The sequence below is a fragment of the Globicephala melas genome, chromosome 1 (genome assembly GCF_963455315.2).
Source record: "Globicephala melas chromosome 1, mGloMel1.2, whole genome shotgun sequence".
Lineage (NCBI taxonomy): Eukaryota > Metazoa > Chordata > Mammalia > Artiodactyla > Delphinidae > Globicephala > Globicephala melas.
The window spans coordinates 96,858,889-97,147,246 of record NC_083314.1 but is presented as its reverse complement, the minus strand read 5'-3'; the positions used below and the strand labels follow the sequence as shown (position 1 = coordinate 97,147,246).

Genomic DNA, 288,358 nt, shown 5'->3' with positions numbered 1-288,358 from the left:
ATTCTGTAATTCAAAGCATCAAAAAGATCCTAGATAGTATTTCCTAGCTCCCTAACTTTTTTCCCCTAAGTATTTTCTACCTTTGCCCTGCCTCACTTCACACCCAAAATGAAAATTAAAATGGTATCTATGTGTGTAGTGAAGAATTAACCTTACCCAAAGAGAGATCTAGCCTTTGCCCTCAGCTATTGGACAGGATCTCCGGGCTCCTGGAATATTCTGTTCTTTGTTTGCCTAGGATCTTTGGCCATAAGACAGTCTAACAGTGTGACTTTCAATGGGGACTTTGGAAGTTGAAGTTCTAGCCTCTGGAAGAATTGGAGACTAAAGATATTAGCCTGATCTCCAAGAGAGCTAGAAACTAAAGGTTAGTTATGCAGGCAGTATGTGATTGAACCCCAATAAAAACTCTGGATGTTAAAGGCTCAGGTGAGGTTCTCTGGTCAACATTACTCTGTGCGTATTTTCACACATTGTGGTCAGAAGGAGATATCATTCATAACTCCACATAGAGAGGAAAGCTCCATGTTTGGACCCATCCCAAACATGCATGCATGCATCACTTCCTTTGGCTGATTTTATTTACCCTTTCTCTGCTACAAATGGACACTTGAATAAAATAACTTTCAGTGAGTTCTGTGAGTCTTTCCAGCAAATTACCAAAACTGAGTGTGGTTCTGGAAAACTCCTGAACTTCTGCTGTCAGAAGTGAAGGTAGCCTTGTGTCCCTCAGACTCTGCAGGTTGGCTAACTCTGGATACTATGACAGTATATTGCTCTGTTCTGTATCTCTATCCTTGTTAACTTCATTTATTATTGAATAAAATCAAAATTAAAAATCAGGTATTTCTAAAGTATTGTGAGTTATCAAAAAATGTCCTTCCATATTATTTATTTCTATAAATCAAGATAAGACACTGTAGGAACTTCATGATTAACAGTCAATCAGGATTTTTTTTTCTTTTTGAAATTATTTATTGGTTTAAAAGTTGCTTTCAATATGATATAAGCAAATGTTTTGAAATACAAGTGAAAACAAATGTGGGAAATGAATACTATCACTCACCAACTTATGTATAATTGTGACTTTTTCAGAACATTGGCTTGCTTTTATATACAGAAGAATGAATAAAAACCATGAAAAAGACAGGCTCTAATGGATAAATCATAATGATTTTATACTTCTAATTAATGTAACAATAATACATTCTAATTTATGAATTCAAAAAAAATCTCAGTTACTCTACAGTGCTAAGTAAATAATCAGCGCCTCCATAAACACTGTGATAAACCTAACTGTTGACCTTTCCAGGTTGGAATTCTTAATAGGACATGGAATAATGTGTTTTTAGTCCAGACCAACAGGCTGCAGTAAAAGCTTTTATGAATAATAACGTTTGAAGTTCTTCTCACAGAATGGAAAGAAAAATATGAGTGTTGACTCTGGCAGCTAACAGCATATGCTTAACCACTGATCTTTCAGTGAAGAGATGGACAGAATCACAACTGAACATGCTGTATAATCAAAACCAACCCAATGTTCTTCATAGCTCTTTACATTTGGAACACTTCATCAAAAGGATCATTTGCACAAACTGAACAAAGTAATTGGTTTTGAGCTACATAACGGCTCTCTTCACAAATGGGACTTTACAGTACTTTAAATTAAGAAGCTGCAAGAACAACAGCAACATCACTATAAAAATAATGTCTTGCAAAAGATTAAATAAACAGGGCAATCCTTTAAATACTTATTGCAAAGCCAAAAGATACCTTTTACTCTACAAAATGGCTCAGGCAGATAAGAGCATATTGTGAGATCTCATCTTTGGGGAAATTGACATACGCCATAAGAACCAACACATCACAGAACCGTAGAAATCCTTAGAGTCATATATTGTCAAAGGCTAAGGTCCAACTAAAGACCAAGTTCATATTAAGTTTTCAACAAAATATATCCTGTGAAGATCTAATAAACAAACAAAAGATGTCCTCAAATGGCTCTGAATATTTAAAAAAAGGAAACGGTTGGAGACATTATCGTCAACGGGCTGAAGCAGGCGCCTGACTTACTCCAAGACTAGGTCAGATAAGGTGATGCTTCCTTTGAGGAGCAGTGTTACTGTGCACCCTACTGCTGTCATTTAAACAATCTTTAGTCAGTGACTTTCCCTGGAGGATGCAACTGAGGGTTCAAAAGGGGATGCAGGCTTCGTGTGGTCCCCTCCCACGGATTCAGTTGTTTGTGTAAAATAATTGCCTTGCCAAAGGCCTCCCTCCAAAAGATTCTGATCTCCATTTATAAACAGCCTATTCAATTTTTTTCAAGAATAAAATATTCATAATATCAGGAAAATATTTTTAATCAAAGCAGTATAGTCCAAGTAAAAATAAGAATTTAAAATTATACCTAGTATCATGTAATATAACCATTAATTAGTAATAATGTTATGTCATATCTCACTACCATAAAAATATTCTAAAAAATAGAATATTAAAGTGTTATTGGAAAGAAAATTATGGAGGCACAAAAATTTGAATGAAGCAATTCTCTCAAAAGTTAATCTCTACATGTGTAATTAATTCATAGTTACATCATAAATAGAAGTTGGGTGTCACCTGAATACTCATTTACTTGAGGTTAGATGAAAGTTAGAGGAAGTATGGAAAAAGGAGCACATGTCTTACAGACTACAGTTCACTCTCAAAGAACATAGATACTGATAAAAAGTTTGAACACTGTATTTTTAAATTACATGCTGTAATCATTTAAATAATTTAATTAAAAGTATCACCTATGAAACGGAAGTTTTAAGTGTTCTGTAATTTTGGCAATTTCATTTAAATTCACTATCATACCTCTAGATTTTACAGAAGAAATAACTTACAAGGTAAAATTAGCAAACATAATAAAGCAGCTAATTTAAAACTGAGTATATTAGATCCTACAAAAATATAGCTTTACCAGGACTAGAACTTATTCCACCAAATTTGCCCTTTATTTGATTAGTAAACTTTCATCTTCATCACCTTTATATTCAAACTTGATTCAACTAAACTAACATTTATTTGTCATATTGAGAACTCCAAAAGTCATCAGCTTTGTTCTCAAAAGAGATTCCAGTGCAGTTAGGAAAACCAAAGTATACTGGAGAACTATGGAGTAACTCAACTTACGTTAATTAGAATTATGCAAAACAGTCACAGTATTTAATAACACTTTAGCATATCACTGACCTCAAGATAAAGCAAATATTGTCTCCCTAGAAAATAAGAGTACCTCACAAGTGTAGTAAACTGTGTTAGGGAATATGTTGCCTATTCATTCATTCATTCAACAATATATTTATTGAGCATATATTTTGAGCCAGGTACTCTACCAAGAACTGAATATAAAACAGTAAATAAAAACAAAAATAAAGTTTTACCCTCATAGAAATTACATTCCAGGCTAGATAAGAGTTTTTACCTTTTTCTCATATTTAAGTCTTCAACTTCTCCCTCACCACTTCTTTTCCGAATTTGGCAAATAGCCCAGTAGGGACTCATAATAGCATCATATCCATTTGGCAACAATAGTTCATTCAGCATTAGACATATGACCCAAGTAAACATAATAAGAGTCCTTCTCTGGAAATGTTATTTCCACTTAATTTAGTTTAAGTTTCTGTCAAGTCGATTCAATCCTTACTTATACAATAAGTGTGAATAAGTTATCATTAAATAGATAAATTCATAGTGCTAATAAAATTTAAAGTAAAGATAAATCACTGTAGTTTATAGCTCAGAGAATCCTCAAGATAAGTAGGAAAAGAGGGACTTACTACAATTTTTCAAGAAACTGCAAGAAAGAGTAAATTGTGAAGAACTCTTGGTGAGCTTTCATAGTCAGTGCTGCTCCCTGTAACTCTGAGGCCAAGCTAAAAAGCACTGTGCTGTTTCATACACTGCTCCCCTTTTCCATTTGTAAATTAAGATCATTGGCTCCATATTGTCCATAAGGACATAAACATATCTTAGATAAACTGCTCAAAATAATTTTTTTCACAGCTGTCATTTAAGAAGTAAGTTACTACAAATAATAATATGTTCTTACAAACTATCAAACGATTTTTTAAAATATCAAATTTACCAAGAGTAGTAATTAAGATGTAAATGGTAGTCCTCAGTTAAAAATAGCTTAAATCTTTCACAATTGAGGAAAATGAAATTCATTTTAAGCTCTTTACATATATCATTTCACATAACTTTAAAATGTCATTATTTTTAATTCTGTAGGTGTAACTATCCCCAATAAAAATTATTACATAGCATGTATTTTGGGTCTCCATCAGGAGTCAAAGTGTCAAATGTTAAATGCAGATGCCAAAAATCTATTGTAATCAAAGACATGCGAAGTAAATTTAGCATCCACCTCAAACACCCTAAAAAATCACCAGGATTAATTAATAGATAATGTAAACTGGCTATATTCTTCTTTCCTCACCAACCCCTTTTTGCATATCTTAAAGCTACTCGAAGCCTCCTCCCAAAGATAACCATTTTTCCCCAAAGGCATACAAGTCAGCATGCTCCTTTGCTTGAACCATTATTTATAGAGATCTTTATTATCTCTTAATAACATTTAAAAATTAAGTTGAAATTTGTTAGTTATTAAAGACTCTGATAATTAACATATGGTTGTTGACGATTTTGTTTGTCGATACATGAAATAGTGTAAAATGTCTTAATCAAGATTATCAATAATAAACATTCCGAAATTCATCTATAGTAATGAGAATTCTTTAGGAAAGGTAATATGCAATTAATCAATAAGTAAACAAATAAATAAACAATAAATATTCCAAAAACTTTCTATTTAATGTTTTCCTAATATAAAGCCTCTTGATTTTTAATCCAAACTTCAGAGAATATGTTTATCTCTCAATAGAAAAACTTTGTTTGATGGCTATATGGAAAATATTTATATTTTAATCCCCAAAACTCTATAAAATACTTTTATGAAAATGATGTGCAGGAAAAGACCCAAGTTGCAATGCAAATACAATTGGTATACTGTCAGAATCATACGTAGATATGGGTGGTGCTGAGAGCAGCAAAACAGTGTCACACTCAGTGTTACCCTTTCTCTGTCATTGTGTCTTGTCTTCCATGATGCTTTAAACATGTACATGTTTTTGTCTAATGTTGTGTAATTAGTACACAGATTTTTGAGAAAACATTGAAGAAAATTTAGCAATTTAAGTGAGAAAAGTGATTAAAATGGAAGAAAATAGTTTTCTGCATAAAAAGCAACTAACTTTAACAACCATATAAATGCTTGTAGATCAGAAATCAGTGTTTTAGACATACTAAATCCCAACCAAATAGTTGGTTACTCTAATATGGGTTCATATTTTAGTTATATTTTGGGAAATTTGTTTTGAGTCTTAGGGTTTATATGTAATATAGAATAATATTTTCTTTCTAAAATAATGGAGGAAAAGCTCTTGCTACTATCTTCATGAAGTATATTTATTTAAACAAAGTTTTCTGCAATTAAGTTATTTCATAGCATAGAGAAAGAAAAATATTTCCAAATTATTTATTATTCAGCATAAAACTGTAGGCCATTCTTCCTTACTTTTAATGCAAATATCATAAATAAAGATTAAAAGAGCATTAAAAGGAAATATAGAAAAACTGCATCAATTATAATTCATGTAGTAAGAAGTCAGATAAATAAAGATCTTCTCCATATAATACAAAAAGTCATTTAAAAAATTATACATCTCTATATACTTTTTTTAAAAGCAGAAACATTATATGCTTAATGGTATAATATTACAAGCACTTATACTAAAGTCAAGAGTAAGGCAATCATCACCATTACTGTTTTAAATTATTTCAAAAGTTCAATCAGTGTTACGAGACAAGAAAATAAAGTGGGAGGCAAACTTTTTATTATTTGTAGTGGTAGTTTGTAAACTTAGAAACCAAAAACAACAGAAATTTAAATGAGAATTCTTTAATATGGAATAGTACAAAAATCAAAACCCTTCACTTAGACAAATAATAACCAGTTAAGAAGTATAACAAAAGAAAAGATTTTATGTATAACAGCAGAAAATAACATTAATATTTAATTATAAACTAATCTAGAAATAAATATAATTGCATGGAAGAAACATTAAAATTCACTTAAGTATTACAAATAAAAATCTGGATAAGTGAAAAGAAATACCTTTCTCTTGTATTGTCAAATTCAGTATTATAAAGATTCACTCTTTCAAAATTAACACATAAATTAATATCATCTCAATAAAAGACCAACATATATTTCACTGTTCTTGTTCCTTTTTTATGTTTTTTTTAACTTAAAATAAATCTAAATTCATTTGGAAAAATCAACATATAAAACATCCCCAAATAATTTAATTTTAATGTGTGATGGGGAAAACTCTTCCAGTAACATATTGAAATATACTATGAAACTACAGTAATGAAAACAATGTTGTTCAAGCACTGGTATGTATGGAAAAATCAATGAAGTAGAATATATTGGTAAAGAACAGGACTCTAGTGTATATGGGGATTTAGTATACGATGAAGTTGGCCCATATTAGTCAGAACATTTAGAGTTACAAGTGAAAGACACAACTCAAACTGGTTCAGGTAAAAGGGGGACTTTTTTGGCTAATAGAACCATACCATGAAAATGCAAGATTTGTAGCTGGGTCAATGGAAATCAGGGAGTCTTCTTTCTGTGAAGATCCCTAGTAATTGTCACAGAGCCTGGCACAGGGAAGACAGGTGATTACTTATCTGTTTACTGAGTGCATAACTTAAGCAGCCTGGATTCAGTGACAAGAATGGGGATGGGGTATGCAGTGGTAGGTAGGTATAAACTTGATTCTCAGTCTCAATCATGAGACAAGAAGTAAAGTTGTGTCCAAAAATGTCCATGCCTCAAAAGAAACACAAAACTGGTATCAGAAGAGGGAAAAATACTAGACATGCCCTTGGTCAGGTTTGGGACATAGAATTGGTGGTGGCGGGGTGGGGGGAGATGGGTGGAAGAAGCAAGGCTACAGATGCACAGATTGAAAATTAAATTTATTAAGTGGCAGGAGCAAAGTACAATTTGGAGAGAAAATCACATTTATAAAAGCAAATAAAAAACACTTATAAAAATAACTTGTAAAAAGTCAAATGCATGATATCAATCAAGAAAATAGCTCTAGTTTTAATAACCAGAAAATTTTTAAAGACCTACTATTTATTAAGTGAACTTGCTAAGAAATTTAGCAATCAACAACACTGTTGGATTGGTAATGTTATCATTCGCATTTTATGTGAGAAACTGAATCTCAGAAAGGTAAGCAAGTTGCCCAAGATCACATAGGTAATAAATGGTAAAGCTGTGACTGAAGCCCTAGCTCTCTGGCTCAAGAACTCACACACATAAACTTTACACTGAACCTAAGGTGTATGAACATACTTGAAGTGAGAACTAAATGAATTAAAAAAATTATTTTAAAATTATATGCTCCTTGCATATGTACTTGTGTCTGTGTGCGTGTGTGTGTGATCTCACACCACAGCACTAGGGCTTAGAAACTTTCATGTTCTATTATTGTTTAAAATCAAATCTAGGGCTTCCCTGGTGGCGCAGTGGTTGAGAGTCCGCCTGCCGATGCAGGGGACACGGGTTCGTGCCCCGGTCCGGGAAGATCCCACATGCCGTGGAGTGGCTGGGCCCGTGAGCCATGGCCGCTAAGCCTGCCTGTCCGGAGCCTGTGCTCCGCAACGGGAATGGCCACAACAGTGAGAGGCCCGCGTACTGCAAAAAAAAAAAAAAAAAATCTAATCTAATCTGCTTTGTGCTTCCACCCACCTAGGTGGCAAGAAATTCAATGTTGGTCATATTGTCCACTACAATAGCTCAGTAGAATCATACAAAACTTCCAGGCTTCTGTGGTGAAAGAAAACCAGGAAAAATGCCCAGTCCATACTCTATGATGGTTACCATCTTTACTATTGCTCTTTCAGCCACATTGATGCTAGTTTAGAATTCTAAAACTACCATCTATCTGGTATGCCCTGAGGCTTCATATTGACTTGGTAGTGGGTCTTAAATGCCTCTCCACTCACCTCAAGCTCAGTCCTAGAAGTTTTTCCTACTTCTGCCAAGGTTTTATATCCACAACTGCAAGAGCAGTCTGCATGAAATGTCCAACTTCCTTACCAGCAAAGCAAAAGCCTATTATGTTTCCTTGAAATCTTGGACCACTATCAGAAATGTTCCTTTTCTCTATAGTTGAGCAGTAGAGTCTTGACTCAGATTCATGCTACTCTTCAGTCTTCAATTTTGTGCTATAGCTCAGGCCACCCCAAAATGGTGGACAAAGGGATTGTCCAGATACCAAAGTATTGGGATATCAAGAGGCCTACAGAAGCACACCCACAGGTGGCTTAAAGGAAGACAAAGCATCAAGTCTTCAGTTGAGATATAAGTCCCTATCTGTCCTAGATGGTAGAGTACAAAGTTGGGTCACTAAAATCATCTCTCATGCATGATTCCCCTCTCTCCTGGAGTGGACCACCACTTCCCCCTCCTTCTCTTATTTAATTAGCTTTTTTTTTAAGATTTTTTTTATGTGGATGATTTTTAAAGTCTTTATTGAATTTGTTACAACATTGCTTCTGTTTTATGTTTTTTGGGCTTGGGGCCGCAAGGCATGTGGGATCTTAGCTCCCTGACAGGGATTGAACCTGCGCTCCGTGCATTGGAGGGTGAAGTTTTAACCATTGGATTGCCAGGGAAGTCCCTTTAATTAGCTTTTGACATTGAAAACGGTTGGAGGGAGGGGTTCAGTTCTACCAGGTGGAGCTCAGAGTGGAGAGTTTACTCAGAGCAGGTGCTCCCTGTGCCTTTTCATGCTGGGCCTGAGCCACATTCCCTGGGTCTATGTCTACTCTGACCAAGGCCAAGTCTCCAAACTGTCTAGCCTCAGAATCAACATGTAGAAATCTTTTAACCAGCCCTCTGGTTGGCATTTAAAAAGCTGAGCTGATCAGAAGCTTGTTCTAAACTAGTCACAGTCAGCCACAGCACTGAACACTTCTGAGAATCAAATAGCCTCAAACTCTGAGACACTCATCCCATTTCATCATTGTTAGTGTTCCATGACCTCAGATAATTTCCATTCCCCTAGCAGTGAATTCTTTCCAATGTCTTCTCAATCAACCCAGAAGTTTTATCTTCTTCAAAAATCCTTAGTTTGGGAGAGTTTATTATTTTCTTCATTGGAAAAGCAGTCTTCTCTACTTCTAGTCATAACATTTCAGCCTATGTGTAAATGATATTCAGGTTTGGAGAATATGGAAGTTTCCACAAAATACAACAGAGGGCTCCAACTCATTTGATCTGAACTTTAGTCAGAAATACAGCTTTCATTGTGATCCATTATACAAATTTATATGTATTTATAGGTGTATAAAATACATATAATAAAAATAAAGCAATAGACTCTTACTATATGTGATGTGATCAGATATTTCCATTTTATTCTATTGTACTTCATTTGATGTCTTAAACAATGATTGTTGTGATTCTCCAAATTGATTTCATAATTCACTAATGGGTCCCAAAAGGCAATTTGAAAAACACTTCTCTAGGACACCAAGGACATTGACTTGTGTGTGTTCCTCTCCCAGATGGAAATGGTTATTTCTGAAATTTAGAGTCTAAGATGGGGACCTAAATATCCACTTTTATGCCCCCCCCTACTTCTCTGTAGTCTCTTGGAAATCAAAGAGAAATTAATTCAAAAAGCCTAACTTATCTTCCCTTACCGACCATTCTGCCAATCTTTACATATCTATTCACAGTTCTTAAAATATTCTATAAACTCCCTTCATATTTAATCTCATCTCAAAATCCACAGGGCTTTATGAGAGTGCCCACTATCCATTAACTGTCCAGAATGGTAATATTTACTATCTCAAAATTAACTGTCCCCAATTCTAAGTATTATAATTAGTCTTCCTTATAAATACATGTCGCACAAAACTTTTTGAAAATCCTCAATTTGTCCCATAAACAATTGGTATTAATTTTACTCCATAATATTCAAGTCTAAGAAATTTCATGTTGATTCATCTTTCTAAATCAACTATCGTCCACAGCTCTACATAGCTTGCTGGAAAGTAAATTCAATTCAGTCAATAATGGAATTCTTCCCCATGAAATATTTTTTAAAAATCCTGACTTTATATGATGTCTGAAAAACAGTCCATCATTATTTCCACCTTATCATCACTCCTTTAGCTTCACATTGCTGTAATTGAGCAATAAGGTTGACTGCCCCTTAGGAACTGGTTCTCTCTGAGTTTAACCAAACTCAGAGATTCCTGTCACCCCAGTCCTCTCCACTGGCCCCTATGTGGCAGCACACAGCAATCTTCAATCCTATTCCCAACGTGAGGTAATATATGCCATCAGGACACAGGTTTCTATAGCAAGCAAAATGCCAAAGCCCCCTCTGCAAACTTCATATAACTTCATACCCTTGGACTAGCCACATGTTTCACTCCCACTGAAAACTCACTTTCATTGCCTCCTTCTCTGGGAAAATTCAGCCTAAAAACAGTATTGTTCATTCCCTCTTGAATGTGTTACTTGTGGAAGCTCAGACCTTTAAGAATATAATGAGGACTTCTGACTTTTGAGGAATGGGGTGAACATAGACAAAGAAGATGCTTTATATTTTCCTCCTAGGTTTCCACAACAGCAAGGAAACCTAGGATACCAGTTTTGTGTGTGTGTGTGTGTGTGAGAGAGAGAGAGAGAATATGACAGACAGTGCGGTGATAGAGAAAGAGAGGTAGAGAGAAAGAAAGAGGGATGGGGAGAAAGGAAGTTCTTGTTACAAATTCATTTTAAGTACTTAAGACTGCCATCTTTTGAATAGTAGGAGAAGTTTAATAAGGCAGCATAGAAAAAAGCTACAGAAACTTTTTACAAACATTTTACTTTCTCTTTGTTTCACTAGAATAAATATGAGATTAGAGATTAGATTTCTAATTAATTTCTAAAATTAATTTAATTTCTAAAATTGTATGCCCCATTGAATACATATGAGATTGAAAACAATGTATTAGAGTATATAAATTAATACCAAGAGAATTATAAAATTTTGCTTTATATTACTTCATAAAGAAAATGCTGTTTATATTTTCTGAATAAGCATAGCATTTGATATTTAATCGACTTTGCATTTGTGAGACTTCAAAAGTGGACCTAGTCTAGATTAAGATAACCACAACAGTAAATAGGATAGCAATCAGTCCTATGTTCTCAGCATGTCCATGAAATGCACACTCATCCTAAGCAATCAAAAGAATTGAGAGAGAAAGAGAGAGAGAATAAATAAAATTGAACACTTACAAAACTAAGGAAATTAAAACTATTCTTTTGCTTGCCATAGCCATTCCAATGATCTAATTGACTCCATCTATATTTTTTCAGTTGGTTTCTTTCATTTTTCAAGGTTAACTTTACAGTGGTGTTTTCCAAGTTTCTGTTTCAGCTTAAGAGTGTGCAGTGTTTTAAATGATCAGTTCTAAAATTATTAAAAACATATTTGCTTTTACTATGGATGACCAAATTTTTATGTGTGTGAGTGGCACAAACACACACACAGCATGAATATAGAAAGAATGAAAGTAAAGGAGAAAAGAAGAAAAGAAAAAGTTTATCTTAGAGTTTGAATGGGTGTGGAAAGGCCCAATTGTTCATATTAGTGCTTTAGTTCATTTTGAATTTATATTAATTTCACTAATAACTTTTGCAAAGTTATTATGCAGTTATAACACCCAAATATTAGTAGCCTACAACAATAAAGGTTGATTTCTTCCTCATGTTACTTGTCCTTCAGAGTTCATTTGTACTTTGCTTCATATTGTCTTCATTGCAGGGCCCAAGCTGAAAGAATAGTCCTATCTTGTCTTTATGACAGAGAAGGAAGAGCAATGTTGGAAGCACGCAATGCTGGGAGAAGAGATATACACCACTTTAGTCAGCTTTAGTCTTCTACATGGAGGAAGAGAAATATCCAACTCTAGCACCCTTTAGCCTTCTTGTCCCACCTAAAGGACTGAAAAGCATGTGCAAAAGTACAATCTAGAGGCACAGACTCACTAAACGAATAAGACTTAATCACAGGACTATAAAATACTTCCCTTTCCCCCACACCTTACCACCAAATTACTAAATGTCTATTTACGGCAGTTCCTTTTACCCAGTACATTGAGCACAGCTATCAAGAAAAAAATTACAAGACACATTCAAAGGCAAAAAACACAGCTGGAAGAAACAGACCATCAAAATCAGACTCAGATATGACAGCAATGTTGAGGTTACCAAACCAGGAATTTCAAACAACTATGATTAATATGCTAAGTACTCTAACAGATAAAGTATATAGCATGCAAGAACAGATGAGCAATATAAGTAGAGAAATTGAAATTCTAAGAAAAATACAAAAAGAAATGCTAAGGATGAAAAACACTGTAACAGAAATGAAGATTGCCTTTGAAGGTCATATTAGTAGACTGTACACAGCTGAGGAAAGAATTCCTAAACTTGAAGATATCTCAATAGATAGCTCCCAAACTGAAAAAGTAAAGAAAAAAATGACTAAAACAAACAAAAAACCAAAAAGCAAAAAAACAGAACAAAATATTGAAGAACTGTGATACACATTACAAAAAGCGTGACATATAGGTAATGGGAATACCAGAAGGAGAAGAGAAAAAGAACAGAATATTCGAAACAAAAATGATTGAGAATTTCCCCCAAATTAATGTCAGACACCAAACCACAGATCCAGGAAGCTTTGCTTTGCTTCCAGGAAGCTCAGAGCATATAAGCAGGATATATACCAAAGACAACCTACAGATATGCCTATATGATAGGCATATCATTTTCAACCTACAAAAAATCAAAAACAAAGAAAAAATCCTGAAAGAAGCCAGAGAGAAAAAATGCCTTAGCCATAGAAGAATAAAGATAAGAATTACATTCACCTTCACCTCAGAAACTATGTGCCACAGACTGAATGGTTGTGCCCTGGCCCCCCCACCACTCAAAAAACTTCATATGTTGAAATCCTAACCCCCCACTGTGATGGTATTTGGATGTGAGGCTTTGGAGTGATTAAGTCATGAGGATGGAGCCCTGATAAATGGGTTAGTGTCCTGATAAAAGTGATCCAAAAGAGTAGCACATAGCAAAAAGATGACTATCTGTGAACCAGGAGGCAGGTCCTCACCAGACACCTAATCTGCAGGTGCCTTGATATTGGACTTCCCAGCCTCCAGAACTGTGAGGAAAAAAATCCATGTTGTTTTTTAAACCACCAGCTTATGGCATTTTGTTACAGCAGTCTGAATGAACTAAAACACCAAGAAAGAAGAGTATGGAGCGAAATTTTTAGTGTTGAGAGAAAAAAAAAATCTTAGAATTCTGTATTCTGCAACATAAAGACGTTTTTTTTATCCTGAGAATAAAGACTTTCTCAGACAAACAAAACCTGAAGGAATTTGTTACCAGTAGGTCTGCCTTGAAAGAAATGTTGAGTTCTTTAGAGAGAAGGAAAATGGTACAGATAAGAAACGCATATCTATATAAAGAAAGGAAGAGCATCAATAAGTGAAGGAGAAAGACTGTATATTATTATAGTGTTAATCTGTATTCCTTTGAATACTATTAAAATAGTGTTATTTTTCCAAAGTAAAACAATGATAGTCACTTAGTAGCTTTTTTACTTTTTTGAATTTTATAAGTAAATAACATTCTTTTAATTAGTAAATAATTAATATTCCTACAGTGAAAATGTGTTTATTTCAACCAATTATGCTGCTGCAATTAGACATCATAGCCAAAATAAATAAACTTTGTATAAAACCTAACACCTTATATGGAAATTAACTCAAAATGATCACAGATTTAATTGAAAGATGTAAAATTATAAAATTGTTGGAAGAAGATGAAGAAAAAAAATCTTTGAGAGCTAAGGCTAGGCAAGGAATTCTTGGACATGACATCAAAAATACAATTCACTAAAAAAATGTAATCAATAAATTGGACTTCATTAAAATTAAAGATTTTTCTCTGCAAAAGACTCTGTCAATTGTATGACAGGCAAGTTAAAAACTGAAAGAAAATATTTGCAAACCATGTATCTAGAATATATAAAGTACTCTTTAGAAAAACAGTCAAAAAGATCCGAAGGATGCAATTAGAAAATGGGCAAAAGACATAAACAGACCTTTCATCAAAGAAAAAATATAGATGGCAGAAAGCACATAAAAAGATGTTCAAAGTCACTAGCCATTAGGGAGACAAAAACCACAATGGAATATCACTATAAACCTTCTAAAATGGTTACAATTTTAAAATAGTGATAAATATCAAATGCTGATAAGGATGCAAAGAAACTAGATTTGTAATACATTGCTGATGGGATGCAAAATGGTACAGCTACCCTGGAAACCTGTTTGGTATTTCTATAAAACTATGTAAACTCATCACATGACCCAGCAATTGTACTCCTGCACATTTATCCCAGGGAAATTAAAACTTATTTTTACATAAAGTCCTATATATAAATGCCCATCGCAGTTTTACTGAAAATAACCAAAAACTGGGGGAAAAACATCCTTCAATGGGTGAATGGGTAAACAAACTGTGGTGCATTCATACAATGGAATATTATTCAGAAATACAAAGAAACCTACTTACACATCCAACAACTTGAATGAATCTTAAGGGCACTAAATAAGAAGCCAATATCAAAAGATTATATACTATATTATCCCATTTACATAACATTCTGGAAATGGCAAAATGTAACGTCTTGAAAACGACAAACTTTTCAAGAAGAAAACAGATTAGCGTTTGCCAGAAGGTAGTGATGACATAATGGTCAGCACAAGGGAGTTCCTTTGTGGTAATGAAAAATTACTGTATTGTTGTAGTTACATGAAACTATACATAAATTAAAATTGTATAGGAATACATACACACATACATGAGTATATATAAAAACTGGTAAATCTGAATAAGTCCTGTAACATAGATAAATGTATTATACCAATTTCAATTTACTGGCTTTGAGATTATACTATAGTTAGGTGAAATATAAGCATTGCAGAAGCTGGGTAAAAGGTACACAGGGCTCTCTTTATTTTTTCAACTTCCTGTGAGTCTATAATTCTTTCCAATTGAAAGTTTAAAAATGTAAAATTTAACAAATTAAAATTTCTCAAACATTTAAACACTGATATAAATGAGTTTAATAAAATTCTCCTTCCATTTGTTAATTTCTCAAGTTTAATATACTGGGTAATTTAAATACTTTAAATGCTATAAGAATTGGAACTTGCAGTCTCTGCTTAGTATGTACTAAGTGGAAGAGTGTTGTACCAAACCTAACATCTAGATAAAGCCAGATGACCTATTAAATCGTAACTTTTCTTGAACTTATCAGAGAATTAAAGTTGCAGGGCAATCAAATAGCCTGAAACCTGAGAAAGACAAGTACTTCCAAAGAAAGACAGGATACAAGCATTGCTTACCCAGGGCAGAGCACAGGAAGGAGAAGGAGCTGGCATTCAAAAACGGATAAGAACAATTTAGCCAAATTCGTAACAAATTGCTTAAATCTGAGTGTAGGATAGTGTGAGAGAATAGAGGCTCTTAGAGTCGGAAGCACCTCATCATATGGGCAGGGCTGGAGTCCAGAGAAAGTCTAATTTGTGGTGAAGATCTGGGGGAGGCGAACAGTCTAGCTGCGGAACAATAGAAAGTCCCACCTGGATCCTTCTTCTCTACAGAATAAAAACTTAAGCCACTGTGAGAAGAGCAGCAAATTGCCTGTCCAAGTGACTAGATGAAGAACCGTTTTGGTTGTGGGGAGAGGGGAAGGAAACTGAACAAATTTCACTCTACTTCTTCAGATTTATATACAGACAGTCCCCAACTTCACAATGTTTCAACTTAAAATTTGGTTCCACTTAAGATTTTTAGACTTTACGGTGGTGTGAAAGTAATACACATTCAGTAGAAACCATACTTCAAATTTTGAATTTTGATCTTATCCTAGGCTAGCCATATGCAGTAGGAATGATACCCTCTGCAATGCTGCACAGAGTCAGTGAGCCTCACCTCCCAGTCAGCTGCAAGGTCAAGAGGGTAAACAACCAATACACTTATAACATTTCTGTACCCATATAACCATTCTGTTCCCATGCAACCATTCTGTATACTTTCAATACAACAGTCAATACAGTAAGTCCCCTACACATGAACCTTCAAGATGAAAACTTTCAAAGATACTAACGTGCATTCGCACGTCCAATCACGTAAGTTAGTTCACATGTCTGGAGTACATTGCCATGTGCGTGCATCCTCTACAAGTGGTTGTGCTTTACTATACAGTACTGTATAGAGTACAGTAGTAAAGTATCTTTATTTCAAGCCCAGGATGTCTGGAAGCAAACATAAGAGCAGTGGTGATGTAGCTGGTACTGCTAAGAAGTACCAGCTGTTGTACTGTACTGATAGGGACAGAGTAAAGGGACAAAGTAGGTAATTAAATAGTTAATCTCACTAGAGGATCATAAGTAAAGAAAGAAGTATGGGAGACCCCTGTAATTTAACAATCACTCAAGAAAGCACATTTGCTTAACCATAAAACCAAGCAGGCTTGCTTAGCAACAAAACCATGCAACAGAAGCACGAACCATGCCCCAAAACAATGAAACAATGGTGGCATGAGACCCACATCCTGCCCAGTGAGCTAATGACCCCAAGGACATGCTCCCTGCACACACAAAAAACAGCAATTTATGGAAAGGTGACATTTCAAAGTGAAAGACCCTCATTGTACTGAGACCTGAAATAATTTTTCCATAGTACCATGACAGTCCTGGCTTGACCATGTAGGGCCAAAAACCTCCCCCACCCAACCTGGAGGAGGAGCTGATGATGGAAGCATGATGTCTACTCAAGAATGAGGAAGAAGGTGGTCTTTTCCCCCTCTCCACTTTTCCTTTGACTGTAAAATTGTAACCCACTAAGTTCTCAGGGCATAGCACCCTCTCGCCCACCTACTTATAAGTCTCACAAGTGTCCTATTCTAATAAATCACTTCTTATCTATCACTTTGCCTCTCGCTGAATTGTTTCTGCGCTGGGACCTATCGGACTGAGTTCCTCAGAGCCCCCGAAACGCCACCTAGCGGTTTCGGCGCTACTGTACTTTTCAAGGTACTGTACTGTAAGATTAAAAATGTTTTCTTTATTTTTTGTGTTTTTTTTTTAATGTATTATTTGCGTGAAAAGTATTATAAACCTACCACAGTAGAGTACTATATAGCCGATTGTGTTAGTGAGGGACCTCGGCTAACTTTGTTGGACTTACAAACCAACTGGACTTAACGAACGTGCTCTCCAAACAGAACTCATTCGTATGTAGGGGACGTACTGTAAATTACATGGTATGTTCAACACTTTATTATAAAATAGCCTTTGTGTTGATGATTTTGTCTAGCTGTAGGCTAATGTAAGTGTTCTGAGCACATTCAAGGTAGGGTAGGCTAAGCTATGATGTTTGGTAGGTTAGCACTTTCCACTTAGGCAAATTTAGATGGGTTTATTGGGATGTCACCCCATCATAAGTCAAAGAAGATCTGTATATATAAAGCAAATTATTAATAGGGCAAACAAGTCAATTAGATGTAGGTATAATATGTGATGGACACCTCACAAAATAACATGTGCAAATTATTAATAAACATAAGAAAAGATCCTCAATGCATAATCAGAGAAATGCAAATTAAAATCACAAAAAGTACTACTACATATCAATCAAAAGGACTGAAATTAAATATACTGATATCATCAAGTATTGGGAAGTATGTGGAACAACTGGAACTCTCATACATCATTGGTTGGGAGTATAAAATGATAAAACAAATTTTGGAAAGCTGATAGAACAAATTTACAATTTGACCACCAATTCTACTCCCAAGTTATTTACTCAAGAGAAGTGAAACCATATATCCTACACAGATTGTTTTCATGACTATTCATTGCAGCTTCATTCATAATAGCCCAGCAATGGAATCAACCCAAATACCCATCAATTGGTGAATAACAAATTAATGTATATATCTACAATGGAATTACTATTCAGCAATAAAAAGGAAATTCTGATATATGCAACAACATAGATGAACATCTATCCTGTTAGAAAGTTTTCCTGAGAATCATCTGTACTCCCGTACTCTTTTTTTTCTTAACATATAAGGAAGGTAAGGATGCTGACAGATAAGCCATGGTATGAGAAAGCTTGTAATTGTCTGATACAGAAAAATTTCACCACGAGGGGAAGAATGCCCAGACCACAAAGCCAGGGGTAGAATAATGGAGGACCTGAGCAATTGGTGCCATTTAAATCTTTTAATTTTCACACACACACACACACACAAACACGCACCACAATAAATAAATGGGCCTAGTTCCCTTTTCTAGGTACCCAGGATAAAGCAAGTTTAGTGCAAGGGAAGTTTGCAAGTATATCATGGAACAAACTGTTTATGAAATACTAAATCTATCTCAGAAGTCATTCTGTAACAGGTAGGAGGAGACATACCAGTCAGAACATATATGAGTCATAGAAATGAAAATCATGAGATAATTAGACCCAATATTATAGAAGGCCTCATATACCAAATGGAAGAGTTTAAATTTGATGCAGTACTAGGGCTCCTCAAATTGTTCTGCCTAACTGTCCCTAATAGCAAAGAGGAACATAAATATTACTTAAAGCTACATGCCACTAGTTAAAATTACTTTGAAGTCTCATTTGTTATATTTAAAATTCAGGAGAAATTTGTATGTTAATAATCAATACAGGACATATTTATTACTTATCAAAGTATCAAACTTCTTCCCAAACATTCTTGTGATATTGACACTGCGTAAAGTATGCTGGGTTTATCCTGTGGCATTAAAGCATGTCACAATGTATCTCCTGAAGTACGCACACCATTGTTTCAAAAGGGTGGCATAGGCAATAGGTGGATTTTTTACATTCTTACACAGAGGTGAAAGTGCATGCTTAGAAAGTTTGCATGAAAAATAATGCCTCAGACTTTATTTTTGGCAAAGAACTTTCATATTTGGCCCTTACATTAACCTATGGCAGTATGGCAGAGAAAGTATATTCATGTCCATTTATAAATAGATTAGGAAATTGAGACATAGAGAATTGAAAGTGCACAGTTAATTAGCAGAAGAGCCAAGAAGAGAATGTGTTTTGTGACTCTGAATCCAATGCCAATTCTATTATCCCTAGTCACCCTAGAGCAAAATATACTATAAAACTAATTTATCTTGGATCACATTCAAGAGAATTTTGTTGTACCTATAGTAAAAAGATAGATTTACCCTTATAGGTCATCCTAACATATTCTCTGAGGTTTTCTAGTGTAGTAAGTTTTCGCATATCAAATTTGCTAGGTGATATCTGCTACAGAAACAGAGTGTTTTTCTTAATGCTGAAATGTTACTGATTATACTTAAAAGAATGAAACTGACCTGCCCAAATTCACTTGAGCAAAAAAAGAAAAAGAAAAAATGCCCCCCACCAAATCTCACTGAAACTAGTCAATATGTCAGAGACACATTTTTTCTAAATCATCTGAGAGTTCTCACTGCTATTTTCTTACTTTTTAGAACTTCAGTGGCCAAATACTCAAAGAACCCACCAGAAATGAGTAAGGACTCAATTGTATTCTTGCTCTAAGAATTACCTTGCTCTAAGAATTCTTGCTCTAAGATTACCCTCTGGTTGGTTGTTTGTAAGATACTAACTTGCTCTATTTGCACTCACAGAATTCTATCCTCCTTGCTACCAACTTCTGTCTCTCTCAGAGGGCCCACCTGTCCAGAACCACTAAGAAAGTTTTTTATTTTTATTATTGTTTTTTAAAAACACTTACTCCTTTGACTAGAGCCAGAAGCTTTGAAGTTTGTTGTTGATAACAAACCTGCACCTGATGGGCAACCTGGACATTTGACTGAATTTTCCACTTGGACTACCTCAAAAGCATTATCATACCAGTCTCTGGTTCCAATGAGGACAGACTTCCTGGAGTACTCTGAATTGGATTCTCTTGGCCTACTGGGCACAGAAAATCCTGCCAAATTAGGCTTGGATTCCTGGACTCCTGATTTACAAAAAGCACAGAGTAGCGTATTTGATATCCATGACCTTCTTTCATATCCACTGATAGCAAAAGTTGCTTGTTTTCCTCTGATCTTATTAGCAAAAATCCTTTGAAAAAAACAGGAAAGGAGTAGAGATGATAATAAGAGAATGAGATAAGTAGCTAACTTTGAAAGTAGTTCCCAAAAGAAATAAACAGGAATTTTGGCTTAGAAAGATAAAATTTTTTCAGGAATTGTATTTTTGTTTTCGTTTTTATTTTTCTTGATAACTAGGTTGACAAAATTAGGAAGCTAAGAATTTAATCAGTGTTCTCATAGGACTTATAAATGCCAATATATTTTTCACATATTTCTAGCATATGAGATTTCACTGATAAAAACCTACTAATTACATTTAATTTTATGTGTTTATGTTTAGGGATAATATTCACCATTTCTGTGAATAAAATTCATGGTAAGAAACCAGTGAGAATATGTGTTAATGATGCCTTAGAAACATATCCTGAAAAGGAATAAATAATTGTCAGGCAAAATAGTGATTTAAAAGACTAGTAGTTTCTAAACTTTGCTCAATATTGGAATCACCTGGGAATCCAGGTGACATTAGTACATTAAGAAGTTCTAATGTCTGGGGCTTCCCTGGTGGCGCAGTGGTTGAGAGTCCGCCTGCCAATGCAGGGGACACGGGTTCGTGCCCCCAGTCCGGGAAGATCCCACATGCCGCGGAGCAGCTGGGCCCGTGAGCCATGGCCACTGAGCCTGCGCTTCCGGAGCCTCTGCTCCACAACGGGAGAGGCCACAACAGTGAGAGGCCCCCGTACAGCAAAAAAAAAAAAAAAAAAAAAAGTACTAATGTCTGACTCACACCCTCACATTCTTAGTTAATTCATATGAAGTGCAACCTGAGCATCAGGGTTATTAACAGCTCTCTAACTAAATAGCTAGTCTAGTGGAATCAAAACTACACTGAAGTCCTGAGTTCAAATCCAGTCTTTTTTCCTATGGACTGTAGAGTTTTGAGCAACTCAGATGACCTCTCCAAGTCTTTCTTTCCTAACTGTAAATACAGGATATTGATAATATATTTTCTCTCTCTTTCATAGGGATTTCACGGAGATTAAATAAGATGCTATACAGGAAGTCACTTTAGAAACTATTGCCAAGTTAAATGTAAAGTGATACATAAACATGAGTTTTATATATATATTTATATATAGAAATTTATTATGTATAAAATATATTATATATAAGGAAATTTGTTTTATTATATATGATATATAAAGATATTTATTATAATGAATTGGCTTACAAGATTATGGAGGCTGGCAAATCTAACATCTGTAGTGTAGGCAGGCAGGTTAGAGACCAAGGAGAGCTGATGTTTTAATTCAAGTCCAAAGCCCATCTGCTATAGAATTCTTTCTTGCTCAGAAGCAAGAAAGAATTCTTATTTCATTCAGGCCTTCAACTGATTGGATGACACTCACTCACATTATGCAGGTCAATTGCCTTACTTAAAGTCCACCAATTTAAATGTTAATCTCATCTAATATAACCCTCACAGATATAACACCCTATATAATACCCAGAATAATGTTGACCCAATATCTGGGCATCCCATAGCCCAGCCAAGTTGACACACAAAATTAATCATCACGGTATTATTATTACCATTTTTAACAAGCTACCTAAAAAGTGGAAGTACTAGACCAATTAAATATGTAGGATTACAACTACCGAGTTGCATTCTTGGGCCTTATCTTCACCTCAGCTTTGCTCCAAGTATGTTGACATATATTGTGATTTGAAGGACAACAAACAGAGCCTCGCTCAAATCATCAGGGAAAAAAGTCAAGGCTTCAACTATAAGTGATTTTCCCCCCCTTAACTCCGTAGTTACACCTCAGAAAAAATATCTGTTAGATTCCAGTGGCACACAAGACTGGCCATATGAGTAGGTGGTATGATCTGAGAAATACCAAGAGACCCCACCTGCCAAATATATCTTCCCTTAGGGACATTCCTGGAATTCTTATGGTTAGAGACAAAACAGAAAGACCCTTTTAAAATGCACTGAAGTGTTAGCGTATCATGGATTGGATTAACAGGTTGACTAGAACATGAATAAAAATAGCTTTTCAAGGTGGAAAAAATGGTTACTCTCTCATCTTTGCTCTAACAAACATGTTTTTCTTTACCAGGCAAATTCAGTCTGGCTAAATTAGTCTACTTCTTTACCTGAAATCTGATAGATCTTATACTATTGGCTATTATGACTTTACTACCTGTTTCCTTACTACCTTCTTTATATATTTCTAAACGGCCACATTTGGTTTTCCACAATAGAACCAATAATAAGCTTTAGAGAGATTTCCTCATTTTCTTAGTAAACATTGGTGGAGTTTGGTGTATCCTAGTTTTTATCAGTTAGAAAAGCATAAAGTTCAGATTTTAATCTAAAAAAAGGATACAAATTGCAAAAGAGAGCTGCCAAATCAATTGGTATACAATAATATCTGCAATTAAAGCTCTAAAGTGAAAGAGAGATTTTTTGACAAATATTTCTATGATGTTATAGGAACATTTTATAAATTTATTTCTTTTTTAAAAAAATATTTCATGCAGCCCTGGAAATTAAGGACAAGGTTTCTATCCATCTTTAGCTCTTGAACCTCATCCTAAATATTAGTCTCTGAAACTCCCTGGAAAAAAATCACCTTCGTCCAATTTAAAAAATAAAGATATTTTCCCTCCACTGAAGACATATGTCTAATAGCCTCTTCCCAGGCACTGCTTCCTGCACTTTTTGACCTCATCAAAAGGTTCATTCTAACTTCACTGTGACCTTGGCTAATGCTGCTGAGCATTTATAACTTCCTTCCATAACTCAAAGCCTACCATCACTTCCAGAACTGACCCAGTAATCTAGTGCTCCTCTTTGAGTGATAGGTTCCTGCACCATGGACATCCTAACATTATTGAACAGGTGAAATACATGGTAGGTTATTTTTGGTTTTGTTTTTTGGGGAGGTATTATATACCAAATCAAACGTGCTCTCTCCAGCTGTTCAAGATGCAGAGAAAATTGCTGTACCACATGATCCTTATAGTAAGGCAGCTTAAGTGATATCAGAATGTCTCTGGCTGATTGGAGCCTTTGGTAATTCATATTAAGAAAATCATAGCTCAGTCTCACAGACTTTGAAGCAAACTGCTTCTTTAGTAAGTAACTATTCTCCCTTTAAGAAACAGTTCTTGGTTTAGTATTGAAACAGATTGACCATGGAACAAGTAACTATGTGATTTGAGCTGTTCATCAAAATTGGGTAACCTATTAGGCACCAAAACATAAAGTTCAGCATGTATAAATGCCCTTATTCATTAAGTAGAAGTCAAGTATATATAGATCAGGCTAATAAAGCATCAGATGTTCTCACAGCACAGGGAAACTTTGCCATTTTTCCCACTGCTGCCATATTAAGAGGTAGAAGTCCTGATGGTTGAAAAACTCTATAAATATACTAAAAACCATTGACTTATACACATAAATTGGGTGAATGCAGCAAAAAGAATAAATCTTAATGTATGCAAATTTAAAAAAATGGTTTAGAGGATCTGAGAATCTCAGTATGGAAAACAGAATGTTATAAAAGAATCTAATGTATTATGAACCAACATGCACACATACTAACCAGATGTATGAACCAACCTCACTGAAGGGGGTGAAAGAAAGAAGTATTGACTTAAGACTTTAGAAAGAGTGGAGACTTGGTCTTAAAGGCAAAATGAACTGTACCTAGGCACTGTATTCTACTTGATGAAGTTGTTCCTGATAAGGGTACAAGTTAATAATTCTGAAATCACAACTGAACAATTAAGTAAGTACATGGCAGATTATGGAAGCCAAGTTTCTCACTGTTGAAGAGGGAGATTATAGATAGGCAAGGAGAGGAGACTATAGTGATCCATGTGATAATGGATTAGAGTTGAAGACAGTATAAACTCAAGTTTTGCTTAATATAGATACATATGGATACATATATATACACATACACACACACAGACATATATATTGTATACAAACATATCTCAGTCTGTCAGCTGAGAGGGTCTAGACAACTCAATAGCAATGAGCACCCTTAATGCCAGGATATTGGGTTCTAACACTATTTTCCAATAAAAGGAACCTGGGATCCTCGGAGAAATGGCTGATTCTAGGACTGGGACAGGAAATATATAAGATAAGCCTGTAGTATCTTGTAGTGTACATCATCTTTGTAGTGTAGAAAGTATTTAAAAAACAAAACCTCACAATGTGGTTGGCATGCTAAAAAGAATACAGGAGGGGCTTCCCTGGTGGCGCAGTGGTTGGGAGTCTGCCTGCCGATGCAGGGGACATGGGTTCGTGCCCCAGTCCGGGAGGGTCCCACATGCCGTGGAGCGACTGGGCCCGTGAGCCATGGCCGCTGAGCCTGCGCGTCCGGAGCCTGTGCTCCGCAACGGGAGAGGCCACAACAGTGAGAGAGGCCCGCGTACCGCAAAAAAAAAAAAAAAAAAAGAAAAAAAAAAGAATACAGGAGCCACATGAAGAGGTCCCAATGGCCAAATGCTAGAACAATTTGAACAATAAAATTAAACAGTATTGGATTATAATCCAAAGTAAAAATAGAATCCATAAGTCCATGCTGATATAAACAAATGATTAAAAAATAAATAAATGGAGAAGAAACAAATCTGCCATACAAAATAATTACTATATATTTCAATATATGCTATATTAACATGCATAGTAATTTATATAAATACATAGAAATATAAAAATGTTGACTAACATATTTATATATATTTATAAAATATAAACTAACATATTTATATTTTTCATTACTAAAATGAAAAATTGTTTTTAGATACGCTACCCTCAAGGAGCAGGCATATATAACTCCTCACTCCTTAAGTATGGGCTGTGCATAGTGACTACTTCCAAAGTGTCTAGCATGGAAAAAGAGGGGGGAAAAAAAAGAATAACTTTACAGTGGAGAAACCTGAAAAACATTAGCTCAAGCCAGGTGATCAAGGTTAACATCAACAGTGATAAATCATGTTGATAGTATGTAGCCCTAATATGATGTAATGAGAATGACCCTTTACCTCTGTGGATTTCTCCAAAAAACATTATCCCAGTGTAAACATGAGAAAAACATCAGAACAATTCCAACTGAGGGACATTCTACAAAATACCAATATTCCTCAAACTGTCAAAGCCACCAAAAATAAAATCTGAGAAACTGTCACAGCCAAGAGGAGACTAAGGAGACATGACAATTAAATGTAATGTGATATCCTAGATAGGATCTTGGATCAGAAAAAGAACATTAGGGGAAAACTGAGGAATCTGAATGAAGTATAGTTAATAAAAATGTATCAATATTGATTAATTATGATAAATGTTCAATACTAATATAAGATGTTAATGATAGGGGAAACAGTGTAGAGTATGCCAGAATACTGTACTATCTTTGCAATAATTTTGTAAATCTAAATTTTTTCTAAAATTTAAAAAGTTATTAAATATTTATTTATATTATTACATTTTAAAATAATATTTTAAGATGGTTAGCTTATATGTGTAAGCATGTTGTGGTTGACATTTATTATCACTATAGCCTATCTATCATCATTGTTCCCTAGAATGGATTAGATAAAGGGATCTTTACAATATTTTGAATTAAAATAAACTATCCACAATAGCACTATGAAAAAGTAGCATTATTATCCCCCTTTTACTGTTAGCCACACAATTGGTAAGTAGTGTATGTGAGACTCAAATCCAGGTACCTCTAACTCCATACGGTGTGGTTTAAAGTATTCTGTCAGACCTCTTCCCCAAACCATACACATGTGGTAAAAATAAATAAATAATTTTAAAAAAGAAAAAGAAAAAAAACTATCAAAGATATGTACTCAGAGACAGTAATTTTTCTTTGATGAGTAAATGCACAATATTTTACATGTCAAATATTGTTAGTATCTATTATGCTAATTGTACCACATTCGGGCATAATTTTTATGAAGTCCAATAGACTTCACTTACTCTTTTTAAGATTAAGAAATAAAGTATGCTGTTCTCTTTTTTCCAAGAAATAATTAATATTTATTATATTTGAATGGCTTTAATAATTTTATGAAACTATTCACTTTTTTAATATATTTATAGTGAATGGATTACTAGAGATTAAACTAGCAAAGTATTTCTCTAAAATCTTGTAATTTTTATTTTTTTTCACTTAAAAAAACAGGTATTATATAAAAGCTCAAGAGTGTAATTTGTCAGTATTATTTTACTTACTTGACTATATAAAGAGCTATTTAGCTTTCAGCTAATATTTGGAATAGATATGGCTAGATATTTAAGTTCTTTTTTTCTTGAATTGTACAGGATAGAGTGAACATTGGATCTTATGTTTCTTAAACTTCTGCATTTATGTAAATAAAAATGATACCAAGCCAAGTAAAATTCCAGTTTGGTGAAGCTGAATTCCAACAGAAGAACAAGAACCCTTTCCACATGTACAGATGAAAGAAGTCTGGTAGATTCTAAGTCTTATTTTTTTCTTTTTATAACTACTAATTAGGAACAGTGGCTATAAAACAAAACCTAAATCTATGCAATGGAGAAACCTAATTAAGACTTCAGCTCTATTCTTCTAGGAATATATATGCTAGAAATACCTTATTTGGTTCTTAACTAGCATGAAAAATCTGATCTCCAAACCAACCCACTTCATAAATATAGTTGTAAATATCAAATTCCCCCAGCTCACTTTATGGTATCATGTTAAAATACTAGTAGGATCTAACCTCTCTTCTTAGATTATAACTCACTTGAAGGCAAAGACCTCAAACTTGCTGGGACTCACAATCAGCGTTTATGTAATAACCAGAAACTACAGTGAAAAATCCCTTCCTGAACTTCTGTGGTCATTCTCTAAAAGGCCCCAGTGGTACTCAAGATAACCTAATCAAATGACTAGGGACCAACTACTGCCTACTTCCTTCCAAAACATAATTTGACCAAGGCTACTCAATAATGGGATGGGAAAAGTCACAATATCAAGACTATTCTGTCACCCACAAAGAGATGTTGAAGTCATTTCTCTTCCAGTTATCAATAGTACTAATCTCTATCTCTCTAGAGTCATTGCTGTATCCAAAAAGGACAAGATAATAATTTATAAGTGCACCAAAATTTCAAAAGTGTTTTACAGATATTATCAGGTCTAACAAGACAGTAGGAGGAGCCAGTACAAATAACCAGCAGGAATGGTCCACACGGTGTGGGCCGGCGGGGTGGGGGGATTGTTCAGTGCCCTTCTAAGGCACATATAAGTACAAATACTACGTGAATATTTTTACCTGGGCTGTTCCCTCCAAACATTTTTAACAGGGCACAAACCCATTTTAGAACACCTGTACCTTGTTTGTATAACACTAAAAGATGTATTTATTGTCACTTATTTGATGAAGGCATTGAAACAATGTAAATCCAATTTTGTGTTTAATGTTACATAGATCTACAACAGTCCTTCTTCCCAAAGAAATGAGTCTGTCATATTTGCAAAGAAGCAACGTGATATTGCATAGTACATGAAATGACAATGGTCTCAATAGTGGGAGATTTTTACTCCAGCCATGACTTTTTTACTGGCATTTGCAAATCACTAAATCTCTGATTTCCTCAACTTACCTATATTTAAAATAAAAGAGAAAAATCAATAAACAGAAAAAATAAAACAGCATTTTTTCATAATAAGATAAATATTGAAAAACTAGAATTTACTGAATTAAAGTGAAGATTTGCAATTATTTTTCTCCTATGTGAAATTTTTATTATTAAAGCATTGTGTCCTATATTTAGTTAAAAAAAATTCTTGTCTCTTTAGTCTAAACCGTAAGTTCCTAGAGGCTAGATACACTTTCTCTTCTCTTTCATCATCCAAGTCAACTTCATGAAATAAGGCCATTGTCAGTCTGTTTCTCTCCATCTACTCTGAAATATTGGCACAAGCAAGAAGCCACCATGTGATTCTCCCCTAAAATCCAGATTGGTGTGACAAACTCCTCGCTTGACATCTATTGAATGTCTAGTTTTAAATCTAATATGCCCAATTGCAACCCTTGCTTGACAACTTCATTACTTTTCTAGTGCTGTGTAACAAATCACAACAAACGGAGTAGCTTAAAACAATACCCATTTATTAACTCACAGTTTCTATAGGTCAGAAACCTAAGCATGGAGTAGCTGAGTTCTCTGCTCAGGATCACATAAGGCCAAGATCAAGGTGCTGGCTGGGGTTATGGTCTCATCTGGAGGTTGGTGTACTCATCCAAACTCATTCAGATTGTTGACAGAATTCAGTTTATTGTGGATGTATTACTGAGGCCCCCATTTTCTTGGTGACTATCATCCAGGGACAACTATCAGCTCCTAGAGGTTGCCCTCAGGTCTTTGCTTTGTGACCCCCTTCCTCTTTCAGCATCTCAGTTTGCTCCTTGTTTGAGGCCAGCAGGAGAGTAACACTTCACCTGGTTAGATTAGGCCCATACAAGTTAATCTCCCTTTTTATTAATGCAAAGTAAACTGATTTGTAACCTGATCATGGGAGTGATATCTCATCCTACTTATGGTTCCTGTTCACACTCAAGGAGAAGAGTTTATACAAGGCATGCACACGATGGGGCAGGAATCTTGGTGGTCATCTTAGTCTTCTACTCACCACCCCAACTTACCCCCAAACTTCTTTTCTGTGAGTCTTCACATCACTAAATTGTTCAAGCTGAAAACCTCTTTTTCTCACAACCTATAATCAAGCAACCATGAAATTCTGTGAGCTCTACCTCCAAAACATAACCTGAATCTGTTGTCTCTTTCTCTCCATTAATTCTCTCTACAGTGCTTTCTTCATGCAAAGCAGAATGACTTTAAAAATAAAGTCACTCATCCCTTACTTATTTTTATTTATGACTCCTATGCAATCCTCATCCCCTAACCAGTGAAGCCTTCAGTCTCTACCAGAGACACTTGCAAACACCCCCTCATCCCCTCACAAACACTGACCTGTGAGGCCCCACTCTGGTGCCCCAGCTTCTGGCCACCTTCCCGTAGTCACTCCCCATGCCCCTCCCCTCTCAGTGCTAAGAGTGCCTTCATGCCCTCTCCCAGTCCTGCTCCTGCCCTCTGCTTCCCCAGAGGGGTAGATATTAATATTAACCTTCCTCCAGCACTCTCCCTCCCCTCCACCTCCCTGTAATGGGAGACTAAACTGCCTACATTTTGTAAATAAAAAAAAATATTCCCCTACTTTCATAGGCGAATGCAGAGGCCCTGGCTGGGTCCTTGTCTCTGTGTATAAATTGTACACACAGTGAAGAAAAATAATTTTTTTTAATAAAATCATTTTACCCTCTTTTGGCTTCATTCTCCACTTTGATTAAAAGTCAGACTCCTAAACAGGACCCACAAGGCCCTATGTGAAGGCCTCTCTGAAGGGATACAATTTAATATTTAAAAGACTGACTAGAGAGAGAAAGCTTTGTGACCATCACAGGAAAGAATATGCCAGGCAAAGATGGCTAATGCACAAATCCTGAGGCAGAGATAAACCTGGTATGTTTGAGAAACTGAAAGAAAATAGTATGACTGAGACCATTTGTAGTGGGGAAGGGATGTGCTAATCATAGTTTCTGATTCCTCCAGGAAAAATGTCAGGAAAGTTATTACATGACTGGTACCAATGTAATTCAGCAATGGTTTTCTCTGTCTATGTTTAAGTTGTTAGTTGTATGGGGGTGCTATGTTTAAGCTGTTAGTTGTATGGGGGTGCTTTGTGGATTCTTTGGAAATCTCTGAACTCTGAGGTTGTTTTTACCCTTTTTATTTTTTTTTTTTTGCCTCACTGTGGCTTGTGGGATCTTAGTTCCCCCGACCAGGGGTTGAACCCGTGCCCCCTGCAGTGGAAGTGTGGAATTTTAACCACTGGATGGCCAGGGCCAGGTATGTCCCTGAACTCTAGGTCTTATACCAACAGTTTCCTTGATAAGGGCAAATACATCTCCACTCGGTGGTTAATCGTGATACCTCTCCTTATAATTTATCTCTTTCTCTTGCAGTCACTACCATTTAGATAGGACTCTTGGAGTGGGTCTAAGGCAGCTCCAACAGGCTCTTTATTACATGGGCCACATCTGAAGCGGAGGAAACATGCAACTTTAATTTACTCTTGGTAGGAATGGAGTTAATTCCTACCTGCATCCTCTAATATACTGCCATAAGCAGCTTCAGCCAGACTTTGTTGTTTAGATTTCTTAGATGTGAATTAGACACTTGTGAATGTCTCTATTCCAAGCTGCAAAGGACGCTTATTGAGTTCTATTTGTATTCTTCTTGATGTTCCTCTCACCTGACATGAGGTAAGTGGGAAGCCATCTATTCCCATTTATGGGGGACTAATAGAACCCGGACAATTCTTTTCAATTTCCTACTTTCTGGCTGAATTATTAATTTCACTTACATAAACACTGACCTTTCAAAAGCTGATTTTTAATCACTTGCCTTGTAATTCCTACATGAGTTGTATTGTACCTCTCTTTACATGGTGGGAATAGAATGCATACTTAAGAGAACAAATTCTGGTGCTATTTTGCTGGGGTTTAACTCCTGGCTTTTTCATTCACTGTAAGTATGACCTTGGTCAAGTTATTTAAACTTTCTGTGTGTCGGTTCCTTGATCTGTAAAATACAGATAATAACGGCAAAAATTTCATAGGGTTATTATGAGAATTAAATTAACTATATACACATGCTTATACACAGTTCTACATATATAGCCAGCTGCATATACATACAAACACAAATACACACACAGCTAAATATATATATGCTGTATATTATATATATTATATATCAGTATATGATATATATCAGTATACACTTCTATATATATTTATATACATATATATACCAGTGTTTGTATGTTTACATATGTGTTCATATTCACTAATAAATACTATATGTACTTGTAACCTACTATTTTGTTCTCATTGTACAAACTCGAGACAAAAATCTCATTTTAAGATGCCATCAAAAAGCATGAATAAATAAAATATGACAAATCATAACTAAAGTATGTATGTGCTGTGTGTTTCAAAAAATGTCTGAAATGCATATGAACACAAACTTTCAAACTCAAAAAAACCCTAAAAAGGCTAAAGCCTTTTCTTTAACAAAGTAGTTTGAATTCATAATTTTCCCTAATAGAGTGATCATTATTATTTTTAACTGTACAGTACTACATATGTATTGCACTTAACAAATGTATTCATTATGTTATCACATTGATCTAAATTGTCTCATTTGAGGAAAAAAGAAAAGGTATTTCACATGGCATTATTACACTTTTACTCATTCTTACATGGGAAGAAGTTGAAATTAAGAAACATTGTGAAACTTACATAAGGTGATCCAGAAAAAAGGAGATATAGCTAAGAATAAAACAATGCTTCAGCAAGTCCTTATCCAGTGATCTTTATACTATAGGACATTGCTCCCTAACCCAGATATAGAAATAGTCTATCCACTATATGTGACTACACAGAATTTTGTGCATATTTTATAAGATATACAGTTAGTATATCGAATACAAGACTTGTAGGATAAGTTAAAAATCACAATTCTGTTTTATCTTCAATGCCCTTTTAAGATTTATTCAATATGGGTAACCTTTCCTGCCCTTGGATAGGAAATTGGCTGGGTCCCATTACTTTCCAGCTTACTCTTAGGTAATAAGCAGTTCTATAACCCCTTAAGTCCCAAAGCATGGTGTCAGTTCAATAATTATAATATATAGATTCCAGGTTATTGATTAATGTTTCAATAGGCATTCAAATTAAGACTTCTATTCTTCCCAAAGCCTATGAGAACAATTGGTTGGCCCTTGCTCTTTTTCCTCACATGTCTCCCTCCTCACTAACTGGTTAGCAGCTTTCTCATATTCCTCCAGGGTCAAAGTAAGCAGGAAAAGTAAGAGAATAAAATTATTTTTCCTTGACTGATTGTGCCATATTCTCTGTGCCTGATATATGGCCAAAGCTTACTCTTTTACGGGATGATTTTGTGGATTTTGGAGGTTTTCATAGCTGTGGTGTTTCATTTTCCTAGCTGACCCATTCAGCCTCTAACGTCCCTGGAGGTTTCCCTCACATAATCTCAAACTACTGAAGTACCTTCCACAATTCCCATTAATCCTCTTGGGCAGTCTTTAAATGGCTTCCACAAAGCTTTGTTGCCCGCCATGGCCCATATCTGGTGTACTCACACATCCTTTGTCCCAAGTTCGAGGAGAACAGGCTAGTCTCAAGGCAACAGCAATACTCTCCTGGCTCTACACCAAGCACCTCATCAGTCTTTTTGTCATCCTCTAGATAGACTAGGTAATCATCTGTCTCCAGGTTGCAAGGCCCCCTATCGTCAGGAAACACATATAAAGCTCTCTGAATGGTCTTGTTGAAGCCTACTCTTTCCAACGTGAAGAGCCACATTATACTTCTGAAAAGAGTAGGTGAGGTTTACTGCATCATTTTCTTCAAAGAAATCCACTTCAAAGCATTGACACTTCTCTATACTCTGATAGGTTTTTATGTCCTTGAACTACCTGAAGGTTTCAGAAATCAGAAAACTGAGTTTCTGGATTTTCTTTTTTATGTTCAGCAAATGGGCAAAGTGTAAGGTCTCTATTCATTTCATAGCTCTTGTATTATTACTTCAATCAAAATTAGGTAAAAATATTCTCATTTCAACAATCTGTTCTGCATGTATTACATTCTGCTTTGTATTATACATATTTGTATAAATATTATAGTCTTATGTCCCCTACTAAATGTAAGTTGTATTCTTCTTAAAAGCAGATACTGTGATTTACTTATCTACATAATATTCATGACATATAGATCTGTCCAGTAATTAACTGTTGAGTTGAATCTTCACACAGATCAACAGGGAAAGCTGGCCAAGGGCTAATGCTTGGGGTCTGATGAAATATGCAGAGTGTAAGAGTTAAGCAATTAAGAATCAGATATCATTTTATATAGCCTAAAAATATATAATTTTTATTTGTCAATCACACCTAAGTTAAGCTGAAAGAAATAAAAATAATAAAAACATGAAAAAAGAATCAGACATGGAATTAAATTCACACTCTACCATTTACCAGCTAGTTGTATAACCTTGGACCTGTGGATTATATTTTCTAAGTGTTGGATTCTTTATGTGCAAAGTGTAGATAATAAAGCTTCCCTCACAAGGTTTCAGTGAGAAATAAGTGAAAAACTACATAAAAATCTTAGAAATTTTGGTTATTAATATTAAATTCATTATTACCCATATTTCTAGAAACATAATGAATCTGACCCAAAACAGAAATAGGCTAATATTTGTTTCATAAATAGGTTCATGATTAAATAAAACAAATACCTCAGCAACTACCTGGGCAACTTAGTTATTAAAAAACAATTTTACTTTCATTATCTGAATTATGAGGCTAGTTACTTTATAGCCATTCTTTATATATTAGTGATAAGGAAGGAAAGAAAGAAGGAAAGATGGAAGGAAGGAAGAGAGGGAGGGAGGGGGCGTAAGGGAGGGAGGAAGGAAGGAAGGAAGAAAGTAAGGGGAAAAGGAAAGAAATGAAAGAGAAAGAAAGAAAAGAAGGAATTACATGAAGAATACTAAGGAGCAATATATTTTTAAATGATTTCATTATATTCCTTCAGGTTGAAAATAATAGTAAACTACCTGTATGAAGGAAAAAGCTATGTGGCTTATACTTTCTTTTAACATTATTAATCATGGAAAATGTGATAACATGTGTGTTGCTTTAAATATGGTATACTTCAGGACAGTTAGTTGGCTTATGTCCTCCAGGGTGGTTTCTGATCACTTAATTCAAAAGCCACTCTCTAGACAGGATTCATCTATATTTACTTCTAATCAACATCAGGTACTTGTTAATGAGTTTAATTTAAATTGAATTTCCACTGATGACATTAGATAAGTGGATTAACTAAAATATGTAGACATTCCCTTCCCACCATTGTATGACCCAGTTATAACAATCCGCAAATCTTGCACCATTTAGCCCTTATAAATGATGTTCTAGGCTTTGTTCTTAAATGCACCTGTATTTAGCCAGTGATTCTGGAAGATTGTGGATCATCTGACTGACTAAAGAGTTAAAAATACTGCTCATTTGCTTCCAGTAAACCTTTATGCTCTTGCATAAAGGCACATGGGACAGAGTTGGGACTTCATGACCCATAGAACGGGATTGGGATTGTTTTGTGTCTGTTTGTGCATAGACATCTATATAGGGCAGAATATGTATTTTTTTGGTGACCTGGTAGCAAGATTGTAGATGGACTATATCCCTTCCCTGCCTCTAACAATTGGTAGGCATATATATTCACCACAAATAACCTAATATTTGCATATAAACAGATTGGGTTAAGTCAGTTTGCATCAGAAAATTGCATATAAATATGTAGTAGAAGTTGCAAAAGATAATAATAATAAAGCTAGAGATTCCCTCTTCTTGAAAGGGAATACTCTTTGAGAAATAGCCTTGAAACTGATATTTGAAGTTAGTAGAGCTCATTAAATTATAGATGGCTTACTGATCAGAAGAGAAAGTTAAGGATCAAAATTAATTATATTCATAGCAATGGAGGGATAAGAAGTACAAAAGGGATGAGTAGAAGTATAATGGGCTTATTCTAAGATATGGTTTTACTGATAAGAAGTACCTGCAAAGTACTTAGAATATCTGTTTCTTTTTCTTTTTCTTTTTTTCTACTGATTCATGCTGGGTCAGAACTGAATGATATATACCCTAACAACACCACTGCTAAGAATACCTGGGATTCAAGTATGGATAGATAAGACTCTAATTATAGAAGACAACTCAAAGACAAGTGTCTTAAGTGGCTAAATTCACAACAAACTCTGATATGTGCTGTTTTAAGCAACTAAAGCAAGTAGAATCAAGTTAGCAGCTTGCAGCAAACCAAAAAACTGCTAAGGCTTGGGCACCACTAGATGACTGGACGTTTCAGTGTGAGTTCAAATGAGGTTGTAGGACAGCAGGGATAAATGACGCAATAAAACTAGCTTAGGTAAACTGGTAGGGAACTTAGATCTTTTCCTTTGAATCCTGTTCTTTATAATAGGTGTAAAGGGTCTGACGTCTAGTCCCCAAAATTCAAGTGTGCAAAATTACTAACTTTATTTTTCTGTAAATAAACAATTTCTATTCTGTGCTCTCCCCACGTCCATTTTGCTAGGCAGTAAAAATAATCTTGGTCAATTTAGAGTAATCTTGATCATTGCAGTTACTCACCCTTCTCCCTACAAACCCTTCACTGAAGTTGTTTCTAAGCTCTAAGGAACTTAGAGAGTATCACCCAATTAATAATTATATGGTTCTTAACGGTCACTTCACACTAACTTCCATTGTGATGTACGTATTTTCTCCTGGTCTCCATCATTGGCTTATGCACATGTCAGTTGTAGCCTCCTCCTCCTCAACATAGCCCCTCCTCCAGTCTGTAGGTTTTCTGCACCATATCTGTGCTCATTGGAAAAACATTCTGCTGCTCTCTAGGCTACTATATTAATGGAGCAAGAGATTCTATGAGGCTACCTTAGTGCTATATCTTGAACACCTTATCCATCTCTACTCTTTTGTTTCTCTAAAACCCTCAGTTTATCTCATTCAGTTATTGAAAGATCCGCTCAAATAAGAATTTTCATAAAATCTATGAATGGACCTGACATTAACTGTACATGTAAGTATGATGATCAACATGCTTAAATTCTTTTAAATTGGGTACAGTCTATACTTTCATAAATGACTTATCTGAACATTTTTGAATTTTTAAATTATTGAATTATAATATAACTATATCCAATTTAAAATCATTTTGGAAATAATGCAAGGTAAAATTATTACATATATATGCATGTGTATATATGTAATATACATATATATGTAATTATATATGTGTATGTTTATATACCTGTGGAATATTTTTACTTTGTATCTATTCCAAAATCACGCACGCACACATACACACACACATCAGCAACTGAATCCTTTATTTTATAGTTCTAATGTCAATTTCTAATTAAAGAAAAGCTTGAATACTGCCCTTCCATAACACAAGACACAAAATAAAACCCTGTTTTGGTGGTTCTGTAGTGTGCTCTTAAGAAAATCTAGAAAAAGAGTTGTAATTGGAGACAAAGACAGAAAGTTGAAATTGATTCATATTTCACAGAGATCTGCAGCACCGTGGGTCTAGATTGCAGCTCTTAGCCACTAGCCAGCTTTGCCTGCATTTCCATGATAGGCTCTGTCTTCACTTTTTAAAATACTAACAGGCTTCTTGTGGGTGGGATCAGATGACTGCCCCTCTCCCTTCACCTGTGAAATTTCAGAGCCTATTTGAAAAGGGCCATTGTTTCCCAGGAATGCCAGGCCTAGTCCAGGAAAGAAAGTCTTCATTTCAACAGGAATTTGGAGCCTGCCTGAGAAGGCCAGCCAGTTACTTGGTGAAAACTGGCAATTCATTCAAGTTCTGAACGGTTACTATCCCAGCCTTACTCTCTTACTTTCAACTCCTGCGCTTTATGACTAATGTGTTTTTTTCCTTAAATCATAGGGACACGTGTGTGTGTGTGAGTCACAGCAGAAAGAAGTATGTACATAGTGCAGCATGTACACCGTCAGTGAGCTGATGAAGGAAACCCCTTGCTTCAGTGAGCTGCAGCCATGAGTATGAGACATAGGTTCCTCTGTTTCAACTTCTGCACCTACATTTACAGCACTTGAGTGCATTCATGTGAATAAGCTCATATGTTTAACAAGCATTTTGAAATAGGTTCCCAATAAAATATATTTGTACAAGAATACAAAACAAAGATACAGTACTTGCATTCAAGACCTAGACAGAAGGCCCCTGTCTGAAGCACATTAAAAATAATTTCTGAAGTAAAATTAGGACTAGAAGCCAAAAGAGTACATTTAAAAATAAAAAAAAAAATAGTTGATACAAAGGTACAGAGTCAAATCTTTCTTGTTAGAGTCTACAGGGACTAACTATATGAGCTTTACTATCTAATGTTCCTACTGTTTAGAGCTCTTTGATATTTCCTACAAAATGACCTGGAAATTTTCTAAGATTTGTTTATTCTACAAATAAGATATTTAAGTTCACAGAATCTTTATTAAGAAAATCTACCTTTGCTTCTCAAAAAATTTCAAAAGATCCCCCAAGCATTCAAATTGACTAAAAAGTAAAAAATAAATAAATAATAATAATGTCAATGAACTTGAAAGCAAAGCATTCATCTTTGTGTGATTATTAGCAGAGAAGGAAATAGTGATGCCAATACAGATTCAGGATAGGATTTTGGAAATATGTTTTCAAGGCAAGTACAAGCAGTTTTGAATATGAACTGACACTGACATCAATTGCTTTACTCAACATCTAAAAACTTTGGAAACGTTTATGATTTTTGATACATCACAGATTTAATCTTTCATCTAACAATAAAGTACCATTAATTTGTGGTGAATAACCACATAATAATTTCCCAAAGAGCTAGTTCTAAAATTAGAAAACAGTGAAACAGAGGCTAATCAAGTCAAAAGATGACATTTTTTTCTTTGCTTCTCCTTCATCAGATGTTTCCTGTGATCTTGTGAAAAACCTGATGTTGTAACATTATTAGTCGTTGGACTTTAGGAAAGATGGTGCACAAAAGGAAGCTTGTCCTTTTGAGATCTGGTTTTGAATCAGTTACAGACGACAGAAAAATACTCTTTTGTGGCTGCTAAAGTTCAGGAATGAATTCTGGCAGTCTTGCCCAATTCCCTAAAGTAGAGTCCACATTACCAACGTCTAATTTGCAGGCTTCACTTGTAACTCCCACTAGGGCCATCCATGGTAATGAATGGATTTAGTGATGGTGTCCTGAGTCATCTGCAGAGTGGCTGGTCTGGACACTGAGGCTCTTCCTTATAACCTCCCCAGATATATCACTCAAGGAAAAGAGAGAGGCTATGTGCTTGCATAACAGTGACAGACTTGGTAGTTTTACTAAATTGTAGTCCCAAGGAAAGTTGTTCCCTCTATCTGATCTAGAAAAGCAAAGGGGTCTTAGGAAAGGAAACATATTCTTGTTAGATCTCTCCACTCCTTAATATCCATTCCAAAATCTTTTACATTTGGCTTAAATATCCAGCTAACTGGCGTCGAACGTGGCTTTCTCTAGACCTATGCCAGAGTATTCTTTAGGCAGTCAGATAAGAAATTTGGCCCATTTCTGCCCAGAAAGCAAAGAATCAAAGGTGACCCAGAGGTTAGATTCCTACTCTGACAAGGTGAGGTCCTGATACTAACTTTATGACATTTTTTCTTAGCCCCTAGGCTTGCTGTATGAGGATTTACTTTCATGTACTAAGTAACTTGTACTCCTAAATCTGAGAAGGATAATTTGTTCACTCCCTTCAGTTTAGTACATATCAATAGCATGAAATAATTAATATTGAGTCATTTTTTATCTTCTTAATTCTTTAAATCATTTATGCCAAATTCTCTCTGAAATATTTTTACATCTGCCTCTTTAGTGAAGTTCCACCAGTCTCCTAAATCCAGCAACCAAAATTGGATATTGATTTAGTGTCAATAATACTATCTAGCTTAAACTAAAAGTGTAAGTAAGAGAGAAGTCGAGAACAAAAATAAAATGCTGACCATGACAAAAATTAATGAATGATTTATTAGTGTTGGAGAGAGCACTCTTACTTTCTACTAAAAGACTTATGAGAAAGTAATATTATTTATCTTAGCAAACATTTTCAACACTGATTCCTCTTGAACTAATCTATGAGGCATTGTAATCTGAAAGTCATACGGAATTGTGTCATTAGATCATTTTCATTCTATGGTACATTCTTAAGCCCCCTCCCTTTCCTAGAATCAACAATCAACACATATTACACTCCAATGTTTAAAATGAATAAAAAAGATACAATAACAAAATCCACATTGAAAAGTTAGGTACTTTGAACTTTCTCATCACCTTACCAGTGTTTCCGCATGGACAGTCTAAAAGACAACTCAGCAATGTCTGAATGGAACTGCAAACAATGGCTCCTTCACAAGTGGGTCTTTAATTGATTACGGCTGTGTTTATGGAAGCAGAAGAGAATTTACACAAAATGACAGATTCCCTTCATTTTAAGGGGGTTTTACTGGCATTCACATGGTAAGGGTGGTTTCTCTATTGACTAGTCCTGCTATCTTTCCTTATATATATCCACTTGATTACCATCCAACTAAATAAACATTAAAAATGGTTACTTTATATAACTTTTTATTAGAATTATCTCCTCAGATCTTTTTTTTTTAATGGGGTAAAATTTACACTTTCTAAGATACGGCTCATGTTTAGTGAATCCAAACAAAATCCAGTTTTCATCTGTCTCTTTGCCACATATTCTTATATTAAATATTATAGAAAATAATTAAATAATAGGAAATCATTAGGACTCAGTTTAGTGGTGTCCCTTTTTGTTTTCAATTTGTGTAAGTAATTGCAGGGATGGGAAGTTTTAAATCATGAGATTTGGCTAACCCATCCAAGTAGTAGTATCTACTTTTACTATATAATTATGTAAAAATATTCTGATTTTAAAGTTGTGTTGTATTTATATAATGTCTTAATATGAGGTAGTACCATGGTCTTTCTAGTGATTGGGACAAACAGATTTTAAGTTTTAACTATATTAACCTGTAATTCTAAAAGGCTTTTCATTTGTCTGTTAATAGTGACCTCTACAGGTCAACCATAGCAACAACATAACATCCCAAGGTAGCTGCTCTGGAGTCCAAGGTTTATTCAATGAAGAACAGTGGTATAATTGCAATAATAAATTTAATATATCTTAGACCCTCAATGCCAATTTATATTTTAAATCTTTAAATCCCACAAAAATCAACTGGTCTCATAAATATCTGTGGACTCTAATTAAAAACAAAGTAACACTGACAAAGTCTTAGCTGATTATTCAAAGAAAAATAAACTTTGCTTAGAAGCAGAAAAACTTAAAATGTATGTTAATGTAAATCTTCTTGTTATGAAAAATTAAGAAGAAAGCATTACATTATGGCTCTTTTCTCTAAAAGTGTGTGAACATGAAAGGTGTTATAAAAGAATAAATCCATCTTACCTCAGAACGTTGACATTATGTTTTTCCTCATTCACCATGGAATTTTTTTTAAACCAATAGTGCAAATGAGCACTTTTGAAACTTTCTTATTTTCAGAAATAGATTGTATATTTTTATTTTATTAACATGTTATTAATTTATTGGTTTTTACATGACACTATACTCTAAGTCCATAAAACAGAGAATATCCCTGTTTGCAGTTTCAAATTTGGGAATTCTATACAAATAAACAGGGAAATATTTTAATATTGCTTAATTTACATTTACCATTTTGAACTTTCAAGGAAAAACTCTCTCTGACTCAAGTCAGCCAAAACTGTAATCAATCCAAACTTCTTAGTTTTAGTTATTTTTCTCTAGTTAAACTAGTTGTTCTAAGGAATTCCCTGGCAGTCCAGTGGTTAGGACTCTGTGCTTCCACTGTACGGGGCAAAGGTTTGATCCCTGGTCAGGGAACTAAAATCCCACAAGCCACGCTGCATAGCCAATAAATAAATAAAAGAATTAGATGTTCTAGTGAACACCTGAAAACTATAAATTAATATATTGCAACTTTCTGACTCCAACCTCTTACCTTCCATCTACTTCTACTATCCCACTATCTCTTACTTCGCTGGGCCCTCAACTTTAAAGACATCTGTTTATTTTCCCTACCTACATCCCAACACTTCAAACACTCTCTTACCAACATCCTACACTCATTGCTCTATGCCATTTCAAGGCTAACATACACTAACCCTGTGTATGAATGACACCTACCTGTCTGCCTTCTGTAGGCCTTCTCTCAAGCAACTTCACAATTTAAGAATATGTTTATGATCTATAAATAGTCCCCAATAAAACTAGGCAGAATCTCTTGAAAATAATAAGATACGGTTTGTTGACAAAGAACTATTCCTTTGAAAAATAAGCTTCTGAAATCTAGGATAAAAAAGAATTATAAAAAAGTAGACTTTTTGTCCTAGCTGGAGATATCAGGCAATAAAATAAAGGCAAGGTTTCCAAATTGGAAAGGAAGAAGTAAAACTGTCACTATTTGCAGATGACATGATATCATATGCAGAAAACCCTAAAGACTCCACCCAAAAAAACCTATTAGAACTAATAAACAAGTTCAGTAAAGCTGCAGAATACAAAATCAATATACAAAAATCAGCTGCATTTATATACCCTAATAATGTACTATCAGAAAGAGAAATTAAGAACACAATTCCAGGTACAATGTCATCAAAAAGAATAAATGCCTAGGAATGAATTTAACCAAGGATATGAAAAACATATACACTGAAAACTATAAGACATTGATGAAAGAAATTGAAGAAGATACAAATAAATGAAAAGACATTCCATGTCTCATGGATTAGAAGAATTAATAGTGTTAAAATGCCCATAGTACCCAAAGCAATCCACAGATTCAGTGCAATCCCTATCAAAATTCCAGTGGTATTATTCACAGAAATAGAACAAAAAAAAAAACCCCTAAAATTTGTATGAAACTAAAACAGACCCCAAAGAGCCAAAGCAATATGGAGAAAGAAGAACATAGCTGGAGGTATCACAGGTCCTGATTACAAACTGTATTACAAAGCTATAGTAATCAAAACAGTATGGTATTGGCAAAAAATCAGACACATAGCTCAATGGAACCAAATAGAAAGCCCAGAAATAAACCTATGCATATATGCTCAATTAATTTATGACAAAGGAGCCAAGAATATACAGTGGAAAAGGACAGTCTCTTCAATAAATTGTGTTGAGAAAACTGGATGGTCACATGAAAAAAATAATGAAACTACACTACTGTCTACACCATGCACAAAAATTAACTCAAAATGGATTAAAGACTTAAATGCAAGACCTGAAACCATAAAACTACCAGAATAAAACATAAGAGATAAGTTCCTTGACATGGGTCTTGGCAATGATTTTTTTGGATCTGACCCCCCACCCCCACAAAAAAAAATGCAACAAAAGCAAAAATAAATAGGACATTCAAAAAGGTTTAACACCTATCCCTCTCAAACTATCCCAAAAAATTGAAGAAGATGAAATACTCCCAAATACATCCTGTGAGACCACCATTACCCTGATACTAAAAACAGATAAAGACACAACACAAAAAGAAAATTACAGGCCAATGTTTCTATGAATATTAGCAAGCCAAATCCAACAATATATAAAAAGGATCATACACCATCATCAATTTGGATTTATTCCAGGGATGCAAGGATGGCTCAATATTTGCAAATCAATGTGTTACACCACATTAACAAAGGAAAGGATAATAGCTCATGCAACTCTATATCAAAAAAAAACAACCCAATCAAAAAATGGGCAGAAGACCTAAATAGACATTTCTCTAAAGAAGACATACAGATGGCCAAAAGCACATGAAAAGATGCTCAACATCACTAATTATTAGAGAAATGCAAATCAAAACCATAATGAGGCATCACCTCACACTGGTCAGAATGGCCATCATCAAAAAGTCTACAAACAATAAATACTGGAGAGGGGGTGGAGAAAAGAGAACCCTCCTACACTACTAGTGGGAATGTAAATTGGTAAAACCACTATGGAGAAAAGTATGGAGGTTCCTTAAAAAACTAAAAATGGAACTACCATATGAGCCAGAAATCCACTCCTGGGCATATATCTGGAGAAAACCATAATTTGAAAAGATACATGCACCCCCAATGTTCATTTCATTTACAATAACCACGACATGGAAGCAACCTAAATGTCCATCAACAGAGGAATGGATAAAAAAGATGTAGTACATATATACAATGGAATATTACTTAGCCTTAAAAAATAATGAAATAATGCCATTTGCAACAACATGGATGGACTTAGAGTTTATCATATGAAGTGAAGTAAGTCAGACAGAGAAAGACAAATATCATATGATAACACTTATATGTGGAATCTAAAAAAAAATGATACAAATGAACTTATTTACAAAACAGAAAGAGATTCATAGACCTTGAAAACAAACTTATGGTTACCAAAGGGGAAACCTGTGGGGGAGATGGAGGGATAAATTAGAAGATTGGGATTAACATTTACATACTACTATATATAAAATAGATGATCAGCAAGGACCTACTATATAGCACAGGGAACTCAATATTCTGTAATAACCTATATGGGAAAAGAATCTGAAAAATAATGGATATATGTATATGTTTGCTGTACACCTAAAACTAACATAACATTGTACATCAACTATACTGCAATATAAAATAAAAGTTAAATTTAAAAGGGAAGAATACAAATCACATGATCATCTCAATTGACACTGAAAAAACATTTGACAAAATTCAACACCCATTCATGATAAAAACTCTCATGAAAGTGGGTACAGAGGGAGCATATCTCCACATAATAAAGGTCATGTATGACAAACCCACAGCTAACATACCCACTGGTGAAAAGTTGTAAGCCTTTCCTCTAACTTCAGGAACAAGACAAGAATGCCCACTCTTCCCACTTCTATTTAACATAGTATTGGAAGTCCTAGCTACAGCAATCCTACAAGAAAAAGAAATAAAAGGTATTCAAATTGGAAGTGAAGAAGTAAAACTGTCACTATTGGCAGATGATATCATACTTTATATAGAAAACCCTAAGGTCTCCACCCAAAAACTTTTAGAACCAGTAAATGAATTCAGCAAAGTTGCAGGATACAAGATTAATATACAGAAATCTGTTGCTTTTCTACACACTAATAATGAACTATCACAAACAGAAAGTAAAAAAAAAAAAAACCTTTTTAAAATTGCATTAAAAATAATAAAACACCTAGGAATAAACTTAACCAAGGAGGTAAAAAACCTATACTCTGAAAACTATAAAACACTGATGAAGGAAACTGAAGATGACACAAAGAAGTGGAAAGATATCCCATGTTCTTGGACTGGAAGAATTAATATTGTTAAAATGGCCATACTACCCAAAGAAATATACATATTCAGTTTAATCCTTATCAAAATGCCCATGACATTTTTCACAGAACTAGAACAAATAATCCTGAAATTCATATGGAACCACAAAAGACACCAACTGGCCAAAGCAATCTTGAGAAAAAAAGAACAAAGCTGGAGGTATGTCAGACTATACTACAAAACCACAGTAGTCAAAACAGCATGATGCACAAAAACAGACACATAGATCAATGGAACAGAATAGAGAGCCCAGAAACAAACCACACACCTATGGTCAATTAATCTATGACAAAGGAGGCAAGAATATACAGTGGAGAAAAGACAGTCTCTTCAATATGTGGTGCTAACATTTTGTTGAGAATTTTTGCATCTATATTCATCAACTCTCCACAACCAAATATCCAAATTCATCACTAACAGTTCTACTTTCCCTTCAACAGCAGAACACAATTTAGCCAAGTTTTCTGCCACTTTATAACAAAGATTTCCTTTCCTCTAATGTTCAATAACATGTTCATTATTTCTCTCTGAGTCCTCACCAAAATGGCCTTTAATGTCCATATTTCTACCAACACTCTCTTCAAGACAATCTAGATTTTTTTGATCATGCATTTCAAAACTCTTCCAGCTTCTACCCATTATCCAATTCCAAAACCACCCACAAATTTTTAGATATTTGTTAAAATAGCACCCTACTCTCAGTACCAAAATCTGCATTAGTCCCCTAGGGTTGTCATAACCAAGTGTTATAAATAATTCCAGACATGATTTGGGGGTGTGTGTGGGGGTAACTATTCAACCAGGACAGTAAGTATTAAATTGCTAAGGCATTTCAGGTCTCTTTTATAGACGCAAAAATGTGATCTAACTTTTTTTAAATGAAATGTTTATAATACAACAACAATTATATTATTTGCAATCCACTAAGCTTTAAGCTTATAAAATATATAGAAGTCATCTTAAAAATATATACGATTAAATATAATTTTTCAAAATTATTTGGGAGTAGTAGCCCTTGGGGTAAACACATTTAGTTTTTTATAGTGATAGAAGTTTCCAAAAACAAAAGGTATTATTGAGCATTGGGTGATTTGACAATATTGAGATTTTTCTGTCTTCTATACAATTCAACACATATGAGTGGAATGGAACGGGGATAGAAAGAGTCTAAAATAGACTTTGTTCACAATGTAATGAAACACAACCTACCTTCCCTAACCAGTATTTTATTCTCAATCCATAGCACTACAGGGGACATTTGTTTATTTTAGCCATGGGGGCTTTCAGGGCTTATCATAAAGTTTGGTTTAACCTAACTGTCCTATAAGGACACCTGGTATACCAGAAGATAGTTTTACTGCTGCTGGAGGAGCCATTTATGGAACACAAGGACGCATATCTGAGTCAGGTCTTAAAGGATGACTGAGTTTTTATGAAACAGTGGAAGTGGAGAAGGGTGTTGGAGGTATAGGAATGGAATAAGCAAAGGCATGGAGCCATGAGAAAGCAGAGTTTGTTGGAGAAAGATCAAATGGTATAGTATAGCTGAAATTTGGGATATTGTGGGAGAATATAGGGCCCAGATTGTAAAGATGAATTAGGGAGATGGCACAAGGGAGAGGGCAAAAGCAGACTGGGAGATCATTAGGAGGAGGTCTGAAAATGGAAAATAGCTATTTAGAAAGATTTATTTTGAGTTATTAGGGAAGGATTTTGTGATGTGGAAATTAAATGAAAAAAGAGGTTCTAAAATGAACTCAAAGTGTATGTCTTGAGAAACCATTTGCCCCAATAACGATGAGGAAGGAAAAATTATCTTTAATATTTTCAGGTGATATGCTTGTGTGTGGGTGTGTGCATTTATGTTTATGTATATGAGGGAGACAGAAATGAGGTTGACCCATGTTTTGTATTATGAGCCAACAGGAATGTAGACATTCAGGGGAAAAGGTGGTTTGTAAGTGTCCCGATTTTTGACATTTATTATTAGAAATAAAAATCATCAAAACCCTTTTTATTGATAATCTTCAGAATAACAATAAAGTCATTAAGTAGGGTAAACATTTTAAAATGTGATACAAAGACACTGAAGCTTATTCATCTTCCTCCTTCCATACTTTGGTATTGAACAAAGAACACTGGGCTTAAAGTTATAAAATTTGAGTTTCAATCAATAAATGACAGTTGTTAGTTTTACAACCCTAAGTCCAAGACTCAGTTTTCATATGTATACTCTGAAGAATAGTCTCATCAATCTCTCTAAAAACTATATGATTTTAAGTTCTTTCCTTGTCTGTTTCCTGAACTAGAAAGTTTTGTCCACCCACATTTTTGTAATCTTACCCCATATTTTCCTGGATGAATTGGAACTAGCCATCCTTGACTATAATCCCTCACTTTACTCTTTCATTTTTCAACAGCTCAATAACTAGTAAAAAATAATGCATTATAATTTATTTTTGTACAATAATGTTCATAAAATCTTTTAAAGTTTTGTCATCTATAAACTGTATTTGAATAGGTATATAAATTATATATACTTGGATTTTGCAATGCTGATAAAATTATAAATAAGTTAAATAATGCACATTTTTAACAAAATACAAAATTCTATAAAATATATTCATTATGCTCTAGCAGTAAACACATTTTTCTGAAGGTTGTCATTCTTTAGAACTTCATTTTTTTAAGCCTCTAATGTAGTGCTTGTGCTAGGTTAAGGATTATAAATAGAGGATGACGAAGCTAGGGCTGTGAAAAACCTTTAATTACCTGAATTAAGTTTGCAGTTTTGCCAAAAAACCCTGAAGGATTAATTCACGTTTAGTTCATCAGGATTTCCATTTATTTCTTGGTTTATGTAAAATTCTACTGAGGTTACATACTCAGGAGTTTCCGTAAAAATCTTCATTTTTAATAAAACATTTCTTAAATCAAGTTGTCAAATGTTCTTATCAATTCCAATAGAGAACGTAAATTTTTACAATAATAAAGGTAGAGACAAATGGAAAATAGAATCCATAAATAATTCAAAACCTTGTTTCAGCCAATTCTGAAACAAAAGTTCTATTCTCCATCACACTACTTATGAGTACTAATAAGGAATATTAAAATTTCCTATATTAATAACTTTTTAAAGTTTTATGTCCTCTAACAAAGACTGGAAGAATTATAATGTCCAACATTCAGGAAAATTTATTTAAGGTGGTATAATTTATTTCCAGCTATTATCAAAATTTGTGAACAAAATATTTAAATGTTGAGTGAATTTTTCAATTTTTGTTCACAATGTTTGGACATCAGAGATAGAGAGCTGATTTAAATTCTTTGGACACTTTACTTGGTGTAGTAGATTTAAAAGATGGACAGTTCTTAAATCCTTTCCATCAAAAATTGGAGTGTACTTTTCCACCTCTTGAATCTGGGCATGTCTTATGACTTACTTTGACTAAAAGAACATGCCAGAAGTGCTGTTGAGCTGTTGAGTTCTAAGCATTGGCCTCAAGAAGCTTCGTAACTCCTTCTCTTGCTCTTGAAATTCTGACACCAACATGTGATAAGCCTGACCTAGGTTGGTAAAGGATTGAGAGACTATATCAAAGGGACTCCAGTTATCCCAGTTTTCCTAGTCAATACCATTATAAACAAACCAGCCCCAGCCAACCCACCAACTGATCATAGGCACATGAATGAATCTTGCCAAGATTAGTCAAGCCTGGTCCAGAACAGAACTGCCCAGTTGAGGCCAGCCCAGATTCATAAGCAAATAAATAGTTGTTGTCTTAAGCTGCTAACTTTAGGGTAGTTTACCAAGAAGTAAAAGCTAACTGATAAAGTTCAAAAAGCTTTCCTATATCCTAGAGATTTCACATAAACAAAATATCACTTAAAGGACTCTTTAAGTGATAAATAGCACTTAAAGGACTCTTACCTAATTGCATAAAGAGGTGACTTTGGACATGATTTTTTAAATATATAGCTTTCATCCAATAACACTTATCTTCCTTTCTACCTTAAAAGACTCTATTGTCATTTGATCTTCAGGGATTTCCTAGACAGATTTTAGAATGCAGAACAATGCTACTTAATACTGTTAAATAATATTTTAAAAAAAACATGATTCACTAGCCTTATCTTCACCTTCTGTCAACAAAGGCAAATAAAAAAAACAGTAAAGACTTGAAGATAGTACTTCAAAAGCAAATAGGTATAGAGAACACATGTATGTATTATTAGCCACATTATGTGGGAAGGAGAAATGACGTTCATCAACTTTAAGTAATGTATTCAAGGTTACCAGGGTATTGAAATCAAAGGTTAAACTCCAGCACCTGATTTATAAAATAAATGTTTTTCCCATTAAAAAAATAATAATACTATTCAAAACTAAGGGTCAGGAAAATTAGTCTTAAAATCACGTTTGTAAAGGGTCCCCCTCATTTTAAGGGGCCTTCTAAAATTCTCAGGATATTTATTTACTTATTTATTTAATATTTCTCTATTTTATTTATTTTTTGGCTGCATTGGGTCTTAGTTGAGGCATGCGGGATCTTCATTGAGGCATGCAGGATCTTCATTGAGGCCTGCAGGATCTTCATTGAGGCATGCGGGATCTTTCATTGCAGCACAGTTCTTTGTTGTGGCCCACTGGCTTCTCTCTAGTTGTGGCACGCAGGTTCCAGAGCACGTGGGCTCTGTAGTTTGCAGCACGCGGGCTCTCTTGTTGAGGCACGCGAGCTCAGTAGTTGTGGCATGCAGGCTTAGTTGCCCCGCAGCATGTGGGATCTCAGTTCCCCGACTAGGGATCGAACCTGCATCCCCTGCATTGGAATGCGGATTCTTTACCACTGGACCACCGGGGAAGTCCCAGGATACTTATTTAAATACGCTATTTTATAATATTAACAACCATACAATCTGCTTAGGAATATTGCAGGATCAAACTATCAATTGAACAATACAATTTCAAAAAAGGCTAGAAGAATGCCATCATAAAAAAAAAAATCTGTAAATCTTTATCCATCCCCTACTCGTAGATATTGGCTGAATTCAGTGTCAGTTATTGTGCTCCTGGAAATACAACATTTCCTTCTTGTATCCATATGTACACTTCCAGATATTGGGGGAAGATGTATAATGATAACCTTTAAAATATCCCAGAGTTGACACTGGTTTTCTTTCTCTGTAGAACGAAGTTAAGGACATAGATGTGTGGCGTGGAGGTCAGGAATGAATGTGGGAAAGCAGTTATATGGACTATAGACAAATTAAGCATATCTTTCCTAACACTGTGATAATGGTCTCAAACCTCAGTTTTTCTTCTATTTCATGTGATGTGGATTATGAATCACAGGACGGAAATTCTCAAACTCTTTATCCAGGGCCAGAAAAAAAATTGCATATGCTGTGTGTAGTGTTTTTATAAGTCATTTCTAAGATGGTAGATTACTAAAAATCTTACAACATCTAGTGTAGTTAAAATTTTTTGATATTGAATTGTTCTCACAAACTGTTATGTGTTTAATACTACAGAAATTCCTTCAATAATTTCATCGGATAGTCTTTGGTGGGATAGGTACAACAGGGCCTTCAATGAGCATAACCTTTTATTTTTTATCTAAGTTAAATTTGCATACTTTGAATTATGAATGACTAATAATATATCTTCACATATATCTATTTCATATATCTTCACATACATTCTTCATATATATCTATTATATAATAGTTTTGAAAATACTAAAATTAAATAAAATACTAAAAATTAAACAAAATAAAATTAATTTTTAAATACTAAAATTAAAATACATTTAATTATCACAGAAATTCTGTTTTTCCCTTTAGAGATACCTTTCATTTTCTTTTGCCCATTAAAGGAAAAATGGTAAAGCACAGAGTCAAAATATTTAGTTTGTTAATTATACTAAATATGATGAAAATCAGCAGGAGATGCTGAAAGGTTGAAAACCAATTTGGAAAAAAATCAGGCAAATGCTAAACAAAGTAATGCTCACATAACTATAATAATTATAAACTAAAAATTGCATTTAAGAATATAGATACAGATATAGATATCTCCCTAGAGCTAAAGAAGGTCCATAAACGATGTTTTAATTTATCAAGATTACACAACACTTCTAAACTTTTATAGGTCCAAATATATATAAAAGTACTTTTAATAGAACTACATAAAATATCAAATTTATCATCATAGTGACAAATTTTATCACACATTGATGAAATACAACCATATACTGAGCCTTAAAGCTAGTCTTAAAAGTTCTGAAATATTAATAACATACATACCACACTACCTGATCACAGGGAAATTAAGCTGAATAAATAACTAACCCACAAATAACTAAAAAATCATTATACGTTTGCAAATCAAGAAAAACTTCACATTGCTTCATGGGCCAAGGTAGAAATACTAATTATAATCAGAAAATATTTTTGAACTGATTAAAATTACTATATTAAAACTTGGATGCTATAGTCAAAGTCATATATAGAAGAATAGTTACAGCCTTAAATGCATATAGTAAAAATGAGAAATCAATAATCATAATAATTTAGAAAAATAAAACAGCAAATTAGATACAAAAGTAGAAGGAAAGAAGTAATAAAGATAAAAAAAAAACTATGGAACAACAAAATAGAGAACAAATACAGAAAAAATCATTTTTCAAAAATATTAATAGTCAATAAAATATATAAAATTGATCAGGTGAAAAGAGGGAAGGCCCAAATAAAAAGGATTAGAAATGAAATGGGGACCTAACTGCACATACTGCTGGTGACCTTGCCTGAAACAATCCACTCCTTGCTAGAGCTTCCTTTTCCCACCCCTTATGCCTATAAAGATTTTCATTTTGTACAGCTCTTCAGAGGTCCTCTCTATTTTCTAGATGGGATGCTGCCTGATACTTGAATTGTTGAATAAAGCCAATTAGATCTTTACTCAGTTGAATTTTGGAGGTTTTTTTGTTTGTTTGTTTTTTAACACCAGCATTAAATAAATATTGGAAATGCAGAGGCAAAAAGACCAGTATTGTTCCAACAAAAATATGTTTTAAAGAGCCATGGCCTTGTGAAAAATAAGTATTGATATCTTATTCTTGTGGTGGGAGCTATGACGTTAGACAGGAATCACACCTTTGACAATAAAGAACGAAAAGAAATGGTTCCTAAACTTAAACAGGAGGGGATAGTGTCTGAATACTATGAAGAATCTTTATTTGCACTGATTGGCAATAAATAAATATGTATGTGCCTCTTCTCTAGCCGCTATTCTAAATCTTCATTAATATATCACTATGCGTCCTAAGGGCCCATGAATTTTGTAGTTTTTAAAGTCAATTTACTTATTTCTACAGTGAGACACATCAGAAGTATTTTCTTGGTGTCCCATACATCCTAGCAGTGGCCCTACTTTTTGAAAAAGCCTGGGGCAGAGGATGGGTGTAAGGAAACAGGAGAACAGTAAACAATTGTTTTCGAGTCTCTGTATTAGATATTTTATATTAATTTACTTTTTTAATCCTCACAACTGGCCTATAAAATAGATATTTATTCAATGCTTACTAAGAAACAGAAACTCATAAAAGTTAAACAATTTCCTCAAAGTCATACAACTAGTAATTAACAGAACAAGGATTAAAATCCAGATCTGTGTCACTGTGTAATCTACCCTCTATGTTATAATATGATCCCCTAAAGCATGGGTAACTTTCAGGGCCATAACAAATACTTGGTTCTATCAAGAAGGATTTATGACAACACAATTCTTGGAAAAAGAATACAACATTAAGTACATTTCAATAATAATCTCTATACCTATATGACCTGTTATTGTGATTTTTCAGGTGTCCTTTTAAACTTTCTTAGCATTCTCACATTGGGGGAAAAAAAAGCATTTAACAACATGAAGCAAACTTTAGAGTACTCATATCTAGTTCCGAAAGAGGGGAATATAACAATGACTTTAAATTTGTATTTGCTAACATCAATGAGAAAATACAAAGATCCACTGAGCACCAATTTAAAGAGTAGGGTTAATGTGGCTATAGGAAAACTCATTAAAAAAAATGCTGACCTTTAATCCTAATTTTTCAATTAAATAGAACAACTGGAAAAGAGCCATCTCGCTTGGTATTCTGCTGACAATGAGTGTGTACAGATAGATTTTTCTGAGATCATCAGGTTGTTTCTTTCAGGGCAGATAATCCCCCTTCCGGCCAATCATAATATAAAGGAGATTGTATAATATTAGTTAACATTTAGATAATGCAAGTCATATACCAGACATTGTTCTAAATGCTTTACATATATTAACTTATTTATCCTTAAAACATCCTAATGAGGAAGATACTATTATTACTATTTTCATAACCATTTTGCAGAAGAGAAAATTGAGACAGAGCGGTCAAGTCATTTTTCTAAAGTCACACAACTGGTTAGTGACAGAGTGGAATTTTAACCCAACCAATCAGTCTTCTGTGTCTATGCTTTAATCACTATGCAATATAACCTCCCTGCATAGAACAGAGGGGAAGAGCACAGACTCTGGAGCCAGATTGCCTGAATTTAAATACAGACTCCACTGCGTACTAAGTATGTGACGTTGAGCGTAATTTCTCTCAGCTTCAGTTTCCTCATTTGCATACTGGAATGGTGTATAGAATTATGTCGTGTTCAGATGTTTGTCAGGATTATATGAGGTAGCCCACAAAGAACACTCAGCTCAATAACTGGAGGTATTCAATCACTGTAAGCCATGATTATGATAATGTAGTCACTCTTCCTTTTCCTCTGTTATTAGACAAACAGGTGAGGAAGATTCAACAAGGGATAGCCTAATACTTCTGTAATACCAGATGGGCAAAAGGGATCAACCAATACATGGGCATTTTAATATTTAAATATTACATATCCTTAAATTTGGGCTTAAGACATTTTTAAAAAGTGCTTTAAAATACTATACTATTAGATCATGGAAGTTATAATAAATTATTGTATTAGAAGATGTCCCACTATCTTTTATGATACAGTATTAGCAAATGCTTCTAATGTAACCAAGCAGGACCCTATGAGGCCTTCCCCCATATCCTTTGCTTTAGCTCCTCTCTGAAGTATCTAGATAACAGTATTGGATGCACATTTCCTGAATTGTTTTACAGATGTGAAAACCCCTGACCGAATGGAAGATGTTAACTACTTGATGACCATGAGCCTCCTGGAGCCTAAGGACTGATAATGTTAACCTTGTGACACCACCCTGTTCCCTCAACATCAGCCAGACAGAACATGCATGAGCAGATCACGTACCCTGTGACACACCCACACCCACCCCAGGCCCGCAACCTGGCTTTTAAAATGCTTTGCCAAAACCCTTTGGGGAGCTCAGGGCTTTTTAGGATATGAGCCACCCATCTCCTTGCATGGCCCTGCAATAAACCTTTCTCTACTCCAAACTCCTGACGTTCCAATTTGTTTGGCCTCACTGTGCTTCGGGCACATGAACTTGCACTAACACTAGTTATAAATGCTCTTTCACTTCTAATTTTTATTGAAAACATATCTATTTAGGTATAGATATTTAACATATATCATGTGAGGAAAATGTTAGTTAAGGAAATTGGCTTGTTTATTCCTAAAAACTTCTTCATAAAATCTAACTCTACTATATTTTGTTTTTAATTTGTAGTCATTGTTTTCCATGACTTTCAACACAATATTATTCTCTGTTTCATCAAATTTTGTTGGTGATGCAGCATTTCTTAAAAGACTCCTGTTTTGTTGTCTCCAAGATTTGTCTTTCAAGTTTCTGATATTCATTCTGAAAGTTGTGATGCTGATGCTTTTCTATTTGAAAGCTCATAGTTTTATTTTTTTCTCAGTTGAATTACATTTTGCTGGAAATCAAACAGTTTCTGTTAAAAAACAACAGGGCGTTTTTAAACAAATTGATGTTTCAATACTTTATACTTGTGTCATGCATGAATTTGGTCATTCTAGCCTGTCTTTACAATTTGTTTTATCTATTTCAACAGACTTGGTAATCTCTCCTGCTTCGGTTGCATAGTTTAAAGTGTAGTAACAATAGATATATTTCCAAAAACACACATAACTCAGTTAGGTGAATAAAATATAAATAGCTATGCCTAGTTTGCACATGTGCAGGCATTAACTAGTATACCACAACTGACACTTAGTTGACAGCCATTGTAAGATGCGTTCTAATTTTAGACATGCTAGTATTTGAAAAAAAAATGCATCTTCAGTTGGATGAAATGTGATAACTTAATTTGCTACATTGCTCATCTGATCACATAAACATCTATCACACTCTCACTGTCACTAACTTCACTATCCATAGCTTTCTCATCCTTCCTTTCTTTGCTTACCCAACAGGAACATTTTTAACTTCCCCTAAACTTCATAGTTTAGAATAGAGATAGCAATCCTCCAGGCACAGGCTTACCAACAGAAAGAGTCTAATAACTAGTCTGCAAAAACCAACCTACATCCCGCACCAAAGTTAATTATCCTACATTTTGAAGAACTATAATGTACTACAAGAATGCCCCCAGTTCTGTCCAGATCTGTATGGCAAGTTAGACTCAAAGCAGAGGTTCAGGAATATTTTACAAATTTCAAAAGCTGTGATCATTTCATCATCAACCCTTTGCTCTTTTCTGTAAAAGCTGCTGAAAAGACTTGGGCAAAGTTTAGAATTATATCTTAACTGGACCCTTGTATCTCCAGTGTAAAAGTAATTAACTATACTTTTGGGGGGAGAGACCATTAAGATCTTGACATTTATCCTTTTAAAATCTGTACTTTAATTTTTTTGCTCCGATTTTTAAAGTTCTACTTTAATACTATTTATTCTCTGAATAAACCACAGAGAAAGAACCAAAAGTCAATACAATTTTTTAAAGTAGCTAAACAACTTACAGATAATAGAGGCTAGAGATTAAAGAACAAAAAGAACATTCTGATTACTACTTGAATCTCAAATTGAAATCTTTAACAATCTTCCTTAACAAACTAAGTCATCTCTGTTCTTAATAAACTAAAGGGGAAAAATATTCTACAGGAATATGGTCTCTAATTACATTTTTAAGTACAATTTTTTTTAGTGATTTTGTCTCTGGAATAATACTCTTCTGAGTATTTTACATATCAGAGATTCATGGTAAGTCCTCAATAAATGTCTATTATTATTATTTTCAATTCTTTTCCCACATACAAATTCTTGTCCTTTAACTCAGAATAACTAAGTCATACTAAAAGACTCTTAAAGAAAACAGTATTTATCCTATTTGCTTATGCCTCCCCTGAATAGGGTCTAGTACTGCTGATCTATAGTGGTTAATTTAAAAGATCTAGTTGACCTAAATACAAATTTAGCTTTGTTTGAAATTTCTGCAATTCCATTGAACATATTATTGTCCATCTAGATGGTTAATTACTATAAATATAAAAAAAGATTATCTCATATTGCTATAACATACACATTTTATGACAAAGTAGGAGTTAAACATAATCTTTGATAGATAAAACATTGCATTTGTAAGGAGTACAAATAGAAATATTATTTCATTTTCCACTCCCTGACATTTTGTAAGAATTAGGGGGAAAAAATGCCCAAACTAGCTTAAGTGGGTTAGATGAGATAGTGAAAAAAGAATTCATGAGAAAGTTTCCCCTATTAAATTGAATTTGCAATTGATAGCAGAGTATTAAAAATCTCCATTTACTTAAATGTTTATCCTGTTAAATATTATTGTCCTTGGAACTAGTGATTAAACAATTCTTCTAGGCAGTAGTTCAATATAAAAATTAGTGTAACTATATCTTATTTTATTCTACTAAAAATACAGCATTATAAAGTTTTCACATTGTACTCTGCAGTCACAACCATTGTCTCAGCATGCTACTAAATAGTGTATTCTAATTCAGAATGTGGCCTAATTAGCTCTTAAATGAACTTACTTTAAAGAAATTGAATGCTATCCAAGAGTATTTGTTTGGTAAGCACAGCATTTGAGGGATATCATTAAATATAAGAGAACATGCAATGGCAATCACTAAATGAAGAAACAGAATGGAATTTTTTTAAAAAAATTGTATTTAGACGTGATATATAACATTTTCAGGTGTACAAGATAATAATGCAATATATGTATATGTTGCAAAATGGTCACCACGATAAGACTAATTTAACATCTATCACCTTACAAAGTTTTTTTGTGTGTGTGTGATGAGAACTTTAAAGATCTACTCTCTTAGCAACTTTCAAATATACAACATAGTATTTTTATCTATAGTGACCACGCTCTACATTATATCCCCAAGACTTACGTTTTATAGCTGGAAGTTTGTACCTTTTGACCACCTTCACCCATTTCTCCCACCCTCACCCCTTGCCTCTGGCAACCACCAATTGGCAGAACTGAATTTTTTGAAGCTATAAAAACTGTACAAAATTTTCAAACTTTAATGTTAAAGAACCAACTATGACACTTTAAAAGTGGCCTTACTATTCAACAAAATGGATAACAATTAATGTTGGGTAAAAGTAAAGAAAATCTGGGTATGTTGTCAACTTTTATGTTCTGTCATACCCTCTAGAAAAAGACCACAAGGAACATACCTATAGTTGAACAAGTTAGGTTTTACTGCTTGGTGCTATGAGAGAGAATGTATACTATGGAGAACTGTGGAAGTTTTCAGTAAGGGGATGTTAGAAATCACTTATAAGAGCTGGGCTATAGTTGGATGAGTTGGGGGAGGGTACAAGGGGTGAGGCCCTGAATTTGGTTCTGTCAGAAAATGGGACAATTTTACAATTGGGTATCTCAATAAATGTTATTTATAAGAAAGGTGCACTAGAGTGAGGCTAAAGCTATAATTGGTAAAGAAGAAACAGTCACTCATATTAGCTAGGAGAGGGAAGTGTTTGCTATCTGTGGCTTCCACAATTATTGATATTTTGTTTGTATTCAGACATGATCATTAAGTGGGCTTGTTTTTGTCTTGCTCTATCATGGTCACAGAGTGGCCCTCTCTGATGTTGGCATTCTATGAAATTATTCTATGTGCAAAAAGAGAACACCATCATTTAGCTAGGAATGTCAGGGCAGTTAATAGGAACACTAAAGCCTGGTTGATAGTATCAGGCCAACTCCCAAATGTCAGGGGAGGCTTTTCTCTTTGTCATCATTCATTCATAAAGACAATTAGCTGATTTTTTTCTCTTCTTCGACAATTAGTTGATTTTAAGTAAAAATGTACGTGGTGGCTTTGTTTTTACTCAATTCTGTACTATACCATCATGTGTATTTTTTAAAATGATTTTCTTCCAGTTTTACTGAGATATAATTGACATTCAGCACTGTGTAAGTTTAAGGTGTACAGCATGATGATTTGACTTCCATACATCATGAAATGATTCCCATGATGTTTAATGAATATCCATCATCTCATATAGATATAAAATAAAAGAAAAAAAATTTTCCTTGTGATAAGAACTCAGGATTTACTCTCTTAACAAGTTTTATATGTAATATACAGCTGTGTTAATTATACTAATCATGTATATTGTACATTACATCCCTAGTACTTATTTATCTTATAACTAGAAGATTGCAACTTTTGGCCACTTGTCATCATGTGTGGACACAAATGTGCTGCTTAATAAGCAATATGGGTGGAGTGACTCAATATTAATTTTACTAAGTTTAAGTTTTTATTATAACTAATGATGTGATCTTTTAAAAAATCCATTTTAATAATATTGGATGGACTTCCAATTTACATTATGGATTTACGTAGGGGAAATTTTATCATTAAAACTAATAATCCAAAAAGATTTGAAAGTGAATATGGAGAAAATAAAGCTGAAGTAGGAAATGGATTGTTTTTGTTTACTTCAGAGAATAAAGGTTTACATAAAGTAAAAATAATAAAGAGCAAATAGGATAGAAATAGTTAATGGCTAACATTTATTAGCTTATTAAATTGATAATATTAACTAACATTCTGAGTGCTTACTATGGGCCAAGTAACAGACATGCATTAATTCATTTACTCCTTGCAACAACGACATGAGATGAGTTCTAGCATTATTCCTATTTTACAGATGAGGAAAAAGAATTAGACAAGTTGCATAATTTACCTTAGGTCATCCAGGCTAATATGTAACAGAAACAGATATGTGGTATGAAACCATGTCTGTGTGACTTCAGAGCCAGCCCTCAATCTTTATGCTGTCACTTTATTTTCTGAGGAGTTTCCTCTAGAAAGATCATCAGTCATAGGGTTTAAGATTATGAGACATCAGAGTGGCCATCCAGTGTGAGGACACAGAGAATATGATGCCAATCACTGATGAGGTCATTATTTTAGGCTAGATAATACAATTTAATACTAGTATAAAGATTGAGAAAGGTCATAAATAGTTTTCTGCTATAAAAAGCACAAGAACATTATCTATAGAGTGACCAACCTGAAACAATTCATCACATTATGCTCAGGCTATGTTGAGGCAATGATGTGAAGATAACTGATGCAAACAAATGTAATTATAACAGATATTTCACACAAAAAAAGATGGCTAGTACTTTTCATGACTCTGCCACTATTTCATAGAACATATGTTTTTTAGTTGGATAAAGTACAAAACTAGATCTCTCTCCTTGCAGTTGGAATTAAGTTTTAACAAGACTCATATTCTCAGGACTATTATATTTCTTTAGTGCATCACTAGATCATGAGTACAAAGGATTAATAGAAGCAGTGTTGTAAAATGATAAAATCCTTTCAGAAACTTGACAATAACTTGGCAAAATTCAAAAGCATTAAAAGTTTTCATACCCAGCTTCCTTACTACATACCAAAAATTTACCAAAAAAAAAGGAAAAGAAAAAAAAAGATTAAAATCTAAAATGCAGAAAAAAAATTGTGAACAAAGAATTTCATCAAAATATTTATAATGTTGGAAACATACTACATTTGCAATATCAGAGGAATATAGCTAAGTGAATCACATACCCAAATAATTTAATAAAATGCAGCCATTTATAATTTATCTTTTAATGTTTTTAATGATGTAAGGAAATCTTTATGCTATATCCAGAATAACAAAACAAAAAAACAAAAAAGTCTACACACATACATAAGATCACAACTATATACATGCATATACAGAGACTGGAGAGAAATATAGTATAATCTTCTTCATGAATATTTAAGAATAGTAATGATATATTATTTAAATATTCCTTAAAACTCTTCTTAACTTTCCAAATTTTTGACAAGTATAGTAGACATGTCTGTCACTTACTTTCCTAGACACTCATTTTCTAGAATCTACTGTAACCATAGACCCTTGAAAGGCAGAACTTACAACCTTTTCACTCACCTCCTCATGTCCAACCATGGATAATCATCTATCCCAAAGCCAGTCAAGGCACACTGGCAGCCCAACGCTAAATATTTCATGAAATGAACTGAGACAGAGAGATCAAAATCAATTACTAATAAGAATAGATGCTGAGCAGTCATAATTTAGAGTTGTCGCTGGTGGTTCTAATGGGCACTGAACAATAAGAGTAAGAAGGTGGTAAGAGATAAAGAGAAACCGAGTAGCACAACAGCAGATAGAAAGGTAGAAAGCAGATTTTAGAGTTCATAGGGCTTCTGAAAATAACAGAGTGGTCTCAGTTCCCGACATCCCAAATCCAAATTCCATGAAGCCCAACATTAATTATTTTCATTCTTTGGAATCCTGAGACATCTGTGGATTTATAATAAACAACTTTTTACTTGACCTAGTTTAAGTTGGTTTCTGTACCTTGAAACCAAAAGAATTTGACAGAATAAATGAAAGAAAATGTAGCAGAACATCTTAATATACTTCCCTTCTTATGAAAAAATGGAATGGGAGTATCAACTGGAAAACTACAAGTTTCAATTGTGTCCCTGTGAATATAAAATTCAATTGTATTTTGCGTTGCAGAGTTAACATGTTTCCTTTTATATGACTAGTTGAAGTTTCATTTAAAAGCAGAAAAATGAGTCAGAGAGACTGACAGAAGGGGAAGTCCAAGAGATTCCAAGCATGAGAAGTATTCAAAACACTGATGCTGGTTCTGATATGTAGAAGAAAAAATTCCTCTACCTAATAGCTAATGTCAACCCCCAGCTGACAGGAAATGAGGACCTCTGGCCTGCAACCATAAGGAATTAGACTCTGCCAACAGCCTGAATGAGCTTGGAAGTGGATTCTCCCTAGAGCCTTCTCATAAGAACTCAGCTACCCAGCACATTGATTTTGTTCCTTATGAAATCCAGAGCAGAGAAACGAGCTGACTAAATTTAGACTTCTGACCTATGGAATTGTGCGATAATAAATTTGTGTATTTTAAGCCTCTAAGTCTGTAGTAATTTATTATGGTAGCAATAGAAAACTAATATACTATCTTAGATCATCTGTACCCAGTTGAGCATTCAGATGACTACAGACACATAAGAATCACAGCTGAGCCTAGCTCAATTGCTGATCCACACAAGTGTTTGATGTTTTAACCCACCAAATTTTCGGATGATTTGTTAGGTAGTAAATGATTGATATAGAAATAAGTACTGCTGTATTAAAAGTCAAAGCAAATGGCATTGACTTGGAGACTGGGTGAAGGGTGGAGCCTTGAAAAGTAGAGAGTAAATTGTTAGTAAAGGCTGAATATATGGTGATGAAACTGCAACAGGAAGCTAGAAGTAGAAATCAGGTGCCTGATAATATATTACAGTAAGAGTATGGATAGTGAGAAGAGCATAGTTAGATCCCTGGGAAACAGAAACACTTAAGGGATTCGGAGAAAAAGAGGGTATCAGTAAAGGAGATTGACAAGTAGTGTTTGAGGAAATAGGCAGAGAACCAGAAAAGAGTGATTCAAGCAAACTGATAATGATGGAGGGGCCAGAAAATTGTTTGTGTATATTAATGTGTGTGTGTGTATCAGAAAAAAAATCTATAAGTATATACAGTGAAATGGTAATGGTAATCATCTTTGAATAATAGAATTACTATTGATTTTTTTCTCCTTTTTATTAACATTTTCTAATTTTCCTATTAAAAATATGTGTAAGCCAAGGGTTTTCTTTTTTTTCACTTTAACATTAATGAAGGTATCTTCCTCTACAAAGAATGCTCAGAAATACTAAAATTCCACAGAGAAATAAATAAAAAGGAAAAAGAAGTGTTCACTTGATCTGGCTATTAATAGATTTTTCACAATTTAAAAACCATTTCATTTATCAACAGAGGAATGGATAAAGAAGATGTGGTACATATATACAACGGAACATTAGCCATAAATAAAATGAAATAATGCCATTTGCAGCAACATGGATGGACCTAGAGATTGTCACACTGAGTTAAGTCAGAACGATAAATATCATATGATATTGCTTATATGTGGAATCTAAAAAACGGGTACAAATGAACTTATCTACAAAAGAGAAATAGAGCTACAGATGTAGAAAACAATCTTATGGCTACCAGGCAGTATGGGAGAGGAAGGACAAATTGCAAGATTGGGATTGACATATACACACGACTATATATAAAATAGATAACTAATAAGGACATCCTGTATAGCACAGGGAACTCTACTCAATACTTTGTAATGGCCTATATGGGAAAAAAATCTAAAAAAGATTGGTTGTATACATATATGTATAACTGATTCACTTTGCTGAATCACCTGAAACTAATACAATATTGTAAATCAACTATACTTCAATAAAAATTAAAAATAAAAAAAGGAAGAAAAAAAAATTTTTTTAAGTAAAAAAAACATTTCATTTGAATTTGGAAGATGAATGGAGGTTGAGGAATAAATGGGAGCATCCACTTCCCAGAGATGTCATAAGCAATAAACAAGAAAAAGTAGGTAAAGAGCTTGACCAGTGCCTTAAACATATTAACAGAGTAAGCACTCCATTAGTGAACACCAGTTAACAATTTTAGGGAAGGATGACAATACCTATATCATGGTGGACATATTTTGGATATAGGTTACCTTCAGTAAATCCTTTGGCCTCTTTTAATCTCAGTTTCCTCATCTATAAATTGAAAATAGGATATCTACATATATTTCCTCAGACAGTTAAGAATTTGATAACATGTGCAAAGTTCAAGCTCTAAGCTTTGGCTTAGAAATATTTCTGAATTACTGAATAAAGAGGTGGAGAGAGCAAGCCTGTAACAACCCTTGCAGGAAGTCTGGCTATGAAATAAAGGAGTGATTGTGATCAAGGTACACAGAGCTAAGGGAGAGTGTTTCAAGATAGGAGAAATTAAGTATATATATTTATTTTCAGAAGAGAAGGAAATAGTGAAGAGTGGTAAGATGAAGCTATGAAAAAAGAAATGATGATTAATTTGTAAAACAATATTTTTGAAGAAATGGGACTGGATGGGCTCTAAAGCATGGGAAAGGCATTTATCTCAGTGATCTTTCCTGTGACACAAAATGTAAGGATAGGTATCAATATGGAGAACCAAATCTAGGAAAATATTTTTTTGGTGTGTCCCAGCATGAGTGGGCTTCCACCTGAAGCTTGGAGAATATTCATTTTTGACCCTACAAGTTTGAAAACAATAACAAAAATAATAATTTCCTTGTTTTCCTTGGTGTATTATAAAAGCATCCCTTCCCCCACAAAAAAAGGGAAATTTAGAAAGGTATTTTATTGAATAAAAAAATTGAGAGAAATATATTGACTTACTTGAGTAGTGCCTTATATAAACACCTTACCCAAAAATTATTGCTAGGTCCCAGATATCTTTATACAATTAAGCCTCAGTAATTTGAATTCCCACTTCATATACACACTGGTTAACACAAGGTACGTGCTTGTTCCCTTAGTACGCTGAATTAACATTTTGAACACTTAATTTTGGGGGTTCTGTAAAAGGAATGTTTTTAAGGTATTTTTGGCAGGTGCTTTGGCTAGCTTCACTGAATCTATTCATTAGTACAAGGGAGCATTTTCCACTAGTTACAGACCAAACCTAAGGTAAAGCTTTACTGGGTAAACATTCCTGTTTACTTGTCATGGTAAATTATTTGATTTATGGTTGAACTAGTTTGCTATACACAATAGTTTTGTTTGATAAATTAATAAATAAAATATAGGGGCCAAGACAGATGGCTGGTAATATGTTAAGGACAATATAACACTGTGACGTTTTAAATAAAGTGAATGATAATATAATTTGTATAGCTATATTGCAATTATCATCACCATCATCTTACTTTCATGTGGAGCTGAAGTTTCTCCTAGACAATGAATATGAACATAATTCATATTTAGTAACTATTTTGGTTATGCCTTTGTATTGGCCAGGGTTTTCCCTGAATATATGAAGAGATTTGTTTTAAGAAATCGGCTTACCTAATTATGGAGGTTAACAAGTCCAAAATATGCAGGGTGGGCTAGGAGGCTGGAGACTCAGGGAAGAGTCAATGCTGCAGTTCAAGTCGAAGGCAGAATTCCCTCTTACTTGGGGGAGGTCTGTCTTTTGTTCTATTCAAGCCTTCAGCTGACTGGATGAGACCCATCCACATTATGAAGGGTAATCTGTTTTACTCAAAGTTCACCAATTTAAATATTAATCTCATCTAAAAACACCCTCACAGAAACATCTAAAATAATATTTGACCACATATTTAGGCACCATAGCCCAGCCAAACTGACACATAAAATTAGTCACTTTGCCCATTCTTAATTGTAGTCAAGTTTAATGCAACTTTTAAAATTGAGCTAGAAGGATACATACCTGTCAGAAATAGAGTTGAGTGTAATAAATCACTACCAGGGAGAAAGCTGTCAGATGCCCATACTCACCTCAATCACTTCTGCTATTCCAGATAAATAAATTGTCCACAATAAATTGACTGTCTCTGATCTCCACCCCTGCTTCCCAACCCCTACACCTACTGGAAGAGCCACCAATGTTAGTCTTACATCAGGCTTATTCAAAATGCAAGGAGGCAGTAAGTAGCCTGTTCTGTTTCTCCCCTCCTCTCACTCCCCGTCTCCTTTCCTCTGCTTCCCTCCTCTCCCCTCTTCTCTTTGGCAGCCTCTAAGCCCAGAGACTTGGGATCACTGGCTCTGGAGAGATGTGTTTGACATCTAATACCTTACACAGAAAGGAATGCAGACATGACAACTGGCCCAGTCAGGCAAGGGCAATAATAGCACCAAACTCTTAAGATGGTCATTCCTAGACAGGAGAGTGCAGAGGGTAAAATTTCTGATTTCTTACTCAATGCACAAGTGCATTAACATACATATATTTTGTAATTTTTAAAAATATGTAAAAATGTAGGCCATCTAATTGCAATAACTCAGATGAACAGGATATGCATATTTATGATACACATGTCAAATACACTATTACCAATGGCACAAACAAGACAGAAATTTATTCTCACACAAGTTAAAGGCCCATGCTGGTATGGCAGTTGTACTATACAAATTAATCACAGGGTCAGCTTCCTTCTATCTTGTGGTTTGCCCACATATAGGTTCCTAGATGACTCACTACCACCTATACAAGAGTAAAGAGGAAAGAGGGAAGGAAAGATATTTCCCTTTTCTTTAAGGGTATTACTTACAGGAGGCAGAGATTATGTCTGTTTACATGCCATTGCCTAGTACACAAACATACCTTGCTTGAAGGGAGACTGGGAATCTTTAGTCTAGATGACCTTATCGGTACTATAAGAAGAAGGAAAATGGATAATAGGACGTAAATAACCAGCAGTGTTGACCACATATCTAAACATTAGCTTAATTATATACATGTGTATATATATATATAATTATATATATGTTATTTATATTATTTATATATAATTATATTATTTATATAATATATATATAATTATATATTTTATATTATATATAAATATATGTAAACTATATATAAATATATAATATAAATTTTTATATATATATATATATAATTAGGAGCTTTGCTTTAGCCTAATTATCCTTTTCACAGTGGTCAAAAGATACAAGTAAAAAATATATATATATATATGCATGTGTGTATTTGTACATGTATACATATATACATATCTAGAGGAAAAAATAGTATGATTCATAGCTTGAAATTAATTAAAATTATAAATACTCATCTGCTATTATGGTGATATAACATAACTCTGTCAATAAGAATTTGCTTTATGTCATGAGGCATACTAGATTCATTTTGATTGATTTTGAAAATTTATAAGCACTAGAAAATTTCTCTGTGGGTATAAAATAAACTGTGAGGTTTATTCATTAACTATTCACATGAAAAAATCTCTTCATAAATAAGTACCAACCATTGCCACAATTGGGCTGTAACAAACCATCCCACAACCCTGATCTACAAAATAACAATCATTTATTCTTGCTCTCACACATCTGTGTGCTGGCTGGAAGTTGGCTGACTTAAACTGAACTTGGCTCCAAGCTATAAGTTAGGTCCAAGTCTGCTCCATATGTCTTTCTTGGATCAGTGGGACTAGTGGGCTACCTGGGACATGTTCTTCATGTGACAATAAAAGAAGCACAAGAGGGCAAACTCAACTGCTGCATTATTTTTTTAGGCCTCACTGTGTCATGTGTGCTTAACAGTTCATTGGCATTGCTAGTCAAATGGTCATGACCAAAATTAAGGGCTGATGAAATACATTCTGCCCACCTTGAGACATGGCAAGGGTGTGGATATATATTACTATTAATAGGAGGCAAAAATTGGGACCACTCAATCAATCTACCATAAGATGTTATTTTGTACCATTCCAAAGTGGATGTAATTTCACTTTGTGTATTAGACTTATTTCTATAAACTAATTCGTTTATTAAATCCTTACTTGACTGCTATTATATATGAGGCACAGACTTTTTTCAAAAACAATTGAAGATACATCTCGTGCTTTATAGAAAATCAGTCTGGTGAAATATTATAACAAAATCAACAGAATTATAGCATAATGTGGTAAGTTCAGTGATAAAGATATGGAGAAGATAATACACAAACATGAGGAGAGGCATCTCTTTCAGCCTAGAGAAAAGGGAAGAGTATTGAGAAGATTTCCCGGAAGAGATGTTTTAAAAAGCCCTGTGGAAAACAAGGGAATTAAATTCTATCAGTTATCTTTTGATGTATTAAAACTTCCCAGAAAACTCTCAGAGGAATTTTACTCACGTCTTTGGGTTTGCTGGGGTGGTTCTACTTACGTATTCTCCATTCTCCGTTTGGAGCCAGTAGCTAGCCAGGGTATATTCTTCTCATGGTGATGGCAAAGAGCTAGAGAGACAGCATAAACACATGGTGTTCCACCTTCTAAAATTCCATTGTCGAAAACAAGTCACATGAGTGAGCTCAACATCGAGGGGTAGGGAAGGAAGTGTACTCCTTTTTTGTGTGTGCTGGTAGAAATTGAGAGGTTGCAGGGCAAATGATTACAGGGAGGGGGGAAAGAATTGAAGCAAATAATTCAACCTACCAGACAAGTAAAAAACTCACCCCAAACCCAATTTCCTATAAATACTGACCTAGCTAGCTAGCTATCTTACAATAAATAAAAAAATAAATATATAAAAGACATAAATACATAAAAATAGGTATTTAGTCCATATCATGTGATTTAGTCCATATCATGTGATAGGCACTATATGTTTGGACATTAACAAATATTTATTATTAATATGCACCACACTAATTCCTACAGCATTGGGAATTCTCATTGATTCCATGGTCCATAATGACAACATTGATTTAATATTTAGTTATAATTTTTATATCATTTTTCTATATTTTCACAGAATTAATTTGTAAGATAAATATATAGATACATCAATTAAAACTTTTATTAGGGCTTCCCAGGTGGCGCAGTTGTTGAGAGTCTGCCTGCCGATGCAGAGGACACGGGTTCGTGCCCCGGTCCGGGAAGATCCCATCATGCCGCGGAGCAGCTGGGCTCGTGAGCCATGGCCGCTGGGCCTGTGCGTCCGGAGCCTGTGCGGGAGAGGCCACAATGGAGAGAGGCCCGCATACCGCGAAAAAAAAAAATTTATTAAATTCTCAGGACAAATTTTCATAGTGTTTTTTTTTTTTAATTTTGTTAAACATAGTAACCTAGGACTCAATTTTGTAAATTGTCTTTATTAAAGTGAAGTACAGTGACCATTAACAGCTAGCATGCATTGAGCTCTTACAGGCACTTTATATACATTAATTCATTAAATGCTCACAGAAATTCTTGAGCTTGATATTACAATTATTTTACAGATGAGGTTCAGAGAAGTGAAGTTCCTCATGATCACAAAACTAATAATAAAAGTTTTTCCTTACCCATTTATGCCTATCTGTAGTTTAATATCTTAAACATAAATCTGCTTTTCTTTAATTATCAAATATTTCTGGCAACAATAATCCAGATTTTTTTCCTACTAAATTATAATGCCCTTAATTATTTTATTCATTTATTCATTAGATGTTAATTGAACAGTTACAATGTGCAAGAAATTACCGTAGGAATTGGGGACAAAGACATTAAAAGGATGATATAGTCCATTACCCTCATGAATCTTTTAGTCTAAAAGGTTTAACAAACATGCACTGACTGAATGGCTGACTAATGACAGTGGGCCTGCCCATCTTTCCCCTTCAAATTTTGTTTTCTCCACTATTTGCCTGAAAACCACAAAATGGAGATTTTTCAAATTGTTCATAAACTAAAGATATGTATCTGAAATAAGAACTAAATAAATCACCTATAAATAAACTAAATCAATCAGTTAGAATTCTTTTGATTGTGACAGGAAATGCAATAAAGTTGGAAGCCGCAAAAAAGGAGGGGATACTGGCTAACATACAGAAAAAACATACAGTGTTAGATCTATCTTCAGGTCAGAAACAAAACTGCACCAAGATCAATTCTCAGGCTTTACTCCCTTTGGAGGCCCTGATCTTATGCCATGCTCCTCCAATTAACAAAAATGCTTCGCTATTTCCAAGCCACTCATAATCATAACTAGTGTTGAAGAGAGGATCTGCTCTGGCATTCACAGCAAAAGTCTTGAAGTATACTTTAATTGGACCAGTACTTCTGCTCACCCCTGAAATTAGCTCAGTGACTAGATCAGGATTGCTTCAAGCCAATGAGTTTAGCCCTGAAACAGAGAGGGGTAACTCAACTGAAACCTCATGGCTGAGAAATGCAAGTTCCCCATATGAGTGTTAAGAGACTTTTGCAAATATTTTTGGAGGGGTGGCTAAGCTTTATTTTACATAGAATAGGTTGCCAATTTGCTTCAGTTGAGGTATTATTGAATAATTCTACTGACCACAATCATTCATTTAGCAAATGTTGACTAAATGCCAGACTTCTATTAGTTAGGTATACCATAAAATTACCCAGAAGAGAATAAGATATTGGTTTTGATCTTAAAAAATATATATTTTCTCTGACTTAATAAACTGTAATAAACAATCTAGATAAAACTATCTAAAAGTATCTACTGATAAAAATAAATAAATCTTTTTAAAACTTGATAGGATAGAAGCAGAAGAAATCTTTGTTAGCCTTTCCTTTTTTCTATAAGTGGAGAAAAATTACCTGGACTTTTGATTATAAAAATGTAAAGCAAAGGTTTTATTCTGGAATGAAAAGTTTAAAAAGAGGTGCTGTATTAATGTTTATTGTTTCCTTCATGAAAATGGATCTTTGGTAAACTTGGATTAAGACAATGTTTCTCTGAAAACTATTTGGGGAAGATGTGATATCCATGTGTCTGCCTATCCTTATTCAAACAGTTACTCATAAGGGATAGATAAAACCAAGACACTAGATAAAGGCAAGAAGGAAAAAATTGACCTCAAGCACATGGGGCAGGACCAAGAGTTCTGCAGTCCAACCTGGATAGTTCACCTGTAACTTCCTCACATGTTATTATTCCACACTGGGAAACTTAACAATGTAGAATGATCATTGTCAGACAATGTTTTAGTTTGGGAGTGAGGCGTTAGGTTCATGGGTGTTCATTTTATTATTATTAGGCTGTAAAACATTTATGTCACATATATTCTTTCATAACCATCTAATACTGTATTTTAAGATACAATAAAGGCAAATAATAAAGAAATTGGTAAAATCAATGCACTGGGATCCTATAAAACATGATTTGAAGAACAATGTATAATCACACAAAAATAAGTCTGCAATACATTACTAAAAATTACAAACTCATATGAATCATAATATTCAATTTTTACAAATACATGTGTATAATATAGGTAGATAAAGGAGTAGAGGGAATTATACAAAAATGCTAATATAAATTATTAATAGTTGGTGGGGTTACACTTTTTCTTTCTTTCATTTGCAAATCAGTATAGAATTTCAACAATAAATATATACTACCTTTGGAAAATAGTAATATATTAATCTGAACTAAGTTATAGTTATTTTTAAAAATGTAAGTTCTTAGATTGACTAAATCTAAGATATTTATAAGACAATAATATATTTGGAAAATTTACTTGGAGGATGCCTTCTCACTAAAATAGGTCAACTCATAAATCCTCTCTTAAGTTGAATGTAAAACAGTTTTATGAGTCTGGTTTGCAAGAGAAGTTGGGAATGGGGTAGAGGGAATAGAGAGGAGGTCTAAGTCAATGCAAGACTTGGAATTTATACTGTTAAGTCTTCCCAAGGTATAGGAAATCACCATCACTGAATGTTTTTTTCCACTTTGAACCATTTAACCTGAGAAAGACTATCAGTATATCTGAACCTCTACCAACATTGCTAATTGTTGCTAACGAAGATCTGGGTAACTTGGAAAAAAATGTTAACAATTAAATAATTTATATTCTTTTCATTTTAAGTCATTCTAGTCAAGTAGAGAATTAAGCAATAATTACCTTTCTTACTAAGTAGAGAGAAGGAAGGAAAAAATCTTTCCTTTAGCAGTTGAAAGAAAATTAACAAATTTTCTGTCTTTTGGCCAATAATATGTCACATAAAGGCACAAAGGGAAAAGATTATAAAGAAATAAATTATTATTTATAATTATTTATAAGTTTTTACAAAAGTCAACTTTTTTCAGTAGTTAATTTTTTCAAAAACTAAGCAAGAAAATAATTATACTGTCTAAATATTACTATAATGAAAACTTTTTCTAATGTCTCAAAGTACTATTATTCATTTTTACATGTCCACATTTTTCATTTATTTTGGTAAATTTAATTTACCAAAGAATATGCATACATTTAATCAATTTAATTAATTGATATTTATAAAATTAATTTCCAGAATTCCCCCCAAAATTGATCGTTCAGAAGTTGACTATCTAATTTGTAGGCTTTCAATACTTTCTTTTCTACCAGGTCCTTATTGATAATTTTGCTAAACAAAGGTAAAGTTAGACAAGCATAATAGCATTGAACCTAACTTGTTCTTTCCCCAAGATGGTACACTAGCTGGAAGAGATCAAAAATGGTATTGGGAAAACTAGACAGCTACATGCAAAAGAATCAAACTGGACTACTTTCTTGCACCATGTATAAAAAGAAACTCAAAATAGATTAAAGACTTAAATGTAAGACCAGAAATCATAAAACTCTTAGAAGAAAACATAGACGGTATGTTCTTTGACATGTTTTAGCAATATTTTTTGGATATGTCTTCTCAGGCAAGGGCAACACAAGCAAAAATAAACAATGGAACTACATCAAACTAAAAATCTTTTGCACAGCGAAGGAAACTATCAACAAAATGAAAAGGTAACCTACTGAAGGGGAGAAGATATTTGCAAACAATATATCTGATAAGAGGTTAATATACAAGACATAAAAAAAAACTTAACATCAAAAAAAAGAAACAACCCAATTAAAAAATGGGCGGAGGACCTGAGAAGACATGTAGATGACCAAAAGACATATGAAAAAATGTTCAACATCACTAATCATCAGGGAAATGCAAATCAAAGCCACAATGAGATATCACCTCGCACGTGTCAAAATGGTTATTACCAATAACAAGTGTTGGCCAGAATGTGGAGAAAATGGAATCCTTGAAATTGATGGTGGGAATGCAAATTGGTGCAGGCACTATGGAAAACAGTATGAAGTTTCCTCAGAAAATTAAAAATAGAACTATTATACGATCCAGCAATTCCACTTCTGGGTATTTACCCAAAGAAAAAGAAAACACTAATGCAAAAAGATATATGCAAGCCTACGTTTACTGCATAATTATTCACAATAGCCAATATATGGCAGCAACCTAAGTCCCATCAACAGATGAAGGAATAAAGAAGCTGTGATACACACACACACACACACACACACACACAATGGAATATTACTGAGTCATAAAAGAATGAAATCTTGCCATTTGCAACACACGGATGTACCTAGAGGGCATTATGCTAAGTGAAATAAGCCAGACAGAGAAAGACAAACACTGTATAATTTTACATATTGTGGATTCTAAAAAGCAAAACAAATGAACAAACATAACAAAACAGAAACAGAGTCATAGATACAGAGAACAAATAGGTGGGTGCCAGAGGGGAGAGGGGTGGTGAGATGAATGAAATAGGTGAGGAAAATTAAGAGGCATAAAGTTCCAGTTACAAAATAAATGAGTCACAGGGATGAAAAGTAACATTGTGTGGAATATAGTCATAATAATATAACATCTTTGTATGGTGACAGATGGCAACTAGACTTATTGTGGTGATCATTTCGTAATGTATAGAAATATCGAATCACTGTGCTGTGCACCAGGAACTAACATGGTGTCGGATGTCAATTATACTTCAACAAAAGAACAAACTCATAGAAAAATGATCAGATTTTTGGTTACCAACAGCCGGGGGTTGAGGAAGGGGGAATTGAATGAAGGTGGTCAAAAGATACAAACTTCCAGTTATAAGATAAATAAGTGTACTAGGGATGTAACGTTCAACATGATGAATATAATTAACACTGATGTATGTTATATATGAAAGTTGCTAAGAGAGTAAATTCTAAGAGTTTTTATCACAAGAAAAAAAGTTCTTTTTTCTTTTTCTTTTATTTTGTACCTATATGAGATGATGGATGGTCACTAAACTTATTGTGGTAATGATTTCATGAAGTATATAATTCAATTCATTATGTTGTATACCTTAAACTTATACAGAACAGTATGTCAATTATATCTTAATAAAACTCAGAGAAAAAAATAATAAATTTATATACTTAAAAAAGACATGTGCTTCCCATGAATGTTGAGTGACCAATAATCAGAAAAAAAATAAATAAATGAAAGACTTGTTCAAGAATGAGGACTAGAGGATATAAGATATAGAGAAACTTATGTCCCAGCCAAAATCATAAGATTTTGAAAACAGCAGGTAAAGGGTTTGAGGTTGAAAAAATTAGGGAACTCTTGTTAATAATGAATAGTATAAGAAACCTTTTTAAACATTGTTTTTAACAGAAATTATGAATATAATAAGAGGTCAGTGGAATGACAGAAATGCTAAAATGCATTATTATGCAAAAGATGAGCTTGTAAGAAGGGTAGAAATGAAGCAGAATAAAAACAGGCAATTTTTATTTTATGCTTAAACTTTCATCTTCCTATATCATCTCACCAACCTAAGAAACACATATGTGACATTTCCCCCTACCTTGCACCCTCATTCTTCAGTTTGATGGTTTAACGCAAACACTTGCCTTGCCTAGGACAAGCTTGCCATCTAGTGACAATGAACTTGTAACTACAGAATATGGGAACGCACTTAGTGCACACAAACATGCATGCATTGCCTCAAAACTTCAACCATTCTTTTTTTTTCCCCCAATAAACATTTATACAGTTCCTATTATGAGCTGGGATGTGGAGATACAATGATTGGAAAAAATTAATGTGGTTCCTAAAACTGTAGCGGGAAAGATAGAAATTATTCAAATAATCACCAATTAAATATAAAAATAACAAATATAACCACTTCTATAGCACTGACTCTGTGCAGAATAATTCATTTAATACTTATAACAATTCTATGATAAAGACATTATCTTCATTTTACATATCAGAAAACTGAAGAAGAGAGGTTAAGTAACTTCCCCTAGGTGTGAGAGTAGAGCAGGATTATAAAACTCAAGACTGTTTCACTCCCAAATCTGTGCTTTTAATTGCCTCTGAATGTAAAACTGAAACTGTGATATATGCAAGCAAGATAATATTAGGACTGGACAACATTCAATCATTCAACAAATATCTACCAAACTCCTACAATGTACCAGATACTATGTTTGGCCTGTAGATAAAGAAGCAAATAAAACAAAGATGAGATAGACACTCTAATGTCATGGAGCTTATATTATAAACACATACAGGCGTGCACACACAAACACACATAAGAATTAATATATAATTTCTAGGCTGTTATATGCCAAGAAATTAGTAAGGCAAGTAAGTGATTAGTGATGGGTAGGTGAAGAGGCATGCTATTTCCAGAGCAGTGGCAAAGTCCTCTTTGAGGAAATCTGTAGTGAGTCCACTACAGATTTCCTTAGAGAAGGGTAAAAGCTTAGAAGTGAGACTAGTATTTTAATTGGACTGAATGATGATAAATAATGGTTTGTTTTTAAAATCAAAATGAGTAGGAAAGTTAAGGAACAGGTCAGGGGAGGGAGATCCAATAAAACATGTTTGAAGCTGTAAAATATACATATACTTGTTGCTGTGATTTATATTTTGAAGAAATTGAAGGTAAAATTTATTTAGAACTGTGTTATGTCGCTGAACTGGGATTACGGTAGATTTACATGTTATGAGCAGATGTCAGTACCCACATATTCATAATACAAAGATAGATGATTATATCAGCCAAAGGTTTTGCAAAAATAGATCATGGTTTTTTGGTTTTTTTGTTTTTTGGGTTTTTTTTGCGGTACGCGGGCCTCTCACTGTTGTGGCCTCTCCCGTTGTGGAGCACAGGCTCGGGACGCGCAGGCTCAGCGGCCATGGCTCACGGGCCCAGCTGCTCCGCGGCATGTGGGATCTTCCCGGACCGGGGCACGAACCCGTGTCCCCTGCATCGGCAGGCAGACTCTCAACCACTGCGCCACCAGGGAAGCCCTCATGAATATATTTTTAAGTGACAGTTTTATTCCACATTACTTCCAGAGACTTGAACTCATTTATCCTAAAAGAGAAATATTAAATCCATAAAGGGACTGGTAGAATTATGTATGCATAAGGTTCATGTGCAGAAAGCTAGCTTACTTACCACCGAGTCAACTCAGCTGTAGAGTGACAGGTATAAGTTGTTAGGTCTCAAAGGAAAGCTTGATTTGGGTCTTAGGGAAAAAAATCAAATTAATTAAAAATCAAAAAAAAAAAGAAAAAAAACATATTTGGTAGCTCCATGAGATTTGAGTAAGTTAAACCAATGAGCCAGCTGTTTACATACAAATGTTTTTATTTCTATAAGGTAGATTCTGCTATGGACTAAATTATGCTCCCTCAAATTTCATATGTTAAAGATCTAACACCCAACGTGGTGGTATTTGTAGATGGGGCCTTTGGGAGGTAATTAGGTTTAGATGAGATCATGTGGGTGGGGCCCTCATGATGGAATTAATGCCCTTATAACAGTTACTCCAGAACATTGTCTCTCTCTCTCTCTCTCTCTCTCTCTCTCTCTCTCTCTCTCTCTCTCTCTCTACCATGTGAGGACACAGCAGCAAGGCAAGCCAGGAAGAGAGCTATCACAAGAACCTGACAATGCTGACACTCTGATCTTGGACTTTGAGCCTCTAGAACTATGAGAAAATAAATTTCTATTGTGTGACCCACTTAGTTTATGGTATTTCTTATGGCAGCACCAGCTGTCTCACATAGATTCTGAAAATTGAATTGCTGGGTTAAAAGGCAGGTTTACATGTTATTTAAACAAATATATATATATACATATATATATATATATTTTTTTTTTTTACGGTACGCGGACCTCTCACTGTTGTGGCCTCTCCCGTTGCGGAGCACAGGCTCCGGACGCGCAGGCTCAGCGGCCATGGCTCACGGACCAAGCCGCTCTGCGGCATGTGGGATTTTCCCGGACCGGGGCACGAACCCGTGTCCCCTGCATCGGCAGGTGGACTCTCAACCACTGCGTCACCAGGGAAGCCCTAAACAAATATTAAGGATTATTTTTCTGAAAGCTGATGACAAAAATTTGCCCTCATATGCACACCAACATAAGATTTCATGGCTATGTAAATTGTTTATTTTACACAGGGAGTAAATCTACAAATGACTATCCGTGAGATCCACACATAATCATCACTCAATAAGTAACACAGAATAATACTGACATTTTGTCTTTGACCAGTATGGTAATTTTTCAGTGAACTCTTTAGCCTGGTTTCTTAAAGTCATCATGCAAATCAATGAGTATGCAATCGCTAGTTGCCAGCAGGATATATTTTAGTTTTTTGTGAGTAATACTAATTTACATGTTTTAACATTCAGTGACTACTAATCTACTTCTAAGGCACTATGTTAATCCTTGGAGGATACAGAGATGAATACAGCAATTCCTATCTTCAAGGAGCTTACCAGTAATAAGGAAACTATATACGCACTCAAATTTATATATGATGATTTCTAGTATAAAAATAAATGTAACGAAGACATAAATTCTGCCTTGAGAAAAGGAAAAGTCTTTGATAGTGGTTGTATTAAACTACAAAGTTTTGGGGTGATTTATTACACAGCAATAGACAACAAAAATAATGAAAAATCTAGTTTCCTGTGTTTCAGCTGCTGCAACACAGAGAACAGAACAGAAGAGGCAGAGATGGTGTTGACTGACAACGAACAATTTAGTTAAAAGGTAACATTTGAGCACCTGAAGAAAGGGAGCCAGAATGCAGATATCTGTGGGAAAAGCATTTTTTCAAAGTTTTAGCAAGTACTACAAAGATCTGAGTCATGTGTCTGAAGAGTTCAAGAACAGCTAGATTAGTATGTCTATAGTGAAGTGTGAAGGAGGGGGAAAGAATAAATGAAGCCAAAAAAGTAATACATTGGCAGAGCCAGATCATATAAGCTCTTAGAAATCAAAGGAAGAATTTTAGCTTTTAGTCTAAGTGAGAGGAAAAGCCACTGGAGAGTTCTGAGGGCATAATAGAATCACTCTGGCTGTGATAATAAAAACATATTGAAGAATATATTATATATAGTATTACACATGTATAATAAACTAAAAATTTATAAATAAAAATAAATAACATTTTAATTTATGTATATAATTTTTATACATGAATTAAAATAAAAGTATATTTAATATTTATTATATTTATATTTTATAAAAACAAAATATAAAATATTATATACTTATATGTTAAAATATCATGTATTTATCTATACATGTATATATATTTATTTATATACTTTTAAAGTATAAATATATATATATATATAAATAAAAGGGTATTTATCATGAGGAATTGGCTCATGTGATTATGGAGCCTGAAAAGTCCCATGATCTGCCATCTGCAAGCTGGAGATCCAGGAAAGCTGGTTGTGTAATTCAGCCTCAGTTTGAAAGCCTGAGAACCAAGGGGAATTCATGGTGTAGAACCCAGTCTGATTGTGGAAGATGAGATGAGATGTCTCAGCCTAATCAGTGAGGCAGGAAAAGAAGGGTGATTCTTCCTTTCTCTACCTTTTGTAGTATTCTGGCCCTCAATGGATATATGATGCCCACCCACATAGGAAAGGGCAATTTACGTTACTGAGTTCAACAGTTCAAATGCTAATCTCATCCAGAAACACTCTCAGAGACACACTCAGAAATAATGTTTAATCTGGGTACCTTGTGGCCAGTCAAATTGACACATAAAATGAACCATCAGAGTGTATTTTTACTGGTGAAAGAATGGGCTTTGCTATGGTAAAAAAATAAAATTGAAAAAATAAAAAGAATTAACCCTAAACTGTCAGTGTATTTACATAATAAAAGTTAATAAAAGTTATTTCTTACTTATGCAAGGTTTGGAGGGGGTCAAGCACTTTTGCAGGGAAGTTGTCATTGATGTGGTGACCAGGTATTCTATGCAGTGTTTACCTCACAGCTCTTTGACCTCAATATGTGGCCTCCAGGATCACTGCTTTCACACCCCCTCTTCTGTACTATAGTCTGGAATTGACACATGTTGCCTTCATAACAGCCCACTGACCAGAATGAATCGCACGGTTGCACCTCACACGGGAGTTGGAAAAAGTAGAGGAATATATGGAATAATTGCTGAACCTTACTGAGTCAGCCCAGGTGGCAGTGCCTCTTAAAAATCAAGGGGTAACAGGAAACAAGGTGGCACCTAGGGATGCTGTGAAAAAAATTACTGAGACAATAAGGGCACCAGGAGCTGAGAAAGTTTGGGAACCTCTGGGCTATACCAAGAAAAGGAAATGAGAAAAACGCAACTCAAAGCAGACCACACTCACTTCCACTTAAACATGGCAGAGATGAAAGCAAATTACATCTTCTTCCTATCCCTCAGGTCAAGCCTTATATGAGGGGAGGGTAAAAAGCATGACCTTATTAGAGTTTGAAGTTGACATTTCAAATCGACTTGGACTGTTAGTAACTGAAAATGACCAAGACATTATGAAATCTGCCTGAGCTATCGTCAAGGGAAGGATAAGGCAGATTTAATTGAGTACAACTAAAAGTAATTAAGAGAAAATAAAATTCTCTCATGTTCCTATTTCACTGAGCTGTGATATCTCAATTATAGTAAAGACCACTAAACTTACCTTGATGACCCATGTAGCAATTCTTGACCATAGGTGGCAGTGGTAATATTAAAGTTAATCCATTCATGTATTCATTCATTGAACAAATATTTATATATGGCTACTATATGCTAATCATACATAATAATAACTATAAGAGATGCAGGGAAAAGCCTGTAAAGGAGTGTTTAAAGTAGCATGCCCTCTCCAATCAGTTTATCCCTCTACCCTGGGTCTATTTTTGTCTTTTTTTCCCCTCAAAGCACTTATTTACTCTCCAAAAGGAACTCATTTACTTACTTATCTACATGTTTTAGTCTGTCTTTATTACTACAGTGTAAGTGCCAAGAGAAATAGTATTACCTTATTCTTCCTCCTCTCAATTTCTCAACACTGGCATGCCCCATGGATCAACACTGGTCCCCTTTCTCTCTACCTACACTCTTGTACCTTGGATATAAATATTATATGTGTTGATGTTACATATGTATCTAGTGTTGATGTTTCTCCAAAATGCCATAATTACACATCCAACTGCTTACTTGAAACACTGGATACTGAATAGATACTTTAAATTTAATGTGTTCCTTCCTCCCCTACAGTCTCTAATCTAGCTACACTTTAGTTAACTCTTCTCATGCTCAGTAAATAGCATCATCATCCACCTAGATGGTGGACAGTTGGGGTTCAAGCCAAAACCTCAAAATTTATCCTTAATTACTCTTCTTCATCTGCAAGTCTATCAATTCTACTTCCAAAATACATCTCAATTCCACTTCCAAAATACATCTCAATTCCACTTCCAAAATACATCTCGATTCCTGTTCCTTTTCTCCATGTCTACTGTTACCTAACTATTTCTAGCAGTGTCTTGCCTGGGCTACTGCAATAGCCCAACTGGTCTTCCTGCTTCTAATCCATTTTCCACACTGCAACCAGAGAAATTTTCATACCTAAAATTTAATCATTACATACATATACACATACACACAGACCTCTACTAAAAATTCTGTCAGTTTCCAATTGCTCTTTGGTTTAATCAAGACTTCAAAGTAACCCACAGAGCCCTCATGGTCTAGCTCTATATACATGACATTTTGTGGAGGGGTTCTCCATAGTTTTTCAAGTTTTTATTAATGTCTGTTCCTCCCTTGTTCCCCAACCCGTCTTCCATGGGAGCCAAACTTTGATATGTTGTTTACTGCGATACAGTTACCATCTAATCAAGTAGCAAATAAAAAGAGCAGTTAAGAGGCACCTTGGGCCTCCAGACTGTAGTAGCTGCACCTAAAATAATACCTCTATCCAGAATCCTCAATGCCCTCTTTGTATGGAATAAGGAAGACTTCTCTGCCTCGCTCCATTCAGAAACGGGTTAGAATAGTGTAAAGGCCAGTCACACTAGCAGGGTCAAATCCCAGTTCGGTCATTTAATAGCTGTGTGACTTACACCTCCCTGTATTGTACATCAGAGTGCTCAACTCTAAAATGGGGAGGAGTACCTACACCTTAGAGTTGTTGATGGGGTTTATATTAGGGCATCTCTTCCTAGACGCCGCTAATTCCGTGAGAAGGAACCACGGCCAGACCGTATCAGGCTGCTGCTACGTGTCCGATGATTCAAGAAAACAAGTGTCTGTCTCAACTTTTTGTTCCTTAAAACTGAGTTCGCCTGCCTACGTGAAGGCTACTGAGCCAAAGAAAGAATGTGCAATCTTTTAGGCATTATCATCCCGAATGTAGACACAGAACCGGTATTCCCACACCAAATCCCAGCCAGCCAATCAGACGCACTTTGCAATCTCCCAGGATTAGAAACCCGGCTATCGCAACTCCAGACCTCCCTGGCGCCACGCCCAGACCCGCTCCCAGCTAGCACATGCGCAGCAGTGACTCCATCCGGCCTTGGGGTTACTTCCTCTTTCGTGAACGCGGCTTAAGTCTCTCACGCGTTGACAGTTTTTTAAAATCCTTACACCTATCTCGAGGGAATTTTTGTTTTTAATGCCGTCATCAACTACCTGAAATTTGAATCGTTTTGCTTTCCCATCACCGTGGAACCTTGCCTTTCACTCTGAGGTACGTGTCTCCGAAGAGTTGGCACCCGTCCGTGGTGCAGGTCTCGCGAGAAGGCGACATCTCTCGCGTTACTTCCTTGTTTCCAGAATCCTTAGCGCGAAGTGGGAAAACACTTACTTAGCTCAGCTTTTTATGATCACTGCGGTTTCTTCAGTGGCTTCCCTGTTGGTTCTCCGTGACAAATGGCGGCTTCGGAACAGCCGCTGCCGTTGTCGAGAGGATGTCAGAGCTCTGCTTCGCTTTCTCCGCCGCGGGGCGACCGAACCCTTCTAGTGAGGCACCTGCCAGCCGAGCTGACTGCTGAGGAGAAAGAGGACTTACTGAAGTATTTCGGGGCGCAGTCCGTGCGCATCCTGTCCGATAAGGGGCGACTGGTAAGGGCGCGCCAGTCCCGAGCCTCCGGGGAAGGCCCTTGGCTGTTGACCTGGGGAGGGGGAGTTCTGACAGAAGGAAGAAGACAGAAAAGAGTGAGGGAAATGTGCTTGTGTAGTGGGGGCTTCCCAGTCTTTCCTCCTTCATATCAAAATAGTCCCAAGTCAGGTTTTAATTGGCTCGAGCCTAGGTTAGTCGCCGCGCTGCGGAAAAGGGCAAGTTAGAGAGGCAAAGAAGAAAAAATGAAAAGAGAAGCTTAGTTATGTTCCATTTTCCCATCCTGGGAATCTCGAAACTCCTCTGAATTTGGAGGTGTTTCTCTTAGGCTCAAGAGTACTCTCAGAAATATGTAACGAAGGACTGTTTAAAAATCTTGGTACGTATAAGCCAGCGTTAAGACATTCATCAAAATAGAGGAGAAGCTACAGTAGTCGGTAACTTGAGTAAACTAGTTACAGGATTTCTACTAAGTTTTTGACGAGGATGTTATTCATAAAAAATTTCCAACGGAATCCTTCAGGGAGCAATATTTTAAGACTGTTCAAAGTCCAACACTGTGATGTACACAATTACTTTATTCTCCTTTATACCTGAAGATGTTTTAGATGAGTTCTCTCCATTAAAATAGCAGTGGTGATGTTAAGTTTCTGCCAGATGGCCTGTGATGGGGCAAAACATCAGTGGTTGAAGTCTCCCCACGTGTTTCTAATAATGCAGCCAGGGTTGAGAATTACTGAGTTAGGAGAAAGACCAATTTAAACTTTGCATTTGGCTATATAAAGGAAGGTTTAGATCGTAGATGCGTTATACATGGAAGATATTTTATATGTTTGGATGGTTTAAGGGTGGTCCTCTGTGTATAGTAAGGGTTTTTAAACTTATGGACTGTCGAACTACTTGAAAATATATGTAAAGCATGCTGTGTGTGTGTGCCCCTTTATATGAGAAAATCTTTCATCTCAAAGAAGTTTGATCCTAAACTGATTCAAAAGCAGTGTACTGAATTTAGTAATCAGTTAAATGATCTGGATTTTCTGTCCTTTTCTGTGATTTTATTAATGTGTCAAATCACTGTCAGCTGGTAAAATATCAGACTTCCTTATGAGAAATTATATTTGAAATAATTTGTACCTTCTTTTTCAGAAACATACAGCTTTTGCTACTTTCCCTAATGAAAAAGCAGCTATAAAGGTATGACTTTTTCTTTTCTATTATTAACAATTTTCTGTTATCCAGTTTTAAAAAATGGAGCATAATTTTAAACTATAGTTTTTAAAAGCAAAAGGGTTTGTATTTTCAAATACAAAAAGGGTTTGTATTTCCATAGGCTACATTTGGTTTGTCATTTGGCAGATTTTGCCCAATGTTTGGACATAAGACTTGTAGATTAACTGGAACATGAATTAAAATTGAATTGTAATCTCATATGTAATTAAAAGTGACAAATTCTAAAGGATGCAAACATTGATAACTATCTCTGTAACTGTTGCAAGACAAGATGTTTTAAGCATTATATGGAAAATATATATATTTAAAAAAATCCTAGGGGATCATTTGCAAAGGAGGTGACCTTTGAGGTAGACCTTTAATGATTAGTTAGATTTTGAGAAGAAAACAAAGGGAGTTGGACCTTCCAGGTTTAGAGAACACTAAATAAAGCTGTGGGGCATGGAAAGTCCTAAGTGGAGCAAAAACTAAGGGTTGAAATTGAAATAGGACTTGGAAGATAGGTTGAGTCTAAATTTGGGTGGAAGGGAGGGAGGGATTGAATTTTGTTTAGTAGTTATTCTTAAGGCACTTGATATATTTGAGCTGACCAGTAATATGGTCAGATCTGTGAAAGACATCTGGTAGAGTTCATGTAATGGATTGGATATGGAAAAAGATTAGAGTTAGAAAGACCAAATGGAAAGCAAAGACAAGAGAAATGTTATAATGGCTAAGGCAAGAGAAAGGATCTGAATAAGGCAGTAAGAAGACAAAGGAAGAAGTAGATACAAATTTGGTAGAGATTGTGTTTTTTGGTCCTGTGATCCCTGTAGATGTAGCGGTTGAGAGAGAGGGAATACTTGGAAATTTTTGGACTGAGTTATTGGGTTATTACATTAGTTGACAGGGGCAGGATTCAGAGGATGTTTGCAAAGGTAGGTAATGAATTCACATATTATCTATTAATTTTGTGGAGTCTGTGGGCTACTTCTGTGGAAATATTTTCAAAACAATTAAAAATATGGACCTAGAGCTGAGGCAGGGTTAAAAATAGAGTTTCCTCAACAAGGTAAATGGATATGGTTGCCCAAAGGGAGAAGAGCCAGCAAAGAAGACTGGGAGGGAGAAGATAAAAAGGAAGTAGAACTAGAAAATAAATTTTCATGGATGCAAGGAGAAGAGAGTTTTAAGAAGATAAGATCCTGTGATGACACAAGGTGAAGAACGAACACAGTCTATTAGTAAAGTATTTTTATTGTGAAACTATAGAAATGACCCAAATTCTTATCAATAAAAGGGAAGGATACTTTAAATTGTAGTATATCCATACCCTGGACTACAACCCTCAGAGAATGACCTCAAATGAATATGTATTAATAAGGAATGTAGCCCAGATAGAGTACATGAATAAAGTTGCAAAACATATAATATGTAACCTTGGAATTTTGGAAAACTAGTATCAATACTGTGTATGTTAGTTTATGCATAGAACAAAATGTAGCAGAGCTATACACCAAATTGAATAATAAATGTCTTTCTCCAAGGATGGGATTACAGAGGACTTTCACATTATATGTATTAAAGTATAGGAAAAATTTTTTTTCAGAAAAGACCTTTTGAAATATAGCATAAAAAGTGTTTAGTATAATATGGTAATGAAAACCACCTTGTTTTAGAGTCAAGATTAACTTGGAGGAGAGGGCATGGAACCAGTCATTGTCTAACATTAAAACTTAAAAGCCATAACTTTGAAAAGAATGTGTGACATAGATTTTGAGAGGAAGAAACTTAAAGCAATTCAGCTGTATTTCAGATAATCAAAGGCTCACTGATAGTAAGAGGTCTAGGCTGATTTAAGGACTTGAAAATTATTGAAACGTATAGAAACTTGCTTTGTATAATGGAGTCGAATAAGTATGCATAAAGATGGTAGAATAAAATTATAGTCCCTGTTGGGCTTCCCTGGTGGAGCAGTGGTTGAGAGTCCGCCTGCCGATGCAGGGGACACGGGTTTGTGCCCCTGTCCGGGAAGATCCCACATGCCAGGGAGCGGCTAGGCCTGTGAGCCATGGCTGCTGAGCCTGTGTGTCCGGAGCCTGTGCTCCGCAACTGGAGAAGCCACAACAGTGAAAGGCCTGCGTACCGCAAAAAAAAAATTATAGTCCCTGTTAAGGCCTAACGTTCCATTTGTTCAAAAAGTATTGAGTGCCTGCTATGTGCTAGATAGTGCTTTAGGTCTTGGGATATATCAATGAATAAAACACAGATTTATGCCCTCATCGGAGCTCACATTCTCAAAGGGGAGACAGACCATAAATAATAAACTTAATGAGTTTAATATTTTAGAAAATGATGAATACTATAAAAAAAGAACGATAGGATCAGGAGTGCTGGGTTGGGAGGATTAAGCTACAGTTAAGGTAGTTATGGTCATATTTGAGCAACACTTTAAAGGAAGTGAAGGAAGTTAGCTAAGGGAATTTTGGGGAAGTGCATTCTAGTAAGAGGAATAGCTGGCATGCACTAGCTTGTGGCTAAAGCAAAAAAAATGAGGGGAGATATTGAATTTGAGGTCAGAGAAGTAAGAGGGCCATATCATGTAGGTACTGTAAGGACCATAGATGTTACTCTGAGTAAAATTGGGAGCCATTGTAGTATTGTGAGCAAAGCAGTAACATAATTCACCTTATATTTAAAAGTATCACTTTGTGTTGAGAGTAGATAGAAGGCAGGGAAGAGTAGAAACAGGGAAATCTCTTAAAAGGTTATACTGTTAATTCGGTCCAGAGATGATGGTCGCTTGGACCATGATGGTAGCAATGGAGATGGTAGGAAATAGTCAGATTCTGGATATATTTTGTAGGTAGAAGCAAACAGAATTTCTCAGTGGCTTGGATATGCAATGTGGGAAAGAGGTGTTAAGGATGGTTCCAAGATTTTTGACATGAGTAAGTGAAAGAAGGGGGTTACCATCGGAAGGTTCCCTATGGAGACCATTTGAGGGGGGATGGGGAGAGAAGATTCAATTCCTGAAGTCTTAATTTTAAAATATTTAAAATTAAGAGAAGCTTTCCAGTAGTTTGGATATATGTTCCTGGATTTAAGGACAGAGGTTTGGGCTGAAATTATAAACTGTGAAATCATCAGCATAGAGATGGTTTTTTAAATTAGGGTACTGGATTAGATAGAGAGGACCAATAATAGACCTCTGGAGCATGACAGCATTAAGAGTTTGAGATGGCATAAGCCACCGTGATTGAGGAGTAGAAACAAATGAGCTGGGAAGAAACCTGTAGGAAATTATAGTGTCTAGACACCAAGTGAAGAACATGTATGAAGGAGGGAGTGGAGTGATTGCATTAAATGCAGTAAAATGAAGATTGAGAATTGACCATTGTTGTGGCAGTACAGAATTTGTTGTTTATGACAAGCAGTGTCAGTGGACTGATTAAGGCATGAACCTGATTGGAGTGAGTGTGAGACTGGATGGGCAGGGAGGAATTTTAGATAGAGGGCATAGATAATTCTTGAGTTTTACCGCAAGAGTAATTTAAAGCGAAGTGAGGGTGGGGGCGGGTGGGCGAGAGTGATAAGTTGGATCAACAGATGAAGAAAAAATATTTTTTAGGATGGGAGAAATCAGACTATGTTTGTATGCTGATGTCGATGATCCAATAGAGGACAGAAAATTAGCAATGTAGGTAGGAACACACCCTGTACAGTTCCAGAGAGCAGAAGAGAGGCTGGGATTTAGTATACAAGTAAAACAACTAGATTTAAATAAAAACATGGATTGTTAACATGTGATGGCAGATAGAAGATAGAATATGTGGATGCAGAAGCTGGTAGATGGAAACTTATGGTGGGAAATCTGAAGTTCTCATCTTGTTGCTTCAGTTTTCTCAAAGTAGGAAGCAGTATCCTAGGCTAAAATAATGTGACAGGAGTATTGTGAGGTTGAGGAAGAAGGAAATAGTATAAAATATTGTCTTAGAGATTGGTAGAAAAAATGAACTAATATATTTGACTGTGGCTTCCTTAAGGGTCATCCTCAGATTTGTGGTTATGAATTTAAAGTGAGACTAGCCCAATTCATTATGTTGGTTTTTCTAACCATTTTCAGCTGCCTGGGTATAGGCAGCATTGTATTTAACCAGATCTTAGTTTTCCTAAGTGATTGGAAGCAGTTGCTTAATAAGTAATGAAGTCTTGGCAGCCTGAGATGAGAAATGGGTAAGAAATAGCCAAGGAAATGTTACGAGCGTTAACAAAAAACATGTATAAATTATTTATATATGGTCTCTAACAAATAATTTTGGTACAGTTATTAATTTTTTTTTTTTTACTCTTCCAACTGAAGGCATTGACAAGACTTCATCAACTGAAGCTTTTAGGTCATACTTTAGTTGTTGAATTTGCAAAAGAGCAAGATCAGGTTCATTCACCATGTCCTTCTTCAAGCACTGAAAAAAAGAAAAGGTATGTAGATAGGTTTTCGTACATTTTAAAAGTGTTTTTTTTAATCCGTTGTATTGCTCTTGGATTGTTTTCAGACTAGCAGGTAAATAATTTGAAACAGTAAATGGTTATATCTCCCTACTGAATCTAGTACATTAAAGCAATGTATTTGTTCATTCAATTGTGCATTAGGAACCTGAGTATTGATTTAATATTAGGAATTAATCAATGTGAAGTGGGAAAAGAATAGGGGGAAAAGCATTCAACTTTAAGTGGAGGGAAGGTAATTAGTATAAAGTCCTTGTGTTAGATATAGCAAGGTGTCGTGAATAGGCGTGGCCTGGTATTTGGGTCCCAGCTGTTAATTCTTTGTAGTTATACAACCTTTATAAATTTGCTTTACACCAGTGGCTCTCAAAGTATAATCCCTGTACCAGCTACATCGTCTAGGATCTTGACTGGAAGAAAGATTCTTAGGCCTTAACCTCGTCCTACTGAATCAGAAATTTGGGGTATTGGGTGTGGGGAGGAGGATAGGCCCCAGCAGTCTGAGTTTTAACAGACCCTCATTGATGTACATTGAGGAAATTTGTGTGCCACTGATTTATACCATGTGAACTTCAGTTTTGGTGGGGTGGGGGTGTCAGTGAGATTTATCATACCATCTTCATAGGGTTGCTGTGAAGAGTAAATGAAAATGTGCCATGCCTTCTATAATATCTGGAATAGATACTCTTTTTTATTGGTGTTTACTTAAGAAATAGTTGAAAGTTTTACTTATGGAACTGTTTTCATAATGCCCTGTTTAAAAAGATAATATGTCATTTTTGTATGCAATTTTTCATTCTATTTCTAAAGGTAAGATCAACTTTGATTCTGTATTTCTTAGGTCTGATGATACTGTGGAAGATGATAAAGAAAAGAAAGAACTTGATTGTTTAACCATAGAAAATGGAATTGCACCAAACCATGGGTTAGCATTTTTTTGTTTGTATTTCATTATTCTTTTGGTTTTGTTTTGGATAGGTGGTATATGTGGGGGATGTGTGTGTATTGCAAATAAGATAATTTTTTAAAGAACATTTTATTATATATCGTGCATATTTTTAATGTGTTGATTAAACATACTGAGCTCTAAGAGTTTGTCACTGAATTTGGTTCCATTAAAATGTTCAAAGTTGTAAGATATTCTCTGATAAGAAATGCCATATTGTTCTATAATGCAATCAGAAGGCAAGTTTCTTTTTAAATGTAATCAATTGGATCTTTTAGGAACAGAGTACTCTTACTGAATCATTTGAGCAATTTGTATGTTATTAGGTTACCTAAAATGAGTTATTGATATGAAACTTATTAAAACACAATAAGCATTTTTAAATATTTTTTTTAGGCTGACTTTTCCTCTAAATTCATGCCTCAAGTATATGTACCCACCACCTTCAAGCACAATTCTAGCAAACATAGTAAATGCTTTGGCAAGTGTGCCTAAGTTCTACGTACAGGTAAGTAGAATAAAACGTTCCTCAAAGTAAATACTTGTATAACCTTATATGTTACTTTTCATGCTAATTCTCAAACTTTTTTTAATAATAGTATTACACTAATTCCTGTAGGGACAATGATGTTTCAGTATTTTAAAGGTGTCTTAGTTTGTCCTGCTATAGCTAAGTACCATAGCCTGGGTGGCTTTTAAATAATAAAAAATTATTTTTCACAGTCTAGAGGCTAGAAGTTGGAGATCAGTGTGCCAGCACGGTTAGGTTCTGGTGAGGGCCCTCTTCTGGGTTACAGATGGCCGTTTTCTCTTTGTATCCTCATGTAGCTGAAAGAGGGTGAGAGAGCTCTCTCTTGTGCTTTTTATAAGGGACGCTAATCCCATTTATGGGGGTTCTACCCTTATGACCTAATTACTTCCCAAAGGCCTTATGTCCTAATGCCATCCCATTGTGGATTAGGATTCAACATAAGAATTTTGGAGGGGGACACAAACATTCAGTCCATTGCAAAAGGTAATAAAAAATTACTACATTCAAGTAAAGGCTTTTATAAACTATAGCTTAAAAATACTAACATGTTTAGTATTAATAATACTAATAAACATAAGCTAATTTGGGAAATATAATTTCTGGTAATTCTTTGTTACTTTAGCATACACCTTTTCCTTTCTTAAAGGAAAGGACATAGAGGACCCCTCAGCAAATGCTTGAAAGTACTGACAATAAAATGTACTTTTAAGTACAAAATATAGATGATACTTATCTTCTTTGTTGTACTTCTCTGTGTTTCATAATTTCACAATAATCAAGGGAAAAAAACAGTTCAGTAAATTTTTATGTTGTAAGAACATGACATTTTTAATAATGAGAATAATTGTATTTGTAGAATTGACAAATATTTTAGGAAGGCTAATCTTCTGAGATACACCAGTGCCTGAGATATACTAGTTTAGCCCTGTCCTGGGATTATAAAGGCAAGAGGTGGTCTTTCCTTTGCACTAAAGTAATGAATAGTGTTATTGCAAAGTTTTTAAGTACATAAAATATCAGGTATGAGTTGAATCATCATTTTTCTATTTTATTTTAAATGTTTTACCACTTTTATTAAGGTGCTTCATCTTATGAATAAAATGAATTTGCCCACACCTTTTGGACCAATTACTGCAAGGCCTCCCATGGTAAGAAAGCTCTTAGAATTTTCAAGATTCAAAATTTCTCTTCTTGAGGTGAAATTATTGAGGCTAAATTTTACAAATGTTGTGTCAGTGACCTCTAATGTGTATTGAAAATGAACAAGTGTAAAGTTAACATAATAATAGTCCAGTGGAGAATTGAAAGTGGGAGAAAGCCAGAACATTAAAGAGATGCTTTAATTTATGCATCATTTCTGCCAGTGTTGTTGTTCAGGCCTTTGACCTAGGATGTTGTGCTATCCTATAGGACAGTTACATTTAACATACTGAATTGTCTAAAATTTCTATCTTTCTGGTTTTATTTAAAAGGTTGATGATTTTCTATTAGAATTTACTGTGCAGATCTATCAGTAATTTCAATGGTAGGCTATGTCTGCTCTTGAATAATTTTAGTTATTATTGGGTTGGCCAAAAAGTGCCTTCAATTTTTAAGTAAAATAAAAGACACATTTTTCATTTTCACCAAGAACTTTATTGAACAGTGTATTTACCGTTTTGTTCCACTACCTTCTGCCATATTTCAGGCAACTTCATAATTCCATCTTCCCAAAACTTTTTATCTTTTTGAGCAGAGAACTGTTTGTTCCAGATGCCTTTTACAGTCTTCCAGGGAATTGAAATTTTTTCCATTAAGAGAATTTTGTAAAGACCAAAATAAATGGAAATTGAAGGTGCAATGTCTGGTGAATACGGTAGATGAATCAGAACTTCCCAGCCAAGCTGTAATAGTTTTTGCCTGGTCATCAAAGAAACATGTGGTCTTGCGTTATCCTGATAGAAGGTTATGCATTTTCTGTTGACTAATTTCGGGTGCTTTTCGTCAAGTGCTGCTTTCAGTTGGTCTAACTGGGAGCAGTACTTGTTGGAATTAATCATTTGGTTTTCTGGAAGGAGCTCATGATAGAGGACTCCCTTCCAATCCCACCATATATACAGCATCACCTTCTTTGGATGAAAACCGGCCTTTGGTATAGTTGGTGGTGGTTCATTTTGCTTGCCCCACGATCTCTTTCGTTCCACATTATGGTACAGTATCCACTTTTCATTGCCCATCACAATTTGTTTTTAAAACGGAACGATTTCATTACGTTTAAGTAGAGAATCGCATGCGGAGATATGATCAAGAAGGATTTTTTTTCACTGAACTTAGGTGGAACCGAAACATCAATGCGATTGACATAAGCAAGCTGGTGCAGATGATTTTCATTGCCCGATTTGGATATTTGGGGTATGTCGGCTACTTCCCGCGTGCTATGACATTGATTGTTCTCAATTAATGTCTCGATTTGATTGCTGTCAACGTCAACTGGTCTATCCGACTATGGAGCATCGTCCAGCAAAACTTTGCAAACCACTTTTGACACATTTGACCAGTCACAGCACCTTCTCCGTACATTGCACAAATCTTTTTTTGCATTTCAGTTGCGTTTTTACCTTTCTTGAAATAATAAAATATAATATGCTGAAAATGTTGCTTTTTTTCTTCCATCGATATTAAAATGGCCACACAAAAATTCACCAGTTTTGATAATTTTTTTTTTTAAATGTACGTTGATATGACAAGCTGTCACAAACAAAATGGTTTCAAATGAAGTTAAAGACAGCTAACCGCTAATAGAGCCATCTTACGGAAAAAAACGAACGAACCTTTTGGCCAACCTAATATTTTGCTATAGTACTCTTAGTACTTTTTTATTTATTTATTTTTTATTAATTGGAGTATAGTTGATTTACAATGTTGTGTTAGTTTCAGGTGTATACAACAAAGTGAATCAGTTATACATATGCATATATCCACTCTTCTTTAGATTCTTTTCCCATATAGGCCATTACAGAGTATTGAGTTTCCTGTACTATACAATAGGTTCTTATTAGTTATCAATTTTATATATAGTAGTGTGTATATGTCAACCCCAATCTCCCAATTTATCACTTCCCCCCTGTTGGTGATAAATTTGTTTTCTACATCTGTGACTCTTTCTGTTTTGTAAATAAATTCATTTCTACCATTTTTTTAGATTCCACTTATAAGTGATACCATATGATATTTATCTTTCTCTGACTTACCTTCACTCAGTATGACAGTCTCTGGGTCCATCCATGTTACTGCAAATGGCATTACATCGTTCTTTTTTAATGGCTGAGTAATATTCCATTATATATATATGTACCCTTAGTACTTTTTTTTTTTTTTTTTTTTGTGGTACGCAGGCCTCTCACTGCTGTGGCCTCTCCCGTTGCGGAGCACAGGCTCCGGACGTGCAGGCTCAGCGGCCATGGCTCACGGGCCTAGCCGCTCCACAGCATGTGGGATCTTCCTGGACTGGGGCAGGAACCCACGTCCCCTGCATCCACAGGCAGACTCTCAACCACTGCGCCACCAGGGAAGCCCGAGAGCTAACATTTAAATAGAAAATTTGCTTTTGTATTGTGTATTGGTTGCTTTTCTAATGTGTATACTATTAGCTGCATAATTTTTCTTTATAACCCCAACACCTCAATTCCTGGCACATTGCAAAGATTATGCTAGCTGCTATTAACAAATAAAACTCAAATCTTAGTAATTTAACACAATACAAGTTATTTTTTGCTCGTGCCAAGTTCATTCCAAAAGTAGGGCAGAATGGTGTTCTCCTTTACTGAGTCACTTAAAAGATAAGTTATCTTCATTATTTGCATTCCCAAGTTGGTGAGGACATCACCATGCAGCCTGCAGATCAAGAAGAAAGAGAGAATTATATGTGTGGGAGTTTTTTATGCTAACATTTCATTGACTAAAATTCAGGGGAAATCTAACTGCAAAAGAGGTTTGGAAATTTAGTCCAGCTAAGTGCCAAGAAAGAAGAAACAAGTTTTGTGATCAGCTAAAGGCTGCTAAGACAAGTATTTCATCAATATATGTTGAATGTGTAGAAGAAAATCATGAGGTAGAGAGATGTGAGAATCATGTATCTGAATGGAAATGGTTTTCTAAACATCATAGATTACCATAGTATTTTTGCTTTGTTCTTTTAATTAGTATGAGGACTATATGCCACTACATGCTCCTCTTCCACCTGCATCTCCTCAGCCACCGGAGGAACCTCCTTTGCCAGATGAGGATGAGGAATTATCTAGTAAAGAATCAGAATATGAAAGCAGTGATGATGAAGACCGTCAAAGGTTTGCAATGTCAAATAATATTTGTTTAGATTCTAAGAAACATAGAATATGGGAGAGAGATTCTCTTGCTCTTCTTAAGTTTTGCATACACTTCTTCATAATTCGGGGTCTTTAGAATTTGTCCATCCCCAACTCCCCATCATGCTATAGATTAAGACCTGAAACTAGATATCAAGACTTACGGGAACATTTTTGTATTATGAGTAATTTTTTGGATTGATGATTATGGTATACAGTTGATCCTTTATTTATTTATGACTTCAGCATCAATAATTACAGTGCTTTTATGGTCTTCTGAAGACAGCATGTGCAGAATGGTGAAAAATTTGAGTCTCTTGACATGCACATTCCTAGATGAGGTAGAACAAGGTGACATTCTGCCTTCTTGCTTCAGCTCTCATACCGTAAACAAGTGTCTTTTTCACTGTCTATTTGTACCATGTTTTGCACATTTTTGTGCTGTTTGTTGTTGATTTTGCTGTTTAAAATGGTCTCCAAGCATAGTGTTGAAGTGCTGTCTAGTGTATCCAAGATCAGGAAGGTTGTGATGTGCTTTATGGAGAAAATGCTGTGTGTTAGATAAACTTTGTTCAGGCCTGAGTTATAGCACTATTGACTGTGAGTTCAATGTTAATGAATCAACAATATATATTAAATAAGGTGTTCTTAAACAGAAACACGCGTAAAACTAGGTATGTATTGATCAACTGATGTGAGCACATGCTTGCAGGAACATCAGTGCCCTAGGGGCAGTGATCCATTATTTACTAATTCAGTGTTTGTGGAGACTTTACAGAACAAAATTAAGTTGTATTTCTGTTTTTGTCAGCTTATTCCCCTGGACTTTATTCACCTCAGAATAATTTCTAGAGCAATTCTATAGGATTTTATACAAAAACATTCACAAAAATTACTGCAAATGAATTATTCTTTTATTAGTTGTTCTTGATGATCTACATATATTTTGTTTAAAGATTCTGGCAAAGAGCAGTAAATTGTTAATAATATTCAGGTATATAATCCACAGCATAGCCTAAAACAGGAATTGCTAAACATTTTCTGTATAGAGCCAAAGAGTTCTGTTGTAGTGGAAAGCAGCCATAGATGATACCTAAATAATTGGATGTTGCTATCTTCCAATAAAACTTTTTATTTAAGAAAAACAGACACTGACTAGATTTGGTCCTTTGGCTGTAATTTGTCAACCCCTAGCCTAAAATACCTGTGTAGGCCAATGATGGGAATCTTAGGCAGATATGCACAGAAGCAACCAGATACAGAAGGAGTGGTTGACAGGAGTCAAAATCCAAGCAGAGAATCTAAGCAACATATACAAGTAATCAGCAGCAATTTGACTATTACTGAGGCAACATCCACTTGAGTAGTGGCTCCATATGTTTTCTCTTTCTTAAGGAAGGAGTTATGTTGGAACTACTAAAATAGGAGTGAATAGAGTATCTGTCTTGAATAGAGACAATAAGGAAGGCTGGCAGTTCTTAATAGACTAACTTGTTAAATAAAGAATGTAGAACATTGCAATGGGCTAATTACTTAACCTGTAAATTTTATTTTCTTTATAAAAATAATGATAGTAATGAGAAATGCTTTAATAGGCTAGCTAAAACCATTTTTGTTTTTGTTTATTTAGGTTTCCATTTAGGGATGTAGTGAGGAATTCTGCTAATTCATCTTGAGTCATGAGAACAAAGCCTTTGCATGAACTAACCTCTGGTTTCATGCTTCTCTGTTATCTTCTGGAAATATTATAAAATATGCCACTATGTCAGCAGATGTCTATTGATTAGTTACTTAACATATGCCTTGCACTGTGTAGAGCCTTAGTATACTTTGGGTGAGCAATCTATGAATATAGACATATATTTTGTATAACTGGATTTATTCATAAAATTTTTGGTAAACTGTGATTGTTAAGAGGCTTTAAAAATTTATAACATGTTTTCATTTTTCCTCGCTTAAGGAAAAAAGGTTTAAAACTTATTTTAACCAAATTCTTCTTCACTACATTTTATTGTGCTTGTTTTGCTTTCAAATTTCGCAAACTTAACTCTGGAGAAGTAGAGCTGTGACTAGTGGTTTTTGAACTTGCTCTGTGGAAGCACTATATCTGATCCTGTGGAAGATCCAAGAAAGCCTAGACAAGATCTATTCTAAATATTATTCATAACCATAATGGAGATAAGCTATGTATAAGGTATCAATTGTCACCCCTTGATTGATTAAGCTACTTCAGAGTATAGTATTTGAAAACTGTTCTCAAGTATCTTTTTTATATAATGATGCTTTCCAACAATTATGTACAAAATATTTTTAAGTAAAAGTACTTAAGTCCAGTTCTCTTTAATAATTAGAATATGAATCAAAATAATTTTACTACGTTCGTAAGGTCTTTTGAATATTAGTCAAGAAAAGAGCAATAAAGTTACAGAGATTATATTTAGTGTATTTTGTTTAACTTTTTGGCATCAAAGTTCAGTCATTTGGGTAACTAATAATTTTTTTAGTAAAACATATCTTTAAAAATTGCAATTAAGGAAATTCCAAATTCCTTCAAACAAAGATGAAAGTTGAGCAAGGAGATTTGTAACTTGAGCTTTTGTCAGATTGATTATATCTTATTTGATGGCTTAGAAATTATACTTATGCCATGTAAATCATTTTATAATTTATAAGCTCAATACAAATTTGTTTAACAAAAGCAGTTGTAGATAGCTATGCTTCTACACAAAGAAATCTTTTCTACTTTTCTTTCCTCCAATGTAGAATGACCAAACTAATGGAACTAGCAAATCTTCAGCCCAAAAGACCAAAAACAATAAAGCAGCACCACGTGAGAAAAAAGAGAAAAATAAAGGATATGTTGAATATACCATCATCTGCTTCACACGGGTAATTTTGTTTTGGATTGTTTTGTTTTGGATAAGGGTTTTGTATGTACTTTGTCTGATTGCTTAACTCAAATCATACCTCACTCTGACTTTTATTTCATCAGTCCACTGGTTTACCAGTGACTGCTTATTTGCCAAATTCACAAGTATCCTTAATTCTCAAAGTTGACCAGCATTTGATACTATTGACTACCCCAGGTTTCAAAATTGTCCACCCTTAATTTTACATTCTTTTTTTATTTCTCATCTTACTTCCTCTCTTCCTTCCTACTTTTTTCTTTTGTGACTTTCTCTTACTCACTTGCTTTTTTTTTAAATACTGGATTCCATATACTCCTGTCCATTGTCATTTTCTGTTCATATATTTATACTCCTTATTAATATCATTAATTTTTTTATGGTTCACCTGTTGAAGCTAATAGATTCCAAATCTCCATCTCTAGATTTAACCTCCTGAGATCTAAAATCTTCATTTCCAGCTTCCTATTTGCATACTCAGAGTGTCTTGTAGGCACTTAAGATATTATCCAAAACAAAATTCATTTACTTTCATTATCTCTTTCTCCTCCTGCATTCACAGTTTTGATGATGGCATCCATCACCAATGTGTTTATATGAAATTTTGTTAATTTCTCCTAACTCCACTACCTGATATCAAACATTTTTTTACTTCGAAGTACCCTACCTGGTAAAAGTTCACATGGCTTAGCACACAGGACCCACCTTTAAATATTTATCAAATATGTGATACGTTCTCTGCTAAATATTATGGGGTTTGGATCACTCTTCCAAAGCTCAACGCTATCTTTTCAAACAGTGAGTTAATAGTCTTATGGGTAAGTAAGCCATATGCATAGATGACTGTTGCATTAGCAATTATAATAAATGACATAAGAAGAAGATGTAATTAAGAATGAAGTGTTGTGAGGAAGGAAATGTCACAGCCAGTCAGGAAATCTGGAAAGACTTTAAGAGAGAGGAGACATTTGAGCTGGGCTTGAAGGATGAGAGGCAAAACTTAGGCAGGGAAGAGATATCCAGTGTGAATGAAAAAGTGAGTTTCCAGAGGTAGGAAAATTTGGTGCGTAGGAATAGAAATGATGAAAGGGAAAGCTGGAAGGATGTGGAGAGATCTGCCTTAAATGTTAAGTTATGGTGTTTGAATACATTGAGGGAGCCATTGTAATGCCACTGATATTAAAAACAATTAAGAATTTCTTTCAGACTTTGTCACCTTGTAATAAACTTTCCAGGAAAATTATGTAGATGTTGGGTGATGGTCAGGGCTATGGGTATGAAAGAATTTTATTAGGTATAAATTAACTTCTGACTATGTCTTAAACTTTCAGTTAGAGTAGAGAAATTGCCAATGAAATAGTACTTATTACTGTGTATTTAGTTTGAAATATATTGTCCTTTTTTTCCTTTTTCACCGATTATCTGACATTTTGCTTAACAAATTTTCTTTGAAATTATGGCAGAAATTTTACTTGCCTTTTTGCCATGCAATTCTATGTATTTTAATATCTTAATCAGATGAAAATTGCCATTAATTGCAATTTTAATTTTATTCAGCTTTTCTACAATGTAAATTTCCCTTGAACTTGTAAGTAACTTTATAAATAGAGGAAGAAGTTTGATAAATGATCTTTTTACATTTTTAAAGGAATGGGTCTTTGGGTTTTTTAAAATTATTATTTCCTGTTAAGTATACATAATATGATGCATATTTCTCACCTATGTATGTTTTGACACCACAGTCCCATGCTTTTGATCTGTAGCAGCACCAAACAATTAAAAATTAATACAGTTGACCCTTCAACAGCACGGGTTTGAACTGTGTGGGTCCACTTATATGCAGACTTTTTCTCAATAAATACTACAGTACTACATGATTTGAGGTTGGTTGAATCCCTAGATATGGATCCACAGATATAGAGGAACCATGGATATGGAAGGCTGATGAAGTTATATACAGCTTTTCAACTGCTGCAGGGTTGGGGCCCTTAACCCCTAAGTTGTTCAAGGGTCAGCTGTAGTGTGAACCAATTAAATTTTCCAATAGCCACATTAAAAGATAAAATTAATTTTAATAATATATTTTATCCAACTGATTATATCTGAAATGTTATTTTAACATATAATTAATATAAAACGTTATTAAAACGTTTTATATTTCTTTTTTCACACAAAGTTGTTAAACTCTGGCGTATATTTTGTACTTAGAGCATAAGTACAGCAACATTTCAGATGCTTATTAGCCACATGTGGCTTGTGGCTACTGCATTGACCTGCATAGGTTTATTATATATAGTATATAGAATACAGTGCATAAAATGCTTACATTAAACATAGAATGAACTTTTTTGCTTATTGGTAAATATCCTGAAGTTTAGAATCAATAGTCCTAAAGTCCTATCTCTGTCATTTACTGAGTGACTTTATGCAATTTCTTAACACCCTTTAGCCTCAAACTCCTTATCTGTCTAAACTAGGAATTTAATAATACCTATATGAGAACATTTGTTAGGATTTATTGAAGTTAAATGTAAGTTACTTTGTTCAATGCCTATAGTGTGTTTTATCAGTGTTAGCTTTTTAAATTTAAAGTAAATATGAAATGTTTTACTCAAAATTTTATTTGCAATTACAAAGTAATGCTGTGATTGTTTGTAAACAGCAGTTTACATCCAGTGTTGTTACCTTCGGATGTATTTGACCAACCACAACCTGTAGGTAATAAAAAAATTGAATTCCATATATCTACCGACATGTCAGCTGCATTTAAGAAAGATTTAGAAAAAGAACAAAATTGTGAAGAACAAAATTTTGGTAAGTGTATTCTAGTTCTTTAACATGCTATGTAAAAATTCTTCTCAGTTTTTTTTTGTATTAAAATTAAATTTTATATGTTTCTGTTTTTTTAGTATTTGTGAATATATTTAAAATATGCAATTAGGTCTTTGTTAGTGTCTTAGAATACTATCCATTTTAAACTTTTTTATATAACTAAAATTGGAGCTTAGTGGTAAGATTGTCACAGTTACCTTTTGCTAGTAATGAACTCTAAGGTGAGGCTTACTCTCATTTTTGCTGATGTTTAAAAGAGTTTCTTGTATTGATCTGTTTTTTCATTGCTTATTATATGTGATGCTCTGGTTTTATTAGTACAGTTGTATTATTGGTTAGGAAAACAAGCCGTGTGATTATTTTTTGAGTTGTAGATTTCATGTAAATTTTTTTTTTTAATCCAAAAGACATGGAAGCTTATTTACAAGATACTGTTCATTAAGTTTGAAGATAATGTATTGAAATTACAGATTTTTTTCTGCTTATTTTAAACATTAATTTGATGTTATACTACAGTGGCATTTCCTTGTTCTTTAATTTTTAAATTTCAGAAATAATACCAGCTTATAGAAAATATAATCAAAACAGGAGCATATAAAGTTTTAAAAAGTTAACACCTCAAACCCCACTGTTCCCTATCCCAATACTTAGAGATAACCATTGTTAATAATTCGGTATGAAAATAGTTCTTCCAGATCTTATCCTATACTTGTGTATAAACATTTTTTTCCCCTTACTTCTTTTTTTAAGTAGCCATCATGGGTTATTTTTTTATGGCTGCATAGCACTCCGTAGTATAGTTATAACAATCTTTATTTAATTATACTCTATTATAGAAGTTGAGGTTGCTTCCATTTTCTTTATTATTACAGCAAATTCTGGAATTTACATTTTTGTACATATATCTTTGAGCACTTGTGTGAATATAGGATAGAGTTCTAATAAGTATTGCAAATGTACTGAGTGATAAACTGTAACTGGTTTTAATTCCTGTCTCTCTGATGGTTAGTGAGAATGCATTGCCTTTTCAGATAGCTCCTTTTTTGTTTGTTTCAGTATTTATATTTTTGTATGGTTTTCTTTCTTATCTCATGACTAGTCACCCCTTGACACAAATTTTTATTTTTTTAAGTTTAATTTACTCAAGGACTTAGACCTTTGTGAGGTGGGGACAATTGTCCCATTCTGCATCAACGTAGAGTAATGCTGAATTAACAGTAAAAACAGTTTTAAAAGTGTTTTTTCTTACTGATGCCTTCAGACCACAGGAGGTCTGTTGGTACGATGGCTTTTCTATGTTATGAGGAGACTTTTATAATCCTAAGTATGGCATGTTATTTGCATCATTTTCAGAGCTTTTTTAGGGTTTTGTTTGTTTTTTTAGGTAGTATAACTGGAATTTTTCTACTGAATGTTTAATCCTGTCCTTCCCAACCCTCTCCCCCAAGTCAGTTTAATTTTTGCTGAAGCTAAGATTCATGTTTTCTGAATGCAATCCATTATGTTGCTATGTTGTAAATTTAAAATTTATAATGGTTTTTAATTTTCCTAATTGAATAATTAAGTGTGCAAATACTTCTTTTTCCTGACTTTGATTAGGATTGGCTCCTTTTTTTTTCCGTGGTAGGAAGTATAATGGATGTTTTTTTAGTACCCTCAAATGGAAATGTCTTCTTTTATGATTTTCATGTTCTAGTGGCAGAGTTGAGTAGTCATGATAGAAACCATATGGCCTGCAAAGCCTAAAGTATTTACTGTTTGAACCTTTATAGAAAAAGTTTGCTTATCCTTGTTTCAGAGTATTGAGAAAAACACCAAAGAGTTTTAGTGCTAGAATATATCTTAAAAATTAAAAATGGAAAAGAAAAACTGTTTTGAAGGGAGGGATTTTTAATGGCTGATGTCAATGTTAACTCTTAGACTTACCTGCTTCTGAAGTTGATGCATCCAATATAGGATTTGGAAAAATCTTCCCAAAACCAAATTTGAGCATCGCAGAGGAGATTAAAGAAGACTCTGATGAAATGCCATCAGAATGTATTTCTAGAAGGGAGTTGGAAAAGGGCAGAATTTCTAGAGAAGGTAATTTTCATGAAATAAATGAGCATTTATTCCATTTTACATTTATTTGGCCCTTCAGAAGCAAACCAAATCTCTTCATGTTGTTTACTTTATTCAAAGCACATGCTTCAAAACATCTCTCCAGTTAATGTTTTTGTTTGTTTGTTTGTTTTTTGTCTATACATGTATTTTTTATTTTTTTATTTATTTTTTAACATCTTTATTGGGGTATAATTGCTTTACAGTGGTGTGTAAGTTTCTGCTTTATAACAAAGTGAATCAGTTATACATATACATATGTTCCCATATCTCTTGCCTCTTGCATCTTCCTCCCTCCCACCCTCCCTATCCCACCCCTCCAGGCGGTCACAAAGCACCGAGCTGATATCACTGTGCTATGTGGCTGCTTCCCACTAGCTATCTACCTTACGTTTTGTAGTGTATATATGTCCATGCCTCTCTCTCGCTTTGTCACAGCTCACCCTTCCCCCTCCCCATATCCTCAAGTCCGTTCTCCAGTAGGTCTGTGTCTTTATTCCTGTCTTACCCCTAGGTTCTTCATGACATTTTTTTTCTCTTAAATTCCATATATATGTGTTAGCATACGGTATTTGTCTTTCTCATTCTGACTGACTTCATTCTGTATGACAGACTCTGGGTCTATCCACCTCATTACAAATAGCTCAATTTCATTTCTTTTTATGGCTAAGTAATATTCCATTGTATATATGTGCCACATCTTCTTTATCCATTCATGCGATGATGGGCACTTAGGTTGTTTCCATCTCTGGGCTATTGTAAATAGAGCTGCAATGAACATTTTGGTACATGACTCTTTTTGAATTATGGTTTTCTCAGGGTATATGCCCAGTAGTGGGATTGCTGGGTCATATGGTAGTTCTATTTGTAGTTTTTTAAGGAACCTCCATATTGTTCTCCATAGTGGCTGTACCAATTCACATTCCCACCGCAGTGCAGGAGTGTTCCCTTTTCTCCACACCCTCTCCAGCATTTATTGTTTCTAGATTTTTTGATGATGGCCATTCTGACTGGTGTGAGATGATATCTCATTGTAGTTTTGATTTTCATTTCCCTAGTGATTAATGATGTTGAGCATTCTTTCATGTGTTTGCTGGCAGTCTGTATATCTTCTTTGGAGAAATGTCTATTTAGGTCTTCTGCCCATTTTTGGATTGGGTTGTTTGTTTTTTTGTTATTGAGCTGCACGAGCTGCTTGTAAATTTTGGAAATTAATCCTTTGTCGGTTGCTTCATTTGCAAATATTTTCTCCCATTCTGAGGGTTGTCTTTTGGTCTTGTTTATGGTTTCCTTTGCTGTGCAAAAGCTTTGAAGTTTCATTAGGTCCCATTTATTTTTGTTTTTATTTCCATTACTCTAGGAGGTGGGTCAGAAAGGATCTTGCTGTGATTTATGTCATAGAGTGTTCTGCCTATGTTTTCCTCTAAGAGTTTGATAGTTTCTGGCCTTACATTTAGGTCTTTAATCCATTTTGAGCTAATTTTTGTGTATGGTGTTAGGGAGTGATCTAATCTCATACTTTTACATGTACCTGTCCAGTTTTCCCAGCACCACTTATTAAAGAGACTGTCCTTTCTCCATTGTACATTCCTGCCTCCTTTATCAAAGATAAGGTGACCTTATGTGCGTGGGTTCATCTCTGGGCTTTCTATCCTGTTCCATTGATCTGTCTTTCTGTTTTTGTGCCAGGACCATACTGTCTTGATTACTGTAGCTTTGTAGTATAGTCTGAAGTCAGGGACCCTGATTCCTCCAGCTCCGTTTTTCGTTCTCAAGATTCCTTTGGCTATTTGGGATCTTCTGTGTTTCCATACAAATTGTGAAATTTGTTGTTCTAGTTCTGTGGAAAATGCCAGTGGTAGTTTGATAGGGATTGCATTGAATCTGTAGATTGCTTTGGGTAGTAGAGTCATTTTCACAATGTTGATTCTTCCAATCCAAGAACATGGTATATCTCTCCATCTATTTATATCATCTTTAATTTCTTTCATCAGTGTCATATAATTTTCTGCATACAGGTCTTTTGTCTCCTTAGGTAGGTTTATTCCTAGATATTTTATTCTTTTTGTTGCAGTGGTAAATGGGAGTGTTTTCTTGATTTCACTTTCAGATTTTTCATCATTAGTGTATAGGAACGCAAGAGGTTTCTGTGCATTAATTTTGTATCCTGCAACTTTACCAAATTCATTGATTAGGTCTAGTAGTTTTCTGGTAGCATCTTTAGGGTTCTCTATGTATAGGATCATGTCATCTGCAAACAGTGACAGCTTTACTTCTTCTTTTCCGATTTGGATTCCTTTTATTTCCTTTTCTTCTCTGATTGCTGTGGCTAAAACTTCCGAAACTATATTGAGTAAGAGTGGTGAAAGTGGGCAACATTGTCTTGTTCCTGATCTTAGTGGAAATGCTTTCAGGTTTCACCATTGAGGATGATGTTGTCTGTGGGTTTGTCATATATGGCCTTTATTATGTTGAGGAAAGTTCCCTCTATGCCTACTTTCTGCAGGGTTTTTATCATAAATGGGTGTTGAATTTTGTCAAAAGCTTTCTCTGCATCTATTGAGATGATCATATGTTTTTTCTCCTTCAATTTGTTAATATGGTTTATCACATTGATTGATTTGCGTATATTGAAGAATCCTTGCATTCCTGGAATAAACCCCACTTGATCATGGTGTATGATCCTTTTAATGTGCTGTTGGATTCTGTTTGCTAGTATTTTGTTGAGGATTTTTGCATCTATGTTCATCAGTGATATTGGCCTGTAGTTTTCTTTCTTCATGACATCCTTGTCTGGTTTTGGTATCAAGGCGATGGTGGCCTCGTAGAATGAATTTGGGAGTGTCCCTCCCTCTGCTATATTTTGGAAGAGTTTGAGAAGAATAGGTGTTAGCTGTTCTCTAAATGTTTGATAGAATTCACCTGTGAAGCCATCTGGTCCTGGGCTTTTGTTAGTTGGAAGAGTTTTAATCACAGTTTCAATTTCAGTGCTTGTGATTGATCTGTTCATATTTTCTATTTCTTCCTGATTCAGTCTTGGCAGGTTGTGCATTTCTAAGAATTTGTCCATTTCTTCCAGGTTGTCCATTTTATTGGCATGGAGTTGCTTGTAGTAATCTCTCATGAGCTTTTATATTTCTGCAGTGTCAGTTGTTACTTCTCCTTTTTCATTCCTAGTTCTATTGATTTGAGTCCTCTCCCTTTTTTCTTGATGAGTCTGGCTAATGATTTATCTATTTTGTTTATCTTCTCAAAGAACCAGCTTTTAGTTTTATTGATCTTTGCTATTGTTTCCTTCATTTCTTTTTCATTTATTTCTGATCTGATTTTTATGATTTCTTTCCTTCTGCTAACTTTGGGTTTTTTTTGTTCTTTCTCTAATTGCTTTAGGTGCAAGGCTAGGTTGTTTATTCGAGATGTTTCCTGTTTCTTAAGGTGGGCTTGTATTGCTATAAACTTCCCCCTTAGAACTGCTTTTGCTGCATCCCATAGGTTTTGGTTCGTCGTGTCTCCATTGTCGTTTGTTCCTAGGTACTTTTTATTTCCTCTTTGATTTCTTCAGTGATCACTTCATTATTAAGTAGTGTATTGTTTAGCCTCCATGTGTGTGTATTTTTTACAGATCTTTTCCTGTAATTGATATCTAGTCTTATGGCATTGTGGTTGGAAAAGATACTTGATACAATTTCAATTTTCTTAAATTTGCCAAGGCTTGATTTGTGACCCAAGATATGATCTATCCTGGAGAATGTTCCATGAGCACTTGAAAAAAATGTGTATTCTGTTGTTTTTGGATGGAGTGTCCTATAAATATCAATTAAGTCCATCTGGTTTAATGTATCATTTAAAGCTTGTGTTTCCTTATTTATTTTCATTTTGGATGATCTGTCCATTGGTGAAAGTGGGGTGTTAAAATCCCCTACTGTGAATGTGTTACTGTCGATTTTCCCTTTTATGGCTGTTAGTATTTGCCTTATGCATTGAGGTGCTCCTATGTTGGGTGCATAAATATTTACAATTGTTATATCTTCTTCTTGGATCGATCCCTTGATCATTATGTAGTGTCCTTCTTTGTTTCTTCTAATAGTCTTTATTTTAAAGTCTGTTTTGTCTGATACGAGAATTGCTACTCCAGCTTTCTTTTGGTTTCCATTTGCATGGAATATCTTTTTCCATCCCCTTACTTTCAATCTGTATGTGTCTCTAGGTCTGAAGTGGGTCTCTTGTAGACAGCATATATATGGGTCTTGTTTTTGTATCCATTCAGCCAATCTGTGTTTTTTGGTGGGAGCATTTAGTCCCTTTACATTTAAGGTAATTATCGATATGTTTGTTTCTATTCCCATTTTCTAAATTGTTTTGAGTTCGTTATTGTAGGTCTTTTCCTTCTCTTGTGTTTCTTGTCTACAGAAGTTCCTTTAGCGTTTGTTAAAGCTGGTTTGGTGGTGCTGAACTCTCTCAGCTTTTGCTTGTCTGTAAAGGTTTTAATTTCTCCATCAAATCTGAATGAGATCCTTGCTGGGTAGAGTAATCTTGGTTGCAGGTTTTTCTCCTTCGTCACTTTCAGTATGTCCTGCCCCTCCCTTCTGGCTTGCAGAGTTTCTGCTGAGATACCAGCTGTTACCCTTATGGGGATTCCCTTGTGTGTTATTTGTTGGTTTTCCCTTGCTGCTTTTAATATGCTTTCTTTGTATTTAATTTTTGACAGTTTGATTAATATGTGTCTTGGCGTATTTCTCCTTGGATTTATCCTGTATGGGACTCTCTGTGCTTCCTGGACTTGATTAACTATTTCCTTTCCTATATTAGGGAAGTTTTCAACTATAATCTCTTCAAATATTTTCTCAGTCCCTTTCTTTTTCTCTTCTTCTGGGACCCCTATAATTCGAATGTTGGTGCATTTAATATTGTCCCAGAAGTCTCTGAGTCTGTCCTCAGTTCTTTTCATTCTTTTTTCTTTATTCTGCTCTGCATTAGTTATTTCCACTATTTTATCTTCCAGGTCACTTATCCTTTCTTCTGCCTCAGTTATTCTGCTATTGATCCCATCTAGAGTACTTTTCATTTCATTTATTGTGTTGTTCATCATTGTTTGTTTCATCTTTAGTTCTTCTAGGTCCTTGTTAAATGTTTCTTGCATTTTGTCTATTCTATTTCCAAGATTTTGGATCATGTTTACTATCATTATTCTGAATTCTTTTTCAGGTAGACTGCCTATTTCCTTTGCATTTGTTACGTCTGGTGCATTTTTATCTTGCTCCTTCATCTGCTGTGTGTTTTTCTGACTTCTCATTTTGCTTATCTTACTGTGTTTGGGGTCTCCTTTTTGGAGGCTGCACATTCGTAGTTCCCGTTGTTTTTGATGTCTGTCCCCAGTGGCTAAGGTTGGTTCAGTGGGTTGTGTAGGCTTCCTGGTGGAGGGGACTAGTGCCTGTGTTCTGGTGGATGAGGCTGGATCTTGTCTCTCTGGTGGGCAGGTCCACGTCTGTTGGTGTGTTTTGGGGTGTCTGTGGCCTTATTATGATTTTAGGCAGCCTCTCTGCTAATGGGTGGGGTTGTGTTCCTGTCTTGCTAGTTGTTTGACATAGGGTGTCCAGCACTGTAGCTTGCTGGTCGTTGAGTGAAGCTGGGCGCTGGTGTTGAGATGGAGATCTCTGGGAGATTTCCGCCTTTTGGTACTATGTGGAGCTGGGAGGTCTCTTGTTGACCAGCGTCCTGAAGTTGGCTCTCCCACCTCAGAGGCACAGCACTGACTCCTGGCTGCAGCACCAAGAGTCTTTCATCTGCACGGCTCAGAATAAAAGGGAGAAAAAGTAGAGAGTAAGAATTAGTAAAATTAGGAAGAAAGAAAGAAAGAGAGAGAGAGAGTGAGAGAGAGAGAGAGGGAGGGAGGAAGGAAGGAAGGGAGGGAGGGAGGAAGGAAAGAAAAGGAAGGAAAGAAAGAAGGGAGGGACGGTGGGAGGAAGGAAGGAAGGAGGGAAGGAAGGAAAAAAGAAAGAAGATAAAGTAAAATTAAAGTAAAATATAATAAAGTTATTAAATTAAAAAATAATTATTAAGAAAAAAATTAAAACAAAAAACGGATGGCTAGAACCTTAGGACAAATGGTGGAAGCAAAGCTATACAGACAAAATCTCACACTGAAGCATACACATACACACTCACAGAAAGAGGAAAAGGAAAGAATCATAAATCTTGCTCTCAAAGTCCACCTCCTCAATTTGGGATGATTCGTTGTCTAAAGGAGGGAGGGAGGTAGGGAGGGATGGAGGGAGGGAGGGAAGGAAGGAAGGAAAAGAAAAGAAAAGAAAGGTTAAAGTAAACTAAAATAAAGTTATTAAAATTCATTATTAAGAAAAAAATTAAAAAAAAAACAACAGATGGATAGAACCCTAGGACAAATGGTGGAAGCAAAGCTATACAGCTACTCACAAAAAGAGGAAAAGGGGAAAAAATCATAAATGTTGCTCTCAAAGTCCACCTCCTCAATTTGGGATGATTCGTTGTCTATTCATGTATCCCACAGATGCAGGGTACATCAAGTTGATTGTGGAGGTTTAATCCGCTGCTTCTGAGGCTGCTGGGAGAGATTTCCCTTTCTCTTCTTTGTTCTCACAGCTCCCGGAGGCTCAGCTTTAGATTTGGCCCCGCCTCTGTGTGTAGGTCGCTGGAGGGCGTCTGTTCTTCGCTCAGACAGGACGGGGTTAAAGGAGCCGCTGATTCGGGGGCTCTGGCTCACTCAGGCCGGGGGGAAGGAGGGGTGCAGATTGCGGGGCGAGCCTGCAGCGGCAGAGGCCTGGGTGATGTTGCACCAGCCTGAGGCCCACCGTGCGTTCTTATGGGGAAGTTGTCCCTGGATCCTGGGAACCTGGCTGTGGCGGGCTGCACAGGCTCCCCGGAAGAGGGGCGTGGATAGTGACCTGTGCTTGCACACAGGCCCCTTGGTGGCGGCAGCAGCTGCCTTAGCGTCTCATGCCCGTCTCTGGGGTCCGTGCTTTTAGCCGCAGCTCGCGCCCGTCTCTGGGGTCCGCGCATTTAGCCGTGGCTCTCTGGCGTTCCTTTAAGCGGCGTTCTTAATCCCCTCTCCTCGCGCACCAGGAAACAAAGAGGGAAGAAAAAGTATTTTGCCTCTTCGGCAGCTCCAGACCTTTTCCTGGACTCCCTCCCGGCTAGCCGTGGTGCACTAACCCCTTCAAGCTGTTTTCACGCAGCCAACCCCAGTCCTCTCCCGGTGCTCTGACCAAAGCTCGAGCCTCAGCTCGCAGCCCCGCCCGTCCCGGCGGGTGAGCAGACAAGCCTCTCGGGCTGGTGAGTGCCGGTCGGCACCGATCCTCTGTGCGGGAATCTCCTCGCTTTGCCCTCCGCACCTCTGTTGCTATGCTGTCCTCCGCGGCTCTGAAGTTCCCCCCTCCGCCATCCACAGTTTCCGCCCGCGAAGGGGCTTCCTAGTGTGTGGAAACCGTTTCTCCTTCACAGCTCCCTCCCACTGGTGCAGGTGCCGTCCCTATTCTTTTGTCTCTGTTTTTTCTTTTTTTCTTTTGCCCTACCCAGGTACGTGGGGAGTTTCTTGCCTTTTGGGAGGTCTGAGGTCTTCTGCCAGCATTCAGTAGGTGTTCTGTAGGAGTTGTTCCACGTGTAGATGTATTTCTGGTATATCTGTGGGGAGGAAGATGATCACCGCGTCTTACTCTTCCGCCATCTTCAGAACACCCTCCAGTTAATGTTTTTAATCACCACGTTTGGTTTTTAGTACTCATACTTTATAGGGAGGAAAAGTATCTCTCAGTATAATGTTTCTAGTCTATATTTATTTGGAAGAATGTTTTCATTCCTGAAACTTATATGACATGTTAAATCAATGTGGCCCACAGTCTGGAATTCTGTATTCTGGATACAGTTGATAGACCAACACAGTACTGTATCTGAGATGTATGCAGAGCAATTATTTGTCAAAAAAAAAAAAATAGTTTTAACTATTTGGTGATTAAAAGCCTGTGTTTATGAATTTTATATCCTAATGTGATAGTTTTTTACTTCTTAACGGAGTTTTCTTGTTTTAGTATATTTTAGGAGAATATTTAGGGGTTTTAGATTGACATGTAACACATTATAATTTTTCCCATAATGGAAACAGACTTCCAACTGACATATTTTTGCCTAGAACATCTAGTTGTCAGGAAAGATGGTTATTGTCACTAAATAGGAGTAGCTGTATAGAGATTCATAAGCCACAGTTTGCCTGAAATACTTGATTATTACATATGAGTACTTTATTTTTACATTTGAATATATTGGTGCTGGTAGTTTGGGAGATTGACTTTAAGCAAAATAATTACACAAATATTTGGTAGCACCTTTATTTGCTTTAGTCTTTTTAATAAAGTAACTGATCTTAAAGTTAAGCTTTACAGAATTTTAACAGAAATATTTTATTGGATAAATTTTAGTTATTCTAGATGCCTGAAAGTTCTAAACTTTTTTTCATATTACCACTTTAGATTTTTAATGGGTATTTTTATCCCATTAGTAACACTGCCATTAATTTGTATGGTTTTAACATTTTCTTAATGCTTATTTTGTCTATTTAACAGATATATTTGAATGCCACTATACTTTTTCTTTGAAAAATTGATGAAACTGTCTTAATTTTATATCCTTGTTTTGTTTTTATATAAGAAATGGAAACACTTTCAGTTTTTAGAAGTTATGAACCTGGTGAACCAAACTGTAGAATTTATGTAAAGAATTTAGCTAAACAAGTTCAAGAAAAGGTAAGTTGAAATTTATAAATTGGTTTTATTATTTTACATGTTTTTCCCCGGCTTTCCTTATTAGTCTTTTCCTTGTTGAAATTCTAGGACCTTAAATTTATTTTTGGAAGATACGTTGACTTTTCGTCAGAAACACAACGCATAATGTAAGTGTCATGTATATTCTCAAATTGTGTTTTGTTTTTAATCTGTTAGAAATTAGTCCTTTTTTAAACATTTCCCCTTTAGAGATTAAAATTATATGAAGAAATTGCTCTTATCTTTTAGACATCTAGAGCAAGAGTCAGCAAACATCTTTTTAAATTGACAGTAAAAATTTAATATTTTTATACTAAAATATTATGGTGTCTGTCACAACTACTCAGTTTTGTCTTTGTGGCATTAAAGCAGCTGTAAACAATACATAAATGAATATTAATGGCTGTGTTCCAGTAAAGCATTATTTATAGAAACAGGCCTCAATCCCTAGCTCTAAAGCAGTGGTTCTCAAACTTTAACCTGTGTAAGAGCTTATTAAAACCGTGTCCTTGATCTATCCCTAGACTGATATTCCAGGTTGAGATAGGGCCCATGAATTTGTGTTTCTAAAATGTGTATGGATGATGACTAAGCTGCTGGTCCAAAGATTACATTTTGAAAACTAGCATTTTAATGACTCATCCAGGAATATATAGCAGTCAGGCAGAGTTTTTTAGATTCTTACCATGGCAGTAACTTCTCTTCGTTCAGTTGGGAAGGCTTCCAGTTTTATGAGTGCAAAAGAGAGGATATGATTTGTAAATGATATAAAAGCTAATGTTTGGAGTTAGAATTTCATTCTTTAAAATTTTATAATTGGTTAACTCTAAAGTATGTAAGACCTTGGCCATATAAATTAGAAGTAAAGAAAATTAGAAAAGGTAAGGAGAGAGACTTTTGAATGGAGGTAAATTAGAGAAATGACTATAGTTAATTTTGCTTTAATTTTCATGTAAAACTAAATTTTTTTTTTCTTGGCGGTACGCGGGCCTCTCACTGTCGTGGCCTCTCCCGTCGTGGAGCACAGGCTCCGGACGCGCAGGCCCAGCGTCCATGGCTCACGGGCCCAGCCGCTCCGCCGCATGTGGGATCCTCCCGGACCGGGGCACGAACCCATGTCCCCTGCATCAGCAGGCGGACTCCCAACCACTGCGCCACCAGGGAAGCCCGAAACTAATATTTTTAAAGTCTTATCTGGGCTATGTACCTTTTTATATAGGCATGCACAGTGAGCACCATGTCTTAAAAACCATGTCCATATTATATTCATTAGTGACAGATATATCTTATCAGGATACCAAAAGTTTGTGTTGCTGGCCATGCAAAATACTGGCCCTTTTTCTCGTTGCCGCCTTTGAATCATGATTGTAAGGGGAAAAAATTTAAAAATAGATAATGTGTGTGTGTGTGTGTGTGTGTGTGTGTGTATATATATAAATATATGTATGTGTCACAAAGATATATATATGTATTGTGTCTGTGTATATATATATATGCGCACACATATATATATATCATGTATATACTTTCTATTTCCAGTATTGCCTGCCATTAGAATTTGAAGGGAAGAGAAAATTCTATATTGAGAAAGCTGTACACATCAAAATGATAAATTGATAATTGTCTCCTGTGGGACTAGTCATGGGAATTTGTTAAAAAGGAATTTACCTGCATTTTTTGATACTTTAAACATTCTTTACATGCTTTTGCTAGTCTTATAGACTAAATGGTAGGCAGTACTTTAGTTATAAGTTAGTCTGTTTTTTTAAGTAGTTTTGAGTATAGTTTCCTCCCCCAAAATGTTGAAAAATGAATACAGTAGGAGAATAGAAGACTACACTTGGAATACAAATTCTGGTTTGTGTTTTTGGCTTTAACTTTAGTGATCAATGTGACCTTGAAGAAGTCACTCCGTCTCTACACATCATCTGTAAAATGGTGGTTTTTGACTACATGATCAGTGAAGTCCCTTCCTACTCTGAAATTCCGGGTTACTTTTCCATAGTTCCTGTCAGCCCTTTTATTCTTGGTCGTATAGTTGTTTTTTTTACTTGAGTAAATATCAGTAGTATTAAGTTGGCTGAATAAAACTGTTTAAAAATAGAGATATGAAAGAAAAACTTTGCTTTTATAGTTGCTAGTAATATGATTTTTAAATCACATATATTTATAATAGCTAAAAAAAGATAAGCACATCATCAAAATAATTCTGTAAGTATTACCTGCTTACAGAATCAATTTTAGAACAGAATATAAAATATAATTTTAGAAAGCCTGAGTAATGTGCTAATCAGATAGTATAGTCATTTTTATTCTGAAATAACAAATTTTTAAATTGTTCAATGCATTCCCATTGACTTCATCAGAATTCTTTGACAATTCTTTGAGTCAAAACCATTTTTTCTTCCATGACTTCTAGGTTTGATATACGCTTGATGAAAGAAGGTCGCATGAAAGGACAAGCTTTCATTGGACTTCCAAATGAAAAAGCAGCAGCAAAAGCATTAAAGGAAGCTAATGGATACATTCTTTTTGGAAAACCTATGGTGGTTGTATCCTTCAAATCTGTCTGTTCCAAGACTTATGGATCAATAGTTTTTAGGAGTAAGGGTATAATTGAAACCAGTTTTTATATTATCCTTCATCTCAACAGCTGGCATTCTAGCTTGAGAATACTCAGTTATAAATATACTTAGTTGAGTCAAATGACAATGTTATTTAAATTTTTATTGGAAAATAAGCATCATGAGGTTATTAAAATCCAGCCAAGTCTAAACATTTTACTTAATACAGCTTAAAATATACATACTCATGCTAAGCCTAAGATACTATGGTATCCAGAAGTACATTTGGAATCGTTAAAGATATGATTTGTTGTAGTTTTATTATCTTATATTTTATTGTATTATAATTCATATTTATGTTTGAGAATTTAATAACAAAATATATCATTGACTTACCATCCTGCTTTCAGTAGTTAATGCAGTTTCAAACTAGAAATCAGTGGGATAAATGAAGGAGCAAAGGTCTAGGTGTAAAAAATGACTAAAAGAAAAGATGAATTTTTTACTTCTTCCCCAGATCATGGACAGCTAGGAGGCAGTCAACAAATATTTGATGAATGACTGAGTAGGAAGACAAATATAGAGATAAATTAAAAACTGTACTCCTACCCTACATTAGGAAGTTCTTGAAAATTCTTTAGAAAAGATTACTTTCATGTTTGTGAACAAAACCTTAATTTTTAAATATTAGCAGTTTGCTCGATCTGCTAGACCAAAACAAGATTCTAAAGAAGGAAAAAGAAAGTGTTAAAAATTAGTAAAGGTAAGTGTGGAGATAACGTAATAAAAGGACAAGACTTTCTTGAGATTAAAATTAAGGAAGGATAAAAGCCTGAGAGAATAGTAATTTGTGTACCTTCTAACGTTTTTAAAGGTTCCTCCCTCTGATTCTTTCTGTCTATGCAGTTAATTTCCATTAAACTTCACAATTAAAACTATGGAATAAAACCTATTTGTATGTAAAAATTAAAATTGGGGAATGAATTTCATAAGGGTAGTGTATCTTTATTAGTCTTTATTTACTTTTTCTTCATAGAGTAAAGCAGTAGTTCTTAAATTTTAACATGTATTATAATCACCTAGAGGGTCTGATAAAACACAGATTACTGGGTTTCCCTTCACCCCCACCCAGAGTTTCTGATTCAGTTGGTCTGCAAGGGGGTTGGGCCTTGGGTAGTCAATCATCCCTAGTTTTCCTGTGAGTAAGGGGTTTTCCAGGATACTGGACTTTTTAATGCTAACACTGGGAAAGTGTCTGCCACACCAGGACAAGTTGGTTACCCTTGGTGGGACCTGACAATTTGCATTGCTAATTACTAATTGTACACCTCACAGAAATATGTACATATTTTTTTGGAATGAAGTATTTCATCTTTCAAATAAGTAATTTTAATTCATACTTAAGTAATTTAATGATTAAAAATGGTAGAATTAAGCATTTTATATTACATTGATTTAAGAAAGATGAGTAGAAATATATTCCTTTTGTTTTTTATTATTTTAAATCTTTCTGCCTTAGTATACTGGAAGAACATGAAGTAAGTGAGCCAGAATTACTGAGGGTTAAGCTGAAAAAATTATATAAAGAAAATTTTGCCTAATGTTTATTCCTTTTGGGAGGCACCTTGAATATTTGAATTTTGTTGTAAAGTGTCTATACTAGTATAGCCAGAAGTCTTACAAATACCGTAGAAGAAAAGATAAAAATTAACCATTTTTAGTGTATGTTTAAAAAAATCATTTTATTTGTAAATCTAACATGAAAAATAAGAAAAAATTAAATTGCATTCTGCTGTTCTTCTTTAGAAGCATTCCTGCGTAAATACTGCTGTAATACTGTCATACAAAGTGTATCCTTTCTTGTCGTATCCTTTTTGGGGCAGTGTTTTTTTGATTTTCCTGCAAATGTTTTGTCTCTCCCCAACCCATTGATCCAGTTTAAGCAGTAATTTTTTTACAATGTATTGAAATGAAGTATTTTAAAAATTACCTGTGTTGATTGAACAAATCTTTTATGTGGTTTTTAGATTTCTTGCTTAATTTTCTGTGCTATCCTTTAGGTTATGTAGTTTTCCCAGGGAAAGTTAGTGAATCAGGTCAGCTTTTTACTTGGACAGTGTATACATTTGCTTTAACACAAATTTTATTCTTGTTTCTTCTATTTTGTATTTTCTAAACCTAATTCAGTAACATATGTTTTCTTTTTCATGATGTATCTGGTTTAGGTGTTCTATATATATAATGTGTTGTAAAATTTGATTGGGTTTTTTTTTTCCTATTGAAAAGTACATTTGTTAAAAATTTAAATAACTAGATTTCAATGTAAATTCCAAATAAGAGTAGCAGACCTTACATCTGAGGTTTTATTATTGAGATAGCAAGTAGAAGTATCTTTTTTCCTCTTTCTTTTTCTAAGCAAAGTAAAACAAAAGGAATAAGAAAAGAGTAACAGAAAGGAGAATACATAATGTTGACTCAGGGTAGCTCAATAAGTGGAAAGAAAAATTCTGGTAGGTATGTAAGAGGAGACTAGTTGATAACCAGAACCACCCAAACAGTGGTTCTCAGTTTTAGCTGCATACTGGAATGACTTGTGGAACTTTTTCAAAAAATACTGACTAAAGAAAACTATAATAATAAACTAAAAAATATACAGATGCCTGGGTTTCTCCCCCAGAGTTTTGATTCAGTGGTCTGGATTGCAGCATACATATTAGGATTTTCAGCTTTCCCAAAGTATTGGTTCTAATGTGCAACCAAGGTTGAGAACTACTGAGGATGGATTTTTACACATAAAGATTCCTGGACTCTGCCCTAGAGCTAATAAATCAGAATCTCTGGAATTGGGACCAAGAATCTAATTTAAAAAGGTCCCTTAGTAGTTCTAAGGACTGACCAGTTTGGATTCTACTTGTTAGATTAAAATGTCAAGGTGGATCCGAGACACCAACCTAACCATCTAAACTTTTATAAGTAGGAAAATAAAGCACTGGAGGCTTTACATTTCTTTCTTGCAAATCCTGCTATAAATAGTACTATGAAACCAATGAAAAATTCTGTTAATCATTGTCACTCTGAGTACAAAAAGTTAAGAGATACTGAAATTGCTGTTACTTTTTTCTATTGGCACAGTTAAAATGTTTTATTTTTTAATGTTATAAATCAGTTTCTGTGTAAGCTGTTTATTTAGACAACTAAAATTTTGTACTGACATGATTCACTAATTTTCTAAATATAAATGTTTTAGCTTTTAGTTATTTTAAAACTAGTGAACTGTTTTATAATCGTGATTACTTTTAATGAATTTCTATGGTATTTTAGGTTCCATTTGAATTTTTCATATATCTCAAGTGCTTTCCAACTCTGTGGAGACGAAATTGACCACCTGGACTATGGAACTGTGCGTAACAGCTTTTAAAGTGTATTTAAAAATTAAAACTATATGCATTTAAATCAGTTTATTAGAGATATATCACATGTATTTTAATCATCTTCCTCATATATAATAAATCATTTTCTTTCCAATAAAATAATCTTAATTTTTCTTTATGTTTTATACATCAAAGAAAGTATAATTTGATAATTACATCAATTTTTTATTAAGTGGCTTTATATTAAATATAAATTTTCTTTTATGATTACAAATATTGCCCTTTTTTTCATTCTTACCTGGATACTGATGCACTTAACATTTTTTTTTTATAGTAATCTTATTTCTTGTAATTATTCTAGGAGTGGTTTTGATTGGCTATGAGTTTTGATGATTCTTTTTGTTGTTGATTTTGTTTTTGTGTTTTTTTAGTAGTGGGGGATTTTTCACAGTTTAGGGAATTTGTATCCTTGCCCTAACTTAGTCTTCCAGTTTTGTGTCCCCCGATCTATCAGAATGTCACTCAGTGGTGTAAATGTTTCTCATATAAAATTATTCTGTTCCCTTAGTGAAATTAATTTTAGCTCTCTGTTAAGTATGAAACTTTGATATGTTTTATTTAATTTGCTCTGATTGATACTCTCCTGTGAGTATGTAATAACAGTTTTACCTTAGAGTCACATCTTTGTTGGAATGATGTTGTGAATCATAGCTTCTTCCCTTTTACTCATAGCTTTGTGAAATAAGGCAAATGAGAAACTTAAAGATAGGAATTAGAAGAATGAGAATGTGAACCCTGGAACATATTAACATTTAGATGTCAAGTGGTAAGAAAACATCAAAGAAGAATGACTAGGAATAGGTAGAGCCAAATGAAGAAAAAAATCTCAACTAGGAAGGAATGATTAAACATGTCAGGTCTGTTAATGATGCAAGAAAGATGAGTTCTGAAGACAACTCTATAAAGTCTTACTCTCTAGGGAAGTAGAGAAAGGGTCTGTTATTATAGGGGGGTGTGGTATCAAGGTTTTTGTTTTTATTTTATTTTATAAAGATTGAAGATATAGCAGATTTATGTGTTAATAGGACTAAGCTAGTAGAGAACATGATGGAAGAAGGAGAGGAATATTGCTGGAGCCATAGATGTGGTGTACAAATAGAAGGGTTAGTTTTAAAGATGGGTGTGTAAACAGCTCATTAATAGCAGTGGAAGGAAGGACAGATTATGTATGTCTAGGTATTTGCATTTTAGTACATATAGTGGGAGCATATAAAAGTTTTGTTACATTTTGTCAGTGAAATAGGAAGCAAGGTCATGAAGTAGAGGGAAGAAGTGTTGGGGAAAAATGGATTGAGGAAAGAAAAGAAGATGTAAAATAGATGTTTAGGAAAATGAGAGAATGACTAGACTCTTAGAAGAATTGCTAGACGTTACTTAAAATGCATACTTGAAGTCCATGGTTATTAATTTAAGTGAGATCAGTCAACATGGTTTTGTGTTTTTCTCCAGTTAAGTTTAGCCTTGGTCCTATCATTGAGTAGACACAGAGTCAAATGATTAAAGTTGGAATTTTCCCAGGTGAATACAACAAAAAGGGAGAAAGGGAAGTGTGTTGCTATAATCAAGAGAATGATGATGAAGGAGGGATATGGAAAGTAATCTGGTAATGAACAAATTAATAAAAGGAAGGAGTTTGAGGCACAGTGGAGAAATGGTATGATCCATTGAGATTGCAGTGTGGTTGAGGATGAGCAAATTAATGAGCAAATTAATAATGAGCAAATTAATAAAAGGAAGAAGTTTGAGGCACAGTGGAGAAATGGTATGATCCATTGAGATTGCAGTGTGGTTGAGGATGTGTTGTAGTTAATTTCTAGAGGTAGGAAATTTGGGAGGTTGAAATAAGAGAAAGGGACTGAAATTGACAGTATTAGAGTGCAGTAATTAGTGACTAAGTTCACATTCTAGAACGTGAACATGGTAGTTGAATGCAAGTGGGGTCATGGAAAGAGATGAATTGAAGAAATTGAGAAACTCAGGTATTGAAAGGATCATCTAAGTGGATTTTGAAATTATCAAAAATTACGACAGGAGTAGTGAATCAAAAGCTAAAAAAATTATTCCTTAGAACATTTAGATCTGTCAGGTATGCCAAAAACTAATATTTTTAAAAATCAACCTAAATAAAACTCTGGAGTCCCTATCCTTCCACAGTGACAGGAATTTCAGCCTAACTAGTTTACTGAGAAATAGTGTATTAAAGTGGTTTTACAGGTATAGGTTCTAAATTCAAATCTTGTGTGTATAGCTTAATTGCTTTATGGCGTTGGGCAAGTTCTGTACCTTTTTTTCCGTTTCCATGCGGATAGTAAAAATACCTACCTCAGGGTTGTTGTAAAGATGATCAGATGAATATAAAATACTTAACCCTGGTGTGTATATATATATATATATATAAAAAATACATATATAAAATCTGGTATTTATATTTCATATAATATATATATAAAATCTGGTATTTATATATTATATATATAATCAAGTTTTCAATAAACATTAGCTGTCATGGTGGTGGTTGTGGTGGTTCTCAACTCACCTGGTCCTGAAGGTGATGTAAAAATTCCGAGGTCTTAGATAAAACTTTAGTCATCTTTCCACCATGATCATCACTGAGATGCCCAGATTCTTCCTTGCCACACTTAGGGAGCATGAGACTATTTTGATAAGTTTAGGATCTTTGGTGTCTATGAATTAACCTTTTTATGGATAACGCACATTCCAACCCCATGACTACTTCATAAACTGAGCATGTGCCTCAAGTAAGTAAAATTAGAAAGATTTCTAGGACTTGTACAGAAACTGCCCCCAACCCATGAGTTTTTTAAAAAGTCATCATGGAATTGGAGAATTACTTATAATTTGATCCCACAGCAAAAGCCCTAATAGCTAGTCTGTCATTGAATTTTTCAGTTACTTTAAACAGTAAGTACCTTTTTCTTTTTGCTGGAGGGATTTGGCACACTGGTCAAGTGTGGGTCAAATATGTCACCTCTGAGGTGAGAAGTGAAGTTTCATATAAACCACATGAAAGGAGAGTTGGGAATGACTTGTTCTCTAAAGGAAAAGCAAAGCACTGTGAAATCAAAAGAGAAACTTAGGTATTAGGCAGGCAAAAGCAAATGTTTTACTACAATATACAGTATATAAAACTCTTACTGCCGTGTGGTTGTTTTCCATTTATGCCTTTTACAATGGCAGGGACTAGTGTATAGGGAGGGAGGCTCCTAGGGTGTAAAATTTCAGGAGGCATATGCTCTCAGAGTAACTTCACCCTAGTCATGAACAGCATCAGCATAATCCTGATTAGGTAAATCACCAAATAAAAAGTAGTAGCATACAAGTTGCTGTTTTAGAGGATTTGGAAGGTATTTTCTGTTCAAATGAGACTCCTTCAAAAATCAATGTTGAGAGAGATTAAGTCTTTGAAAGGAAGTAAGGGAAAGGAATCAATACCTATTAAGTATCCAAAATTCAAAAAGCATAGTACTGAATGCTTAGGTATAGTAATTTGATCTTTACCACCCTGTAAGAAGAGAACACTTGCCTTTGTGAGTAATGGAGAAGTTTAATAAAATTAGTAAGATACTTTGTTACATTTAATTTCCTTTACTAATGCATGTAAAATGAAAAAGAGACTTCAGTAGGACTGTTCAGTAGATGAGAGCTAACTACATGTGTTAGGCACATAAAAGATAGAACTGATGATTCTCAGAAATAGAATTCCCACCCCAAGAACTTAAACTACTATATATTCTACTCTGGCATTTCCTGAAAGCAAACTGTAGTAGAGATACAGCAGTCACACAAAGGCCAGTATAGGGAATCTAAAATAAACAACAAAGACTCACCGAATATGGAAAAAGTACCAGGAAAGAGAGATCCTTTACATAGTAAGCATAAGCTTTAATGCCATGGGGAAAAACTGGGAGATCAAATGAGGTATCTATGATTTAATATACAAAGATTTAAAGGGATTATATTCTTTTAAAAATATATGTGTATATTTATACATATCAGAAATGAGTAAAAGGTATTTGACTACACAGGAAATTTTATTTTTTTAAGTTATGGTATAGTATCAATATACCACTTTTATACTACTTATATACCAGGATCTTTGAAAATCTAAGAATTCCAGAAGAAAATCTGAGTAACTGATTAATTTCTTTATTGTTTAAACCTTTTCAGAGCTTAATAAGATACACAAAATATTATCTATTATTTATGAAGACTGACTATCTTGCTATGGAAGAAAAAGGTGGAAGGGAAAGAGATTGAAGTTTGGGTAGTTCTGTATATATTGGATTTTTCTTTAAAAAAGATATCTGAAGACTATTTTGTCTAAATGTTAACATCTGTTAAACCTGGGGCTTGGGATATGGGGTCTGTTATATTTTTTTTACACTTTTCTGTATGACAAATATATCACATCTTAAATGAAAAATAAAATAGTCAAACACCTCTAATCTAGTGTTTCTTAGCCATTTTTTGCCCCCCCCCATCCAGGAGGATTTTTAGACTTTTTTTTTTCCTAATCATCATTTATGAAATTGTAATACCACAATATGATGTTATGTCTCTTTTTGAACTGTGTGTATCCATCCTTTTGTTTAAAAAGAGTAAGATTTTTCTTCCTACCCAACCCCAAGAACTAAACAACAGTGAATACTTTAGAAGACAAATGATTCAGTATCACAAAACATTAAACATTAATAAGTTCAGAACTTTAAATCATACAATGTACATTCTCTGATTTTAGCTGATTAAAACCAGATATTGGTAAAAGAAATATCTGAAAAAATGTTCAAGTTCCTAGATATTAAATAACATTTCTAAATTATATATGGATCAAAGCAGACTTTTTTATAAGAAAAATTAGGAAATATTTGAATGTAAATGAAAATACAACATCAGAATTTGGGGGATACAGCTAAGAGGAGGGTTTAAAGAGAATTTGGCTATATTAGATATATTAGAAAAGAAGAAAAATAATAGGTTTAACCTTCTACCTTAAGGAACTAGAAAAAAGAGTAAATTAAGCACATAGCATGCAGAGCAAGGAAATAATAAAAATAATCATAAATCAATGAACTTATAGACAGAAAACCATTGAAAATATCATTGGAAACAGAACTAGTTCCTGAGAAGATGAATAAAGTGGAAAAAGTTCTAACGTTGCTGCCAAGGAAAACAACCCCTCCTCCCCCTCAAATTGTAAGAAGATGATATTGGAGTATTTTTAGCAAATTTATTTCCATAAATTTGACAACTTTGATGAAATGGGCCAATGAAAGTGTTAAACTACCAAACCTTTTTTAAGTAGGTAACCTGAACAATTCTATATCTAATAAATTTACTTTGTAGTTAAAAATCTCCCTGGAGGGCTGAATAGCTTCACTGGTGAATTCTGCCAAACGTTAAATGAAAAAAAACAATACTATACAACAGAACACTTCCAAATTCATATTAAGAGGCCTGCATTATCCTGGTGGTAAAAAAAGTTACAGGAAAACTACATATTCCTATTTCTCATATAGATGCACAAGTCCTCAACAAAATATGAGCAAGTTGAATCAAGATATACATTAAAAGGATTTAAATCATGACCAAGAGAAGTTTATCTTAGAAAATGCAGGCTATTGAATCTTTGGAAATCAGTAAATATAATTTATCCTATCAATAGACTAAAGAAGAAAAAGCATATGATCATCTTAATAAGTGAAAGAAAAGCATTTGACAAAATTAAATATCCATTCTTAATAAAAACTCAGTAAACTAGGAAAAGAGCTTCCTTAAGCTGAAAAGTGTTTGCACAGCCTCCAGCTATCCTGATACTCCATGGTTAAAGGCTAAATGTTTTTTCCCTAAGGAAAGGGCAAGCAAGGCAAGGAAGGGCACCTCACTACTCCTATTCAAAATCTCACTGGCAGCCAGTGCTTAAAATGAGAAAGAGAAGAGCTAAGCAGATTGGAAATTAAACTATTCCTATACAGAGATGATATGATTGTTTATGTAGAAAATCCCAAAGAATCAAAAAGCTCCTGTAGTCAAGTTAAACAAGATTGTAAGATTAAAAGTAAATATGTAGAAATCAGTTATACTTCTGTACATTAGCAATGAGCAGTTAGACATTGAAATTTTTTTTCTACAATTACCATTTGCAGTAGTTTCAGAATGAAATAATTAGGTATAAATCTACCAAAATGTGTACTAGACCTGTATGCTGAAGACCCTCCACCAAATTTTGATAAAAAAATAGAGAAGATCTAAATAAACGGAGAGATACACTGTGTACATGTTTCGTAAGACTCACGATTATTTTGTCACCTCTTCTCAGATACATAGATTCATTTCAGATTGAAAATTCTAGCAGGATATTTGTGTTGATATTGCTAAGCTGACTTTCAAATTTCTTTGGAAAAGCAACAACTCGAATAGCCAGCACAATTTTGAAAAACAGTTGTATGACTTAGATTACATACTTCTAAGACTTATTATAAAGCTAGAATAAGTAACATAGTATTTGGCAGAAGGATAGACACATAGATCACTGGAACAGAAAAGTCCAGAAATAGACCCACATGTATAGTAAATTAATTTTAGACAAAAATGAGAAGACAATTTAGTGGAGAAAGGTAGTCATTTAAATATAAGATGCTAGAATAATTGGACACCTGTATGTGCCCCCACCCCGAAAAAAGATGAACCTTAATTTCTTTCACACAAAAATTTATTCAAAATAAATCATAGACCAAAATGTAAAACTATAAAACTTCTAGCAAAATCATCTGTGTGACTTTGCTTACACAAGGAGTTCTTAAATACAACACCAGAAGTTTGATCCATTAAAAAACTAAATAGGACTTTGTCCAATAAAAATCTTGTTTGTTTAGAAGACACTATGAAGAATGAAAAGGCAGGCACAGACTAGGAAAAGTCTTTGGGAAACATATATTTGACAAAGGAGTGTATCCAGAATATATAAAGAACTTTAAAAGCTCAGTAAGAACAAAACAAAAACAAAAATGAACAATAAATTTGAAGACACTTCACCAAAGATTTGCAGATGGCAAGCGCATGAAATGATGCTAAACATGATTAGCCATTAGACAAATGCAAAATACAACCATAATAAGATGGGACCACACACCTATTAGAAAGCCTTAAGATAAATTCTGATAGTACTAAGAGTAGTCAAGAATGTGGAGCAACTACAGCTCGCATACATTGCTGGTGGAAGTATAAAATGGTACACCTGCTTTGCAAAACAGTTTGGGGAAGTTTGTAATAAAGTTAACATACACTTACATGTGACCTATCCACAACACTTCTAAGTATTTACCCAAGAAGAACAAAAAAAAAACTATGTTCACATGAAAATCTATACCTAAGAGGTTTCTGGGAAGATGGTGGAGTAGGAAGTACCAGGATTCCATCTCCCCACGTAGACAGCTGCACCAGCAGAATCTGCCTGATGTCACTATTTTGGAACTCTGGAGTCTATTAAAAGCTTGCAACTTCCAGGGGAAGCCTTGGACAATAAATTGTAGTTAATTTAGGTTAATTTCAGCTCATAGTAGCAGCTACCAATCCCCCAACCCCAACCATGTGGCAGGCAGCCATGTATGTATCCTGGAACACCTTGCATGCAGCTGGTAGGAGTCAGGGTGGGCAAAAGGACCCTGAACTCTAAATACTGGGGAATCTATGCTCTATTGTTAATTGCTGCTTTTGATCACAGAGGTACAAAGAGGTTGGCAGCCATGGTTCTTGTACCTCCTCCCATTTTTGTAAGCTGTCCCTTCTATCTGCTGCCCCATTGAAGTGACTTACAGGGGAATAGTAAGGCAGGCACCCCCTTTTCCCCTCCCTCTTTATTTTTCCTTTTCCCCTTTGGGGAGCCAGACATGCTTAAAAACTAGGATATTCAAAAACAACTGCACATATGGGGAAAATTAGAAATTGCCCACTAATCCCAGGGAAAGGCTCAAAAGTCTGAGAAGACCTTGGGTTTTACACATCAGGCTGGTCCTTAACACAGATACACCATACAATAATCAAAAAACCAAAAACAATAAAAAAAAGAGCAAACCATGTGGAAGAGGGAGAATATGGATTTCAGTCACCGTAATGTTAAATTCAAATGTCTAGGTTTCAGGCTTCCCTGGTGGCGCAGTGGTTGAGAGTCCGCCTGCCGATGCAGGGGACACAGGTTCGTGCCCCGGTCCAAGAGGATCCCACATGCCGCAGAGCGACTGGGCCCATGAGCCATGGCCGCTGAGCCTGCGCGTCCGGAGCCTGTGCTCCGCAACGGGAGAGGCCACAACAGTGAAAGGCCCGCATACCGAAAAAAAAAAAAAGTCCAGTTTTCAAAGAAAAAACTTACAAGACATACAAAGGAACAGGAAAATATGGGTGGTTCAAAGAGAAGTAACTAAATGGACAGAAACTATCCCTGAAGAAGACCTGATGGCAGCTATACTTAGACAAAGACTAAAATAACTGTTCTAAAGATGCTCGAGGGACTAATAGAAGATGTGGAGAAAGTAAAAGCAAAACAACTTATGAATAAAATGGAAATATCAATTGATAGGAAATCTAAAATAAAACCAAAAATTTCTGGAGCTGGGAAAGTACAATAACTGAAATGAGAAATACACTAGAGGAGCTCCAAGGAAGATTTGAGTATGCAGAAGGAATCAGTGAACATAGGACAATGAAAATAGGACAATGGAAATTATCAAGTTTGAGGAACAGACGAAAGATTGAACAAAAATGAACATAGCATAAGAGTCCTATGGGAAACCATCAAGCAGACCAACATGCACCCTGTGGGAGTACCAGAAGAGAGGAGGAAAGAGACAGAATATTTGAAGAAATAATAGCTGACAACTTCCCATGTCTGATGAAAGTCGTGAATATAAATATCCAAGAAGTTCAACGAATTCCAAGTAAGATTGACTCAAAGATCCACATCAAGACATAATAAAACTTATAAAAACAAAGACAGAGAAGTGAATTTTCACATACAAGGGATTCTCAATAAGATTATCAGCAGATTTTTCATTAGAATCTTTGGAGGCCAGAAGGAGTGGACTGACATATACAAAGTGCTAAAGGAAGAAAAATTCAACCAGGAATCCTATATCTGGCAAAACCATTTTTCAACAGTGAGGGAGAAATTGACATTCCTAAATAAAGCAGTAGAGTTTGTTACCACTAGACCTGCCTGTGAGAAATGCTCAAGGGACTCTTTCAAGAGTCAAATGAAAGGACACTAGACCATAACTCAAAGCCATATGGAGAAATACGGATCTTAACAAAGGGAAATACATGAACAATTATAAAAGCTAGTATTATTGTAACAGTGGTTTGTTACTGCACTTGTTATCTACATGATTTAACAGACTAATGCATTGAATAGACAATTGTTAGCCTATAAGCTAGTATTGATATTATTGTAACTGTGGTCTAATTCTACATGTTTTCAACATAATTTAAGGGACTAATACATTTAAAAATAGTTATGTTTAGGGGCATACAATGTATAAAGATGTAATTTGGGGGAGAAAGGACTGGAGACAGAACTGTAAAGGCACTTCTTGTATGTTACTGAAGTTAAGCTAGTATGAATTCAAATTAGAATGTTATAACTTTAGGATGGTAAATGTAAACCCCATGGTAACCACAAGGAAAAGAGCTACAGAATATACACAAAAGAAAGTGAGAAAGTATTTTAAACATTTTACTACCAAAAGAATCAACTAAACATAAAAGACAGTTAAGGTGGAAATGAGAGACCAAAAATAAACAAAAACAAAAACCTATAAGGCATATAAAAAACAAGTAAAATGACAGAAGTAAGTCCCTCCTTTTCAGTAATTACTTTGAGTATAGATGAATTAAACCTCCAGGCCAAACACCAAGATTGAGAAAATGGATTAAAGCACTTGATCCAACTGTATGCTATCTGCAAGAGTCACTTTGGATCCAAAGACCAAATAGATTGAAAGTGTTGAAAAAGATATTCAGTGCAAATAATAACCAAAAGAGAGCAGGGGTGGCTATACTAATATCAGATAAAATAATACACTAAGTCAAAAAAAGGTTAAAAGAGACAAAGAAAAACATATTAATGAAAGTTTCAATAGAGCAAAATGATATAATAGTTATAAACATTTACAAACCTAATGACACATCATCAAAATATATGAAGCAAAAACTGACAGAGTTCAAGGGAGAAATAGGCAATTCTACAATAATAGTTGGAAACTTCAGGACCCTAATAATGATAATGGATAGTTCAGTCAAACAGAAGTAAGGAAATAGAGGACTTAATAACTGTCTAACAGACATATACAGAACACTGTAGCCAACAATGGCATACATATTTATCTCAAGTGCACGAGAAACATTTTCCAGAATGGACCCTATGTCAGGCCACAAATTAAGTTTCAGTGAAAAGAGATATACAAAGTATCTTCTCCAACCACAATGGGATTGTTAGAAATGAATAACAGAAGGAAAAGTGGAAAATTCACAGTATTGTTGAAATTAAATGACACACGCTTGAACAACCGGTGGGTCAAAGAAGTTACATGGGAAATTAGAAAAAAAAATACTTAAAAAAAAATAAAAACAAAATCACAACATACCAAAACTATGGGATGCATCAAATGTGGTCTAAGAGGAGGATTTATAGTTACAATCACTAACATTAACAGAGATTTCAAATCAGCAAGCTAGGTTTACAACTTTTAAAGGACTCAAAAAAGAAGAGCAAACTAAACCCAAAGGTAGCAGAGGAAGAAGATTAGAGATAAATGAAATAGAGAATAAAAAATAGAGAAAATCAATAAAAATCAAAAGTTGATTGCTCAGAAAGACCAACAAAACTGACAAACCTATAGCTACAGGGACTAAGAAAAAGACTTAAATTACTAAAATCAGAAATGAAGGTGGGGACAAACTACAGACTTTACAGAAATAAAAAGGATTATAAGAGTACTGTAACAGTTCTCCATTAACAAATTGTATAACGAGATAAAATGGACAAATTCCTAGAAATACAAACCTACTAAAGACTAAACTACAAAGAAATAGACATTCTGAATAGACCTGTAACTAGTAGGGAGATTGAATCAGTGATCAGAATAAAGACAAGTCCTGAACCCGATAGCTTCACTATTGATTTCTAACAAACATTTAAGGAAGAATTAAAACCAGTTTTTCTTAAACTTTTCACAGAAGTTGAAGAGGAAGGAAAACTTCCTGACTGATTTCTTGGGGCCAATATTACCCTGATATCAAAGCCAGACAAAGACACTGCAAGAAAAGAAGACTACAAGCCAATATCCCTTATGTTCAACACTGATACAAAACTCCTCAACAAAACACTAGCAAACCAAATTCAGGAGCATATTAAAAGGATTATACATCATGACTATGAGAGATCTATATTGGAATGCAACGATGGTTCGACATATGAAAATCTATCAAATCTAAATGAAGGACAAAGACTACACAATCATCTTAATTGACACAGAAAAGCATTTGACATAATTCAACATCTTTTCATGATAAAAACATTCAACAAACTGGGAACAGAAGGAAACTAGCTCAATATAATAATATCCTTATATGAAAAACTCATAGTGAACATCATACTCCATACTGAAAGGCTGAAAGCATTTCCTCTAAGATCAGAAACAACTCAAGGATGTCCACTTTTGCCACTTCTGTTCAACACAGTGCTGGAAGTTCTAACCAGAGCAATCAGGCAAGAAAAAAATAAAAAGCATTCAGATTGAAAAGAAGAAGTAAAAGTATCTCTGTTCACAGATAATATGATTTTTTTTCAGCTTTATTGAGATATAATTGACAAAATTCTAAGACAATGTATACAACATGGTGATTTGATATATGTATACACTGTGAAGGGAATTTCCACATTGATTTAATTAACATCCATCATATCACATTTTTTTGTTTTATCTTGTTTTGGTGAGAACATTTACATACTACTCTCAGCAAATTTCAATTATACAATACAGTGTTACCAACTATAGTCATCATGTTATACATTATGTCCTCAGTCCTTATTCATTTTATAACTGAAAGTCTGTACTTTTTTTTACCAGTGTTTCTCTATTTCCCCCCCTCCATCCAGCCCCTGCAACCACTTTTCCTACTTTCTGCATATAAGTTCAACTTTTTTTTTTTTTGATATAGAAATGATACAGTGATACAATGCAGTATTTGGTCTTTTTCTGTCTGGTTTCTTTAATACCCCCAAGCTCATTCACACACCATGGAATATTATGTATGTGTATGTATGTGTGTGCGTGTTTATGCACATATATCACATTTTCTTGATCCATTGATTTTTTAATGGCCATTTTGTTTCTACTGCAATCAACATAGGAGTACAGATACCTCTTCTAGATAATGGTTTTGTTTACTTTGAATACATAGCCAGAAGTGGGATTAGTAGACCATATAGTAGATGTATTTAATCTTTTGAGGAACTTTCATACTGTTCTTCATAGTGACTACCAGTTTACATTTCTACCTACAGTGTATGAGCCTTCTCTTTTCTTCACATTCTTGCTAGCATTTATTATCTCGTCTTTTTAATGATAGCCATTCTAACAGGTGTAAAGTGGGTGATCTCATTGTGGTTTTGATTTGCATTTTTCTGGTGATTAGTGATATTGAGCACCTTTTCATGTACCTGTTGCCCATTTGTATGTCTTCTTTGAAAAAATGTCTCTTCAGGTCCTTTGCCTATTTTGAAATTGGGTTGTTTTTTTCTATTAAGTTGTAGATATGATCTTACTTAGAAAACACTAAAGATTTCACACACACACACACACACACACACACACACACACACACACACAAAACTGTCAGAAGTAATAAATTTAGCAAAGTAGCAGGATAAAATAATCAACATACAAAAATCAGTGGCATTTTTTTTACATCTTTATTGGAGTATAATTGCTTTACAATGTTGTGTTAGTTTCTGCTGTACAACAAAGTGAACCAGCTCAGTTGCATTTCTATACACTAATAACGAACAATCTGAAAAGGAAATTATGAAAACAATTTAATTTACAGTAGCATGAAAAGAATAAAATACTTAGGAATTAACAAAGGAGATGAGAGACTTGTACAATGATAACTACAAAACATTGCTGAAAGAAATTAAAGAAGACAAATAAATTGAAACACATCACATGTTCATGGATTGGAAGATTTAATGGTGTTGAAATGTAAATTCTATGGAAAGTGATCTACAGACTCAATGCAATTCCTATCAAAATCCCAATGACTTTTTTTGAGAAATAGAAAAACCCATCCTAAAATTCATATGGAATCTTAAGGGGTCTCAAATAGCCAAAACAATCTTTTGAAAGAAGAACAAAACTGGAGTACCCACACTTCCTGATTTCAAAACCTACTACAAACCTACAGTAATCAAAACAGTGTGATAATGTCATACAAACAGACATATAAACCAATGAAATAAAATAGGGAGCCCAGAAATGAACATGTTACATATATGGTTAAATAGTTTTTGACAAGGTTGCCAAGACCATTCAACGGGCAAAGATTCTTTTTAACAAATGGTGCTGGAAAAACTGGATAGCCACACATAAAAGAATGAATTTGGACACCTACCTAACACTATATACAAAAATTATCTCCAAATGGATCAAAGACCTAAATTTAAGAGCTAAAACAATGAAACCTTAGAAGAAAATATAGGACAAAAACTTCACAATGGGGGCTCCCCTGATGGTGCAGTGGTTAATGATTCCGCCTGCCGATGCAGGGGACATGGGTTCGTGCCCCGGTCCGGTAAGATCCCACGTGCCGCGGAGCTGCTGGGCCCGTGGGCCATGGCTGCTGAGCCTGCTCTGCAACGGGAGAGGCCGCAGCGGTGAGAGGCCCACGTACAAAAAAAAAAAAAACTTCACAATGTTTTTTTTGGCAGTGATTTCTTAGATGTGACACCAAAGTCACAGGTAACAAAAAACAGGCAAATTGGACTTCATGAAAATGTTTGAAATTTGTACATCAAAAGATACTATCAATAGAGGAAAAATCCGTCTACATAATGGGAGAAAATATTTGCAAGTCATGTATCTAATAAAGGATTAATATCCAAAGTACATAGAGAACTACTAAAACTCAGCAACAAACAGCAACCCAATTGAAAGATGGGTAAAGGATTAAATAGACTTTTCTCCAAAGAAGACAGCCCATAATTTATGCATGTGAAATGATGCTTAACATCACTAATCATTAGGAAAATGCAAATCAAAACAAGAATGAGATACCACCTCACACTAAGATGGCTACTATCAAAAAAACAGAAAACAGCAAGTGTCGATAAGGATGTGAAGAAATTGAACCTTGTGCTCTGCTGGTGGGAAAAATGGTATAGCCATTGTGGAAAACAGTATGGCAGTTCCTAAAAAAAATTATAAGTAGAATTATCATACCGTCCAGCAATTCCATTTCTGGGTGAATATCCAAAAAATTGAAAGCAGGATCTCAAAGTGATATTTGTACACCCATGTTCATAGCAGCAATATTCACAACAGCCAAAAGGTGGAAGAGGGCTTCCCTGGTGGTGCAGTGGTTGAGAGTCCACCTGCCGATGCAGGGGACACGGGTTCGTGTCCCGGTCTGGGAGGATCCCACATGCCACAGAGTGGCTGGGCCTGTGAGCCATGGCCGCTGAGCCTGCGTGTCCAGAGCCTGTGCTCCACAACGGGAGAGGCCACAACAGTGAGAGGCCCGCATACCGCAAAAAAAAAAAAAAAAAAAAAAGGTGGAAGAAACACAAGTGTCAATTGACAGATGAATGAATAAGAATCATATGGTATATACGTACAATGGAATATTATTCAGCCTTAAAAAGGGAGGAAATTCTGTGATATACTACAACAGAGATAAACCTTGCAGGGTAAACATTATGCTAAATGAAACAAGCCAGTCACAAAAAGGCAAGTGCCATATGATTCCATTTACATGAGGTACCTGTAGTAATAAAAATCAGAGAGACATAAAATAGAACAGTGATTGCCAGGGACTGAGTGGAGGGAGGAATGGGGAGTTTAACTGGAACAGAATTTCACTTTTGCAAGACAAAAAGAGCTATGGAGATCAATGGTGATGATGGTTGTACAATATTATGTTTGTATTTAATACCAGTGAACTGTATGCTTAGAAAATTAAGATGGTAGATTTTGATGTATGTGTAACAGTACAAAAATTTGAACAAAAAAACCTGCATGTAAACATTTACAGTGGCTTTATTCATCATCCTCCGGAATGGAAACAACTCGAATGTTCTTCAACTTTTGTAGTACCTGTATACAAAATAGTGATGACTGATACATGGAACAGTATGGCTTTATCTCAGATGTATCATGTTCAGTAAAAGAAGCCAGACTCAGAAAGTCACATACTTTGTGACTGCATATTTATAAAGTAATATAAAAACAAAACTGTAAGACAACTACCTGATGAATGAGCCCCAAGGGACCAGGTCTGGGTAGATGAATTGACTACAAAGAGATTCTGAGATGTGATAGAAATATTGCATATTGTAATCTTTTTAAAAATTCAATAAGTCTTTATTGAGCTCCCATGGGGTGTAACATAGGGGTATAATTTTATTGTTCTGAATGTGTTTATCCAGTTTTCCCAACACCAGTTATTGAAGAGACTCTTCTTTCCCCCTGGGTGTTCTTTGCTCTCCTCTGGAATAGTAGTTGACTGTATATTCAGGGGTTTTAATTCTGGGCTTTCTATTCTGTTCCATTGGTCCAAGTGTCTATTTTTGTTCCAGTCCCATACTGTTTTTATTACTATAGCTTTATAGTATAGTTTAAAATCAGGATGTGTGATATCTCTAGCTTTGTTCTATTTCCTCAGTATTGTTTTTGCTATTTAGGGTCTTTTGTGGTTCCACACAAATTTTAGGATTTTTTTTCTATTTCTGTGAAGAATGCCATTGGTATTTGATGGGAATTGTGTTGAATCTATAGATGGCTTTGGGTAGTATGGATATTTTAACAATATTAATTCTTTTGATCCACGAACACAGGATATTTTTCCATTTGTTTGTGTCTTCTTCAGTTTCTTTCAGCAAATTCTTATAGTTTTTGTTGTACAGATCTTTCACTTTCTTGGTTAAAATTAACTCCTAAATATTTTGTTGTTTTTCATGCTATTTTGAATGGGATAGATTTCTTTCTTTGTTAGATGGTTCATCATTAGTGTATAGAAATACAGCTGATTTCTGTATGTTAATTTTGTATCCTGCAACTTTACTGAAATTGACTAGTTCCAATTTTTTTTTGGCTGAGTCTCTGGGATTTTCAATATACAAGCTCACATCACTTGCTAATCACTACAGTTTCGCTTTTTCTTTTCAGATTTTATGTCTTTTATTTCTTTGTCTTATCTAATTGCTCTAGTTAGAACTTCTACTATTTGAATAAGTGTGATAAGAGTGGACATCTTTGTCTTGTTCTTGATCTTAAAGGAAGAGCTTTCAATTTTTCTCCATTGATTATGTTAGTTGTGTGTTTCTTCTATATGACCTTTATTATGTTGAGGTATGTTCCTTCTGTGCCCAATCTATAGAGTATTTTTATCGTGAAAGGATGTTGTATTTTGTCAAATGCTTTTTCTGCATCTATTGAGATGACTGTGATATTTATCTTTCATTTTATTAGTGTGATATGTTACATTTATTGATTTGTATATGTTGAACCATTCTTGCATCCCAGGGGTAAATCCCACTTGGTCATGAGGTATAATCATTTTAATGTGTTCTTGAATTCAGTTTGCTAATATTTTGTTGAGAATTTTTACGTCTATATTCACCAGGGATATTGGCCTACAGTTTTCTTTTTTGTGTGTCCTTATCTGGCTTTGATGTCAGGATAATGCTGACCTCATGGAATGAGTTTGGAAGTATTCCCTTCTGCTTAATTTTCTGGAAGAGTTTGGGAAGGATTGGTGTTAATTCTTCTGAAAATGTTCAGTAGAGTTTGCCAGTGAAACTCTCTTGTCCTGGGGTTTTCTGTGTTGGAAGGGTTTGATTCCTGATTCAATCTCTTTACTTGTTATTGGTCTGTTCAGATTTTCTATTTCTTCCTGATTCAGTGTTGATAGGTTGTGTGTTTCTAGAAATATTTCCATTCCTTCTAGGTTATCTAATTTGTTGGCACATGATTGTTCTTAATAGTCTCTTATGAGCTTATGTATTTCTGTAGTATTATATTTAACATCTCCTTTTTACTTTCTAATTTTATTTGTTTGCATTTATTTCCATCTTAGCTAGTCCAGCTAACGATTTGTCATTTAAAAAGAATCTTTTTGAAGACCCATCTCGTAGTTTCACTGATCCTGTCTACTGTTTTTCTGATCTCTATCTGTTTCCTTTATTTTCTCTCTGATCTTTATTATTTCCTTCCTTATGCTAACTTTGGGCTTACTTTGTTCTTTTTTCCTAGTTCCTTGAGATATTAAAGTTAGATTTTTTTATTTGTGATTTTTCTAATTTCTTAATATCTGCATTTATCACAATGAACTTTGCTCTCAGAACTGCTTTTGCTGCATACCATACATTTGGATATGTTGTATTTTCATTTTCATTTGTTTCAAGATAATTTTTTATTTCCCTTTTGATTTCTTCTTCAGCTCACTGGTTGTTCAGAAATGTGTTGTTTAGTTTCCACATATTTGTAGATTTACAGCTTTCCTCTTGTTGATTTCTAGTTTCATACCATCGTGGTCAAAAAAGATAGTTGGTATGATTTCAGTGTTTTGAAATTTGCTAAGATTTGTTTTATGTCCTATTATATGATCTATCCTGGAGACTGTCCATGTACACTTGAGAAGAATGTGTATTCTGCTGCTGTTGGGTGGAATGTTTTATAAATGTCTGTTAGGTCCATTTGTTCTAAAGTGTGGTTCAATCCAATGTTTTCTTATTGGTTTTCTGTCTGGATGACCTATCCATTGCTGACAGTAGCATATTGAAGTCCCCTATTATTGTAGTGTTGTCTGTTTCTCACTTTAGATCTTTTAGTATTTGCTTAATATATTTTAGTGCTCTCATGTTGGGTGCACGTATATTTACAATTGTTATATCTTCTTGAAGTATTGACCCCTTTGTCATTATCTAATAACCTTCTTTGTCTCTTGTTACTGTTTTGGGCTTTAAGTCTATTTTGTCTGATATAAGTATAGCTAACCCCACTTTCTTTTGGTTTTCACTTATTTGGAATATTTTCTTCTATCCTTTGAGCCTATGTATGTCACTTTGACCTGAAATAAGTCTCCTGTGGGCAGCATATAGTTGGGTCTTGGTTTTCCCAGCCCTCTCTGTGCCTTTTGATTGGTGAATTCAGTATGTTTACATTTACAATGATTATTAGTATATAAGGACTTAATTACTGTCATCTTATTATTCATCTTCTGCTTGTTTTTCATCTCAATTGTTTCTTTTTCCTTCTGTTTCTGCCTACCTTTGTAAATTGGTGGTTTTCCCTAGTGATTTTTTCAGTCCCCCCTTTTTATGTTTTGTGTCCCTATGGTAGATTTTTGCTTTTGGGTTACCATGAGGCTTACACAAAACATCTCATAGGAACAAAATAGTCCTTTTTATCCTGATAACAACTTCTCTTTTTTCATCTATAAAGTTTCCATCCTTTTACTTCTTTTATATTTTTGATGCCAACTTTTCCTATTGTTGTACTGTGAATTCATTACAAAATTGTAGTGGTTATAGTTATTTTAAATTATTCTTTCCTTTAACATTTGTACTATAATTAAATGGCTAACACACCATTCTAATATAGAGTTACAGTTTTCTAATTGTGATTGTCTATTTTTCACCTTTACTAAATTGTTGTGTATTTTCATACGTTTTTGTGTCACTAATTAGCATCCTTCCATGTCAGCTTGAAGAGTTTTTTTTTTAACATTTCTTATAAGTCAGGTCTAGTGGTGGTGAACTCCTTCACCTTTTGTTTGTATCTCCTTTATGTCTGAAGGATAACTTCGCCAGGTAAAGTATTCTTGGCTGGTAATTTTCAATCTTTCAACACTTTGAATATGTCATGTCACTCTCTCCTGCCCTGTAGAGCTTCTTCTGAGAAATCCACTGATAGCCTAATGGGGATTCCTTTGTAGATTACTTTCATTTTTTTTCCCTGGCTGCCTTTTGGATTCTTTCTTTGTCATTGATTTTTTTGACAGTTCCATTATAATGTGTCTTATAAACAGACTTTTTGTATTGAGATAACATCGTGTTCTATTAGTTTCATGGACTTTTATGTCTAATTCCTTACCCAGGTTTGGAAAGTTCTCAGCTATAATTTTTTAAATAAACTCCCCTTTTCCCTCTTTTCTCCATCTGGTACACCAGTTATTCTTATATTTGCTTTTCTGATCAAGTCCTTAGGGTTCACAGGGCTTCTTCGTTTTAAAAAAATAGTTCTCTTCTCCTAACTGAATCATTTCTAAATTCTTATCCTCCCAGTCACTTATTCTTTCTTCCATCTGATCTGTTCTGTTACCTTTGCTCTCTGATGAGTTCTTTATTTCATTCATTGATTTATTCAGCTTCAGAATTTCTGTTTGGTTCCTAAAAAATTAGTTTCTTTTGTAAAGAATCCTTTATGGTCATTAATTTTGTTCCTGAGTTCATTGACTTGCCTTTCTGAGTTTTCTTATAGTTTATTGAATTTCTTCATAACATCGACTTTGAATTCTTTATCAGATCTCAGTATACTGTGCCTTTGAGTTCCTGGGGAGTTATCATTTTCTTTTTGTGATACCATATCCCTTGATTTTTCACAGTGTTTGACGATATGTGCCTCTACTTTCGCAGTTGAAGTAGCAAGCACTTTTCTTAGTTAAGGATTTGTTTGCTTTGGCTGTTACAGCTCATCAGGCTGGCAATTAGAAAACTTTCTTTTGTTTTCCAAAAGGTGGCACTGTAGCTCAAGTTTTAGGTTTCTCCTGTAGAAGCTGGCTCTTGGGGCTGTGCTTGGGTGTTTTAAAAAGAGCTGGCATCAGAATGGGAGGAGGCTTGGGCTTAGGAACTGAGACTTTGGGGGTGCCATGGCCTGGTAGGGGGGTCCTAGAGTGGTGTCTCCCAGAGTCCTGAAGCAGATAGCAGGAAACATGTTCCTTCAATGCCCTTTGATAGTCTTATCTGCCCTCTTTCCTTTCCTCTTCCTCCCCAACCCCCCAGTCATGGAGGTTCCCTCCTCAGAACTCCAGGTCTGCTGGAGAGAATTGGGACCCTCCAGCTGCAACCCACCTGCATCTGGGCAGTTTGTCACTCACCACTTTTGCCTTCCTCCTCCTCTAACACAGAGGTAGCTACTTCCATTGCTAAAAGTCCAGTGTTGTTTAGGGTCACCTTGGAGAGGGGGGCTGCCTCAGCAGGTTCCTGCCTCTCCTCTGTCTCCAAACTTGTCTCAGTCCTGCTCTAGTGGCATGCTGGTTTCCCCCATCAGGCTGGCTGGACCTCCACAAATTCTCTGTCTCCTGTGAGGATCCACCCAGTTGTGTGTTCTCCAGGTTCCCTTTCTCCCAATTGGAGCAAGTGAGAGTAAAGCAGACTCATCTACTCCCTTGGAACTGCAGCCCCATCTGAGGTCCTATCTACCTACTTTGAATGCACAGGTGGGTAGAAATCTCCTAGGTATCCTGGTATAAAATGCAGAGGACTTTTGTTTGGTTATGGATGTCCAATTAGTTGTAAATCAAAGGGGAGAGAAAAAAGGAACAATGCATACCACCATGATGCTGATGTCATGTTAGTTTTGTTACTTTTTAGAGTGGTTATTTCTCTAATGTAAATGCTAATTGTCTTGTTCTTTGGTCTTATTTTCTATATCAATAAAACAAGATGATTATATTTAGATGTGTGTTTTCAAATTACCAGAAAAAGGGACATTACAATTAATCGCATATTTTTTATAAAGCTACAATTTCATGACTATATATTAAAATATGTTTTTATACAATGTTTTGAAATTTTAGTTAGTATTTAAAATCTGGAAACCACTGGACTAGTTTATTCCAATAGTCTCTCTCAAGGTTGACATTCTGTGATCTTACGGTTTATTCTTCCCTTGACTTCCTACATCCCAAGAGAAAGAAAATGTCATATAAGAATGTTTTATGAATCAAATATCTTAAGGGAACTTAATGGTTGTATCAATCAGGGTAGAATAAGTTATGCTGCAGTAACAAAGAACTAAAAATTCTCAGTGCCTTACAATAGCAAAGTTTATTTCTCTTGTTCATCTCAGATCAACAAGGGATTCTTCATATCAGTCACTTTACATTCTGTCACAGAAACATATTGACACATTTTTTACCATATAGAAGCCCCAGAGTAAAGCATTACTTCTGTTTGCATCTCATTGCCAAAGCAAATCACATGAGCACTCCTGAATTCAATAGGACAGGGATATATATTTCACCTGCAGGGAGGAGCACTGAATATTTATAAACAACAATATATTCTGTGGGTGAGTATGATATTAGGAATAAAAACTAACAGAAAAATGAATTTATTTAAAATGAAAATTAGAAAAACAGGAAATTTGAGAATAACTCTTACTACTTCTCCAATCTTCTGAACATATTAATATTAGCTAAACAGAAATTTCCAGATATCAAAATATCTTCACATACATTTTTTTTTTGATTTTTTAGAACAACCCAGTGAGGGAGATTAAAAAGACTGAATTGTGGCTAAAGTCTCACTACAGAGTTAGATTGTTTGGTTTTGAATTTCAGTCTCAACATTTACTAAAATATGTTCATGGACAAATTGCATTGCTTACTTTCTCAGTGCCTCAGTTTCCTTCTTTTAGGACTGAATATAATCGTAATTCTATCCTGAATTTATATATCTGTGAGGAGTCAAAGTGATAACACATGGAAATGGCACATAGTAACACTCAATGCATATTGCTAGTTGTTAATTATTTTTTGTATTTTTATCATTTATCAACAGTACTATGATTCCCATTTTCTAAATGAAAACCTAAATGCAATCTATAGACTTCAATGTTTCTCTAAGGTTCACATAGTAGATGGCAAAGCTTGGATTCAAAATTAGATTTTTGGTTTAGAGATTTTGTTTACATTCTAGTCACACTTATTTAACTAATTTGACACAATCATATTCTAATCTGTGTCTTTAAGGTTATTTTAGCAAAAGGTTGTTTGTTTTTTTCCTATGGATTGATATAAATGGTTCAGGAAAAAAAGACTGCCTGAGATTGGGAGAGGATATTGAGAATAAGAAAGGAAGACAAAGAGAAAGCAAGCAACTGAAAAGGTACAATATAATTAGAGTAGGTGGCAGGGCAGCCAACTGAGCTGGTGGACAGAAGTCAGTGGTTTGCTCGGGAAGCAGGAGTGATAGTGGCCAATCTGGTGCCGTTGTGGAGCTCAGATTAGACTTTTTGTACAAATTGGATTTGGAGAATTAGAGCAGGATTGTAAGACCACCTACTGAAAGGAAGAGTATTATAGGAAATCTATAAAGTCCTAAATTCAGCATTTTTTTCCTAACTGAAGAGAAAGCAAAACCAGAACTATGTGACTTCGTTGTTTTATAATTGAAATGACTAAACTGTGGATTTGAGAGACTGCTGACTTTAGGGAAGTCAATGTGGTAAGTTATTTTAATGGTTTTTGTGTATCGTATAGTTCCCCCCTCCCTTTTTTCTTGAAATAGGTGGTTTCTGTCATATGCTTTGATATAGTTCAGAGTCTCACAATCTGTTTTAGGTTTGTTGACAACTCAAGTTTCAGTTTCCAGCAGCGTATACTGTTTGTGTTTGAAATGCGTCTGAGGCTTGGCTCAAAATGTTTCTCTCATTTCAGAAATGTGGTATGCAAACTTCATTATCTTTGCCTTCATTTCTCTAACCTTCACATGTGACTTATTATCCTGAGAATAAACCTTGTGGGTAAGTCTGAGCTAACAATTTTTTTTTCTTAACATTGGATATGTTTTATTGAAACTTCAAATATAAATTTTCAAATATAAATACTCCCTAAAAAGTACTGCTTTGTTGTTAAGCTATTACCAAATATCCTATTTAATATTTAGGAATTCCCAAGACATCTTATTTAGCACATTATAGTAACCATAAGAGCTTTAAAATAAAAAGAAATTTCCTCTATTTAGAGCAATCCAGAAAAAATGAGGTGTGGGCAACAGAGCATTGACATTAGTATCACTAATTATGAATAGCTTCTCTGAGGAGAACCATTTTAGGAAAACTATAGTGGGAAGTAGACATAACAACTATTTCAAGTTCTTATTTTTTTGTTTTGTTGTTGATGCCAAAGATGTCAAGAATTTGTTTGCATTGTTTATTTCCCATGATATAAATATACCTTAGTTCTAATTCCTCTGCTGTGAAGTTTATAACTCTTTAGATTGACTGAGATGAAAATTAAGATTAAATGAGAAAACATATGACAATGGCTGATCCTTGGTAGAAGCTTATTATATGTTTGCATATCTCCACCTATGCTAGGATGCTAATAAAGTCCCCCAAATTGTGTTTGCAAGTTATCCTTTATTTTAATAATATTTTTAAATGCTTTGTGAAAAACACTTACTTGTTACTTAAAGAACAGTTCAGAGATAACTGATGAGGCAATGAGGAAAAGTTGTTTCAAAACTAACATGTAGATTGCCAGAAGCTCTAAAAAGTTTTTAAAAATGAGAAGAGAATGGGGAAAAAATTGCAGGTAGAAAACATTGCTGGTTCTTTCTTATCACTGTCTGTTCCTCTGGGGGATAAAAATATGTCTGAGATGTAGAAAGTATTATTAGAATTTGGGAATAGTGGAATGGAAAGACAGAATGTCCAAGTAATGATGAGTGAAAATGGGAAGAGAACATGAGTTTCTAGCAGTTTGAATAGTACCAGAAGTAAAAATAGCAATAAAATAATAACAATATTACAGCAACCAAATACATTGAGCTTTTACTGTATCCATGCACTGGGATAACAGCTTTATATGTGTTAATCCATTTAATCATCATAACAGCTCTATGAGGTACATACTACTTTCTCTAGTTTACAGATAAATTTAGAGAGGTTACTTTCCAGGATCACACAGCAGATAAAATGGTAAGGTCAGGATTTAAACAATGCTTAGTCTAACTCCTAAGGTCGTAGTCTTAACCATTACATTTTAACATTTGGAACCTTGGGTCAAGTATGAAGTTCAAATGTTCTCTTCTCTAACTCTCAACTCTTTATCACCATAAGCCATATGTCATCCACTATTTAGTCAGTCTTCTCTCCTATTCTGTTTCTAATATTCATGTACATTCAGTTAGTCTCTTGTCCTTGCAAATTTTCCTTCCTATTTGTTTTTGAATACCTTTCTTTGGTAATTAAACTCCTCTCCCTATGTTGAAGGTAACTCTTTATATGTTCCCTACTACGTGCCCTATCATATAGACTGCAGAGTTATAACATTGGATTCAATATGTCTATTGGTACCTTGTCAACTTTCAAGGGTCCAGCTCTCTAGGCCTGATAATCCCACCAGAGTGAAATGGCCTACACATACTAGTTGCTTATGAATGGTATCTGTTCCGACTGGTTGGTGTCTGTGCTAAATTAGTTGTTAAATCTTTTGTGTGCCATTTCTGAAGCTATCATTTCTTTGTTGAAAGCTTCCAAGTCTCTCTTCTTCTTTCTTCATATCTAATTTTTTTATAGCCCAAACTCAGTATATTCCATATTAGCTCTTCAGTTTCCCTAAATCAATCTGCCTCTAGGTTGCACTATGCATGATAATGCCATTGTCATTGTTCCACTAACTAAACTTTAAATCATAGAGTCCTCTTTGATTCTTCCTTTTCTCTATTCCCCTACATCTGATTAGCTACCATTTCCGTAGAATTATCTCCACCAAATCTATTGCATCTCTCCTCTCTATATCAATTCATTATTGCTGAATAACAATAATTTATTATGTCTCATATGTCTATGGTTGACTAAGTAGTTCTTCTGCTGATTTAGCTCTGGAACAATCAAACTAACAGTTAGCTGGTAGGTCAACTCACATGGTTAGAATGGCTAGGGCCAATTAGATCTCTCCATGTGGCCTTCCCAGTTATCATCACAACACAGTGGTCTCAGATTTTCAAGAGATGTGCAGATGCTAATCAAACTTCTGTTTGTGTTTGTGGCTTGTTTGCTGACATCCCTCTGGACAAAACAAATTATAAACCAATTCCATAATCTATGTAGGAAGAGATTCCACAAAAATATGGATACTGTCAAGTGTCATTCATTGGGTGGCACTTATTGTTACAGTTTACCACAGTCTCCTAATTTTCATTTTTACTGCTGAAATCATAGTTCAGATTTTCATCACTACTCTGTTTTACTACTGCACAAGGTTTCGATTGTTTCTATCTCAGTTCTCTTTGCCTGCCAATCCATCTGCTATATTCCAAAAGCTCCAGTCATGTTACTTTCCTTTTTAAAAATAAACAAATAAATAAAAACCTATAACTTCTCCTAGCTATCAGAAGAAAGTCTGCTTTCTTCTCCCTAACTTTGAGAGCCCCCAATATAACTTTCCTAAGTCCTATGGCTCCCCTACTTCTAACTCAATGTTCTACAAAACTATATTAATTTCTTGCTATTGTCCTTGCCTAATTCCTACAATTGCTATATTTTTTCTTGCTTAAAAGCCATTTCACCTTATCTCTTTTCATTAAAATCGAATCTATTCTTCAAGTCAATTTTACCTTCCCGTATTCCCATTAGTTACAAAGGATTTTTCTATTAGTGAAATCCTAAAGCACTCTACTCATCTCTCTCTTAAGATAGTGATCATATCCTTCATTTTATTATTGTTATTTGTATTTGTGCATGGACGTGTCCTTTCTCAGACTTAGTATGAGAAAGGTGCTACAACAGTGTTGTCCAATAGAAATATAATGAAAACCACATATGTAATTTTAAAAAATTTAGTAGCCATATTAAAAGAGGTAAAAAGAAACTAGGAAACTTAATGTTAATAATAAACTTTATCTAGCCTAATGTATCACAAAATATTATCTCAGCATGTAAACAACATACTAATTAATTTTTTACATTGTTTTTCATGCTAACTTCAAAATCTGGAGTGTATTTTACATACATATCATATTTCTGTCCAGATAAATCATATTTCAAGGGTTCAATAGCAAAGTGTTGCTTTTGGCTACCATATTGGACATTACAACCTGAGAATTCTATGAGAAACATTGGTGTAGTACAGAGAATGTTGACTCGTGGTAGGATGATTATCAGATTTTGGCCTTGTTACTTATTATATGAGCCTGAACAATTTATTCAGTCTCTCTTAGCCTTAGTTCCTTTATGTATACAAAGTTTTTGCAAGGATTAGAGTTGACTGTATTACACAGTTTCTGACATGGTGTTCATTTACTTAAAAAAAACCAATATGGACATGACCCAACCTACACCAATGTCTTGCAAAATACCTGGATTTTAGAGTCTGTATATTGTAACCATTTATTGATCACATAAGCCATTATACTATTTTTTTTGCAAGGAATATTAAATATGAAGTCTACCTTTAAGAAGATTTGTCCCAGAACGATGGCCATATAAATACTTATTTTTTACAATATAAATCAAATATCACTTAATAATATCATATAAGTTAAAAAACTGTCTTACAGAGGAGTCATTAACTATTCTGGGAATATCAAGGTAAGCTTCATACAGATGCTTTTTTAACTGCATCTGAAAGGAAGAAAAGTTACCAGATATTCAGGGGTGATGGAAGGGAACCATAGAAAGTTAAATAAAGTGCATGAAAGTCATGGAGGAATAAAATTCCTCATAAAATATGAAGAAATTTTAGTTTTGCAATGGATAGGTGTTAGGGACTTCATGTTTGTGTTCCACCCCACCAAAAATTCAAATGTTGATACCCCAACTCCCAATGGAATGGTATTAGTCTATGGGGCCTTTGAGAAGTAAATACATTAAGGTGAAGTCATGAGAGTGAAGCCCCCCTGATGGGATTAGTGTTCTTGTAAGAAGGGAAAGAGACTGAGATTTTCTTTACTCTACACCATGTGAGGATACAAGAAGAAGGTGGCCATCTGTGAACGTGGAAGGGGGTTCTCACCAGACATTGGATCTTCTGATATTTTGGTCTTGGGTTTCCCAGACTCCAGAAATGTGAGAAATAAATATTTAATTATAAGCCATCCAGTCTATGGTATTCTTGTTATAGCAGCTTGAACTGAATAAGAAAATAGGGCACAGAATATATTCATAAAGTAGGACACAGAGTATATTCATAAAGTGGGTGAATATGGACCCACTTTGGGTCCTAGAAAGGACCAAAGGAGAGCATTAGGATTCATAGAGTGCTCTTGGTACCCCCTCCAAGAAGCTAGTACTTCCTCATTTTTCATCATCTTAATAAATGGTATCACCAAATACCTATTTCTTTAATATTTCTCTTTCCCTCATTCTTCAGATTGAATCTATGTATAAACCTATTGCCTTTCTACTTCTGAGATGTATTCTGTCAGTGCAGCACTGCAAGCCACTTACTACTTTCCTAGACCACTGAAAAAGCCTAACTGATCTCCTTGCCTCCACTGTTGTCTTCCTGTAATCCAGTTTCTTCACAGAAGAGGAAGAATGATTTTTTTTAAAGTAAATCAGAATCTCTTAGCTCCCCTTCTTTGAGCCCCAATGGCTTTCTCTTTCATTATGTTCCAAAGGGTGCTACATGATCTGGCCTACCTCTCTGACCTAATCTCGTTTTACTCTCCCCTTTATCACACATTATTTAGATGCACTGCCTTTATTTTATTTTAGTGTCACTGAGTATTCTAAGCTTTTTTCTACCTGGGCTTTTACTATTGCACTTTCTTCTATCTAGGTTGCTCTTTCTCCTATCTTCAAATAACGGGCTCCTTCTAATCCTTCAAATTCTACCTAAAAATCACTTTCTCCGAGATACCTTCCCTGACTATTCAGGCTAAAATACCCTGATGGTGAAGTCATTTTCTATTTTATTACACTGTTATTTCATACTAGTGCTTACTGCCATCTTAAATTGTTTTATTATTATCATTATTTACTCATGTATTTTCTTTCCTTTCCATTAAAATATAAGCTGCTCGAGAAGAAAATCTTGTCTGTCTTGTTCATCATCGTATCCTGAATATCATCCTTGTGCTTTAGCAAAAGGCAGACACTCAGTTAATGCTTGTTGAATGAATGGATCTTTTTCCCCACATGTACTATATTCTCTCTAGTAGGATTTCATGTATTAAGGAAAATAGATGTGAATGTATTAATCTAGTGTTTTATCAGGTATAAGAGATATTTGGTTATAAGAGATAAGAGGGAAAAAAAAGCCACACTCTACTGCTATAGCCAATGAATTAAGCAAAGGATTTGATAGAGGGGGCAGGGGGAAAGGTCTGTTTCCTCAATTCATGGTCATTCATCTTCCAAATAGTTTCTTAAATCTTAATGTAGAAAGTTCAGTAACTAAAAATATTGGTTGTGATACCAGAACTGAATTGAATATTCTGTTTCTTTTTGAAATTGAAACAATTGCAAATGTTTGCAGTAGGTACTTAAGGCAATATTTTGACTGTGAATTCAGTTGGCTCTAATTGTTATTTTCCTTCTATTAGTGTAGCACTTTAGAAATAAGATTTAATCCTATTAAATAATAATTGCTTACAGACTTTTTATATGTATATATATAGATGTGTGTATATATATATAATGCAAGATGTTTAAAAAGGTTAATATTCCCTCAATAAGGAAAACATTGTTATAAAATGTCATTTAGATCAGCTCTAATAAGTAACCAACTTGAAAAACTCAGAAAGGCATAAAAAAACATGTATACTTAAATAATTATAATATCATTACAATCAACATTTTTTTATGTTTTAGAAGATTCTCATTAACCTTTTTGTCAAAGGCATTTCTAAGAACTCAGAAAAGCATATTGAAAAACATGTTTGTTGCCATTAACACCATTTGCCCAGCTATGCATCTCTAATATATGTCTGTATTTCTTACATAGGGTGTTTCTAACAATTAGTTAGGGGTAGCTGATTTAATGATGATTCCCATACAAAGTCATAACACTTGGGTGCTTTTTACAATATAAAGGCCCTTTCATGTTTAATAAGTTAAAAACTAAAACACACAAATTATGCAGTCTATAATAATTAATTATCTGGAGCTCACAGGAATCTTCTCCTACATTCTCTATATTCTTTTTTTCATTCTCTTTCCAATGGCTTTCACATGATGATATTGTATGTCTTTGGTTTCCTCTCTTAACCCCTAATACAAATGGATGTTTATGTAGGGCTCTCATGACACCATTTACTCTGAGTTTTCTTCCTGATCCTCTAGCTATTCTCCTTCACCTTGACTGTAAATGTGGAATTTATTAACACTTTCATCTAGGTCTTCTTATAATTTTCAGTTGTTTTATTTTAATGATTGAATAAGAAAATAGAAGCCATAGCTTGGAAGCTCTCTCTTCTTTTCACCCACAAATCTATCTATATTTGCCCCTGTCATTTTCTTCTATCCTCCTGTTATGATGAACAAAGTGCACTTCATTTTACCAAAGTCCATTCCCTCCATTTTTACCTTTGTGAGGACTTTATTTCTTAAATTATCCTTTCTCTTCTGATTTAACAGTCTTTCTTTTTCTGACAGATTAGTCCCCTCAGATTACATATATCACATTAGAATCTTTCAACTAAAATATCCGTGACCCTCAGTTTTTCCCTACTTAGTCAAACTGCTGAGTTTTCATCCCACAGTCTCAACATCCTCAACACTAGTTATTTTTCCTCTCCTTACTGTTCAGTTTCCATCATCACTTTATTTAATCTGCTCTTGTCAACATAAAATATTTGTTACTCATACAGTGTACCTTTTTTATCCTCATCTTGCTCTACTTCACAATAGGATTCAATATGGAAAGACACTCTCACTTCCTCTCTTCCTTTGGCCTCTGTGATTGTACTCTCTCCTTGTTTTCCTTCTCTCTCACTAATTGCTCTTTTTCAGATTTTTTTTTTATTGTCTTACTTTCCCTTTGACCTAAGAACTCATTTGGATCTAATTTTCTTTCTTTTCAATCCTCTCTTTGAAGTGTTTGCCATCATTTCCATGGATTTAAAACACAAACTTTGGCATGGAGGCCTGCATCTTGAAAGCAGATCTTATCTTGGACTTCAGCCTCACATTTACAGGAGATGCTTCACATCTCTACTTCACTGTTTCACAGACATCTCCTACTTAACATATCCAAAATGTGACCTTCAATTTGTTTCTTCAAGAAGCCTTTTGGTATTCCCCACTGCTCTGTTTCACCACTTACTAAGATACCTGAGGTATTTCCTTGATTTTTTTCCCCCTTCTCTTAACAACTTGCCCTACTTCTTCATATAAACCTTAGCATGATCTATGAATTTTTATCTTCAAACTATCTCTTAATTCCTTGCACTTTTTTTCTTGTATCCTCTTCCACCTCTTCATCCAGGTCATCATTATGTCTTGCCTGTGTTCCAAAACAACTTTTCTCCTGTTTGTACTGTTTTACTTCCTCAATTGATTTTACTACAAACCACAAAATAATATTCATAGTATTTAAGTCAAATTACAAACTCCCATGCCTAACACTATTACATTTTTATTGCATTTAGACTAAAATCTCAACTCCTCATGATAACCTACAATACTACACATTATCTGGTATGAACCTAGCCCTCGAACCTCAGCTTTGCTCTTTCCCTTGGCAATCCCATACCCTCAGTCATGATGGCCTTTCTTCATTTACTTGAATGGGCCATGTTATTTTTCACCTTGGAGATTTTTGGGGATGTTTACCCCCACTTATTTTGGAATGCTCCTAACCTAGGTTTTAGTATGGCTGGCTCCTGTTCTTTATAAGTGGTCCCATAACTCAATGACTGGCATCACCAGTCATTCAGTTCTGCAAGCAAGAAATCTGATCTCATCATTGAAACCTTCTTCTCATATGTCACTCAGACCATCATGCATTCAGAATCACATTCCTAATTTCCCTTCTAAATATTTCTCGACTGAGTTCTTTTTTCTCTCCACTGCCACTATCTAGCCATGCTTTTGTTAAATGACTAAAATCTCTTATTTTACCAACATTATTACGAAGAAAACACCACAGACTCACAATTTAAAACCAGACTTTATTGTTTGTAACAAATGCATTGCAGGATGGATGCAGGGAGTCCAAACACAAGCCACAGCCTGGGAACACCTCACAGCAGTTTTGTAACACATCAGAATTACATGCTTTCTTTTAGGTAAGATTGTACACAGAGAACCCTTTTAAGAATTTCCTGGTCGTTAGCAGGGGAGTAGGGTAACCATGGTAATCAGGTATGTACATCCGGGAAGGGAAGATGAACATTATGGACTTAAGGCTGCAAACTTCAAAAAGGATATTTGAAAAGGATTCTATGATGGGATAGCAGTATTTGTACAGGGAGCATATGTGTATAGAGGTTAAAGAGCTTGTCCAGGAGAATAAAACATCAAGGACATCTATTGAAATTGTTACTATTAGCATATCAAACTGATAGAACTTCACATTCTGTTGACTATGGCGGGGCTCGCTTCAGCATCAGCATCTACCTTAGCCCTTCCTCTAATCATTCCATTGTCTACTGTGCATCCAGAATGGTCTTCTCAAATCAGAAAACCACCACCAGCACCACCACCTTTCCCAAACCCTGTCAATGGATTACCACTTACGTTAGAATAAAAGGCCAAAATACTTAGCAGGGCTATTAGACTTTTCTGCATCTGAAGCCTCATCTCCCAAACTCTCCTCTTCAACTTTTTTTTTTTTTTTTCCTATAGCCATACTAATCTTTTAGTTACTCAGATTCACTGAGCTCCTTTTATCTCCTCAAGTTCAACTCTGGGAAATTCTGCCTCTTCTTCTTGGAAGGATCTTTTCTCACCTCTTTCCCTAATTAACTGCTATTCATCATTCAATTCTTAGTTCAAAGGCCACTCCTATAAAGTCATTTATCCAGGATTAGGTCAAATTCCCCTACTATTGTCATGACTTTCTGTACTTTCATTCTTACCACTCACCATAAATCTATAGGACAGTGTCTATTTTGGTCTTTATTGAATCCTCAGTCGCAGGACAGGGTCTGGCAGATATTATTTAAGAACTCAATAATTATTTGTAAGATAAAGTGACATAATGAAAGAGAAGAAGAAAAGAAAAACATGTCAATTTTTGAGAAGTAGAAACTTAGTAAATATAAGGCCTTGGAATAGAGTTATTCTCCTCATCCTCAGTCTAATTCTTCCCACATTTCACCAATTCCTGATTACCTTGATTTCTCAGGTCATAAATGTCCTGGGATCTCAATAGAAGCAGAAGAAGTATAGACATACCTCAGAGATATCGTAGGTTCAGTTCCAGATCACCATAATAATGTGAGTATCTTAATAAAACCATTCACAGATTTTTTTTGGCTTCACCAGTGCATGTGAAAATTATATTTATAGTGTAATCTGTTAAGTGTACAATAGCATTATATCTTTCAAAATGTACGTGCCTGTTTGAAAAAATACTTTATTGCTAAAAGAGCCTCTCATCTGAGGCTTTAGTGAGGCACAATAGTTTTACAGTAATAGCATCTAATATCACTGATCACAGATCACTGTAATAAATATAATCATAATGAGAAAGTTTGAAATATTGCGAGAATTGCCAAATGTATGACAAAGTAACAAAGTGAGCAGATGCTGTTGGAAAATGATAGCTTTAAACTTCCTCTGTACATGGTTGCCACAGACCTTCAATTTGTAAAAAGTGCAATATCTGCAAAGCACAACAAAACAAGGAACGAGATATGCCTGTATTTGAAAAAAATTCAACATTCTTCTGTCAACAAATGAAGTATAGAAGGAATGTACCTGAACATAATAAAAGTCGTACAGGACAAGCCCATGGACAACATCATACTGAAAGGTGAAGAGCTGAAAAATTTTCCTTTAATATCAGGAACCTCACCTCTCCTCATTTCTATTCAAAATAGTATGGGAACTTCTAGCCAGAACAATTGGGCAAGACAAAGACATAAAAGACATGCAAATGAGAAAGGAAGAATAAACTTGTCTCTGTTTGCAGATGACATTATTTTATATATGGAAACTCTTAAAGGCTCCAGCAAAAATCTGTTAGAATTAGTCAAAAAATTCAGTAAATTTACAGAGGACAAGATCAACATGAAAAAATTAGTACAATAACAACAAGCTATCAGAGAATGTAAAAAAGCAATCCCATTTACAACCGCACCAAAAATAATAAAATACTTAGGAATAATTTAACCAAGGGAGTGAAAGATCTGTATGCTGAAAACTGTAAGACATTGAGGAAAGAAATTGAAGAAGACGTAAACCAGTGGAAAGATGTCCTATGTTCTTGGATTGGAAGAATTAATATTGTTAAAATGTCCATACCACCCAAAGTGATCTATTATCAACAGTGCAATCCCTGTCAATATTCCAATAGCATTTTTCACAGAAATAAAATTCAATCTTAAAATTCCCATATGGAATCACCGAAGAGCTTGAATATCCAAAGTCATCTTGAGAACGACAAAGAAAGCTGGAGGCATCACACTTCCTTATTTCAAACTAAATTTCAAAACTACAATAATCAAAATAGTATGGTATTGGCCCAAAACTAGGCAACAGAGCCCAGAAATAAACCCTCACATATGTGGTCAAAAGATGTTTGACAGGGGTGCCAATACCCATCAATGGGGAAAAGATAGTCTCTTCAATAAATGGTGTTGGAAAATCTGGATATCCACATTCAAAATAATGGAACTGGTCACCTGTCTTACATCACTGAAACAATTTTATTTGAAATGAAAGATTAAATGTAGAACCTGACAGCATAAAACTCCTAGAAGAGAACAGGAAAACGCTTCAGGATATTGGTCTCAGCAGTGATTTCATGTATATGACACCAAAAATCACAGACAAAGGAACCCCAAAAATAAACAAGGAGGACAAGGTCAAACTAAAGAGTATCTGCATAGCAAATAAAACAGTCAGTAAAATAAACAAGGCAATCTATGGAATGGGAGAAAATATTTGCACACGGTGTATCTGTTAAGGAGTTAATATTCAAAATAGATAAGGAACTCTTACAACTCAGTAGAAAAAACCCAAATAACCCAATTTTAAAATAGGCAAAGGACTGAGTGGACATTTTTCAAAGAAGACATACAACTGGCCAGAGGTACATGAAAAGGTGCTCAACATCACTCATCATCAGGGAACTAGCAAATCAAAACCACAAGATATCACCTCACACGTGTTAGGATGTCTATTATCGAAAAGACAAGAGATAACAAGTGTTGGCAAAGATGTGGAAAAAGGTAACCCAGGTATACTGTTGGTAGAAATGTAAATTGATACAACTATTATGGAAAACAGTATGAAGTTCCTCAAAAAATTAAACGTAGTACTACCATATGACCAAGCAATCCCACTCCTGCATATAGATTCGAAAGAAATGAAATCAATATCTCGAATTGATATATGCACCCTCATGTTCAGTGCAGTATTACTCACAATAACCAAAACATGGAGACAACCTAAATGTCTATCAGCAGTGAATGGATAAAGATAATGTTATTTGTCAACTTGAAGGGCATTGTGCTGAGTGAAATAAGCCAGGCAGAGAAAGACAAATCTTGTATTGTATTACTTATGTGTGGTGCATTAAAAAATTAGAATTGAACTCATAGAAAGAGAGTAGAAATGGTAGCTGTCAGGGCCTGGGGGCGGGGGGGGGGGCAAATGGAGAGATGTAGTCCACAGGGTACAAACCTTCAGTTATAAGGTGAATGAGGATCTACTGTACAGTGAGGTCACTATAGTTGATAATATGGGATTGTACACTTGAAATTCGTTTAGAATAGATTTTAATAGTGCTTACCAAAAATTTTTTTTAAAAAAGGGAGTTAACTATGTGAGGTGATGGATGTGTGAATTAAATTGCTCTTGGCAATCACTTCATAGTGCTAATGTTATATCTGATCATCACATTGTACATTTTAAATATATAAAGTTTTATTTGTCAATTATTCTTCAATAAAACTAGAAAAAAATCATGGGGAAGTCAAATACCTTGACAAAACCCCATCACATTTCTAGGATTTTCAAACCATAAGAGCTGTCAACTCTTTGGTACACTATACCCTTATTATGTCAACCAAGTACTCCCAAACAGGCAAAATGATGCCACATGGTCTGGGTATAATACATTTGAAATCTGTTTTTTCTTTGTTCACAGTATTTTCTAATCCTTTTCTCATGTGTAATAACTTGTTAACAGTTTCTTCCTTTAGATGTTTCATTTTATCTACAGAAGTAATTCTGCCTATGAATACTGAGTTATTTCTCTTCTCATGGAAGGGAAAGTAACTATTTGTGTTGAAGAATTATTATTTGTGATTAGACTTCCATTTGTAACTCAAAACTGAGCCAACAAACACCATCATAGAGTATGACGGATAACAGAATGATTGGAACATTAGCTCATGCCTTTGCAGAGTAATCTCAATATTATGATGATCAGGATCATTTTTTATTATCATTCAGCTTCCAAATAGAGTGCCCCTAGATGCTGAACCAATATGTGATATAAGCTTCCAAAAAGACACTTATGTTCAATAAACCAAATCTCTAAAGAGATTACTTTCTGTGGTATGTAGAGATAAGTCAGATGGTTTTTGCAAAGGATAGAAAAGTCTTCACGTATTTAAACCAAAGTTTTTAGAACATTTGCATTTTGTTCTTATGGCTGTATCAAAGCAGTTTCCTTCCTTCCAATATGAAAGTGTGAAAAATATGGAAAAAGTTCAGGGTCTTTATTCAGGGCTAGTTCAATTGACTTAATTTTTCTTCTCTTTTGTTTCCCACTGCAAGCCTCTTAAAAAAAATAATAATAAGTCTAGAGATAAAGGAAAAAACATCTAGATCCCTCAGATGTAGCTTAGAATTTGTTGCAGAAAATTATAAAGTTTTAGAAGAAATCATTCAAGGGCTCCAATAAAAACAATACTTCAAAAAAAAAAAAAAACCGGAATGGAAAGTGATAGATTAAAAGAACTTTAAAGGTCTTTCACAAGAAATTGAACAGATCAGATGCAGATGTGCAGTCTGTTTGCTCTTTTTGTCCTTAAACATAGACTCTGGGGAAAAAAAAGTGTGGGTAGGAGCCACTCACATAATTTGTTTTTAGGTAGAAATGGGTGTCTTGAAAGGGTTTAGGTACAAAGAGCACGATTTACACTAGAATAAAAGGTAAAATATGTATTATTTCCCTATGATAGCAAATCTGCAAAATACAACTGATATTTTGGGATACTTTTCAAGGTCTTATGTGTTATAAAATGATTATATGTGCATCAGTTCAATGAATGGACATTTTGGAAACACTTCTTTGAAGCTCAGTTTCCTCACCTGTAAAATGAAAGGAATATCTACTGTTTTAGTCTGATGTATCAAATGAGAAATTGTATATAATATACTAATCATTATTTCTGCCTAAACGCATATTTCTTCATGTCCTCAATAAAGATGTGTTTCTTATTCTTTTTTTAACTTTATTTATTTATTATATTTATTTTTAAATTTATTTATTTATGGCTGTGTTGGATCTTCGTTTCTGTGCGAGGGCTTTCTCTAGTTGTGGCAAGTGGGGGCCACTCTTCATCGCGGTGCGCGGGCCTCTCACTATCGCTGCCTCTCTTGTTCTCTGCGGAGCACAGGCTCCAGATGCGCAGGCTCAGTAATTGTGGCTCACGGGCTCAGTTGCTCCGCGGCATGTGGGATCTTCCCAGACCAGGGCTCAAACCCGTGTCCCCTGCATTGGCAGGCAGATTCTCAACCACTGCACCACCAGGGAAGCCCTGTTTCTTATTCTTAGTGCTGAGGTCTGTCAGCCTAATACTCTCCTAAAATCTAACTCAAGGAAGAAAGAAAATCACAGAACATTGGAACTGGAGCAGAAACTAACATTCAACTCTAACTTGAACTCTTGCCAGGGTCAGTCTGTGTGTGCTTACCTGTAAAAATCAGTTGACAGAAAACCTCTCTGTCTTGAGTTTAGTACTTCTGATTCAGTTCTAGGTCATAGCATCTGTAGGAATGCCTCTATCAGAAACGTCAGCTTAGCTTTGTATATTATCTTCCATGAGCTATAGGGCCACAAGTAAAGATTAAATAAATTCTGTAGCTTACAATGAAAGCACATATCAATCAATCCAACATATGTTTATTAAGTGCATAGGACTCTTTTAGGTACTTTGAAACATGTAACCCCTGTTTAAGTAGGAGTCTAGTTGTGAGAGCAAAAGAAAACTATGTGATACATTAATAAAAATAGAGGAAAATATTGTAACTGTGCATAATGAAGTATGGGTAGTAGGTTGTTTGACTTCAAAGGAGGAAAATGATGCCTGTTCTGAAATGGTTGAGAAAGCTTTGTGGAAAAGGAAGGGCTTGATATATAGATGAGGATTTGTAAGGAGGAGAAAAGAGGGAGGAGTATTCCAAGAAGAAAGGTAGTGACAGAGGCACAGAGGAATGAAAGAGACTGTGTGGTGATACTAAATAGATTAGTTGATTAGTGAGGCTGGAGAGGGAGATTTATGGGATACGAGGGGAAAATAGGTTGGATAGGTAGAAAGAGACTAATATCAGAAAAACACATTTCCTGTCAAGGCTTTCCTAATAGATTTGGTATATCAATACCAGCAATGGCATTTCTGACTATGTAGAAGATCACTTTCTATGCAAGACCTTTAAATGTTTCCGTGGGGAAATTCTAGGAACTATCATTCCTTAAACTGATAGTAATACAGAGTTAGTTTATTAAGTTTTAGGTTACATTAATTTTGTGGTCTGCTTCACTCCTCCTACTAGCCCCGAGCTGTGTAGTTTAAATGAAACTGAATTCAACACTTGTAGTCCACTTGCACATAAGTCTGCCAATCTTTGAATCCTTTCAGATTTGTGTAAACCTACGTCTGTCAATCCTCACTCCAGGCTACTATTGTCATGTGTTGAAATCACTGATTTTGAATGACAACCTACTTCCTGCTTACTATTTTTATATCACTGGGGATGGAAATAACAGAACTATCCCTTGATTTAACTGTCAGTCCAGTGACACCTCAAGCATACTATAACATTTTATAAAGGCCCTCAATCTGCAAGAAATGGATGGTTTTAGTAATATTGCTGGCTTTGTAGAAGATGAAAGTTTAGCTACGAAATGTTTTCCTGTACCAAAATGAGTATTAATACATTAAAAAAAATTAGAATAGAGACTTACATCCAGCAAAACCCTCCTCCAATGAGAATAAACTTAATTTTTTTTTCATTTGAGAAGGAAAGGCATTATTTGGTATAAAGGATTTTCTGCTTTATAGTCTAATGATACCAAATTAAAGAAGAAATTGGTATCCATTTTTTTGTTGTTGTTAAAAAAAAACAAAGGGAAGAAAAATAAAAAGGACTAATATCTACACAGAAATTTTTCTGAGTAAAAGAAAATATTTTGTGTAAATACAGTTTCATGTTATAGAGGTTTAATTTTAGAGGTACTATATGGAAACATTTCCAGTGTGCAGGCTTAGAGGTGTCACTACATAAGAGTCCATCTTCCCAGGTCCTGGGGTGAAACTTACTGAAAAAGCAAACAAAAATGTAAGGAAGATACAAATCAAAACGATTACCTTTATTTAAAAGCTAATAATGTAAGAGACTAGTTTTTATCAGCAGACGAGCGTCATTCTTAATAGTGAACCTAAGAATTAGATCAGCGTTTACACTCAAGAGCCTGAACTGGAGCAGGGCTCCCCTGGACGGAGCAGAGCCTCTCTAGAAGAAAAAAGCAGAATACCTTTATCAACTGACAAGAGAAAGAGAAGGAGCCGGGCTACATGTGTGCAGTATTTCCTTCCAAACTCATCAAAAAGACTTTACCCACTTCCTCTAGCGAGTGAAGTGGCAGAGAGACGCCAGAGTGTTCGGTACATGTAGCTATTCCTCAAAATAGAAAAAGAAGATGAATAGAGAAAAATAATCTCCTTCATACGTTTTGGTGTTTTGAAAGTACAATAAGTGTGTTGTGTTAAAGTCAGTAGTTTTAAAGAAGAAAAAAAAATATGAAAAAATAAAGAACCTCAATTATAGTTTCTATATATTTTCACTGTTCCTTGCTAGTGACTCAGTAATAAATATTCAGAGCTCTCTCTAACAGTTCATTTGCTCTGGAATTCCTATCCATGCCCCATGATTGTCTTTGATTTTTCTCCCCCATTTGGAGCCTTCCTACCCTTATGCAACATTTGGTCATGGAAAACTCACAAGAATAGCATCCCACAATTTTACAATTTTACTCTCAAAAGTTCTTCCATTAAAACTTTTTTTTCTTTTTGTTGGGGCTTCCCTGGTGGCGCAGTGGTTGAGAGTCCACCTGCCGAGGCAGGGGACACGGGTTCGTGCCCCAGTCCGGGAAGATCCCACATGCCGCGGAGCGGCTAGGCTCGTGAACCATGGCCTCTGAGCCTGCGCGTCCGGAGCCTGTGCTCTGCAACAGGAGAGGCCACAACAGTGAAAGGCCCGCGTACCGCAAATATATAAATAAACTTTTTTTCTTTTTGTTAACTCATCTCAACTAGTAACATGTTTGTCTCTCGAAGGACATACTAACTTCATTACAGTAAACGTGAAAGAGGGTTTACTGGGGAATGTTACAAACACAACACATATAATGCTTCACAGTTTCATTAATCCACAAAGAGTGATGCTTTGGCTGGCACATCTGGACTGGGTGACCACAGAAAGTGCTCAGCAGACAGAGACCCCCACTTCCCCAATGCAATATAAATATGGGAGGGAGCAGCCAATAAGTGGCTTTGTTAGAAAATATGGCTTCTGAGTCTAGCCTCTGGTATTCCCTGTTCTTCCATTGAGCTCACTCAGACCTGTGGAGTCAACCTTCTTAGTAAGCTATCAAAAGAAAAGAGGAAATGAGTCCTCAAAGAAAATAAAATTTATCCCTTCTTACTGCCTCAAAATCTTAGTAGGTGTTAATGGCTTAATATATTGATAGTTTATATTAACTGAATTAAATTTTAATGATTATTTTAAAAATATCTCCTGGAGATAATGTCTTAACTCAGAGGTGTGACTGCAGTGGTAGGAATATCTAACAGGGAGGATATGTAGGTAGACTCTGAGCAGTCTTCCAACTGCCAAATGTCAGTCACTGACTACCACGTCACTTCCCACTAGAGGGTAAAGAATGCTCCGACTGTCAGAATCTGCCATAATCTACTTACACATCAGCTGAAAAGCTGCGTGGAAGTATGTTTGTTTTCTATTTAGCAGTAACATACATATTCCACAGATGTACTCATGAGTGCAAATGAGAGAATGTTTCATTTTCTCTCTCAAGGGTACACTTAACAAGGAGCTAAGATCTTTTCAATTGGCGACGTTTAACATGGGACATATTCTGGTAAAGGCATGGCTAAAGGAGTGATAAGAAGAACACTTACTTTTTATAATGTGATTATTTAGGTTGTGGAGGAAAGGGATATTTCCTCTATGATGCATCATTTAGCATAATTATTGATTATTTTTTAGCTATTTATATGTGGATGTCATTTGGGTATACAGAAACAAATTACTTTTAGGAGTAAGGAGAAAATTTGTAATTTTCTAGGTAGGATGACTGTGTAGTCACATAGGTTACAAATGTTTTTTTTAACTTATCAGGACAATCCCCTCCCCCTGCCCCTTTTAAAATCAAAACCTCCTGTGGAAAATCAATGTATAAAACTCTAATAACGAGGCTCCTCTCTTTGGAATTGTGGTGGGATATTTGGGAGCTGGATTGCCCGCCCTCACCTCCTCCCTCCTTGTCCAGGAACACTTGAAAGCATCTATAGGGGCATGATATGTTGCTTTTAAACTTAAGTACAGGAAGAAATTTTGTAAATGCTATATTTTTGATTTTTAAATTCAATACCTTCTGTGGAAAATGTTTTTGAGACCTTTAAAAGTTACAGTGTTCGAAAGAATATTATGAAATAATCTGTAATATGTCAAAATGTTCTTACTATTTTTAACAGCAGCATTTTTATACAATATATTATGTTGAAAATAAGTGGAATGTAACTCACAGGGAGTGTGAAAAGCTGAATAGTTTTTAGCTGCAATAATGCTACATAATCAAGAAACTCAAAATCTTGGGAGCTTAAAACAACAAATGCTGAATTTTCCTGCTCCGAGGTCTGCAGGTTGTTTGAGACAGCTCGGCTTCATGATGTCGTTTACCTGGGCTTGACTTCAGGCTGTGAGTTAAAGTCATGTCTGATCCATTTTCTTCAGTCAGTGGCCGCTCAAGGTATGTTCTTTTCATGATGCAAACAGAAATACAGGGACCAAGCCTTGTCATGAAAGAACATTTAAAGCCTTTGCTTGCCTCAGTGTGAAAATATTCCATTGATTAAAGCAAGACACATGGACAAGCCTAAGAGCTCTATTAGTGGCTTTGAGTAAGAAGTAATGCCATTTGAGTAAGCAGATATACTCTGTATACTTTAATAGGAAGAATTGCAAAGCCATATGGCAAAAGACTTGCATGTATATTTCTTTAGCATTGACAAACTACAGAATTTGGAATAATAATCCAGACCAAAATTATCAAAGGCAAGTACAGATAAAAACCAAACTCAACATTTATCATGGACACTTCAAGACAAATAGGGTATACTAAATCCACAATGTACTTATTAGACAACATACTTACAAGTACACGCACACTTTCCACTACCATAATTCTAAGATTATGTGGTTTCCTTTTATAGTTAATTATTATAGTTAGCAATAACTTTTAGTGATAATTCCTTCCAGGGTATTATCCACATGAGCCAGAAGATTCGAACATGTGCGTGTGATGAGTATTTATTGTTCATCCCTGTCAAGCATCCCCACCTCCTTTAGTGGTAACAGTACATAAGTTTCCTGGTAAGAAGCCACACAGAGACCATGTTTCACCCATTCTGTTAAGGCACAGTTAGCCTTATTTCTCACCTGCAGGGGTAGGCATGTGATCTATGCTGGAACAATCAGGACATTCCATTCCCTTGTTGCAGTGTTTGGTTCAGGGGTGGGTTTATATGCCGAGCCAGACCAATTAAGAGTCAGTCTTGAGTCTTTGGCTTACACTGTTGGGAAAGAGGTGCTTACTTTTTTCTCTGAGTTTGCCAGTCTGCTTGGAAGTAAGCTTGACACTGCGTTTGACCAGTTTTGCCATGGTGTGGGAAAATCCTGCCTGAGAATGAAGCCAAGACACTGGAAAGCAGAGCCAAGAGATGGAGACAGAAAATGTCTTGAGGTTTCTTTGAGCTTTTAATTCCAGTCCGAAGCCATCTGTATCCCTTAACTTCCCAGTGACAAAGCTAACAAATTGTTCTTGATTGTTTTTGCCACTTGAAATCCAAAACATTCATACTAAAACCTATGCTTCTTTTTGCTCTGTGGTCTCTCTCCAAAATTTTCTTTTTCTGGGCTCACTTGTCATATCACTTTGCTAGCACACACATGACCCCTCATTTCAAGGGTCATGTACTCCATGTCATCTTAATGTTTCACTATATCCTGGACTCACACTTAATTCATTTGTTATTTCTCCTGAAAGTGCAGATTTGCTAAATAAAAGGGGTTCTTTAGCCAATAACTTTGTTTCCTCCGTTAGGTTTCATATCAACTCTCTGGTCTCAGTGAAGATGTGTCTGAAGATTCACATGTTTCATTGTATGTCTCAAACTCTGACTCCACTCATTTCCTGTGGCACTGACAGCTTGCCCTCAAAGTCTTCCAGATTCTCTATCTGGAAGATGTGATGCCATATCTCAGACGTGATTGTATTCTCCTGAACCGTGTGGCACCAGCCGTCTTCCTCCTTTATATTGTGGCTTCCTTGATGCCTGCTAAGCTACCATGTGAAACTGTCTTTTGACTAATATAGACCACCAGCCCTTTCCCTGCTGATGCAATTTCTCCTTGTGCAGAGACCACGCTGTTGAGGCCACACTTCCACGCCAAAGCCGCTATTAGAGCTCTTTAGTGCCAAAGTCTTTTTCTGTTTGGGAAGAATCTCTTTCCTGCAACACTATGTTGCATAAGTCTCAGATCAGTGTTGCCTTTTAATTCAAATGTATCACAAAGAATTTCAGTATATATGCGTTTGTTCCTTCTCCAGACTTTAGCAATCAGTCTGTGGGAATTTGACCACAATCCATCTGAGAGACAGAGGCATTAGAGGACTCAGACTCCTCCCTCCTTTCCCTTAACCGTTTGATCAGGTTTTGCCTTTATTTCTTTATGAGTTATTTCTTCAAGGTTTCCTGATTTCTTGGGAAAGAGAGAGGTCTTGTCTCTCTCAGTCCTTTTTTATTGGTTGAATTGTATCATTATTACAGCTTCTGATCATGTTGAGAATCCCTCCACTAAACATTTCTGACTGGATACACTGCGCTCATGGATTTTTATGGACATTAAATTTACAGTCTGCATTCTACGATACCACTCCATTATCTCCTCTTATCCTTAGAAAAACAACAAACAAATATATCACTGTAAATTAAGATCACAGAACCTCAACACTTAAATAGAATGGAGCATACCCTGTAGCCAGGCAGAAAAGCAGAAACACTTTAGAATTCTCAATGGTTCCATCATTCACTGTTAGAAATTAGAGCGCTGTTAGAATTATTTCAATCATCGGATGTATTCTTTGTTTCCTTTTTTGATTATCTGGAATTGTCACTCTGGACTCACTTTGGCACCTAACCCTGCTGCAAACCTCCTGCCCAACCTATCTATAAATCATTCTACTGAGAATAGACTTGTTGCTTCGCTTAGTTAACCTAATGTATTTACAAGATTAGCAATACAACTTAAATGCATCAGTGCTTATATTTTGAAATATGCCTGATCTCAGTACTGTGATCATTAGCACTTAAGACCTTACCGTATCATATCTGAACTCAAAGTCTTTCACAGTGACACTGCTTTTGATGGTAAAACCCACAGTTTCCAAAACATCCAGGACATCAGGAAAGATGTTCTGGTACAACACCGTCACCTAGGGGTTTGCTCAGGTGTTCTGTGGTGCAGTGGTGGACGGAATTAGTCTAAAGATCTTATGTCTGGTCAGATTTGGGTCCTGTGATTATGTCCTAATGGAAGAGAAACCACAGAATTACCTTCTCTAAACTTAATGTCTTGATGTAGCTAATATTTTATGGTTGTACGTTTTATTAATATCTATCCACCTCAGAATAAAATGTCATACTGAAATTTCTTTTATTATTTTTTCATTTTAAAATTTTATTTATTTGTTTACTTATTTATTCTTTTTTGGCTGCATTGAGTCTTCGTTGCTGCACCTGGGCTTTCTCTAGTTACGGCGAACGGGAGCTACTCTTTATTTATCTATCTATCTATTTATTTATTTATTTATTCGTGTTTGGCTGCATTGGGTCTTTGTTGCTGTGCGTGAGCTTTCTCTAGTTGTTGCGAGCAGGGGCTACTCTTCCTTGATGTGCATGGGCTTCTCATTGCACTGGCTTCTCTGCTTGCAGAGCACGGGGTCTAGGCGCACGGGCTTCAGCAGTTGTGGCACGTGGACTCAGTAGTTGTAGCTCACGGGCTGTAGAGCACAGGCTCAGTAGTTGTGGCTCATGGGCTTAGTTGCTCCGCGGCATGTGGGATCTTCCCAGACCAGGGCTCAAACCCGTGTCCTCTGCATTGGCAGGCGGATTCTTAACCACTGTGCCAGCAGGGAAGTCCTCATATTGAAATTTCTTAAGGCAGAAACTTAAATAACTAAAAACTTTGGTTGGGACTGAAACCAGAACTGAATTGAATAATTCCGTTTCTGTTTGAAATCGAAACATTACAAATGCTTGCACTAGATAGTTAAGACAATATTTTGACTGTGAAATCAGTTGGCCCTAATTGTTATTTTCCTTCTATTAGTGAAGGACTTAAAAAAAAGATCTAATCCTAGTTAAATAACACATGATTACAGACTTTGTAGATATATATAATGCCAGATGTTTAAAAAGGTTAATATTCCCTCAATAAGGAAAACATTGTTATAAAAGGTCACTTAGATGGTATTGCTGGGAGATTTTATGGATGTTCTTCACCTGTTTAACATTTTTACTGATAGTTCTTTTCAGATTACAAATAAACAGTTTGTGCTCTAAGTATGTATTCATGTTAACATTTACTTTGTAAAATATGCTTCTTACAGGAATACAGTTTTACTTTACTCTCCCTTTTATCACACACTGTTTAGCTGTGCTGACTGTGTGTGTGTGTGTGAGAGAGAGAGAGAGAGAGAGAGAGAGAGAGAGAGAGAGACTTGAGTATTCTAAGCTTTTTCCTACCTTGGGCTTTTACTATTGCACTTTGTTCTATCTAGATTTCTCTTTCTCTGATCTTCAAATAACTAGCTCCTTCTAGACCTACAAATTCTAGTTGAAAATCACTTTCTTGAAGATACCTTCCCAGATTATTCAGTCTAAAATACCCTGATGGTGAAGTCATTTTCTATTTCATTACACTGTTATTTCATATTAGTTCTTATTGCCATCTTGAAGTTTTATTATTAACTCATGTATTTTCTGTTTTTCCACTAGAATGTAAGCTGCTCAAGAATAAAATATTGTCCATCTTCTACATCATTGTATCCTGAGTATCATCCATGTGCTTAGCAAAAAGCAGGCACTCAGTTAATGCTTGTTGAATGAATGGACTTCTTCCCGCCTGTAGTATATTCTCTATATTAATGTACAGGATTTCGTGTACATTAAGAAGGAAAATGGATGCAAATTTATTAATGTAGTGTTTGATCAGGTAGAAGAGATATTTGGTTATAAGAAATAAGAGAGAGAGAGAAAAAAAAAAAGCCACACTCGACTGCTATAGCCAATGCATTAAGCACAGGATTCGATGGAGGGGGGAGGGGGGAGGGGAAAGGTCTGTTGCCTCAATGCATGGGCATCCATCTTCCAAATAGTTTCTTAAATCTTAATCCAGAAATTGAAATAACTACAAATTTTCTTTGAAGGTGAAACCAGAACTGAATTGAATATTCTGTTTCTTCTTGAAATTGAAACATTACAAATGTTTGCAATAGATAGTTCAGGCAAAATTTTCACTGTGAATTCAGTTGGCCCTAATTGTTAATCTCCTTCGTTTACTGAAGGACTTAAGAAATATGATCGAATCCTAGTTAAATAATACATGATTACAGACGTTTTATATACATATAGATATATAGGAGCTTCCGGGAAGATATATAGGAGTAAGACGCGGAGATCACCTTCCTCCTCACAGATACACTAGAAATACATCTACACGTGGAACAACTCCTACAGAACACCTACTGAACGCTGGCAGAAGACCTCAGACCTCCCAAACGGCAAGAAACGCCCCCCCACCCCCACCCCACGTACCTGGGTAGGGCAAAAGAAAAAAGAATAAACAGAGACAAAAGGATAGGGACGGGACCTGCACCAGGAGGGAGCTGTGAAGGAGGAAAGGTTTCCACACACTAGGAAGCCCCTGCGCGGGCGGAGACTGCAGCTGGCGGAGGGGGAAAGCTTCGGAGCCGCGGAGGAGAGCGCAGCAACAGGGGTGCGGGGGGCAAAGCGGGGAGATTCCCGCACAGAGGATCGGTGCCGACCGGCACTCACCAGCCCGAGAGGCTTGTCTGCTCCCCCGCCGGGGCGGGCGGGGCTGGGAGCTGAGGCTCGGGCTTCGTTCGGAGCGCAGGGAGAGGACTGTTGTTGGCGGCGTGAACACAGCCTGCAGGGGGTTAGTGGGCCACGGCTGGCCGGGAGGGAGTCCGGGTAAAAGTCTGGACCTGCCGAAGAGGCAAGAGACTTTTACTTCCCTCCTTGTTTCCTGGTGCGCGAGGAGAGGGAATTAAGAACGCTGCTTAAAGGAGCTCCAGAGACGGGCGCGAGCTGCGGCTAAAAGCGCGGACCCCAGAGACAGGCATGAGACGCTAAGGTTGCTCTGCCGCCGCCACCAAGAAGCCTGTGTGCGAGCACAGGTCAATATCCACACCCCCATTCCGAGGAGCCTGTGCAGCCCGCCACTGCCAGGGTCCCGGGATCCAGGGACAACTCCCCCGGGAGAACACGCGGCGCGCTTCAGGCTGGTGCAATGTCACGCCGGCCTCTGCCGCCGCAGGCTCGCCCTGCACTCCGTGCCCCTCCCTCCCCCCGGCCTGAGTGAGCCAGAGCCCCCGAATCAGCGGCTCCTTTAACCCGTCCTGTCTGAGCGAAGAACAGACGCCCTCCGGCGACCTACACGCAGAGGCGGGGCCAAATCCAAAGCTGAGCCCCTGGGATCTGTGAGAACAAAGAAGAGAAAGGGAAATCTCTCCCAGCAGCCTCAGAAGAGCGGATTAAAGCTCCACAATCAACTTGATGTACCCTGCATCTGTGGAATACATGAATAGACAACGAGTCATCCCAAATTGAGGAGGTGGACTTTGAGAGCAAGATTTATGATTTTTCCCCTTTTCCTCTTTTTGTGAGTGTGTATCTGTATGCTTCTGTGTGAGATTTTGTCTGTATAGCTTTGCTTCCACCATTTGTCCTAGGGTTCTATCCGTCCTTTTTTTTTCCTCTCTTAATTATTTTTTTTTATTTTAATAACTTTATTACATTTTATCTTACTTTATTTTATTTTACCTTATCTTCTTTCTTTCATTTTTTCCTTACTTCCCTCCTTCCTTCTTTCCTTCTTCCCTCCTTCCCTCCCTCCCTCCTTTCTTTCTTTTCTTTTCTTTCTTTCTTTCTTCTTTCTTTCCTTCTACTAATTCTTTCTTTCTACTTTTTCTCCCTTTTATTCTGAGCCGTGTGGATGAAAGGCTCTTGGTGCTGCAGCCAGGAGTCAGTGTTATGCCTCTGAGGTGGGAGAGACAACTTCAGGACACTGGTCAACAAGAGACCTCCCAGCTCCACATAATATCAAAAGGCGAAAATCTCCCAGAGATCTCCATCTCAACACCAGCACCCAGCTTCACTCAACGACCAGCAAGCTACAGTGCTGGACATCCTATGCCAAACAACTAGCAAGACAGGAACACAACCCCACCCATTAGCAGACAGGCTGCCTAAAATCATAATAAGTCCACAGACACCCCAAAACACACCAACAGACGTGGACCTGCCCACCAGAAAGACAAGATCCAGCCTCATCCACCACAACACAGGCACTAGTCCCCTCCACCAGGAAGCCTACACAACCCACTGAACCAACCTTAGCCACTGGGGACAGACACCAAAAACAACAGGAACTACGAACGTGCAGCCTCCAAAAAGGAGACCCCAAACACAGTAAGATAAGGAAAATAAGAAGTCAGAAAAACACACAGCAGATGAAGGAGCAAGATAAAATCCCACCAGACCTAACAAATTAAGAGGAAATAGGCAGTCTACCTAAAAAAGAATTCAGAATAATGATAGTAAAGATGATCCAAAATCTTGGAAATAGAATAGACAAAATGCAAAAAACATTTAACAAGGACCTAGAAGAACTAAAGATGAAACAAACAACGATGAACAACACAATAAATGAGATATATAAAATGCCAGATGTTTAAAAATGGTTAATAGTCCCTCAAAAAGGAAAACATTGTTCTAAAAGGTCATTTAGGTGTTATTCCTGGGAGATTTTATGGCTGTTCTTCACCTGTTTAACATTATTATCGATAGTTCTTTTCAGATTATGAATAAATGGTTTGTGCTCTGTTTATTCATGTTAACATTTACATTGTAAAATATGCTTCTTACAGGAATATAAATAGTTGCTGGGAATAACACTGACAGCTTGAAAGCAAAATGAAGCTCTTTCTATTGCTTTCAGCCATTGGATTCTGCTGGGCTCAGTATGCCCCAAATACCGAATCTGGACGGACATCTATTGTCCATCTGTTTGAGTGGCGCTGGGTTGATATTGCTCTTGAATGTGAGCGATACTTAGCTCCCAAAGGATTTGGAGGGGTTCAGGTGGGTATTGTTCACAGTATAAATTGCAGACTTCGCTGTGCTTAGAGTAAATGGTATTATGCTCTGTGTCTGTGAAGCTGGGACAACATTTTACTTCACAAATAAGTACTCTAAGTAAAACAGTTTTCTGAGGAAGAAAAAAAATTGAAATTGTTGGCAACTTCATGTTTTATTTCTAATACAATATTTTTTTCAGCAGGACATTTCCAATGTGAAGTTAGTATTTTCTAATGGTTGTTAAGGAATGTGGCTGCAAATACAAAGATTCAGAAACAATTTTAGACTCTTGAGTCATTTCTAGAACATTCAGTGACACAAAGTAAGCTGTAATTTGATACTTACTACTGTTGTTTTATTTGTAGGTTTCCTCACCCAATGAAAATGCGATAATTAATAATCCTTCAAGACCTTGGTGGGAAAGGTACCAACCAGTTAGCTACAAGTTATGTACAAGATCAGGAAATGAGAATGAATTCAAAGACATGGTGACTAGATGTAACAACGTTGGTGTAAGTGAATTAAAGTTCCCTTTAAAAGTATTATATAGAAAAAGGATTTCTCTCTCTTGCCTCCTCTTCCTTTCAAGCAGAACGATTTTCATATATTTTAAAATTTTACTTCATGCTTTAGCCATAAATTAAAATGTGATTGTTGCCTTATGTTCAGCTTTTGTAAATACTTATTTATGCACTAAAGAAGATGTAAGAAAAAGTTTAAGGCCACGAACTTACTCGTACAGCAAAATATCACCTTTTAACCCTCCTGGCTGCATACGTTTCTGAGGAACACTTTTCCAGTTAGGAATCGGAAATTCCAGTTACAGTATTGGCGTTACTTTTATGTGACTTGTGTCTTCACCCGTAAGTCCCAGGTCTTTCTTCCTATAGGTTCTTTGATGGTAAATAATTATTTTCCCTTTGATGAGGAGCATAACAAGAGACAATACTTACTGATCCTAAATAGATAGTAGAGACTGGCTTTTTATTTCTTAGGATGACCCATGGAAATTACAAAAACCAATCATCTCTCCTGCCTCATCTGATTCTTTTCTCCTGCCCCTCCCCGCCAAAAAAAAAAAGGGTCTTTGCATTTTTTCACAGTTATGGTAGTTTTGGGTTCTCTTAATTTATCATATATGTAAATATTCGACCAAGTGGCTAGAATGCATGTAGGGCTTTAGTTCCCAATTATTTCCTTTCACATTTGACTGTTGCTCTTCTAGGAAGGTAAGTTATAAAATAACAAAGAGATATTTTGGAGTGATATTAATGTGCTGTAAACTCAAATTAATACCATTATAAATTTCTACCTCTCTCTAAGTCTCATTGAAATAGAAATTTGGCCTTTCAGGTCCGTATTTATGTGGATGCTATAATTAATCATATGTGTGGAAATGGTGTGGCTGCAGGAACGAGCAGTACTTGTGGGAGTTACTTCAACCCTGGAACTGAGGATTTTCCAGCAGTCCCGTACTCTGGTTGGGATTTTAATGATGGTAAATGTAAAACTAGAAGTGGAGAAATTGAGAGCTATAATGATGCTTCTCAGGTAATTAGCAAAAAGAGCTGTCTATGTCATTTATTATCCACATGTAGCTTATTGATCTCATTTTAAATATTAGTTGAGATTCCTTAGAACAGAATTCTAAGCCTGACTGTTCAAACAAAGAATCTCAAATCGATATTTAAAACATTTTTCCCAATTAAAGTTTTCACAATAAAAAAGCTCATCCACTGTATTTCCTACATTCTCCATTTTTATACTAGAAAATGTTTCAAAGGTATGTCCATACTAGAATGTCAGTATCCCCAGAGACCAAAGCAAAGAAGACACTATAGAAATATCCATTAATGAATAAATGAATGAATAATCAAATGGATTCTCAGGCAAAGGTGATCCTTTATATACCAATCACAACATTTTTTACCTCAATAGGTCCGAGATTGTCGTCTGGTTGGTCTTCTTGATCTTGCACTGGAGAAAGATTATGTGCGCTCCACAATTGCTGAATATCTGAACCGTCTCATTGACATTGGTGTAGCAGGGTTCAGAATTGATGCCGCTAAGCACATGTGGCCTGGAGACATGAAGGCAATTTTGGATAAACTGCATAATCTAAACAAAAGATGGTTCCCTGCAGGAAGTAAACCTTTCATTTACCAGGAGGTACATCAATACACATATGTGCAGATAAAACAAAGATTCATCAGAAAATAAATGGCAGATTTCATTAAAAGTGCAATTTCTGTAGGATAATGGCTGACTCATGTATACGGAGGAATGTTCCTTAAACTCCTTTGATTCAGAGACAGCACGTCTGACTCTATCACAGGAGCTTTTTTATGCAAGTGCCGAGAATTTTTTAGGCTGCCAAAAGTCTCTGTGTCATGTATAATCTCCTCAGAGACCATTATAGAACACAGATAAGAATATAGTTGCTGTCTTGAGCCAGGCTATGTGACTTAAATTCTTGGCTGTAGTGCTGTTAGCTGTGTCTGTTTAGGCAAATTGATTAACCTCTCTGAGCAACAATTTTTTCAAAGTTTATCGAAAGGAATAATGATAATGGTTATGTCTTTGTTTTCTTTGGAGAACTAAAGAGGTAATATTTAGCAAGCACTTAGAAATATTGCCAGCTGGATATTAAGTGCTCTATAAGTGTGAGCTATTCTTATCATTTATGTGCAAGAGTAAATTAGGTCAGCATTCTCACAGGACAACAGGTTATTTTGTCATGTTACTTTTAATATTGTAGCATAGATTTTAACAAAGGAAAATAAGAATCTTAACATAAGCAAAAGGATTTGGGTCATTTCACATAACATAAATAGCATAAAGTTATTTTCTATATAATAGTAACTCGTTAATTAAAATTCTTTTCAACTCTTATTTAAAATATTTTCTTCTTGATTTCTACTAGGTAATTGATCTGGGTGGTGAGCCAATTAAAAGCAGTGAGTACTTTGGAAATGGCCGTGTGACAGAATTTAAATATGGTGCAAAACTAGGCACAGTTCTGCGCAAGTGGAATGGAGAGAAGATGTCTTACTTAAAGTAAGTGAAATACAATTGATCCTTTGAAGTATTTCACAGATTTATTTGTGATATTACCCAACATGAATTTTCCTCTTTAAGCCTTTTTATTTAGACAACATCCAAGGATTCATTTACTAATAGCAAGTGTCAGAGTTCCCCAAACACCAATTGATCATCATTATTTAGAACGTCAATCATGAGGAAGTAATTTTAGAGATCCAAAACATCACATAGAGATTTTAATCCTGGTATTATACGTCTCTATTAGATTTGACTAATGTTTGCACATAATTTGTGCAGGCCAGGTTATTGTTAAAATGATTCTGTACTTTATGAAGTCCCTACAATGTGGTCGTCCTGTAGAATTATTAATCAATTAATTAATTTCAAATATTAAAATATTTATATTATAACAATATAATATTGAAGCCTTATTTAAAAACAGTTTGCCATTGTGTATAAAATGATAAGAATGTTGAACCTTCTACAGTCCATCTAAATTATAATTTAGTGAAACTTCTAAAATAACTTTTATAACAAAAATCTTATACCTGTAACATGAATGTAAGTCAAGTAATTCCTACATATATACATGCATGAAATGAATTTGTAGATAATATATCTATATAGTTTCTATTTTGAAAGCCCTACAGAATACTCATTTAATTAGAGAGAGAATTTCATTAGAGGGTTATATTCTGAACGAAATACACATGTAGGTTACTCTAAAGCTATTGTAAAAGAATACATATAGGTGCTTTTAAGATTTTTTTTTTTTTCTTTTTAAATAGGAACTGGGGAGAAGGCTGGGGTTTCATGCCTTCTGACAGAGCACTTGTCTTTGTTGATAACCATGACAATCAGCGAGGGAGTGGAGCTGGGGGAGCATCTATTCTTACATTCTGGGACCCTAGGTAAGAAACAAAGTTCCCCATTTTTTTTTGTTGTTGTTTTGTTTTTGTGGTACGCGGGCCTCTCACTGTTGTGGCTTCTCCTGTTGCGGAGCACAGGCTCCGGACGCGCAGGCTCAGCAGACGTGGCTCACGGGCCCAGCCGCTCCGCTGCATGTGGGATCTTCCCGGACCGGGGCACGAACCTGTGTCCCCTGCATCGGCAGGCGGACTCTCAAACACTGCGCCACCAGGGAAGCCCAAGTTCCCTATTTTTAAACCTACATTTTAATGATATTAAAAAAAATATTTTCTTCTATAATATTATAGACTGTACAAAATGGGAGTTGGATTTATGCTTGCTCATCCCTATGGATTTACACGAGTAATGTCAAGCTACCGTTGGCCAAGACATTTTGAAAACGGAAAAGTAAGTTTTGGTATTTTCCAAAATGTCTTTTCCTCAAGAAAAAGAGGTTAATTTTGTTTTAATTTCACATGATGCTATTACATTCGGTATTTTTTGTATCAAATATTTATTAAGTGTAGACCTGATGCAGAACTCTTTTAAAAATGCAGTGAATATTAAAAAAAATAATGATCTCTATGGACAAAGAGTATGTAAGCTATTTCAAAATATGACAAAGGTAGCCCCTCACCAAAGAAAACAAAACACACTTAAAAATAGGATACAGTGAGTAAAATATGCACTTCTCATAAGTACCTACTTCATAGAGTTGATATGATTACAAATTAACACTTCAAAAAAATTAAAACAGTACATGCACTACAGTACGAGCAATATAAATATTTGTTAAATACTTTTAAAGAAGTTTTTTGGAAAGCAAAGAGATGATCCAATTAGACCTAGGTTCAATAGGGAAAGTATGGTATAACAGGAAGGAAAGTATATGTGTTAAAGAAGAGACATTTGCTGACTCTGCTGGGAATGTTAAAAATGAAAAATATTTGGGTAGTATGGTAAAGACAATAATCTGAGTAATAATTTAAAAAAGACTGAGAAATAAGATTATTAAAGAATATATTTAGAAAGTTAGTGGACAGTTTTCAAACTGAAGATTTCAAATGCAACATCATATAGCAACTTCATACCTGAAGTAGAAAATTCTCTTCACTGCAAACCAGATAGATATTTATCTAGTTTGTAGTAGATTATTTTCAAATTGAGAAGTCCACTACTTTGTACAGAAACTCATTCTATTGTTAGATAGGCTTAATATTTAGAAGATGTCCCTTTATATTGAGTCAATTTCTTGTAATTCCCACTAACTGGTCTTATTTCTGATGGCTGGAGTCATGGCATATGTCCATTTCCCCTTTTCCCATAACATTTCCAAGACTTCTCCAGGACTTGTGCATGCTAACAACTCTTAGTTTTGTCCACTATTCATCATACAACAGGATTTAAGACAGACCTTGATAAACTTCCTAGACATAATCTGTTTTATCCTATGATTATCTTTGAAAGTACCAATCAGAAACCACAATATTAAAAATTTGGTCAATTTATTAAGGGATATTGTGATGCTTTGATTAGTACATTTATTTAACAAAGAAGAATGAAAGAAACTAATATTTATTTATCAATTATCATGTGGAAAGCATTTTTACATACCTCATTTAATTTTTATAGTCACTAAGTAATATCTTCACTTTACTGAAGAGGAAAATGAGGCACCGAAGTTTTGTATATTAACTAAGTTTTTTGTAGCTAGTACTAATAGAGCCTATCTTTTAGTCCTGCTGTTTCTGACACTAAAGGCCTTGCCATTTCAGTGACATTGCACTACCTAGAGTGATATTAAGAAGTCATTGCAATTCCTTGCAAAGAAAATGAGAGGGTAAGAGAATCATAGCCTTGTTTGAAATATGGCACTAGAGAATGGGAAGTTAGGGGGAAGATAAATTAAGTAAAAATACGGAACAAGTTGAATTCTCAATGAAGACACTACAGAGACACATAAGGGACAGATTGGGTTTGGTGGACTGAATAAGGGCACATGTAATGTTAATAATGTGAGCTTTTAAAATGTATTAATTTTTTTTGTTAATTGAGGATGTTAATAATTGGATTGGGCCACCAAATAATAATGGAGTCATTAAAGAAGTTACTATTAATCCAGATACTACTTGTGGCAATGACTGGGTCTGTGAACATCGATGGCGTCAAATAAGGTAGGAATACTTATTTAGAGATATCCTCTAATAATACAGTTTCTTAACATTTTGTTTTAAACTGTTGACATATTCATCAGCATTTCCTATGCTATTTTGTGTTTAGGAACATGGTTGTGTTCCGCAATGTAGTTGATGGCCAACCTTTTACAAACTGGTGGGATAATGGTAGCAACCAAGTAGCTTTTGGAAGAGGAAACAGAGGATTCATTGTCTTTAACAATGATGACTGGTAAGTAGACATCAATTAGAAATAATATTTTGTACCAACTGTTCTTGATTTATTCTTTTCCTGTTCATTTACTTCTTTCATATCTGAAAAATCTTTTAGTCAGCAGATTAAGAAAACTTAGTGATCAGCAGAAAAATGATGATGACGCTTATTATTTTGATCTCTCTTTATAAGGGCTTTCTCTTCTAAGTAGAGTTATGTTTTGTATACTTGTGCATATCATGGGAAGATATGCACATATATATGCTAACATATACATCTCACATAAAATTCACATAATATAAAGGTTGTGAAATCCCTAGAAGACTGTCTTCTAGGACTTTTAAAATAAATAATGGAAAAATACTGCCTCAGGACGGAAATATCTTTTTTTCTGTCTCTTTTTTTTCACCTACCCTGGTATCTAGTTCTTTGGTCTTCTTTTTTCACTGTCCTGTCTTTCTGTGGCAAATAATGCTTTTTAAAGCATATATATATATGAAGAATATATATGTTATGGTCATTGATTGACGTCAGGAGATTTTTTAGTTTTAGTTCTGAAACATCTCATTACTGGCTTTTCATTTGTGACACTTATATTCTCTGTCTCAAGTATACTGATTCCCTCACACAGAGAACTATAGCTGAGAAGACCTCTTTGCAAGCAGTTGAAATGCCTTTGCCAAAGGCTGACTTCCACTCATGCTTAGCTCACTCTAGCACAAATTATATTTTACTGAAAAAAAATAAATCAAGTGTATCTCTTTCTTCCCCAAGACTCCATTGCCAGTCCTTTAATTTCTGTCTTTTGTAGATGGGAGAATCAAAATAAATTTATGGGACAGATTTGTATTTTAAAACCATATACTTCTTCATAGAAATGCGAGATTATTTTTATCTCCAGCCCAAATTTATTTGACCCTCTTGAAAAAAAAGAGGTTTTTGAAGAAATAATCATATTTAAATTCTTGACAGTAATCAGTATTTTCTTACGTTCAGATGAAGACAAATTTTAAATGTGTGTGTTTACCACAGGAATCAATTTTCTCTAAAGGAGCCAATTCAACCAAATCTTCACTGATACTCTTCAACCTTATTATTATTTTTTTAATAATATTTACTCTTGACTAGGTTACGCCTAAGTCTTCTCTTGTATATGAATATTGTTGGCCCTAAGAAAACTACTTACAGCCACTGGAGAGGCCTTTGTATTTGGATTTTATTTTCATTGAAACCTTGACTGCTTAGAGTTCTACAGCACAAAGTTAAACTCTTTGTTTTAGAGATAGTCTGTATTCTTGCTTTTAATTGTGGTGAAACCTTAAATTTTATTTTACAGGGCATTATCTTCAACTTTGCAAACTGGTCTTCCTGCTGGTACATATTGTGATGTCATTTCTGGAGATAAAATTGGTAACTATTGTACAGGAATTAAAATCTATGTTTCCGGTGATGGCAATGCTAACTTTTCTATTAGTAACTCTGCTGAAGATCCATTTATTGCGATTCATGCTGAATCTAAATTATAAAGTTTGAATTAAATATATACACAGAGAGAAATAAAAGGTGTTTCTGTTCTTATATATATGTAATCTATAACTTCTCATAATTCATTAATTTTTGGTTAAAGCTCTTATAAGTAATCAACTTGAAAAACTCAGAAAGGCATAAAAAAACACATATACTTAACTAATAATAATATCATTACAATCAACATTTTGTTGTGTTTTAGAAGATTTTCATTAACCTTTTTGTCAAAGGCATTTCTAAGAACTCAGAAAAGCATATTGAAAAACATGTTTGTTGCCATTAACACCACTTGCCCGGCTATGTATCTCTAATACATGTCTGTATTTCTTACATAGGGTGTTTCTAACAGTTAGGGGTAGCTGATTTAATGATGATTCCCATACAAAGTCATAACACTTGGGTGCTTTTCACAATATAAAGGCCCTTTCATGTTTAATAAGTTAAAATCTAAAAGAAACAAATTATGCAGTCTATAATAATTAATTATCTGGAGCTCACAGTAATCTTCTCCTACATTCTAAATATTCTTTTTTTCATTCTCTTTCCAATGGCTTTCACATGATGATGTTGTATGGCTTTGGTTTCCTCTCTTAACCAAATTGATTCTGAGAGGGAGGAAAACTAAGTCAGGAAGGTTGTTCTGGTACAACACTGTCTCTGAGAGGCTTGCTCTATGCTCTGCCATGCAGTACTGGACTGAATGAGTCTAAAGATCTTATACCTGGTCAGATTTGGGTCCTGTTCTTATGTCCTAATAGAACAGAAGCTACAGTATTACCCTGTCTATATTTAGTGTCTTGATTTAGCTGATATTCTATGGTTGTACATATTGTTATCTATTAACTTCAGAATAAAATGTCATACTGAAATTGAAGAGAGATGTTGGGACTTTGCTAAAGAAGATTCCTTGGTGCAGTTACAATGCGATATAAAATGAAACCTTTGTTTCCTAGTGGTAGATTTTGTAAGAATTGGGTGTTACTTTAGGAATTCTACCCAGTTCTATCTTAGGAATTTTTATTCTATCAATGTCAATACTCTCTGTAATTTAATTTGACTGAGACATATCTTTTTTTTTTTAACATCTTTATTGGAGTATAATTGCCCCACAATGTTGTTCCAGTCTCCGCTGAACAACAAAGTGAATCAGCCACATGTATACATATATCCCCATATCCCCTCCCTCTTGTGACTCCCTCCCAACCTCCCTATCCCACCCCTCTAGGTGGTCACAAAGCACTGAGCTGATCTCCCTGTGCTATGCAGCTGCTTCCTACTAGTTATCTGTTTTACATTTGGTAGTGTATATATGTCAATGCTACTCTCTCACTTCGTCCCAGTTTACCCTTCCTCCTCCCCATGTCCTCAAGTCCATTCTCTACATCTGCATCTTTATTCCTGTCCTGCCCCTAGGTTCTTCAGAACCTTTTTTTTTTTTTTTTTTTTAGATTCCATGTATATGTGTTAGCATATGGTATTTGTTTTTCTCTTTCTGACTTACTTCACTCTATATGACAGACTCTAGGTCCATCCACCTCACTACAAATAGTTCAGTTTCATTTCTTTTTATGTCTGAGTAATATTCCATTGTATATATGTGCCACATCTTTATCCATTCATTTGTTGATGGACACTTAGGTTGCTTCCATGTCCTGGCTATTGTAAACAGAGCTGAAATGAACATTGTGGTACATGACTCTTTTTGAATTATGGTTTTGTCAGCGTATATGCCCAGTAGTGGGATTGCTGGCTCATATGTTAGTTCGAATTTTAGTTTTTTAAGGAACCTCCGTACTGTTCTCCACAGTGGCTGTATCAATTTACATTCCCACCCACAGTGCAAGAGGGTTCCCTTTTCTCCACACCCTCTCTAGCATTTATTGTTTGTAGATTTTTTGACGAGAGATATATCTTTTTTTTTTGACAAGTGTTATTTTGCTGAAGATTTGCTATTCCCCTTCCAGTAGAGAATATTTTGTGCTCTTTTAACTCATTGAAAAGAATCTTTAGAGACGTTGGAAATAAATGAGATGGTGCTTATGAAAAAAGTGCCAACATTTTTATTGACATATACTAATTAATTGGAAAAGTGGCAATAAAAGAATATTGTTTAAATATTTTCATCACATTATTGATAGAAGTAAAGGGCACACCCACTTGAAAACTAACTATTATGAGCAAGATAAAATGCTAAAGTATGAGAGGTAAAAAGATAAGGTGTGGCCTTTACTCTTTTGACCTATCATTTAGTGGAAACTGGTCAATAATTCCCTATACTGTCAGGAATTTTGCATCTGATTCTCTTATTAATTCAAAATATAAAAGGCTAATCCAAAATATAGAAAAAAGGAGCACCATAGAGTATAATTTCAATGTATTCTTTAAATTAATTAAATTCTTTATTACTGCAGATAAAATTTGATACTCTAGGTACTGATTTAAAGTAGTTGAAAGTGAGTCTAAATTTTAGTTCTGTTTTTCTTTTATTTACTCTTATATTCACCAGTATCAATTATATACTTTCAGAATCCAAAAACAATTATCACAAAATTTAACCATTTGCTTTTCAAAAACTTTTTGTGTATTTTTAAAGTTTATATAGGATCCTCGTTAATTCTAGAATTTATAAAACTGATTCTTTCACAAAAAAATCAAGCACATGAGTTTGAAGTAAATCTTGTTTTAGGAAACTTCTTCAAATCACAGACATTTTAGTTATAGCAGAAGAAGGTCTTTAAAAAAAGTTTCATTTTCTTATGTTTGAAGATTACACAGCAAAGTTATCTCCATTCCAACCTCCTCCTTAATGAAAAGAGAAAATAACAAGAACAAAAACTATAGGGAATAATCCCCTTCATCTCTAATAAAACTGTGAGATTGTCAGCCCAAATAATAAACAATAAGGACCAGCATGAAAATTCAACAGAGTGGAATTTGGACTCTTCTAGAGAGGAAATAATACCAACAGACTTTGAGCATGGCCAAACCTCTTAGAAATACAGAGGTCTCTGACCTTAAAGATCTAATCAAAGACTTGTTTATTTGAACAGAGAGCTACCAGGATGTGGTGAGTCTTGGAACTACACACAAACTCTAAAAGTCACAACGAAAACCAATACTTTCTGGAAGAAGTTAGTAAGAGTTGCAAGTATTAGCAAGGAACATATTTGATGATTAGCTTGATAGTTGTACAGAATCCTTTTGGGAGTGTAAAGAAGTAACTAAAGCAGTTAACCTGCAATCTATTCACTCTGTTTACCATCAGATGCCCTGAGAGAAAGAATAGAAGGTAGGTGACCTGGTCTAATCTCCTTGTCAGCTGGACTTCTGGGAAAAGGGACTACTGATATTTGCTGGGGGAACAAATTTTATCTCTGAAATGCCCTTTATAGAGTGTTCCTGGCTCAGGCTTACCTATAATAAATATAACCTAGAATCTATGCGGTATGGTGTATTTCTTGTAAGTTATACAATTCTCTGAGACATAAATGGAAATGTTTTATACCTTAACTGCTCTTGTTTTCTGAGGTAACCCCATTAACCTTATTTAGAAACCTGATCTATTGTTCTGAGCCAGATACTAATGACCAATGCAGGAAAATGGGACCTGAGGAGCTGCTGTTGATATCTCAGGCCTTTCTCTGTTTTGTCTGAACATCTTGATTGACTATATCCTTGAAATTATTATAAAAGTTTGATGCTGGAATAGGATCTCTGATTCACTTTTGTCTGATTTGATAATCCAATTCTAAGTGTTAGCTTGGGGGAATAAAATACACTCTCTAATACCATAAAGGAAATCTATAACATAATAAGTTTCATAAGGAGCCATATAGATTTTCTGCTCATTCTGAAAAGATGTTGAGAAACAGACAAAGGTACTACAAAGAAAATAAATGATCTTAGAGCAGATGGATTGATGAAAAAATGTTCTGAGACAATATACACAAAATGAAGCTGTCCCAATTCACACAGCCACCAAACCCCAGCATAGACATACATAGCTTTTGTTGGATTAAGAGACTTATTAATAATAAAATGATTAATAATCAAGAAGGAAACTATATATGGCCCATGCTAAGTAATTGTAAAAGAAGAAAATGAAGATAAATAAAAAACAGCAGTACAAAATCAATGGCATTCTTGAAAACCAAACATAATTAGAAAAAGTAATTTAAAAAACATAATTTACAACAACAGCAAAACTATAAGGTACCTAAGAATAAACCTAACAAAGGTGGAAATTGATACTATAAAAATTCTAGAATGTTATAGGACACATAAAAAAGAATGGAAATAGATTTATACACATGAATTGGATTCCTGAAAATAAAATGTGCTAACTGCAATAAATATTCAATAGAAAAGTTGAAATGTAAAATTGAGGAAACCTTCCAGAAAATAGAGGAAAATGGCAAGAGACAAAAAATAAAATAGAATAGGTTAAAAAATTAGAGGATTATTCCCAGAATTTAAACATCAAATTATAAAGATTTTTTGAAGAGACTATATGGAAAACAGGAAAGAGGCAATTATGAGATCAGGGATATGAGTATACAGATTAAAATTGGAAATGTTAAAAGCAATGCATATTGTAATATTTCAGAAAATCAAAGGGCAAAAAGTGATGCTAAAAACTTCCAGAGAAAGAGAATGACTATGTTTACATATGGTGGATCAAAATTAGATTAGCACCAGAGTGCCAGTACAAGAGAGTCAATAGAGTGTAGATTCAGATTTTGACTGTAAAATTTATTTGCTAAGTAACCTGAGACAAGCTTTTCAATTTCTTTCGACCTCAATTTCCTCAACTATCATTATGGATAATATTACTTTTTCATAACTTTGTTATGAGGAATAAATAGGCTAATATAGAACATGGTATATAGGAATTCCTAAATTAATGTTAGCTACTTTAGAAAACTTACTAACAGTAACCCTGAAAGCTTGAGCACAGTAGAAAAATTCTTTAAAATCCTGAGGAAAATGATTTCCAACTTAGAATTTTGTAGCCAGCCATACCATCAGCCATGCTTTGTGGGGGAGAATAGATACTTATCACATGCAAAAACCTAAAAATATCTAACTCCCATATACCTTTTTTCACAGAAAGGAGGAATTAAACCCAGAAAGAGGAAATTAAGATTTCTGAAATAGAATCCTATACAGAAGAGAGGCTAAGGGAATTCTCAATATAATAACAAAAAAAGTCCCAGGAGATTAGGGCTCCAGCAGGCTATGGATAAACCAGTAAATATGAGGTTAGTTCATTGGTGGAATTTGTGAGAAAGGTCTTTTTAGAAAAATAAAATAAAATAAAGTTGAAGGGTTTGACCTCGTGAATCATTTTATTGAAAAGCATTTTAGAGAGTTGTTGGAAGTTTGAGAAGACATAAGTAGATATTTGAAGAATGCCAAGCAAATAAAAAAAATAAATAACTTTTAGAAAAGTAAAAACTCTTGTCTAAGAAAGGAAATAAAATGTCATAATGCTTGGCTCAGAATGAAAAATGTTTACATAGACATAATATTAACAACAGTAAATTTGGATTTAATTAATAAAACCATATGGGGAAGATGGGAAACAGAAAATGTGCATATATGAGGGATGCATTATAGTACTAAATTATAATCTTATAAATTTGGAAATCAAGGCATAATATCTATAACATAGAGAGGGAGAGAGACAGAGAGACAGACTTTCATAATAGATATCTCCTAGAAAAAATAAAAGAAACTTTACTTTTCATTTCACATTCATTTCTAAATATCAATGGTTACTCAAATGCCAAAGCCAGTGCTAGTTTCAAACTTTTAGAGTCACTAACTACTGAAACCATTTGGAATCCACACTCTATTGTAATAATAATTTTTAAAAAGAAACAAAATTCTAAATTTTCTATAAATGAAAGAAATTCTAACAAAGTTCTGAGTTTTGAATTAGGATATTTCAATGTTTTTCTTTTTAAAGATATAAATACAAGTTTTTTCTGAATTTTTTTTTCCTATTTCCTATTTCTGAAGCCACAAGCATAAACTAATTTGCCTGATCCATCTCAGGTTAAAACCTAGGCAGTCCTGATGTAGTCTCCCCACAGTGTTAAACAGACTTTGGAAAATCCTGGGGAATCTGTGTCCTACTTCACTTTGGAAATATGGGAACACATATATTGTACAGCTTGACCAACATGGCAGGCAGAGTTGGTTAATGAGTGTTACAGAATCTGCACTATGAAGAAATAGGCACTCCTAGAGAAGGGTAGACTTGAAGGTGGGCTTAATCTTTGGCAATGACCTGTGTCCAGGCTATGTTTGACTCTAATCTCTCCCAACCTCCAGTGATGATTGACATATAAATAGGAGGATAAAGTTTCAGGGCAGGAAAATGCAAGTAAGGCCAATCCCCTTTCTTGCCACTTAAGAGGAAGGAGCAGCATTCTTTGAAAGAATTCTGGAAGATGACAAGCAAGAACATGAGTAGTGGCTTACCACAGAGTTAGAGGCACTGAGGATGAATATATAGTGGGTCACCCAGGGATAGAGGTGAAACAACTCTTCTTTTTCCATACATACCATAAAGTGGTGACATTAATGTTTCAAGGTATGTTAGAATTATCCTTATGAGGATTTTGTATTCTCCCTTTCTCTCACATGTCTCAGATAATACCTTACATCATCTTGTCCTTGAAATAGAAATAGGTGCACAGGCCAATATGGATTCCCTTGTATAGGTCTAGACCATTCCCAAAACCAAGGATTTCTCTGAAATCTCCTAGTTTAGGTACAAATTAAAGTATGTCCAAGAAGGTGTCTGTTGCTCTTGATCTTCTATCTTCCACCAAATTAGATTGAAGTCATATTAGATTTTGGAACAGGTTTATATCATTTAGTTCATCCTTGTTAGATTATTAAAGTCAAATCTGGATTTTAATACATGTTTTAAACTTTAAAAATGGCAGGTTTAGTTTGAGAAGAAAAAAGATTTTTGTTGGGAGTATTGTATATTCATAGAGTTAAATCATCTGTGTTATGCGAATGCTTTACATGCTGCTAGGTCAGGTATGTCCCTACTCTTATGCAATCAAGTCCATCATTACATGTAACCTAGAAAAAATGCTGACATATTTCCAATTAGGGTGAGTCTTCCTATCAAAAGCCTTCCTATCCTTTTTGATATCCTTCCTAAGCCTTCCAAAAGGCTTTTGATAGCCTTCTTATCAAAATCCTGTCCTAGATTTTGTTGCTTAAAGATGAATACTGTATGAGTATGAACCATTATGTTATGGACAGTCAAAAAAGCTAAGAAAATATGTTCAATATAATTGGGAAAGTGAGTCCATTTACAGGTCAGGCAAAGCTGCATTCTCATTATTCCAGAGATTTTGGAGGAAAAAATTTAAATGAGGAACTGGCAAGGATTCCAAGGGGGAAAATATCTCAAACAGCTTAGAAAAATATTTTCAAAATTTATTATTGCATTAATAGTATTTTATCTATTTTAATAAATATGTAATTTGAGAAAAGCTAATAAAATGTTAGGAGGAAAAATCTTCATAATTATTCAAATACTTATTTACATCTAAGCATATATTAAACCTTTAGCACCAAACGTGCTGTCTGACATAAAATAGGCTTTAAATGAATTAACTGATGAGTGAGTAATTGAAAAAGTATAGTTCTTCATTAGATATTAGCATGCAACCTCTGAAAAATAATCTACATACATATAGATATAGATAGTAAAATAATATTGATAATTGTGAATAAAGAATCAATTTTCACATCTGTAAAAATGTGGGTGTTAGTGTGAGATAGATTTGGGTATGAATTCAATTCCTACTACTTTATTGTGTGTCTGTGGGCAATTTACTTTCCACATGCACCTTCATGTTCCTAGCTAATAATTGTAAATAACAGCTAACTCATAGAGAAGTTACAGAAACAGCATAATATATAGGGCATAGTGCCTGCCACAATGAATGTGCAACAAGTTTTACTTATTATCCCAATAAAACCTTATATTGACTAGAAAAAAAAATAAATAAGGCATTTGTATAAATTGAGTAGATACAAGTCAATTTCATTTAATTACTTCAATTCTCTCTACTTAAACATCTCTAATTTTTAAATTTTATAAAATTAAATTTGCCTATAGTCTGAGTTAAAATTGTAAATAAACAAAAATTGACTTCACAGCAGTGATTAATTTAGTAATTGTATTACTACATGATATTTTGAACTATATGGCATATTTGAAAGAGCAATAAATTGTAAGAATATGTAATTGCTTTTCTAATGTAAAGTCACAAAGAATATCTGGTCCAGGAGTGGTTACTATCAATTTCAATATTCAAAGGAAAATAAAAATTTAAAATCTTCTCGTTAAGTAATTTGAACGTTTCACATTTGATTAAATGAGAAAATTCTTTCAATATGTTACCTATATAATGATTGCATTTATTTGGAATATCAGTGCAGTGTGGAGTGATAAGGACACTGGAATGAAAATTCAGAGGCTCTTAGCTACAGTATGGCTCTGATACTAAATAGCAGTGTGATCTTGGGAAAGACATTTTCCTCTACATGTCTCAGGATACTGAAAAAGATATTTAAGGTACTTGAACAGGCCTGCCTTCCATGGAGCCACTTTACAGCTAAGAAATAAATTCCCAAATCATAGAAGTTGAGTAATAAGACAGTTATTAGAAGGTGAAAATATATTATTTTAGTATCTGGCATCTGAATTATCTCATAGATAAAATCTTCCTCTTTAAGAAGATATCTTGAAAAACCACTGACAAAGTGAGATTCTGAGACAAGACCCCAAGAGTGTAAATGTGGTTTTCTAGGTCTGTACTAGAAAGAAGGAGATTTTTTTTTTCTAGGAAAGGACATACAATTAGGAACTGATGAGGGAAAAGAGTTAGAGAAGCCAGTAAAACATTGAGATGACCATGGGGACATAAACTCATTCCCTCCCTACCATCCATCAACAGAAATCTTGACAGCTTTGGGTTTCCAAAGTAAGTGGGGATGGGAATATTATCAAGTCTTTCTAGCTCTCAAGGGGCAGGCAATCCCTAGATGACATCTGGCCCATATTTTGAGGGCCTATACAGGTTCATGTGAACTAAGGCTTTGGACCCCACTGCATCTTGAATGAATTCACCACTCTCAAACTGAGCCAGCAGTAACAAAGTGTTGAGTACATGGAACAGAGTAGAATTGTGTTGATCCTTAAACAATGGAATAATTACCACAATTAAATTAATTAACATATCTGTCACCTAATATAGTTAACTATTTTCTTTTGTGAGTGTGGTAAAATGATTAAGACTTACTCTCTTAAGAAAAAAAAAAAGACACTCAGCAAATTTCAAGTATACAGTACAGTATTATTAACTATAGACACTATACAATACATTACAGCCCTAGAATTTATTCATCTTATAACTGAAAGTGTTATAACTTCTCGATTCCCCCAGCACCCCCAGACCCTGACAACCATCATTCTACTATCTGTTTCTATGAGCTCCATTCTTTTTTTTAAGATTCCACATATAAGTGGGATCATACAGTTTTGTCTCTGTTTGTATGACTTATTTCAATTAGTATAATGTCTTCCAGTTTCATTCATGTCATCACAGATGGCAGTATTTCTTTTTTTAATGGCTGAATAGTATTTCATTATATATAGATATACCATGTTTTCTTTATCCATTCTCCCACTGAGGAACACTTAGGTTATTTCTATACCTTGGCTATAGTAAGTAATGCAGCAATGAACATAAGAGTGCAGGTATCAATTCAAGATACTGACTCTCTTTCTTTCAGATATATACATAGAAGGATTGCTGGATCATACGGTAGTTCTATTATTAATTTTTGAGGAACTATTGTTTTCCATAATGGCTGTACCAATTTACATTCTTAACAGCAGTGTACAGGGTTCCCTTTTCTCCACATCGTTGTGAATATTTGTTATCTCTTGTCTTTTTGATAGTAGACACTCTAACTGGTGTTAAGTAATATCTCATTATGGTTTTGATTTGCATTTTTCTAATGACGTGTGGTGTTGAGCACCTTCTCATGTATCTATGGATTGTTTGTATGTCTTTTTGAAATAATGTCTATTCCGGTCCTTTGCCCATTTTTAAATTGTGATATATATATATATTGAGTTGTAAGTGTTCTTTATATATTTTTGGATATTAAACCCTTACCAGATACATAGTTTGCAAATATTTTCTCCCATTCTGTAGGTTGCCTTTTCTTTCTTTTATTTTAATGTTTCCTTTGTTATGCAGAAGCCTTTTAGCTCGATACAGTCCCACTTGTTTACTTTTGCTTTTTTTAGCCTGTACTTTTGGTGTCATGTCCATGAAATCATTGACAAGACCAGTGTCACAAAACTTTTTCCCTGTTTTCTTCTAGGAGTTTTATGGTTTTGAGTTCTACGTTTAAATCTTTAATTTATTTTGAATTAATTTTTGTGAGTGCTGTAAGGCAGGCGTCCAGTTTCATTCTTTTGCATGTGGACATCCAGTTTTCCTACCATCATTTCTTGAAAGGACTATGCCTTTCCCATTGTGTGTTCTTGGTATCCTTCTCAAAGATCATTTGACCATATATGTGTGGGTTTATTTCTGGGTTTTTTATTCAGTTGCATTGATCTACGTGCCTTTTTTTATGCCAGTACCATACTGTTTTAGTTACCATAACTTTGTAATGTAGTTTGAAATCAAGAAGTGTGGTGCCTCCATCTTTGTTCTCTTTTCTCAAGATTGGTTTGACTATTTGGTGTGTTTGTGGTTCCATACCATAACACTAGGTCAAAGAAGAAATCAAAAGGGTTATCAAAAATAACTTGAGGGGGATTCCCTGGTTGCACAGTGGTTAAAAATCCACCTGCCAATGCAGGGGACATGGGGTTTGATCCCTGTTCCAGGAAGATCACACATGCCACAGAGCAACTAAGCCTGTGCGCCACAACTACAGAGCTCGCTCTCTGGAGCCCGCAAGCCACAACTGCTGAGCCGGCATGCCACAACTACTGAAGGCTGTGAGCCTAGAGCCCATGATCCACAACAAGAGAAACCACTGCAATGAGAAGCCTGTGCATTATAACAAAGAATGGCCCCTGCTCGCCACAGCTAGAGAAAGCCCGCATGCAGCAACCAAGACCCGATGCAGCCAAAGATAAAAAAATAAAAAATATAAATAAATAAATAAATACATAAATAACTTGAAACAAACACAAATGGAGTGTTATCAGAAGCATGGTGGGGAGAAAAGCTACCTTTTTCTCTCCTCTTCAATCTACAACCAATAAAATACCCACAACTCAACAAAGGTACCTCCACCCAAGACAAAAGGATGTAGGAGGATTCTACACATCTGTGCATTTAAAGGTGAGTGGACTGGAACACATAGAAGAGGCAGAACTAAAGGAACAGAGGAGTTGGTACCTGCCATCCCAGCCCTCTGACCATGGTAGCTGAGCCCACAGCTTCAGAAACCTTAGCAACAGCAGGAGAAATGGTGCACAGGACTCCAGCCTCCAGACCACTCCAGTGCCTGTGGCCACAGGTAACTGGGCAGGCATGGCAGTGGGGCCTGAAACCCCATTCCTCCAGCTGTTGAGGTGCCCACAAATTCTACACCTCCACACCCCCCCACTGGCTGTGGCAGAGGCCAGATACCTTAAAACACTGGACACAGTAGAGGTGCCTGTGTGACCCTGGTTTCCCCCCACAACTCTCACCCTCCCACCCCAGGGCAGAGCCTGTGTCTCAAGGGATTAGGGACAGGAGGAAGGAGCCCACCATCCCAGTGACGACAGGGGCTCTGGCGGAAGCAAGGCTGCAAGGAGCTCGGAGTCACAAGAAGCAACAACGAAGGCACAGAGCCATACCTCTTACACAGAAGATGGAGGCTGAAAAGTGCGAACTTTCAAATATTTGTAACCAGAGGCAGCTCACTGTAGAGAAACCAAAAACTTGTGTCACAGCGCCACCTACTGGAAAATAAAAGAAAGGACTCTAATTTCTAAAGTCATTTAACTTTAAATGCATTGAAAGAGGAGCAATTTGTCAAGTAAAATGAACAATCACAAAATGAAAATGAAAGTTCTTCAGAAATCAGACCTAAACGCATGGAATATTGTTGTCTAACTGATAGAGAATTCAAAATAAACTGTCATGAAGAAACTCAACAAGGTACAAGAAAACTCAGAAAGGCAGTTCAATGAGCTCAGGACTAAAATTAATGGACACGAGGAATATTTTACCAAATAGATTGAAGTTCTAAAAAAGAACGAAACATAAATTCTGGAGCTGAATAACTCAATAAATGAGGTGAATAATTCATTAGAAAACATTGAAATTAAAGCAGACCATATGGAAAGAGAGAATTAGTGAGCTCAAAGATAGAAGTCTAGAAGAAGAAAGAGAAACAGATATGAAAAATTCAACAAGAGCTATTCAACCCTTTTACGAAGGACAACATTAGGAAAATGGTTATCTCAGAAGGATAAGAAGGGAGAAAGGAAGCAGGGAGATAATTTAAAGAAATAATAGCTGAGAACTTCCCAGACTTTGGGAAGGAACTGGATATACAAGCCCATAAATCTAAGAGAACACCTAATTATTTTAATGTAAAGAAACCTTCTCCAAGACTCATAATATTAAATTGTCAAAAGTCAATGACAAAGAAAGAATTTTAAAGGCAGCCAGGGAAAAGGATGGTAACCTACAGAGGAGACTCCATTAGGCTATCATCTGATTTCTCAACAGAAACCCTACAGGCCAGGAGGGAATGCAATGGCATTCTCAAAATATTGAAAGATAATAACTGTCACCTAAGAATATTCTATCCAATAAACATCATTCAGATATGAAGGAGGAATAAAAGACTTTCCCAAACAAATAAAAGCTGAGGGAGTTCATCAATACTAGATCTGCCTTATGAAAGATATTGAAAGGAGTTGTTCTTCCAGAAACAAAATGGTAAAAATACACAAAACTTTGAGCAAGGTGATAAATAGAACTAGAAAATTACAACTCTTTATCTGATTAGGTTTTTAAATACTTTATTATAGCATAAAGGTTAAAGGGAGAAAAAAGGAAAGCAAAAAAAATAACTACAGCTGTCTCAGCAAACTCACAACATAAAAAAAGGATAATTTGAAACAGAAATGTAAAAGGGGAATAGGAAAAGGATGGAATTCATATATATAAATGAAGATAAGATGATATCAGCAGAAAAGGGACTATTTTATCTATGAGACATTTAACACAAAAATCAGAATAACCACAAAACAAACATATAGCAGAGACACAAAGCATAAAAAAGAGGAAACGGATAAAAATATCATAGAAAATTACCAAGCCAAAATGGCAGACAGAAACACAAGGAAAAAGAAATGATAATGATCTAGAGCAACCAGAAGACAAAAGATAAAATGGCAGTATTAAGTCCTCGCCCATCAATAATCACCTTAAATGTAAATGGACTGAATTTGCCAATCAAAGGCACAGAGAGTCTGGATGGATTAAAAACAAGACCCAACTATGTGCTGCCTCCGGGAGACTCAGCTCAGCTCTAAGGACAAACATAGGCTAAAAGTGAAATGATGGAAGACAGTGTTCCAAACAAATAGCAGCCAAAAGAAAGCTAGTGTAGCTATGCTCACAGACAAAATATACCTAAAGTCAAAAAAAAGGTAATAAGAGACAATATACAAAAATAAAGAGGATGATTCATCAAGAAGTACATATAGTAATTAATATATGCACCTAAAACAAGAGCACAAAAATATATAAAACAATTATTAACAGACCTAAAGATAGAAATTGACAGCAACACAATAATAGTAGAGGACTTTAACACCCTACTTACATCAATGGACAGATCATCCAGACAGAACACAACAAGGAAACAGCCTTAAATGAAACATTAGACTAGATGGGTTTGATAGATGTGTACAGAACATTCCATCCAAATGCAGCAGACTACACGTTCTTCTGGAGTGCATATGGAACTTTCTCAAGGATAGACCATATGTTGGGACACAAAACAAGTCTCAATAAATTTAAGAAAATTGAAATCATATCAAACATTATTTCTGATAAAAATGGAATGAAACTAGAGCTCAACTATAGGAAGAAGACTGGAAAAGTCATAAATACATAGATACTGAACAACATGATACTGTCATGTATACAATACTGTATAAGTATTGGGTCAACAAAGAAATCAAAGGAGAAATCAAAAATTACCTGAAGATAAATTAAAATGAAAATAAGACATATCAAAATCAATGGAATACAGAAAAAGCTGTACTAAGAGGGAAGTTTAATAGCAATACAGACCTCCCTCAAGAAATGAAAAAAATCTCAATCTAAACTTACCACTAAAGGAACTAGAAAAAGGAGAACAAATGAAGCTCAAATTTAGTAGAAGGAAGGAAATAATAAAAATCAGAGCAGAAATAAATGAAATGAGACTAAAAAAACAATAGAAGAGATCAAAGAATCTAAGAGCTGGTTCTTTGAAAAGATGAATCAACAAACTGTTAGCTAGACTCACTAAGAAAAAAGAGAGAGGCTCTGATAAATAAAATCAGAAACAAAAGAGGAGAAATAACAATGGATACCATAGAAATACAAAGAACTGTAAGAGAATGTTTTGAACAACTGTACACCAACAATTTGGACAACCTAGAAGAAATGGACATATTCTCAGAACCATACAACCTTCCAAGACTGAGTTGTGAAGAAATCAAGAATCTGAATAGACCAACCACTAGTTCAGAGATTAAAACAGTAATCAAAATCTCCCATGAAACAAAAGTCTGGGGCCAGACGACTTCAGAAGGGAATTCTACCAAACACTTAAAGAAGATCTAATACCTATTCTTCTCAAACTATTGAAAAAAATTAAAGAGAAGGGAACACTTCCTAACTCATTTTACAAGGCCAATATCACCCTGATACCAAAGCCAGACAAAGACATCACACAAAAAAAGAAAGTTACAGGGCAATATCTCTGATGAAATGGATGCAAAAATCCTCAACAAAATATTGGCAAACCAAATTCAACAATACATTAAAAGGATCATACACCATGGTCAAGTGGGTTTAATTCCAGGGATACAAGTATGGTTTAACATTCATAAATCAATCAGTGCGATACACCACATTAACAAAATGAAGGATGAAAATAGTATTGTCTTCTTAATAGATGCAGAAAAAGCATTTGACAAGATTCAACACCCATTTATTATAAAAACGATAATGTGGGTATAGAAGGGATGTACTTCAAAATAACAAAGCTCATATGTGAGAAACCCACAGCCAACATCATAGTCAATGGTGAAAGGTGGAAAGCTATCCCTCTAAGATCAGAAACAAGATAGGGATGCCCACTCTCATCACTCTTATTCAACATAGTTTTGGAAATCCTAGTGAGAGCAATTTGGCAAGAAAAAGAAATAGAAGACATCCAAATTGAAAAGAAAGAAGTAAAACTGTCACTATTTGCAGATGAAATTATTTAATATATAGAAAACCCTAAAGACTCTACCAAAAAACTATTAGAAATAATAAATGAATACAGTACAGTAACAGGATATAAAATCAATATACAAAATCCGTTGCATTTATTTATAATAACAGTGAGACGTCAGAAAGAGAAATTTAGAAACAATCCCATTTATAATCACAACAAAAATACCTAGGAATCAATTTAACCAAGGAGGTGAAAGACTTATAGACTGAAAACTATAGACATTGTTGAAAGAAATGGAAAAAGACACAAATACATGGAAAGATATTCTGTGCTCATGAATGGAAAGACATAACATTGTGAAAATGTCCATATTACCCAAAGCAATCTACAGATTTAATGCAGTTCCTATAAAAATCCCAAGGACATTTTTCCTAGAAATAGGAAAAAATGAAATATTGCTATTTGCAACAGTATGGATGGACCTTGAAGGTATTATACTAAGTAAAATAAGTCAGACAGAGAAAGAAAAATACTGTATGACTTCACTCATATATGGAATACAAAAAAAACTAATAAACAAACAAATACACAAAAACAAAATATATGAACAAACCAAACCAAACAACAACAAACAAATAGATGCAAAGAGTCAGGGTGGAGGGTGAAATGGGTAAGTGGGATCAACTGTATGGTGATGAATGGAAAATAAATTTTTGGTGGTGAGCATATTGTAGGGTATACAGAAATAGAAATGTAATGTTATACATATGAAACATATAATGTTATAAATCAATGTTACTTCAATAAATTTTTTTTAAATGACAGTGGATACAGCATATGAAATCTTACAGCATGCAGCAAAAGCAATTCTCAGGGAGAAGTATAGTAATAATTGCCTATATTAAGAAAAAAAAAGGATCTCAAATAAAAAATTTAACTTCACACTTCAAGGAACTGGAAAAGAAGGAACAAGCTAAACTCAAGGTAAGAAGTAGGAATAAAATAATAAAGATTAGAACAAAAATAAATGATATAGAGACTAGAAAAACAACAGAAAGATTAATGAAACTAAGCTGGTTTTTTGAAAAGATAAACAAAATTGGCAAACTTTTAGCTAGAACAACTAAGAAATAAAGAGAGAAGACTCAAACAAATAAAAGCAGAAATGAAAGGGACGTTACAACTGATAACACAAAATATAAAGTATTGTAAGAGACTACTATGAACAATTATATGCCAAGAAATTAGATAACCTAGAAGAAAGTAATACATTTGTAGAACATACAACCTATCAAGACTGGAAAACATACAACCTATCAAGACTGGGTAAAAAATAAATAGAAAATCTGAAATAAATAGAAAATCTAAGCTCAGGGCCAGATGACTTTACTGTTGAATTCTACTAAACACTAAAAGAAGAATTAATGCGAGTCCTTCTCAAACTCTTCCAAAGACAAAAACAAACAAACAAACAAAAAAAAAAATCAAAGAGGAAGGAACACTTCTGAGCTCATTTTATGAGGCCAGAATTATTCTGATTCCAAAATCAGATGATGACATTACAAGAAAGTAAAATTACAGAATAATATCCCTGATGAACATAGATGCGAAAATCTTCGACAAAATATTATCAAACTGAATTTAACACACATTAACAAAGATCATACATCGTGGTCAAGTGGGATTTATACTTGGGATGCAACTATGGTTCAATATACCAAATTAATAAATGTGACACACCACATTAACAGAATGAAGGATAAAAAAAATATTATTATGTAAGTAGATGTAGAAAAACATTTGAAAAACTTCAATATACTTTTATGGTAAAAAATCTTAACAAATTAGATATATAAAGTATGTATCTCAACATAATAAAAGCCATATATAATAAGCAGACAAGTAACATACTCAGTGGTGAAAAACTGAGAGCTTTTCCTCTAAGACTAGAAATGAGATAAGGATGCCTGCTTTTGCCACTTTTATTTAACACAGTACTGAAAGTACTAGCCAGAACAGTTAGGGAAAACAAAGAAATACAAGGCATCCAAATCAGAAAAGAAAAAGTAAAATTGTCTCTTTATAGATAACATGATTTTGTATATAAAAATTCCTAGAGACTCTACCAATAAAACTTTCAGAACTCATAAGCTATTTCAGTAAAGCTGTAGGATACAAAATCAGTATACAAAAATCAGTCGCATTTTTATACACAGTAAACTTTCTAAAAGATAAATTAAGAAAGCAATCCCACTTACAACAGCATGAAAAACAATAAAATACTTAGGAATACATTTAACCAAGTAGGCGAAAGACCTGTACACTGAAAACCGTAAGACACTGATGAAAGAAATGAAGACACAGGTAAATGAAAAGATACCCCATGTACATGGATTAGAAGAATTAATTTTGTTAAAAATGTCCATAATACTTAAGGATCTACAGGTTCAACATGACCCCTATCAAAATTTCAATGGCATTTTCACAGAAAGAGAAAAACAATCCTAATATTTATACATAACACATGGTTTATTAACAAGTTGGATATTTGCTCAAAGGTGATCCATAACAGATTTATTTGATGGGTTAAAGTCACTAATATGCTCCATCTATATTGTGTTGTATAATATAGTTGAGCATGGAAATCCCAGGAGAGACTACATTCAGCTAGTAATTAGGGGATGTTTGTAAAAGTGCCACCAAAATGGTGAAGGAGTGGAATGCTTAGGAGTATGAAAAGTGAAGGATATAGAAGATTTATAGGCCCCACCATTAGAAATCAGACATGCTCCCAGAGAAACTAGTGTTGGTGTTTTTGTCCTCAATTGCATGATATCTGACTAGGTAATATAAAGACTCACTATTAAATGTTTGGCAATATACGAGCAGAAAGAAGAGAAGACCACTTTATTTGTGTTAGTTCTGGAGAGACTACTTGTTTTCTATATATTTACTCTATCTATAACTAGGTACTATTGTGAAAAAAGAAAAGAGAAAGAAAGCATTGTGTTTTTAGTGAGGAAGATGATGAGGTTGGGAGACTAGTCAGGATGTTGCTAGTGAAAAATGGGGAGAAACTGAATATAAGCAGTGTTGTAAAGATAGAAATTAAGGAAATAATCCTTACAGTATTCAGGAAGTAGAATTAAAAATGTTTCCTGATTAATGTAATATAGATGGTGAAGAATGATTTAAGAATAACTTCTAAAATTTGTGATTTAGTATAGAAGATAGATGGTGCCATCACTAAAAAGGAGAACATGGTGAATATGAGTGGAGAAGAATTAGAGAAGAGTTGATAAAGAATTGAAAAGGAATAAAGAATTGGAGGTGAATGAAATGGAATAAAGATGATAATTCAGGTTTGAACACATGAGTTTCTAGGTAGTGATGTTCAGTGGGCAGCTGAACATATAGATTCAGGCTTTATAAGATAAATCTTTGCTGCATATACGTATTTTGGAGTCTTCAATATACAAGGTAGTTGAGGCCTTATGTGGAGTTTTACTTATATTTATAGAGTGAAAAGAAAGGAAAGGAATGGAAGGAAGGGAAGAAAAAGGAATGGAAAAGATGGGAATGGAAACAGTGAAGGTTTGGAAAAAGGAGTTTTAAAGAGGATAAGAGATAGCTATGGAGCTCAGAACTAGGACTTACTGTAACAAAAACAAAAGAACTAAAATAAGGAAAAGAGTCATAGGAAACATATAGGGGCAGAAGTGCTGGATAGACAACTGCTTACCTTGCCATTGGTGACCTTGGTAGTATCAGTAGAGTGGTGCAACTGGAAACCTCCTCTGTGAGAATCATATGGGGGAGGATTAACAATTTCAAATAACCCTGTTTAGAAATCTAAGCTTAAATAGAATCAGAACATAAAAGTAATTTGAAGACAATATACATGATATGGGCATTATAGAGTGTACGTGATTTTGTAAAAGAAATGTATGTTTACAAGGAGATTAGTAAATGTTTGAAAACAAAGTAGTTTTATAGATTTTAATTTAATTGTATAAATTTTTGATAGTTTGTGTTTTCACAGTACTGTGGCATTTAAATTTTTTAGCTTTGCAGAATTGCTGACTGAATTGAAATAGATAGCTTAGGTTCTCTGATTTCCATTTAAATGCTCAACAAGCTGTCACAAGGAAGTAGTTTTGCACGATTTATAACAACTTTAAGACATTTGCTGCTGTGCTATGACTACATCCAGTTATATGAAATATGACTTTCAAAATTACTTTTTTCCATTACCTGGACAAGTTAGGGTTAGTATAGAAGGAAGTGGCTGCCTAGATGTAGGAGGCTAATACAGTTTTGAACATTTGATATATTCACATAAATCCTCTGCACACACACAAAAAGGAAAAGTTGCAGCAACTGTTTCTTACAGATAGAACTTAATTAAAAAGAAAGAGTTAAGTTTTCAGGGTTGCATTTTCTATTTCCAAACCAGATATTTTTATTAAGTGGCAGTTAGAATTCTCAATATTAACTATTGAATTTCAGATAATTTCAATGCAATGAAAACTATGGCTAGTTCTTATCTTCCTCACCCCAGTCAACAGTATTGTAATTTAATCTTTTCCTACAATATCTAATTCGGTAACCAAAAAAAGCAATCAGTAAGAGTAAAATGATAGGAAAATCAGTTAAAAAACTGTTTTTCTTTAAATTTTAAGCTCCTTGAAAACTGAGCATCTTTTTCTCTATGATCCCATGAAGGCTGAACAATAATAAATATCCACTGAATTAAATTTTTTAATTCTTTCATCAATGCTCTTAATCTTAATATATTTCAAAATTCTTGGAGTCCTTTTATTACACTGACAATATGAAATTTAACATTAACCTGAAAGATAACTGGGTCTTATCCTCTAAATAATTCTTTTATAGCAAATAGATGTTTTTCAGACATTAAGTTGTTTTGTAATTCATAATTGTAATTTTAAAATAATCTGAGGATATTTCCTCCCTAAAGACTGCTAAATATAACCTTTTCTCTAAATCCACTGATACTTTAACACAGAAAATTAAAGAGAAGTGTGTTTTTTTTCCCCTAAGCTAGATTTAGTGGAAATGGGAGAGATTAAAGAAGAAATTCCTCATTACATAGGTTGTGAGAAAATACAAAAATTTTCTCCTGGAAATCTGTATGTGGATGAATCACGTTCCCTTTTTACAATAAAAGACAATTATGATCCAGAAGCAGGAAACATATATTTACAAACTGGGAAGACAGTAAGAATGAATATGAAGGGTGAAGAATTAGGGCTGTTCATAATCATTTCAATGTGGATTTCCCCATAATTTATGTGTCTGTTTTTTAAAATTGGTTTTCATTTATACCAGAAAATACATTTATTTATTATCTAGATCTATTTCTGTCAATATAAAAATTCAAATGTGAAAGGACAATGAATAAAATTTTAAAAATTAAGGCTAAAGTAAAACTACACCTTATTTTTAATGTGTTTTAAGGAAGGAATTGGAGAAATATTTACTTAGCAGTTTAAAATTAATGAAGATTTTAGATTTTTATTTCAAAATTTAGCAATGAGCAATCAGATGTGTCACATGTAATCCTCTTATATTTTTTGAGGGTGAAAATAATACTGAATGTAGCAACAGAAAGTAGGAGAAAAAATTGGACAAAAACAATACAACGGGGCTTCCCTGGTGGCACAGTGGTTGAGAGTCCGCCTGCCGATGCAGGGGACACGGGTTCATGCCCCGTCCGGGAAGATCCCACATGCGGTAGAGCGGCTGAGCCCGTGAGCCATGGCTGCTGAGCCAGCACGTCCGGAGCCTGTGCTCCGCAACGGGAGAGGCCACAACAGTGAGAGGCCTACGTACCCCAAAAACAAACAAACAAACAAAAAACAAAATAATACAACGGTGTTCTTTAATCTTGAATATTTTTTTTTGCATGACTACTTACTAACATAAAAGAATATGGTGTCATATATATTACCTATGATTCAGTTATATAAATATATACAATGTAGGATTAAAGTAAATCAAATTAAAATTCATAATTCTGGGCATATTTATAATGCTAAATAACAGTATATAAAACAGTATGTAGTGATGAGTATAGCATAAATAAGCATTTAATTATTACTTATTTTTCTATGAATAATGTTATTATGAAACAGGGAATGGGATGAAATGAAATTTGCAGAGTAAATGATGAAACTGAGTCTGAAATACATCCATTGTACCTATGCTGGAATTTATCTGGTTAAATCAGTGCTCTGTTTACACATTGCTGACCATCTGCTCTGTCACCTAAAGTGATCCGGTTATGAAACAGAATCCAAAGATATCTCATCTTCTGTTCCTTGTTATTTCTGCATGTCAACATAACTTTAACCAGCTAAAAAAAGTAAATATTCACTACCAGCTTAACCTCTAGGATATGTTAATGAAATTATATTTTAGATTCATGGCAGCATATTAAAACCTTTTATAATTAAAAGTAGTCATTTATAAACTTGCTACATCTTCTGTCAGAAAATGAAAGCCACTTTCTAAGTAACAGTAAATATGTTGTTAAATAATGACTAGTAAGTAAACTTTAAAAGTAAGAATTTGGTAGCAAAGCATGTGAATATATTTATATAAATATATGTATATATTTAATATATATACAAATTACAGGGAGAGATAGTGAAGGTAAATTATTCAAAGAAAATGTAACAGAGAAAAGCCAGATCTGACTCCATGTTGGATCCGTTTCTTTTACTTTAACCTTTGCTTCCCGTTGCTTTTGTTCACTAAAAGGATACTGTCTGTACATAATGGCCTGCCTCAGGGAACCCTCCCCCTCTGCCTGAATGTTAAACCAAAGTGCCTTTGTTCAGGGAAATATCTGTGGATGGCTGCAAGAAAGATGAAATGAACACATCCCCTCCCTGAGGCTGGCCATCCCAGGGGATATTTGCAAAACTATGGCCTTTTTACTTTACTTCCTCATCCCCTCCCTCTCTCTGTGCTATAAAAGAAACTGGTATCCAGACCCCCATAAGATGTTTTTTCGGAGACCTAGTCTGCCATCCTCTTGGTCTGCCGGCTTTCTGAATAAAGTATTCCTTGCCTCAACACCTCATCTCCGATTCATTGGCCCGTCGTGTGGCAAGCAGAGCGAGCTTGGGCTCGGTAACACAAATACTTTTCTTGTAAAGTAGTAACGACATGTGGAGGAAGCCCTGACAAACCAAAGGAAGAGAATAAATTGACCTTCTATGCAAGAATCTAATGGACAAAAAGTCTGCACGTTTTCAATATGGACAAAAAGTCTGCACATTTCGCTAGATTAGCCTAGGGGAAAAGCACACTTTAATTTTCTGTGTTAAAATACCAGTGGATTTAAAGAAGGGGTTATATTTAACCATCTTTAGGGGGCAAATATCCTCTTAGATTATAACTAGACATGAATTACAAAACAGCTGAATGTCTGAAAAATATCTATTTGCTATAAAAGAATTATTTAGAAGATAAAACCCAGTTATCTCTCAGGTTAATGATAAATTGCATATTGCCAGTGTAATAAAAGGACTCCAAGAATCTTGAAATATATTAGAATTAAGAGCATTGATGAAAGAATTAAAAAATTTAATTCAATGGATACTTGTTATTGTTAAGCCTTCATGGGATCACAGAGAACAAGAAGATGCTCAGTTTTCAAGGAGCTTTAAACTTAAAGAGGAAAAGTTTTATGACCAATTCTCCTATCCTTTCACTCTTACTGATTGCTTTTTTGGTTACTTGTTATTCCTTTTATGGTCTAGTAAGAATTGTGAGAGAATAGAAATTTTCTCTTTTCCAGAATACCTTCCTGGTTTGAAGTACTCTGAAAAGTGCCATTCTCTGCTATTAAATTTATTTGCCAAATGTTTGTTTCTTGAGCCTGGTTTTGTCAGTCTTTCTATCTGATTATGTGTTTCTCAAGAGCAGCAGTCAGAACCAATGGCTATTTTACGAATTTTTATAAAGCCTAGGAAAATGTTTTAATATAGTGACTGCTTAAAACTGTTGATCATTGTTTGTCTGATGATTAATAAATAAAGGAAAATTGACTTTTTTCTCGTTAATAAGTGATTTTATAAAGTGCCCTGAAAAACTCGAAGTGCATTATTTTCCTCATCATATCATTATATGGTGTAAGTAAACAGAGTCGGTTAAGAATAAAGAAATAAGGAGCAGAATTATGTTGAAATAGCTTGTCACAAGGTGGCACTGCTGTCTCAAATATGAGGCTATATCTACCCTTTCTCTTCTTCGGGGTGATCTTTTAAAATATTTAAAATGCTTTGAAAATACTTCGTATTACCTTAAGGAGTTTAGATCTCAGATAAACTTTTAGAGTAGCATCCACAATTAGTGTTACCTATTGGCTATAATTTTTGCAGATTTTTTTTTTTTCATCAAGATGTGTAAAATTCCCAGTCTCAAACATCCAACTTTGATTGAATTTAGACATACTAATCTAAGGGAAAAAAATAAGCAGACAGACATATTTCAGTCCATAATACTTCTATTTTTGACTTTCATCTCATCTTTATTGACTTCTTAAGAAAATAATCAATTTCATAAAAAATCATTGTTAGGGTGTGACAATCAACTTTTGTCCATTAAGTTAGTAATTACTATTATTTCTAGGAAAGAGAAAAGATTTAAGATTCTGAATTGGTATTTTGAAAAGAAGGCAGTGTCATAGAACTTACTACCAAAGCACATCTCATATGCACAAAGTTGAAATCAGAACTGAGTAAAATACCATCACACGCTCTTACATTCTCTGTGAGAAATATTCATTGAGGCTTATTTTCACTGTACATATGATTTCTCTAGCTATAGTTACAAATACAGAGTATCACTTTTTTACATGAATGCAGTACTTTCAGAATAAAATATCTAAGCTATAGAAGCCAAAAGGTGAGAGCTGATGCTCATTAAGCAGGCTGGAAAGACTAATAAGAATAAACGTTTGCTAAAGGCAAACAGTCACCTTCATAAGTTTAAAGAGAAAAGAATAATGCTAAAAACAACCTTCCTGCCTGAAGTTACCAAGAGAGATAGAAATAGTTTAAAAGTACATTTTTAGAAAGAATAGCAGAACAGCTTTTAAGCTCAACAAATTGTATGTTCTTAAGGAATAATTCAAGTTACAGTTCAAACCTTGAATGAACCTGCTTGCCATAGGTAGATAACTTGTGTTTGTCTCTGGATTTAACACATGGTTTGGTCATGCTAGCATGCACGGAAGGTATACCTTCTGCAGTTAGTCTGGAATAAGCCAGTCCTCTGAATATTATTTTTTTATTTATTTATTTTTTTGCAGTACGTGGGCCTCTCACTGTTGTGGCCTCTCCCGTTGCGGAGCACAGGCTCCCGACGCGCAGGCTCAGCAGCCATGGCTCACGGGCCCAGCCACTCTGCGGCATGTGGGATCTTCCCGGACTGGGGCACGAACCCGTGTCCCCTGCATCGGCAGGCAGACTCTCAACCACTGCGCCACCAGGGAAGCCCCTGAATATTCTTATTATTAGTTACTTGGAAGTAAGAAGAAGAAAGAGGAAAAAGAGAAGAAAGTAAGACTAAACAAAAACACAAGTCCCTCCAGTTAGAGATTCCTACATTAATGTCACTTTATCAGAGAGCCCCTTCCTTGACTACTCCTCCCTCTTTACCCCCAGTACACAGACATGGCAGATATAGACTTGCGTGTTATGTCTCCCTCACTAGACTATAAACTCCATGAGAGCAGGATTACTGTTTTGTTCACTACTGCATCCTCAGTGTTTCAGACACTTAACACATAATACGTCTCTCAATAAATATTTGTTCAATAAATGAATGAATTTTCATACATCATGGATATATAGATATAGTTGCTTTATTTCATAATAGTGAGCAACCTGTAATAGATATTTATTAAACATGAATTTTGGGTGTTATTACTAGACAATGTTTGAAATCTGGCTTTACCTAACTGACTAAAACTTTTGGATGTCCTGTATCATTTTTCTCTAATCAATATGTAACATAGAACGTACAAGAAATATGTCGAAGTTTGAGGAATCAGAATATTTGGGCTGTGGCCACAAAGGGGACTTGCCAAGTGGCATTTGCTTGGTAAATTCATCATATATTAGTTCTGACTTCAGTCTTAGACAGACAAACATTCAATCTTCTTATTCAGTCTTCTTACTGGAGATAATATTTCCTGAATGATAATTTAGCCAACCAGAACTTCTCAAATTGGGGCATGCTTGCCTCCTGGGAATAGCTGGCTGAATGCCATAGCCACTCCCATGGAGATGAGAGCAGAAAGGTACAGATAAAGTGAGGCAGAGAGCTTTGGTCTAGGCCTAAGCTTAGGCAGGCTTCCAAACATTTTTCTCTACATGCTTCTATGGACAGAGATTGGGGATATAGCTTGAAAAAACTAACCTTGAATTCTAAGAATGTAACTTAAATATCTTTACATATTTTATAGTTTACTTCATAATATATCCATGTTTCTTTTTAAATAAAAATAATATTCTGACCCTCTTAATATCAAAACATGATGCTCTGCGTTGCTGTTCTCTCCCAGCAAGGGTGTGTGAAGCCATTTGTGTGTGGACTCAGATACCACTGACACACAGTGAAATAGAGTACTCAGCTTGGTAAGTGTGATTTAAGCCAACATTCATCCATTTATATATTTCAGCCACAAATACTGTGCCATGTGCTTGGGAAACAAAGATAAGCAAGACAAGTTTGAGTAACAAGCTAATAAATAAGTACAATGTGGTAATTTCAGTGATAGAGGTGGGCATAGGTTGCTGTGGGAATTGAGGGGGTGGTAGGTAGTTGAGCCTGAGTTAAGGGAAATTTTATGAGGACAAGCTTCCTAGATGAGTAGGATTCAACAAGCAGAAGAGACAGAGTAGAATAGAAGAGGCATGAAGAGAAAAATTAAGTGTATTTGCAAAATCCATCTTTACATAGAGGTATGCCTATTACCATGATGGCTATATCAAGAATTTGAACAAGAGTATTCCTAGAAAACATCTAAATGAACATTGCTGAAGTCTACTTCCCCCATTTTTTTCCATTTCAATTAAAAATCTGACCTTGTTAAACGGCACTTTTTTCTTTAGTTATTTAATACTTCAGTCTTGCTGGCTACAAGTTATTTAGTATTTTCTCTATTTATTCTAAGACTTTCTGTCAATATATTAACTGTTCTTTTTTTTCTGAAAGACAGAACTCACTATAAATGTATCCATCAGTTGTAAGGTGATCCAGATTTGAGATGTTAAACTGTTTAAAAAGTATCAAATAATGAAGGAAAAAATGATGTTCCTGTCTTACTTTATTTTACCAGAGTGTATCACTACTCTGATTATACAGTATTTAAATTTCAGAGAGTAAAATTATTTTACGTTCAAGCCGTGAGTAGCACTTTACTGTCACTTTTGTATACTAGGCTTATATTTGTCATTATTAATATTAATAAATGTTTCGCTTTCAAAACTTTCCCCTCTACCTCTGCATCTTTCTTTGTGGAGGAAGTGAGGAAGAGAAGGAAGAACGTAACAGGAGTAAAATTATGTTGAAATATGGAAAATTGCTGTTTCTTGAGATTATTGTTGGTACTTTGGGTACCATATTATGTAGTCTTAAATGATGAAGATAATGTAACCCAACATATAAGCATAAAATTAAGCTTAGATAGAAGTAAACACCTTTTCTCCCACCCACCTCTCCTAGTACACTGATGTAGTCAGTGTGATTAAGTGTACTCTCAAGAGACTATGATTAGCTTAATAAAACCCCAACCACATGCTACTAAATGGTATAGATCCCACCAAAAGAATTACTGGAATAGAAAATCTGAATGTCTGACCCTCAAATAAATAAAAGAGTCTAAGATAATGAAACATCATTGTGTTAGGTCAAATTCTAACATGGTCTTCCAAGATTCTCTCACATGGGGGCTTCTGGATATGAAGAGGTAGTTACTCTCATGATTAGGTTATCTTACATGAGACAATGACTTAAAGAAAGCAAAGTTATCTGAGATAGACCTGATCTATCAGGTGAGCCCTTGAAAGTGACTGAGTTTTTGAAGAAAGATTTTGATGTGAGGGAGGTTCTCAGGCTTTGCTTGCTTTGAAGATGGAGGGGACCATGTGCAAAGAATGTGGGAAGGCTCTGAAGTGTAGTGGGGTCATTTGTTGATCCAGCAAGGAAACAGGGACTTTAGTGCTCTTGCTGCAAGAGACTGCATCCTGCCTCAGCCACACAAGCTTGGAAGAGAACTCTAAGCTCCAGGTGAGCACGAAGCTTGGCTAAAACCTTGATTGTGGCTTTGACTTGAGATGCTGAGCAGAGAGCCTAACCTCACTCTTTTGGACTTCTCACCTACCTAACTGTATGGTAATAAATGGGTATTGTGTTAAGCTACTCTTTGTGGTAATTTATTATGCAGCAACAGAAAACTAATACAATCATGAAGACCAGTCTGAATAACTAACCAACCTCTACCTTCTGCTTGGCACATACCAGCATCTCCCCACATGCAGTCACTTCTATCGGGCTTTTCTCACTTAACTAAAATTCTTTTCCATCTTAAAATAATAATAGTTAATATTTATTGATTACTTTCAACCTGCAGTACTGAGATATATGTGAATTATATCCTTCAGTTGTCTCACTGACCGCACATAGATGATACTATTTACTATTTCCATTTACTGAAGAGGAAACTGGAAGAATTAGATTCAGTACTCATCCTGATATGACAAGTTGTTTAATACACACAGTGAATTGGGATAAGAATCCAGATATTCTGATTTCAGGCTCCATGTGCTTTGTTTTTAGAAAATGAAAATAATGTAAAATTTTTAAAAAAAATAGTGAAATTCCATCAGCAAACAACCACCACTGTTAACGATTTAGTGATCATTCTTTAGCAAGATTCCCTCAACAAATACACAAATGTATAAATTTGTATAAGTGGAGTCATATATAAATGTCCTTTTATTAAAAAAAATGGCTATTTTCTTATTTCTTCTTTTCTCTATTTCCTCCCTTTCCTTTTCAATCAACTCTTTATTTTTATTTACCTTCTCACCTTGTTCCCACCCTAAGTAATAAATAGCTTTGCACCTCTTTCTATATGCTTGTGTTATATAGATACATAAAACAAAATTTCCTCATTTTTTGTGTATGTGTATATATATATATATACTTATACATGTGTGTCTGTATATTTGTGTAATTTTTAGATGAGGTGTAATTTGTGTAATTTGTAAAGATGAGGTTATTTTATATAAAGTTATTTGTTTCTCTTCTTTATCACTTCAATATATGGCCACACAGAGCCTTGTGGAATATATTAATGACTTTATTTTATGAGAACAATGAAGAATATTAAGCTGAGAAGGTGTCAAGATTGGATTTGTTTTGAAAAATTATCTTGGTTGCAGAATAGAGGAAGGTTGGAGTTGATGCAGGAAGACCAGTTAGTCATCTATTTTGGTGGTCCAAGCAAGGAATTATAGCGGTTTAGATTAAAATAGCAGTAGATGGTGTTAGTGAGAGGTCAGTGGATTCAAATAGATATGTAAGAAATAAAATCTATAGACTTCGGTGGAGGATTTGATAAGGAAAAGAGAGTTGTCAGTGATGTTTGTCAACGATTGTTTCCTAAGTTGTCAAAGATGTTTCCTAAGTTTCTAGAAAGATGGATGTTGGTTCCAATTTACTGAGTTGGTGCCATTTTCTTCCTGTTTTCCCCCTACTTGAGAAAGGCCAAGTTTGATCATAAGTTCAGTATGATTTTTAGGCTACAGAAATAGTAGCACAAGATAGGAAATGGGTAAACTTACAGGTGGCATGGCTAGGCCCTTTATCTGCTCTCACTCATGGGCATTTGAGGAATTCTTCAGCTGCCCTTAAGTGTTCATTCTTATGGATTTCCATTGAATTTTACCTGCTCTCTCCTTGAGGAAAGGAATGGATTTCTGTCCTCTCTGTAATGGTTTCCTCTCATCTCAGCTCTGTTTAGATGATTTTTTATTCCAACCAAAATAATCTTGCTACCCAGACTGGAATACACTGCAGAGATCTTCACTTAAAATTTTATACATTTTTTTTCTAATTACAAAAGAAATGCCTATTTGCTTAACATGTATACAGAATAATAAAGAATATAGAAATAAGTAGAATCTATATAGTCTACTATTCAGTCATACTACCTGAATAGTGCCTCCTAAATTGTATAATTTGGTATCCTATATTGATACCTACTGTTAGCATTTGTGCTTTTACTTCCATTTTTTAAAAAGCAAAACAAAACACTGAGGAACAAAGAAAATATACTGTATATTCATTTATACATATTTTCCCCCAATGAATACACTATAAGACTTTTCCTAGTTTCATTTAAATTTAGCTACAACAAAGAAGCTGAGACAAAAAACCCATAAACTTAAAAGGTACCAAAGTACAAGTGATGATCCCATTTTTACAAATAAACTGTTTTCATTTCCTATACCTACAAAAGTGAGTCAAAAAGTGAAATTGCAATAAAATGCAATAAAAATGTATCATAGAAATTGTCAAATGATGAAATGATCAAATGGTGAAAGACACGGGAAGAGTGGATAGAATTTGTAACTAGCTATTAAGAGATCTGAAGTTTAAAATTCCTTCTATCACTCATAATTCAGAAAGCAGATGTACCCAGGGTTAGAAAGTATAGTCCCTACCTTTCTTGGTTACTCTCATTTCTTCCTATTTCTCCTCCAAATTGGAGTATGGGGGATAGAGATAGCCAGTATTTAGTGAGAACCTGTAATTTCCAAGATATTATAATATATTCTCTTATAATTTTGTGCAATGAAAATTTTACAACATGCACAAAAAAGAGCAAATAATATAATGAATTCCATTTGTTCATAGCTTTAGCAATCATCGTTATTTTCCTAATCTTGTTTTATACATTGCTGCCCTCCCCATTTTTTGTGCTACACTTTTTTTTTTTAACATCTTTATTGGGGTATAATTGCTTTACAATGATGTGTTAGTTTCTGCTTTATAACAAAGTGAATCAGTTATACATATACATATGTTCCCATATCTCTTCCCTCTTGCGTCTCCCTCCCTCCTACCCTCCCTATCCCACCCCTCCAGGGGGTCACTAAGCACCGAGCTGATATCCCTGTGCTATGCGGCTGCTTCCCACTAGCTATCTACCTTACATTTCGTAGTGTATATATGTCCATGCCTCTCTCTCACTTTGTCACAGCTTACCCTTGTCCCTCCCCATATCCTCAAGTCTGTTCTCCAGTAGGTCTGTGTCTTTATTCCTGTCTTACCCCTAGGTTCTTCATGACATTTTTTTCCCCTTAAATTCCATATATATGTGTTGGCATACGGTATTTGTCTTTCTCTTTCTGACTTACTTCACTCTGTATGACAGACTCCAGGCCTATCCACCTCATTACAAATAGCTCAATTTCGTTTCTTTTTATGGCTGAGTAATATTCCATTGTATATATGTGCCACATCTTCTTTATCCATTCATCCGATGATGGGCACTTAGGTTGTTTCCATCTCTGGGCTATTGTAAATAGAGCTGCAATGAACATTTTGGTACATGACTCTTTTTGAATAATGGTTTTCTCAGGGTATATGCCCAGTAGTGGGACAGTATTTGACTGCAAATCCCAGACACGTTATTTCCACTGTAAGAACTGTCCAACTGTGTTAGAAGTTACAAATGAAGCATGTTTTTTCATTACTTGAGACAAAGTTCTACTAAAGACAGTGCAACATAATAGTCATATATAAAATGTATCACAAATTTCTAGAAAACATGATATATTGCAGTCTATTTGATTTCATCAAGTGCCTATAATTGCCTATTAGTGCCTATTATTAGTGCCTATTACTGGATTGGGAGAATATCTGGATTCCAAAGCAACTTTTGAACTGGTTTTGAAGCCTTGGATAAATTGCTTAACCTTCATAACACTGTTAATTAGGGTTCTTTCTATTGCAATGACATTTACTAAAATTAGCCAAAGCAAAAGAAGAAATTTATTTGGAGGATGTTGGGGTATTTAATGGAATAAACAAGCATTGGGCAGAGGCTCAGGGATGCAGGGGTCAGAGACTTGAGTCCTGATGTGGCTCTCATATCTGTTTCTCTTTACCAGTTTTAGCCTTCTATCTTGTTGCCAAGAAGATTATTTTCCTAAAGGATAGAAAGCACAGCTGCTAACAATTTTATAACTTAGAGCCTATCAAAATCTAACAACCTTTGTAAAGATACCAACTTCTGGAACAATCAACTGTGGCCAGGGTTAAAATGAAATAAACTAAGATGAAAAGTAGAAATCATGTGGATGGAATGGGTGAAATACAGTTACCAGGAAATCTGGGGCAGAGGATGTTGTACAAACAATCACATACACATCCTCTAGGGGGACTAAATGATTTTATCTGTAAAATTAGATCTTTGAATTGCATGATTGCTTAGGTACCTTCTAATTTCTAATATATAACTCTTTTAAAGTCCCTAAATATACTGAAGGAAGTTTGTTGCTTTGGAAGAGCAATAGAAACTATAAATTAATAATAAAATGTCCTATAATGTGAGTTTAACCAAAGTTTAAGACTATAGTGTGTCATTTTTAAGCGTGTATCTTAAGGTGACATGTCATTAATATGAAACTTTAATAAGAGAAGAAACCAAAAGCAGACAATTTCATTTTGCATTAAATATATCTTAATTGTATTGTCATACTGACATGCCCCACCCATACAACTTATGGTGGAGTAAATTAAAGAATAAGGAACTTTCTATGTAAAAACAAAGAATTTGTTTCTCATTGCTGATATTTCATATTTTGAAGTCCCAGGTTTATCATATAAGCTTAATGCTCTAACATAGCCTAAAAATTTATGAAGTTTCACCTTAAAAGCCCAGTTTAAATATTTTTTTGGTATAGATATTTTATTTTATGTTATTTTATTTACTTATTATTCATTGAGTGTCCAGTGAATATGTTAGGCTCTGATAAAAAAATGTATCTTCAATGTAGATATTATTAGATATTATTTATTTATTTAATTTTAGTATAAAAATCTCCAAGCATATACAAAAATAGAGAAAATAATGTAATAAACCCTTATATATTTTCACCCAGCTTCAACCCAAACACTTTCTGTCTGCCAGTAACAATGCAGAACTCCCAGCTCTCCTGGCAAAGTGTTGTCAGGGTAAACCAGTTTCACCAAAATGTTTAAATAAAATCCAGAATCTCATAACATAATACAAAAATGTTCATGTTTCAATAGAAAATCAGTTATACTGCAAATGAGAAAGATCTAAACAATTAAGAACGGGATATCAATAGATGACAACAATGAGATGATAGAGATGTTAGAATTATCTGACAACATTTTAAAGCAGCCATGATAAAAATGCTTAAGCAAGCAACTAAAACACACTTACGTGAAAATAGAAAAGGCTAAACTATATGAGGCAAAAACTGATAGAACTCCAAGGAGAAATAGATGAATTCCACTATCATAGTCAGAATCTTTACTTCCCCTATATTAGAGGTGGACAGATCCACTGTCCAAGCACAAAATCATTTCATAGTTGATCTCAACAACACCAGCGACAAACTGGATATGATTGGCATCTATAGATTACTTCATCCAACAACAGCAGAATATACACTTTTCTCAAGCTCACATGGAACATTCACTGAGATAGGCCACATTCCAGATTATAAGATACACCTGAAAAATTTAAAGAATATAAAACTACAGACCAATCTCTCTCACAAACTTAGATGCAAAAGTCCTAAACAAAATATTAGCAAATTAAATCCAACAATGTATAAAAAGAATCATATGCCATGACAAAATGGGGTTTATCCCTGGCATGCAAGGCTCTTTTAGCCATCACAAATTAATTAATGTAATTCAGCACATCAACAGGCTAAAAATGAAAAAGTATCATATCAAAAGATGCAGAAAAATATTTGGCAATATCGGACACCCATTCATGATAAAAACTCAGAGTATATTAGGAATAAAGGAGAACTTCCTCAACTTGATAAAGAACATCTAGAAAAAAACCTACAGCTAATATCATATTTAATTATGAGAAACTAAAAGCTTTCCCACAAAGATCAGAAACAAGGCAGAGATGTCTCCTCTCGTCATTCCTTTTTGACATTGTTCTGAAAATCCTACCTAATACAATACGACAAGAAAAGGAAATAAAAAGTATGCAGATTGAGGGCTTCCCTGGTGGCACAGTGGTTGAGAATCCACCTGCTAATGCAGGGGACACGGGTTCGAGCCCTGGTCTGGGAGGATCCCACATGCCGCGGAGCAACTAGGCCCGTGAGCCACAACTACTGAGCCTGCGTGTCTGGAGCCTGTGCTCCACAACAAGAGAGGCCGCGATAGTGAGAGGCCCGCGCATCGTGATGAAGAGTGGCCCCGGCTTGCGACAACTAGAGAAAGCCCTAGCACAGAAACAAAGACCTAACACAGCAAAAATAAATAAATAAATTTAAAAAGTGTGTATTATTAAAAAACAAAGTATGCAGATTGGAAAGGAAGAAATAAAACAATTTTGTTCACAGATGACATAACAGTCCATGTAGAAAATCCAATAGAATTTTTTAAAAACCTCCTGGAACTAATAAGCAGTTATAGAAAGGTTGCAGGTTATAAGCTTAATATACAAAAGTCAGTCACTTTCCTATATACCAACAATGAACAAATGAAATCTGAAATTAAAAACACAATATAATTTACATTAGCACACCCCCAAAATGCAATACTTAGGTATAAATCCTACAATATATGTACAAGATCTATAAGAAGAAAATTATAAAACTGATGAGTGAAACAAAAGAACTAAATAAATAAACTAAATTTATCATGGATAAGAAGAAGTAATATTGCCAAGTTGTCAGTTCTTCCCAACTTGATCAATAGACTCAATACAATCTTACACAGAACCCCAGAAAATTATTTTGTGGATGTTGACAAACTGATTATAAAGTTTATGGGGAGGCAAAAGACCCAGAATCACCAATACAATTTTGAAGGAGAACAGTTGGACCACTGACACTACCTGAGTTCAAGATTTACTATAAAGCTACAGTATTCAGGAGAGTGACATTGGGGAAAGAATAGACAAGTAGATCAATGGAACAGAATGGAGAGCCCAGAAATAGACCCCTGTAAACATGCTCAAATGAACTTGACAAATGAGCAAGGGTAATTATAATGGTACAAAGTCTCTTCAGCAAATGGTGCTGGAACAACTGGACTTCATTAAAATTAACTGATAACCTGAACTTCATTAAAATCTTCTGCTCTGCCTAAGACTATGTAAAGAGGAGGAGAAGCTAAGCCAAAGATTGGGAGAAAATATTTGCAAAATACACATCTGATAAACAACTGTTATTTGAAATATATAAGAACTCTTAAAATGCAACAATAAGAAAATGAAAACTCAAATGACCTCGGGTATGGCAATGCCTTTTTAGATAGCACACAAAAGGAGCAATCCATGAGAGAAATAAACCCAAATAAAAAATTAGCCAAAGACCTTAACAGATACCTCACCAAAGAGGATATAAAGATAGCAAATAAATATATGAAAAGATGCTAAGTAATCAGGGAAATGGAAATTAAAACAGCAATGAGGACTTCCCTGGTGGTGCAGTGGTTAAGAGTCCACCTCCCAGTGCAGGAGACATGGGTTCGAGCCCTGGTCCAGGAAGATCCCACATGCCGCGGAGCAACTAAGCCCATGCACCACAGCTACTGAGCCTGCGCTCTAGAGCCCACGAGCCAGAACTACTGAGCCTACCTGCCACACTACTGAAGTCTATGCTCCTAGAGCCCGTGCTCTGCAACAAGACACTCCATCATAATGAGAAGTCCGTGCACTGCAATGAGGAGTGGCCCCTGCTTGCCATGGCTGGGAGAGCCCATGCACAGCAACGAAGACCACATGCAGCCCAAAATAAATAAATTAATTTAAAAAAATAGTGTATATGTGTCAATTGCAATCTCCCTAAAAAAAAAAAAAAAGAAAGACAAAAAAACAGCAATGAGATACCACTACTCATCAAAATGGCTGATATCCAGAACACATGACACCAAATGCTAGTGATGATGTGCAGAAACAGGAATTCTCACTCATTATTGGTAAGAATGCAAAATGGTACAGATAGTTTGGAAGACAATTTGGCAGTTTCTTACAACACTAAACACATTCTTACCATATGATCTAGCAATCACACTCCTTTTTATTTATCCAAAGGAGTTGAAAACTTATGTTCACACAAAAAACCTGTATATGCGTGTTTATAGCAGCTTTAGTCATAATTGCCAAAGCTTGGAAGCAACTAAGGTGCCCTCAGTAGGTGAATGGATAAATAAGCTGTGTTACATCCAGACAATGGAATATTATGCAACATTAAAAAGAAATGAGCTATCAAGCTGGGAAAAGACACAGAGGAAACTTAAATGCATATTACTAAGTGAAAGAAGCCTACACTATATGATTCCAACTATATGACATTCTGAAAATGGTAAAACTATGGAGACAATCAAAAGATCAGAGGTTGCTGGGGATTGAGGTGGTGAGAAGACTAGGCAGAACATAGATGGACAGAATTGATTTAAAAACATGACCCAACTCTGTTTTGTCTATAAGAAACTCATTTCAAATACAAATTTACAGGGTGTTTTAAAGTAAAAAAAAAATGGATAAAGGTAGCATGCAAACCTTAATTAAATGAAAGCAGGAGTGGCTATATTTATATCAAATAAAGTAAAAATCAGAGCAAAGAAAGTTACTAGAGACAGAGAGGAACTTTATAAAATAAGAATGTCAATCAACCAAGAGGACATGTAATTATAAATGTGTATACATCAAACAACTGATCTGCATAATATGTGAAGCAAAAATTAATATAACTGAAGGAGAAATAGACATATGTGTGATTATAGTTGTAGACTGTACTTCCTCCCTCAACATTTGATAGAATAAAAAGAATATCAGAAATTATATAGGAAAAAAATCAACACCACCATCACATAACATTCTAATCAACATTCGTAGAGCACCCAACCAACAACAAACTATACATTCTTTGTAAGTGTCCATGGAAGGTTGATCATATCATATCCTCATCCACAAAGTAAACCTCAACAAATTTAAACTATAGAAATTATAAAGTGTATTCTCTGAACTCAATGGAGTCAAGTTAGAAGTGAATAGCAGAAAGATAACTGGAAAATCTACAACCATTTGGAAACAAGTCACATTTAATAATCCATGGGTTGAAATGAAAGTCCCAAGGAAAAAAAATACATTCAATTCAATGTATTAAAATATACATTGAACTGAATGAAAATAAAAATACAATACATCAAAATTCATGGGACAAAACTATGTCAGGGCTGAGATAAAATATTGTCAATTCAATAATCTAAGTGTCCACCTCAAGAACCTAGAAAAAAGAAGAGCTAAATAAACTGAAAACCTGCAAAAAGAAGGAAATAATAAATATAAAAGCAGAAATCAATATCATTAGAGAAAATAAAGAGCTAGTTCTGTAAAAGATAAATAAAACTGAAAAATTATAGCAATGGTGACAATGAAAACAAAAGACACAAATTACTAATATCAGAAATGACATAGAGAATGAAACAGACCCTGCAGGCATCCAAAGGATAGGGGAATACTATAAACAACTCTGTACATATACGTTTGACAACTTAGGTAACATAGACTTGTTTTTGAAAAACACCATTTACAACTCACCAAATACAAAACAGATAATTCAAGTAGCATGATAACTATTAAAGAAATCGAATTTATATTTATAAAACTCCCAAAAAAGAAGTCTCCAGGGCCAGATGATTTCACTGGAAAATTCTAACAAATATTTTAAAGAGAACTAACATTGATTCTACACAATCTCTTCCAAAAAGTAGAAGAGGAGAGAATACTTCCCAATTCACTTTTGAAGGACGTATTACCCTGATACTGAAATCAAACATAAAGAGTACAAAAAAAGAAAAAAAAAAGAGAGAGAGAACTACAAACCTATATTTCTCACAAATATATACGCAAAAATCCTTAATAGTGTATTAGCAAATGAAATTTAGCAATACATAAAAATAATTATGTATAATAACCAAGTGGGATTTATTTCAAGGTTAAAAGGCTGGTTTAATATTTAAAAATCAAGCACTGTAATGCAACATATTAAACAGGTTAAAAAAGAAAACTCACATAGACATATAAATCAATGCAGAAAAGGCATCTCACAAAATTCAGCATGCATTCATGATAAAAAAAATCTTAGAAAATATGAATAAAGAGGAAGATCTTCAACTTGATAAAATCATCAACAAAAGTTTACAGCTAACATACTTAATGGTGAAAGATGGAATACTTTCCCCTTGAAATCAGAAACAAGGCTAGGATGCCCACTCTCACTATTCTTATCCAACATGGTACTAAAAGTTCTAGCCATTTCTGTAAAGCAAGAGAAGAAAAGGCATATAGGCCATAAAGGAAGAAATAAAATTGTCCTTATTTGCAGATAACCATGATTGTCTACATAGGAAATTCTAAGGAATCTACCAAAAATATTCTAGAAATAATGAGTTCAGCAAAGCCACAGAAATCAAGATAAACACACAAAAATCAGTTGTATTTCTATATACTAACAATGAACAAGTGGGCAACAAAATCAAGAATACAATATCATTTACAATTTTTTTTTTAAACTTGTGTAAATCTGACAAAACATGTTCAGGACATGTATGGTGAAAAAAACACAACGTTAATAAAATAAATAGAAAAAAATATCTAAATAAATGGGTGGTCAAACTGTATTCAAATGTTGCAAGATTCAAAATAGTAAACATATCAATCTCTTCAAACTGATAAACAGGTTTAATGCAATTCGTATTAAAATTCCATCAATACATTTTGTAGATATAGATGATATCATTAAAAAAATTATATAAAAAGGCAAAGGAACTGGAATTGCTGAAAACTATCTTGATAAAGAATAAAGTGGAACAAATCATCTTTCTGACTTCAAGACTTTTTATGTAGCACATTAATCAAGACTCTGTGGTATTGGTGGAAGTATAGAAACATTTAATGTCTATTCAGTGCAACAAAATAAGAGTATTCAGAAATATACCATGCAAGTAGGCCCAACAGATTTTTAAAAAATTTTTATTGGATTATAGTTGCTTTATAATATTGTGTTAGTTTATACTGTACAGCAAAGTGAATCAGCTATACATATATCCCCTCTTTTTTGGATTTCCTTCTCATTTAGGTCACCACAGAGCATTGAGTAAAGTTCCCTGTGCTATACAGTAGGTTCTCATTAGTTATCTGTTTTATACATAGTATCAATAGTATATATATGTCAATCCCAATCTCCTAATTCATCCCGCCCCCCTTTCCCCCTTGATATCCATACATTTGTTCTCTATGTCTGTCTCTATTTCTGCTTTATAAATAAGATTGTCTATACCAATTTTTTCAGATTCCACATATATGGGCTAATATACGGTATTTGTTTTTCTCCTTCTCACTTACTTCACTCTGTATGACAATCTCTAGGTCCATCCATGTCTCTACAAATGACCCAATTTCATTCCTTTTTATGGCTGAGTAATATTCCATTGTATATATGTATCATATCTTCTTTATCCATTCTTCTGTTAATGGACATTTAGGTTACTTCCATGTCCTGTTTATTGTAAATAGTGCTGCAGTGAACATTGGGGTGCATGTGTCTTTTTGAATTATGGTTTTCTCTGGGTATATGCCCAGTAGTGGGATTGCTGCATCATATGGTAGTTCTATTTTTAGTTTTTTAAGGAATCTTCATACTGTTCTCCATAGTGGTTCTATCAATTTACATTCCCACCAATAATGCATGAGGGTTCCCTTTTCTTCACACCCTCTCCAACAATTATTGTTTGTAGATTTTGCACAACAAAGGAAACCATAAACAAGATGAAAAGACAACCCTCAGAATGGGAGAAAATATTTGCAAATGAAGCAATGGACAAAGGATTAATCTCCAAAATATACAAACAGCTCATGCAGCTCAATATCAAAAAAACAAACAACCCAATCAAAAAACGGGGGGAAGACCTAAATAGACATTTCTCCAAAGAAGACATACTGATGGCTAACAAACACATGAAAAGATGCTCAACATCACTAATTATTAGAGAAATGAAAATCAAAACTACAATGAGGTATCACCTCACACTGGTCAGAATGGCCATCACCAACTGATTTTTCACAAGTGTGCAACTGAATGGAGGAAAGAGAACCTTTTCTACAAATGGTGCTGAAGCAATTAAACATCGACAGGTGAAAGAAAGAAAGAAAGAAAGGAAGAAAGGAAGAAAGAAAGAAAGAAAAAGAAAGAGGGAGGGAAGAAGGAATCAAGGAAGGAAGGAAAGAAGGAAGGAAGACAGAAAGGGAAAGGAAAGGAAAGGAAAAAAAGGAAAATTGTCTAAGATGGATATAGGACCTAAATGTAAACTTTAAAACTATAAAACTTTCAGAAAAGCATTAGAAGCAAATCTTCAGGCTCTAGCGTTAGGCATAGAGACTTTAGACATAACATCAAAAGCACAATACATGAAAACAAAATATGATAAATTGGGCTTTATTTTAATCAAAAAGTTTTGGTCTGGAAAGTCCCTGTTAAGAGAATGAAAAGATGAGCTACAGAGAGAAAATATTTACAAACTGCATATCCAAGAAAGGATTATTATGTAGAATACATCAACATGTAAAACTCGAGTACAGAAAAAAGAAAAAAAGCTCCAATTAGAAAATAGGCAAAGACATGCAGAGAAATTTCACCAAAGAGGATACACAGAGGGCAAATAAGCACAGGAAAAGAGTTTAACATCATTATCCATTAGGGAAATGCATATTAAAACCACAATTAGATATCACTAAATGTCTACAAAAATGTCAGAAACAAAAAAAAAGTGACAACACCAAATGCTGGTGATGATGCAGAAAAACTGGATCAGTCATATATTGCAGATGAGAATGTAAATTAGTACAACCATTCTTGAAAATAGTTTATTATAAAATGAAATATGCAACTACCATATGATCCAGCAATTTCACTCCTAGGCATTATCCCAGAGAAATGAAGAGTTATGTTTACACAGAAACTGTACACAAATATTTATATCAGTTTTATTCCTAATGGACAAAAGCTAGAAACAACACAGAGTGTCTTTCAACTGGTGATTAGTTAAATGAATTGTGATACATGTATCACAATAAACTATTGATACAGTCACCAACCTGGATAAACCTCCACAGAATTATGCCAAGTGAGAAAAGCTCTTTATGAGACATTCTTGAAATGACAATATGATAGAATGAAGAACAGATTAATGGTTGCCAAAGATTAAGGCATGAGGGAATTTAATGTGGCTATAAAAGGGCAATATGAGAGATCATGGTGGTGACAGAAATGTGCTGTATCTGGACTATATTAATACTAATATTCTGCTTGTGATATTGTATTATAATTTTGCAAGATGTTACATTTGAGAAAAATTGGATAAAGCGTATATAGATCTCTGTATTATTTCTATAACTACATATGAATCTATAATTATCTTAGAATAATAAGTTTAATAATAAAAAAAAAACCCTGACAGTAAGAAATCTCTCCCTTTGAAAATGAAACCTGATTTCTTTGTTGTTTTACTTTCAGGAAGAAGCAATATAGTATGGGCAATCTCTTTTAATTCTATAGCATTCATTTGTTATTATCCTTGATGGGGTAAAAATGTCAAAACTATTTTTGCATCTACTAATGAATAACATTATTATTAAAGAGGTTTGGATTTTTGTTTTTCCCTGTTGAATAAAGGTGAGGAAAAAGTAATTCAAATGAATTAGAAATAAAGGACATTTTGTGTATGTTTATAGTGTTCTGTGCAATACAGAGAACATCACAGTAGCAGAGTTTTATTTAGTAAATAGGTCACTGGGAATTCTGTATACTTCCAGAATGGAACTGTAAGTCATCTGCATTTTTTCTATTAAATTTTATATGTAGAACATATTATAAAATTCTATTTGTGTTACAAAATTCTATTTGTGTCACTAGCATAATATAGTTTGATAATTAGTCATTTCTTGAATAGCAAAACTCAAGAAAATGCCTTGTATAAAATCTACTGAGAATTTATTGTTTAAAGTATTTGGAGCCTTAAAAATATAAATTAGAATTAAACCATTGCATTTTGCAGACGTTTAAGACCCTTCAAATTATACTTGCCAATGAATCAAAGTATTAAATCTATTTCCACCTCTTTATTTTATGTTTGAGGCTCAGAGACCAAATGATTTGTTTAGTGTCACAAGGTTAAGGAATGTCAGAAGTGGTCCTCAGACACTACTTTTATTATCTTTTAAAATTCTTTCTGGACCCAGATTTTTGTATTATCTAACTTAGAATCATTTCTGGACACTTTTGGTTGTTTTATTACAATTTAATGTATGTCTAAGAATTTTTCATAAGTTACTGTTGTCTCAATACTGCAAATTGAGAAGCATTTTTAATAAAACATTTGATAACAAAAAATGAATTATCCTCAAAAGGGCACAGAGAAGATGGTCATTGGTTTAAAATAATAGGGAATTTATAAAATGCTTAGTGGAGTTAGGTTGATAACTTTATTATGATTATTAGTTTAGTATCTGTTTCCAGATGCAATTTTATTTTATGGTGATGGAATTATAACAAAGAAAGATTGCTTTGGAGGTAAAGTTAAAATAACTGAGTATTGGGCTTCCCTGGTGGCGCAGTGGTTGAGAGTCCGCCTGCCGATTCAGGGGACACGGGTTCGTGCCCCGGTCCGGGAAGATCCCACATGCCGCGGAGCGGCTGGACCCGTGAGCCATGGCCGCTGAGCCTGCGCGTCCAGAGCCTGTGCTCCGCAACAGGAGAGGACACAACGGTGAGAGGCCCACGTACCGTACCGCAAAAAAAAAACAACAAAAACCACGATGTGAAAGAAGGGTGTGGAGAAGCCCTTCAAAACACAGGTGGCAACACTAAGGAAGTGAGGAGGGCTGTGGAGCTTGCTATTTGCCTTGGGAATGGCTCTTCTTATTTGAACTGATTGAGCTAATCAAAATGCAAAACTAAAAAAAAAAAAAAGCAAAACTCATTAGGACTTTTCTCTCATTTTTTAACTCAAGGAAAAAACATTTTAATACAGCTTTTTGCCACCTTTGCATATGATCAGACAAGAAGAGAGCTAAGGGCATTGCGGAGCTTAAGCAAAGTAAACAAATGGTTCTAATATTTTTCAGAATATTTGTCTATGTCATTAGATGCTTCGTGTCCATCCAAAGATTGCTTCTTTCCTATCTCAAAGAAGGAACTACCAGCACTTTCCCAAGGTTTACCTTGGATGCCACTTAACATGTATTAAAGACTTTTTTTGTGAAATAATTTTAGACTTACAGATAAGATACAAAAATAGAACAAAGAATTCACCCAGGTAAAATGTCAAATGTCAACAATTTACCTCATTTGCCTTACCATTCTCTGTCTTGTCTCTCTCTGTATGCATAAGTGCCTGTATATAAATGTGTATGTATGTGTATGTGTGTGGTGTGTGTGTGTAATGTTTTCATCTGAACCAATTGAGAGGAAATTGCCATTTAACCCATTATTCTTGTATGCTTCAATATTTCCTAAAAGACTAGGACACTATTGTCTGTAATCACAGTACAATCATTAAAATCTGAAAATCAACACTGATATAATACTATCAACACACACTCCATTCACATTTTACCAATTATCCCAGTAACACATTTCATAGCAAAAAAAATCCGGTTTTTCTCCATATTCAGGATCTAGTCCAGGATTACATACTGCATATAATTGAGATGTCTCCTGAGTTTTTTCAATAGTTCGTCAGCCTTCTCTTGTCTTTCATGACTTCTAAGATTTGAAGAGTATAAGACAGTTCTTTTGTAGAGTGTTCCTGATTTTGGGTTACCTGATATTTTCTCATGATTAAATTCAATTTTTGCATTTTGGCAGGGATATTAAAGAGGTGATTCTGTGTTTTTCTTTACATCATAACAACATGATTCTTGATTCCTTGCATTACTGGTGATGTTACCTTCGATCACTTGGCTAAGGTAGTGTTTTGCCGGGATTCTCTGTTGTAAAATTACTATTTTTCTCTTTATAATGAGTAAATATTTTGCCACTTGTATACCTATTTAAATATCTTTGTCCTTAGTAAAATTTTACCCAGTCATTTTAGTATTCATTCGTGATTCATTCTTGCCTGAATAAATTATCATTATAATAATTTACCAACTGTGATTTTTCTAAGTCTTATACATTTATTAGCTGTCATTCTTACATAAGGAAGAACTTTCCCTTTCCCTTCACTTATATATATGTATGTATGTATTTATATACATGTGTATGTAATGTATCTATATACTGATATCAGCATGGGTTAGAAATTAGGGGGAAAATTCAGAGTAAAAATCTGAGGACTGTCTACTAGACTGGACAGTATATAAAAATATCTCGGGTGGACTGTTGCTCTTTTAGATTTAGTACAGCTTAAAAACATATATAATTATTTAACTTTACGTCAAACATTAGCTTTAGAAATATATTTCAGATTGTATTTATGCTCACAAAGTAAAATGGATAAAGAGGTTTCTTTCTCTTGACCAACAAAATTTTTAAAAAATTACTTTCATTTGAACTAGCCAGATCAGTGATATCCAATAGAAATACAATATGAAATACGTATGTAATTCCAAGTGTTTTAGTAGTCACATTAAAACTATATAAAGAAAAAAATTTAATTAATTTAAATAATACATTTGTTTACCTAATATATTGAAATATCATTTCAATATCTAATCAATATAAAACTTATTAATAAGATACTTTACATGTTTTTCCTATTAAGTCTTCAGAATCCTATAGTTACTTTACACTTACAGCACATCTCAACTCATACCAGCCACATTTCACTTTTAAGTGTTCAGATAGCCACATGTGACTTGTGGCTACTGGACTGGAAAGCACAGATCTAGATAATTGAAATCAAAAGATTTTTAAAATCTAGAATATATAGATACTTGTTTCAGTTATCCACCTTACTTTGCATGTGCAGGAAGTGTTATTTCAAAATAGAAAAAGTAGGAAGCATAGTAAAGCTATAATCATAATACTATAAAAATTCCACTAAAGAATTTATCCTCAGAACACTGTAAGAATGAGATTAATAGAAATATCTATAATGGATTAAATTGAATTGAATGATTAAATTAAACCTTTTTTAAAAATACATATTTTATTACTATTTCTGTGTATATTAGTTTGTCCAAAACAAAACTATGTTTTAAATCAGTTTCTTAGTAGACTTCTATGACTATAGTCTTGCAACTATGAAATACTAGTTTTCAACATACCTATACTATTTCCCAAGTCCTTGAGTAAAAAGTGCATACATATACATATATACAGACACACAGACACATACATATATGCGTAAGAAAATCTGTACCTATTGAACCTTCTTGCCAAAATATATTCCTTGTCATTACTTTAGTATTAAATGATTTATAAATAAAATTGTCATTAATTTTAAAATGGTCCCACTTACATTTAACTTAGACTAGGATCAGTGATGTTGAAAGAGCATGTGGGAACCAATATAGCAAACTTATTTAGTAACAGGCAGCATCCTACCTATACTAGCTTATTTATCCATGTAACTCATTTAATTTTCACAGAATCTTATGATTAACCATTATCACAATTTATAGTCATTTTACATATGAGGAAAGTAATGCACAAAGAAGTTAAGTAACTCCCCAAATTTGCACAGCTAGTGATTGTTATATCTGAAAGTCAAACAAAGGCTGTCTAAAATTAGTCCAAAGAAGCCCTGACCGCCTCAGGTAGGATGAAGCAAAGAATGAGGTTGAATAAATTTACCTTGCACAGAGACTGTATCTGGTTACAAATGGAAGGAGAGAAGCTGGACTTCATGCAGAGATGCAAACAACCCTGATAAAATAACTTAACCAGTCCACACATTTAACAAATATGTATTTCTCTTTGCTAGGCACTGGAGTACAGTAATGCATAAAACATATGAGTTTACAGTTGAGGAGAAATAGGGAAAGAAAGCAAATACAGTCTGCCCTCCATATCCCTGTGCTCTGCATCCTTGAATTCAACCAACTACAAATCAAACATTTGAAAAAAAAATTCCAGAAAGTTCCAAAAAGCAAAACTTGAATTTGCCATGAGCTGGTCACTGTTTACATGGTATTTACATTGTATTTACAACTATATACAGAATTTACATTGTATTAGGTATTATAAGTAATGTAGAGATGATATAAAGTATACAGATAATGTGCATAGGTTATATGCAAATACTATGCAATTTTATGTAAAGGACTTGAGCATCCTTGTATTTTGGTATCCTCACGGGATTGGTTCCAGGGCCAGGACACTGTGAGATGACTGTAATTATAATGCAATATAGAAAGTGCTCTCCTAGGAATAAACACAAAATGATATGAGAATATAAAAAAATATACTTAACACAGCCTTAGGCATTAGGGAAGGCTGAAAGAAAAGCTGTTGAGTCCTGAAGAACTGCTAAAAGTTGAATTAATGATTGGCAAATATATTTAAAGAAACCTACAATATTACTTTCTTCAGGGTAACATCTCCACGTGGATCGGCTAGATGCATCTCAACCTCAAGATATGATTAAAGACAACTATGATGAAATAGAACCTCAGAATCTCATGTGGAAGGGCAAATGAAGAATGTTAACTGCTGAGTTAGTATCTACTCTGTAACAGGTGCTGGATATGCTCTCTGTATATGACTTCTACATTCCTTTCTTATGTATGTGCAATGAAGTTTCAAAAGGGTAGTTAACTTGCCCAAGATTAATGCGGCAGAGCTCTGACATCAAATGGTCTGATTCTTCTTTTTCAATTGAATAGTGCCTCCTTCCTTTCTACAAAATAAGGTAAACTGCCACTTGAGAGAAAATGATTTGCTTACTACTTTGAGTTATTCACAGAAACATGAGAGGCTTATAAAATATCCAAACAAGTAACATTTTGAAATAGTCACTAAGGAGTTTCATCATATATATTAATTATATATGTAATAATATTTTACTTTTGAAGAACAGTGAATTTTTGTGGTATACAAAGCTCTTTCATTTCTCTTTTCTCATTAGCTAGCATAAGTAATTACAGACAAGGTAATGTTATTCCCAATTTGGAGATGAGAATGCAGACATCTAAATATATCACAAATTTAAAACATTGAGATATATACTCAGCATATCCATTGATATCTTTTTTCAGATTCAGATTGTCCAGATTCAGGTTTTTCAAGATATTCTGTTCTTGTTTAACTGTCTTGTGATTTTTATTTACATATTATTTTTGAAAATTATTTATAATTAGAAGTACAATTAAGCTTAACAAAATGTTTGAAATGTAGCAGTAGGCAACTTAAGGATTTGTGTCAATAGCCAACATAATTTTTATTAATAATTTAAAATGATTGTATTTTTATAAAGACTAACTTGAAAAATATTAAATCTTGAATATGTTTTTATTTAAGCAAGTCTTTACTAGAAACCATAGAGACTTACATTATGGAAGGTTTGCCAAACATTCTCTGAATCTTCTATTGTGGATGATCACATTATTTTATAGATGAAACTTTCCAGGGATTTTTTGCAGAACTGTTGTATTTTTCTGATGGATTCTCTTTTTTTTTTTCTGGGATATGTTACTCAACTAGACCAATAACTAAACTAGAACAGTTCAAATAACTCTTTTGTTAAAACTGAATTTATGTGAAATCAAATATCAACTTGATAAGATCAAAGTAAATAGTTTTCAATATTTTTAATATCCTTAAAATAAAATTGATATAAATTCTAAACATGCAATTTTTTTTTTTTTTTTTTTTTTGCGGTATGTGGGCCTCTCACTGTTATGGCCTCTCCCGTTGTGGAGCACAGGCTCTGGACGCGCAGGCTCAGTGGCCATGGCTCACGGGCCCAGCCCCTCTGCGGCATGTGGGATCTTCCCAGACCGGGGCACGAACCTGTGTCCCCTGCATCGGCAGGCGGACTCTCAACCACTGCGCCACCAGGGAAGCCCTTCTTTGGTTTTTAGTATCATTTTCAACATTGACTTATGTGTCACTTAAAATTTTCAAACAAAAAAATAAATTTCTAATGAGACTTCATAAGGTGATAATCCAATTTAAACTGAAAATGATTGAAATTATTAGTCAGACACTGGTATTTTGGCAGGATGCCTAGCATGTTTTATTAGTTAACTTGCATTGTCTCTCAACTGTTAGTATTGTGATGATCACTTCTAATAGGTAAATAGGTCATAAATCATTTGTGAATTTAGCAAAAAATATTGCATGCCAAATACTCCATTTATCAATGAATTTCTTTATGTAGAAAAGTCAGAAAAATTCTGCTTAGAGCCTTAGGAATTGCACTTGCACTCAAACCTTAGCATAAAAAACAAAAAGAATTTGCCTAATTTTACTTCTTTACCGTAGTTTAGGGTAATATATTGGAGACTAACAAAACTTCCATGTTAAGGGTCTTTCAGAATAAATCTTTTCAGTTATCTATTCCTGTGTAACATGCCACTCCAAAATTTTGAGACTAAATGCTGATTAATCATTTCTGACCATTCTGTGTGTTGTCTGGGCTTATCTGGGTAGTTTTACTGCTCCATGTGATATAGCTGAGGTAACTAGTGTGGCTGCATTTAGCTGGAGCTTGTCTGGGATGGAAGGTCCGGAATGGTTTCTCATTCTTTAGGGCTTATCTCCATGTGATCTCTAATGATTCAGCACTTCTAGTCTGTACTACCTTACAGCTAGGTGACTAAATTCCTAGTGGGAGCATTCCAAGAGGACAAACTCCAATACACATATGCCTATCAATCCTCTGCTTGCATCATACTTGCAGATGTCCCATTGACCAAAACAAGACACAGAACCAAGCCTAGGTTCAATGTGGGAGGGGACTACACAAGGGCTGAAACACTGGGAGTCAAGGCTCACTTAACATTTTGCCATAATCTCTCTGATCCCTGATGATCCATTCCTCTCACATGCAAAATAAAATCATGCTCTCTCCAAGACCCAAAAGTCTTATCCTATTATGTCATCAGATCTACCTTTGAAGTTCAAGAGCCCACATCTAAATAATGCTCAGGGTGATCCCTTAGGTACAGTTACTTGGGCTCATTTTTTGGGTGCAGAGACCTATAAACTGGAAAGGTAAATTACCAGTCTGCCCTCTACATAAGTTCATAAAATGGTGAGATAGAAAGAAGATAATCATGCTAGACACTCCCACTCAGAAAGGAAAGAGGAAGTAGAGACACATAGAAATTCTGGAATCCAGTCAGGTACATGCCACCAGTTGCCCTGCTCCAGAGGCAGGGGTTGTTTCTTGATTATACCCACTTCTATTTGCAAGTGGCTCCCTCTGGCCCTTGGCTCAACTCTGTGCCCCCCTTTTTGGTAAAAAAAATTGCTTTTGCTTGTAGTTCACTATGTTTCTCAGGTTGTTTCCTGCTGTAGAAAGTCAACGGCCCAAATTGTTTTTTTGTTGTTGTTTGTTTGTTTGTTTTTGCGATACGCGGGCCTCTCACTGCTGTGGCCTCTCCCGTTGCGGAGCACAGGCTCCGGACGCGCAGGCTCAGCAGCCAAGGCTCACGGGCCCAGCCGCTCCGCAGCACGTGGGATCTTCCCGGACTGGGGCATGAGCCTGTGTCCCCTGCATTGGCAGGCAGACTCTCAACCACTGCACCACCAGAGAAGCCCCCCAAATTGTTTGGAACTGTCTCTGTGCCTTTTAGTCTAAGCTGATAGTGCTTTCACTACTAAAATTCCATTTAAAATCATGTGGACTGTTTACATATTATAGTTCATTCCATTAAACAAAAGTCACAGGGACATATATTTTCAAGACAGATCTCTTTCTACTTTGAAATATGGGTTAATGTGCTTTGAGACAACATCCTTAAAATTCTTAGGAACCTTTGGTCTGGCTTGAGAATCTGAGAAGAAACGACTGGAATCTTTCTTGGGTCTTAACTAAGGGTCTTACATTCATAGCCTTGATTTAATCTTCATTTTGAAGCCACATTTTACTGTTATTACCCTGAATTTCATTTTCACCTCTTAATTTGATAATCTATTGTCCACTGGAGAAGCTGGGAATGAAAACCAATTTTATATTCTAACTCAGCTAGTCTTCTGTTAGAAATCATTTCATTAAGCTCCACTTGAAACCAAACAGTTCCTTCTTTCATTTATCTCTTTCCTATAAAACCATATCTTAGGCAACTATAAGAAGCCAATTGGCACTTTCAACATCCTGTCTGAAAATCTACTTAGTCAGAATCACAAAGTCATTAGGTACATGTTTTATCTTACAAGTTATCAAGGTCACTATTCTCGTTAATTTTCTATCAGTACATAAATTAGGTACGCTGTTGTCAAGTTTCCAATAACAATTTTATCACTGCTCTTCTAGCCAGGTTTTTGCTGCCTTGTCCCAAAGCCAATATTTTATGTTTGTATGATGCCAGCACCCCACTTTTATATAGTAGCAATTTCTGTTTCAGGTATGTATTGCTGTGGTAAAAACGCTCCAAAAAACTTACTGACTTATAAGAGCAAGTTCTTATTATTTCTTATGATTCTGTGGGTTGATTGAGATCAGTTGATTGGTTGTTCTGCTCCACGTGGCAAAATGGGTATTACTAGTGTGGCTTTATTAAAGTGAGAGCTTAGCTGGGGCTAAAACAGCAAAATGGTTTCATCCTCCAGATTAGTCTAGTCTTTACTTCTTTTGAGGTAAAATTTACTTACTGGAGTTTTGGAACGAAAATGTGTATATATATATATGAAGTTCTTTGAAAAAATTGTGAAACTAGTTACAAATACAGGTTTCTTACATGCCTTAAGACTCTATATAAATAAAATTCCATAGCTCAGCGCTTCTCAAACTTTTTTCTTTTTGGTATCCATATGGTAGTGGAGGATGTTCAAGTCACCAGAAGACCTGTGGCATCTAGTTCCCAAGATGGCCTTTGATGATCCCTGCCTCATGGTATTCATACCCTTGTTTAGTTCCCACTCACATTGTACCATGGTGGGTCTGTGTAAGCAGTAGAAAACATCAGAAGCGATGGAACATCACTTCTGAGATCCCATTATAAAAGCCTCTGACTTCCTTCTTGGGCACCTCCCCCTCACGCCGGCATCTCTCTCATCACTACAGGACTATGTGGTGGATGACTGAAGCCTCTTGTCAACATCTGTGTAAGTGAACTTAGAGGCAGATCCTTAAGCCCTAAATAACTACAGCCCTGGTCAACAGCTTGACTACAGCCAATGAGAGACATGAGCCAGAAATACCCAGCTAAGCTACATCCAGAAACTTTACCCTCAGAAACTGTGTCAGGTAATAAATGTCGGTTTAAGCTCCAAGTTTTGGGCAATTCACTTTATAAATAGTTAACTAGTATATAGACACAAAATACCTTTCCTTATATTTTATGAAAAAATTTCATACGAGCTCTGAATTTTCTTTTATAATATATCCAGGTTTTTTTCCTTATTTATTGTTTTTTAATAGAAATCCATTTTTAATTTAGTTATTTTATTTACTTTTTTATTTTTGGCTGCATTAGGTCTTCATTGCTGCACGTGGGCTTTCTCTAGTTGCTGTGAACAGGGGCTACTTTTTGTTGCTGTGTGCGGGATTCTCATTGTGGTGGCTCCTCTTTGTTGTGGAGCATGGGCTCTAGACGCGCGGGATTTAGTAGCTGTGGCACACAGGCTTCAGTAGTTGTGGCTCGTGGGCTCTAGAATGCAGGCTCAGTAGTTGTGGCACATGGGCTTAGTTGCTCCGCGGCATGTGGGATCTTCCTGGACCAGTGCTTGAACCCGTGTGCCCTGCATTGGCAGGCAGATTCTTAACCACTGCACAACCAAGGAAACCCTATATTCTGTTTTAATATAAACTAAATCATATAGCTTACTCTCCATAAGGTAAACTGATGCTTTTAGGGAGATTTGCCCTCTTTATTATATTTTTTCTTGGGATCCCTGGTAGAAACATCTAATATCAAGCATCTTTTATTAAAAACTTCTAATATAAAGTGTGAGATGCCTAGGATTATGCTTAATGAGAAATGTCTCACCTACATGGAAAAACAACTGTAATTTTTCTTCCAAAAAGCCAAAAAGAAGACACAAAAATGTGGAAAGATAGATTTCCTCAAATTGAATCATAAATCCAATGCAATTCTAAAAAAGAAAATCCTAAAAAGGAGGTGGTAAAATATAACTCAGAGAACGCTAGCTCTAAAGTCAGAGCCGAATACTGACTCTAAAACTTACAAAAGCCAGTACGTAACTCTGTGCCTCAGTATAATTACCACTACTGAGTAAAGAAGGCAATCAAAATAAATAACGTCATCATTTTTATTGTGATGAATCTATTCTAAGAAAACACTTTCACACTTACTCAGAGATATATGTATAAAAATACTAATTACACTGTTCATAATAACAAAAAAATTCAAAACAATTTAAATTTCTATTATTAGGGCAGTCGTTAAATAAATTAAAATATCACTCACACTATGATATACTATGTGACTATTACAAAGAATGGGTTTTCTTTTATGTATAGTGATGTGAAAATTGTCCATCTTACATTAAATGGGGAAAAAAAAGCCTGGTGCATATCACTGTGTACATTACAATCTCATTTTTTAAAATAGGAATAATAAAAATAATATTTTAAAAAGATCTCTCGCTCTCTTTCTCTCTGTGTATAGTGAAAATGAGAGGCGGATCTGTTTTTGTGTGAATAGGGACAAGATGTGGAAGATTTCATATACAATAGCTAACGATGTTTACCTTAGGGTAGTGTGTTAGAGAGGTAGACGGAGGAAGACTTTCCTTTTCTGCTTTTTATCAGTCAGGCGGTTTTCAGTCACAAGTAACAGAAAAGCAAACAAAAATTTGCTTAAGGAACAAAATAATTTATTATCCCATTTAACAGAAAAGCTAGAAAGAAGCTAGGCTTCTGGATTGATTGATTAGTCGTTCAGTTATGTTATTGCAGAGCTGTGTTCTTTCCTTTCCCTTTTGTCATCTTCTGTCTATATCACTGCTCATCATGACGGTGGGATAACTGCCAATAGCAGAAAGGGCCCTACACTTTTTCAAGGATGATAGAGATTCTCTTTCGCTGAAGAACAAGGATTCCAACAATCCTCTTTTTGTGTTTCAAGGCCAAAATTTGGTCACATAATGATTCTTAAGCTAATCACTGACAGCACAGATGCTATGATTCAACCAATCAGGCTCACCCCTTGAGCTCAAGTCAGTTGCTTAAACCACATTGGTGCCATTCAACAAAATGGTTGCTACAGTATTGTTACTATTCTTTATACAATAAGATGTATTACTTTCAACACTAAAATAATTTTTTAAAAGAATATTATAAATCTTGAAGATAAATGTTGTGTATGTTTGATAATCATCCAATAGTCTGCTAAAATTTCATTTAAATCTAGAAAATAGTTTTAAAATTTCTTAGATTATTATAAAAGGAAGTAAAATGTGGTAGGCAGAGATACTTATGACAATTTATGATGGAGAGGAAGATCACTTATCATTTGTATTTTATAAGATGGTATTACTTTGATAGTTTATCTCTAATTTAAAAATTAGTGAAAGGGCACCAGTATACTATTAACTATAAAAGCATAAGGAAGGGACATTTTTAACACTAGAAAACAAAGATATGTAAGGTAACAAATTTCTTCTCACCTTATGTAAACCTATCTTAAAGTTTGGAGAGGAGTGAAAAGAAACCTTGTATCAAGGAGAATAAAAAATAAAATGGTTTAAATATCAAATGTTTGAATGCTAATTAAAAAAAAAAACGCTCCCAATGTAGTTAAGAAATACTATCGATTAGAACTTTTAATATCTAAGAGGTAATTTCTAATAACTTCTATGTCTTTTACTGTGGCTAAGGAGATAATAAAATTCAGGAGTTGAGAGGGCCAAGATAGTCACAAATTAACCAAATAGATAAAAAAATGCTAGGTAGTTATTTTGAAAATTCATTTGCTGCTTTCTATAGTAAAATGGTTTTAATGAATTACCTACCTGTTTCCTACAGTAGACCACAGCTCTACTGCAACTAATCTAGAGTTATGGCGAATTAAAACTGGATTTCTTAGCTCTTTGGAGACTATAGAATACCAGTTAATAATATTATTATGTGAAATGCAAATGAAAGAAAACATTTTTAAGTGATGAAATCTCCTTTCCTACTATAACAAACTACAACATATATAACAAAAATCAAATGGATTTAATCAGGTTTATCTGCCCAGAGTTGCCTCTTATATCTAAAAAAACAAGATTACTAATTTTCCCATGATGAAAATTTGTTTGATTTAATAAGAAATGAAAAACCCCTGATACTTTTTCAAGTTCTCATTTTTAGTTCTGGTTTTGCGTGAGTATGGTTTAAAGAGAGAGCATACTTTAAGAAAGACTGTATAAATACAATTCCAAATCATGCCTTAAAGTCTAGTGCTTGGTGTGTGTGGCAGACACAATCATCTCTTTGCAGGGATCTCAATGCATAGAAGTCCAATCAGAACCCCATAAGTACTTGGTAAGAACAGACTAAATTGTTCTTATGTTTGGCACCCAGTTTTTTTTACTGATACTTTGTTAATAGCATTTCACAAATGTATCACTTCCGAATAAGAAAATATCTTCAGCGGGGAGTTCTTTGTAAGGGAACTCCTGAAATGTAAGACCACATTCACATTATTCTAACTGCTTCCTTGCTTTCTTCTCCACAGAGCTCTTCTTTCAGGAAGTCCACTTGAGCCTACACCCTCCAGCCTGACCTGGTTTACATGCTCCTACTCTGTGCTTCATAAAATCCTGAGAATGTAATTCCATCACTGGACCACTGGTTAGATCCAGAATAATAATTTTCTCTGTGAGCTTGTGAAGTGACTGCTACTGACTTTGGAATGGTAGGATTTTTTAAAAATGGGGATATCAAAAATAAATGTTAAAGCAGAGACTTTTAAAACTAAAACATTTTCCTACAAAGTACGTGGACACTATGTAGTTGGAGAGTTTGGGAAGTGAAAACTATTACATTTCACAGACTTTCCCAAGAGGATCTAACTGGTGTGAGACTGGTGTGAATAAAGCAGTTGAGGAGCCCCACACTCAGCTTCCCAGCCATGAGTCACCAGTATTATGTGGATGAGAGGTAGTTTGACCACAGGAGCAGCCTATATACCCCTGCATTACAACTTTGGTGATGTGCCCTTAAATTCAGGAATCCAGTGGTTGACCCTGACTTCCATTCCTAGCTTGTTCAGCAATTGTCTAAGCTATGGATTCCCTGAATTAAATTTCCTTTCTGCTTGATATACTTTGAAAAGATTTAACTTCCTGCACTGAATCAGAACTGTTATATACTCTTTGTTATATTCTTTACTTACATGGCTTTTCCCTTACTAGATACCAAACACATTTTATGAATAGGAATAGAACTTGTCTTTGTTCATTCTTTCATTCATTCCTTCATTCAGTTATCATACTTACTCTTTGTAATTTTATGTCCTGAAATTACATAATAGTTGACACAGAGGTGCATAATAGATATTAACTTAATTAATGAATTGGTAAATGTGTCATGTCAGGTAATGTGTAAGGTATCAGAGATACAGAGATGAGACAATCTTAGCAATAATAAAAAGATAAATTACATTTATTAAGCACTTATTATGTTTCAGGCTCTGAGTATAGCATTTTACATGCATCGATTTGATTTTCATTTTTTGTGTTTTTGGTTTTATGTTTGTTTTCTAATCCTTATAACATTCCCAAGTGCTAGGTACTAATAATCAATTCCCATCTCACGCATAAAACAATTGAAGATGGAGGAGGCTCAGTAACTTGCTTAAGGTTACACAGTATTGGGATAGGTTGAATTTGAAACTAGACGATCTAATTCAATAACTCATACTGTTAATCAGTACTGTGGGATCCCTACTATAGTTGATGAACAGATCCATAAAGAGATTTACAATACTGCTTGATAAATTCCACAATACATTAGCAGGATCAGAGGAGACTTCTGTCTGAAGGAAGAGAGACTTAAGTACTGAAGTACAAAGGGTTAACAGAAGTTAGGAATAAGCAGAAGTGATAAAGGATGCAGTTTTAGGTGGAAAGAAATACATATACTACAAAAGGAACAAAACAGAAAACAGAGAAAGCGTTTCTGAGCAGCAGGGGGATTATTTAGTGAGGAGGAATAAAAAATAGATACGGAGAAGCAAAGAAGGACCCGCCATAAAGAGTCAGGTGTACATTTCTAGGGAATTTAAGATTTTTTGTGAGGGCCACATGGTATTATTGAAGCATTTCAAAACCTATGAGATTTCTATTATAAAGAGATCACTTTGGAGCAGTGTGGACAATTTAGAAGTTATTGAGTCAGGTGAGATTGGAATTGGAAATTGCAGTAACTCAAGTAGAAGTAAGTTTTATCTTTGGGCTCTCAGATTTGAACACAAGGACTGACACCTAATATGAGAACAATTCATATTCACCAAGTTGAATTAAGCCTGAGTAACCTAAGGGTCAGACAGGTTTAATTACTTGTCAAAACTTACACAGGTATCTGGTGGTAGAACTCGAACAAGCATCTAAACCAGTGCTTTCTTTTAACTTAAATATAACTAGAAAAATTGATTGCATATATGCCATTTGAAATATGAGAAATTTTGCTATGTGTGTTTAGAAATGTACCTGAAAATATACACAGGTGTACAGTTATGGTTACATCTCATTTCTTGTCTTCCCTTGTTGTGTGCTTATTTTCTAAGTCCATGGCCTCAAATATTCAAGTTCATACTTTCCCAATGATCTCTGAAGTCACTTTCCATGCTAGATACTCCTCCTGTTCCCAAGTTTATGTCTTCTAATGCCTAAGGGAAAAAAGTAGTGAAATAGAATAATAAATCTAGGCTGGGGGAAAAATTACTACCACCACCATTAGCTATTAAGACATGCCATTAGAAATCTAATGTAAAATATACAAATATATAATTTTCCTCTTAGAAAGACTAAGAGGCATCCATTGTTATTATGCTGTGGTATGTTTTCTTTACTGTTCTTTTTGCAGTAATTTTTTCACCCTGAAATACAGTGGTCTCTCATGAAGTACAAAGATTGACATTTCTATGGACTTTATATTGTCCAAGGACACTTCAAAGGCTAAGTAAATTCTATTTCTAATGCCCTGATCACTAAATTGTAAATGCTAGCAGTTTTAGGTTTTGACAGCTTTGGGCCCTTAATTTTGAATAAAGATTCTACCATCATGGTGAAATATCAGATGCTACACATTAGTAGTGGGCTAAAAAATCTATAGTATCAGATTTACCAAAACAGATTTTATGACGATTTGGCTAGTTCTGGAGGTAGAATTTGCTTAAACATACTATGGCATGTGAAATTATTTGAAATTAAATGTCCAATAAATTTTAATACAATTGCCTTGTTTTCACAGACAAATCTAGGGCAATGTATTTGGAAAGAAAATTTTATAATTTACCTAAAAATATCCAAGCGTAATATGTAACCCTTTTGGTCTTCAAGAGGTCAAAGGGTTATCTTTGCTTAGATACTTATAATTATTTTATACTTTCTCTTCTATTGACTGGTTTGAAAAAGACAAAAGAAAATTAAAATTGAAAAGGAATCAAAGCACTTGTTCTAACTGAGCATCAGAGACACAAGCCTAGGGTACACCTGCATAACAGTAAATGTTCTTTTGCAGGTAACACCTGAGTTTTTCTATTTATAGAAAGATATCACAAGTCTAAACACAGAGGAAAATGGCTCACAAATCCAATAAGAGTTGGATTGGATTGCACAACTTCTAGTAATATCAGGGGATTTTCATCAAATATATTTGCCAACAAATCAATAATATGAGTAAATCCTTCTGCATTGTGGGCAATCAAATGCTCACTGACAGGTACTACTACCTAAATTAATATAATCCCAGAAGTGATCTGTCTGTGTCAAACATAATACCACTGAGGCTTAAAATTCACATGTGATAAGTTGGAGGATATTTCTTAATAATGGTTTAAACAAAAGGAAATTAAGTGAAAATTCTGAATAAAATGTTCCCACATTTAGTGGGCTCAGTTTAAATTGCTCTTGTCTCTAGATGGCATGTTTCCTGCTGTCCATATTTCTTTACACAGTACACTCAAATAAAGTAGGAAGTATTTTTAAAATATATTACTTGTCTCACTAAAACTTATGACTTTATCCTGCAACTGTTTGTTATAAAGATTGTGTTGAGTATCAGGGCTCATTGAAATGGCTCCTACCACTCACACTTTCAGACTCAGATTAAAAGTCACCACTTCGCTGAAACCTATGAAGACTCCCCCAGGAAAATGTGACATTCTTCTTTGCTTCTTGTAGCACTTATCACACTATTTTATAACCACTCTTTCTAGCCTTTGAGTGTAGCATAAGGATCTGGCACATATTTTACTAAGTAAACGTGAATGTCATATCAAATACACAATGGAGCATAAGAACAACATATGCCATATAGTTTAATGGTGGTATTATTTTCTTAAAAATATAATTTTACTTTGAAGATCAAGGTTTGACGTGGAAGATAGTCAAATGCAAAGAAAAGCCATGTTATAATTGTTTAAGTTGACACTTCCAGAGTTTGTCAATATGTTAGCACTGTGATCTACTTGCTAGGAGGATTATGAATACAATTATATAAAAGTTTGAGCAGCTATTACCTACCAGGCACAGTATTAGGTGCTAGGGTAATAGATGAATAAGGCAGAGTAGTTGATCTTAAGGAAATAACTATTGAGTAAAGGAGACCTCCTATTCTCAGAAGTCTTTAAGCTAGTTAGAAATATATTCTATGTGTATCATTTATTTATTATTTCTATTGAATAATACTGATGCTGAAGGAAACAAAATAAGGATAATACGACATTCCAAAAACCCATTTTTCCTCTTTAGAAAGAGAACTATAATTGTTTGGCTAGTTTGACTCAAATATAAGAACCTGGCCTAAAAGTCTTTATTCATGAAGTGTAACATATATGACATTTTAAAACTTTGGCTGGCCATATCTGAGGTGGGGTGAGGGGCGAGAGATAGATATAGAAAGAAGGAAGATGAAGAGGATAAAGAGGAAATGAAGAAGGAAAAGGAAAAGAAAGTAAGGTAGAGCTTAGTTTTTTGAAAAAGGAAAATAATAAGAATAAGATTAAAGAGACTTGAGAGGAGAGATAAAAGGAAAGAAAAGGGGAAAGAGGAAAACAAAAAAGGAAAATAGTGGATAGGAATAGTCTAATCTAGACAAAGGAGGCCAGTACAGACACAGAAGTCAAAAAGCCAAAAGAATCAGCTAAAATAGTTGATTCTAAGGTTTCTTAAGGTTGAAAAATGGGGGGTGATATATGCAGGGGACAATTACATTTGTGTGAAGGCTTTTGAATTATTTAACTGTTTGAATTATGTGAATGTGTAACTTGGACTAAAATAAAACCTAAAATTAAAATCCTCCCTTAACCTTTAACTTTTCCATTCACCAACCCTTTCTCTCCTCCTTTTTATGGCAATATACCTTAAAAGTTTTCTATAAGTACTCTTACTTCACCTATCCTATTCTTTTTTCAAACCACTTCAATCTTTAGTCTCCAGTACTCTACTGAATTGGCTCTTGTCAAAGCCAATTATGACCTTCATCTTGCCAAAATCAATGTTTCATTGCAAATCATCTTATTTGACTTATCAATAACATTTGACACAGTTGAGATATCAGGTTACTCCCTCCATATGTTTTTATCTAAACGGTATCTGGAACAAATAGATGCTTAGGAAAAGCTTTGTTTTATAAATAAGTGAACATATTGTTTTCATTCTTCCACATGAAAGGAGAATTAAAAAGTCCTTAAGATGTCTTGAAAAAGTGTACAACTCTCTCAATGCATCTCTTTTCAGTCCCCCTTAAAAATCCTGGACTCTCACAATACTAAACCACTTGTAGGCCACTGAGGTGAAATGTTGGCTCATACCCTTTAAAAATTTTTTGGGGGGACATTCCTGGCAGTCCAGTGGTTAGACCCTGCACTTCCACTGCAGGGGATGCAGGTTCGATCCCAGGTTGGGGAACTAAGATCCTTCATGCTGCTCAACGTGGCCAAAAATTAAAAAGAAAAAAAGTATTGAAGTATGGTTGATTTACAATGCTGTGTCAGTTTCAGGTGTACAGCAAAGTGATTCAGGTCTATATATACAAATATATATATATATATATATATATATATATATATATATATATATATACATCTTTTTCAGATTCTTCTACATCAGATTTTTACAAGATACTGAATACAGTTCCCTGTGCTATAAGTAGGTCCTTGTTGTTTATCTATATTATATATAGTAGCATGTAGATGATATGTTAATCCTAAACTCTTAATTTATCCCTCCCCCTCCTTTCCCCTTTGGTAACCATGTTTGTTTTCTATGTCTGAGAGTCTATTTCTGGTTTATAAATAGGTTCAATTATACACTTTTTTTCTTTAGATGCCCCGTATAAGTGATATCATATGTTATTTATCTTTCTCTGTCTGACTGGCTCATACCTCTATACATTTGTAAGTAGCTGTTATTCCTTTTACCTAGGGTTTTTTTCCTTCACTCCATGAAGAATTCCAACCTGCCTCCACAAAAGTATTACCTCCTGAAATAATTTGATACTTCCTCTTTCCCTACCCTATGACTAGATTTAGTCTTTCTCTCACCTGCACTGTCTTAGCACCCTTTACATATCCCTAGTATCCAACATTTGTTACATTGTTTTGTCACTTTTTGCTTTATTTTATGACTTTTTAGATTGGGAAATCTTGGAGGATGCATATTTTTATCTTGTTTACATTTGTATACCTAGAATTTATAACTGTGTATACATACTGTGTAATTCAGTATGTAATTACATACTATGTAATACAGATCTGATTGAACCTCTCTAGAGAGAATGTGTTTTCATGCAATCTATACAGTGTTAAATCAGAATTCAATACGTCTTTGTATTATTAAATGGCAATTATGATTTCTATAATGATAGCGAACTATTTAGATTTTACTGAAGATTAAGTGGGAAGGTAGAAGTTACATCATATAGTATTTCTTACTTTTTCTCCAAACATCTTTTTCATCTCTCTATTCCCAGAGTAACTTCTTGGTTACTGATTCTTTCTTAATCTTTTCCCTACTCTCTCTCCAAACCTCACTGGCTCTAACCTTTTATACTACTGACATCTTCTCTCTTATTTTTTTAAGTAGCAAACAATTTAGCTTTAACTTTGCTTCTTTACTCTTATATCCTAATTCTGACTACGCCATGCCAGCAATAAAAAAAATTCACATTTCCTGAAAATCTGTGTATTTTAAATATAAACAAGATTGTCCTTATTACCAGGATTTTTCTTTCTTTTCTATTTATTTTCTTTCATTCTAATAAATAATTAAAATGCTGTTAGAGGTACGAGTAATTATATATTCATTTTGCATGTTGTCCTTAATGAATTCTTTAGATGTCAGGTCTACTTGATCTTCTAATGTTAATAACTGCTGACAACTAGAACCATCCTCAGTGGGTCTTGTGTAGTTGGGATATAGGATATGTTGTATGAGAAAGAAACCCACATAACAGTGGCTTAAATGAGTTAGAAATATCCTTTCCTTTCATGTAATGAAATGAAAATAGATTAAAGTCTGGTTTGGCAGGTATGCTCCATAAAGTTTTCTAAGGACCTTGCATTTACTATGCTATTGCTTCATGATAGAAAATTGCCCTTATCCTGCAAAAATAAGAATAGCACAAATAACAAGTATATCCTTTTTGTGAACAGTCTGAGAGTAAATTGCATACATCATGGCCTTCACCCCTAAAAACTTCAGTGGGATTTCTTAAGAATAAAGATATTCTTGTTTATTACCACAAAAAGAAAAGAAAAAAAAGAAAACTGCCCTTATCTTGTATGGTCCCAAATGTACCATCATCACATTCACATTCCAGGCAATGGAATGGAGGAAAGAATGGAATAAGAAATTCATACCCCTTCCTTTAAAGGGTAAAATTAAGAATTGCTCACATTATTTTTGCAAACATCACATTGCCCAGAATTTAATCATCTCTCTAAACTTAGCTGCAAGAGAGGCTGGGAGATTTAGACTTTATTCTAGTCAGCCATTGGTCTAACTAATGTATACTTAAAAATGATTAAGATAGTAAATTTTATGTTATATGTATTTAACCACAATAAAAAAAAGAAATCTTTGCCTAAGACAAAGTCACAAGGATTGTATCTTGTACTTTCTTCTAGAAGTTGTACAGTTTTAGGTTTTACACTTGGATCTATGATATATTTTGAGTTAATTTTTTCACATGATGAGATATATGGGTCAAGGTTCACTTTTTCAGTTTATGGGTATCTAATTTTTCCAGCATCATTTGCTGAAATGTTGTGATGTTTTTATAAATAGAATATTTTTACATTTTTGCTCAATTAAGCATATCAATCTTAAAAAATCATTCTCTATTACAAATCTGTACAAGTATGGTCACTTTTTTGATATTTCATGTTAAAAATTATAGAGTGTTTTATACCTACATGCTTATAGTTGTTACCTCTAAGTTGTACAGTTGTAGATGACTTTATTTTCTTCTTTTTGTTTATGTTAATATATTTGTTTTCTAAAAAAGGCATGGTTAATTGAGAAGTAAAAAAAATATACTAACATTAGAAATACATTTTGACTGTAGGTGTACATCCATAGAATAAAATTAAAAACTGGGAAAAAATAAAAATGAATAAAAATTAGGGATTCTTGTATTATGGCAGGGATTCTTGTATTATTTTTATTTAAATAAAAATTAGGGATTCTTGTTTTATGGACACTGGCTGAGGACAATTGGCTTTTTTTTTTTTTTTTGCCACACTCTCCTGCTTCTTCAAGATATATCCAGCCTGATAGATAAATGGGCAAAAATTGTGAACAGACAGTTTATAGAAGGTATAAAAAGACTCTCAGACATATAGAGAGATTTTCAATTTCACTCATAATCAGAGACATATAATTAAATTTTAAGTGAAGGAAATAATGTCAGTAAAAATGCTGGTATAGATATCTCTGAAAACTGTCAGAATTACCACTGTTAAAATTCTGAAAAAATAGGTAAAGGTCCACATCAACCAAACAAAGGTTTAATGAAGAAAGAGGAAGCCAAGATATGGCAGAAGACCTTTGTGTCATTTTACTTGTCCTTGCAACACCTCCTTCCTTGGGTCTACTGTGGTCTTGAAGATGGCAGTTAATCTTCCCAGTGTTGAATCCTGCTTCGTAATTCCAGAGACAGCATAGCAGACCTTCTTCTCAAAGAATTGTGTTTCTCTGTTTGATCTGTCTGAGGGCTACTTAAAGGACTGATGCAAGGCACCTGTCTTTGTTTTTCCTAAGTAGAACACCCTCAGGTCACAGAGGGGACATTGAAAGGGGAAGATATATTTTTTTGGAAAATTAGGGCAGTGAAAAATTTCCTTGGGTATTTAAATACTAGGGTATTTAGAAAGCTATGTCCATGTCATGGGCAGGACTCATGTTCAGGAAAGACCTTGAGAAGACCTTAAGTTTTCACCTCTGGCTCAGTAAAAGCTGTAAGTGAAGGCTAAAGCATAATTGTAAACAGGCTGGCTAAACATTAAACAAGTACACCAACATCAAGCCAATTTGCGACTAGAAGAGTTTATTTGTTTATTTGTTTCTTGTTTCTTTAACTCCAGGTGTTCAAGGAAATTTCTGTCAAAACTCTATCTCGTCTAACCACAAGCTAAAGGAGCAGAGATCTCAAAGACCACACATGACAAAGAATACAACCTTTACAAATAATACTTTAGAAGTCATTAAACAAAGAGCTATAACACACATAGCAATAAAAACAAACCATGAGGACAAGAATAATATAATTTCCAGAGTTACTACATTATAAGCAGACACATTGGACTTACTAAGTGTTAACTATGATAAATGAGCTAAAGGAAGCCAGGAGAAAGATGTCTTAACAAATGGAGAATATCAATAAAGGGATAGAAAATATAAAAAAGAAGAAAACATTTCGAGAGCTGAAAAGTATATTAACTAAAATGAAGAAATCACTTGAGCTTTTCAACAGCATATTTGAGCAGGCAGAATAGAATTGGCAAACTTGAAGACTGAAATTATCCACTCTGAGGAGCAGAAAGAAAAAAGAATGAAGAAAAATGAACAGAATTTAAGATACCTGTGCAACACCACCAAGGGTACCAACATAAACATAATGGAAGTCCCAGAAAGAGAGAATAGAGGGCAAATGTCAGAAAGAATATTTGAAAATATAATAGCCTAAAACCTCCCAAATTTGTTAAGACATGAACCTTTATACCCAAGAAGCTCAACAAATTCCAAGAAGGATAAACACAAAGAGATCTACACCGAGGCATTTTATAATCAAACTGTTGAAAGACAAAGAGAGAATCCTGAAAGAAGCAAGAGAGTAGCAATTTGTCATATACAAGGAATCCTCAATAAGAGTAATAGCCAATTAATCAGCAGAAACCATGAAGGTCAGAAGGCAGTGGAATAACATATTTAAAGTGTTGAAAGAAAAAAATGAATCCTATATGTGGCAAAACTATCTTTCAAAAATGAAGAAGAAAGTAAGATATTTCCAGAAAAATAGAAGCTGAGGGTGTTAGTCCCTGGTAGACTTGCCCTATAAGAAATGCTAAAGAAAGTACTTCAGGATGAAATAAAATGACGTTGAACAGCCATATGAAGTCATACGAAGCATAAAGAACACTGGTACAGGTAATTATGTAATAAATACAAAGCCAGTATTATTGTTGTTGGTTTTTTTTTTTGCAGTACACGGGGCCTCTCACTGTTGTGGCCTCTCCCGTTGTGGAGCACAGGCTCTGGACACGCAGGCTCAGTGGTCATGGCTCACAGGCCCAGCCGCTCTGCGGTATGTGGGATCTTCCTGGACTGGGGCACGAACCCGTGTCCCCTGCATCGGCAGGCGGATTCTCAACCACTGTGCCACCAGGGAAACCCTATTGTATTTTTTAACTCCCCTTTTATTTCTCTATGTGATTTAAAAGACAAATACATAAAACATTAATTTAAAATCTATGTTAATGGGCAACAATGCATATAGATGTAATTTGTGACAACAGCAATATAAATGGGGAGGGACAGAGCTGTATAGGAGAAGAGATTTTGTACACTATTGAAGATAAGGTGGTATTAGTACAAAATAGATTGTAATAAGTTTAAAAGTTTAATTATAGTTCCCAGGGAAACCAATAAGAAAATAACTTAAAGAAAGGAAAGGAAAACAGAATAAAAACTGTACACTATAAAGAATCAAGAATCAAATAAGCACAAATAATGCACTAATGGAGGAAATGAAAAACAACAAAGACACATCCAAAACAGATAGCAAATGACAGAGATTCTTTCTTATCCCTAATTACTTAAGTTTAAATGGATTAAACTGCCCAATTAAAAGGCAAAAATTGGCAGAATAAATTTTTTATAAGTATGATCCAACTATATGTTGTCTACTAGGTACTCACTTAAAATAAGTTAACTGGCATCTGTTCTACAATAAAGAGATCTAAGAGACACAATAAAACAAAAAGCCATGTAAAAATTTTGTTTAGATCTTGATTTCAAGAAAGCAACTGTATAAATACATTTTAAAACAACTGAATGAAGTTTGATTATGGAAATCTGATTATGATATTAGAGGATACTAAGGAATATCATTACTTTTGCTGTTCATGATAACTCTGTAGCTTTGGGAAATGCTATTAAATCACTTAGGGGGGAAATTACAAGATATTTAGGAATTGCTTTAAAACACTTTGTAAGGAAGAAAATGATAAAGAGGGATAAAGCAAATATGGCAAAATATTGATAATTCTTCTTTATTGGTGATGGATATATGAGGTTCATCATACTACTATTTTTACTTTTTACTGTATTTGAATTATTTTCAAAGACTTAGACTGTGATTACTTCTGACCCCCCCGCCACTGATTTTATCCTAATATAAGTCATCACCATCTCTCATTGGCATTATTACAATGGTCTGTAATATTGTGCTCCTTTATCTACCAATGCCCACTTAAATCTGTTTTCAGGCAGAGAAATCCTTTGCAGTAGAAATGAAAATGAATACAACCTTTGATTATAACTATTCCTTGACTCCCCATGCCCCTCAGAGTAAAAGCCAAAGTTCTTGCAATGTTCTAAAAGACTTTCCATGACTTTGCTTTCCTTAAGTCTCTAGCCCCACCTCCACTGCTCCTCTCTCCCCGGGGCTCCAGTCACACTAGTCTCCCTCCTCAAACAAAAATGCCCCCACCCTAGGGCTTCTGCTCTAGTAGCTTCCTCTTCCTATCATCCATATAGCTAACTCTCTCACTTTCTTTAAGATTTTGCTCAAATGTCATTTTCTTAATGAGATCAATGGTGACCTTACTTTATCCTGTCACAATTAAAATTACAACCTGCCCCTTCCCACTTCAGACACTCTCCACCTCCTCAACCTGCTTTATTTTTCTTCATAGCATTCACCACTTTTGAACATATGTTTTTCTAATTTATTTTGCTAATTTATAATTGTCTGTGTCTCTCTGATGGAATGGAAGCTCCATCAGGGCAGGGAGTTTTATGTATTTATTTGCTTGCTAATTTGTTTAATGCTATATTCCAAGTGCCTAAAATAGTACATGGAGCATTGTAGGCATTCAATAAATATTTGGGGGGAGAATGAGTGAATGAATTTTTAAACCAATGGTAAAATTACATTTGATGCATTAAATATGATTGTGTGTATACAAGTCACACTACAATAAAAATTTAACAAATGTCAATTTAGATAAAATATGGAATTTGAAGTTGGTTGTTAGTTTATAAAGTGTTGATTGCTTTGTTTACCCATCTAGAGTAGTTTGATACTCTCCAGCTAAAAGAGCACAAATATTGTAATTAATGCTATGGTTTTAGTTTAGTTTTGAGCGAGACAATGACAAGTAGAACTTTGACATTTGTCAAAATACATGTTAGGTTTTTTTTAAATATATATATTTGTTTCTGTCCAAGGGATTATTATTAGCAAAGAATGTTAATTTTTTGAGAGTAATTATTATGATAGGTGCTACAGGATATATCAGAAATAAATTTTTATTAAAAATTGATAAAATCACTTTTTATAACTCATCTTTTCCAAGAGAAAAAACTAGATGGATGAAAGTTTATTTAAAAGCTATGTTTAATCCTCATATCTTCTCAGTGTGATACCATACCTCTTGCTCGTTGAGAAGAATTCACCTACAGTCACTATTAAATGAAAGAAAAAAGAAGAGCTATCTTTGAAATTGGAAACAAAATTTAAAGAGTCTAAAAAGGAGAAACATGTACTGTGCTTATCTATTTGCATAAAAAATTTAAAAGCATTAGATAAAGTAAAGAAAGTTGAAAAGAGAAAGTGGAATAAGTAAAGCTTGCAGGCATTTTTCCCATTGATTCTTGACGAGTTGTGAAACTGCTGAGAAGGATGTGAAAGGAGAGGTCCAAAATAATGTTTACTGGTTTTGACTAACCAACTAACTGAATGAATGATAAAGGAATGAAATGGAAAATTCAGGGAAATATATACATTTTATACCTTGATTTCAACAAGGCATTTGACTCTCTGCTACAATATCTTTATGATAAAAAGGGAGAAACTTGGACCAAATACAAACACATTTGGGTACATTTTAACTGGTTGAGCAAATATACCTAATGCTTATTAATTAATGGATTAGTGCAAGATTTAATTACATAAACGGGGCTCTTTGGCTTTTGGTATATTAACTCAGAGGAATAATAATAATTCCTGACATTGTATCGCATTTTATAGTTCACAAAGAGCTCATTTGTGAGCTCTCATTTAATCCTCATCATAGCCCTGTGCTGAAGGCTGGGACAATGTGATTATCTTTCTTTAACTAGATATGGAAACTGATTTTATTTTTCTAATAAAGTGATTATATTTAACTAAATATGGGTAAATGATTTGCCTAAAGACATATGGGAGAAACATACCCACTATATATATATATATTTTCTGTTTTGACCTATTTACCTGATTTTTGGCACCAGGCATTATATTTAAACTCTTGCCTTTATGACAAATAAGATATGATTTAATTCTTGTTATTACTGTCAACTTTAAAAATATTCAGGTTTTAAACAAAAGGGAATTATATCAGATAGCTATTTATTAAGTTAAAAAATTAAAGTATTCAAATGTGTATGCATAAAGATATTTTCAAAGGCTAATATTATATAAAATAGGTTTCAGATGAAAACAAACAGAAAAAAATTTCTCATTCTTCCAGAGAATACTCTTCCCTATGTTTGGAAATTTATAAAAGGAATTTTGTGATTTTAAGAGTTAGAGTTATATCTGTTAGATTTTAGCATTTGGATGCCTGAAGTGGGACATTGTCTCAATAATGGTGATGCTAGCTTTTGCTTTGCTGTTCAGAATCACACTTTGCAAGCACATCCATTAAGAGATTCTTCCTAAAGTATATCTAAAAGGCTAAATGTTTCCTGCTGTGCTAAGTGTATTAATTTCCATTATCTTCTAGTACCTTCCTCTTGGTAATCATCTGCAGACAACCACCTGTAGAAGAGCAAATCTATATTTATGTATAAATAAAATAGGTTATATATATGCTTTTCTATTTTTCTCCACAAAAAAAGGTGTTTTACTCCTGCTGTTCAACGCATTTTGATGTGCTGTTCTATAAATTTAAAGCAAGGTTAAAAATAAAATTAATCAAGATTCATCTGGCAGCATTGCAAGTTAGTATCATACACCTGGCACATAAATTCCAAAGCAAAGTGATTCTTTGGGAAAGAACTGCTTGATAAACAGCAGAACTAAAAAAAAGATGAGCAGATGACAGTGCATTGAAAATTAGATAAAAGCCTGCAATGTGCTATTGCAGGAGATGTAATGAGACAAGATAGAGCAAAGGGAAAACTAGACAGAATAAGGAGAAAAATTCCTAAGTGTGAGGTATTTTACAGTGGCAAATAGTTTCCCAGGAAATAGTGGAAACTCTCCCTTGAATAATTTCAAAGTAGAGTAGGAAATTGGACTGAGAATATAAAGTGGTGACAAAACTTTAATGACTGAAGAATAAGATGATGCAATAAAGAAACAAAGAAATACAAATTCAAAGAGTTAGGTGATTTTGAACATGATGGTTTTGTTAAGTTTTTCTCTCATTAACAATAATAATAATTGTAATATTTAAAATTTATGAAAATTTTTATAAATCCCTAAAAACCATAACTAATCAAAAAGAATACAATTTAATCTTTGTAGATATGTTGAAAACTAAGACTTACAGTTGAGCCTCTGATGACACTGCAGCCCCTGCTGATACTTGGATTGAAGCTTTGTAAGAGTCTGAGCAGAGGACACAGTTAAGCTGTGCCCTGACTCCTGAGCCATGGAAATTGTGAGATAATAAATGTATATTTTTTAAGTGGCTAAGATTTTTTATAAGCAATAGAAAACAAACACAGGCATCAATGCTTAAAACAAGAACATGTTACTTAAAAGATTATATAAAGAATATTTAACTAATATAGTATTGAATTGAAATGAATGATGCCAGAAAGCTGCTTGCCCTCATATTTGCACCTGTCAGTAACGTTATAGTCTAAGCCCTTTTGCAGAGCACAGTTTTCATTTCCATCTCTAGTTAAATTGGGACTGGTGCCTCTTATCTGTTTTTTAAAAATCTTTAGCCTTTGGGGAAAAAAAAATCAATACAAGGACTGATTCTATCTTTAGATTAAAAGTGTATGCAAGTTGTTAATGAGTAATAATCAGAGGATAATTTAGGAGAATTTCAAGTTTTCTCTTTGTTCTAAGTATTATATAAATTTGCCTTAAAAATGCCCTGTTAATAAAGGCCGTATATGAAAAGTTTACAGCTAATATTGTAAACATTTGGGAAAAACTGAAAACTTTTTCTCTAAGATCAGGTTGATCACTTCTATTCAACATAGTACCAGAAGTCCTAGCCAGAGCAACTAGGCAAGAAAAAGAAACAAAATTCACCTAAGTTGGAAAAAAGAAGTAAAATTGTCCCTGTTTGCAGATGGCATGCTCTTGTACATAGAAATACCCAAAGACTCCACAAAAAAAAATGTTAGAACTAATAAACTAATTCAGTCAAGTTGTGGGATAAAAAAAATCAACATACAAAAATCAGTAGTATATCATACATTAAAAATGAACTATCTGAAAAGGAAACTAAAAAAACAATTTCATTTACAATACCACCAAAAAGAATAAAATGCTTAGGGATAAACTTAATTAAGGAAGTAAAAGACTTTAACACTGAAAACTACAAAACACTGATGAAAGAAATTAAAGAATATACAAAAATAAAAAATGGAAAGACATCTTGTGTTCATGGATAAGACAATATTGTTGAAATACCCATAATACTCAGTGGTTCAGATTTAATGCAATCCTTATCAAAATCCTAATGGCAGGTTTTTTTAAAAAAAATTTTAACAGAAAGAGAAAAAAATCCTAAAATTCATATGGAACCACAAAGATTCTGAGTAGCAAAGAAAATCTTGGGGAAGAAGAACAAAGCTGGAGACATCACAATTCCTGATTTCAAGCTATATCATAAAACTACAATAACTGAAACAGTATGGCACTGGCATAAAGACAGACGATAGAGACCAACAAAACAGAATAGACAGCCCAGAAATGAATCCATGCATACATGGTTGATTGATCTTTGACAAGAGAGGCAAAAATGCACAATGGGGAAAAGATTGTCTTTTCAATAAATGGTAATGGGAAAATTGGATATTCATAGGCAAAAGAATGAAATTTGACTCATCTTACATCATACACAAAAGTCAACTCAAAATAGATTAAAGATCTAAATGTAAAACCTGAAACTGTAAAATTCCTAAAAGAAAACACAGGAAAAACCTTCATGACATTGGTCTTGGCAATGATTTCATGGAGATGACACCAAAACCACAGATAACAAAAGCAAAAATAAAAAGTTGAACTACATTAAACTAGAAACCTTCTGCACAGCAAAAGAAACAATCAGCAAAGTGAAAAGGCAATGAATGGGAGAAAATATTCACAAACATTATATTGGATAAGGGATTAATTTCCAAAATATATAAGGAACTCCTATAATTCAATAGTAATAAATAAATAATCTGATTAAAAAATGGGCTAAGACTTGAGTAGATATTTATCCAAAGAAAACATCCAAATGGCCAACAGGTATATGAAAAAATATTCAATGCACTAGTCATCAGGGGAATGCAAATCAAAACCACAATGATGTATCACCTCACATCTGTTAGGATGGCAAATATTAAAAAAAAAAAAAGACAAATTTTGGTGAGTATGCAGAGACATGAAAACCATTGCACCCTCTTGATGGGAATGTAAAATGATGCAGCCACTATAGCCAACTGTATAGTGATTCTTCAAAAAGTTAAAAATAGAACTACCACATGATTTAACAGTCTCACTTCTGGGTGTTTACCCCTGCCCCCACCAAAAAAAAAAAAAAAATCAGAATCTTTCCAATGTTTTGCATGCCAATGTTCACTGAAGCACTACTCACAATAGCCAAGGTGTGAGAACAACATATATATTCATGAATGGATGAATAGGTAAGGGAAGTGACATATATACATGCAGTGGAATATTATTTGTTCTTAAAAATGAAGGAAATCCTGCAATATGCAACAACATGGATGAATCTTGAGGACATTTTACTAACTGAAATAAGTCAGTGCAAGAACGACAAATACTGCCTGATTCCACTTATATGAAGTATCTAATATAGTTAAACTCATAGAATCAGAGAGTGGAATGGTGTTTGCCAGAGGCTGGGGGATGAGAAAATAAGAGTGTTGCTAATCAACAGGCATAAAGTCTCACTTATGCAAGATAAATAAGTTCTAGATATTTGCTGTACAACATTGTCCCTACAATTAACAGTATTGTATTGTCACTAAAAAATTTGTTAAGATGGCAGATCTCTTTCTAAATGTTCTTACCACAATAAAATAAAATTTTAAAAGAGTTTTCAATTAATAAAGCAAATAATTTTAATAGGAAAAATGCTCTGTCAATTTGTATTGCTATTAAATAATTAAAATGAAACGTTCACTTGCTCTGTTTTTATCCAAACTAAAAGACTATTTTACTTATTAAATCATATCTTCTTACTTTCTTGTCTGTTAAAAAATAATAAGCTGTACCTTTGTCTATGTGACTGCGACTGCTACTCTTACCAAAGAAAATCGTTCACTCTATGACTCTAAAATGTAAGCAAATGTTGCATAATGTTCTTTGCACTGTTAATATTAATAATAACAATGATAATGACAGTCACCATTTATTAAGTTTCTACTTAGTGCTAGTCTTATGAGATTTTTGTATTTTATCTAATCTTTACATACAATCAATGAGGTGGAAAATATTAGCTTTTTTATCATCTGAGGAAATGGAGGCTTAGAAAATTTAGGTAACTTATCTAAGACCATGCATTTTACTAAGTGTAGACCCAGGAATTTGAATGAGGTTCTTTAGATATGATGCAGTATAGAGTGATTCTGATAATTATAGGAATTTCTCCAAAAAACCGCTATTGTCTATATAAAAAATACTTTAAAATATAGTATAGAAACAAAATAAAAATTTTAAGTATTTATCAAGACACTAAAGATAACTCAATAGAATATTCATGAACAAGTGAGGGCAAAGTAGGAGTTAAACGGATGAATTTTTATCCCAGTTCCATTCATAGTCAAACTTACAGAAATGCTATCTCCACTGGAAGTCTTTGCTATTAAACAGTCCATTCAGTCTTCAACCCACTGTAATATGGCTTGTTGCCTTTCTTTCTTCTGAAATCTCAGTAACTGAAATCATCTATGAATTCCTAATTCCAAATCCAGTGAAAATTTGCTCTTGTTATAGCCATGCCCTCTTAAATATTTGACACTGTTGACTACTCCTAACTGAAATTTTCTCCTTCTTTGGTTTTCATGACACTAATTATTCCAAATTTCCTTTTATCTCTGTGGCAGTCCTTGCTCACATTTATGTGTTCACCTTCTTTTGCCCTACATTTAAATATTAGTGTTATCCAGAGTTCTATCTTCAGCTTTATCTTCCTCTCCTTTATAGTTTCTTCCTGGAAGATGATGTCCAACCCTTGCCTTCAGCTACTACTTGACTACTAAAGATACCCAGTCACATTCTGTGCTCTAAATTCATATAGCCAAAGCTTACTCAAAATCTATTCATGGACATTACTTAACTGAACTCATGATCTCCTCTGTACCCGACAACATATTTCTGGATCTCTTCATTTCATTTTATATTTAGTGTTTATATGGGGCTCAAAAATGTGTACTGCATGATGGAATTACATACTTTTAAAAGTGTTTGTTCAATCTGGAAAGTTAGTAATGATTGTCAGATTTTTTTTTAATTGCGAATACTCTTTTCAGAGTAATAAGTAGTAACCTCATGGACTTCAAGGATTACTTGTATATCTGCTCAAAATGAGCAGTTATTTCTTCTCAGAGTAACTTCAAGTAAAATTATTAAGAGGAAAGTATTCTTGGTTTCCTTTTCTCCTCTGAAAATTAGACTTTTCTTTTAGTGTTCACATATACAGGAACACAATGCTCTCAAAAGATCCCTTAACCATTATGATAAAGTGTACTAGTTAGTTATTGCCATAATACTGCTATATAAAAAATTACACAGAAATGTAAAATAACTTTTTCCTCAGTCACCTTTCTGCAGATTGGTTGGAGTAGGCTCATTTTGCCTGAGTTCAGCCTGATTTGGCTTCAAGCTGAGGTTGAGTTCAGGTCTGCTCCACATGTTTTTATTCCTCCTTGGACTAGTAGGCTGATTGGGGCATGTTAATTTCATGGCAATATGCCATAGTTGAGGTGATATATAGAGTCTCTGAGTGTGGGGAGGAGAAAAAAATGCTTAATGTTGATGTTAAAAACACTTCACTGAGGAGGTGACATTTGATCTGGGTATTAAAGGCTGGGGAATTAAAATTAGCCAATCAGAGAATGAGGGAAGAACTTTCCAATTATTGATAATGAGGCATAAGATTATTTATATTAGCTTAAAATGATTTATTATACTATCCAAGAGAAGAAGGTTTGAGTTTTAGCAAAAGCATGAAAGCTGAAATCCCAACTTAGAGAAATGACTACTACAGAATTTTACAAACTCAGGCAAGTGGACCCACCTGGCAGTAAGATAATGCATGTTAGAAAGACTGTAGCACATTGAATCAGACAAACTAGCAATCAAAGGCAAACTAGCTACTTAGGACCTAATAAATCTTACTAGTGTGTTTGTTTTAACCTGAATACAGTTCTTTGAAAATTTGAACTAATGACTTGAAATAGGGCAATTTTACATAAAGATCCAAATCTTTGACAATGTCGAGTTTGTAGTCCAATATAAGAAGTGTTGTCTAGAGCTGCGTGATGGATCCTTTGTCAAGAGTGATGTATACTTTCCAAGTTAGTTCCGACTCCATGGAACGTTATCATCTCCTTTTCCCAGAAATGGATTGTCAGTTGCCATTTATCATTAAGCATGGACTATTTGTTTTTTCTGGTAAAAGAGAAATATTTATCTGTATTCTATCAAAACTTGATGAATGAAAGATATACCAAAAGAGACACATGTTTCAAGAAAAATGGGAGGAAGCATATTTGTAAGGATTATTTCTCTGTTTAATATGCAAGTGAGATGCTATTTTAGAAGATGATCATAATAAGAAGTTATTAATAGGAGGCTTTCCAAAAGTTGTGCAATCCTAGTTTTATGTTTTCTGCTGGTGTTACTGCCACCAATATTGTATCTCATCCTCAGGATAATTTATCACAGTACAGGGTCAAAAAGTTCCCAGCAATTAGCCACCCCAAACTCTGAGAATCTCAAATCCTAATGTAAAAACTATGTTATTATCCTCTTTGAGTCCACCTCCCTCCTAGAAGCTACCTGTGTTGAATTAGTAGTCTATTCAAACAAGAAAGGAATTCAACATGGACTGTTCTAAGCAAGACTATCTTGACAGTCATATTTTATTATCTCTCTTCATATAGCGAAAAATGGGAAATGCTTGTTTCTGAGGAAACACATTATACATTGGGCCTAATAGAGTACAAAGAAATATTTGAGCCAAATTGAGACAAGTATTTTAATATCCCAAGAGTTGTATAGTCTTAGGAAGTATATGAAATAATGCAGTTTCCTTCCATTCAAATAGAAAAATGTTTTGCTTTGGGGAGCAACTATATTTACTTATCTCCAGAAGTAAGTTGCTGTTTTTTCCCCCCTTTGTCGGACTCGAACAGGAAGCTGCCCCTGGAGTGGTTGACTGAGGGCAGAAGAAAGCTGAGAGCCGGCCTCTGCCACTCAGGGCTAGGCTCCACATCCCCCTACTTGGTAAGATTCTGATGGGCCCTCAAGTTCATCTCTTCTATTTAGGGTGGACCTAGGAATAGGCCTGACTGTGCTGCCCAACTTGGGTTGCTTAGCCTCCTGTGATCCCACAGGCTGAGGTCTACATGCCGGCCCTCCAGAGATAAAAGAAATGCAAAATCCAATCAAGAGCTCAAGCCAGGTGGGAGCTGTAGATGTAGATGAGTCCAACAACATGGTTAAAATGTAGTTGATATATAAATATGGTAGGTTTGGAGAGTTAACCTTCCAAATTTGAGGAATAATAGTAGGAATGGAGGGCAAAACATTTTTCAACACCAGAAAGATTTAAAATTGAATAGGGAAACATTTAAGATATTAAAAACTCATAGCATTAATATTCTTTAGTAAAAATTAGGTGCACATTTATTATTGGTCCCTTTAGTGTTGAAGAAAATTGGAAAACTAGAATCACAGGGGGTCAACTATGTTATTTCATTTTAAAACCCTGTATTTTCATATTAAGATGCCTAATTAACCAACCATTTTAGGCTTATGGTTTTTTGGTTATTGCTGAGACCTGACTAGTTTTTTAAAAATAATATTTAAGAGAATTCTTGTTTATAAATTTACTTTATTAGATTTATAAAAAGCATTTAGCAGTTGGGAAATTGTAGTCAGAAAACAAAAATATAATAAAATAAATTAAAAAAAAATTAACTTTGATTTAAAATGCTAAAATGTTTATAACTAAGCTTGTAAATGGGACTAGGAATTATTGAAAGGCCTTTAAAATAGTTTGAGAATTTTCTAGTCCTATAAGTAGAATAAGGTAAATAAACTGAGCTTGAAAGTAAACAAAGTAAACTTTAATCTTAAAAGCCTAAAAATGAACTGTTTTTATAATTATAAATTTAATTAGTTGACTTTTTAAAGATTAAACTTCTGAATATTCATTTCTGTAAATGAAAACCAACCCTGAAGGTAAAAAGCAAAACCAAAATGAAAAAAAACCTCACACAAAACCCCCTTCAGTATTAGGAATGAAGCACATAGCCATCAGGTATAGAAGGTTTGGATATAATTTTTCAAGACTTAAGAGCTTTGGGCACAGAGTCCTCATATTCTTCCCTGTCCAGACCAATATTAGGGATCAAAACTTAGCAAGAAATATTACCGGCAAATGTAATGAAGCTCCATGAAGATTTTAATAAACTTTAAATATGACTGAAATGTCAGTAGAGTTTGATTTTGAATTTTTACACCAAAACCCTTAGAATCATTTTTGTTATCTGGTTTTGATTAGCTTTTGTTTCAGTTTAAATCAGTTCTCTGAGACAACTATCTTTGCTTACCTGTGCTTGCTGCATATTAAACAAACAAAAAATAATGTGAGGTAACTCTGAAAAAATGTGGTTAATTTATTTCAAAATTTAGTTAACCTAAATTTTTGTTGGCTTTCAACAATTTAAAATTTCTTTGACATTTTATAACAACTTTAGTGGATTTAGGCTACCTCGGGGTCTAGTAGTGCATTTTCAGTAGTCTGGGTTGTGCCCTTTTGTGTAGTGAGGTTTTAAGTGATTTTCATTCACTTCTTTATATTTTTTGTATTTAAAATTTTTCTTACAATGAGCAAAGTAGAAGGAAAAATGTTATTAAATTTATTAAAACAATGTGAATTTAAAAATATACTTTTTTTCCTAGAGACTTTGTAACTATATAAAGTGAAATCATGAATTGTGTTGTGTAACATTTTCTAGGACTTTAATATTTTAATGATTGAAAAGTATGCCGTTATTAAAGGAAGACACTTTGCTCCAAGTACAATCTTTCCTATGATGTATCTCAACTTAGAAGGCTGTAGACTAATTAAACACACAGCATATGCCTCCCTATGGTTTTACTTACCCTATATTAGTTTCCATTCTTTAGTCAGATATGTTCTTTTGCTGTTAACTTTTCATTTTCAAGACATTGCTTTTAATTACAAAATTTAAAAAGTGAAACACAAAAACTTTACCCAGTACATGAAAAAAAAAGAAACTGCATAGAAAAAACTGAGTCATAAAAACTGCAGCAGGTGGTCTTAACCACATGATGGTCTACCTCATACAATGTGACTTTTGCCAAGGACTCTGATTGCAATCCTGCTGAACTCAACTGCAATTCTTGTGTCAGCTCTGTCCTGTAGTGCAAATCAATCACCAGGTACCTTTTGAGCTCTCGTGGACATTTAAGATTCCAAAGCTTGAATCCCACATACATTTACAGAAGAAGCAGGGAGAGAAGCCTCTCACCAGCCCTGTACTCAAACCCAGCATGATATTCAATAATGACATGTCAGGAAAGGAGACTGTGTATCCTCTCACTGTGAAATATCCTGAGGGACTGTCTTTATGAATTTGAAAAAAGATTCAGCAGGGCTCTAGGCAAGAGCTCATGCACACAATTTCAAAAATGTATCACAATCCTTTAATTTTTTTTTTCAGGGGGCATGATTACCTTGGTGTTTTTTCATCTATCCTTTGAAAAAATTATAAAAATGAAAATGATGGCCTGAAACAGTCTCCTGGTCACGAAAAATAGTCTTCTGCTTTTTCAAGGTGTATATTTCTCTTTTTACCCTAGCAGGATGGTATTTGCCTTTTAAGCATTCATGATTTATTTTCATTTTTGCCCATTCATAATGTAAGAGATATTGAATGAGTGATATGTGTGCAATAGTCGTGCAGAATTGTTAGAATTAATTTAAAGGCTAAAACTGGCACATTTTGTCTTTTCTTGGTAATCAGATGATCTTCAACATACTAGAACAATGGTGCTTATATTTTTTGATACAAAGGCCACCTAGGAAAAAACTCTATCAGGAAAATTCACATATACATACAAAATTTAAAAATGTACATGTAAACTGAGAGGGCTCACAGATTCCTTGGAGCCCTGTGTTCCATGTTGGGTTGTGATGGAGGAAGCTGACAGTTTAGTATGCAGGGTATTTGCTAGGAAGCAGTATCTATGAAAAGGAAGATAAGGATGCAAGATAGGGTAGAGGGAGAAGCTGAGCTGTGATGCAGAACCAACAAAGCTTCAGCCAATCAGAATCATATGGGGGTGATCACACTCAAGAGCTAGAATGGCCCTTCAGTCCTGTCAGGAGTTGGGCCCTTCTGTATTGATCAGTCAAATTGAACGTGTTTCCCAGGAAGCAGTGGCTGTAGGCCTCCATGAAGCTGAGGAAATCTCTGAAGGGACTGATGGCTAAAGCCTGTTGATGACAATCTTCCCAACAGCTGGGGCGACATTCTTCCATGAATGGGATCTGTGTGCTACATCACAATGTCTATCTGACCCAGGTTATGAGAAATCCTGCCCTAGAATCTTCAGCCTTCTCTCTTCAATTTTAGCCGCTGAGGTGATTTTCAGATTTTATTTCTAAAATCTAACTCAAAGACCACTTAAGAACAATTTGATTCATATAGTTTATGCCTTACTTACACAGCAATATATTTTAGGTATGCTTTACTGAGTTGGTTACTTGATTTACATTTTGAACTTATTTTAAACTTTCTTGTTTTTTAAAGATAATTTTAGGTTAATAATTACATTTTAATCTATTGAATGATTTTAAGCAGATGTTAAAATAACAAGAAAGCTGTTAGAATACAGGAAGAGCTGACTCACCACTACAAAACTTGGTAAATCCAGAAGGGAATCTCTTTTGCCCTGGTTCCATTAGTTTAGCTAAATGACTGACACACATGGAACAAAAATAGGAATAAATAGAAATAAAACAGATGGCATCATTGCCCTCTTCATTATAAAGAAAATTAACTGAAATAAAAACAAGATGAAAGATAATAGTACCATACTTTTCACTTAAAAAATCATTGAAATAATGAAAGTAATCTCTTCATTGTTAGAGATTTTCACCTTTTATCAGTTTAGGTTGTCACTGAAATGTTTTTATGCCTAAATCTAATTATGCAAAGGGGAGAGTACTATTTTCAGTATGCCATATTTAATTCTCTAAAATATCTCTGTTCAGTAAGGCCCTGAAGGGATGAATGATAGTCTGGCAGGTTTTCAATAAACAATGACAATTTATCAGTAAAGAGGCTTATTTTCAAGAGATGAATAGCTAGATACAGCTGTAACATTAATTTCCAAATCCTGAAGACAAAATAGCATTGACAGAAATCATAACATTTGAAGGACAAGCTAGTTTGGGTGGGAGTCAGAGGCTCTGGGAGCAGAGGAAAGATATATTTTAATTTAGACATGTTGCTTTTGAAGTGGTGTGGCACATCCAAGGAGAGAGATATTAAGCAGGTAGCTAGAAATAGAGGTCTGGAGCTCAAGGGAAAAAGGTCAGGCTCACTGAAACAAAGGTGTCTACGTTCACCAGGTTAGGCTCTCCTGGGTTAGGAAATGTGTTTAGCATGTTTCAGAAAGAGGGGATCAAGGAGGCTGTGTTCCCATTGCAGTGAGTAGGCAGTGTGGTCTGTTGGAAAAAATTATATTCAGAGTTATAGTTCATCACTAGCTGTTTGACCTTGAATAAAACTCTCTGAACTTCAACTTTCCCTGTTACTAAAATGGGAATATCAAAACCTATTAATGCTCTTTATAGAGTGACTTGGATCAAACATGATAAATGTAAAAGCATTTCATAAATTTAAAGGTGCTATTCAAACACACACTATCATTATACTAGAATGTGTATGGATATTTGTTTGAAATATTTAAGTGTGAAAGAGAAGATGTAAATTATTCACTCACTAAATAAACATATGTTGTGTAAGGCACTAAATTAGTGCTAGAAAGAAGAAGATAAATAAGACGTGGTTTCTTCCCTCTCAAGGCTCACAAGTCCTATCAAGAAAAATAACACATGGGCAGGTGTCAAGTACTAGTGTCAAGAGTAAGTAAAGGATGTTATAAGTGAATGAGTGAATGAACACATAAATAGGTGCACAGAGGAGAAGCATATAATCCACACTCAAAGTTTCAAAAAAGCCTTCTGGGAAGAAACTGTCTTAAAGCATGATAAATTGTTCTTCAGATAAAGAAGGGGTGATGGAAAGTAAAATATCCTAAGCCCAGGCAATGTCAGGAGAAATTGTTGAACACAAAATGCTTGAGGGCAGTTGGGAAGAAATGAGGCTAGATGTGGAGAGGAGGTAGAGGTGGTGGTCAGATAACCTATGTCATACTAAGTTACTTAAATTATTATGATGAAATAATAGTTTTAAGAGGAGGTATTCAGATCTGCCCCCCTCCCTTTTCTTTAAGATTAAAAAAAGTTTTTTTTGGCCACACTGAGTGGCATGCGGGATCTTAGTTCCCTGACCAGAGATGGAACCCATGCCCCCTGCTGTGGAAGCACAGAGTCTTAACCACTGGACTGCCAGGCCCTTTTAGATGGAGCCCTCTGTCAGTGATGAAGAAGTCTGATTTAAAGGAAAGGTAATTGGAATCAGGAAAACAAGACTGAAAATTATAGCAATAGAACAGCAATAGATGATGGAGGCTTGGATTAACTTCAAAATTAATTTTGATTGAAAATATTGGTGGCCAATCGAAGGGTGAAAAGTGAAAGAGAAGGAGGAAAGAAAAATTTCTCCCTGGGGTCTGGCTGTACCAACTGCTGAGATGGAAGATGAGGAAGAACAAGTTTAAGGAAAAAGAGGATTTTTGTTTGGGTATCTTGAGTTAAGCAGTGTCTGTGTGATGTTTAGGCAAACATAGCAAGAAGCTGGATATATAAGTTTGAAGCCCAGTAGACAGAACCTCTTATGAGAGAGTTGTGGGCTAGAGATCTAGATTTGAGAGGCATCAGTAGATGAAAAGATTAGGTAGATAGGTAGATAGATGGTAGATAGGTAGATGAATAGATAGATTTAAATGGATGTTTAGTTAATTGTATCCATAGTGCCTAGAATAGTTCCTGGTACTTGACAGTATTTCACCGAGTAAATATGAGATTTAAAGTTGTGAAAATAGATGTGCATACTCAGAGAAAAACACTGAAAATAAGCATGGAAAAAGTGGGTTGAGGTGGAAAAGCATCAATATTTAAGGTGTCAGCGTAAGGTACTCAGAGTATAAAGAATAGAAATATATAGAAGAATGACGATAATTGAGTGAACAGTGATATTATGAAAAACAAGAAAGAATAAAATTAAGGGAAACAAATCAAGAGTTCTTATCCACTGTTGCCCCAATTACATGACATTGATGGAGGTGTCAATTGGGTGTTAGAGCAGAGGTGGAACTGGAAGGGGTTAATTGGCTCTTCTGTGACATTTGATTTATGGATGCTGAATCTGAAGTATATGGGCTCATGACTGTCACTGAGAACCCTCTCCATTATATGGAGAAACCTTTCAAGAACATGAAGCCTGTTCCATACTTGTTCCTTTCTAATACTTTCCACATAGCAGCTTGTTATCTTTTTAAAACTTAAACTAACATTGTTTCTTCCCTACATGAGAGTCTTTAATGGCTCCCCATTGTACTTATCCTAGCTTATTATCCTCTTACAATTTGGCCTCTGCCAATTTCTCTAGCTTTATTCTGTTCCTTATTCCCCTTTGCTTTATATACTAAACATCCTTTCCTGGTTTAGGTTCTGTTTAACAGATTTTTTTTCTCCTTCAATTTGGAATGTTCTTTCATTCATATAATGGTTCTTACTCATCTTTTGTCTTAGCTTAAATGTCACCTCCTAAAATAAGTCTCTTAAAAAAACACTATAATCCAAAACAGTTTCCCCCTATTTAATCTCTTAGCACCTCACTCTCCTTTCACTGGATTTATTATAGTTTGTAATTATATTGTTGATTGGTTATTATTTTTTCTTGTTTTTTCTCTTTTTATATATTCCTTTTTGATTTCCTTTTTTTGATTGATCATTTATTATATGTATTCTCTATAGAATTATAATCTCCAGAAGGAAGGGACTAAATCTCTGTGCTTACTTTTTCATACCCAATGCCTAGCTTAATATGTGTAGAAGGAATAAATAATAATGCCTGTTCACTTAACTAGAGTTGTAAATAATTCATTTACCTCTATAGACATATCTTGAGGATATACAGAAAAGATTTTTAAATTGCGATTTTAAAATATACTATTTAACCAAATAGTAAAACTGCTTGATACACTGCTTTAGACATATAAAGAATTAGGTTGTGAGCATTTTAAAAATAACTGATTTGAAAGGAGCATTAACTATAGTAGAATCTGAGATGCAAAACAAAACAAAAACAAAAACAGGGCTATTTTTTGTAAGACATAGAATTGTGTGATTGAAATACAACATATTTTACTAACTCATCTGATCCTCCTATTAGAAACTTTCTAGGCTCCTAATAGAATGTACAACCAGAAACTTTCACATTCTTTGAAGTCATACATTTATGAGATAATGTAACTTCATGAATTTAACAGGTCTTCATTATTTTATTTTGGGTCTTCCCTCTCACTAAGGTAACCCTCCTCCCACTGTAATTTATCTCTCTTAATAACCTCAATAATTCCAATTCAGCAAATCTTTAGTGGTTATCTATTATGGGCTGAGAATACTGTAGTGTTGAGAACAGAATACATGTTAGAAGTAGTATCTGTGCTCAAGGTATTTATCATTTGTTTCAGGAAAACTATAAGACAAAGGTAAACTTTTAAGTGACAGCTGGTCTGATATAGATTAACAGAATAAAGATGTGTTGCAGCAACCAAGGAAGCTGCACCTTCAAAAAGATGGCTAAGATTGGGTAAATCAGAGAACATGGAAGATGAGTGGCATTCTGTGACAAAAGAATATTTAGAAGTCTCTCAAGTAAGATTGCCCCTGGAACATAACATGAAAAGTGGGGCTGCTGACCATGATACAGCAGAGATGTGCCCACTAGCTCTAAAGAAAAATTAAAATAGTGTCCTTGCCTCAGGTGGGAAATCACCCTTGGAAATGAATAAATGATGGTAGTCATAGATTTTCTGTTTGAGTAGATGATGGATTAATTACTCAATAAGCAGCCTGTCTATAGAAAAAGTCTGGTTTCTTATCACATATCCTCCATACAGAGATGCAAGCATTTGCACAGAAATGAATTGATTTGAGAAAGGACAGAAAAGGAGAAGCAATAGAGACAGACATTGGAGCTGGCAAGAGACTGCAGAAGGAAATATCCTTTGGGGTTTGTTAAATAACACTGTAGTCCACTTATGGTATATAGTGCCTTTGGTAATTTAACTCATGTGGTCACCTCACATCCATGTTATTTTAGATAAGGAGGAGAAAATATGATTCTAAAAGAGGATTAATGACTATTTTATATCCATACATCATTCATCACATGAAGCCTTAATAGAAAAGTTACATATATTGCCACTTGAAAATAAATAGCTGTACTTATTTTTAAAAACTTAAAGCAGGGCTTCCCTGGTGGCGCAGTGGTTGAGAGTCTGCCTGCCAATGCAGGGAACACGGGTTCGTGCCCCGGTCCGGGAAGATCCCACGTGCCGCAGAGCGTCTGGGCCCGTGAGCCATGGCCGCTGAGCCTGGGCGTCCAGAGCCTGTGCTCCACAACAGGAGAGGCCACAACAGTTAGAGGCCCGCGTACGGCAAAACAAAACAAAACACAACAAAACAAAACTTAAAGCAGATCTTACAAATGAAAATTTTTCTTATGTAGAATATGAATGTTTTTTTTTCTGTTATCACTATTTTTAATTTTTTGAAGTTTTCAATAGAGAGATTTTAAAGGATATCTATCTATCTATCAATCTATCAATCTATTTTTTTAATACAGTGTATCCATTTGGAAATAAAGCTGTGTATTTTTAAAGAATTATATTTTACATGGGAAACTACCCCAGGGCTTTCTTCTCCTTCCTTTTTAACCTTAAATAAACAAATATAACATATATTTGTCATTGTATCTCTAAGAAAATATTACCTAAGAGTTTCAATAAATTAAATAAAAACAGATTAAATTAGAAGTGCTGAGATAAACAAAATTAAATGTTTTCTTACTATAGGATCCCTTGATTTTTAAAAACATGTGCATGATGAATATTTAAGAAGTGGTATATTATCAAAATATTTTTCAAACTTCTAGATTTCAGGACTTTGTTGAGAAAATTCTTCAGAGCTAGTGCTCTGAAGAATATAAAACTGAATCTACTACAATAGGGAAAAGTTAGCTAGAAGCTAACAACATCTAAATAGTTTCAATCATGCAGGTAATCACTGCTTTAAGAATCCTCAAGAAAGAATAATCCCAAGTGTAAATAGTTTTTAAAAGGGATTTAATGAAGAGCTCTTCTTTTAATAAACCCCAAAATATTTTAAAAAGCTTTAAGGTAGGTAGCATACAAAAATGATTAAGAGCAATCCTTTAGACTCACATGCATTTGAATTCCAAGTTTATCACTAACTAAAGGTATGACTTTTTCTCGAAGTATTTATTAAAATGACTCTAAAATGGAGTCTATAACAACTTGTTCTAGGACATGTGAAGATTAAATGAGATGGGCATATATTAGTACTATATATAGTAACCAGTAAAAACTATATGCTGTTATTCTTATATTGAAATCTATTATTATATTTAAGGATCTATGGTTTGATATCTATAAATTTAATCAATAAATGTTAGCCACTGCCAATTAAAAGTCAGTCTGAAAGAATAACATAGTCAGAAATTACTCAAGACCTTCTCTGTTACATTGTTTATTATATTGTGAAATTTAGGAAGCATCTGCTCCAAGGAGTGGGTGATGGGTAAATTACCAGAGTACCAAAAATATTTTGTAATATTATAGCTCATCCATTGGGCAATCCCAAAACATAAATCTTATGCTTAATGGCATTAAATTTCAATATCTAAAGTCTACCGATAGAAACCTATCATGTTATTTATATAAAAGCATTTCTCATACCTTACCATATCCTATCAGGAGCACTGTTCTATAATTAGTTACAAGGGTTTCAAACACTTAGCTTGCCAGTAAGAGTACAAGAACTATTTTATTACAGTGCAAAGAAATCTCAAGGTGAATACTATATTTATATGACAATAAGTACGTAAGTCTTGAGCAGACACACACAGGTTAAAACGGCATCAAATAAAGTAGGTAACGATAAAATAAACTAAATAAAACATTTGATGCATATTTGTTAAACTTAATTGCTAGTTAGGGTCTTACAAGTTATAGAGACCCGAGGCATATTCATATAATCTCAGTAAATGGTGAATTATTTAAAGATACAAAGGAAAGTAAAACAGACTTTCACCTTAGCAGATGCACAGCAAGAAGAGCAGAACACTACTCATGATTGCAATGGTAGTCCTAATAACCTGAGAGCAACTCTGGTTTTTGTCCATCTGTAGAGATGATAGCATCTATGTTTCATATTCTAATATTCTGACATTTTCTTTTGATGCTTTCAACCACACAATTGATTGTCTGTGACTCACAGATACCGCAAGAAAAGGTGTGATTGGTTTGACCATTCACAATCTAACTACAGCATACCCATTAGGCAGAACTCTCAAAACGGTCAGTCAATTCCTTTATCACATAGTTATTAAGCATACAATTTGTGACAATCACTTTTCCATGAGCAAGTTCTGCAGTGGGGACAAAATAGACACAACTACTGCATCATGGCATTGTCTAGTAGTTCAGACAGGCAGCTGAGCAGGGTGACAGCATTATGGGACATAGTGCATGGTGCATGATAAACCATGGAGAAAACAGGTTTGCTAGACACTCAGTGAGTCTGCAATTTATCTTCAGTGTGGCATACTTTGATTGTTAATAGTAATTATAATATCGACAGAAGATAAATATGTCTATTGCCTTAGGTAATAAAATAAAGAGCAGCATATATCTGTAACATTAAATTAGAAATTATTAATGAAATGAATGAATGGATGAGTGAATGTCAGTTTGCATTGATTGGGTTTTTTAGTTAAATCCTATAAAAGAAATGTGGCTTTCCCTTCACTTCTTCAACGACACTTCTCACTATTTTCCTTCTAGATATTAAGCTCCAGGAAAATAGCTGTATGTAAATCATTTCATTTTTCTATTTGTTTTAAAGCAGAGAAAAATCTTAAAAATTTTCTGAGGTGGAAACTAATAACTAAAATAAGTCACAAGACATCAGGTTGCTTTCCTAACACCTCTACCTTACCTCACACAGCATATTACTTTTTACATGGAAGTCTCCATTGTGCTATTTGATGCTACCAATTTTTCCTATTTTTTTCTCAATTTTATCACTTGTCTTTTCCTTCTCTCCTGACATTTCTTTTTCTTTCATTGACACATGCCAAGTCACTGTTAGATCACTGTTAGATGTTCTACTAATTTCCTTTGAGATGATGTTTACAACATAATAAAATCTTATTACTGATAGTACTCATGCATAAATTAAATAAATATTCCACTCAACAAATATTCACTAAGCACCTTTAATGTGTCAGAGGCTGATTTAGGTGCTATGGATACAGCAATAACAAATAAAATTAAAACAGACAAATATTCTTGTTCTGTTGGCTTTTACATTCTAGTGGGCAAAATTCAGTCTACAGATATCAGTATGCAATTTATGTAATCAATATTATCTTGAATAATAATATTATATGAATCTGTTGATTAACACAAATCGACATACTTTAGTTCCAAATTAGTAGAAAGTGATATGTAAAAATTTTTCAGTGCAACTACTCACAGTATTATGGCTTATCATTTTTGTAGAATGGGAGCACAATTATTTATGATTCTCCATAAGGCTTTTTTGATTGTCACCCACTATAACATATGTATAAATCAGAATCTATCATAATTTCTCAATTGGTATTAAAAAAGACAGCAAAGGTGTCCTTGCCTGTTCATCAGAAAAAGGTATTAAACTTGCCTTTTCCTAAACTTCAAAATCTTTCTTTTCCTTTCAGGCATTTTCATACATAATGGTACTAGCTTCTGCTTCACATTTGGTACTTCATATCACCTGCACTTTCATGTGAAACAATTCAGTTTTTGAAAATCTTCTTCGTAAGTTTAATTTTCTAATTTTGTTTCCAAGCTTTAACCAAAGGTGGCTAACACATTGCTTTACTCATAACAGCTCAAAATTAGTGAACAAGAAAATATTTGGCATTTAAAGACATCTGTTAAATGTCAATCTAAAGTTGACATTTATGGGAGTTTTTTTAGCTTCATAATTAAAGGTAGTCTTTAGGCTTTCAACTTATGTTTTAATTGAAGCTTGTTATGGAGTAAATTTTTCTTCCTCAAATTCATATGTTGAGGCCCTAATCCCCAATATGAGTATATTTTGAAATAAGGTCTTTAAAGTTGCAATCAGAATTAAATCAGGTGATAAGGATGGGGCTCTAATTCAATAGGACTGATGTCCTTGTAAGAAGAGTAAAAGACACTAGAGTAAAAGACACAGAAGAGAGGCCATGTAAAGACACAGAGAGAAGGAAGCTTGCAACAAGCTAAGGAAGTAAGATCGTACCAAAAATCAACACTGCTATCACCTTGATATTTCACTTCCAGCCTCCAGAACTGTGAGAATAAATTTTTGTTGTTTAAACCACCCAGTCTGTGATATTTTGTTATGGCATCCCATGAAGACTAATTCAAAGCTTTTATTTTAAATTTACTTAAAAGCAGTATTACATAAGTACAGCCTTTTTTTTTTTTCTCCAGGAGCCTATAGTTTTTAGGGTAGCTAAACATGTAAACCAATGTCCCTGGGTGTTAGTGACTCTTCCTTTTCTTAGCTTAGAATTTATCTATAAATATTCTTTGTGGATAGACTGGAGACAATTGTAAAACCCATTGAAATGAGGGTCTCTCCAGCTGTTCCTTGATGAGTAGGTTAGGTACACGTCATCCCTTATGGTCTAGTCAGCTATGTCAGGAAACTCCCTGAAGCCCTCCACTCTACAGTGATAGTGGTGCTACTGATACTTACTTTGCAAGGAGTAGAGGGCTTCTCCTTCTAACATTACTGGATTTTTAGAATACTGTATTGTATTTATTTATTTATTAAATAACAGACATATATTTCTCATGATTCTTGAGGCTAAAAGTCCGAGATTAATGTGCCAGTTGATTCAGCTCCCTGGTGAAGTCTGTCTTTTTGGCTTGCCCATGGATGCATCCTCACATGACAGAGAGGAGAGCCCTGGTCTCTCTTCCACTTCTTTCTCGTTTTTTGTTTCAGTTTTATTAAGGCATAATCAACAATCAAAACCAAAATTGCATGTATGTAAAGTGTACAACTTGACGATTTGATATATGTGTTCATTGTGAAATAATCATCACAAGCAAGTAATTAACAGATCCATTACCTCAGGTAATTACCTATTTCCTTCTTTATGTGTATGTGGTGGGAAGACTTAAGATTTACCCTCTTAGCAAATTTCAATTATACAGTACAGTATCATTAATGATAGGCATACTTTTGCACATTAGATTTCCAGAACTTATTCAATTTGTGTAACTGAAACTGTACCTCCTGACCAGCATTGTTTGCAATCCCTGCCCCTGCTGCAGCCATGGGCAACTACCATTCTACTCTCTGCTTCTATAAGTTGGACTAGTTTAGAGTCCACGTGTAAGTGAGATCATGTATTTTTTACTTTTAAGTATGATATATCTAAAGTAGTCAAGCTTATTGAAACATAAAGTAGAATGCTGTTTGCCAGGGGCTTGGGGAGGGGGAAATGGGAGTTGTTCAGTGGGTATAATGTTTCAGTTTTGAAAGATGAAAAGTTCTGGAGATCTGTTGCATAATCATGTGAATATACTTAACAATATTGATTTACCATTTTTTGAAATTAATATGCTCCTGATAGTTTTGAAGATTTGTTATTTATTTTAAAAATTTGGGATTTGGAGGATTGTTTAAAAACTACACAGTGTGGATATGAGAAGTGGTAGGAAGCTAGGTGTCATATCCCTGATAGCTTCCTATTTTATCAAAATGCAAAAGATATAAATGTGTACCTCATGTAGACCTCATGACAATGGAGGGTCTGTTGTGAAGACCACCCAGGAAACTGAACCTTCCCTATTCTATCACTATCCCCCTAGCACTATTTCTTTTTAACACTTTCCCCTCTCTCATATACTGAAAATTCTTAGGTAAAAACATACCTCAATATCTTTTCATATTTTCCCAGAAAGGAGAGGAGGATTATTTCAGTCCACTGGCTTATCCAGGAAGATGTGTATGTGTGTGTGTGTGTGTGTGTGTGCGCGCGCGCGCGCGCACGCACGTGTGCGCATGCGTGTGTGCCCATGAATGCACAGGTTCTAAGCTATGGTGTCATTGATGAAGAGATTTGTGGAGAGACAAGGAAGACAAGTTATTTGATTTGTTATCAAAGCTACTTTTACTCTGGTCCATCAAAAATCAAAAATATCTAATCAAGCATGGATGGAATTCCTTCCCAAATATCTCATTGTGTTTCCCTGAAAAATTCATATTCCTCTGATTAAAGTGACATTGGCTTTATTTCTTATGAACTAGTATTCTGGCCTTAAATCATTAAAGCAGCACTTATCTCTCTTTTATCTGAGTTACATTAGAAAAGATTCTTGTGATTAAGAATCATTATCAAGTAAGGGTGAGGACATGGAAAGCATAAGGAAAATCTTAATTTACCTTGTCACTCAAATGATTTCATGATATACTAACTTTAACAATGTAGTTTTATAGTAGGCACAGAGTGGCAAAAATTCTACTTGTGAGAGTCAGAGAACACTTAATAAGGGAGGGGAGTAGAGCTAAATCTTTAAGTATGTATAGACATTTTTCAGGAGGTAAAGGCATAGTCAAAGAACTGTAGATGGTGTTTTGTAAAGGGTTCTTTCTGCTAAAGGTGACAAAAATTTAACTAAAACAAGTTTAAGATAAAATAGAATATACTGATTCACATAAATGCAAAGTCCAGGATACAAATTATGTCATTAGAGTTTGCTGTCTTAGATGTGCCACCTTGTTTGGATTGGATTCTTAGAATTTTCAATTACATCTGCTACCTTAATTCTCTTCATGTGGTGGAAAGAAGGCTCCTGGTGTCTCCAGGCTTACAAGTTTCTTGAATCTTAGGATCTTTGTGAAGAGAGTTTTTTCTCTCTCCCAATATCAATATAACAAGTATTTTAAAGAAACTCTGGTGAATATTTCCTATGCCTGCTTTAATAAATTATCATAAACATAGTGAATTAAAACAAAACAAATGTATTACTTACAATTTGGGGGGCCAGAAGTTTGAACTGTGTCTCCTTGGCCTAGAATTAAGATGTCAGTGGGACTGCATTCCTTTATGGAGGCTGTAAGGGAAAATATATTTCTTGACTTTTTCAGTTTCCCCAGAGACTGCCTGCATCCCTTGGCTCCTGACTCCTTAATTCATCTTCAAAGCCAGCAATGACCAGTGGAGTTTTTCTCATATTGTATCACTCTGACTCTTCTGTTTCCTCCTTCCCTCTTTAAGGACCCTTGCGATTACACTGGACCCACCTGGATGTTCCAGGATAATCTCCTGATCTTTGGGTCAGTGTATTAGCAAATTTAATTCCATCTGCTACCTTAATTCCCCTCTGCCACATAACATAACCTAGTCACAGTTTCCAGAAATTAGGAAATGGGCATATTTGGAAGGCCATTATACTGGATACCACGCATGGCCATCTCTTATGGAAAGGAGAATGAGGTACCATGATTAGCCAAGCCTCAGACTGATGCCTATATCTGTTATAGAAGGGTAGTGGCAGGATTACAGAAATTGAGAAGAAATCAAAGGGAACTTTATATTTGTCCTCATAAAAGGGAAAGAGAATGCATAATACACACAGATGTTAAGCAGAAAAATAAAGCAGGAAATTGATTTAAAGACTATTGGGGGTGGAGATGAGATGAGAGACTTGTCCCTCTGCCCATATATAGACATTATGTTGTTTAGAATCCAGAGAATAAAGGCTGAATTAAGAGTTCTGGATGTCTTGTGATGCCTATCTTGAAACAGATAAATTACAAAATGAAATGGTGGTCTCAAACAAGGTGAAGGTGAGTCTGTGAGAATTGGATGAAAAGGGGTGAGTCTTGCAAGGATCATAAGTTTCATAGTCTCTTGTTCACTCTTGCCAATGGGCATGTGGAATTTGTAGGAGGGAAGGTTTTATTTAGAGTATATGGAGCATTTGTATACCTTTTAATTCTTTCCTATGGATCTGTGGAAGCTAGGGGAGAGGTGGTCTTGTCTAAAGCACCTCAACACTGGAGGATCTCTTCTGATACTCAGAATATGTACTTAACATAATCATTTTCTCCTAAAGATCACTTTGGTGACAGTGTGAAAACTGAAACAAAGGATTAGACTAAGGAGCAAGAAATCCTGTTAGTAGTCTATTTTGAAAACCCATTTGAGTGCCTAAAATAAGACAGATGCCATGATAATGTGAAGAAAATAGAAGTTAAGAAAATAGAATCATTAATATCTAGACTTTTATGTTATTTTCATAATCTGGAAAGATAAAGTATGCATTAGTCAGGTTCTTCCAGTTTCTAGTAACAGAATCTCAAACTAGCTTCATTCATTCATTAATTCATTTATTCATCTATTCAACAAACATTTATTGAAAAACAAGCATGGTGCTAGGCTCTAGAGCTATTGTAGTGAACAAGCCAAAGATTTTGCCATAGTGGAGCTTACATTCTTATGAGAGAAAGACACTATAAACAATGAAATAAATAAAAAAGATAATTCAGATTGTTATGCTTATTATGAAAGTGTGAAGTGAAGGAGTAACTGATGGGTTCTTAAAGAAGATATTACTTTGTTACTGTGGGCAGGTAAGGCCTCTGCAGAACTGATGTTTGAGCCAAACTTAAAAAAATGGCTTATAATAGGACATATAAATGAAATATGTATGAAGCTGGTTTCAGGTATGCATGAAGCTGTCTTCGTGTCTTTCTCCTTTGGCTCAGCTTATCTCTATTGGGCATTATTCTGTAGAGAAGCACTTCATACTGTGAGCAAGACAGCTACTAGCTACTTCATATCTACATTCCCCATGCAGAAAGAGATCTTTTCTCTAAGAATATCCTAGCTCTGAAGGGGTAAATGCTCATCTATGAAGCAATCACTGGGACCATGTGGATGGTATCTTTGACCAACTTGGGTCATAGGCTTTTCCTGGAGTTGGAAATGGGTACCATAATGGAGAGGCACTTCGGAAATGTAAGTGAATAGAGGGATTCTGCAAAGGAAATAGACAAAGGAGGAAAAGGAAATCATGACAGACTGGAAAAAAATCTTGAATACCCACATATACAATACTGATTATCTAAAAATATGGAAAAAATATTCTGTGCACGTGGATGGGGGAAAAATGGCTACCAAAATAAGATAAAACATCAATTTTAGGACAGTAAAACATTTAAAGTGTGAGACCCATAATAATGATGTGGTAGATATCATTATCTAGACAATGCTGACTATAGTCATATAATTAAATGGAACCAGAAAATAGCTTTATGAGATCTTTAAAAATACTGCCAAGTTTTGCCTTGCAAATTTTGCTTAAATGTATAGGAATCTCTATTATAAATGATATATAAAAATCATATTTGGAACTATAAGTAATAGGACTAACAAATTTCATTTAACTAGAATTCTAAGCCAAAATAACCTGATGAAGAAATACTACTGGATGCCACTGGCTATTAGATGCAAATAAATATTGTAGAATTGAACTTGGGAAATCAGAAATAGGTAGGAAATAAGGGAAAAAAAATTTGTCAGTGAGGCAAGTCTACTTCTAAAACTAATACATCCTTTGTCAGGAATCACCTTTTACATTTAGACAGTTGGAAGAATTGGTAATTGCTACATATAAATAGAAAGAGACTGAAAGTTAATGTGTTTATATACTAAGTAACAGTAACCTGTGTTTGTGATAAGCCTATATGCTCTTTTGATTTTTTTTTCTTTTACATCTTAATGATGGGTACCTTTAAACAGGGCATGTATTAAACAGGGCATACTGAACTGACAACCAAGTTAACTGAAATGTTAAAAGTCCTCTGTTTTCAATGGGAAAAAGAAATCTTTCAAGAGGAGCTGTGTCTTTTTTAAAAGAGAGATCACAAAACAAGTGAGACATATGAGGGTGGCCATTAGAGAGAAGGATGAATGCCAGTCTGTGAAGTGATGCTTCAGCTGTCTCAGGAGAGTAGCTGCCAAGCACACTCAAGAAGGAAACACGAAATCAGACATCTGTATGTGTGCAGCATCCACCATGTTTGCTCTGAGGAGAGAGAACCACATGAAGCAAGACAGCAAAGGTGAAATCCAGCAAGATAGCCTACTTTATTGCCATGGCAACCCAAACCTGATGAAAAGTAGGAAAACAATAAAGTATCTCTGAAAAAAAAATCTGTGCTATGAATACCTACTGGGTTGAGGAAAGATGCACTCATGGAAAGAGCTTGACATTTTACCATTTGGTGATTTCTTATAACAAAGTCATGGGTGCTGCTTTGGGGAAATGCTGATTTAGAAAGCATCACATTTACTAAAATATTTAATTTTAACTGTTGCTAAATTCAGATTTATATGTGAAAGCTGTAGTTTCAGATTAAAATCTTAAGTGTCATTGTAGAGGTCAAAGCATTAACATTGTCACTCTCCTTGATGCATTTTGACAATCTTTTGCCATCATATTTCACATAAATTGTGTGTTCAGTAAAAAAGAAAAGTTTCAGGACATTCTGATATTTGATAAATTAGAGATATATTTTATTTGCCTAGATTGGATTCTCAAATTTCACCCATTATTTTTTTTAAATGCTCTTTCTTTCTTCAACTTCCTGTTTTTCAGTATGCAGTTCAGTATGGAAAGAAAACATTTTCTTTTTTCTATTCTGAAAATGTTTAACATTCACAGATTTATAAATTTTCCCAACTTTAGGCAATTTTGAGTTGTTCCTATGATTGTTTTTATTTGAATAAGACATCCTGGTTTGTAGAAAAATCTGGGAAAGCTTGTTTTACTTTTCTTAAAGTCAGCTTCATTGAGATAATATACATAAAAACAGTCTACTTCTTTAAAGTGTATAGCTAATTGAGTTTTGACAAATGTATACAGTCACATAATGGACAGCACATTCAATTTCTTTGCAATATTATTTTACTGTTTGTCAATACCACTTCAAATGTGTACTACCTTGCTGTTGATAAAATATAAAAATTTTGTAGCACATCCCACTCCTTTGTGCTATTTTTGTCATATACATTACAACTTTATGTTATAAACTCAGTAATAGGGTGTTATAATTTTTGACTTCAGTAATAAATGCCTATAAAGAAATTTATAGAAGAGTATTATACACAATATATTTTATTTGTATTATATTTATTTACCTTATAATATTTGTAATGTTGCCTTATATTTCTAGTGTTCTTCATTCCTTCCTTTGATTTTAATTACATGTTGATGGCATTTTCTTTCAATCTGATGGACTTCTGTTAGTATTTTTTGCAGTGCACTTGTGTTAGCATTGAGTTATTTCAAGTTTTATTAATTGGAAATACCTTTATTTGACATTTATTTATAAAAGATAATTTCACTATATATTAAATTCTTAATTGGTAGGTTTTTCTCCCTCAGATTTTGAATGTGTTATGTCAGTGTTCTTTTGCCTCCATTGTAACAGATGAGAAGTCAGCCATTAATTGTATCATTGTGATGTATGTGATACATGCTTTCAAGACTCATCTCTGTTTTTGGCTTTCAGCTGTTTGGCTCTGATGTATCTACGTGTGCTTGTCTCTTCATTTATACTAATTGGACGTTCATTGAGGCTGTTAGATCTGTAAGTTAATATTCCTGGTCAAATTTTGAGTTTGGGGCCACTATTACTTCAAATATTTTTCTGACCCTTTATATTATGCTTTTCTGGAACTCCAATTACACACATTTTGTAATACTTGCTATTGTCCTACCTACCTCCAAATATCTATTCATTTATTTTTTAAACATTTTTTTCTCTCTTTTCTTTGTATTTGAAGACCTTTATCTTCAAGTTCACTAATTCTTCTGCATCTCAAGTCTGCTGTTGAACAGAGAAATTTTAATTTTCACTGTTAAATTTTTCTGTCCTTGAATTTTCATTAGTTTCTTTTATTTATCTATTTATTTATTTTTGGCTGCGTTGGATCCCTGTTGCTAAGTGTGGGCTTTTCTCTAGTTGCGGCAACCAGGGGCTACTCTTCGTTGCAGTGTGCGGGCCTCTCATTGTGGTGGCCTCTCCTGTTGCGGAGCACGGGCTCTAGGCGTGTGGGCTTCAGCAGTTGCGGCATGTGGGCTCTAGAGCGCAGGCTCAGTCGTTGTGGTGCACGGGCTTAGTTTCTCCATGGCATGTGGGATCTTCCTGGACCAGGGCTCAAACCCATGTCCCCTGCATTGGCAGGTGGACTCCTAACCACTGTGCCCCCAGGGAAGCCCGCATTAGTTTCTTTTTTACAGTTTCCAGGTCTCCGTTGAGACTACTTATTGCTTTGATCACTTTGATTATTCTCAGCATATTTCCCTTAAATTATTTGAAATAAATAATTTAGTAATTTGATTATTTGGATTTGTTTTCCTTTAATTCTTTGAATAAAGGAATTCTTGCTTCAAAGTCTCTAAATCTCTCACCTGAACTCACTTGAAGTCAATTTCTATTGGCTATTTTTAAACTCTGATTATTGCTCTCAATTTTCTATTTCTTTGTGTAGTTCATAAAGAGCATGGTTGATAATTATGCATGATAGATAATACATTATAGCCATTCTAGACTCTCTGTTGTTTTCCTGAAGACCGTTTTGTTTGTTTGTTTGTTATCTGCACTCACATTGTGAAATATGTCTTCATCATGGTATGCAAGTACCAATGTCTCCGCTCAATTTTCTTTTTTTTTTTTTAAGCTTGATTCCCTGTGGACTTAGTGTGTCTGCACGGTTTAGAGATTAGTCAGTGATTCCAACAGAGGTTATGCTCGGACACCTCCAGCCAGTAAGTTTTTCAACTCTACCACCCCAGTTCTGTGTGAATTGAGGATTATATGCAAAGGTGCAGCAAGTTCACAGTCTCTCCAGGCTTTCAATTTTCACTGAGCTCTCTGGGATCTCTTGCCCACTCTTAGTTCAGCTGCCAGCCAAAAATACTTGAAGAGTTTAGTGTCTCAGTTCTCTGGTTCTCTTGCTTCCAAGAGAAATTCCCTCTGAATTTCAACTTGCTCTTCTAACCACCCTGATATGTCCCCCACTGGCATCAGGTAAAAATGTGGGATTTCATCAACCAAACTGATGAGGCGGGAATGCCTCCATTCAAGAATGCCACCAATCTCATTTTTTTAATCCAACGGAGTAGGAATCTTTTTCCAAGTAAACACTTCTCGAGTTGCTGTCTGCCTTTAGTCATTTTCCAGCATGCTTAAATTTGTTTTTAATGATTTAAACCAGTTTTATACTTTTTTTCTTCTGAAGGGAATTGCTCAACCTCCTTCTCAGGTCATTTCCAGAAGAAAAGTTTTTTCTTTATTTATAATACACTGAAAAACACATGAGGTCCTTAACACATTAAGAAAAAAAAATTCTGGGGGAACCTTCAAGATGTGGGAGGAGTAAGATGTAGAGATCACCTTCCTCTCCACAAATACATAAAAAATATATCTACAAGTGGAACAACTCCTACAGAACACCTACTGAATGCTGGCAGAAGACCTCAGACTTCCCAACAGGCAAGAAAATCCCCACGTACCTGGATAGGGCAAAATAAAAAAAACATAGACAAAAGAATAGGAATGGGACCTGCAGCAGTGGGAGGGAGCTGTGAAGGAGGAAATGTTTCCACACACTAGGAAGCCCCTTCACTGATGGAGATGGGAGGTGGGCAGGGGGGAAGCTTCAGAGCCATGGAGGAGAGTGCAGCAATAGGGGTGCAGAGGGCAAAGCAGAGAGATTCCCGTACAGAGGATCAGTGCCGACCAGCACTCACCAGTCTGAGATGCTTGTCTGCTCACTCACTGGGACATGTAGGGACTGGGAGCTGAGGCTCGGGCTTCAAAGTTCAGATCCCAGGGAGAGGACTGGGGTTGGCTGCGTAAAGACAGCCTGAAGTGGGCAAGTCGCCACAGCTGGCCAGGAGGGAGTCCGGGAAAAAGTCTGGATCTGCCGAAGAGGCAAGAGACCATTATTTCGGGGTGCATGAAGAGAGGGGATTCCTCCCCTGTCTGCCAACAGAAGGCAGAGCACAGCCTAAACGAGCTTTAGAGGCTGGTGTGAGCCACGGCTATCAGCTTAGACCGCAGAGACGGGCATGAAATGCTAAGGCTGCTACCGCTGCCACCAAGAATCCTGTGTGAAAGCGCAGGTCACTATCGACACCTGCCCACTCCTCCCCCCAGCCCACCGGGAGCCTGTGCAGCCTGCCACTGCCAGGGTCCCATGATCTAGGGACAACTTCCCCAGGAGAAGATGTGGAGTGCCTCAGGCTATTGCAACATCAAGCCAGCCTCTGCCACTGCAAGCTTGCCCCGCATTCCAATTATGACTACCGTACCCCTCTCTCCTCCTGGCCTGAGTGAGCCAGAGCCCCGCAATCAGCCACTGCTTTAACCCCCTCGTTTCTGGGTAGGGAACAGATGCCTGAGGGCAACCTACATGCAGAGGTGGGGCCAAAACCAAAGTTGAACCCAAGGAGCTGTGTGAACAAAGAAGAGAAAGGGAAATTTTTCCATGCAGCCTCAGGAGCAGCAGATTAAATCCCCACAATCAACTTGATGAACACTCCAACTGTGGAACACCTAAATAGACAAAGAATCATCCCCAAAATGAGGCGGTGGACTTTGGGAGCAAATGTAGACTTGGGGTTTGCTGTCTGTGACTGATTTGTTTCTGATATTTATGTTTATCTTAGTTTAGTCTTTAGTGCTTGTTATCATTGGTGGGTTTGTTTATTGGTTTGGTTGCTCTATTCTTTTTTTAAAAAAATTATTTTTTATGTTAATAATTTTCAATTTATTATATTTTTCATTTTTGTTTTTGTTTCTTTCCTTTTTTCTCCCTTTTCTTATGAGCCGTGTGGCTGACAAGGTCTTAGTGCTCAGGCCTGGTGTCAGGCCTGTGCCTCTCAGGTGGGAGAGCCAAGTTCAGGACATTGGACCACCAGAGACTTCCTGGCCCCATGTAATATCAATTGGCAAGTGCTGCCTCAGAGATCTCCATCTCAATGTTAAGACTCAGCTCCACCCAACAGCTAGCAGACTCCAGTGCTGGATGTCCCATTCCAAACAACTAGTAAGACAGGACACAACTCCACACATTAGCAGAGAGGCTGCCTAAAATCATAATAAGTTAAAGACACCCCAAAACACAACACCAGATGTAGCCCTGCCCACCAGAAAGACAAGATCCAGCCCCACCCACAAGAACACAGGCACCAGTCCCCTCCACAGGAAGCCTGCACAAGCCACTGAACCAACCTTACCCACTGGGCGCAGACACCAAAAACAACAGGAACTACAAACCTGCAGCCTGCAAAAAGGAGACCCCAAACACAGTAGTTAAACAAAATGAGAACACAGAGAAATATGCAGCAGACGAAGGAGCGAGGTAAAAACTCATGAGATGAAACAAATGAAGAGGAAATAGGCAGTCTACATAAAAAAGAGTTCAGAGTAATGATAGTAAAGAGAATGCAAATCTTGGAAATAGAATGGAGAAAATACAAGAAGCATTTAACAAGAACCTAGAAGAACTAAAGAGGAAACAAACAATGATGAAAACACAATAAATAAATTAAAAATTATCTAGAAGGAATCAATAGTAAAATAACTGAGGCAGAAGAGCAAATAAGGGGCCTGGAAGATACAATAGTGGAAATAACTACTGCAGAGCAGAATAAAGAAAAAAGAATGAAAAGAATTGAGGACAGTCTCAGAGACTTCTGGGACAATATTAAATGCACCAACATACAAATTATAGCGGTCTCAAAAGAAGAAGAGAAAAAGAAAGAATCTGAGAAAATGTTTGAAGAGATTATAGTTGAAAACTTCCTTGACATGGGAAAGGAAATAGTCAATCAAGTACAGGAAGCACAGAGAGTCCCACACAGGATACAACCAAGGAGAAACATGCCAAGATGCATATTAATCAAACTATCACATATTAAATACAAAGAAAAAATATTAAAATCAGCAAGGGAAAAGCAACAAATAACATACAAGGGAATCCCCATAAGGTTAACAGCTGATCTTTAGCAAAAACTCTGCAAGCCAGAGGGAGTGGCAGGACATATTTAAAGCAATGAAAGGGAAAAACATACAACAAAGATTACTCTACCCAGCAAGGATCTCATTCAGATTTGATGGAGAAATTAAAACTGTTACAGACAAGCAAAATTTAAGAAAATTCAGCACCACTAAACCAGCTTTACAACAAATGCTAAAGGAACTTCTCTAGGCAGGAAACACAAGAGAAGGAAAAGACCCACAAAAAACAAACCCCAAACAATGGAAAATGGTAATAGGAACATAGATATCAATAATTACCTTAAATGTAAATGGATTAAATGCTCCAACCAAAAGACATAGACTGGCTGAATGGATAAAAAACAAGACCAGTATATATGCTGTCTACAAGAAACCCACTTCAGACCTAGGGACACATACAGACTGAAAGTAAGGGGATGGAAAAAGATATTCCACGCAAATGGAAATCAAAAGAAAGCTGGAGTAGCAATTCTCATATCAGACAAAATAGACTTTAAAATAAAAACTATTACGAGGACAAAGAAGGACACAACATAATGACCAAGGGATCAATCCAAGAAGATATAACAATTGTAAATATATATGCACCCAACATAGGAGCACCTCAATACATAAGGCAAATGCTAACAGCCTTAAAAGGGGAAATTGACAGTTACACAATAATAGTAGGGGACTTTAACACCCCACTTTCACCAATGGACAGATCATCCACAATGAATATAAATAGGAAACACAAGCTTTAAATGACACTTTAGACAAGATGGACTTAATTGATATTTATAGGACATTCCATCCCAAAACAACAGAATACACTTTCTTCTCAAGTGCTCATGGAACATTCTCCAGGATAGATCATATCGTGGGTCACAAATCAAGGCTTGGTAAATTTAAGAAAATTGAAATCGTATCAAATATCTTTTCTGACCACAACACTATGTGACGAGATATCAATTACAGGAAAAAACTCTAAAAATATAGACACATGGAGGCTAAACATACACTACTAAATAACAAAGAGATCACCGAAGAAACCAAAGAGGAAATCAAAAAATACCTAGAAACAAATTACAATGAAAAAACGATGACCCAAAATGTATTTGATGCAGCAAAAGCAGTTCTAAGAGTGAGGTTTATAGCAGTACAATCCTACCTCAAGAAAAAAGAAAATCTCAAATAAACAACCTAACCTTACACCTAAAGCAATTAGAGAAAGAAAGAAAAAAAAACTCCAAGATTAACAGAAGGAAATAAATCATAAAGATCAGATCAGAAATAAATGAAAAACAAATGAAGGGGAAAAAAGCAAAGATCAATAAAACTAAAAGCTGGTTCTTTGAGAAGATAAACAAAATTGATAAACCATTACCCAGATTCATCAAGAAAAAAAGGGAGAAGACTCAAATCAACAGAATTAGAAATGAAAAAGGAGAAGAAACAACTGACACTGCAGAAATACAAAGGATCATGAGAGATTACTGCAAACAACTATATGCCATTAAAATGGACAATGTGGAAGAAATGGACAAATTCTTAGAAAATCATAACCTTCTGAGACTGAACCAGGAAAAAATAGAAAATAAAAACAGACCAATCACAAGCACTGAAATTGAAATTGATTAAAATCTTCCAACAAATAAAAGCCCAGGACCAGATGACTTCACAGGCAAATGCTATCAAATATTTAGAGAAGAGATAACAGTTATCCTTCTCAAACTCTTCCAAAATATAGCAGAAGGGGGAACACTCCCAAACTCATTTAATGAGGCCACCATCACCCTGATACTAAAGCCAGACAAAGATATCACAAAGAAAGAAAACTATAGGCTAATATCACTGATGAACATAGATGCAAAAATCCTCAATAAAATACTAGCAAACAGAGTTCAACAGCACATTTAAAGGATCATATCCCATGATATAGTGGGGTTTATCCCAGGAGTGCAAGGATTCTTCAATATATGGAAATCAATCAATGTGATACACCATATTAAAGAATTGTTGGATAAAAGCCATTATGATCAACTCAATAGATGCAGAAAAAACTTTCAACAAAATTCAAAACCCATTTATGATAAAAACTCTCCAGAATGTGAGCATAGAGGGAAGCTACCTGAACATAATAAAGTCTATATATGACAAACCCACAGCCAACATCGTTCTCAATGGTGAAAATCTGAAACCATTTCCTCTAAGATCAGGAACAAGACAAGGCTCCCTACTCTCACCACTATTATTCAACATAGTTTTGGAAGTTTTAGCCACAGCAATCAGAGAAGAGAAAGAAATAAAAGGAATCCAAATCAGAAAAGAAGAAGTAAAAGTATCACTGTTTACATATGACATGATACTATACATAGTGAATCTTAAAGATGCTACCGGAAAACTACTAGAGCTAATCAGTGAGTTTGGTAAAGTAGCAGGATACAAAACTAATGCACAGAAATCTCTTGCATTCCTATACACTAATGATGAAAAATATGAAAGAGAAATTAAGGAGACACTCCCATTTACCATTGCAAAAAAAATTTCCATTTACCATTGCAAGAAAAAGAATAAAATACCTAGGAATAAACCTACTTAAGGAGACAAAAGACCTGTATGCAGAATACTATAAGACACTGATGAAAGAAATTAAAAATGATACAAACAGATGGAGAGATATACCATGTTCTTGGATTGGAAGAATCAACATTGTGAAAATGACTATATTACCCAAAGCAATCTACAGATTCAATGCAATCCCTATCAAACTACCAATGGCATTTTTCACAGAACTAGAAAAAATTTCACAATTTGTATGGAAACACAAAAGACCCCAAAGAGCCAAAACTCAAAAACTTGAGAAAGAAAACATGAAGATGGAGAAATCAGGCTCCCAGACTTAAATCTATACTACAAAGCTACAGTAATCAAGATAGTATGGTACTGGAACACAAACAGAAATATGGAACAGATATTTCCAAAACAGATCAATGGAACAGGATAGAAAGCCCAGAGATAAACCCACACACATAAGGTCACCTTATCTTTGATGAAGCAGGCAAGAATACACAATGGAGAAAATACAGCCTCCTCAATAAATGATGCTGAGAAAACTGAACAGCTACATGTAAAAGAATGAAATTAGAACGCTTCCTGACACCATACACAAAAATAAGGTCAAAATAGATTAAAGACATAAATGTAAGGCCGGACACTATAAAACTCTTAGAGGAAAACATAGGCAGAACACTCCATGACATAAATCACAGCAAGATCCTTTTTGACCCACCTCTTACAGAAATGGAAATAAAAACAAAAATAAACAAATGGGACCTAATGAAACTTAAAAGCTTATGCACAGCAATGGAAACCATAAACAAGACCAAAAGATAACCCTCAGAATGGGAGAAAATATTTGCAAAAAAAGCAACTGACAAAGAATTCATCTCCAAAATTTACAAGCAACCCATGCAGCTCAATATCAAGAAAAACAAACAACCCAATTCAAAAATGGGGGAAATCCCTAAATAGACATTTCTCCAAAGAAGATATACAGGTTGCCACAAACACATGAAATGGTGCTCAATATCACTAATCGTTAGAGAAATGCAAATCAAAGCTACAATGAGGTATCACCTCACACCAGTCAGAATGGCCATCATCAAAAAATCTAGAAACAATAAATGCTGGAGAGGGTGTGGAGAAAAGAGAACCCTCTTGCACTGTTGGTGGGAATGTAAATTGATACAGCCACTATGAAGAACAGTATGGAGGATATATATATATATATATATATATACACGTACACATTAGGCTTATTTACTCTGGATTTCAAGACTGTCTGTCATGCTCTTCTCTAGATATGCCCACGATTCCTTCTCTAACTTAAGTGTCTGCTCTGCTGTCACTCCTCTATCCTTTATAAAATATCAATAGCACCCATACATTTTCTCTCTATCCCTTGCTCTATTTTTCTTTATAGGTTTCTTTTCACTAAGTGACATTATTTTATTACATGTTTACTTATTAAGTTGTTTAATTGTCATCTCTATCACTAGATTGAAATGTCTTGTATCTAGCAATTAGATTTACTTATAAAATTTTAAGAACCTTTGTTAGATCAAGGAACATAGGGTATAATAGAGTATGCTAAATGAGCAGAACACTATTTCTGAGGAAAATATCAGAACCTCAAAAGAATATGTAATTACTTTAAAAAAAGAGTCTTTGATACTGCATCAGACACAACCTGGGAAGATGCTCGGGTGTAGCACACAAGCTTTAGGTAGAAATACACAATAGAGGATCTTTGCTTCTCACTAGAGCTCTATGAACACAGGCTTAGGGAGCCTTTACAGCACCATTATTCTGAAGTTCCAATTCAGAAATCTTTTGAGTCTGATTTTCCTCTGTGGTATATGTGAGGAAAAGAGGAACATTCTCCTCTGGGAGGTAAGATTTCAGATTAGGAAAAACTGTATACTAGACTGCTAGGGCTGTCATAACAAAATATCATAGATTAGGAGGATTAAACAACAGAAATTTATTTTCTCACCGTTCTAGAGGCTGGAATTCCTAGATCAAGGTCAGGTAGGATTTAGTTTCTGGTGAGATCTCTATTTCTGGCTTGTATGCGGCCACCATCTTGCTGTGTGCTTGCATGACTTCTTTATATGCAGAGAAAGAGAGTGATTTGGTGTCTTTTGCTCTTTTTATAAGGGTACCAACCCTGTTGGATTAGGATACCACCTTTATGTCCTGACCTCATCTAACATTTATCACCTCTTTATAGGCCCTATTTCCAAACACAGTCACATTTGGTGTTCAGACTTCAAAATATGAATTGTGTGTGGACGCAATTCAGTCCATAGCACCCTAGAAAAAAAATTTTTACCTGATGAAATTCACAGAGAAGAGCAGGAGATTGGGAAGATTGGGACTGCAGACCAAATGCACTGACTTGCTTGTTAGAATTATGGGGTCATCATAAAAACAGAGCATGGATATTATGTCCCTGAACTTCTGTGCCAGGAAGTGCTGGGGAGGAGGTGGAGGTGGAGTAGAGAACATTTTGGTCATGCTTATAGGAAAAATTCAAGCCACACTAAACAAACAGAAATACTTCAAAAAAGATGTGTAACTGAAAGAATCACCAGGGCAAATTGTAAGCTTAACTTGTGTAGGACTTTTTCAGAAGCCATGCTTACAGTTAGAGTTCTCACTAGGACCATGTTCCTCAAAAGCCAGATCGAAGATGATATTTTAGGATATATTTATTTAGGTTATATTTTATTTTATCTATTTTTATAATTTTGCCTTTTTTAGCATTTATTTTTTAAAATGTTGATAAAACACAAATAACATCAAAATTACCACCTTAGCCATTTTTAAGTGTATAGTTCAGTGGCCTTAAGTACATTCACATTATTGTGCTTGCATCATCATCTATCCATAGAACTCTTCTCATCTTGCAAAACTAAAACTCTGTACTCATTATAATATAACTGCTTTCCTCTCTCCCTCCAGCACCAGGCAACCACCATTCTACCTTCTATCTCTATAAACTGACTTCTCTGTACATCTCGTATAAGTGGAATAATAGAGTACTCGTCTTTTTGTCCCTGGCTTATTATACTCCGCTTATTATAATATCCTCAACATTCATCCATGCTGTTGCGTGTGTCAGAATTTCCTTCCTATTGTATGTCTATAACTACATTTTGTATTCATTTGTCCATGGACACTTGCTTCTTCTACATTTTGTCTGTTGTTAGTAATGCTGCTATGAATATGAGTGTACAAATACATCAAGTCCCTGCTTTCAATTCTCTAGGTTATATAACTAGACTGAAATAGTTAGGTCACATGGTAATTCTATTTTAAATTTTTTGAGAAATTGTCATACTGTTTTCCATGGCAGTTGTATCATTTTACATTCCAATCCACAGTGTATAAGGGCTCCAATGTCTTCAAATCCAAATTTTGCCAACATTTATTATTTTCAGGGTTTTGATAATGGCCATCCTAGTGGATGTGAAATGGTATCTCATGGTGGTTATAATTTGCATTTCCCTAATGATTAGTGATGTTGAGCATCTTTTTGTATGCTTGCTGACTGTTTGTTTACCTTTGGAGAAATGTCTATTCAAGACCTCTGCTCATTTTTGAATTGGGTGGTTTTTGAGATTAAAGATATTATATATATATATATATATATATATATATATATGGTTCATATATTCTCAATATTAACCCCTTATCAGATACATGAGATGCAAATCTTTTTTCCATTCTCTGGATTGGCTTTTCACCCTGCTGACTATGTACTTTTTTCTTTACTTTTTAACATCTTTATTGGAGTATAATTGCTTCACAATGGTGTGTTAATTTCTGCTTTATAACAAAGTAAATCAGTTATACATATACATATGTCCCCATGTCTTTTCCCTCTTGCATCTTCCTCCCTCCGACCCTCCCTATTCCACCCTTCTAAGTGGTCACAAAGCACCGAGCTGATCTCACTGTGCTATGCGGCTGCTTCCCACTGGCTATCTATTTTATGTTTGGTAGTTTATATATGTACATGTCACTCTCTCACTTTGTCCCAGTTTACCCTTCCCCCTCCCCGTATCCACAGGTCCATTCTCTAGTAGGTCCGCATCTTTATTCCCGTCTTGCCCCTAGGTTCTTCTGACCATTTCGTTTTCTTTTTCTTTTTTTTTTTTTTTTAAGATTCTATATCTATGTGTTAGCATACGGTATTTGTTTTTCTCTTTCTGACTTACTTCACTCTGGACCTACATCAGTCTCTAGGTCCATCTACTTCACTACAAATAACTCAGTTTCGTTCCTTTTGAAGGCTGAGTAATATTCCATTGTATATATGTGACACCCCTTCTTTATCCATTCATCTGTTGATGGACACATAGGTGCTTCCATGTCCTGGTTACTGTAAATAGACCTGCAATGAACATTTTGGTACATGACTCTTTTTGAATTATGGTTTTCTCAGGGTATATGCCCAGTAGTGGGATTACTGGGTCGTATGGTTGTTCTATTTTTAGTTTTTTAAGGAACCTCCATACTGTTCTCCATAGTGGCTGTATCAATTTACATTCCCACCAACAGTGCAAGAGGGTTCCCTTTCTTCCACACCCTCTCCAGCATTTATTGTTTGTAGATATTTTGATGATGGCCATTCTGACCAGTGAGACATGATATCTCATTGTAGTTTTGATTTGCATTTCTCTAATGATTAATGATGTTAAGCATTTGTGTTTGTTGGCAATCTGTATATCTTCTTTGGAGAAATGTCTATTTATGTCTTCTGCCCATTTTTGGATTGTGTTGTTTGTTTTCTTGATATTGAGCTGCATGAGTTGCTTGTGTGCTTTGGATATTAATCCTTTGTCAGTTGCTTCATTTGCAAATACTTTCTCCCACTCTGAGGGTTGTCTTTTCATCTTGTTTATGGTTTCCTTTATTCTGTAAAAGCTTTTAAGTTTCATTAGGCCCCATTTGTTTATTTTTGTTTTTATTTCCATTTCTCTAGGAGGTGGGTCAAAGAGGATCTTGCTGTGATTTATGTCATAGAGTGTTCTGCCTGTGTTTTCCTCTAAGACTTTGATGGTGTCTGGTCTTACATTTAGATCTTTAATTCATTTTGAGTTTATTTTTGTGTATGGTGTTAGGGAGTGTTCTAATTTCATTCTTTTACATGTAGCTGTCCAGTTTTCCCAGCACCACTTATTGGAGGGCTATCTTTTCTCCACTGTATATTCTTGCCTCCTTTATCAAAGATAAGGTGAGCATATGTGCAGGGGTTTATCTCTGGGCTTTCTGTCCTGGTCCATTGAACTATATGTCTGTTTTTGTGCCACTACCATACTGTCTTGATTACTGTAGCTTTGTAATATAGTCTGAAGTCAGGAGCCTGATTCCTCCAGCTCCATTTTTCTTCCTCAAGATTGCTTTGGCTATTTGGGGTCTTTTGTGTTTCCATACAAATTGTGAAATTTTTTGTTCTAGTTCTGTGAAAAATGCCATTGGTAGTTTGATAGGGATTGCATTGAATCTGTAGATTGCTTTAGGTAGTAGAGTCATTTTCACAATGTTGATTTTTCCAATCCAAGAACATGGTATATCTCTCCATATATTTGTATCACCTTTAATTCCTTTCATCAGTGTCTTATAATTTTCTGCATACAGGTCTTTTGTCTCCTTAGGTAGGTTTATTCCTAGATATTTTATTCTTTTTGTTGAAATGGTAAATGGGAGTGTTTTCTTAATTTCACTTTCAGATTTTTCATCATTAGTGTATAGGAATGCAAAAGATTTCTGTGTATTAATTTTGTATCCTGCTACTTTACCAAATTCATTGATTAGCTCGAGTAGTTTTCTGGTAGCATCTTTAGGATTCTGTATGTCATCTGCAAAGAGTGACAGCTTTATTTCTTCTTTTCCTATTTGGATTCCTTTTATTTCTTTTTCCTATTTGGATTCCTTTTATTTCTTTTTCTTCTCTGATTGCTGTGGCTAAAACTTCCAAAACTATGTTGAATAATAGTGGTGAAAGTGGGCAACCTTGTCTTGTTCCTGATTTTAGTGGAAATGGTTCCAATTTTTCACCATTGAGGACAATGTTTGCTGAGGGTTTGTCATATATAGCCTTTATTATGTTGAGGAAAGTTCCCTTTATGCCTACTTTCTGGTGGGATTTTATCATAAGTTGGTGTTGAATTTTGTCAAAATCTTTCTCTGCATCTATTGAGATGATCATATGGTTTTTCTTCTTCAATTTTTAATATGGTGTATCACATTGATTGATTTGCATATATTGAAGAATCCTTGCATTCCTGGGACAAAACCCACTTGATCATGGAGTATGATCCTTCTAATGTGCTGTTCGATTCTGTTTGCTAGTATTTTGTTGAGGATTTTTGCATCTATGTTCATCAGTGATATTGGCCTGTGGCTTTCTTTGTGACATCTTTGTCTGGTTATGGTTTCAGAGTGATGGTGGCCTTGTAAAATGAGTTTGGAATGTTCCTCTCTATGCTATATTTTGGAAGAGTTTGAGAAGAATAGGTGTTAGCTCTCCTCTAAATGTTTGATAGAATTCGCCTGTGAAGCCATCTGGTCCTGGGCTTTTGTTTGTTGCAAGAATTTTAATCACAGTTTCAATTTCAGTGCTTATGATTGGTTTGTTCATATTTTCTCTTTTTTCCTGGTTCATCTTGGAAGGTTGTACATTTCTAAGAATTTGTCCATTTCTTACAGGTTGTCCATTTTATTGGCATATATTTGCTTGTAGTAATCTCTCTTGATCCTCTGTATTTCTGCAGTGTCAGTTGTTACTTCTCCTTTTTCATTTCTAATTCTATTGATTTGAGTCTTCTCCCTTTTTTTCTTGATAAGTCTGGCTAATGGTTTAGCAATTTTATTTATCTTCTCAAAGAACCAGTTTTTAGTTTTATTGATCTTGCTATCATTTCCTACATTTCTTTTTCATTTATTTCTGATCTGATCTTTATGATTTCTTTCCTTCTGTTAACTTTTGGGGGTTTTTTTGTTCGTCTTTCTCTAATTGCTTTAGGTGTAATGTTAGATTGTTTATTTGAGATGTTTCTTGTTTCTTAAGGTAAGATTGTATTGCTATAAAGTTCCCTCTTAGAACTGCTTTTGTTGCATCCCATATGTATTGTGCTTTTGTTTCATCCCATATATATTAGGTCATTTTTTTTCACTGTTATTTGTTTCTAGGTATTGTTTGATTTCCTCTTTGATTTCTTCAGTGATCTCTTCATTATTAAGTAGTGTGTTGTTTAGTCTCCATGTGTTGGTATTTCTTACAGATTTTTTTCCTGTAGTTGATATCAAGTCTCATAGCATCATTGTCGGAAAAGATACTTGATATGATTTCAATTTTCTTAAATTTACCAAGGCTTGATTTGTGACCCAAGATATGATCTATCTTGGAGAATGTTCCATGAGCACTTGAGAAGAATGTGTATTCTGTTGTTATTGGATGGAATGTCCTATAAATATCAATTAAGTCCACCATGTTTAATGTATCATTTAAAGCTTGTGTTTCCTTATTTATTTTCCTTTTGGATGATCTGTACATTGGGGACAGTGGGATGTTAAAGTCCCCTACTATGATTGTGTTACTGTCAGTTTCTCCTTTTATGGCTGTTAGTATTTCCCTTATGTACTGAGGTTCTCCAATGTTGGGTGCATAAATATTTACAATTGTTATATCTTCTTCTTGGATTGATCCCTTGATCATTATGTAGTGTCCTTCTTTGTCTTTTGTAATAGTCTTTGTTTTAAAGCCTATCTTGTCTGATATGAGAATTGCTACTCCAGGTTTCTTTTGATTTCCATTTGCATGGAGTGTCTTTTTCCATCCCCTCACTTTCAGTCTGTATGTGTCCCTAGGTTTGCAGTGGGTCTTATGTAGACAACATATATACGGGTCTTGTTTTTACATCCATTCAGCTAGTCTATGTCTTTTGGTTGGAGCCTTTAATCCATTTACATTTAAGGTAATTATCAATATGTATGTTCCTATTACCATTTTCTCAATTGTTTAGGTTTTATTATTGTAGGTCTTTTCCTTCTCTTGTATTTCCTGCCTAGAGTAGTTCCCTTAGCATTTGTTGTAAAGCTGATTTGGTGGTGCTGAATTCTCTCAGCTTTTGCTTGTCTGTAAAACTGTTCATTTCTCTGTCAAATCTGAATGAGATCCTTGCTGGGTAGAGTAATCTTGTTTGTACGTTTTTCTCCTTCATCACTTTAAATATGTCCTGCCACTCCCTTCTGGCTTGTCGAGTATCTGCTGAAAGATCAGCTGTTAACCTTATGGGGATCCCCTTATGTGTTGTTTGTTGTTTTTCCCTTGCTGCTTTTAATTTTTTTTCTTTGTATTTAATTTTTGATAGTTAAATTAATATGTGCCTTGATGTGTTTCTCCTTGGATTTATCCTGTATGGGACTCTCTATGCTTCCTGGACTTGATTTACTATTTCTTTCCCATACTAGGGAAGTTTCCAACTATAATCTCTTCAAATATTTTCTCAGTCCCTTTCTTTTTTTCTTCTTCTTCTGGGACCCCTATAATTCGAATGTTGCTGCATTTAATGTTGTCCCAGAAGCCTCCAAGGCTGTCCTCAATTCTTTTCATTCTTTTTTCTGCTCTGCAGTAGTTATTTCCACTCTTTTATCTTCCAGGTCACTTACCCCTTCTTCTGTGTAGTTATTCTGCTATTGATCCCTTCTAGAGAATTTTTAATTTCATTTATTGTGTTGTTCATCAATGTTTGTTTGCTCTTTAGTTCTTCTAGGTCCTTGTTAAAAGTTTCTTATATTTTCTCCATCCTATTTCCAATATTTTGGGTCATCTTTACTATCATTATTCTGAATTCTTTTTCAGGTAGACTGTCTATTTCCTCTTCATTTGTTAGGTATGGTGGGTGTTTGCCTTGCTCCTTCATCTGCTGTGTGCTTTGCTGTCTTCTCATTTTGATTAACTTACTGTGTTTGGGGGGTCTTCTTTTCACAGGCTGCAGGTTCATATTTTCTGTTGTTTTTGTTGTCTGTCCCCAGTGGCTTAGATTTGTTCAGTGGGTTGTGTAGGTTTCCTGTTGGAGGGGACTAGTGCCTGTGTTCTGGTGAATGAGGCTGGATTTTGTCTTTCTGATAGGCAGGTCCATGTCTGATGGTGTGTTTTGGGGTGTCTGTGTCCTTATTATGATTTTAGTCAGTCTCTCTGCTAATGGGTGTGGTTTTTCCTGTCTTGCTAGTTGTTTGGCATAGGGTGATCTGCACTGTAGCTTGCTGGTCATTGAGTGGAGCTGGGTCTTGGCATTGAGATGGAGATCTCTGGGAGCTTTTCACCATTTGGTATTATATGGAGCTGGGAGGGCTCTTGTGGACCATTGTCCTGAACTTGGTTCTCCTACCTCAGTGGCACAGCCTTGATCCCTGGCTGGAATACGAAGAGCCTATGCTCCACACTGCTAAGAATAAAAGGGAGAAAAGAAAGAAAGAAAGAAAGAAAGAAAGAAAGAAAGAAAGAAAGAAAGAAAGAAAGAAAGAAAGAAGAAGATAAAATAAGAGAAAATAAAGTTATTAAAATAAAAAATAATTATTAAGAAAGAAAAATTTTTTTAAGTAATAAAAGAAAACAAAACAAAAAAATGGACAGATAAAACCCTAGGACAAATGGTAAACGCAAAGCTATATAGACAAAATTACGCACAGAAGCATACACATACACACTCACAAAAAGGGGAAAAAAATATATATCCTTGCTCCCCAAGTCCACCTCCTCAATTTGGGATGATTCATTGTCTATTCAGGTATTCCACAGATGCAGGGTACATCAGGTTGATTGTGGAGATTTAATCCGCTGCTTCTGAGGCTGCTGGGAGAGATTTCCCTTTCTCTTCTTTGTTTGCACAACTCCCGGGGTTCAGCTTTGGATCTGGCCCCGCCTCTGCATGTAAGTTGCCTGAGGGCATCTGTTCTTCGCTCAGATAGGACGGGATTAAAGGAGCAGCTGATTCAGGGTTTCTGGCTCACTCAGGCCAGGGAGAGGGAGGGGTATGGAGTGCAGGGCGAGCCTGTCGTGGCAGAGGCTGGTGTGATATTGCACCGGCCTGAAGCATGCCATGAGTTCAACCAGGGAAGTTGTCCCTGGATCACGGGACCCTGGCAGTGGTAGGCTGCACAGGCTCCCGGGAGGGGAGGTGTGTATAGTGACCTGTTCTTGCACACAGGCTTCTTGTTGGCAGCAGCAGGAGCCTTAGCATCTCATGCCCGTCTCTGGGGTCCTTGCTGATAGCCGCAGCTCACGTCCGTTTCTGGAGCTCCTTTAAGTGGCGCTCCGAATCCCCTCTCCTTGCACACCAGGAAAGAAAGAGGCAAGAAAACGTCTCTTGGCTCTTTGGCAGCTCCAGACTTTTTCCTGGTCTCCCGCTCAGCTACCTTTGGCACACTAGCCCCCTTCAGGCTGTGATCATGCAGCCGACCCCAGTTCTCTCCCTGGGATCCGACCGAAGCCCAAGCCTCAGCTCCCAGCCCCCGCCCACCCCGGCGGGTGAGTAGAGAAGTCTCTCTGGCTGGTGAGTGCTGGTCAGCACCGATCCTCTGTGTGGGAATCTCTCTGCTTTGCCCTCCGCACCCCTGTTGCTGTGCTCTCCTCCGTGGCTCTGAAGCTTCCCCACTCTGTCACGTGCAGTCTCTTCCTGCAAAAGGGCTTCCTAGTGTGTGGAAACCTTTCCTCCTTCACAGCTCCCTCCCACTGCTGCAGGTCCCGTCCCTATTCTTTTGTCTCTGTTTTTTCTTTTGCCTTACCCAGGTACGTGGGGAGTTTCTTGCCTTTTGGGAGGTCTGAGACCTTCTGCCAGCGTTCAGTAGGTGTTCTTAGGAGTTGTTCCACATGTAGTTGTATTTCTGATGTATTTGTGAGGAGGAAGTGATCTCCATGTCTTACTTTTCTGCCATCTTGAAGCTCCTCCTGGTTATGCCTATGTACTTTTATGCACAGAATTTTAAAATTTTGATGTAGCCCAATTTATCTATTCATCAGTGATAAATTCAAAAGGAAGCCGTCTGGTCCTGGGCTTCCTTTTGTTGGAAGGTTTTGATTACTCATTCAATCTCTTTATAGCTTTGCTCAGATTTTCTTTTTCTTCATGATTCAGTCTTGGTAGGTTGTTTCTCTAGGAATATATCCATTTCATCTAAGTTTTGCAATTTATTGGCATACAATTGTTCCTAAATACTCTCATATACTCCTTTTTATTTCTTTAAAATCAATAGTAATATTCTCTTGCTCATTTCTGATATTAGTTATTTGAGCTTTCTCTTTTGTTCCCTTAATGTAGCAAAAGATTTGTCTATTTTGTTGATCATTTCAAAGAATCAACTCTTGGCTTTATTGATTCTATCTATTGTTTTCCCATTCCCTATTCTGTTTACCTCTGCTCTAATCTTTATCATTTCCTTCCTTCAGTTAGCTTTCAGCTTAGCTGGTTCTTCTTTATCTTTTTCTTTAAATTGTAGGGTCAAGTTTTTGATTTTTGATTGTTCTTCCTTTATAATGTAAGCATTAACAGCTATAAATTTTCCTCTTAACACTGCTTTCTCTTCATCCCATAAGTTTTGGTGTGTTGTGTTTTCATTTTCAACTGTCTTAAGGTATTTTTAATTTTGTTTGTGATTTCTTCTTTTATCTCTTTGTTAAGAGTGTGTTGTTTAACTTCCACGTGTGTGGATTTTCCACTTTTTCTTCTGCTGTTGATTTCTAATTTTATTCTATTGTGATTGGAAAAGATACTTTGTACAATTTCAATCGTTTAACATTTATTAAAACTTTTTTTTTTCTTTTGCGGTATGCGGGCCTCTCACTGTTGTGGCTTCTCTCACTGTGGAGCACAGGACCTGGACGTGCAGCCTCAGTGGCCATGGCTCACGGGCCCAGTCGCTCCGTGGCATGTGGGATCTTCCCGGACCGGGGCACGAACCCACGTCCCGTGCATGGGCAGGTGGACTCTCAACCACTGCACCACCAGGGAAGTCCTAAAACTTGTTTTGTGGCCTAACATATGTTCTATTTTGGAGAACATTCTATGTGCACTTGAGAGAAATATGCATTCTGTTATTATTGGGTAGAGTGTTCTGTATATGTGTTAGGTCCAATTGTTCTACAGTGCTGTTCAAGTCTTCTGTGTCCTTTTTGATCTTCTGTCTGCTTGTTAATTTTGATTTTTTGAGATTAGCTTTCCATTTATGGTAGTAATATAAAGTTTAATTTTCTGAAAATAATTATTATACTTATAATTAATAATTGTAAAGAAATCTTATAGAAGGAATATAAACATGACAAACTGTGAAGACGACATACAACTCTTTGAAGTTTGGAAGCTCTGATTTAAGGTTTAAAATCTGAAGTGTCAAAATATTGATAATTTGCTGTAGCTTATTTTCTACTTGCTATTGCATTAGAGCTTGTGTTTCATGTATTATTTTGGTTTTCATTATACTCTTTAAGATGATAAGGAAAGTGAGATTCAACAATTAAGTAGCTTTCCCAGGATCATGCAACTAGGAAGGTGATTTGGAAAAGGTAGAACTCAAGTCTCTCTATTCTCAAAGTTTTATTTTATTGTCAAAATATAATTTTCAAGTAGTTAAAATATGATTCTGAATAAAGGAACATGTCAACAGTCTTATTTAATGCATTAATTCATGATGTAACAACTAAGATCAAAAGGTAGGACAAAATCATATTGAGAAGCTGTCTATCTATAGACATTTTGAAGAAGAATAATGTTAAAATAAGATTACAAGGTTAAATAGTTTATTTCCTATATGGCAATAAAGCATAATCCTTGGGATTATTTTTTCTATTAGATATAAGTCCACAAGTTAACCTGTAACTTCTGCATGTCTAAGTTCTAAATGAAGTGTCTAAAAATAACTCGTCAACACAGATAAACTTTTTTAAATAATTAAAGAATCTCCTAGTATGACATTAAAAGGGCATGATGTACTCTCTTGTGTTTTCCAAATTTTGTGTAACTTTTCTTAATACCATTATACATCAATGGGAAAATTTTCCTGATTTTAAATTCTTTGGGTCATAAATTTTGGAAAACTGGCATGGATTAAAATGACAAATGGAGGCTGATAACATGGAGACTTTTCCTTATCTGTGAATCTCCATCCCCAAGATTTATAAAATTCTCCACATTCTGTGGCTTACTAGTAGCAGTGTGGACTATATTTCAAGGACACATTTTAGAATCTGGGAACAGTACTTATACATGGGAAATACTAATGTGTAATGCATTTGGTGCTGAGCTTTTCTAAATTGTGTATTTTTTTTACATTAACTATTATTTTTAAAATGAGGTTTATAAAAACATATGTTATCTTTATTTGATATAATTGTCCAATATGTCTTGCATTTTACAGGTCTCAATGGTAACTCATGGATGTTAAGTGTAAAACCTTTAAAAATGTATTAAAATAAAGAGAAGCCAGTTACTTGAACAACAGCTTTCAGGTTAGAGTGCCTCTTTTTCCCATACAATATGTTTAGGTCATGCATATATTATAGAAATAATGAAGTCATGTATCATGGAAATAAAGATATGTCATTTAAGGTAGAATAGGAATATTAGATTGATAAATAGTCAAATTATTTTATTAACTTGGGT

At 34.8% G+C, this 288,358-nt stretch overlaps 2 protein-coding genes across 11 annotated transcripts; both read left to right on the top strand.

Moving 5' to 3' along the window:
- The first annotated feature begins 80,361 nt into the window (after window positions 1-80,361).
- On the top strand, window positions 80,362-164,380 carry RNPC3 (RNA binding region (RNP1, RRM) containing 3). Of its 9 annotated transcripts, XR_011377889.1 has the most exons (20): window positions 80,362-80,915; window positions 82,057-82,104; window positions 86,483-86,601; window positions 87,470-87,553; window positions 87,971-88,082; window positions 89,186-89,254; window positions 92,289-92,431; window positions 95,213-95,338; window positions 98,018-98,169; window positions 100,108-100,269; window positions 108,964-109,058; window positions 109,146-109,204; window positions 111,496-111,628; window positions 112,332-112,403; window positions 114,962-115,040; window positions 135,694-135,798; window positions 138,022-138,107; window positions 147,604-147,695; window positions 156,599-156,705; window positions 157,564-161,289. XR_011377889.1 is itself a non-coding variant. In XM_030868857.2 (15 exons), exons 1-14 carry the CDS (start codon window positions 80,724-80,726, stop codon window positions 112,389-112,391), a joined length of 1,554 nt encoding a protein of 517 aa, XP_030724717.1. In that variant the 5' UTR covers window positions 80,362-80,723; the 3' UTR covers window positions 112,392-112,403; window positions 114,962-119,537. The 9 variants fall into 9 exon arrangements, 3 of the variants coding, with proteins under 3 accessions (XP_030724717.1, XP_069902942.1, XP_030724720.1); XR_009564549.1 differs by lacking the exons at window positions 156,599-156,705; window positions 157,564-161,289 and adding an exon at window positions 164,259-164,380 and having other exon boundaries at window positions 113,447-115,040; XR_009564550.1 differs by lacking the exons at window positions 156,599-156,705; window positions 157,564-161,289 and adding an exon at window positions 148,057-151,362 and having other exon boundaries at window positions 113,447-115,040.
- On the top strand, window positions 161,387-218,772 carry LOC115859650 (pancreatic alpha-amylase). Of its 2 annotated transcripts, XM_060301901.2 has the most exons (14): window positions 161,387-162,920; window positions 164,188-164,401; window positions 164,764-164,910; window positions 165,752-165,949; window positions 166,337-166,567; window positions 167,322-167,455; window positions 168,229-168,351; window positions 168,658-168,757; window positions 170,405-170,523; window positions 170,630-170,755; window positions 172,074-172,147; window positions 198,378-198,450; window positions 215,980-216,080; window positions 218,650-218,772. In XM_060301901.2, the coding sequence occupies exons 2-13, from the start codon at window positions 164,234-164,236 to the stop codon at window positions 216,053-216,055; spliced, it is 1,569 nt and encodes a 522-aa protein (XP_060157884.1). In that variant the 5' UTR covers window positions 161,387-162,920; window positions 164,188-164,233; the 3' UTR covers window positions 216,056-216,080; window positions 218,650-218,772. The 2 variants fall into 2 exon arrangements, with proteins under 2 accessions (XP_060157884.1, XP_060157895.1); XM_060301912.2 differs by lacking the exons at window positions 198,378-198,450; window positions 215,980-216,080; window positions 218,650-218,772 and having other exon boundaries at window positions 172,074-173,660.
- The last annotated feature ends 69,586 nt before the right edge of the window (window positions 218,773-288,358 follow it).

Bases quoted from the DNA above. Each gene is read 5' to 3' on its own strand.
- RNPC3 (XM_030868857.2), top strand. From the start codon at position 80,724: ATGGCGGCTTCGGAACAGCCGCTGCCGTTGTCGAGAGGATGTCAGAGC. The intron at 87,554-87,970 runs GTTAGCATTTTT...TATTTTTTTTAG, and splicing joins GGAATTGCACCAAACCATGG to GCTGACTTTTCCTCTAAATT. The intron at 95,339-98,017 runs GTAATTTTGTTT...GTTTGTAAACAG, and splicing joins CCATCATCTGCTTCACACGG to CAGTTTACATCCAGTGTTGT.
- LOC115859650 (XM_060301901.2), top strand. From the start codon at position 164,234: ATGAAGCTCTTTCTATTGCTTTCAGCCATTGGATTCTGCTGGGCTCAG. The intron at 165,950-166,336 runs GTAATTAGCAAA...TTACCTCAATAG, and splicing joins GCTATAATGATGCTTCTCAG to GTCCGAGATTGTCGTCTGGT. The intron at 170,524-170,629 runs GTAGGAATACTT...TTTTGTGTTTAG, and splicing joins CATCGATGGCGTCAAATAAG to GAACATGGTTGTGTTCCGCA.